A 207,158-nucleotide genomic window follows, 5' to 3' on the forward strand; every position below is an offset into this window, starting at 1 on the left:
ACCGAGTCGGATCGGATCAGGTCCAACTCGATTCGATCCGAAAAGTAGATGGGTTGATCCAAATCCAATCCAATTCGGGACCGAGTCTGGGACACAGAAATTGAACCGATTCGACACACGGTTGTCCTGACCCGAACCGAGTCTGACTTGGTCAGGGAAACCGAGTCGGATTAGGTTGGATACGATTCAGATCAACTTTTTTAACGGTGAAAATCATTATCCTTGCTGCTATTTTCGGTGTGGTCCATTTGAGCTTTAGATATGATTTTTTTCCCCAAATGCTCTAAAATGATCACAAAAAATGGATAAACGGTATGGATATAATAAATACTTCATTGTGGGGCCCATGTGATGTTGATCTCATTTGAGCGGAAATGGATTGGCTACTCTCCTTGCCACCAGCCCGGTGGCTGATGGTCGGTGCTCTATGCGACTCACCATGATGTGTGTTTTTAATCCATTCCATTCATCCATTTTTAAAGATTATTTTAGCACTTGACCTAAAATATGAGTGGGATATAAATCTCAGGTGAACCACACCACAGGAAAACAATAGTGATTGGATATCCACAATTAAAATCCTCCTGAGGCCCAATGTACTGTTTATTTGAAATCCAATCTGTTGACTATGTCATAAAGATCCAGATGAATGAAAAAAATAAAGAATAGATTGATCCAAAACTTTTATGGTACCCAAAAGTTTTTTAACGGTTAATGCTCCTTCAACACTGTTTCTTGTAATGTGTTCCACTTGAGATTTGGATAAACCTCATTTTTTTCTCACACCATAAAATGACCCGGAGAAATAGATGGACGACATGGATGAAACACATACATCATTTTGGGGCCCACAGACCACCGACCACTCCGTTCCCATTTGAGCTGTTTGTACAACTCGAAGCTCGAGGTGGGCAGCTGCGTTGACGTGTTGTACACGGCAGGCAGCGTGCCGTGCACAAAAGTGCCTTCATTGCTGTGTTTATGTTAGTAAGTTCTGTGGGTCTGATCATGGGACATGTGTTATATCCAAACCGTCCATCCATTTGGCGAGCTCATTTTAAGGCTTGAGACGAAAAATAAGGTAGATCTAACTATCAAGTGGACCACACTGAAAAAAGCAGTGGGGATTGAACATCTACCATTGAAAGCCTTTTTGGGGTCACAGCCTTGCAAAAGTTTTGGATCAATTTGAAATTTGTTTTTCCTCTTAATTCAGGTCTTTATGACCTTATGAACAGATTGGATGGAAAATAAACGTTATGGTGGGCCCTACGAATTGTTTAGCGGTGAAAATCATTATCTCTGCTGCTGTTTATGGTGTGGTCTACATGATCTTTGGATAGGATTCATTTTTTGGATAATGTTCTAAAATGATCTCTAAAAATTGATGAATGGTGTAGATATAATAAATACATCACTATGGGGCCCATATAACTTTGATCTCCTTTGAACTATTTGTACAACTCGGAGCTCGAGGGAGCATCAGTGCTCATCTTCACATGACACACACCTCCAGCTATAGCATGTAGCCTGCATTAGCTATCCAATCCTACAGAGGCTATATAGCTATGTATGGTACTCCAGCAAACATGTGCTTATTATACTACCATAAATGCATGTGTTTTATCCAGGCTGTTCATTCGTTTTTCCAGATTATTTCAGTGGTTGAACCCAAAATTGATGCATATCCAAAGCTCTAAGTGGACCATACCACTAGAAAAAGTAGAATTACTGATAAGAACCACCCCGGATCGGGTCAATCCGGATCCGTTCGGATCAGGTTTTCGGATCGGATTGGTCCGGATTGACCACAACCCTATCTCGATCCGAAAAAATATCGGATCTGAATGGTCCTACCCGATCCGCACTGATCCAGGCCGTCGCTTCAGTTCGGAATGGGTTGGATTGAGTCTGATTGGGTCGGATCCACCGGATCGGGTTATATATGCCCAGCTCTACGGGTAGTGAAGTGCATATTACTCTACAACAATGGTGGTGAAATTATTAGGTGCAAGTTTTGATCGACAATGTAAATTTCTTATAGCCTTTCTTTTGTTTTGGGGGAAATAAGAAAACTATGTATAAACTCAACCTAAATTATTGTAAGCTTAAAGGAATCCCTTAAATTAGCCTTAGATGCAAACACTAGATAGATTTTAATGTAGGAAACCTTATACATGAATCACGACGTTGATCGAGTAAGAGGGAAAAACCATACATGTGGAGAAGTAAGAGAATGGAATGAACGTGCAAGCTTGAATCTCTCTCTCTCTCTCTCTCTCTCTCTCTCTCTCTCTCTCTCCCTCTCTACCATGAATGCGGGAAGGTGGGTTTTTGAGTGGAGAAGGGATGCATACACCCTTTTGTAAAGGGGTGGGCGTGAAAGGGGGTGTCACATCCCACTTGAATTGGGTTTCTCCAATTTGTCTCTTATGATAATCTTTCTTTAAAGCTAATTCGTTCATGGTGATGGGGTCATTTTTGACACATTTTGGCAGCATTTTTGACATTCCATATAGCGCTAATAAATCGATTGAATCTATGCTGAACTCCTGGTGGAACTCCTCCCTCTTGAGTGGTCGTTCCTTCCCCCTCCTCAGGCTCACTCCCTGTTTTATTATGTGGGAAATCTGAAAATCTAGAAATTCCGCCAGATTCGATGATAAGTTTGTTTAGGTGGTTGATATCCTGGCCAAGGTTAAAAGGTGGCTCTCCTCTCTATCTAACCACTCTCCAGAACTTCTTTGCCCTTCGCCAAGTCCATCGATCGCGTCCAAGCTGAGGTTGACTGCAACAACCCATTCCTAGAATCCTCCCACATTCGTCAAATGGCAGAAACCACGGATGGGCTGGGCCAAAATTAATGTTGACAATTCGCAAGAGGTAATCCAGGCCCTTCAAGTGGAGGAGGAGTCTGTAGAGGTGAAAATGGTGAATTCATTTTTGCGTTCATGGAAGGCTATGGAACAACTTCCAACATTTATGCATAACTTTGCGCTATTCATGATGGGCTTTCCTTTTGCTTCCATTTTGGTTTAACTAGAGTTGTTGTCGAATCCGACTCTAAGCTCGCGATGGAATTTTTGAACGGGATTACCAGTCCAAGCTAGAAATGAGACTATTGGGTTGCCCGAATCATTGGTAATCTTCCGCAGCTGAAATTTGTCCACATCTTCAGAGAGGGAAATGGACCTGTAGATGGTATGGCCCGAATGGGCAGCGACACTCAAGCCTCCTCTTGTTTCACCAAATTTCTCTGCTCCCAAGACATGTTAGAGGAAGCCTTTTCCTAGATAAAGTGGGCCTGGGGGCGCTTAGGATCAACCCAGGAAGAGTTTTTCAACACTTTTAGTATGTCGTGTGAAGCTTGGTCTGATAGTTGCTACTGAGGAGCTGCGGTCCTCTGGTTTTCTCCCTCTCTTCAGGCTCTCTGTTTGGTCAGATTCAGGGTGGCAGTGTGGAGGCATGTGTTGCTTTCGGGTGTCGCAGTTATGCATTGACTGGGCATTTTTTGCAGTGGGAAAGCCTTTTGGGATCAGGTTCCTACTGTTTCTGCTGGTGTTGTTGTTATGTTTGAGTTGTCGCCAGTCTCATGCATATATCCGATCTGTTTTCTCTTGTGTTTTCTCCTCTGTACGTGTTCCTTTGTTGGGCTAAAAGATAGGTGAGGCATGATCCTTTTTGTAATGCTCACTCGAAATACTTGTAACTTCCCCTTCTCATCAACAAAGTTGGGTGGTGAGCATTTGTGCTCCCACCTTTTGTTAAAAGATTGGCCCTGGTTAGTAATTGAGCTGGGTAGGGGTCAAGCTCATTGTTCTTAATATCTAGTTAGGTCGGGCTAGCGTTGTTAATGTGCTTGGCGTTAGGCTGGTGTCATCCTGGATTTTGAACCGTTTGGGCTTGCCGAGCCTATGCCCAAACCACTGATAGCCCTAGGTCTGGCTTGGTCTGTTATAAGCAACCCAGGCTAAAGTCATTAACCATGGCCCTCTTAAGTCTTAAGCTCACTCAATAGGTCCCACGATCTTACATGGCCTAGAAATGGATCAAGGTGGGATGCAGATTACCAAGGAAAGCATTAGGCAAGAACTATCGTGACTGAAGCTAGGTGAGACCCATAGTGATATTGTTGGGGGACCACGAAAGCACACAGAAGTGAATCAAGTGAAGTAATCCAATCGAACTAATCAAGCACAATGTAAACATACATATTTTAATGTAGAAAAACCCTTGTGGGAAAAAACCACGGTAAAAAGTGATAGATAATCACTATGAAGATATCTTGAAGTGAGCCGCGTGGGGGAACGGTAACCGGCTTTTCCTTATCCATCCTATACTTGGTCAATACCTTCTCAAAGTATTCTTCCTGAGATAACCAAAGCTTGCTACTCTTCCTATCTTTATGTATATCAATGCTGAGAACCTTCTTTGCAGCCCCTAGACATTTCATCCCAAATGTCCCTAATAATTGAATCTTCAGTAAATTGATTTCAAACATGCTATGACTGGCGATCAACATATAATACTAGGATGATGAACTGCCCATCACTTAGTGTCTTATAATAGACACAGTGATCATATTCACTCATCATAAACTTCCGACTCACCATGAAAGAATCAAACTTTTTATACTAATGCCTAGGCGACTGTTTTAGGCCATACAATATCCTCTTTAACCTGCAAACTTTATTCTCTGCCCCTTGTACTTCGTAGCCCTCTGGTTGCTTCATGTAGATCTACTCTTCCAATTTCTCATGCAAAAATGTAGTCTTCACATCCATCTGTTCCAGCTTGAGATCGTATTGAGCAACCAACGCCAACACAAATCTGATAAATACTTGCTTCACAACTGGCGCAAATATCTCTGTGAAGTCAATTCTTTCTCTCTGACATAACCTTCAGTTACCAACCTTGCCTTGTATTTATCTTGTTTCTTCTTGAATATCTACTTGAACTCGATCACTTTGCGGCCAACTGGAAGCTCTACCAACTCTCATGTTTCATTTTTGTACAAGGAGTCTATCTCATCATCGATCGCTGCTTTCCAATTTTCTGCATCAGGCTCTCTAAAGCCTCCTAAAGAGTATATGGGCCTACTTCATCTGTAATGAGGGCACATGCAATATTTGAGTCATCCCTATATCTCACCGGTAACCTGCAATCTTGCAGCGAACTCCTTCTCACAAGTGGCTACTCCAACTGCTCCTAAACCTCTGCCTACGCATCTCTCTGCATGAGTAACATCTATATTAACCTGAACGTCTATAACCAACTTTCTGGTTCTTGTTGCTCATTCCGCTCATTCTTACGAAATAACGACCATTCGTTGAATTTAATGTCTCTACTAATGATGATCTTCGATGTGACCTAGTCATACAGCATATAGCCTTTCATACCACCACCATAGCCAACAAAAATATACTTGTCGGCTCTTTAGTCTAGCTTATCTCTCTCAACTGACGATATATAAGAGTAAGCTTCATAACCAAACACACACAATCCTGAGTAGTCTACATCCTGACTACTCCATACTTCCTCAAGAATTTTACACTCAATTGTCGTAAAAGGGGACCGATTCACCAAATAACAAGCATATTAATGGCCTCATTCCATAGGTTCTTGCCCAACCCATCATTACAAATCATTTCTTTCCAGGAGAGTCCGATTCATCTACTCAGCCACACTGTTTTGCTTGGGTGTGTGGAGTATTGTGTTGTGCCTTATAATTCTTTTATCTTTGCAATATTGATTAAATTCAGTTGAAGTAAATTCTCCACCGTTATCTGTCCTTATAACCTTCACATTTCGCCTCGACTCCTTTTCCACCATCTTTTTCCATTGTTTGAAATTGGTAAAAACATCGGATTTATTTTTCATGAAATAAACCCATACTTTTCTAGAGTAGTCACCAATGAATGTGACAAACCATGATGACCCTCTGGCAGAAACCACGGGCGACGGTCCCCATATATAAGAATGCACATAATTAAGCACACCCGTGTATACATGTTTTCTAGATTTAAAAGATAACTTAGATTGTTTACCATATATACAATGCTCGTATATATTTAAATCAAAACTTTTAAAACTTGGAATTAAACAACGATCAGAGAGTACATTCTTGCCCTACTCACTCATGTGTCCCAGACGTGCATACCGCATATGTGTAGACGTGGAATCCACTACATCTGCTGCAACTCCACCCATTGAAGTGCTCCCGATCAACTTATAAAGATTTTCGTGCCTCTGTGCTTTCATAACTATGAGTGCCTCTTTTGAAACCTTAAAGACACTTGCTTTCCCACATTGATATATGCATATAATCCATACCGCCCATCCTTTTTTCTGTGTCATTTTAGGGCTAGGGTCCAAATATTAGCCTGATCTAAAGCTCGTGTGGGCTACATAATAGAAAATAATGGTGACAATTGTACCTACTGTTAAAATTTTTCAGGCTCTCTGTTATGTTTGTTAGAAGTAGACACTGCCCAAGTTAGGACTTTTTAGGTCCACGACAAGCTGGCCGACAAGGTAGACAGAATGGATCACCCCATTGTGGGTCCTACCCCTAAAATGACATGGCAAAAAGGATGGGTGACATGGATTATACACATACATCAATGTGGGCTCCACTTGTTGGGCCTTTCCCATGCCCAAAAAGGCTTCCGTCCACATCACTTTCCCAACATTAAATACGACATAACTTCTTATTCACTCAAAAATTGTACAACTCCGAACCAAGGACAAAGGCATTTTGGTCTAAAAAAATTTTCAAAGTTTGTCAGAAGGCCACTGTCAAAATATTTGGAAGGTGGAACCTCTTTTGAGAATTTGACCATACAACGACGCCAGCACGATAAAAATCCCTTACAAAAAGATATTACAGGAGGTGTCTCTTATAATAAGAGGAAAAACACATCTATCATAGGATTATGGGATTTTAAGTTCTATAGCTACGGTACACCTGAACCTGGAATGATGAAAAGGTCCATTCCAAAATCTCCATCTCATGCACTGCTTGCCGCTTGCTTCTGGTGCCTACACCTCTCTTGTTTGGTGGAGAGATGCAAAGTTCAAGCTCAAACTAATTTTACAACAGACCCAGATGAAGGTATGCATCCTTAGAATTTCGATCTCTATTATGAAAATTTAGAGTTTCATCTTAACATGAACTCTATTTTCTCTTGCTCCGAATCATTTGATTGAAACCAAGTGTCACTTTGTTTTGATATATTTTCTTTTACTTAATGAAGTAGAAATGTGAATTATCTGAGAACTCAGCCACTGGGAGCCTTGGCTCTTAATGCTGGTTCCCAACCTAGAAAAAGGACGAGGTTTCTGTTAGGTTGGCTGCTGGCATTTCTTATTAATCCTGTCCGGAACAGGATACGACGTGTAGCCGACTCCAATTAATTGGAATAAGGCTTAGATGACATGAAGGCAATCAAGTTGAAATTGATTTTTTTTTTTCCCCATAGGTCAAGGCATCAGATGGGGCAAGATGCAATCATGACCATCCATCTGCTGGTCTGTACTATATATGGGCCATGGACCAAAAGTTGTCTCAATTGGACAACTGTAACTATCTGGGGGGATTGCACTTCTACTCAGTTGCCTATTATTTTTCATCATTTTTTTGCCTGTGACAATTTGTTTGTAGATCATGAGGATGGTGTAATTTCTTGGGTTGAGGCCCATCGATGCTGTCAGCCACCGATAGATGTTTTGTATCTTAATTTCATACACCACGTGCATAACGGTGGAATCTAAAATTTTCTTTTCCATATATATATATATATATATATATATATATATATATATATGAAAATGATGCTTAGGGCCTTTTTTTTTTTTTCTTTGTTAGCTTGTTTGTTCACCCATTGTCACAACTCACACTTCACTATTAGTCACCCCCACTAGGGATCGATACCAAGACCTTAGTGTTGAAAGGAGGTATCTTTCACTCCGTCTACCACTTGAGCTATGGATCGGGGTGTTCTAAAGTCTGAAACATGAATTTAAAGTTTGAAAACTTATTTGGTAACTATTGGCAAAATAGGCTAAAGTCTAAAAATTAAGTATTGAATCTAGAACAATTTGTTTGTTAACAAACGTGTGAAATATGTTAATTAGACACATTTGCCCGTCTCCTGTTTGATGGATCCCTAAGTGTGGGCCTACCATAATTTATTTTCCCTACATTCACACTGTCCATTCAATTTGACAGCTCATTTTATAACATGACCCTAAAAAATGAAGCAGATCCAAATCTTATAGGTGGACCAAACCACATGAAATAGAGATGATTAACCATTAGAAACTTCTAGTGGGCCACAAATGTTTTGGATCAAGCGGATATTTGTGCAATCCCTTCATCCAGGTCTATGTGACCTTACTACCAGGTTTGATGGAAAATAAATATTACTTCCCAAGATGTTCTTAATGATGGGTATTCAATCATCACTCTTTCCTGTGATATGGTCCACATAAGATTTGGATTTACTTCATTTGTTGGATCTAGGTATAAAATTCCTTCGGTGTGGTCCACAAAATAAACGCTCCTGGCAACTTCACTTGTGGGTCCATCATTTCATACCGATTCCAGCTCTTGGTGTGTGGTGACCCCGTAACTTGGTGACGCCAACACATCACCGAGGTGGTATCTGACAAACCACAAAATCCGCTTCTACTGAAATCAGATGCGATTCCTGCCAAAGGATTCAACCGGAATTTCATGCCGGAAGCTAGGTGGGCCGCACAATAATGTTTGTGAGAAATCCACTCCATCCAGCCATTTTTATAGATTATGTTATGACATGAGCCTAAAACCGAGGCGGATTTGAGACTAATGTGGGCTGCATGGTAGGAAACAGTGGAAATTGGCTGCCTACCGTTGAAAACTTTTTGGAGCCATATACAGCTCTAATCAAGCTGATATTTGTATCTTCCCTTTGTCTAAGTCCGTGTGACCTAGTCAACAAATGCTAAATAAGCAGAATAGTGAGCCCCCGGAGTTTTTTACGGTGGGCGTTCAATCACCACTATTTTCTTGTGGTATAGTCTACTTGACATGGAAAAATAGATGGACGGTATGAATAAAACACATACATCATGGTGGGCCCATTGGATATGCATATCAAATCCAGTCCATATGGTATATACAAACGTATAGGTGGCGAAGCGCAACAGACAGTCGCGAGTTGTCTTGTTGAAGCTGGAGCCATGACGCTGCAGCTGTGGTTAAAGCCGCTCTACATGTTGCATACATTTCTCCTTCTCGTACCTTCTGAAAATATGTCATGTTGTTGTTAGCTCTGCTTCTGAATAGCTTCTTGTATTCCAAGCTCTCTGTTTATTGAAGAGTTATATGATCTTCAACCTGAGGATACATTGCAGCCGTTGAATCTGTTACGACTGGGGCCCATGGCTTGGTGATCAGGACCATCTATCTGTGGATCCCCTATCGGACACTTCTAGCCCCTAGACGACGGCTTAATAAATAAATACAGGAACGATCAGATCATCAGCGACCAATGATCTGGGAAGTTCTTTTTTGGCGTGGTCAGTCCTTGATCAATGGTCTAGATTGCCAATCCACAGACCCATCTGTTTACAAACTCCGGGCCAGCTGATGGGTGTCCACAAAATCGCAAGTGATCACATCCATGGTATGGGAAAAGATGCTTATGCTGCGTTTGAATGAATTATAGGATTGGATTGCAATAATTACTTGAACTGTCCCAATGATCCAATTGGTGGAAATCAAATGAATGAATGGAAATAAAACATCGACGGTCCAAATTAAACTAGAAAAACAAAATGATAAAGTTGGTTAGATCAGCTCTAATTTCGACCAATTTTAAATCGAAGTGGGACCAAGAATTGAATGGTCCAGATGGGAAAATATGGACACTTTGTACGGTGAATGAGATACCAAAACTTAAAAATGGTCAATTATCACGTGTCTGAGCGTGATTCGGCTTTTAAAATTTACTTTCCATCATCTTAATCAAACAAATCGTGTGGCCTACCCGAGTCCAAAATAAAGCTGTGGACTGCATATCTTCCCAGTCTGTGATGCTGACCTGGTGCACTGGAACTGGTCAATTGGACTGTGGCCCACCTACATGACCATAGCTGATCTCGATGTTTTAAGAACGGGACGAGAGGATCAATGATCCACGCGCATGTGCAAGGAATCTCACCTACACGCAACCACATGAGCCAAAGTGGCACATGGACATGCTATCCTAGCCATCCATGGAATTGGATTACTATTTGGACGGTCTGGCGCGAATCTCATGCTATTCAGTTGATCAAGTTGACTACACTTAAAAAATGTATGGCTAAAAAACTTAAGCCTACTTTTACGGAAACAGCCTAATTTCTTCACCAGGGAAAATACATGTTGGGGCCCACGTTATTTACGGCTTGGATCTTAAAATCTACACTGGAACATGCTGGTGCATGCACATCAACCTCAACTGCATTTTACATGCGTGGCGGGCCTAGGAAACTCGTGGAGTTGGAGAGAGGTCTGCTACACCACACCTCCACCACAACCCACACCATCGGGATATGATTAGACGGGACTATAGCCTTTGAATCTTGGACATGTTCCGATTATCTAGACCGTTTATATCATAATTTTTTCTTTTTTACTTTGAACGGATAAATCTATTGTATTTTGTTTCAAAATTTATATATATTAAAAAAAAATTCAAATATTTTGGTTTCCCACTAAATTTAAAATTCTCTTGCTTTTGAGTTGTAAGTTTAGTCCACATCATATTACTTAAGAAAATTTTCTTGTATATGAGATAGGCTTTTTACCTCGGGACTTGGTCCCTATTCAGAGCTCATGTGAATTTGGTCTTGTATGAGACCATGCCAATATATATAATCTATGCCATTGACTGCGCGTGCACGCGTGCCAAGTCGAACCGAGTCCAAGATCATACACATATGTGATGGGTCGGGTCGGGCTGTGGGTGTGTGCATGCGTGTGTGTGGGTACTCGCGAGACTTTATTTGTGTGAGCGTATACTTGCATTTGTGCCTTTTCGTTTTGAACTAGAGATATGTGACCAGTCGATTGGTCACACCTATTGAGTTTAAATCCAACGGACCAACCATATTGAAAGGGTACTTAATGCACCACTTCAGAGTCTATATAAGTACTTCCATTCTGTTTTCAAAATCACAAAAATCTCTCTAATCTTGTAAGAACTTTAAAAAAATAATAATAATAAATTTTTTTATGAATTTTGGTTCCTGAGTTCTTCACTAAGTTAATTCAGCACTTTCGGGTTAAACTACAAGTGGTTTGAGCCTATACCATCGGAACCGGGTTATAGTTGTTGTATCTTGGAGCTCAATTGCTCTGGAAACACGTTACATTTGAGACGCTGTCTAAGGGGAGCATATTTGATTTCAAGCCAAGTGATTCATGTCATGCTTCGACTCAACTCTATAAGTCTTCTATCATAATTTTATTTTCTTTTTGGTTTTCAATTTTAAATAGTCTATTTGATTCAATCAAATATTTCAACAATTTTGAAATCGAATTTTTTGAATTAAATATACTATGGCTACCATAACAGTTAATGCTTCTACTAAATTAGTCAAAATCAAACTATTCGTTGAATAACACTTTAAACAGTAAAAACAGAAGCTTATGTTTGCATTGACCACTCTTTAAGTTTCATACATATTGTTTGAATCATTTACTATAGATTTAGCAAATCAAACTGAAATAGTAGATAAAAATAATTACAAAAATTATATTTTAAACTCTCGTTCTAACGAATTATATAATGTGTATGCTTCTTATGACTCTGTTAAAAAAATATGGACTACTTTAAAAAAGAAGTACGTTTTAGAATATGCAGGTGTTAAGAAATATGCAATCGCTAATTTCCTTCACTGATGAGCCAAACACAACTACTGTGGTCAAATTTGATATAAACATTAATTAGTAATTACAAAATTAGTTTAATGATGTTTACATTTTCATAGAAATTGTTTATTTTAAAAAAAAATAAAATGATAGATATGGTAGTCATGACTAGGTTAGCTCTCCCAACACCTTTGTGCCGAAGATTCAGCGCTTTTGTTCCTCTGGGAAACCCAAGTGGGTTGCTTTCAAAAGTAGGATCATGATGGGAAGCAACTCATCTTTCAAGAAAATCTACACAATTCAAACTGTTTCAAGGGAGTTCCAACATTTCACTCTATCAAGGATTGTATATTCAGTTAAATCATAGATCATTAAGTCTTTTCTTACCGTTTGAACTCATGTTTTTTTGGACTGGCTTTCCTTTGTTCTTTTAGAAACTTCAACTTAAATTAACTCACTCATAACTTTTGTAGTACTTTTTTTTTTTTTTCACATATACCCACACCCGGGGCACTTACACACACCCACACCACATGCACTCAATCACATTATCACAGTATTGAAACACACTTTATCTACCACTAAGCCATAAAGATGGACCCAACCGTTATAACACTTGTCTCTATTGAACGCTGCCAAACCATCTAACTTGATTTTCTATCCGTGTTAGGACATGAGCCTAAAAAGCCAACCTAACCCAAAACTCAAGCAAGGGATCATTGAAACCCCCCGGGCTCAGCTTGATGTTTATATTCAATTAGATCCATCATGTGATACTAAAAATCAGCCTGATACAAGACTTATGGCGGCCCTGAAAGGTTTCAGTGGCAGGCATCTTCATCCCCACCATTTCTTGTGTTGTGACCTACTTGGGTTTTGGATCGGTCTTATTTCGGCTGGCTTCCAAACATGAGCTGTACAAATGATGGATGGAGTGGATGCCACACACGCAACCAAGTAGACCCCATTGAGCATTTTGGTGCACCCGCTTCCCACAACAGAAATTCATGTCCCATATTTTTTATAAGATGGGGCCATCTTAATTTACCCCAATGAGAGGCCGAAGAAGGTTTCCATTTAAGAGAGCAACCATTGCGTTTTGTTTCTTGAGACATTTGCATACAACCATTGGATGCAAACTTTATAATACAATGCTTCCTTTTCTGCTAACGTGTCACTTGTTTGCCACATCTGAGCTGTGCAAATGGTGGGAGACATCGTGAAATCTTTAGTGGCTAAAAGAAGGATAGCCCATTCATCATGCAGGCTACACCATCGAATCAGTGGAAAGCAAGTAGTCTGACCCAACGAACAAGTGTGACCTACCTGATGAGTGGATTTTGCTTCAGATGCTTTGCATGACCCACCATTTTCACAGCTAAGATTTCTCCTACCTCATTAAAAACAATGTATGTTAAACGTTGTACAGTTATACACGAACCGTGCTAGCCCGATTAACTCGCTCGACTCAACCCAAAAAAGCTCGACTCGGCTCGACCCGGAACTGAGTTCGGATGAGGGCAGACCATTTTCTTCGGCCCGAAACTGAGTTCGGGCCGAGTTCGGATAGGTTCCAATTCGGGCCAACTCGGCCCGAAACCCGACTCAACCTGGCCCGACTGCGGACTGACGTTACTCAGGAAGATCTTATGGTACTGAGTAAACTCATTTGGGCCCACCATGCATGTACGTACGCCGTCCAATAGTTTATATATATATATATATATATATATATATATATATATATATATATCTATATATATCTATATAGGTTGTGTATACTGATAAGCATATCCAAAACTCTAGTAGACCACACCATGGGTAAAACTGGGAATAATGGTTAAGACCGTTAAAAGCTTGCTCGGCCCACAGTAATGTTAATTTGTCATCTCACCTGTTCATAATATCACACAGACGGAAATGGATTGGCTACTCCCCCTGCCATCTGCCAGGTGGCTGATGGTCGGTGCTCTATGGGCCCCACCATGAAGTATGTGTTTCATCCATTCCGTTCATCTATTTTTATAGATCATTTGAGGGCTTAATCTAAAAAATGAGAGGTATATAAATCTCAGGTGGACCACACGACAGGAAAACAATAGTGATTGGATATCCACCATTAAAATCCTCTTAAGCCCACTGTAATGTTTATTTGACATCCAATGTGTTGATTAGTTCATACATACCCAGATGAAGAGAAAAAACAAAGATCAGCTTGATACAAAACTTTTATTGCCCCCAAAAAGTTTTTAACGGTCGACGTTTATTCAACACTGTTTCCTATAAGGTGGTCCACTTAAGATTGGGATATACCTCATTTTTTGTCTCATACAATAAAATGATCTATAAAATTAGATGGACGACATGGATGAAACACATACATCACGGTGGGGCCCACGGAACACCACCCACCAGCCATTGGTTGATGGCAGGGGAGTGGCCAATCCGTTTCCCACACAGACATGGACCCCACAGAGTTTTTGCAGTAGTTACTCAGTACGCAATCCGCTTCCCTTACTCATCAGCAACAGTACCAGCAGGGAAAATATACACACCGTACATATGAAGGCCCGCCATTGATGGGACAAAAAAAAACCACGTTAGAGCATGTGAACCTGATTAGAATTTAATTGTGTTCCGGAAATGATATCATGCTGTGGAATATTTGTTACCATAAGTTTCAGATTGTAGGACCACTATTATGTGCGAGTTCCATCCAACCAGTCCATTATATGCAGCCCCCAACTGTAGGCTTACTCACAAAATTCAGCCCCTGATCCATGACTCAGGTGAGCCACAACAAAGGGGAAAAGTGGAGGATGATGGGGATGCCTGCCAAATGGAATGTGGGGTGGAGGATGTTGTTTATATGTCATCCAACCCGGTCATCATGTAAATCCTACTAAGATGAAGGGATAGTACGGACACCAACCTATTCTTAAATTTAGATGGGCTGCAACAAGCGAATAGGTATGTTTCAGGGTTGATTGTGCATTCCTCCTCCCATATCCCACTTGAGTTTTTGTTGTGGATGACTCTTGGGAGATAAATTTACGACTGTGGACCCCACCTTCTATCCATTGGATATTCTTGAAGCAATACAAACTTAACATACGCACTTAGACTACGGACAACAAATTCCAAGACAAAAATACCCCTCTTTTTCACAAAAACAGATTTGCTACTCCGCCTGCCACCTGCCAATGGCAGATCGTCGGTGGTCTGTGGGCCCCACCATGATGTATGATTTTCATCCATACCATCCATATATTTTTTCGGATTATTTTATGGTATGAGACAAAAAAATGAGGTATATCCAAATCTTAAGTGTACCACATTACAGGAAACAGTGTTGAATGAGCGTCAACCATTAGAAATCCTCCCCCGTCTAAGTTGGGGCCCACTGTGATGTTTGTGAGAAATCCTCCCCGTCTAATTTCATTCATAGGGTCACAAAGACCTAGATGAAGAGGAAAAACAAATTTCATAATGATCCGAAACTTCTATAACCCCTAAAAGGGTTTCAATGGTAAACGTTCAATTCCCCCCTGCCTTTTTGAGTGTGGTCCACTTGATAGTTAGATCTATCTTATTTTTCGTCTTAAGCCTTTATATGAGCTTGCCAAATAGATGGACAGTTTGGATATAACACAGACCTCATGATGGGATAATTTATTTATTTATTTATTTATTTATTATTATTTTTATAGGGAGAACTTTTTCTCCCTTACATTTTTCTCTAACACATAATTATGTAAATATGTATATATAAGTATATAAAAATATTTTTCTATCTTTTAATTCATTTATTTGTCTATGTATTTAACAAGCATATCTCCTAAATTAGAATGATTTTTTTTTTTAACACATGCACATGCACCCCCACACACTCACACTAGTGGAATTTCATCACCTATGGATAATCGAACACTTAACCGGGTGTTGAAACTCTTAAGAGTCTATCACCCGAGCAAGAGTAAGGATCCAAACTAAAATGATTCACTTAACATACGACATATGAATTTTGGTGTAGGAGAAGCTAATTTAGCCAACCAACCTAGTTATTTTCCAAGATTTCATCAGGTCGATGGTCGAAAATCCATTTTAGTGGGGTAAACAAGAAATTGAGCGGGGCAAACTAGAAAATGAGAGAGGCAAGCATGAAAAATGAGCGGGATAAGCATGAAAATAAGCAGAGCAAACTGGGAAAATCAGCAGGGCAAACTAGGAAATCAGTGGGGCAAACTAGAAAATTAGCAGGGCAATTTAGGAAATCAGCGGAGGAAATTTGAAAATCAGTGGGGCAAACATGAAATTGAGTGGGGGAAATTAGAAAATCAGCGAGGCAAACTAGGAAATCAACGGGGCAAACTTGAATTTGAGCGAGGCAAACTTGAAATTCAGCAGGGTAAAGTAGACGATCAGCGGGGCAAACTTAAAAGATAATTTCATGGCTTGAGCCGATAAATCTAAACGTATCCAATGTTCAAATGGACCACACCAAATGAAATTTTGAATTGAACTTTTAATGTTGATCATTTCTTAGGGGCTACAGAAGTTTTGGATCAAGCTTATAATTATTTTTTCTATTAATCCATGTATGTATAATCTTATGAATAGGTTTGATAACAAACAAACATCACTGTTGGGCCCACTATGGTTTCAACGGTGGAAATCATTATGCCCACCGTTTCCCGTGGTATGATCCACTTGATCTTTTGATACGCTTCAATTTGGGGCTAAACTGCTAAAATTAGATGGAAAAATGGATGGACAGCGTGGATATACTACATACATTCAATGTGGGCCCAACTGAGTTTCCTTAGTATAAAGGGAGCGTACTGACTAACTCAATTGGGCCCACATTGAATGTATGTAGTATATCCACGCTGTCCATCCATTTTTCCATCTAATTTTAGCGGGTTTAGCCCCAAATTAAAGCATATCAAAAGATTAAGTGGATCATATCATGGGAAACAGTGGGCATAATGATTTCCACCGTTAAAACCATAGTGGGCCCAATAGTGATGTTTGTTTGTTATCAAACATATTCATAAGATTATACATACATGGATTAATAGAAAAAACAATTATAAGCTTGATCCAAAACGTCTCTAGCCCCTAAGAAATGATCAACATTAGAAGTTCAATTCAAAATTTCATTTGGTGTGGTCTATTTGAACATTGGATACGTTTAGATTTATCGGCTCAAGCCATGAAATTATCTATTAAGTTTGCCCCGTTGATTGTCTAGTTTACCCCGCTGAATTTCATGTTTGCCCCACTCAGTTTCATGTTTGCCCCGCTGATTTCCTAGTTTACCCCGTTGATTTTCTAGTTTGCCCCGCTGATTTTTTAGTTTCCCCCGCTCAATTTCATGTTTGCCCAACTAATTTTCATGTTTGCCCCACTCAATTTCATGTTTGCCCTGCTCAATTTTATGTACGGCTGAAAGTTGGGCGGGTTCAACCCGACCGACCTATATCGACTCGACATTGGGTTGGGCTCGGGCAGGATATATCGGGTCCGATCTCAAGCTTGAGCTATACAAACACCAACCCGATAAAACTTAGGTTGGGCTTGGGTTGAGGTCTCAGGTTGCCCGACCCAACCCGAACCCGATCAATATATTAGTTACTTATAAATTATAATTGAGTATGGATTGTTTGTGTAGAAGGTACACTAGTGATGTCGGGTCTCATTTGTTTATGTTATTTCCAAGGACTCAAGCTAACAAGATATGCCGGATTTCTCTCTCTCAAATATTTTACGTGCTATGCTACATGACTTTTTAAAGGAGTAATCCTATATTTTAGCTTGGTTTTTTAAAGAAAAAACATGAAGTTCTTTATAATGAATAATCACTTATATAATTAATAAAATCATAGATACAAAACATAAGTCCTATATTGAAATATAATAAACTAATGTAATAACAAAAATATTAGCACGTATACACCTGATCAACCCAATCAACCCGTTGAGCCCTCTTGGGTTGGGCTTGGGTTGAGAATTCCCAACTCAGGGTTGGGTTGGGTCAAGGTTTAGGTATAAGAACCTTAGGTTGGGTTAGGGTTGAGCACTAACCCGAACCAACCCGCATGACATTCAGCTCTAATTTTATGTTTGCCCTGCTTAATTTCATGTTTTCCCCATTGAATTTCTAGTTTTCCCCACTCAATTTCATGTTTGCCTCGCTCAATTTCATGTTTGCCCCATTGAATTTCCAGTTTGACCGCGAAGTGATTGAAATTGACCACGAATTGAATAAAATGGATTTTCGACCATCGACCCAATGGAATCTTGGAAAATAACTAGGTTGGTTGGCTAAATTAGCTTCTCCTACCCCAAAATCATATGCAGTAAGTTAAGTAAATCATTCTAATTTAGGAGATATGCTTGTTAAATACATAGACAAAGTCATGAATTAAAAGATAGAAAATTATTTTTATATACTTATACATACATATTTATATAATTATGTATTAGAGAAAAATGTAAGGGAGAAAAAGTTCTCCCTGTATACTTACATATACATATTTACATGTTTGCCTCGCTCAATTTCATGTTTGCCCCGTTAAATTTCATGTTTGCCGCGCTGAATTTCAAGTTTGCCCCGCTGAATTTCTAGTTCGCCCCGCCGAATTTCAAGTTCGCATTTTTGTGTTTACCCCGCTGAATTTCAAGTTTGCCTCATTGATTTTCTAGTTTACCCGCTGAATTTCAAGTAACTCTCTCTTCTCCTTCTTTTTTTTTATTTTTTATTTTTTATTTACTTTTTATTTTTTATTTTTAATTTTTAATTTTCATGTGTATGGACAGCAAGCGCTCTTAATGCCATTTTCCAACGCTGGGGTCTTTCTGCACCTTCTAATGAATGGAACATAAGTGGAAACCCATGTAGTGGGACTGCCGTTGATGCATCAACAATCAGCAAACCTGGGATCAACTGTGAATGCCCATCCAACGGTGGAGGCACCTGCCACATAACCGCAATGTACGTACACACTCAGATATGCCAACTTGGTGCCAAAATATTATTAATCAAGTGGACCATCTGGTGGGCCTTCCCTGTCTAGGATTTCCTGATCAATTTGATGGCTCATCCATAGAGGGAACCACCAGATGAATGACTTGGATCATTGAGGATATATGCCACGTGTGTGTAAAGGGGTAGAGGACTACCAGTTCAGGTAGTCCTTCGGCCCATGCTTATATTTGTTCTTCTTGCTTTCACGAGTATGCGGGAGTGGACTACGGTAGGGGTAATTCCGGAAGAACACCGGAGCCTGACATTCCTGACAAATCTGTACGGTATCTTCAGCCCTTTTTTTCCGGAAAAATTTAGTTTGCGAAACGGTTTGATGCTCTGGCATAGTGTGGTAGTTTAAACTCAGGCACTAGGAATTTGTAAAACTGGCGTACGAGTAACTAAGATCAACCGTCCAAATGTTGGACCCAGCTCAAATGGATTTTGGATCAAAACCTAGGCTTATTTAGCTTCTTGAGTGGCTGCTTGGTGGATATTTGATGTAGAGCTGAAATGAAAGCCATTCAATGGTCTGAATTTTAAAGAAAAGTATTCATTAATCAAAGGTTATGATCATTCAATCAATCCAACTTTAAAAAAAGAAATTATCTTCACTGGGTCTTTGTTTTTTGGCGTTTTCTTTGAGTTAATACATGCCACGTGTACACATTCTAAATGCCTGAGTATGGGTGATTACAATGTGGCGGAGTAAAGTACTGGACAGAAATACCGTGCCATCCGGTCTCAAGTCGAGCCGGGACTCATTCAAAAAATGGAGGGAATAGGCCTTTCTCGCGCCAGTGAGGGGTGAGTCATGGTGTGGAACTAGATGGGTCGGACTGAATCCAAATCAACTCAGACGAGCGCATTTATCTCATCTGATTCGATTAAAAGATTGGGCCTGGTTAATAATTGGACCAGTTAGGGTTAAGCTCATTGCTCTTAATATCTGAAATGGTTGAGCCAGGGATGTTAGGGTGGGTGTTGAGTTGGCTTAGGCCCGGATTCTGAACTGTTCCAGTCAGGCCAGCCTATTACATGCAAACCCAGGCTAAAATTCTTAACCATCACCTTCTTAAGTCCTAAGCTCACTCAATCAGGCCCACTATATTATTTGCCCAGAAATTCAATGGATCTACTCCTGCGGTGGTCCACACATGTAAAAAAAGAAGCGTATGGCTAGCAAACATTCAAATTACATTTGTGGCCTATCAATTTAGAGGCAAAGCTCTGTTAGTTTACCTAGGGAATCTACAAATTAGCCCCCTGCCTGATGAATGCCTTTGGTCTGGGCGCGGATCGGATACTGACATTATTGCTACTGAAGTGACGTCACCAATCTCTATATACCCAACCATGATCCATGTGTTGTATCCATACGGTACAACCATCTGTAGTGATCGTTTTATTGCATTGCAAAGAGAATAAGATTGATCTAAATTTCAAGCAGACCCACCACAGAAAACCGTGGGAGCCGTCACATCCACCGTTTAAGCATTTATAGGGCCCACGGTGATGTATTTTTGAGATCCATCTTATTCATAAGTTAAAGTAGGGATAGATGAAGTGAAAACAAAAATATCAGCTTCATCGGAAACCATAGTGGACCTTAAGAAGTTTTGAACGGTGGATGTAACTGTCCCCACTATTTTTTTATGGTGGGTCCTTTGACCTTTAGATCGATCTCATTTTCTTTGTAATGCAATATAACGATCTCTAAAAATGGTTGGAAGGTACGAATAAAACACAGGCATCATGTAGGTCCAGAGAGCTCAGTGACGTCACTTCGGCAGCCATGTGGCTACTGACCTTGTCAGCATCCAATCGGGGCCCCTTAGGTCTTGTACACGTGTCATGTGTCATCAAGTGTTTTCTATGTCTTGCAGGGATGTGTCATTAACTGGCATAGTGGGTTCCCTGCCATCATCTATCGGCAGTTTTAAGCACCTGCGCTACCTGTAAGTATCGAATTTCTCTTGCACCAAAATATCCGCTGCTGCTGTTAGGCGATCCGGACCACTGACTAATTTCACTAAATCTCTAAAACATTCGTGGATCATCTGATTTTTGGATGGTCCGGAGCCGTCTGATTTTTCCCTTCAAATTTGGAACTCACATTAATTTTCTTGTAACCGTTCATCTGATAAGCATCAATTGCACTGTTAGAATAACTTGATCAGCTCTATTTTAGATATATGCACCCATTCAAAGCTTTCCCACAATTTGGATGGTCAGGATGGCTGCACACGAGTGCCACATGGTAGCTGGATAAGTCACCACCACTTTCCTAACGCCCGATAGTTTGTATCTGGTGCAACTAGTTGTATCTTATAAAGATTTTCACTTTCATACACGGTGATAAGTCCGATGGTTGATCTATTCGGCCAGGCAGGGAATCTGCCGCAACAAAAAGTACTGCACTTGTCAGGATGATCCTAGCCATCGATTTCAAGGACTTTTGAGGATGGTGATGAACAGTAATAAATAAAAGTCCACCAATGCCTTCAATTGGTGGCTAGGATACACCCAATGCAACGTGTCTTTTATAAATAAATCATCTGCAGACCGTCCTAACCATGGACCCCTTCTGGATGGCTCATACACTAAAACTCACCAGGGGGGAAATCATATCTAATTGTGCAACAGTTGAATATGGAAATCGGACCAATTTCTTTCTAACCGTCAATTTGTAGCCTCCAGTTGGATGGTTAGGATTATCTGATCAGCATCATTTGGATATCACGATTGATCTCTATGGGACGTCAAATGAACAATACAAATCTCATCCGTCTATATGCAATCGCATGTCCCACAGTGACATACGTGTAGGATCGGGGCATGCATTTTTGTCCGCTGATGACGTTGTGAAGATCTTCTAGTCTGAAAATCAGGCCTTTTCACCGTTGGGGTAGTAACGCAAGAAATGGATGGCTGGAAAAAAATCAGGTCCACTTTGAGCTAGAAGATCTAATAAGTGAGGCCCACCTTATGGAAAGCTCAGATCTGAGCACCTGTGCCATATTCAAAGTTAATCAGTGGGGCACATCTTGTCGTGAAGCCACATCTTTCATCCCAAGATGCCATTTCTGTGGGGAATCCAAACCATTCAAACTTATAGGCTCCACCGTAGATACACCTAGGACGAAAATCAGGCCAAACCTTTCACTAGGTGGGTCGCACTGTTGGAATGAGTAGATAACGGACAGTCTAACTCAACATCCAGGCATGGCCAGTTTAATGATCGGACCTGCATAAATTTCAAAGCTAGATGATCTTCATCATGGGACCTAACATTGGCATGGTACGGATTTTCTACGCAAGTGGCATGTTGACAGGAAAGGTTTCGCTGCACCACAAGTAAGCTTATTTCCAGCTGCACCTTCACTTCTTAGATGATAGAAAAATGACGAAGGTTATTGCAGTGTTTCCAATTATTCTTAGGATTAAAAAAATAATTATTAACTTTTAGGGCTTGCTATAAGCCAAATAACAACCCTGGATTGCTCCAACTTGATAAATAACCACAGTTGTTAGCCATTGATAAATAACAAAACATAATTAATTATTTATTTACAGGGATATAAGCGGCAATAACTTCAATGGTTCGCTCCCACCTGAAATAGGGACTTTGCCAAGTCTGGAGCACTTGTAAGTTCTGTTATTTATTTATTTATTCATTCTTTGGAAGTGCCATGGATATGTTTGGAGTTTTTAATTTTCCAACCAACATCATAGTTATTAATAGGCATCAATTTTTATATTCTTCTTTTTCTTTCTGAGAAGGTTAAAGTCCTACCAGTTAGACAATAGGCTATTGTCTACCCTTGTCTACCCAATGAATTATTTTCATCTCATCATGATCTTATAACATCCAACCTTACCAAGAGGTTGGCTGGAGGATAGCCTTGTAAGAAAATCATTCCCATTGATTCATTAGGTGGGCTAGACCAAAAACAATTTTTAGCATCAGTAAAAGCAAAATCTATTTAGTTATTTATTTTCAAAAATATTAAAGCTACAATATGTTTAGAGGTTACCAACAATAGTTAATTTTGGCCCTTTTTTTTTTGTTAGTTCTATTTAATTATTTTTCTTTAGAAATGCCATATAATGTTTTTGGAATTTTGAATTTGCCATCCAGCTTAGTAATGGTTATTATACAGTAATTTATTTTTTTCTCCTTTTCTTTTCAAGTTGGTTTCAAGTCACCTAGTTGGACCATAAGTTACTATCATGTGCTAATGACATCCAATCCTCCTAATAGGTGAGGATTGCCTTGCATGAAAATCATTATCATCCACTCACTAGGTGGGCTGGATTGTAACAATAAATTTTAGCAATTGATAAATAACAAAATATAATCAATTATTTTTTTTCAGGGATACAAGGGGAGTTGGCTTCAAGGGTTTGCTCCCACCTGAGCTGGGGAATCTGTCAAGGCTGCAACAACTGTAATTATGTTGTTTTTATTTAATTGTATTTAATTATTCTTCTTCAGAAATGCCGATATGATATGTTTAGAATTTTGAATTTGCCAACCAACTTAGTTGTAACTAATATGGGGCATTTTTATTTTCTTCGTTTCCTTTCCGAGAAGTTTTGAGTCCAATCAACTGGACTATAAGTTACTCTCCACCTACTGAATTAAGTTCCTGCCTATCATGTCAGTGTGACATCCAACCATTCTAATCGGTTGGTTGCACCCTGAGGATAGCCTTGTACTAAAATAATTTCCATCCACTCATTAGATGTGCCAGATCATAAAAACAATTTTTAGCCACTGCTAAATGACAAAAAATAATTATTTAATTTATTTTCAGGTATATAAGCGGCAATGGCTTCAACGGTTTGCTCCCACCTGAGCTGGGGAATTTGTCAAGTCTACAAGAACTGTAAGTTTTGGCTTTGTTTTTCTAATTGTATTTAATTATTCTTTTTTAGAAATGACATATGATGTGTTTAGAATTTCAAAATTTCCACCTGACTTGATAGTAATTATTATGCGCTAATCTTATTTTCTTCTTTTTCATACTAATTTTCTAGTCCAACCAGTTGGACCATTAGTTATTGTCTGGTCAATGACTTATTTCCAACCTATTATGTTCATATATATGACATCCAACCCTTTCAATAGGTTGGCTCCACCAAGAGGATAGCCTTGTACAAAAACAAGTCCCATCCACTCATTAGGTGGGCTAGCCTATAGCAACAAGTTTTAGCCATTGATAAATATCAAAATTTAATTATTATTATTTTTTATTTTCAAGGATATAAGCGACAACATTTACTTTAGTTTTATCCCACACGAGGTGTGGGAATTTGACAGGCCTGCAACAGCCATAAGTTCTTTTTTTTAAAAAAAAATAAAAAATAAAAAATATATATTCTTCTTCAAATTTGCCATATGATGTGTTGGTAATTTTTTATTTTCCACTCATTTTGTAATGATTAATATGCAGTAGCTTTTATTTTACTTTTACTTTTTCTTTTTGAGAAGATATCAAGTCCAGCCGGTTGGACCATAAGGTGGTCTCTAGTTTTTGTAAATAATAATAATAATAATAAATAAATAACAATCTTCATTTTTATTAGGTTTCGTATAAGCAAATGTTACACAAATTACGGTGTATGTATATGTCTGACTAAACTTCTTTTGAGATGGTTTGAGCATTCCTTTAGCTGTTAACCGCACAAGAAATATCCATAATTGGATTGATGATTTATGTTTGTTTTTCACTGATATATGAGTAGCAGCGGGCTAGGTGGTGAGATTCCTTCAACATTTGCTAACTTGAGAAACATGAAAATCTTGTGAGAGCTTATTATTATAAGAAGCGTCATAGGCCCCAACTTGGATGGCTCTTAATGGGCATTAAAATGGAAAAAAATAAAAATAAATCATAATCGTCTGAATTCAACAGATCACTAATGCCCATTATCCAGAGCTCAGGATTGTTAGATCCATCTGATTTTGGGGTTATGACCAATTTACTGTGGGCCCCATAATTTCGGACAGTTCAATTTTGGTTACTTATATGGCATGTTTATCATTTCTGATCCCTTAATTTATTAATATTTATGGTGGAAAATCTGATTGGATTTCAAGTCGGCATCTCATAACCAGTTCAGAAAGATACCTAATTTCATTGGGAATTGGAATCTTACCAATTTGTAAGCTATACTTACGAGTCCTAAACTCAGCATAACTCCTATTTTCTCGTTGATTGCGTAACAAGGTCTCCTATGGTGGTGGACTTGAATTCTATCCACATTCAAAGTAGGTTTCCTGCGGCATCCTGCTGTAAATGTGGATGGGGATTCCCGCCATGTTCAAAGCTCGGCCATCCAGTGGGCCACACATGTACGCTCGAATGGAAATCGGATTGTGTACTGAGTTACTTCCTATGATTATTCATACTAAGTAAATATATATATATATGAATTATGCTTCTTCAAAATTGTCATATGATGTGTTTGTAATTTTTAATTTTCCACCCAATTTATAATGATTAATATGCAGTAGGTTTTATTTTATTTTTTCATTTTCTTTTTGAGAAGATTTCAAGTCCATCCAGGTTGGACCATAAAGTATTGAAATTTCTCCCACAGTATTCCTTCTTCTTATTCTTCTTCTTCTTTCTTTTTTGTTCTTTTCTTTTCTTTTTTTTTTTTTTTTTTAACACACGCACACACACCCCCACACTCCCACAGTATCTGCTGTTGCTAGAAATCGGATTGCGTACTGAGTTACTCAGTACGCTTTTTTCGTACTGAGTAAACTCAGTTGGGCCTACTGTGAATGTATGTGGTTTATCCACACTGTCCATCCATTTTTAATGCTAATTTTAGGGGTTGATCCCAAAATTGAAGTAAATCCAGATGTCAAGTGGACCATTACACAGGAAACAGTGTGGAATAATGATTTCCACCGTTGCAACCTTCGTAGGGTCCAAAGTAATTTTTATTTGTCATCCAACCTGTTCATAAGATCACAAAGACATGGATGAAGAGAAACCACAAACATCAGCTTGATCCAAAACTTCTTTGGCCTCCAAAAAATTTTCAATGGTAGAGGTTCAATCAAGCTCTTTCCTGTAGCGTGGTCCACTTGAAATTTTAATTTGCTTCATTTTTGGGATTAAAATCTAAAATTATCTGTTAACATGGATTAACGGAGTGGATAAAATAAATAAATAACATAGGACCCCACACAGTTTACTCAGTATGCAATCGGCTTCCCTGTTGCTATTACTTATCACTTGTTAACCGTCCACATGGCATGGTCGTAGGGCGATCCAGACCATCCAAATATCTGAAGCATTCATGGATGCAACATACACAAGGGAAAAAAATTACACCAAGGGTTTGATAAGATCCATCTGACTTTTCCCTTTGAATTTGGAACACTCGTTAATTTAATTTTAATCGTTCACCCAATGACCATCACTTGGATGGCTAGGATTACTTTATCATCCGGATTTTAGATATATACTCCATCCATAGTTTTCCCACATTTTGAATGGTCTGGATAGCTCCACATGAGTACGACATGTTATCCTAAGGAGTCATCACCACTTTCAAAGGGGCGGTTAACTGTTACAGTGGTTTGTATCCGGTGCAATCAGTTGTATCTTATAATGCTTTTACATATTCATACATGGTGATAAATCCAGTGGTTGATCTGTTGGCTCTGGCATGAAATGTGCCTTGCCTAAAAAGACCATAGCAGTCTGTATGATCATAACCACCGATTTAAAGGACTTTTGGGGATGGGAGTAGACGGTTATAAATAAAAGTACAACCAATGCCTCCAATTGGTGGCTAAGAACTGGTCAACCATCTGCAGACAGTCTTAATTATGGACTCTGAGGTCGTTGAGAGGTAATTTTACAACCGTTGAACTTGGAAAACTGACCAGTTTCTTTCTAACCGTCCCTTGGTGGCCTCCTGTTGGATGGTTAGGATTATCTGATCAGCATTTGGACTGTCACAACTGATATCGATGGCACAACAAATGAAGAATACAAATCTCATCCATCCACATACAAACATATGTCCCTCAATGGCATATGTATAGGATCGGAGCTTTCCATCGGCTGATCAGGCCTTTTCCGGTTGGGGCGGACACACAACAAATGGATGGCTGGATAGAAGTTGCTTTCGCTGGAAGTTTGTTTTGTACACAGGTCCACTGGAGGAGTAAACCTACATGATTTTTGAGCCAGACCCATCTGATTGTTTGATCTAGATGATCATCATCATGGGGTGGATTAGTTGTGGCCCCGGCCTCACCCAAGATGGTGCCACCCTTACCATTGGGCGCAGCTTGATGTGTGTAAACTATATCCACACCATCCATCTGTTTTACGGGATTACCGGATCATCTCCGGTCATGGGATCCAAATCTCAAGCGTACCATACTTTAAGAAAATGTGGTGATTGAAGGCCCTACCATTAAGAACTTCCTTGGGCCACTATGCTGTTTCCGTGGTGTTTATTTTCCATCCAACCTATATATATATATATATAAGCTCAAACAACTTCTCTGACTCTCTCCCACCTGAGCTGGGGAATTTGACAAGTTTGCAAAAACTGTAACTCTCTTATTATTATTATTATTATTATATTTAATTATTCTTCTTGTGAAATCTCATATTTGGGCTTGAAATTTCAAATTTGCCACTCAAATTGTAGAGATTAATATGCAAAATTTATTTACTCATTTCTTTTCTTTAAGTTTTCTTTACGAGATGCTTTTAAGTCGAACCAGTTGAATCGTAAGTATACTGTCCAACCAAAGAATTATATCCAACATTCTTATAGGTTGGCTCCACCACCCGACTAACCTGCAGGTACAAAATCAGCCCCATTCACAAATTAGGTAGCCCGCACCGTTACAACAATATTTTTCATCGATAAGTAATAAAGTACAAGTGTGGTCCACTCGATGAAAGGATGTGGTGATCTTTGCAAAACCTAATCCCAATAATTAGGCCAACTTATAGGACAGGGATGGATGTCACACACACATCAAAGATTGGAATTTATTTGGAAAAAAGTGCACTGTAACTAGTCGGACTCTTTATTTTTAACCTTTCCTCATAAAACAAGAGCTAGAAAGACACGATATAGCTGAACAAAACTGTTTTACGGTGGTATGGTAGCAGCAAGATGTTAGCCTTAAGTGGTTGTTGGAATGAGTAAAATTCCCTTTCTGGATGCTTTGTTTACATTTAAATGGCTCTTCAAAGCCAGCCTGACTTACACCAGTCAGGGGTGACTCATGGTGTTGAACTGGATGGGTCGGACTGAGTCCAAATTAACTTAGACAAGTCGCATTTAACTCATGTGATTCGTCTATCCACAGCCAGAGTGCAAGCGAGTCTTGATTCAGCACGTGTTTAAAAAAATTGGGCCCAGCTAGTAATTTGGCTGGTACGGGTCAAAATGCATTGTTGTTAACATCTGGTCGGGTCAGGCTAGGGCTGTCAACGGACCAGATTTTGCACTGATGGGGCCAGGTCTCACCCTACATCGGGTTCAGTCTATTACATACAAACTCAGGATAAACTTGTTAACCATAGGCCTCCTGAGTCCTACCTTCACTCACACCTCAACAAGTGTTTTCTGTATCTGTTGCAGGGATTTGTCACGAAATTACATAACGGGTCCCTTGCCAGCTTCTATCGGCAATTTAATGAACTTGAGTACCCTGTAAGTATCGAAACTTCTCCCACAGCGAAATATCTGCTGTTGCTATTACTTATCACTCGTTAACTGTCCACATGGCATGGTTGTGGGAGAATCCAGACCATCCAAATTTCTGAAACATTCATGGAGGAAGCATGTGCGCAAGGGAAAAAATAAAATTAAACCAAGTGTTTGATAGGATCCATCTGACTTTTCCCTTTGAATTCGTAACACTAATTAATTTACTTTTGCCCTTTCATCCGATGGCCATCACTTGGATGGCTAGGATTACTTTATCAGCTGAATTTTGGTTATATAATCAATCCACAGTTTTCTCACAATTTGGATGGTCTGGATAGCTCCACGTGAGTGCCATGTCGTATGCGAAGGAGTCATCACCACTTCCAAAGTGGCGGTTAACTGTTACAGTGGTTTGTATCTGGTGCAATCAGTTGTATCTTATATAGCATTACATCTTCATACACGGTGATAAATCCCGTGGTTGATCCGTTGGCTCTGGCATGAAATGTGCCGTGCCAGAAAAGACCATGGCAGTCTGTATAATCATAACCACTGAGATTTCAAGGACTTTTGAGGATGAGAATAGACGGTTATAAATAAAAGTACAACCAATGCCTCCAATCGGTGGCTAGGAATTGGTCAATCATCTGCAGACCGTCCTAATTATGGACTCCTGAAGTCGGTGAGAGGTAATTTTACAACCGTAGAACTTGGAAAACTGAGCAGTTTTTTTTTCTAACCGTCCGTTGGTGGCCTCCAGTTGAATGGTTTGGATTATCTGATCAGCATTTGGACTGTCACAACTGATCTCGATGGCATAACAAATGAAGAATACAAATCTCATCCGTCTATATGCAATCACGTGTCCCACAATGGCATACGTGTGTAGGATCGGAGCTTTCCATCCGCTGATCAGGCCTTTTCCAGTTGGGGCGGACACACGACAAATGGATGGCCGGATAGAAATTGCTTTACCGAGAAGTTATTTTTGTAGACTGGCCCACTTGAGGAGTAAACCTACAATTTTTGAATCAGAAGATATAATCAGTGAGGCCCACCTTATTGAAAGGTAGGATCTGCGCACTTGTGCCATGTTCAAAACTGTGCTTGTGTAGAGATGGACAAGGCTCTGTACACGTGGATATTCAGAATTATAGTTGGGCAAGTCCAGCAAGGTATTAGGATGGTCAACCTTTCATTTTGTGGGTCCCACTATGAGCCAACAATCACTTTGATGATGTGATTGGATAGTTTTATTTTTAAAATAGCAATTAGCAAATCTCAGATACTCTGAAACTATAGCGTGGGACCCTGACATGAACGACAAGGATCATGCCCACATGGTAGATTATATTTGCAACCAAACCCTGTAGGGGCAGATAGTATACTGAGTAAACTCTGTGGGGCCCACCATTATGTATATGTCTTATCCCCGCCGTCCATCCATTTTATCATCTAAGTTCAGGGAAAGATTGTAAAATTTAAACATATCCAAAGCTCAAGCGTGTACTGACATGGGTATGTACTAACAAGTTAACCCAAAAAAAAAAAAAAAAAAAAAGCTCAAGTGAACCAACACCGCAACAAACAGTGTGAATTGAACACCTACCATTGAAAACTTCTCGGGAGCCATATAAATTTAAAATCAAGCCGATATTTGTTTTTTTACCTTCATCCATGTCTCTGTGACCTCGTGAAAAGTTTGGATGAAAAATAAACATCACTGTAGGCCCAAAGAAGGTTTCCACAGTGGAAGTCATTATCCCCACCGTTTCATCTGGTGTGGTCCAATAGAACTTTGGATGTACCTCGAGCTTGGATTGATGTCTTAAAATGATTTGAAAATACATCTGGTGGGGCCCACACAGCTCGACCTCATGGGACGGTCCCATCAGCGCAAGCGCATAGTACCTTTTCCCTATATATATAGGCATATAAGGTAATAATTGAGCTTGAGATTCAAGTTTATTCGAGTTAGTGATAGACCGGTGGGTTTCAACACTAAATCATGGGTTCTGATACCTATGTGGTATATGTGAAAAATGGTATGAAATCAATAGTGGGCCAGACTACCATTCCAACTCATCTGCTTTTGAGTTTAGTTGTGAGTCACCTGAGTTGGAAGTGAATCAGCCTGACTCGCCTCAGTCCGGGCGGAGTCATGGTGTCGAACTGGATGGGTTGGACTGAGTCCAAATAACTCAGACAAGTCGCATTTAATTCATTTGATTCATCTATCCGTAGCGGGTGTGCAAGTGAGTCGGGACTCAGCACGTGTTTGAAAGATTGGGCCTGGTTAGTAAATGGGCTGGGTAAGGGTCAAGCCTATTGTTCTTAATATCTGGCCGGGTCAGGATGGGCTGTCAATGGCCCAGGCCTTGAGTTGGCTTCAGCCCGGATTTTGCAATGTTTGGGCCGGGCCTGACCCTTGAATCTATTACATGCAAACCCAGGCTAAACTTATTAACGATAGTTCTACTGAGTCCTACGTTCACTCAATTGGGCCACATTTTGTTACCTGGCTAAGAAATGCAATGGATCAACTCATGTGGTGGGCCCCCACCTGATGAGCGGCTTTATCTTGTACACGTGTCACACGTCACCACCTAGTGTTTTCTATATATATTGCAGGGATGTGTCAAATAATTCCATAACAGGTCCCTTGCCAGCATTCATCGGCAACATAACCAGCATGCTCTTCTTGTAAGTATCTAAAATTTTACCAAAGCGTGTTGCTTTTGTTTATCACTCATTAATAGTCCACGTGGCATGGCTGTAGGGTAATCTAGACCATCCAAATCTCTGAAACATTTGTGGATGCAGCATACACAAGGAAAAAGAAATTATACCAAGAGCTTGATATGAGTCATCTGACTTTTCCTTTAAATTTGGAACATTTGTTAATTTACTTTTAACCGTTCATCTGGTGACCATCAATTGGATGGTTAGGATTACTTTATCAGCTGGATTTTAGATATATGCTCCATCCACAGTTTCCTCACAATTTGGATGGTCTGGATAGCTGCACATGAGTGCCACATGGTTTGTGAATGAGCCACCACCACTTAACTGTAACATTGTTGACACCTTGAAGTCGGTGAGATCTAATTTTCCAACCGTTAACAAGTGTTTTCTATATATATTGCAGGGATGTCTCAGAAAATTACATGACCGGTCCCTTGCCACCATCTATCGGCAATTTAAAGCACCTGAGCTACCTGTAAGTATTGAAATTTCTCCCACAGTATTCCTTCTTCTTATTCTTCTTCTTCTTCTTTCTTTTTTTCTTTTCTTTTCTTTTTTTTTTTTTTAACACACGCACACACACACCCCCACACTCCCACAGTATCTGCTGTTGCTAGAAATCGGATTGCGTACTGAGTTACTCTGTACGCTTTTATCGTACTGAGTAAACTCAGTTGGGCCTACTATGAATGTATGTGGTTTATCCACACTGTCCATCCATTTTTAATGCTAATTTTAGGGGTTGATCCCAAAATTGAAGTAAATCCAAATGTCAAGTGGACCATTACACAGGAAACAGTGTGGAATAATGATTTCCAACATTGAAACCTTCCTAGGGTCCAAAGTAATTTTTATTTGTCATCCAACCTGTTCATAAGATCACAAAGACATGGATGAAGAGAAACCACAAACATCAGCTTGATCCAAAACTTCTTTGGCCTCCAAAAAATTTTCAATGGTAGAGGTTCAATCAAGCTCTTTCCTGTAGCGTGGTCCACTTGAAATTTTAATTTGCTTCATTTTTGGGATTAAAATCTAAAATTATCTGTTAACATGGATTAATGGAGTGGATAAAATAAATAAATAACATAGGACCCCACACAGTTTACTCAGTATGCAATCCGCTTCCCTGTTGCTATTACTTATCACTTGTTAACCGTCCACATGGCATGGTCGTAGGGCGACCCAGACCATCCAAATATCTGAAACATTCATGGATGCAGCATACACAAGGGAAAAAAATTACACCAAGTGTTTGATAAGATCCATCTGACTTTTCCCTTTGAATTTGAAACACACGTTAATTTAATTTTAATCGTTCACCCAATGACCATCACTTCGATGGCTAGGATTACTTTATCATCCGGATTTTAGATGTATACTCCATCCATAGTTTTCCCACATTTTGAATGGTCTGGATAGCTCCACATGAGTACGACATGTTATCCTAAGGAGTCATCACCACTTTCAAAGGGGCGGTTAACTGTTACAGTGGTTTGTATCCGGTGCAATCAGTTGTATCTTATAATGCTCTTACATATTCAGACATGGTGATAAATCCAGTGGTTGATCTGTTGGCTCTGGCATGAAATGTGCCTTGCCAAAAAAGACCATATAGCAGTCTGTATATGATCATAACCACCGATTTAAAGGACTTTTGGGGATGGGAATAGACGGTTATAAATAAAAGTACAACCAATGCCTCCAATTGGTGGCTAGGAACTGGTCAACCATCTGCAGACTGTCTTAATTATGGACCTCTGAAGTCGGTGAGAGGTACTTTTACAACCGTTGAACTTGGAAAACTGACCAGTTTCTTTCTAACCGTCCCTTGGTGGCCTCCTGTTGGATGGTTAGGATTATCTGATCAGCATTTGGACTGTCACAACTGATATCGATGGCACAACAAATGAAGAATACAAATCTCGTCCATCCAAATGCAAACATATGTCCCTCAATGGCATATGTATAGGATCGGAGCTTTCCATCGGCTGATCAGGCCTTTTCCGGCTGGGGCGGACACACAACAAATGGATGGCTGGATAGAAGTTGCTTTCGCTGGAAGTTTGTTTTGTACACAGGTCCACTGGAGGAGTAAACCTACATGATTTTTGAGCGAGACCCATCTGATTGTTTGATCTAGATGATCATCATCATGGAGTGGATTAGTTGTGGCCCCGGCCTCACCCAAGATGGTGCCGCCCTTACCATAGGGCGCAGCTTGATGTGTGTAAACTATATCCACACCATCCATCTGTTTTACGGGATTACCGGATCATCTCCGGTCATGGGATCCAAATCTCAAGCGTACCATACTTTAAGAAAATGTGGTGATTGAAGGCCCTACCATTAAGAACTTCCTTGGGCCACTATGCTGTTTCCGTGGTGTTTATTTTCCATCCAACCTATATATATATATATATAAGCTCAAACAACTTCTCTGACTCTCTCCCACCTGAGCTGGGGAATTGGATCTGCTTTATTTTTAGGCTCATGCCATAAAATGATTTGGCAAACTGATGGATGGCATAGATGTAGAATACATACATTAATGTGGGCCCCATGGTAAGGACCTCATCATCTTGGGTGGGGCCCGGCCGCACCTAAACCGCTCCCCTTCATCATAGGACCTGACATTAGCATGGTACGGCGGCTGTTCTGCACAAACAACACGTTGGCAGGAAAGGTTTGGCTGCACCACAAGTTAGCATACTTTCATCTGTGCATTTAGTTCTCAAATGACAGAGAATTGATGCAGGTTATTGTAGTGATTTCAGGCCAAAACAGGATGCTTCTGGTTATGAAATGATTAATTAATTATATATATATATATATATATATATATATATATATATATATATATATATATATATATATATATATAAGCTCAAACAACTTCTCTGACTCTCTCCCACCTGAGCTGGGGAATTTGACAAGTTTGCAAAAACTGTAACTCTCTTATTATTATTATTAATATTATTATTATTATTATTATTATTATTATTATTATTATATTTATTTATTCTTCACGGGAAATCTCATATATTGGGTTTGAAATTTCAAATTTGCCACTCAAATTGTAGAGATTAATATGCAAAATTTATTTACTCATTTCTTTTCTTTAAGTTTTCTTTACGAGATGCTTTTAAGTCGAACCAGTTGAATCGTAAGTATACTGTCCAACCAAAGAATTATATCCAACATTCTTATAGGTTGGCTCCACCACCCGACTAACCTGCAGGTACAAAATCAGCCCCATTCACAAATTAGGTAGGCCGCACGATAACAACGATATTTACCATTGATTAGTAATAAAATACAAGTGTGGCCCTCTCGATGAGAGGATGTGTTATCTTTGCAAAACGTAATACCAATAATTAGGACGACTTATAGGACAAGGATGGATGTCACACACACATCAAAGATTGGAATTTATTTGCTAAGTGGATTGTAACTAATTAGACTCTTTATTTTTAACCTTTCCTCATAAAACAAGAGTTAGAAAGACACGATACAGCTGAACAAAACTGTTTTACGGTGGTATGGTAGCAGCAAGATGTTAGCCTTAAGAGGTTGTCGGAATGTGAAAAATTCCCTTTCTGGATGCTTTGTTTACATTTAAATGGCTCTTCAAAGCCTCGATGAATGCCACATGTAAACACTTTAGTTGAGCCGGACCAGCATGCCAACTTGTCTACTCTCGAGTTGAGCCACGACTCACCTGAGTCAGTAGTGATTCAGCCTGACTCACACCAGTCAGGGATGACTCATGCTTTTGAACTGGATGGGTCGGACTGATTCCAAATTAACTTAGACAAGTCGCATTTAACTCATATGATTCGTCTATGCACAGCCAGAGTGCAAGTGAGTCTGGACTCAGCACGTGTTTAAAAGATTGGGCCCAGTTAGTAATTTGGCTGGTAGGGGTCAAAATTCATTGTGTCGGCTCAGGCTAGGGCTGTCAACGGACGAGATTTTGCACTGATGGGGCCAGGTCTCACCCTACATCGGGTTCAGTCTATTACATGCAAACTCAGGATAAACTTGTTAACCATAGGCCTCTTAAGTCCTACCTTCACTCACACCTCACCAAGTGTTTTCTGTATATATTGCAGGGATGTCTCAGAAAATTACATAACGCGTCCCTTGCCAGCTTCTATCGGCAATTTAATGAACTTGTATTACCTGTAAGTATCAAAACTTCACCCACAGCGAAATATCTTCCGTTGCTATTTCTTATCACTCGTTAACTGTCCACATGGCTTGGGCGTAGGAGAATCCAGGCCATCCAAATTTCTTAAACATCCACCGATGAAACATGTGCGCAAGGGAAAAAATAAAATTAAACCAAGAGTTTGATAGGATCCATCAAACCTTTCCCTTTGAATTTGGAACATTCCTTAATTTTCTTTTACCCTTTCATCCTATGGCCATCACTTGGATGGCTAGGATTACTTTATCAGCTGGATTTTCGATATATACGCTATCCACAGTTTTCTCACAATTTGGATGGTCTGGATTGACCCACGTGAGTACCACGTGGTATGCGAAGGAGTAATCACCACTTTCAAAGTGGCGGTTAACTGTTACAGTAGTTTGTATCTGGTGCAATCAGTATTATCTTATATAGCATTACATCTTCATACACGGTGATAAATCCCGTGGTTGATCCGTTGGCTCTGGCATGAAATGTGCCGTGCCAGAAAAGACCATGGCAGTCTGTATAATCATAACCACTGAGATTTCAAGGACTTTTGAGGATGAGAATAGACGGTTATAAATAAAAGTACAACCAATGCCTCCAATCGGTGGCTAGGAATTGGTCAATCATCTGCAGACCGTCCTAATTATGGACTCCTGAAGTCGGTAAGAGGTAAATTTCCATGAATTTTTGAGACAGAAGATCTAATTAATGAGGCCCACCTTATGGAAGGGCGGGATCTGCGCACCCGTGCCATGTTCAAAATTGTGCTTGTGTAGAGATGGACATGGCTCTATACACGTGTGGATAATGTTCAAAATTTAGCTGGGCAGGTCCAGCAAGGTATTAGGATGGTCAACCTTTCATTTTGTGGGTCCGACTATGGGCCGACAATAGCTTTAATCATATGGTTGGATGGTTGTATTTTGGAAATAGCAACTCTCAGATACTCTGAAACTATATCGTGGGACCCTCACATGTACGATCAGGATCATGCCCTCATCATTTTGTTGGTGCAATCACCCTATTATTTATTGATGAATAATATGATAATCTCTATCACATGGTAGATCATATTCGCAACAAAATTCATCCTACACGTGGCATATATGCACGTCAATCTGCACCATCAAAATTGCATATAGCCTGATGGGGCACACTTTGGACTGTCCGGATTGAGGTATATGTGTGTGCAAGCTGTAATTTGAATGTGCCTGATTTATGGTGCAAGTTACTGTGATTCCAACATTTGCTTTGATTTTGTTTTTTTGTTTTTTTTTTTTTCTCCTTTCCTTCAGCTCCGTTAGAATGAATGCCATATCAGGGAGCATCCCCAAAGAGCTGGGAAACCTTTGGAATCTAACCTACTTGTAAGATATCCTTCATAGTGAAGTGTGTGATGATTTGAACCACTCATTCCTCTTAAGGCTCCGGGAACGGACCATGGATGAAAAATTACAATGATAGTATGATCCTAACCATCTAACCATGTCGTGCAGAAATTATTGATCAGGTTTTAGTAAATTTTGTGCACCTTTTTTTAAAAGGGGAATGCCAGTATGTAGCACTTGGCAAAGATGTTGTGATCGGAACCATTGTCCTATTGAGCCATCCCATAGATGGGGAGTGGACTGTCTTACCTGTCTAATAAGTGGCCTACAAAAGGAATGGTCAGCAGTCACGTTTAACCATTATCCAATCACTCTGAAATTTGGCTTATAGCTCATCCCCACGGTAGCTTACATGATTAACAGTACTGATCACCACATGTTGGTCACGTGTACTCTAAAGAGAGAACCGTAGAGGTAGATAGTATCCTGAGTAAACTATGTGGAGCCTACCATTATGTATATGTCTTATCCACGCCATCCATCCATTTTATCATCTAAGTTTAGGGAAAGATCCCAAAATTTAAATATATCCAAAGCTCAATTGGACAACACCACAGTAAACAGGGTGAATTGAACGCCAACCATTGAAAACTTATGGGGAGCCATACAAATTTTAAATCAAGCTGATATTTGTTTTTTACCTTCATCCATGTCTCTGTGACCTCGTGAAAAGTTTGGAAACATCACTGGAGGCCCTAGGAAGGTTTCAACGGTGGAAGTCATTATCCCCACCGTTTCATCTGGTGTGGTCCAATAGAACTTTGGATGTACTTCAATTTTGTCTTGATGTCCTAAAATGATCTGAAAACATGGATGAATTGCATGGATAAGACACATACATCCATAGTGGGCCACACAGAGTTTACTCACTATGCCATGAGGCGTTTACTCTGCACGCAATCCGCTTCCGAGAACTGCATAGAACTCTTATACAGCAACGGTTAGGATTCATCCCATCACTATGATCTCTCGTCGGAGATGAAATTTTCATCCTCTCGGGTTTACTGAATCTCTTTCCAGTTATCCATGCGAGAAAAATAAGTATAGTAGTCCACATGACTATTTAAAATTATAGTATGTGGAATCTCTGCATATACCAGATCACCATCAGTGATCGGAAGTTCATAACCATTCGTCTGTACTTGAGACACTACAAGGGCGATCGATGCCTATGTTATTGACCCTACCAAACCGCTTGGAAGGACTTTCTGACTATCTTCCTGAGGCATTGTGATGATCATATGCATACACACCATTATGGAACATGTGGCGTAAATGTACGTGAAGCATCATGGGCCTGCTTTATATGGGTCACCAAAAACCCACATTGGACAGATGATTCTCACTGGCTGATTGATTGATGAACACTAGTAGATGGTTGAGACTGAGTTGAAAAATAATAGTCAACAGTGTGAAATGAAAATACAAATTGATCCAAAGGTCAGGATGATTTAATCAATCTGCTTAGAGGGATGTATCCTTCATCAGTGGGTCCCACTGTTTGGACTGTTTGGATTGAGCTACATGTAAGTCATGTTGTAGAGTAGCTGGGCGTATGCGCGCCCATTGCTCTCATACTATCTCCCCAGCTGTATCTTCTTTCTCCTCAGCACATGATGATCCAGACTGTTCATCTAGAATCTTTCATAGTATAAGCTCGTTATGAAAATAATTTCATTGGTTGGGGATCATCATTGCTGATATGAAAGGGCTAGGACAGATTTTTTTCTTTTTCTCCAGATGGGCCATCTACGGTGGGAGCTTCTAGATGAACGGTCTGAATCATTCAGGTGGTGTAGTACATCTTGTTATGAAGCCACGTCTTTCCAGCCAACATACCACTCCTGCGGGGAATCGACACCATTCAAAATGGTAGGCTCCACCATGAAGATACCTGGCACAGAAATCAGGCCAGACCTGTCAACAGGTGGGCTGCACCGTTGGAATGAGTGGATAAGCGACGGCGACTCAACATCTAGGCATGGCCAACCTAATGACGGACCCATCTGATTGTTTGAGCTAGATGATCATCATCATGGGGTGGATCAAGTGTGGCCCCAGCCTCACCCAAGACGGTGCGGCCCTTACCACAGGGCCCACCTTGATGTATGTAATCTATATCCACACCATCCATCTGCGGATTAGGATCATTTTAGGTCATGAGCCTAAAATTGAAGAAGATCCAAATTTCAGGCAGACCATACCGTAGGAAACAGTGATGATTGAAGGACCCCACCATTTTACTAGGACCACTATAATGTTTCCATAGTGTTTATTTTCTATCCAACCTGTTGATAAGGTCACATAAACCTGCTTGATCCAAAACTTATGCCGCCCATTAAAGGTCAATCATAACCATTTCCTATAGTATGGTCCACCTCAGAATTGGATCTGCTACATTTTTAGGTTCATGCCATAAAATGATCTGTCAAACTGATGGATGGCATGGATGTAGAATACATACATCAAGGTGGGCCCCATGGTAAGGACCTCATCATCTTGGGTGGGCCAGGCCGCACCTAATCCGCTCCCCTTCATCATAGGACCTGACATTGGCATGGTATGGATGTTCTGCACAAACAACACGTTGGCGGGAAAGGTTTGGCTGCACCACAAGTTAGCATACATCCCATCTGCGTGTTCGGTTCTCGAGTAACAGAATATTGATGAAGGTTAATGTCGTGATTTCAGGCCAAAACAGGATGCTTTTGGTTCTGAAATGATTAATTAATTATTTTTTATTTTCATGGATATAAGCTCCAACAACTTCTCTAACTCGCTCCCACCTAAGCTAGGGAATATGACAAGTTTGCAAAAACTGTAACTTCTCTTATTATTATTATTATTATTATTATTATTATTCTATTTAATCATTCCTCTTCAGAAATATTACATGGTGCGTTTGGAATTTCAAATTTGCCACGCAATTTATAGAGATTAGTATGTAAATTATTTATTTATTTATTTTTGTTTCTTTTCTTTAAGTTTTCTTTCTGAGAAGCTTTTTAGTCCAACCAGCTGAATCATAAGTTACTGTCCACCCAGTGAATTACATCCAACCTTCTTATAGGTTGGCTTCACCAGGAGAACAGTGATTTGTTTTACGGTGGTATGGTAGCAGCAAAATGTTAGCCTTGAGTGGTTGTTAGAATGAGTAAAATTCCCTTCCCTGGACGCTTTGTTTACATTTACATGGCTGTTCAAAGTACCCCTTCAGCCATTTTAACTGCTTTGACCATTTTAAAAATATAACTCAATGGTCAGCTACTTTCGGTCCGTTGAAATGGTGTGAGCATTCCTCTAACTGATAATAGCATAAGAAATTGTACAACTGGATTCATGATCTATGCTTGATTTTCACAGATACATTGATAGCTGTGGGCTAAGTGGCCAGATTCCTTCAACATTTGCCCACTTGAGAAAACTGAATATCCTGTAAGAGCTCATGATTATAAGCCGCATGGAAACCTTCAAAATCGTAGGCCCCACCTTAGATTTCTCTTGAACTAACACTAGTACAACTTATGGTGTGCAATCAAATGGGCATTAAAATGGAAAAATTCGCAATGGTCTGAATACAACAGATCCTAATGCCTATTATCCAGAGCTCAGGATCATTCGATTGATCTGATCTTTGGATTATGACCCATCTACTGTGGGGCCCATGATTTCGGATGGTTCAATTTTTGTTACTTGTATGCCATGTCTATCTTTTCTTATCCCTTGATTTAATAATATCCGCATTTGCGGTGGAAAATATGATTGAATTTCAGGTGGGCATCTGATAACAACTTCACAGGAAAAATACCTGATTTCAATGGGAGTCGGGCTCTCAATTATTTGTAAGCTAGTACTTACGAGTTCTATACTGATAATAACTCCTATCTTTTCATTTGGTATATTTGGTATGCATGGGATTGCATGACGAAGTCTCTCACCATTTTGGTGGTGGATAGTAATTCTATCCAGACTCAAAAATAGGTTTGGTGCCACATCCTGTTCTGAATGTGGATAGGAATTTCCACCACGTTCAATGATGGGTCATCTAGTGGGCCACGTGTACATTAAATGTGGACAACTAGACTTTTTTTTTTTTTTTTTTCATAACCTGCAAGTGGGACCTACTATGTGAGTGCGTAACATAGAGAGTGCACTTAGCAGATCTCATTTTCTTGATATGCCATGGTATACTTCTTTAAAGAGTATTTGTAACCCTGAAAATGTTGATGTAGGAGTATGCAAGGCAATGCTTTCGAGGGTCCCATTCCATCGAGTTTTTCTAATTTGATCTCACTGATATATTTGTGAGTGTCAGTGTTTATTAACTTGTTTTAATCTTCTATGATAGTCTTCCTTCACATTACTAAATTTTGATAATGGAATTTGTGCTCTAAGGGTACGTTTGGTTGCACTAAACATTAATGTGAAATTTCATGACATTTGGTGAAGCCAAACACACCCCAAGTAGAATTTCCAAAAATCACAGAATGGGATCTCCTGTGTTGTGCAGGAAAGAAGTAGTTCTTTTGTAACCAGGCGAATATCATTTTGATTTTTAAAGTAAAACTCTTCAAAATTGACATCAGAACAGCAGATTCAGAAAGCTACACAATCCGAACCCCATATCGCCACCTTCTACTTCATCCCCAAACCTGAACCCCCTTCTACCCATCTCTGAACCTGCACACAACCTAACCATCAACCAACTACCCAAGCCACCTCCACAACAACCCATCCTGGAAACCCCTCCCATCTGCGTCCCACCCTGGATCCCCAACTCTAGGAGGAGAGACATGGCCCATGCTCTGATAGGCATCGCAGCCTACCCGACCCTCTCAGTATCCACCCTCGTAGACTCTTTGCGAGCCTCTCCATTCAGCGCATCAGGGGCTGAAGTAGCCAGAGTATCAGACCAATCATTTCTCATCTCCTTCCACACCAGGGCAGAGGCAATCACGTTTGAACGAGACTCTAAACTCCATCAAGCTATGGGTCTCTGCACAGTATCCCCATGGGTTTCATCGGCTGTGTCAACTAACAGAGGTATTTGGATTCGAATCCAAGGAATCCCCCTCCATGCCTGGAGCAGAACCATTATCGAACTGATTGCAGGCAGATTCGGAACTGTTGTGGACATTGACTCAACATCCCTCTCAGCTTCCTTCTTCCTGTTCGCCAGGGCGAAGATCCTTCCCTTCCCTGGAGCTGCCCTATCCTCTTCCCTAGATCTGGAGGTTGAACATCTATCCTTCCCGATAATGTAATCACGACCGTTTAAGCCGTAGCCCTACATCAACCCATAGCAAGTCGTGCCCTGCACCACGATGAACAATCACAAGCACAACTTAAGCACTTCAGGGGAAGCCATCCAACCTCTTCAGCGGGAGCTAGAAATCCCCTCTAATCTCATCCAAAGTCCTTAGCCCTTCCTTTTAAATAGGGATGAGATCATCCGTAAATGGTATTCTATAGTTTTAATAGAAATTAAGAAATAATATATCGTAGATTTTGTCCATCCGGCCCATCCCTTATATAATCCAAATCATTAATCGTAATCCAAAGCCATATTGACCATAAAATTAGAGGGGAGAAAAGACCTCTCTGCTCCCGCAGTGGTTAAATGGACCACTGCACGTGCATAGTAAATCTTCGACTTTTAAAAAGGTTCCATATCATGTAGACCAGGAGATCCTGTGTGGTGGGGCCAACTTTCATGATCAACTTCAGCACACATCTTGGTATCAAAAACAGACTAGGGGTGTCAAAAATAGGTGAATTTAACATTAAAAAAACTCATTGTGTCAACTCAACTGGATTGGGTTATGAGTTAACTTAAATCAATGTGGAACTCATTTACTGATTATAAAACTCAAATAAGTTTCCTTATTTTCGTTAGTTTATGAATTTTATAATACATTTTTTTAAAATGATTATTAATTATTGAGTTTTTACTTTCAACTTTTTCGGCAAGGCTTCAACTCAAGTTGCCCAATGGACTTTACCATTTGAGTCAACTTTTCCGGTTTTGGAACCGTGGCATAGATATGAATTTTGCTAGCACTATTGGACATTTGTTGCTTCTCACACTTGGGCTGACGTGTTATGCCTCGCCACATAATCCGGACCGTTCATCTAGCAGGCCATAAGAAGGAACTGTCACATGTAGTTGATCTTTGACTCGCCTTCTTAGTAATTCCATCTCACTTTTGTTTTCTTCTACCATATTAAATTGTTTACTTTTGTAGGGATTTAAGCTTCAACAATTTAAGTGGCCCAATTCCAGAGTCTTTCTTCAATATAAGTTCACTTGTTTACTTGTAAGAATTAAACAACCTTTCTTGAATCTAATTTTCCTTGCATAATTCTCTTTGATGTATGTATTTCATCATCGCAATTTTCAGGTTTCTTGGAAACAAAGCTTGTCTGATACACTGCCATCTCAAAAAAGCTATAACTTCTTAATGGAAGAGAAAGGGACCCTAGTAATTAATGATTTGATCTTGCATAGATTGAGAATTGGATTACACTTCTTTTGTACATTCCTTTGGTTAGTTTTAAATTCTTTTTGAACGTGTAACAATGGTTCTAATAGGGGCATTTATTTGGGGAAAATGTTGTGTTAGGGAGCAAACGACTCACTGAAATTTTATGAAAAGAGTTTTTACCGGAGAGTTTTTGAAATGAGAATATATATATATATATATATATATATATATATATATATATATATATATATATATAGAGAGAGAGAGAGAGAGAGAGAGAGAGAGAGAGAGAGAGAGATACCTCAGTGTTGCTGGAGATTTAATCCTTCAACCACAGATGCAATGGGAGAGTAGGAAAGGAGTCCATGGCTTGGTTAGAGCCACGTACGGTGGTGTTTATGTGCAATCCACCATGATCACCATGCCTGTCACTCCATGTTAGGCATAGGACCTAAAAAATCAGCCTGATCCATGATTAAGATGGACTGCATAATTAAAAATTGTGTAACGGTTAAAGGTTAAAACCATTTCCCTTTGTGCGGCCCATCTAAATTACTAATGAGGCTGAATTTTAGGCCAAGACTTTGTTTTAGTATGTCATCAAATGGTTGGACTGGATTTCATATAATAATTACGGTGCACCCTGTATAAAAATCTAGGGTGGAAGTCTCTCTCCCAACCATATCCTTTGTTGTCGCCCACTTGAGCCATAGGTCTATGAGATTTTTTGGATTTAGGCCTAAAATGGGATTATAAATCTAATGGTTGGTATGGATCTCATATAGACATCACGGTGGAACCCGCCAAAGAGTAGATTTTTGGTCCACCTGCAGGACCACAAGCTATGTGCACCTATATGATAACTTCCAAATTACCTGCATGTAACATCCAGCCCTTACAGAAAGTTGGCCCCACCACAAGGTTCTCGTAGTGTAATTTTCAGCCTATCTACACATCATATAAAACAATGTCCATATATTGGTACATGGTGAAACACAGGTGTGGTAGACTCAATAGCTTGATGTTATTAAGGTTTCCATAAGGTGATGACAATGATATGTTCAATCTATTACATGAAAACTTAGAAGTTATCTCTAGTTGCACCTTAACCAATACTCAAACCAGTTGTACCTCAGGCCTTTTCATTTTTTCCAGCTAGTTTCACGCAAGCTGTCACTTGATTTTGACATGGTCCAGCGTGATGTGCATGAAAGATCCACACCGACCATTAGATGTGTAATCTCATTTCACGCTTTTATACAAAAATTCATATTGATTTGTGATTTAAGTGTGACACAACAATGAAAACAGTTGGGAGAGAGGTCTAGCATTATATTTTATAGACCCCACGGTGATTGTTATATTGAATCCACTCTCACTGTTGGATGCCACACTAAAATATAGTCTTGGGCCCAAAGGTTTATTACAATTCATGTGGGTTGTACCAAGGGAAATAGTTTGGAGGGTGAGCTTTGACACATGCACTGTTTCCAATTGTGTGGTCCACCTCAATCACAAATGATGCTGATTTTTTTTTTTCCCTTATCACGGGCCTAATATGGAGTGACACACGTGTCGGTCAGGGGTGGATTGCAAATAAACACCATGGTGGGGTCCCAAGGGGGGACCCTTTTATTTCTCCCCCTACATTTATATCAATATTAATTGATTGTAAGTTCCTATGCTAGTTGGACCTCACCTATATCAACCGAATGTTCACAAGCCAACCCACTTATGCATCCATGCATTACCTTAACAATATCAAAGCTTGTAGACCGCACTTGAATGGACTGTTGATTTGAATTGTGCAAACCGAGTCTGACTCGGTCATCCTGCCCATTTCGGACCAGGTTGGGTAAGATTCGGACAGTTGGAATTTAATCCAACTATTTCATTTGGTGTGGTTTACTTCAGCTTTTAATATAACACACTTTTTTTCTCAACGTCTAAAATAATATGTCAAAATTAATGAACGGTTTGGATAAAACATATACATCAAGGTGGGCCCCATATGTATCTGAAAGAGCATATATACAAGTACACTAGCGGTGTTAATGTGTTATGTTGTTGACGTGCACTGCACGAAAGTGCAGTGCTGTCCTTTCAGTTTTCAACTTTTCATGCACAGGGACTCTCTTCGTTTGACGTTAACAAGCTACAGGGGTGTGATCATGGGATATGTGTTATATCCAAACCGTCCATCCATTTAGTGACCTCGTCTTAAGTCTTGAGACGAAAAATAAGATAGATCTAACTACCATGTGGACCACACGAATCGTTTAATAGTGAAAATTATTCTCTGCTACTATTTGTGGTGTGGTTCAGATGATCTTTGGATATTATTTATTTTTTGGATAGTGCTCTATAATGATCTTTAAAAATACATGAATGGTGTAGATATAGTAAATACATCACGGTGGGGCCCATGTAACGTTGATATTCTTTGAACCCTTCGTACAACTCGGAGCTCGAGGAGCGTCAGTGCTCGCTTCGCACGACACGTACCCGCGCCAGCTACAGGTTGTCAGACAGCCATCATGGTGGGTGGGAAACGGACGTGCTACACCGCTGACATCGTCGGAGCTATGGGCCCCACTATCACACATGTGTTTCATCCATGCCGTCCATCTATTTGTAGAGATCATTTTACAATATGAGTCCAAAAATGTGGTATAACCATATCTCAATTCACAACTGGGTCAGCAATTTGGATGGTCTAGATTAACGTAAAGATATGAAAAAATAACATTTAGGTTAGGTTTTGGGTTAAAAAAATGGTATTTATAGGTATACCCCTCCGGGTCGGGTCTGTTCGGGTCTGTTCGGACCCATTCGGTCCGGGTATTCGGACCGGATCTGTTCGGGTACAGTGCTATCCGATACCATGGTGGGTCCACCCAAGCTGGGACCCATTTTCTTTCTCCCCCTGCATTTATATCAATATTAATTGATTGTAAGCTCCTATGCTAGTTGGACCTCACCTATATCAACCGAATGTTCACAGTCCAACCCACTTGTGATCCATGCATTACCTTAACAATATCAAAGCTTGTAGACCGCATTTGAATGGAGTGTTGATTTGAATTGTGCAGTACTAGCCATAATTAAGTACTTTTAGAGTACCTTGGGAAAGGGGTGGGAAGAATCACTTCCACATGTTGAAGAGGTTTAATTCCTGGTCAATCAGAAACTGTTAATTTTCCCAACTCAATAAGTGATCTCGTTGGCATATATACTTAACCAGTGTCAACTTGGGTGTACCAGCTAAAATAGCCTAATAAAGTGGAAATGACCACATGAAACTTAGAGGATGTATGGGGGATATGGAAAACTTTGAAATGAAATCAATTTTCAAGGAAAATCTACATTTCAAACATTTGAAAGAAAGGGAAAAAAAATAGTTTTTTGGTTTTTTTGAAAACAAGTTACCATTTCCTTGTTCGTTTGGACCTTAAGTTACTTACCTAAGCTACTTATACCTCTACTAGCTTATCTTGGTTTCTACTTTTTCTTTAACAAATAGATATGTTTAATAAACAACATATTTGTCAGCCAGAAAGTAACAACATCACATGAATACTTATCTCTCAAGTTTGTTTGTTCCACCTTTAATAACCACTGTGTATTATGTGAGGCCAACTTTTGATGTAGACTATTCATTATGTTGGGCCCACCTTATCCCTATCTTCAATGTGAACCATCCATTATGTGGGGCCACCTAATATGTGGATCACTTTTGGTGCGAGTTATGCATCATGTGAGGCTCACCTTCTATGTGGACAATCCATTGTGTTACACATTGGATGTGGACCATCCATCATGTTACCATCATGTTAAACATTGGATGTGGGCTAGCCATCATCTGGGCCAGCCTTGGATATGGCCCATTCATCATTAAGGCTGACCTTCTATGTGGATTGTCTTGATGTGGGGCCCATCTAAATATGAGTCATCCATCATGTGGGGCCAACTTTTAATATCCACCACCCATCATTTGGAGCCCAATTTTGATGTGGACCACCCCTCATGTGGGCCCACCTTCAATGTAGGTCAATCATGCGGGGCCTCCCTTCGATGTGGGACATTCATCATTAGGGGGTGGCCTTTCTTGTGGATTGTCCATCTATGGAGCCCACCTTTGATGTGGACCATCCATCGTGTGGGGCCTACCTTGAATGTGAGTCATCCATCATGTGGGTCTGGCCTTTGATGTGGACCATTCATCATTAGGGGAAGTAGACAACCCATTATTTGATGCCAACCTCGATGTGGGTTATTCATCATATGGGTCCACATTCAATGTTAATTGTCCATCATATGGGGCTCACCTTGAATGTCCACTACCCATCATGTGGAGCCCACCTTTGATATGGACACCCATTATGACATGGGCCATCCATCATGCAGGACCACCATTGATATGGATTATTCATTGGGTGGAGAGATGAGAAAGAGAGAAGAAGAGACAAAGCATAAAGTATAAAGTTCAGAAGTAATTGTTTTTTCCTCTAATGAATTAAAGTAACTTTAAGGTGTTAAGTTATTTTTAAAAAGATATTTACCAAGCTAATTTAACTTAAAAAGGTAATTTTTTTACTTTCATAATTAAAAATAAATAAACCATATGAGGTAGTATCCAAACCGGCCTAAGATCTTCACAAGGCAAAGAAGAAACACAAGGTGACTGGTCAAGATTCATACATGGAATTGATCATGTAAAACTGCAATCCCAAACATATAGTTGAAGGGAAATTGTAATCCATGATTTTTCATTCTCTGAGGATTCTAGTTTACTTTTCTATATCCACATATTGATTTTCCATCATCCATGTTTTGAATCCATTAGTTCATTTTGTCACTGTTAAGCACCATGTTTTCACAAAGAAACCCATTTGAATTTTGAACATCAACAGGCAAATGCTGATCCATCACCCATGGTACCACATCATCATTGTTTGTGGCCTTAAGCGGATGGACAAACAAGATCTATTTTGTTTCAGTGCATGTTGTGGCAGGTCCCGTGTCATCACAAACTTTTTGCAATCAAAATCAAACTAGTTTTGCATGTGGAAAATAGTCATTTTAATGATCACAATTGTATAACTTACTGTCTGTTTATCTCATAAATGATATCTTACATTCACTGTTTGGATCATCTTTGATATTCTTTTTTATAATTTTCAGAGATTTATCATACAATCAATTATCAGGAAGCTTTCCATCTTGGGTTACAGGAGAACGCTTAAACTTGTACGTTTGAGGAAGCATATACCTTTCTCCTTTCACCACCATTTTTAATTGTACTTGTAAAACCATGTTTTACACTGTTAAATGCTGACTGCGTGCCATTTCCAGGGCTAGGATTGAATCCTCTTTCTTTCTTGTAATATAAACATGGTTTTAAAGTTTTGATGTCGGAAATATTCAAATTAAAAACATCTCCAGGGTACGTTTGGAACGTGTTTACACCAATCCGGACTGATGATTTGGTGGGCCCCCAAAAGATAAAGCGACCGATTGTGGTCTCAAAAGGGATGATGACACACTGAAGGACCTGTTGAGGTCAAGCACTGTCTTCCTCAAGGAGATAACTACTCCGAATTCACGAGGCTTCTCTATACTCAACACAGAGATACCTCGAATTCACGAGGAAAATAAGAAAATAGAATAATTTTTAGATATTCGTAATAAATTGATTGATGATGAAAAACGAGCTTACAACCTGTTAAATAGTAACATAAACACTAGGAAGAAGTTCGGGAATCATACTATAACTAAAATTCCTAGAAATTGTCACTTATTATAAATAGTAAACTTGTTTTGGCCAAAAGTAGTTTCCTATTTGACTCAACTATGCTATTCTTCTAACTAAAACTTAGTAAAAATGAAAATATAATGAAAATTTGACCGTCAAATCTGATGGAATCTCACAAATTCGGCATGGCAACCCGGCATAGCGGGATTGGGTGGCTAAAGTAGCTCGTCCTACCCAAAATCATATATGGCACATTGGATAACTCATTCTGGTTTGCAAGATACGCCGGTTTTAAGGTTCTGACTGCCCGATCACTTTCGCATCCGATCGGGCCTTTTCTTGTCCATCTCGGCCATGAAATTATACACAACCCGCTCTGCATCAGATGATCACTCACAAGGCACATGGTAGGAAAAAAATGTAGAACAGTTGGATAGTCAGAGCTGTCCAATTTCTGTAACTTTGGTGCATGACCCAAAGGATCAATGATCCTGATTAGGACATACATTTTCACATGTGCATCATAAGAATACTTATTATCAAAATTATTGACGATATTGACACCGTGCTCCTTGTGTACAGGAATTTGGTGGCTAATAATTTCGTAGTTGATAGTTCTAACAGCAGGTGATTATCAATGTCATTTTTTTAAACGAGTCAAGACAATAAAAGAATTAGTTCACTTCAATATAATTAGTTCACTTATAAAATGTCGTGAAATATATATATATATATTTCACGACATTATATACCCCGACCACCTGAATCTTGCCTTTTTCCGCCTTGATTTTATCTATGTTGAATTTTGGCTTTTTTATTAAACAAATTAGGCATCCTCTGTAATCAACTGCTGTCTGAGTTACTCAGTACGCAATCCGCTTCCATTTAACTGACATTTTTCTTGTGCATTCAGTGATTTGCCTTTAAGCTTGAATTGTCTTCAGCGAAGCTCTTCATGCTATCAAAACTCTCAATACCGTAGGCCATCCTTTCCATTTCTAGGAATAGATAATCTTTTTTATTTTTATTTTCTATATACATAATAATAAAATGGGTAATGGCCCTATGCCCCTAGTTGCATTGGAGTTATCCTCCGCCCATTATCTATACTGTACATGCGGCGCATGTGTGTATGGTTATAGGCACCATCTATCATTGATTGACGATCAACCAGAAATGTCTTTGATTGGGAAATCTGGCTGTCTGATCTTTGAACTTTTTCTCATGGAGTATGATACATCGCAATCCTGTTGCCTCTTTTTTCTGTCCATATTTGTTCATCATGAAGTTAGTTATTTTATATCATCTAATCAATGTGACGTTTGGGCTATGCCCCATTCACTACAGCATCAGCTGAACAAACGGTTCAGATCTCATCAACATTTGCCACATGTACACAGTACAATAGCCCCCACGGCATGAGATTGCTGAACTATAAAATGTGGGAGCTTTCTGTTCCGATTGTTTCATCAGATGTACGTGGTTTGGAAGCGGATTGGCCGTCACCCCGGGCACAGAGATATACTTGTGTCCATGTCTGCGTGAGGCCCACAGAGATGTCCGTAACAAATCCACTCCCTCCATCTGTTTTTCAAGACGATAATAGGGTGGCAAACAAAAATCAGGTAGATTCAAACCTCAGGTGGGCCACACCAAATGAAACAGTGGGAACGGAAATGTCTACTGTTGAAACCTTACTGGAGCTGACCATAATATTTATATTCCATCCAAACTGTTCATTAGGTTTCTACCAATCAGATAAACTATAGGCACAAATATCATCCTGATACAAAACCTCTGTAACCCCCGGGCATTCAATCCCCACTGTTTTGTGTGGTATGGCTGACATGTGTTTTAGATCTGCATGATTTTTATATTCCTGCCCTATTGTGGTCATGCAAAACAGGTGGACGGAGTGGATTTGTCACATACATTCTTGTCGGCCCCACACAGCCCCGAGCAGAGGAATATCTCTGTGCCCAGGGTTACAGGCAATCCACTTCCATATGTGGTTTACCTATATATATGATATAACAATTGACAGAATCAGAGGTTTGTTGCACCTCTGCATGCAGTTTGACGTGTCAACTTGGCACGTGTATGACATCCAAGCCATGTATCAGGTTGGACCCACCATATAGATTATCAAGTGTTACTCACCATAGATGGGCAGTGGCCTCAAAATAACACCAGTCGGATGATCCTAATTGCTCGAAAATGGAGGACATTTTTTTTTTTTATCAATGTGTCTTTCTGATCAAATGAATCTAATTGGTGTTGTTATTGGGTTAAGGCCCACCCATTATAGGGTTCAAGTTGGAAATCATGTGTAGAGCGGGTCGCGGACCGATTCATGGCCAAGATGGATCAGAAAAGGCCCGGTCGACGCCAGAAGTGATCCGGACCATCGGACCTTAGATCGGGCGTATCTCGCAATCCGAAATGAGTTAGCTGACGTAAAATATATGATTTTGGGGTAGAACGAGCTACTTTAGCCAACCAACCCTGCTATGCCGGGTTGCGCCGCCCGGAATTGCGAAAAACCCCTTGATTGACGGTCGTTTTCCTGTTTTAATTTCGTTTTTACTATAAATAGTAAGTTTTAGTTTGATTATAACTCTTCATCCGTTGGGCTTTAGGAGTTGCGCCCAACGTGAAAAGAGCTTAGAATAATTAGGGGAACGGTTTGGTGAAGCCAAATAGGACACTTACTATTTTTGGCCGAAAACCTTGTGCACTAGTAGACATCACGACCGTCTATAAATAGTAAGTTTACTATTTATAGTAAGTCGCGGATTCTAGGAGTTTGAGTTGTAGTTTGATTATGATTTCTTTCCCATTGCTTGATACCCTTATTTAAAGGGTTGTGAACTCGTTTTTATTCATTCATTAATCAATTTCGAATTTATTAGAATTTATTTATATTTTCTTGCTTTCTTTTCTCGTGGATTCGAGAAGTGTCTGTGAGGAGTCCAAAGAAATTCTATAGATTCGGAATTATTATCCTCTTGAGGACGATGGTGCTCGACCTCACGTCCTTCCCTGCGTCAGGAAGTTATTAACGAGATCATGATCTAACGGTGATCATATGATGATCCTTCAAATATGCTATGCACTGATCAATGTCCCACTGTTCCATTGACCTACAGATTCTTCATTCGCGATCAGCTGCGGTGGATCCTTTATGAAAATTAACGACACAGAGTATGAGTCGGACAATATTCAACCTCTGGGCCCAGTATCCTATAAGGTGGCCAGAACAGAGAAGTGGGCCGTCAGCAATGTAGGAATATTTGCTTCAAGCAGCAACGAAAATGTTTACAGGACGTCTGATCAGGGTGTATTTCGAAATACAACAGACTTGCAGCTATTCCAATACGCAAGGCTATCACCAGGATCGCTGAGATATTATGGTCTGGGGCTTGAAAACGGGAACTACACTGTAAATCTGAAATTCGCAGAGACGGAATTTCCAGATTCAAAAACTTGGGAGAGCGTTGGAAAGCGTGTTTTCGATATTTATCTTCAGGTATGTGTATTAAGACATTTTCCCGAGTTTGTAAGTTCCTGTTTTATACTCAAAATCCCATATGTTTGATAGACCCACGATAAATGCTTCTACATGCAAACACGTGCCAGTCTGACATGTGTAGGACATTGGATGCGTCCATCAGGTGGGACCCAATGTGTAGATCATCTGGTCCAAATTTGGTAGGCTAAACATTTAAAAAGAGTGAAATGATTGATTGGTTTATGAAAATTGGCAACAACCCATGTTGGATGATGAGCTGGACCATCGAAGAAGTAGGGCCTACTTGTTTCATGTCTCAAATGGATGGGAATTGCCAATGCCCAGCCTACAACAACTTCCGGGAGGCAGGAGCTACGTAGGCTCGCTGCAATGTCCATGAGAAATCCACTCCGCCATTGGTTTGCCCACTCACGCTGCCTAAAAATGAAGTAGATCCAAAACTGAAGTGGGGCATGCACACCACATGAAACAGTGGGGATTGGAAGTCCCCCATTTAAACCTTCATGGGGCAACATAAGTTTTAGATGATCGAGGCAAAGAGATTTTCTTGAATTCCATGTAATTTCGTGTCGCAAGTCCTTTCGCAACTGGGATGCGGAAAGGGGAGTTTCCTAAACTATAAACAGGGGTTCCTAGGGTTTTTCATATAGAGAAAAAGCAAGAAAAAATTATTCTAAGGTGTGGGCAAAGGGTTTTCTATGTGCTTCCAAGGGAGAGGTTAGTATATTGCTTTGTAATCTTCGTTCTTCATAGTGGAAGTTTGCATCCGTGGTTTTTTACCCTAGTTTGGAATTTTTCTACGTATATCTTGTCTTGTGGTTTGTTTTGAATGCTTTGATCTATTTCTAGTTTATATTTCTTCCTGTTTATCGTTTGTGGGTGAGGCCTGAGATTGGATCTAGGCTCACTGCGTTGTTGGCGTGCTGCGCAACAACTGGTATCAGAGCTATTGGTTTAGTTCTATTGGGAACGATGACGGAAAAAGGAAAAACTAGAATTAAGAAGTTTGATAATTTTTCTTCTGGAAGATGCAGATGGATGATTATCTGTATCAGAGGGACCTCTATATTCCTCTAGAAGGAAAAGAGAAGAAACCAGAAAGAATGACAGATGATGAATGATTTTTACTGGATAGGAAGGTTTTAGGAACAATCCAACTCTCTTTGTCTAAGAGCGTTGTCTTCAACATATCCAAGATAAAAACTACAAAAGAATTAATGGAAGCCCTAGCCACCATGTATGAAAAACCTTCTGTGTACAACAAGGTTCATCTTATGAAACAGCTATTCAACATGAAGATGTCAGATGGTGGGAGCATGACTGAACATCTAAACGAGTTCAATACAGTTACGAGCCAGTTGGAATCAATTGACATTGTTTTTGATGATGAGGTCAGGGCGTTATTGATCTTGTCCAGTTTGCCAGATAGTTGGGATGGTTCAGTGATTGTTGTGAGCAATTTTTCAGGGTCAACAAAGCTAAAATTTGATGATGTGGCCGGTCTAATTCTCAGCAAAGAATCTAGAAGAAAGGCATCAGGAGTTTTAAGGAATTCAGGGAATACTCTAAACGTTGAAGGAAGAGGAAGATCACTAAACAAATGAGCAACAAACATGGACATTATAAGTCGTGGAAGAAGTCCAAGAGACCGAAAGATAAGGACGGGTATTAGCATTGTAGGAAAAAGGGGCACATGAAACATGATTGCAGGGCGCTTAAGAAACAAGAAGGAAGCTCTCAAGGTGGAAATGATTCAGTGAATCTATCTGAGGAGAGTGACACAGAGACGTTAATCTTCTCTCTTGATGCGCGGAATGAGTCTTGGGTCATATACTCGGGTGCTTCGTTTCATGCCACTTCGTGTAAGGCAGTTGTGCGTGATTATGTGTCAAGTGACTTCATGAGAGTCTTCCTGGTGATGATGAGCCATGTAGTATTGTTGGAAAGGGAGACGTTCATATAAGTTAGAAAGATGAAACTGTTTTGAAATTGAAGGATGTCAGACATGTACCGAGTTTGAGACAGAATCTGATCTCAATGGGGCAGTTGGCTGATACCGGATATGTGACGACATTAAGTAGTGATTCCTGGAAGATCACAAAAGGTGCCTTGGTGATATCTCGAGGGAAAAAGGAAGGTACTTTATACGTGACTTCAGGATCGTATTGTTCACTCTCAGTCGCATCAACTGGAGTGAATGAGCAGTTATGGCATCAGAGGTTGGGACATATGAGTGAGAAAGGGATGAAAGTGCTATTGTCAAAAGGGAAGCTACCAGGGCTGAAGTCTATTGACTTGGAATTCTGCGATGACTGCGTATATGGCAAGCAGAAGAGGGTAAGTTTCAAGAAGACAGGACGCACTCCAAAGACGCATCTATTGGAGCTTGTACACACTGATGTGTGGGGACTGGCACAGGTATCATCTCTTGATGGCTCACATTATTTTGTTTCCTTTATTGATGATGCTAGTAGAAAACTGTGAGTCTATTTCTTAAAGCACAAATCTGATGTATTTGACGTATTTAAGAAGTGAAAAGTTATGGTAGAAAACGAGACAGGTAGAACAGTAAAATGTCTCAGATCTGATAATGGGGGAGAGTATTGTGATAAGAGATTTGAGGAGTATTGTGCAGCAAATGGAATCAAACATCAGAAAACGATTCCAAGGACACCACAGCAGAATGGTGTGGCTGAGCGCATTAACAGGACCATCCTTGAGCTCGCCAGGAGCATGAGGCTACATGCAGGGTTGCCTAAGATTTTTTGGGCAGATGCTATGAATACTGCCGCATATCTCATCAATAGAAGTCCCTCAGCACCATTGGATGGTGGGCTACCAGAAGAAACGTGGACTGGAAAAGAAGTGAACCTTGCACATCTCAAAGTGTTCGGTTGCACTTCATATGTTCACATTGATGCAGAGCACAGAAACAAGCTGGATGCGAAGTCCAGGAGGTGCACGTTTATAGGCTACGGGCAGCATGATTTTGGCTACAGGTTTTGGGATGCAGAAAACAAGAAAATCATCAGAAGCAAGGACGTAGTCTTCAATGAAAAAGTGATGCATAAGGATAGTGTGCAGGAAAATAAGGCCGAGGAGAAAGAATTCGTAGAGATGGAAGAGTTACAGGACACGGGTGTTACAGCGCCACAGGATGATCATGCACAGGAGCATTATGAGGCAGAGCCGCATACACCGGTTGTGAGGAGGTCTACTCGGGAGAGGAGACCCACGGTCCGATACTCACCCTCCTTACATTATCTACTGCTGACAGATAATGGTGAACCAGAATGTTTTGAAGAGGCATTAAAGACAGATACACGGGTTAAGTGGGAGCAGGCCATGGATGAGGAGATGGACTCTCTTGAGTCCAATCGTACATGGGAGCTAGTCACCCTACCTATGGGTAAGAAAGCTCTTCATAACAAGTGGGTTTACAGATTGAAGGAGGAGCACGATGGTTCGAAACGGTACAAGGCTAGACTGGTTGTGAAAGGGTTTCAACAAAAGGCAGGTATCGATTTCACTGAAATATTTTCACCTGTGGTGAAAATGTCTACAATTCGTATGGTCTTGAGTATAGTGGCTACAGAGGACTTACATCTAGAGCAGTTAGATGTTAAGACAGTCTTTCTTCATGGGGACCTTGAAGAAGAGATATATATGCATCAGCCAACAGGATACGTGGCACCAGGAAAGGAGAACAAAGTGTGCAGACTGAAGAAGAGTCTATATGGCCTGAAGCAGGCCCCGAGGCAGTGGTATAAGAAGTTCGACAGTTTCATGTCGGAAAACGGTTACAGGAGATGTCATGCAGACCACTGTTGCTACTTGAAGAAGTTTGATACATCGTACATCATCATTCTTCTGTACATTGATGATATGCTTGTGGCCGGTTAACAAAAGAATTAAACTAATTACCAACCAATCAATATGCCATGAAGATTGGGAAGGTTACATTCATCCAACCATGCCCAGTAGACGATGGTGAACAACAAGGCTTCCTGGCGTCATAAAAAAAAGGAGAAAAGGAAATATTCAAAGCCATTGCAGACCCATTGTAATTTCAGTCACAACAGACCATTAAAGACTAAAAACATTCCTTTCATAATCAACTAAAAACAAATCCAGTCCATGAATTTACATTGAAAGCATAGAATAGAATCTCCCATCTCGCTACAGGCTTCACCTCTTAGCCCTAGCTAAGAGGTTTAGCCGACCATGATTAGGCTAAAATCCTGAGGATTCATAAGGAAAGAAAGGAATAATAGCTAAGAGAAAATAAGAAAAAAGAAAATAAGGCAGCCAACCTCCTCAATCCTTTCTCATCTCCAACAGCCTCTGGTCCTGCTCCTCTCTTCTCTCCGTTCCAGCTTCTCCTCAGCTTTTTCTTCTTTTCTTCCTTTTCTTTTTTCTCCACACGCTGCCAGCAACCCAAGCCACAAAAAACTCCAGCCACGTCCAGTCCCACGGTCTAGCAGTCGATCCCTTCTCTCTCTTTTTCTTTTTCCTCATATACATCCAGGGGCGGTGGAGGGCTGGAGTCCACGGACGAGTCAGCTGCGGAAGCTTTCTTTACGCACAACAGTCAAATTTGGAACCTTCCACTCTTCTTCTTCTTTGCTTTCCTTCCAAAAGGACAACGTCCTTTGGGAGATTTTTGGCAGACCTTCATGATGAACGGCTCAGATCAGCCATCCGATCGCCCCCACGAGCGTACAACTCGCTGTGAAAATCGGACGGCATCCTGTTGTGAAACAGAGTGCGTTACGCACGTACGCTGTCCGATGGTGGGGTCCACAACAAGCTTCAAATGATCAATCCAAGCCGTCCATTGAATTCTTCTCGGAATTTCAGTCAGGAAGGGTTGCTTTTACTTGGGTTTAGTGCGGTCCATCAAATCACATCTCTCCACCGTCTGCCTTCAGTTTTGACGATCAACAACTGGCCTCCAATGTTTCTTGAAATTCCGCCATCTAGGCGAGGATGATAAGGGGCAAGGGCTTCTGATGGACGGTCCGGATCAGTCCATTGCATCACGGTGGTGGCCCAACAACTTCCGCACTCGGATCGTTTGCGTAACAGAGGGGACGGCTGTGGCCGTTTTTTTTGAAGGAGTTCGAGTCCAGGACAGTTTGACCGTCCTGGAGTTTCCGTGCACGCCTGGTGCATATGCACATAGTGCACACCCAACTCAGGTGGGGTCCACGATGATGTATATATCAAATCTTCTCCGACCATCTTCTTCCTCTTTTTATTTAAGACGTTGAGACCGAAGATGAGGTGTATCCAGCGATCAGGTGGGCCCCAGATCAGTAAATTGTGGGCTGATCTGTCCGTTGGGCCATTTCCACAGCGATCCAATGGATGAAATTTTACGTGTACGGTTAATTTATGGCCCTTAGGCGATGTATGAATTTTCGAGCTGAACGGATGGTGGAAACCCTGTGATCTTGCATTCTGGATGTCTTTCGGGCCACTTGAGCTTTAGTTTCTCGATTTTCTTGAATCCATGGCATGCACATCCATCGATCTTGGTCTCCTGGGGTTCATCGCTTGCCTTGGTGATTTCAGATCGCTAAATCCATGCTTTTAGTACATTTTCCCAGTCCAGGCTCGTAAACACACCCTGCAACACAAACACGATTTAAATCGGGCCGTTAAACAGTATCATATTCATAAATCCAGGTAATAACTGGGTCTGATATGCAATATTTGACCCTCAACAGTCTGGTAGAAATACCACATGCTAGGACGCCTTGGACGTCCCCGGTATTTTGCTCTGTCTGGAAAGAGGGCATGTCCGTATTGAGGTTGAAACTGACTCGAAGGTAGCGGTGGCCCTTCTCTCGGGGACGACCAAGGCGTCTTGGCATTGGTTACCTTGGGTCTCAAGAATCAAAAAGTTGGGAAACCTCGCTTCCATTTAGTTTGCGCATATCCAAAGGGAAGGGAATCCTTCTCTCAAGGACGTCCAAGGCGTCCTGGCATTGGTTACCTTGGGTCTCGAGAATCAAAAAGTTGGGAAACCTCGCTTCCATTCAGTTTGCACATATCCAGAGGGAAGGGAATGGCCCGGCTGACTGCATGGCGAGGGAGGGCAACAAAGAGCAGAAGGCTATTGCTTCAGATCACGTTGAGGGTCTCCCTCCCCAAGTTCGTGGCATTCTGTTCCTAGACAAAGTTGGGTTAGGTTCAGTTCGATCTAACCATCACTAGTTATACAGTTTTCCTTCTTTTTGGTGGCCTTTTGTGGCAGCCTTTACGATAGCGCCCCTGTTTTGTCCGAGGGCTCCCGAAGGATTTTCGTTGTAAAGAAAGTTTATCAATACGATCTTTGCCTTTTTGAAAAAAAAAAAACCCACTTTCCGAGGCTGTTGAAATATGCGGGGCCCAATATTTTCAATTCTTCAACCGTCCATTTGCAATCTTCATGGCAATCATCTACATGCGCAACAAAGATGCCATGCTACTTGCTGCTCACATGTGTCGTGGAGAACCACGTTGGAGAGACTCTATCCGCTGCTCAACTCAGCCTGCGGTAAAATCTAGCCAATATGCTCATCCAGCAGGCAACGCATGCATTTCGAAGGTGAATTGTTGGTCAATTTCTTTTAATGTCCATTTATTTACACATGAGTTTCCATTTGATTAGGAGGCGTTTGATACTCCAGTCGATTATGATGGTTGATAAGCAGGCACTTAGAAACTGTACACCTGGTGTACATTAAATCAAGTGATACTGTCCAAGATAGGTCATCATCCCAACTATCATATTGTTTTAATGGTATTAACCTCTGGTTCATGGGCACTTGTTGCTGAATCCAGACCATTGGGTATTTCTTTCTTATCTTCTTCTCCATTTTTTTTTAAAGTCTCAACCTCTGGTTCATGGGCACAGATTACAATTCATATAAAGTGATGACCTACATCTCGACAGTTTAAGTTGAGTTACTTTCATGCTATAGGTACAGTTTCTCAGTGCCCATGTCTCGCTGCAGCATGAAGTTCGCCTCCATTTAATCAGATGAGATCACGAGAAAAAGAAGGAAATGTCTTTATTACAGGAAGTCATGTAAGGCGGCGGACTTCTCCTTTCTTCCTCTTAGTCATTTCGCAGTCCAGTGGACACTCTTTTAGTCAATTCAAAGCCAACAGCTAGTAAGATGGCCACATCAATGGACCTACTGAAGAGTAATTAAATTAGAGTTCATCAGGATAAGTAAGAAAAGATGCTACTACCAGCTACTAAATAAACGACTGGAGTTAAGAGTTCAATAGGTCAAATAAGAAAAGGATAATACTCCCAGCTACTAAATAAACGGGTGAGCACGTGGAATTGTTCTAGCACAGAAATAACAAGGGTTAAAAAAAAAGATATTATATGAGGTGACTCTTGTAATAAAAGTTAAAACACATCTATATATTAAAGGATTCTGGGATTTTAAGTTCTATAGCTACAGTACACCTGTGCCTGGAATGATGAAAAGGTTCATGCCAAAATCTCCATCTCATACACTGCTTGCCTTTTGCTTCTGGTGCATACACCTCTTGTGTTTGGTAGAGAGATGCAAAGTTCAAGCTCGAACTAATTTTACAGACCCAGATGAAGGTATGCATTCTTAGAATTTCAATCTTTATTATGAAAATTTAGAGTTTCATCTTAACATGAACTCTATTTTCTCTTGTTTTGAATCATTTGATTGAAACCAAGTGTCACTTTGTTTTGATATATTTTCTTTTACTTAATGAAGTAGAAATGTGAATTATCCGAGAACTCAGACACTGGGAGCCTTGGCTCTTGCTGCTGGTCTCAAACCTAGAAAAAGGACCAGGCTTCTCTTAGGTTGGCTGCTGGCATTTCTTATGAATCCTGTGCTGAACAGGATACGTCACATAGTCAACTCCAATTAATTGGAATATGGCTTAGATGACATGAAGGCAATCAAATTGAAGTTGAATTATTATTTTTTTCCCCATGCGTCAAGGCATCAGATGGAGCAAAATGCAATCACGACCATCCATCTTCTGGTCTGTACTATATATGAGCCATGGACCAAAAGTTGTCTCAATTGGACAACTTTAAGTTATCTGGGGATTGCACTTTTACCCAGTTGCTATCATTTTTCATCATTTTTTGCCCGTGACCATTTGTTTGTAGATCAAGTGGGTGGTGCAATTTCTTGGGCTGAGGCCCATCGATGCTGTGGGCCACCAGATAGATGTTTTGTATCTTCTATACACCACATGCATAGCGGTGGGATCTAAAATTTCTTTTTCATATTTTTTTAATACGAAAATAATGCTTTGGGCCTTTTTGTTAAATCTAAAGTTTGAAATCTGAAAACCTATCTGGTAACTATCCAAAAGAGAGGCTAAAGTCTAAAAATTAAGTATTGAATTTGAAACAATTTATGTTTGTTAACAAATGTCTGAAATATGTTAATTTGATACATTTGCTAATTCTCTAACTGTGGGCCCACCGTAATTTAATTTATTTACATTCACATTGTTCATCGATTTTGACAACTCATTTTATGACATGATTCCAAAAATGAAGTAATCCAATTCTTAGGTGGACTAAACCAAATGAAATAATGGTGATTAACCATTAAAAACTTCTCGTGAGCCATGAAACTTTTGGATCAAGCTGATATTTGTGTGGTCCCTTTGTCCCGGTCTTTGTGACCTTACTAACAGGATGGATAGAAAATAAACATTACTTCCCAAGATGTTCTTAATGGTGGGTATTCAATCACCACTCTTTCCCATGATGTGATCCACATAAGATTTGTATTTACTTCATTTGTTGGATCTTGATATAAAGTTCTTGTGGTGTGGTCCACGGAATATTCACTCCCTAGAGGCAGCTCTTGGTGACCCCATAACTCAGTGATGCCAACACATCACCGAGGTGGTATCTGGCACACCACAAAATCCGCTTCTACTAAAATCAGATGTGGATTCCTACCAAAGGTGCCAATTGGAATTTTGTGCCCGAATCTAGGTGGGCTCCACTGTGATGTTTTTGAGAAATCCACTCCGTCCATCCATTTTTATAGATCATGTTATGACATGAGGTTAAAAAATGAGGCAGATCTAAGACTCACGTTGGCCACATGATAAGAAATTGTTTGTTGAAAACTCTAAGCAAGTTGATATTTGTGTTTGCCCTTCGTCTAAGCCTATGTGACCTAGTCAATGGATGCTAAATAAACATAATAGTGAACCCCGGGAGTTTTTAATGGTGAGCGCTCAATCACCACTATTTTCTTGTGGTATAGTCTATTCGAGATTTGAATTTATCTCATTTTTTAGCTAATATCATGAAATGATATGTAAAAATAAATGGCCGGCATGGATAAAACACATACATCATGGTGGGGGTATTGGAATACAAACGTATACCGGGAGATAAAACTATTGGGTGTCTTTGGCATATTTGGGTGTCCACGAAATCGCAAGTGATCACGTCCATGGTTCTGGGAGAGATGCTTAGGTTGCGTCTGGTTGCATTATAGGATTGGATTGCAATAATTACTTGAACTGTCCCAATGATCCAATTGGTAGAAATCAAATGGATGAATGGAAATAAAACATCAACGGTCCAAATTCATCTAGAAAAACAAGATGATAAAGTTGGTTTGATCAGCTCTAATTTCGACCAATTTTAAATCGAAGTGGGACCCAAGATTTGAATGGTCCAGATGGGAAAATATGGACACTATGTACGGTGAATGAGATACTAAAACTTAAAAATGGTCAATTATCACGTGGCTGAGCGTGATTGGGCTTTTCAAATTTTCTTTCCATTATCTTAATCAAACAAATCGTGTGGCCTACGCAAGTTCAAAATAAAGCTGTGGACTGCATACCTTCCGACTCTATGATGCTGACCTGGTGCAATGGAGCTGTTGAATTGGACTGTGGCCCACCTACGTGAGCTGATACAGTGAAGTGTGAACTGATAATGGGTGTACTAACAAGCTAACAAAAAAAAAAAAGGGACGAGAGGATCCATGGTCCACGCGCATGTGCAAGGAATCTCAAGTACTCGCAGCCACATGAGCCAAAGTGGCACATGGGCATGCTATCCAAGCCATCCATGGAATTGGATTTACAATCTTAGAGATTTTTAGGACATCTCCCATCCACTGTTCATGATACTTGATGGACGGTCTTGATCATTGAACCATGGCTCAGCATTTATAGAATCATGCACGTGCTGATGAGCAGGAGGTACTATGGGGTCTTTCTCATGAAATCGGACTGCTGACTGAGTCACTCAGTAAGATCTTATTGTACTGAGTAAACTCAGTTGGGCCCACCATGAATGTATATGGTTTATCCACGCGGTCCATTAGTTTTTTTTCATATCATTGTAGAGGTTGATGTTAAAATTGAAGCATATCCAAAGCTCAAGTGGACCACACCACAGGTAACACAAGGGAATAATAATTTCTACCGTTGAAACCTTGATCGGGCCCACAGTAATGGTTATTGGTCATCCAACCTGTATATAAGATCACACAAACATGGACCCACAATGTTTTCGAAGTAGTTACTCAATACGCAGTCCGCTCCCCTTTCGCATCACAACCGCACCAGCGGGGAAAATAGGAAGCGGAATGGCTGGTGTATTTCGTGTCGTGTGAAGACGACCGCAGACGGTCCGCGAGCTCCGAGTTTTACGAACAGTTCAAAGGAGATCAAAGTTACATAGCCCCCAAAATGATGTATTTATTATATCCACACCGTTCATCTATATTTTGAGATCATTTTAGAGAATGAGGCTAATCATATAAAAAGCTCAACTGGACCACACCACAAATAGCATCAGGGATAGAAATCGGATTGACGTACTAAGTTATTCAATATGTTGTTACCGTACTGAGTAAACTCTGTTAGGTCCACTGTGAATGCATGTGGTTTATCCATGCCGTACATCTATTTTTTCAGATCATTTTAGGATTTGAACCCAAAATTAGAGCATATCCAAAACTCAAGTGGACCATACCGCAGGAACAGTAGAACTATTGATTTCCACCGTTGAAACCTTTCTAAGGCTTCCAGTAATGTTTATTTGTCATCCAATCTGTTCATAAGATCACAAAGACATAGATAAGGTGAAAATACAAATATCAGCTTGATATAAAATTTCTGTGACCCTCAAGAACTTTTCAACGGTAAACGTTAAATTCACACTATTTCCAGTGGCATGGGCCACTTGAAATTTGGATATTCTTAATTTCCGGGATAATGATCTAAAATTATCTGATAAATTGGATGTATGGAATGAATAAAATGCATGAATGATGGTGGGACCCACAAAGTTTACTCAGGACACTTGAGTTACTCAGTAAGCAATCTGCTTCCGCGGGGATAATGATTTTCACCCTTAAAACATTCTAAGGGCCCAAAATAACGTTTATTTTCCATCCAATCAGGTCATAAGCTCAAAAATACCTGGATGAATAGGAAAAACAATTATTATATTGATCCAAAACTTCTATGATCCCAAAAGGGTTTCAATGGTAGACGTAAAATCTTCTGCTGCTTTTTGCAGTGTAGTCCACTTAATCTTTAGATATTTCTTATTTTTCATCTCGCCAAGTGGATGGATGGTTTGGATATAATACATATCCCATGATGGACCCAAAGAACTTACTTATGTCAATACACCAGCTATATAGTTGGTGTGTGGTACACCAGCCAATCCGCTTCCCGGAAAATATAAAAACGGTGCATATGAGGGCCCGCCATTGATGGGACAAAAAAACACGACATTGGAACATATGAACCTGATTATCATTTAATTGTGTTCCGGTAATGATATCATGCTGTGGAACATTAGTTACCATAAGTTCGAGATTATGGGACTCACTATTATGTGCAAGTTCTGTCCAACCAGTCCATTACATGCAGCCCCCAACTATAGGCTTAGTCACAAAATTCAGCCTGATCCATGACTCAGGTGGGCCACAACAAAGGGAATAATGGGGGACGATGGGGATGCGTGCCAAATGGAATGTGGGGTGGAGGATGTTGTTTATAAGATGAACGGATAATATGGACACCAACCTATTCTTAAATTTAGATGGCCTACAACAAGTGAATAGGTATGTTTTAGGGGTGATTGTGCATTCCCCCTCCCGTACCCCACCTGAGTTTTTGTTGTGGATGATTCTTGGGAGGTGTAGTGCCCCCGAGGAGTTGCACCGGATACACTTTCTCTATTCCACATGCACATCACAGGTGGGCCCTACAGTTGAAACATATGGTCGTTTCTAACTCCTTTTCGAAATTTTCCTCTTCTCAAAAGCCCTTTGGTGGCTTCCGTGGGCTTATTATAATTTTTTTTTCCTTTTTTTTTTTTTTTGGTGTATGGACAGCGAGAGCTCTTAATGCCATTTTCCAACATTGGGGTCTTTCTGTTACTTCTGATGACTGGAACATAAGTGGAGACCCATGTAGTGGGACTGCCGTTAATTCATTAACAATCAGCAACCCTGGGATCAAATGTGATTGCCAATCCAACGGTGGAGGCACCTGCCACATAATTGAACTGTACGTACACACTCAAGTGGATCATCTGGTGGGTTTTGCCTGTTTAGGATTTCGTGATCGATTTGATGGTTCATCCATAGAGCAAACCACCGGATGAATGGCTTGGATCATTGAGGATATATGCCATGTGTACATAAAGGGTAAGGGACTACCAATTCAGGTATTCCTCGGGCCCCTACTTATATTTGCTCTCCTTAATTTCAGGAAAGTGTATAATCAGGGGGTGCAGGGGGCAATTCCAGAAGAGCTCTCGAACCTGATATCGCTGACAAAACTGTACGGATCCTCATCTCTTTTTCCGTTGTCATTACTGGAGTACTATTATGAGAAACGGTTTCATGGCAGAACGCTGTAGTTTAAACTCAGGCATTAAGATTTTTGTAAAACTGGGGTATGAGTAATTAAGATCAACCGCCCAAATGTTGGGACCCAATTTAAATACATTTTAGATTAAAACATTAGGCTTGGTGGATATCTGATGTAGTGCTGAAATGAAAGCCATTCAATGGTCTGAATTTCATGGAAAAGTATTCATTAATCAAAGGTTATGATCATTCAATTAATCCAATTTTGGAGGAGAAATTATCTTCAACTGGGTATTTATTTCTGGGCCATTTTCATTGAGTTAAACACAATGTCGCGGAGTAAAGTATTGGACCGGACTACTGTGCCATCTGGTCTCAAGTTGAGCCGTGACTCATTCAAAAAATGGAGTGAATAGGCCTGACTCGCGCCACTCATTCAAGTATGGAGTGAGTAAGCCTGACTCACGCCACTGAGGGGTGAGTCATGGTGTGGAACTGGATGGGTCGGACTGAATCCAAATCAACTCAGACGAGACGCGTTTATCTCATCTGATTCGTTTAAAAGATTGGGCCTGATTAGTAATTGGACCGGTTAGGGTTAAGCTCATTGCTCTTAATACCTAAAAGGGTTGAGCCAGGGATGTTCAGGGGTGGGTCTTGGGTTGGTTTAGGCCCGGATTCTGAACTGTTCCGGTCAGGCCAGCCTATTACATGCAAACCCAGGCTAAAATTCTTAACCATCGCCTCCTGGGCCTAAGCTCACTCAATCAGGCCCACTATATTATTGGCCCAGAAATTCAATGGATCTACTCCTGGGGTGGCCCACACATGTAAAAAAGCTCTGTTAGTTTACCTAGGGAATCTACAAATGGGCCCCCCACCTGATGAATGGCTTTCGTCTTGTACACGTGTCATGCTTCACCAAGTGTTTTTCATGTATTGCAGGGATCTGTCATACAATAACATAGAGGGTTCCCTGCCAGCATTTATCGGCAATTTTAGGCACCTGCGCTACCTGTAAGTATCCAATTTCTCTGGCACCAAAATATCTGCTGATTTTGTTAGGTGATCCGGACCACCGATCAGCTCTATTCTAGATATATGCTCCCATTTGATCAGCTCTCCCATTCAAAGTTTCCCTACAATTTGGATGGTCTGGATAGCTGCACACGAGTGCCACATGGTAGGTGGATAAGTCACCACCACTTTCCTAATGGCGGATAGTTTGTATCTGGTGCAACCAGTTGTATCTTATAAAGATTTTCACTTTCATACACAGTGATAAGTCCGATGGTTGATCTGTTGGGCCTGGCCGGGAATTTGCCACATCAAAAAGTACTGCACCTGTCAGGATGATCCTAGCCATCGATTTCAAGGACTTTTGAGGATGGTGATGAACAGTAATAAATAAAAGTCCACCAATGCCTTCAATTGGCGGCTAGGATTCACCCAATGCAACGTGTCTTTTATAAATAAATCATCTGCAGACCGTCCTAACCATGGACCCCTTCTGGATGGCTAATACACCAAAACTCACCAAGGGGGAAATCGTATCTAATTGTGCAACAGTTGAATATGGAAATCGGACCAATTTCTTTCTAACCGTCAATTTGTAGCCTCCAGTTGGATGGCTAGGATTATCTGATCAGCATCATTTGGAATATCACGATTGATCTCTAGGGTACGTCAAATGAACAATACAAATCTCATCCGTCTATATGCAATCGCATGTCCCACAGTGACATACGTGTAGGATCGGGGCATGCATTTTTGTCCGCTGATCACATTGTGAAGATCTTCTAGTCTGAAAATCAGGCCTTTTCACCGTTGGAGTAGTTACGCAACAAATGGATGGCTGGAAAAAATGCTTTAGCTACAAGTTTGTTTTGTACACCGTGGCCCACTTTGAACTAGAAGATCTAATCAGTGAGGCCCCCCTTATGGAAAGCTCATATCTGAGCACCTATGCCATATTCAAGGCTAATCAGTGGGGCATGCCATTTCTGTGGGGAATCCAAACCATTCAAACTTATAGGCTACACCGTAGATACACCTAGCACGAAAATCAGGCCAAACGTTTCACTAGGTGGGTCGCACTGTTGGAATGAGTAGATAACGGACGGTCTAACTCAACATCCAGGCATGGCCAATTTAATGATCGGACCTGCATAAATTTCGAAGCTAGATGATCTTCATCATGGGACCTAACATTGGCATGGTACGGATTTTCTACACAAGTGGCATGTTGACAGGAAAGGTTTCGCTGCACCACAAGTAAGCTTATTTCCAGCTGCACCTTCACTTCTTAGATGATAGAAAAATGACGAAGGTCATTGCAGGGTTCCCAATTATTTTTACGATTAAATAAATAATTATTAACTTTTAGGGCTATAAGCCAAATAATTACTCTGGTTTGCTCCAACTTGATAAATAACCACAATTTTTAGCCATTATAAATAACAAAACATAATTAATTATTCATTTACAGGGATATAAGCTACAATAATTTCAATGGTCCGCTCCCACCTGAGATAGGGACTTTGCCAAGTCTGAAGCACTTGTAAGTTTTGTTATTTATTTATTTATTCTTCTTTGGATGTACTATGGATATGTTTGGAATTTTTAATTTTCCAACCAACTTCATAGTTATTAACAGGCATCATTTTTTATTTTCTTCTTGTTCTTTTTGAGAAGGTTTAAGTCCTACCAGTTAGACAATAGGCTATTGTCTACCCTTGTCTACCCAATGAATTATTTTCATCTCATCATGATCTTATAACATCCAACCTTACCAAGAGGTTGGCTGGAGGATAGCCTTGTAAGAAAATCATTCCCATTGATTCATTAGGTGGGCTAGACCAAAAACAATTTTTAGCATCAGTAAAAGCAAAATCTATTTAGTTATTTATTTTCAAAAATATTAAAGCTACAATATGTTTAGAGGTTACCAACAATAGTTAATTTTGGCCCTTTTTTTTTTGTTAGTTCTATTTAATTATTTTTCTTTAGAAATGCCATATAATGTTTTTGGAATTTTGAATTTGCCATCCAGCTTAGTAATGGTTATTATACAGTAATTTATTTTTTTCTCCTTTTCTTTTCAAGTTGGTTTCAAGTTCACCTAGTTGGACCATAAGTTACTATCATGTCCTAATGACATCCAATCCTCCTAATAGGTGAGGATTGCCTTGCATGAAAATCATTATCATCCACTCACTAGGTGGGCCAGACTGTAACAATAAATTTTAGCAATTGATAAATAACAAAATATAATCAATTAAATTTTTTTCCGGAATATACAGAGAGCTGGCTTCAATGGTTTGCTCCCATCTGAGCTGGGGAATCTGTCAAGTCTGCAACAACTGTAAATATATTGTTTTTATTTAATTGTATTTAATTATTCATCTTCGGAAATGCGGATGATATGTTTAGAATTTTGAATTTGCCAACCTAGTTGTAACTAATATGAGGCATTTTTATTTTCTTCTTTTCCTTTCCGAGAAGTTTTCAGTCCAATCAACTGGACTATAAGTTACTGTCCACCTACTGAATTAAGTTCCTACCTATCATGTCAGTGTGACATCCAACCATTCTAATGATCGGTTGGTTGCACCCTGAGGATAGCCTTGTACTAAAATAATTTCCATCCACTCATTAGATGTGCCAGACCATAAAAACAATTTTTAGGCACTGATAAATGAAAAAAAATAATTATTTATTTATTTTCAGGTATATAAGCTACAATAGCTTCAACGGTTTGCTCCCACCTGAGCTGGGGAATTTGTCAAGTCTGCAAGAACTGTAAGTTTTGACTTTGTTTTTCTAATTGTATTTAATTATTCTTTTAGAAATGCCATAGGATGTGTTTAGAATTTCAAAATTTCCACCCAACTTGATAGTAATTATTATGCGATAATCTTATTTTCTTTTTCTTTTTTTTTTTCATTCTAATTTTCCAGTCCAACCAGTTGGACCATTAGTTATTGTCTGGTCAATGACTTATTTCCAACCTATTATGTTCATATATATGTACATCGGACCCTTTCAATAGGTTGGCTCCACCAAGAGTATAGCCTTGTACAAAAACAAGTCCCATCCACTCATTAGGTGGGCTAGACTATAGCAACAAGTTTTAGGCATTGATAAATATCAAAATTTAATTATTATTTTTTATTTTATTTTATTTTCAAGGATATAAGCGACAACATTTACTTTAGTTTTATCCCACACGAGGTGTGGGAATTTGACAGGCCTGCAACAGCCATAAGTTCTTTTTTTTTTTTCTTTTTTCAAATTAAATTTAATTATTCTTCTTCAAAATTTCCATATGATGTGTTTCTAATTTTTAATTTTCCACCCAATTTGTAATGATTAATATGTAGTAGGTTTTATTTTACTTTTCATTTCCTTTTTGAGAAGATTTCAAGTCCAGCCGGTTGGACCATAAGGTGGCCTCTAGTTTTTGTAAATAATAATAATAATAATAATAATAATAAATAATCTTCATTTATATTAGGTTTCGTATAAGCAAATGTTACACAAATTACGGTGTATGTATATGTCTGACTAAACTTCTTTTGAGATGGTTTGAGCATTCCTTTAGCTGTTAACCGCACAAGAAATATCTATAAATGGATTGATGATTTATGTTTGTTTTTCACTGATATATGAGTAGCAGCGGGCTAGGTGGTGAGATTCCTTCAACATTTGCTAACTTGAGAAACATGAAAATCTTGTGAGAGCTTATTATTATAAGAAGCGTCATAGGCCCCAACTTGGATGGCTCTTAATGGGCATTAAAATGGAAAAAAATAAAAATAAATCATAATCGTCTGAATTCAACAGATCACTAATGCCCATTATCCAGAGCTCAGGATTGTTAGATCCATCTGATTTTGGGGTTATGACCAATTTACTGTGGGCCCCATAATTTCGGACAGTTCAATTTTGGTTACTTATATGGCATGTTTATCATTTCTGATCCCTTAATTTATTAATATTTATGGTGGAAAATCTGATTGGATTTCAAGTCGGCATCTCATAACCAGTTCAGAAAGATACCTAATTTCATTGGGAATTGGAATCTTACCAATTTGTAAGCTATACTTACGAGTCCTAAACTCAGCATAACTCCTATTTTCTCGTTGATTGCGTAACAAGGTCTCCTATGGTGGTGGACTTGAATTCTATCCACATTCAAAGTAGGTTTCCTGCGGCATCCTGCTGTAAATGTGGATGGGGATTCCCGCCATGTTCAAAGCTCGGCCATCCAGTGGGCCACACATGTACGTTGAATGGAAATTGGATTGCGTACTGAGTCAGTTCTACTTATTATTATTATTATTATTATTATTATTAATTTTTAATTATTCTTGTTCAAAATTGTCATATGATGTGCTTGTAATTTTTAATTTTCCACCCAATTTATAATGATTAATATGCAATAGGTTTTATTTTACTTTTTCATTTTCTTTTTGAGAAGATTTCAAGTCCATCCAGGTTGGACCATAAAGTATTGAAATTTCTCCCACAGTATTCCTTCTTCTTATTCTTCTTCTTCTTTCTTTTTTTCATGTTCTTTTCTTTTCTTTTTTTTTTTTTTTTTTAACACACGCACACACACCCCCACACTCCCACAGTATCTGCTGTTGCTAGAAATCGGATTGCGGAGTTACTCAGTATACTTTTATCGTACTGAGTAAACTCAGTTAGGCCCACTGTGAATTTATGTGGTTTATCCACACCATCTATCCATTTTTACTGCTAATTTTAGGGTTGAACCCAAAATTGAAGTAAATCCAATGCTCAAGTGGACCATTACACAAAAACAGTGTGGAATAATGATTTCCACCATTGAAGCCTTCCTAGGGTTTAAAGTAATTTTTATTTGTCATCCAACCTGTTCATAAGATCACAAAGATATGGACGAAGAGAAACTACAAACATCATCTTGATCCAAAACTTCTTTGGCCTCCAAAAATTTTCAATGGTAGAGGTTCAATCAAATTGTTTCCTGTAGCGTGGTCCACTTGAAATTTTAATTTGCTTCATTTTTGGGATTAAAATCTAAAATTATCTGTTAACATGGATTAATGGAGTGGATAAAATAAATAAATAACATAGGACCCCACACAGTTTACTCAGTATGCAATCCGCTTCCCTGTTGCTATTACTTATCACTTGTTAACCGTCCACATGGCATGGTCGTAGGGCGACCCAGACCATCCAAATATCTGAAACATTCATGGATGCAGCATACACAAGGGAAAAAAATTACACCAAGTGTTTGATAAGATCCATCTGACTTTTCCCTTTGAATTTGAAACACACGTTAATTTAATTTTAATCGTTCACCCAATGACCATCACTTCGATGGCTAGGATTACTTTATCATCCGGATTTTAGATGTATACTCCATCCATAGTTTTCCCACATTTTGAATGGTCTGGATAGCTCCACATGAGTACGACATGTTATCCTAAGGAGTCATCACCACTTTCAAAGGGGCGGTTAACTGTTACAGTGGTTTGTATCCGGTGCAATCAGTTGTATCTTATAATGCTCTTACATATTCAGACATGGTGATAAATCCAGTGGTTGATCTGTTGGCTCTGGCATGAAATGTGCGTTGCCTAAAAAGACCATAGCAGTCTGTATGATCATAACCACCGATTTAAAGGACTTTTGGGGATGGGAATAGACGGTTATAAATAAAAGTACAACCAATGCCTCCAATTGGTGGCTAGGAACTGGTCAACCATCTGCAGACAGTCTTAATTATGGACTCTGAGGCCAGTGAGAGGTACTTTTACAACCGTTGAACTTGGAAAACTGACCAGTTTCTTTCTAACCGTCCCTTGGTGGCCTCCTGTTGGATGGTTAGGATTATCTGATCAGCATTTGGACTGTCACAACTGATATCGATGGCACAACAAATGAAGAATACAAATCTCGTCCATCCAAATGCAAACATATGTCCCTCAATGGCATATGTATAGGATCGGAGCTTTCCATCGGCTGATCAGGCCTTTTCCGGCTGGGGCGGACACACAACAAATGGATGGCTGGATAGAAGTTGCTTTCGCTGGAAGTTTGTTTTGTACACAGGTCCACTGGAGGAGTAAACCTACATGATTTTTGAGCGAGACCCATCTGATTGTTTGATCTAGATGATCATCATCATGGAGTGGATTAGTTGTGGCCCCGGCCTCACCCAAGATGGTGCCGCCCTTACCATAGGGCGCAGCTTGATGTGTGTAAACTATATCCACACCATCCATCTGTTTTACGGGATTACCGGATCATCTCCGGTCATGGGATCCAAATCTCAAGCGTACCATACTTTAAGAAAATGTGGTGATTGAAGGCCCTACCATTAAGAACTTCCTTGGGCCACTATGCTGTTTCCGTGGTGTTTATTTTCCATCCAACCTATATATATATATATATATATATATATATATATATATATATATATATATATAAGCTCAAACAACTTCTCTGACTCTCTCCCACCTGAGCTGGGGAATTTGACAAGTTTGCAAAAACTGTAACTCTCTTATTATTATTATTATTATTATATTTAATTATTCTTCTTGAGAAATCTCATATTTGGGTTTGAAATTTCAAATTTGCCACTCAAATTGTAGAGATTAATATGCAAAATTTATTTATTTATTTCTTTTCTTTAAGTTTTCTTTACGAGATGCTTTTAAGTCGAACCAGTTGAATCGTAAGTATACTGTCCACCCATAGAATTATATCCAACATTCTTATAGGTTGGCTCCACCACCCGACTAACCTGCAGGTACAAAATCAGCCCCATTCACAAATTAGGTAGGCCGCACCATAACAACAATATTTATCATGGATAAGTAATAAAATACAAGTGTGGTCCACTCGATGAAAGGATGTGGTGATCTTTGCAAAACCTAATCCCAATAATTAGGCCAACTTATAGGACAGGGATGGATGTCACACACACATCAAAGATTGGAATTTATTTGGAAAAAAGTGCACTGTAACTAGTCGGACTCTTTATTTTTAACCTTTCCTCGTCAAGAAAAAAAAAAAAAAAAAAAAAGTTAGAAAGCCTCGATGCCGAAACTGTTTTACGGTGGTATGGTAGCAGCAAGACGTTGGCCTTAAGTGGTTGTTGGAATGAGTAAATTCCCTTACTCTCGAGTTGAGTCACGACTCACCTGAGTCAGTAGTAATTCAGCCTGACTTACACCAGTCAGGGGTGACTCATGGTGTTGAACTGGATGGGTCGGACTGAGTCCAAATTAACTTAGACAAGTCGCATTTAACTCATGTGATTCGTCTATCCACAGCCAGAGTGCAAGCGAGTCTTGATTCAGCACGTGTTTAAAAAAATTGGGCCCAGCTAGTAATTTGGCTGGTACGGGTCAAAATGCATTGTTGTTAACATCTGGTCGGGTCAGGCTAGGGCTGTCAACGGACCAGATTTTGCACTGATGGGGCCAGGTCTCACCCTACATCGGGTTCAGTCTATTACATACAAACTCAGGATAAACTTGTTAACCATAGGCCTCCTATCTGTTGCAGGGATGTGTCACAAAATCACATAACGGGTCCCTTGCCAGCATCTATCGGCAATTTAAAGAACTTAAACTCCCTGTAAGTATCGAAATTTCTCCCACAGCGAAGTATCTGCTGTTGCTATATATTGCTTATCACTAGTTAACTGTCCACGTGGCATGGTCGTAGGGTGATCCAGACCATCCAAATCTCTGAAACATTCATGGATGAAGCACACACAAGGGGAAACAAAAAAAAACCTAAACCAAGAGTTTGATAGGATCCATCTGACTTTTCCCTTTGAATTTGGAACACTCGTTAATTTACTTTTGCCCTTTCATCCGATGTCCATCACTTGGATGGCTAGGATTACTTTATCAGCTGAATTTTGGTTATATAATCAATCCACAGTTTTCTCACAATTTGGATGGTCTGGATAGCTCCACGTGAGTGCCATGGGGTATGCGAAGGAGTCATCACCACTTCCAAAGTGGCGGTTAACTGTTACAGTGGTTTGTATCTGGTGCAATCAGTTGTATCTTATATAGCATTACATCTTCATACACGGTGATAAATCCCGTGGTTGATCTGTTAGCTCTGGCATGAAATGTGCCGTGCCAAAAAAGACCATGGCAGTCCGTATAATCATAACCACTGAGATTTCAAGGACTTTTGAGGATGAGAATAGACGGTTATAAATAAAAGTACAACCAATGCCTCCAATCGGTGGCTAGGAACTGGTCAATCATCTGCAGACCGTCTTAATTATATGGACTCCTGAAGTCGGTGAGAGGTAATTTTACAACCGTAGAACTTGGAAAACTGAGTAGTTTTTTTCTAACCGTCCGCTTGGCGGCCCCCAGTTGGATGGTTAGGATTATCTGATCAGCATTTGGACTGTCACAACTGATATCGATGGCACAACAAATGAAGAATACAAATCTCATCCATCCACATACAAACATATGTCCCTCAATGGCATATGTATAGGATCGGAGCTTTCCATCGGCTGATCAGGCCTTTTCCGGTTGGGGCGGACACACAACAAATGGATGGCTGGATAGAAGTTGCTTTCGCTGGAAGTTTGTTTTGTACACAGGTCCACTGGAGGAGTAAACCTACATGATTTTTGAGCGAGACCCATCTGATTGTTTGATCTAGATGATCATCATCATGGAGTGGATTAGTTGTGGCCCCGGCCTCACCCAAGATGGTGCCACCCTTACCATTGGGCGCAGCTTGATGTGTGTAAACTATATCCACACCATCCATCTGTTTTACGGGATTACCGGATCATCTCCGGTCATGGGATCCAAATCTCAAGCGTACCATACTTTAAGAAAATGTGGTGATTGAAGGCCCTACCATTAAGAACTTCCTTGGGCCACTATGCTGTTTCCGTGGTGTTTATTTTCCATCCAACCTATATATATATATATATATATATATAAGCTCAAACAACTTCTCTGACTCTATATATATATATATATATATATATATATATAAGCTCAAACAACTTCTCTGACTCTCTCCCACCTGAGCTGGGGAATTTGACAAGTTTGCAAAAACTGTAACTCTCTTATTATTATTATTATTATTATATTTAATTATTCTTCTTGAGAAATCTCATATTTGGGTTTGAAATTTCAAATTTGCCACTCAAATTGTAGAGATTAATATGCAAAATTTATTTATTTATTTCTTTTCTTTAAGTTTTCTTTACGAGATGCTTTTAAGTCGAACCAGTTGAATCGTAAGTATACTGTCCACCCATAGAATTATATCCAACATTCTTATAGGTTGGCTCCACCACCCGACTAACCTGCAGGTACAAAATCAGCCCCATTCACAAATTAGGTAGGCCGCACCATAACAACAATATTTATCATGGATAAGTAATAAAATACAAGTGTGGTCCACTCGATGAAAGGATGTGGTGATCTTTGCAAAACCTAATCCCAATAATTAGGCCAACTTATAGGACAGGGATGGATGTCACACACACATCAAAGATTGGAATTTATTTGGAAAAAAGTGCACTGTAACTAGTTAGACTCTTTATTTTTAACCTTTCCTCATAAAACAAGAGCTAGAAAGACACGATATAGCTGAACAAAACTGTTTTACGGTGGTATGGTAGCAGCAAGATGTTAGCCTTAAGTGGTTGTTGGAATGAGTAAAATTCCCTTTCTGGATGCTTTGTTTACATTCACCTGTGTCTGTAATGATTCTGCCTGACTCACACCAATCAGGGGTGACTCATGGTGTTGAACTGGATGGTGTTGAACTGAGTCCAAATTAACTCAAACAAGTCGCGTTTAACTCATCTGATTCATCTGTCCATGGCCAAAGAGGAAGTGATTCTGGACTCAGCACTTGTTTAAAAGATTGGACCCAGTTAGTGATTGGGCAAGTAAGGGTCAAGCTCATTGTTGTTAACATCTAGTCAGGTCAGGCTATGGCTGTCAACGGACCAGATTTTGCACTGATGGCAATGCCTGACCCTAAATCAGGCTCAGTCTATTACATGCAAACTCAGGATAAACTTGTTAACAAGTGTTTTCTGTATCTGTTGCAGGGATTTGTCACGAAATTACATAACGGGTCCCTTGCCAGCTTCTATCGGCAATTTAATGAACTTGAGTACCCTGTAAGTATCGAAACTTCTCCCACAGCGAAATATCTGCTGTTGCTATTACTTATCACTCGTTAACTGTCCACATGGCATGGTTGTGGGAGAATCCAGACCATCCAAATTTCTGAAACATTCATGGAGGAAGCATGTGCGCAAGGGAAAAAATAAAATTAAACCAAGAGTTTGATAGGATCCATCTGACTTTTACCTTTGAATTCGGAACACTAATTAATTTGCTTTTACCCTTTCATCCGATGGCCATCACTTGGATGGCTAGGATTACTTTATCAGCTGGATTAGAGTTATATACTCCATCCACAGTTTTCTCACAATTTGGATGGTCTGGATAGCTCCACGTGAGTACCATGGGGTATGCGAAGGAGTCATCACCACTTCCAAAGTGGCGGTTAACTGTTACAGTGGTTTGTATCTGGTGCAATCAGTTGTATCTTATAAAGCATTACATATTCATACACGGTGATAAATCCGGTGGTTGATCTGTTGGCTCTGGCATGAAATGTGCCTTGCCAAAAAAGACCATGGCAGTCCGTATAATCATAACCACTGAGATTTCAAGGACTTTTGAGGATGAGAATAGACGGTTATAAATAAAAGTACAACCAATGCCTCCAATCGGTGGCTAGGAACTGGTCAATCATCTGCAGACCGTCTTAATTATATGGACTCCTGAAGTCGGTGAGAGGTAATTTTACAACCATAGAACTTGGAAAACTGAGTAGTTTTTTTCTAACCGTCCATTGGCGGGCCCCAGTTGGATGGTTAGGATTATCTGATCAGCATTTGGACTGTCACAACTGATCTCAAGGGCACAATAAATGAAGAATACAAATCTCATCCGTCTATATGCAATCACATGTCCCACAATGGCATATTTGTAGGATCGGAGCTTTCCATCCGCTGAAGAGGCCTTTTCCAGTTGGGGCGGTCACACAAAAAATGGATGGCTGGATAAAAAATTGATTTAGCTAGAAGTTTGATTTGTACACTGGCCCACTTGAGGAGTAAACCTACATGATTTTTGATCCAGAAGATCTAATCAGTGAGGTCCACCTTATAGAAGGTCGGATCTGCGCACCTGTGCCATGATCAAAACTGTGCTTGTATAGAGATGGACATGGCTCAATACACCTGTGGATCATGTTCAAAATTATGATTGGGCAAGTCCAGCAAGGTATGAGGATAGTCAACCTTTCGTTTGGTGGGTCCCACTATGGGCCGACAATCGATTTGATCATATGATTGGATAGTTGTATTTGTTAAATAGCAACTCTCAGATACTTTTAAACTATAGCGTGGGACCTTCACATGAACAGCTAGGATCATGCCCACATGGTAGATTATATTTGCAACCAAACCCTGTAGGGGCAGATAGTATACTGAGTAAACTCTGTGGGGCCCACCATTATGTATATGTCTTATCCCCGCCGTCCATCCATTTTATCATCTAAGTTCAGGGAAAGATTGTAAAATTTAAACATATCCAAAGCTCAAGCGTGTACTGACATGGGTATGTACTAACAAGTTAACCCAAAAAAAAAAAAAAAAAAAAAGCTCAAGTGAACCAACACCGCAACAAACAGTGTGAATTGAACACCTACCATTGAAAACTTCTCGGGAGCCATATAAATTTAAAATCAAGCCGATATTTGTTTTTTTACCTTCATCCATGTCTCTGTGACCTCGTGAAAAGTTTGGATGAAAAATAAACATCACTGTAGGCCCAAAGAAGGTTTCCACAGTGGAAGTCATTATCCCCACCGTTTCATCTGGTGTGGTCCAATAGAACTTTGGATGTACCTCGAGCTTGGATTGATGTCTTAAAATGATTTGAAAATACATCTGGTGGGGCCCACACAGCTCGACCTCATGGGACGGTCCCATCAGCTCAAGCGCATAATACCTTTTCCCTATATATATAGGCATATAAGGTAATAATTGAGCTCGAGTTTCGAGTTTATTCGAGTTAGTGATAGACCCGTGGGTTTCAACACTTATATCATGGGTTCTGATACCTATGTGGTACATTTGAAAAATGGTATGAAATCAATAATGGGCCAGACTACCATTCCAACTCATCTGCTTTTGAGTTGAGTTGTGAGTCACCTGAGTTGGAAGTGAATCAGCCTGACTCGCCTCAGTCCGGGGGGAGTCATGGTGTCGAACTGGATGGGTTGGACTGAGTCCAAATAACTCAGACAAGTCTTATTTAACTCATTTGATTCATCTATCCGTAGCGGGAGTGCAAGTGAGTCGGGACTCAGCAGGTGTTTGAAAGATTGGGCCTGGTTAGTAAATGGGCTGGGTAAGGGTGAAGCCTATTGTTCTTAATATCTGGCCGGGTCAGGCTGGGCTGTCAATGGGCCAGGCCTTGAGTTGGCTTCAGCCCGGATTTTGCAATGTTTGGGCCGGGCCTGACCCTTGAATCTATTACATGCAAACCCAGGCTAAACTTATTAACCATAGTTCTACTGAGTCCTACGTTCACTCAATTGGGCCACATTTTGTTACCTGGCTAAGAAATCCAATGGATTAACTCATGTGGTGGGCCCCCACGTGATGAGCGGCTTTATCTTGTACACGTGTCACATGTCACCTAGTGTTTTCTATATATATTGCAGGGATGTGTCAAATAATTCCATAACGGGTCCCTTGCCAGCATCCATCGGCAACATAACCAGCATGCTCTCCTTGTAAGTATCTAAATTTTACCACAGCGTGTTGCTGTTATTTATCATTCGTTAACAGTCCACATGGCATGGTTATAGGGTAATCTAGACCATCCAAATCTCTGAAACATTTGTGGATGCAGCATACACAAGGAAAAAGAAATTATACCAAGAGCTTGATATGAGTCATCTGACTGTTCCTTTAAATTTGGAACATTTGTTAATTTACTTTTAACCGTTCATCTGGTGACCATCAATTGGATGGTTAGGATTACTTTATCAGCTGGATTTTAGATATATGCTCCATCCACAGTTTCCTCACAATTTGGATGGTCTGGATAGCTGCACATGAGTGCCACATGGTATGTGAACGAGCCACCACCACTTAACTGTAACATTGTTGACACCTTGAAGTCGGTGAGATCTAATTTTCCAACCGTTAACAAGTGTTTTCTATATATATTGCAGGGATGTCTCAGAAAATTACATGACGGGTCCCTTGCCACCATCTATCGGCAATTTAAAGCACCTGAGCTACCTGTAAGTATTGAAATTTCTCCCACAGTATTCCTTCTTCTTCTTATTCTTCTTCTTCTTCTTTCTTTTTTTCTTTTTTTTTTTTTTTTTTTTTTAACACACGCACACACACCCCCACACTCCCACAGTATCTGCTGTTGCTAGAAATTGGATTGCGTACGGAGTTACTCAGTGTACTCTTTTATCGTACTGAGTAAACTCATTTGGGCTCACTGTAAATTTACGTGGTTTATCCACCCTATCCAGCCATTTTTACTCCTAATTTTAGTGGTTGATCCCAAAATCGAAGTAAATCCAAAGCTCAAGTAGACCATTACACAGGAAATAGTGTGGAATAATGATTTCCAACATTGAAACCTTCCTAGGGTCCAAAGTAATTTTTATTTGTCATCCAACCTGTTCATAAGATCACAAAGACATGGATGAAGAGAAACCACAAACATCAGCTTGATCCAAAACTTCTTTGGCCTCCAAAAAATTTTCAATGGTAGAGGTTCAATCAAGCTCTTTCCTGTAGCGTGGTCCACTTGAAATTTTAATTTGCTTCATTTTTGGGATTAAAATCTAAAATTATCTGTTAACATGGATTAACGGAGTGGATAAAATAAATAAATAACATAGGACCCCACACAGTTTACTCAGTATGCAATCGGCTTCCCTGTTGCTATTACTTATCACTTGTTAACCGTCCACGTGGCATGGTCGTAGGGCGATCCAGACCATCCAAATATCTGAAACATTCATGGATGCAGCATACACAAGGGAAAAAAATTACACGAAGTGTTTTGATAAGATCCATCTGACTTTTCCCTTTGAATTTGGAACACTCGTTAATTTAATTTTAATCGTTCACCCAATGACCATCACTTGGATGGCTAGGATTACTTTATCATCCGGATTTTAGATATATACTCCATCCATAGTTTTCCCACATTTTGAATGGTCTGGATAGCTCCACATGAGTACGACATGTTATCCTAAGGAGTCATCACCACTTTCAAAGGGGCGGTTAACTGTTACAGTGGTTTGTATCCGGTGCAATCAGTTGTATCTTATAATGCTTTTACATATTCATACATGGTGATAAATCCAGTGGTTGATCTGTTGGCTCTGGCATGAAATGTGCCTTGCCTAAAAAGACCATATAGCAGTCTGTATATGATCATAACCACCGATTTAAAGGACTTTTGGGGATGGGAATAGACTGTTATAAATAAAAGTACAACCATTGCCTCCAATTGGTGGCTAGGAACTGGTCAACCATCTGCAGACAGTCTTAATTATGGACTCTGAGGCCAGTGAGAGGTACTTTTACAACCGTTGAACTTGGAAAACTGACCAGTTTCTTTCTAACCGTCCCTTGGTGGCCTCCTGTTGGATGGTTAGGATTATCTGATCAGCATTTGGACTGTCACAACTGATATCGATGGCACAACAAATGAAGAATACAAATCTCGTCCATCCAAATGCAAACATATGTCCCTCAATGGCATATGTATAGGATCGGAGCTTTCCATCGGCTGATCAGGCCTTTTCCGGCTGGGGCGGACACACAACAAATGGATGGCTGGATAGAAGTTGCTTTCGCGGGAAGTATGTTTCGTACCCCGGGCCACGGGAGGAGTAAACCTACATGATTTTTGAGCCAGACCCCTCTGATTGTTTGATCTAGATGATCATCATCATGGAGTGGATTAGTTGTGGCCCCGGCCTCACCCAAGATGGTGCCGCCCTTACCATAGGGCGCAGCTTGATGTGTGTAAACTATATCCACACCATCCATCTGTTTTACGGGATTACCGGATCATCTCCGGTCATGGGATCCAAATCTCAAGCGTACCATACTTTAAGAAAATGTGGTGATTGAAGGCCCTACCATTAAGAACTTCCTTGGGCCACTATGCTGTTTCCGTGGTGTTTATTTTCCATCCAACCTATATATATATATATATAAGCTCAAACAACTTCTCTGACTCTCTCCCACCTGAGCTGGGGAATTGGATCTGCTTTATTTTTAGGCTCATGCCATAAAATGATCTGGCAAACTAATGGATGGCATGGATGTAGAATACATACATTAATGTGGCCCCATGGTAAGGACCTCATCATCTTGGGTGGGGCCCGGCCGCACCTAAACCGCTCCCCTTCATCATAGGACCTGACATTAGCATGGTACGGCTGATCTGCACAAACAACACGTTGGCAGGAAAGGTTTGGCTGCACCACAAGTTAACATACTTTCATCTGTGCATTTAGTTCTCAAATGTCAGAGAATTGATGCAGGTTATTGTAGTGATTTCAGGCCAAAACAGGATGCTTCTGGTTATGAAATGATTAATTAATTATATATATATATATATATATATATATATATATATATATATATATATATATATATATATATATATATATAAGCTCAAACAACTTCTCTGACTCTCTCCCACCTGAGCTGGGGAATTTGACAAGTTTGCAAAAACTGTAACTCTCTTATTATTATTATTATTATTATTATTATTATTATTATTATATTTAATTATTCTTCTTGTGAAATCTCATATTTGGGCTTGAAATTTCAAATTTGCCACTCAAATTGTAGAGATTAATATGCAAAATTTATTTAATCATTTCTTTTCTTTAAGTTTTCTTTACGAGATGCTTTTAAGTCGAACCAGTTGAATCGTAAGTATACTGTCCAACCAAAGAATTATATCCAACATTCTTATAGGTTGGCTCCACCACCCGACTAACCTGCAGGTACAAAATCAGCCCCATTCACAAATTAGGTAGGCCGCACCATAACAACAATATTTATCATGGATAAGTAATAAAATACAAGTGTGGTCCTATCGATGAAAGGATGTGGTGATCTTTGCAAAACATTATACGAATAATTAGTCAATCTTATAGGACATTTATGGATGTCACACAAACTTCAAAGTTTGGTATTTTTTTGCTAAGTTGACTGTAACTAGTTGGACTCTTTATTTTTAACCTCTCCTCATAAAACAAGAGCTAGAAAGACACGATACAGCTGAACAAAACTGTTTTACGGTGGTATGGTAGCAGCAAGATGTTAGCCTTAAGTGGTTGTTGGAATGAGTAAAATTCCCTTTCTGGATGCTTTGTTTACATTTAAATGGCTCTTCAAAGCCTCGATGCATGCCACATGTAAACACTTTAGTTGAGCCGGAGCACCATGCCAACTTGTCTACTCTCGAGTTGAGTCACGACTCACCTGTGTCTGTAATGATTCTGCCTGACTCACACCAATCAGGGGTGACTCATGGTGTTGAACTGGATGCATGGGTCGGACTGATTCCAAATTAACTTAGACAAGTCGCATTTAACTCATATGATTCGTCTATGCACAGCCAGAGTGCAAGTGAGTCTGGACTCAGCACGTGTTTAAAAGATTGGGCCCAGTTAGTAATTTGGCTGGTAGGGGTCAAAATTCATTGGGTTAGGCTAGGGCTGTCAACGGACCAGATTTTGCACTGATGGGCCATGCCTGACCCTAAATCGGGCTCAGTCTATTACATGCAAACTCAGGAGAAACTTGTTAACCATAGCTCTCCAGTCTTGCCTTCACTCACTCGTCACCGCGTGTTTTCTGTATATATTGCAGGGATGTGTCACAAAATTACATTACGGGTCCCTTGCCAGCATATATTGGCAATTTAACGAACTTAAAAAGCCTGTAAGTATCGAAATTTCTCCCACAGCCAAGGATCTGCTGTTGCTATTACTTATCACTCGTTAACTGTCCACATGGCATGGTCGTAGGGCGATCCAGACCATCCAAATCTTTGAAACATTCATGGATGCAGCGTACACAAGGAGGGGAAAAAAAAAAAACTAAACCAAGAGTTTAATACGATCCATCAAACCTTTCCCTTTGAATTTGGAACACTCGTTAATTTACTTTCACCGTTTCATCCGATGTCCATCACTTGAATGGCTAGGATTATTTTATCAGCTGGATTTTAGATATATACTCCATCCACACTTTTCTCAGAATTTGGATGGTCTGGATAGACCCACGTGAGTACCACGTGGTATGCGAAGGAGTCATCACCACTTTCAAAGTGGCTTTAACTGTTACAGTGGTTTGTATCTGGTGCAATCAGTAGTAACTTATGAGCATTACATATTCATACACGGTGATAAATCCGGTGGTTGATCTGTTGGCTCTGGCATGAAATGTGCCGTGCCAAAAAAGACCATAGCAGTTTTTATGTATGATCATAACCACCGATTTCGAGGACTTGTGAGGATGGGAATAGACGGTTAAAAGAACAACCAATGCCTCCATTTAGGGGCTAGTAACTGGTTCACCATCTGCAGACGGTCTTAATTATGGACCCCTGAAGTTGGTGAGAGGTAAATTTCCATGAATTTTTGAGACAGAAGATCTAATTAATGAGGCCCACCTTATAGAAGGTCGGATCTGCGCACCTGTGCCATGTTCAAAACTGTGCTTGTATATAGAGAGATGGACATGGCTCCATACACCTGTGGATCATGTTCAAAATTATGGTTGGGCAAGTCCAGCAAGGTATGAGGATAGTCAACCTTTCGTTTGGTGGGTCCCACTATGGGCCTACAATCGATTTGATCATATGATTGGATAGTTGTATTTGTTAATAGCAACTCTCAGATACTCTGAAACTATAGCGTGGGACCCTCACATGAAAGACAAGGATCATGCCCACACCATATTGTTGGTGCAATCACCCTTGTATTTATTGATGAATTATATGATAATCTACATCACATGGTAGATTATATTTGCAACCAAATTCATCCTACACATGGCATATATGCACGTCAATCTGCACCATCAAAATTGCATATAGCCTGATGGGGCACACTTTGGACTGTCCGGATTGAGGTATATGTGTGTGCAAGCTGTAATTTGAATGTGCCTGATTTATGGTGCAAGTTACTGTGATTCCAACATTTGCTTTGATTTTGTTTTTTTGTTTTTTTTTTTTTCTCCTTTCCTTCAGCTCCGTTAGAATGAATGCCATATCAGGGAGCATCCCCAAAGAGCTGGGAAACCTTTGGAATCTAACCTACTTGTAAGATATCCTTCATAGTGAAGTGTGTGATGATTTGAACCACTCATTCCTCTTAAGGCTCCGGGAACGGACCATGGATGAAAAATTACAATGATAGTATGATCCTAACCATCTAACCATGTAGTGCAGAAATCATTGATCAGATTTTAGTAAATTTTGTGCACCATTTTTTAAAAAGGGGAATACCAGTATGTAGCACGTGGCAAAGATGTTGTGATCGGAACCATTGTCTTATTGGGCCATCCCATAGATGGGGGAGTGGACTGTCTTAGCTGTCTGATAAGTGGCCTAAAAAAAAAGTGGTTAGCAGTCACGTTTAACCATTATCCAATCACTCTGAATTCTGGCTTATAGCTCATCCCCAAGGTAGCCTACAGGATCGACAGTACTGATCACCACATGTTGGTCACGTGTACTTTAAAGAGAGAACCGTGGAGGTAGATAGCATACCGAGTAAACTCGGCGGTGTATATGTCTTATCCACGCCTTCCATCCGTTTAATCATCTAATTTTAGGTCAATATTCCAAAATTTAAGCATATCCAAAGGCAAGTGGACAACACCACAGGAAACAGTGTAAATTAAACACCTATCATTGAAAACTTCTTGGGAGCCATAGAAGTTTTAAATCAAGCTGATATTTGCTTTTTCCCTTCATCCTTGTCTTCGTGACCTCGTGAAAAGTTAGGATGAAAAATAAACATCACTGTGGGCCATATGAAGGTTTCAATTGTGGAAGTCATTATCCCCATTGTTTCATCTGGTGTGGTCCAATCGAAGTTTGGATGTGTTTCAATATGGGGGAGATGTCCTAAAATGATCTGAAAACATGGATGAATTGCATGGATAAGACACATACATCCATAGTGGGCCACACAGAGTTTACTCACTATGCCATGAGGCGTTTGCTCTGAACGCAATCCGCTTCCGAGAAGTGCATAGAACTCTCATACAGCAACGGTTAGGATTCATCCCATCATTACGATCACTTGGAGATAGAAATTTTCTTCCTCCCGGGCTCGCTGAATCTCTTTTCATTTATCCATGCTACTATTTACCCACGCTAGAAACACAAGTACAGTAGTCCACATGACTATTTAAAATTATAGTATTTGGAATCCGTGCCATATGCCATATCACCATTAGTCATCGGAAGGTCATAACCATTCGTCCGTACTTGAGACACTGTGAAGGCGACCTATGCCTGTGTTACTGACCCTGCCAAACAGCTTCGAAGGACTTTCTCTGTCTTCCTCCGGCATTGTGACGACCACATGCAAGCACTCCACATTGTGGCATAAATATACGTCAGGCATCATCGGCCTGCTTTATATGGGTCACCAAAAACCCACATTGGACAGATGATTCTCACTGGCTGATTGATTGATGAACACTAGTAGATGGTTGAGACTGAGTTGAAAAATAATAGTCAACAGTGTGAAATGAAAATACAAATTGATCCAAAGGTCAGGATGATTTAATCAATCTGCTTAGAGGGATGTATCCTTCATCAGTGGGTCCCACTGTTTGGACTGTTTGGATTGAGCTACATGTAAGTCATGTTGTAGAGTAGCTGGGCGTATGCGCGCCCATTGCTCTCATACTATCTCCCCAGCTGTATCTTCTTTCTCCTCAGCACATGATGATCCAGACTGTTCATCTAGAATCTTTCATAGTATAAGCTCGTTATGAAAATAATTTCATTGGTTGGGGATCATCATTGCTGATATGAAAGGGCTAGGACAGATTTTTTTCTTTTTCTCCAGATGGGCCATCTACGGTGGGAGCTTCTAGATGAACGGTCTGAATCATTCAGGTGGTGTAGTACATCTTGTTATGAAGCCACGTCTTTCCAGCCAACATACCACTCCTGCGGGGAATCGACACCATTCAAAATGGTAGGCTCCACCATGAAGATACCTGGCACAGAAATCAGGCCAGACCTGTCAACAGGTGGGCTGCACCGTTGGAATGAGTGGATAAGCCATGGCGACTCAACATCTAGGCATGGCCAACCTAATGACGGACCCATCTGATTGTTTGAGCTAGATGATCATCATCATCAAGGGGTGGATTAGGTGTGGCCCCAGCCTCACCCAGGACAGTGCGGCCCTTACCACAGGGCCCACCTTGATGTATGTAATCTATATCCACACCACCCATCTGCGGATTAGGATCATTTTAGGTCATGAGCCTAAAATTGAAGAAGATCCAAATTTCAAGCAGACCATACCGTAGGAAACAGTGATGATTGAAGGCCCCACTATTAAGAACTTACTAGGGCCACTATAATGTTTCCATAGTGTTTATTTTCCATCTAACCTGTTGATAAGGTCACATAAACCTGCTTGATCCAAAACTTATGCCGCCCATTAATGGTCAATCATAACCATTTCCTATAGTATTGTCCACCTGATCAGAATTGGATCTACTTTATTTTTAGGCTCATGCCATGAAATGATCCGGCAAACTGATGGATGGCATGGATGTAGAATAATACATTAATGTGGCCCCCATGGTAAGGACCTCATCATCTTGGGTGGGGCCCGGCCGCACCTAAACCGCTCCCCTTCATCATAGGACCTGACATTAGCATGGTACTGATGTTCTGCACAAACAACATGTTGGCGGGAAAGGTTTGGCCGCACCACAAGTTAGCATACTTCCATCTGCGTGTTCAGTTCTCAAATGATAGAAAATTGACGTAGGTTATTGTAGTGATTTCAGGCCAAAACCGGATGCTTTTGGTTATGAAATGATCAATTAATTATTTTTAATTTTCAGGGATATAAGCTCAAACAACTTCAATGATTCGCTCCCACCTGAGCTGGGGAATTTGACAAATCTGCAAGAACTGTAACTTCTCTTATTATTATTATTATTATTATTCTTCAGAAATATCATATGATGCATTTGGAATTTCAAATTTGCCACGCAATTTATAGAGATTAGTATGTAAATTATTTATTTATTTATTTTTGTTTCTTTTCTTTAAGTTTTCTTTCTGAGAAGCTTTTTAGTCCAACCAGCTGAATCATAAGTTACTGTCCACCCAGTGAATTACATCCAACCTTCTTATAGGTTGGCTTCACCAGGAGAACAGTGATTTGTTTTATGGTGGTCTGGTAGCAGCAAAATGTTAGCCTTGAGTGGTTTTTGGAATGAGTAAAACTCCCTTCCCTGGATTCTTTGTTTCCATTTACATGGCTGTTCAAAGTACTCTTTCAGCCATTTTAACTGATTGACCATTTTAAAAATATAACTCAATGGTTAGCTACTTTCGGTCCATTGAAATGGTGTGAGCATTTCTCTAACTGATAATAGCATAAGAAATTGTACAACTGGATTCATGATCTATGCTTGATTTTGACAGATACATTGATAGCTGCGGGCTAAGCGGCGAGATTCCTTCAACATTTGCGCACTTGAGAAACGTGGATACCTTGTAAGAGCTAGTGATTAGAAGCCGCATGGAAACCATCAAAGGCCCCACCTTAGATTTCTCTTGAGCTAACACTAGTACAACTGATGGTATGCAATCCAATGGGCATTAAAATGTAAAAATTCGCAATGGTCTGAATTCAACAGACTAATGCTCATTATCCAGAGCTTAGGATCATTCGATTGATCTGATTTTTGGGTTATGAACCATCTACTGTGGGGCCCATGATTTCAGATGGTTCAATTTTTGTTACTTGTATGCCATGTCTATCTTTCCTTATCCCTTAATTTAATAATATCCGCATTTGCGGTGGAAAATATGATTGAATTTCAGGTTGGCATCTGATAACAACTTCACAGGAAAAATACCTGATTTCATTGGGAGTTGGGCTCTTACCGATTTGTAAGCTTGTACTCACGAGTTCTACACTGATTATAACTCCTATCTTCTCATTTGGTACGGCATGGGATTGCATAACAAAGTCTGTCACCATCCATTGGTGGTGGACATAAATTCTATCCACACTCAAAAGTAGGTATGGTGCCACATTCTGTTCTAAATGTGGATAGGAATTTCCACCACGTTCAATGATCGGTCATCTAGTGGGCCACATGTGTGCATTAAATGTGGACAACTAGCCTTCTTTTACCTGCAAGTGGGTCCTACTATGTGAGTAGCATAGCGAGTGCACTTTGCAGATCTCATTTTCTTAATATGCCATGGTATACTTCTTTAAAGAGTATTTGTAACGCTGGAAATGTTGATGCAGGAGTATGCAAGGCAATGCTTTCGAGGGTCCCATACCATCAAGTTTTTCTAATTTGACCTCACTGGAATATTTGTGAGTTTTAATCTTCAATAGTCTTCCTTCATATTACTAATTTCTGATATTGGAATTTGTGCACTAAGGGTGTGTTTGGTTGCACTAAACATTGTGAAATTTCATGATATTTGGTGAAACCAAACACACCCCAAGTAAAATTTCCAAAAATCACAAAATGGGGTCTCCTATGTTGTGTAGGAAGTAGCTCTTTTGTATCCAGGCGAATATCATTTGATTTTTAAAGCAAAACTCTTCAAAATTGACATCAGAACAGCAGATTCAGAAAGCTACACAATCCGAACCCCATATCGCCACCTTCTACTTCATCCCCAAACCTGAACCCCCTTCTACCCATCTCTGAACCTGCACACAACCTAACCATCAACCAACTACCCAAGCCACCTCCACAACAACCCATCCTGGAAACCCCTCCCATCTGCGTCCCACCCTGGATCCCCAACTCTAGGAGGAGAGACATGGCCCATGCTCTGATAGGCATCGCAGCCTACCCGACCCTCTCAGTATCCACCCTCGTAGACTCTTTGCGAGCCTCTCCATTCAGCGCATCAGGGGCTGAAGTAGCCAGAGTATCAGACCAATCATTTCTCATCTCCTTCCACACCAGGGCAGAGGCAATCACGTTTGAACGAGACTCTAAACTCCATCAAGCTATGGGTCTCTGCACAGTATCCCCATGGGTTTCATCGGCTCTCTCCATAACCCAATAATTGCAGTGATGTGATAATTGTTGGGTCTAAAACCCAGCTTCCTGCTGACGTGTGGCTGCAGCCACCATGAAACAAAAAACAGCAACTTTTGGAAGAAGAAGAAGAGAGAACAGCAACTGCCTTTTGGAATAAGAAAATCGTATTACACTGCTGCCTATTTATAGGCTTTCTTATTGTGTGAAATTACTAAACTATCCCTGTCTAGATTCATCCTAGGGGTAGCTAAATAAAGAAAAAATAATTCAGAGAAATCTAGAAAGAAATCTTCATAGCTAGCAATCTAATCTTAGAAGAAGAAAAAATCTAAGCTAACAGCTTGCTGCACACGGTTTTTGGATTTGCAAATCTCCCCGTATCTAACACTCCCCTTCAAACCAAAACCGGCTTCATTCCAAGCATTGATCTAAGTCTCCTGAATGTGTCAGTTGGCAATGCTTTGGTGAAGATATCTGCCACTTGCTCAGTGGTGTGATAGTCCAGTTTTACCAATTTTCGCTTTACTTGATCTCTAAGAAAGTGATATCTTGTGTCGATGTGCTTGCTCCTTCCATGCTTGAACTGGATTTTTGGCAAGTTCGATTGCCGACTTGTTGTCCACATATATAACAGTGGATTCCTCCTGTAGATGCTTCAGCTCCTTTAGCAGATTCCTTAGCCAGATCGCCTCACATACAGTGGATGAAGCTGCTACGTACTCAGCTTCACATGTGGACAGGGCGACCACACTCTGCTTCTTTGAATTCCATGTAAATGCTGTCGACCCAAGATAGAAAGCATAGCCTGTGGTACTTTTTCTTTCATCTTGGTCACCACCCCAATCACTATCAGAGTATCCATACAACATCGCTTCATCATCGTATGGATAAAAGAGACCGAATTCAATAGTCCCTTTGATATACCTCAGTACTCGTTTTGCAGCTAGCCAGTGTGACTCTTTTGGGGCTTCCATATACCGGCTTAGAATCCCAACACTGTAGACTATATCTGGCCTAGTGATTGTGAGGTACCTTAAGCTTCCGATTAGGCTCTTAAATAGGGTTGAGTCGACGTTTCTTCCTTCTCCATCTCTTGTGAGCTTCAGGCCTGTTGTAACCAGTGTATTTACGGCTTTACAGTCGATCATCTAAAACTTCTCAAGAAGTTCCTTTGTGTACTTCTTCTGGGATATATATATGCCGTCGACTTGTTGCTTCACTTCAATGCCCAAGAAGAAAGACATCAATCCACCATCAGTCATCTCAAACTCTTTGAACATAGCCTGCTTGAATTCTTCAAACATCGCCTGGTTGTTCCCAGTGAACAACAGATCATCAACATATAAACAAGCTATAAGCATATCACCACGGGCATTCTTCTTTGTGTAAAATGCATGTTCATATGGACATTTGACGAAACCATTCTCTTGAAGATAGCCGTCGATCAGTGCATTCCAAGCATGGGGAGCTTGCTTCAACCCATACAGGGCTTTCTTTAGCCGATACACCTTATGTTCCTCCCCTTGCATGGCAAAGCCTTTATGCTGGTCATCGTAGACTTCTTCTTCGAGTACTCCATTTAGGAATGCAGATTTCACATCCAGTTGGTAGATCATCCAACTGTGATGAGCTGCAAGGGAGATAATCATTCTTACAGTGTCAAGGCGAGCAACTGGGGCGAAAACTTCTTCATAGTCTACCCCATATTTCTGTTTGTAGCCTTTTGCTACGAGCCTTGCCTTATATCGTTCGATCTTACCATCGGCGTTCCGCTTGATTTTGTACACCCATTTGAGACCAATGGTCTTCTGGATTTTGGGGAGTGAGGTCAACTCCCATGTTCGATTCTTCTCGATGGCATGAATCTCTTCTTCCATCGCCTTTCTCCAACATTCTTCATTCATAGCCTCCTCGAATGTGAGAGGCTCGTGGTCCGCATACAGGCAGAGTAAATTCACTTCCTCAGTTTCTGCATAGATGTCGTTGAGGCTTTTCATTTTAATGGGAGCCAAGGGTGAAGGAGAATCGGATGAAGATGTGCTGGATGAATTCTGATTTGATGAAGTACTTCCAGGAGAGATGGAGCGTACTCCTGGACTTCTGTGATCCGAAGGGGGTGATGTGGGTGTCTGCTCTTGCTTCTCATGTCTCTCTTCTTCATATTCTTCAACCTCGATTTGCTTTTCTTTGGCTGAGTTTCCCTCGTTCCATTTCCATGCTTCTTCCTCACAAAATACCACATCTCTACTCACCACCAGCTTATTGGTTAGTGGGTTGTAGAGCTTGTATGCCTTTGACTCTTCGCTGTAACCGATGAAGATGCATTTCTCGCCACGATCATTAAGCTTTTTCCTTCTCGCTTCTGGAACTGGAGCGTAGGCGACACACCCAAAGATCTTAAGGTGCGCCACGCTCGGCTTGTATCCACTCCATGCTTCTTGCGGTGTCTGAAATCTGACGGTCTTGGTTAGACACCTATTGAGCAGATAGGCAGTACATGCAACTGCCTCTGCCCAGAAATTCTTTGGCAGACTTTTCTCCTTCAGCATGGTCCTCGTCATATCGAGGATGGTGCGGTTTTTTCGTTCCGCAATTCCATTTTGTTGTGGCGTGTACGCTGCAGTGTGTTGTTGCTTAATGCCATGTTCCCTGCAATATTCTCGAAAAACATTTGAGGTGTACTCCCCACCTCTGTCAGATCGGAGAGTTTTGATTTTAAGACCACTTTCTTTTTCAACAAGGGCCTTAAAATTTTTAAAAATAGTAAAAGCAGCAGACTTCTCTTTAATTACATACACCCATAATTTTCTACTGAAATCGTCAATGAAGGTAATAAAGTATTTATTACCTCCAAGAGAGATTGGATCTAATGGTCCACAGATGTCAGTGTGAACCAACTGCAACGGTTCTCTTGCTCTACAGGATACTCCACTCGGAAAGGAGTTCCTTTGTTATTTCCCAAGTGTGCACACCTCACACACATGTTCTGGAGCTTCAATAGTAGGCAAGCCATGCACCATGCTTAATGAGGACAGAAGTTTTAGGCCACTGAAATTTAGTTGGCCAAAGCGAAGATGCCACATCCAGGAATCATTCTTTGCTTTTTCATAAAAACACTTCTCAAGCATTGTGTTTATATGGAGAGGAAACATACGATTCTTCGCCATCTGGACTTTTACAATTAAACGTCCATGCAAATCTCTAATGGAAAGAGAAGAGTTCTCCATGTGTATGACATACCCTTTTTCGAGGAGTTGTCCGAGACTCAGTATGTTACTTTTCATGTTAGGCACGTAGTACACATTGGAGATATAGTTTGGAACACCATTCTTCTGAAAGATTTAGATTTTACCTTTACCTTTCATAGGCATTTTTGATGAGTCTCCAAACGTTACATCGCCATGAACTCCTTCTGTGAGTTCCACAAAGAGTTTCTTGTCGCCGCACATGTGATTACTTGCACCCGTGTCGAGATACCATACGTCCTGCTGATCACTACCTTTCTCTTGTGCAAGGAGAAGTGTGGAGCTTTCTTGTTCATGTCCTGATGCTTCGGCATAGTTGGATCGCTCGTCTTGATTCATCGGCTTGCTCCAACAATTAGATGCATAGTGGCCAAGCTTGTTGCAATTATAGCATTGGATGTTCTTTGTACTTCCCCGTCCACGCATAGATCTACCTCTACCATTTCCTCTTCCATGGAAATTGGTATTTTTCTGTTGGTTTTGGGCATGACTTTGTTGGTATCCGCGCCCTCTGCCTCTTGCGCGATTGTTAGCAAACCGTCCACCACGTTGTGAACTTCCACGTCCACCATTGCTATCATTAAGAGTCAATCTTGACTCCAAAGCTTGTTCCATCGGCATGGAACTGGCATTCTTCTGCATTCGTTGCTCATGAACTTGCAACGATCCCATCAACTCCTCAATGGAGAGTTTCTCAATATCTTTTGATTCTTCGATCGCCACAACGACATGCTCAAACTTGGTTGTGAGGGATCGAAGTATCTTTTCAATAACTCGGACATCTTCAATCTTTTCACCATTTCTTTTCAAATTATTGACAGTTACGAGCAAACGCGAAAAATAATCAGTAACATTCTCACCTTCCTTCATGTGAGTTGCTTCGAACTCGGCTCTCAATGTTTGAAGGCGAACCCGCTTCACTCGATCTACACCCTTGAAGATGGTGCCAAGGGTATCCCATGCTTGCTTGCTTGATATTGCTTCGGCAATCTTTTCGAAGGTGGATTCATCCAACCCTTGATAGAGGAGAAACAAAGCTTTATTGTCTCTCTTCCTCTGATTTTTTAGAGTGATCTTTTCTTCATTGGTGAAGACGGCTTCTTCTTCCATAGTGGGTTCTTCATACCCATCCGTGATGATTTCCCATAATTCTTGCGACCCGAACAATGCCTTCATTTGGATGCACCATTTTTCATAGTTGTCCTTTGACAACTTAGGAACCTGCGGCTGGATTGTGCTAGCCATTTTTTCTATTTCTAAAGGAATGACTGTTTTTTTTCGAAAAAAAAATGAAGGGAGATGGATGAAATAGAAATCTGATTTTTTTTATATAAAAAACAGATTTTTTTTTTTTTTTTTGTTGCAATCTGATTTTTTTTGAAAAAGCAGATTTTTTTCAATCTAATTTTTTTTAAAACAGATTTTTGCTACAAGCTGATTTTTTTTGAAAAAATAGATTTTTTTTTGCTGCAATCTGATTTTTTTCAATCTGATTTTTTTTTAAAACAGATTTTTTGCTGCAATCTAATTTTTTTCAATACAGTTTTTTTTGAAGACCTGCGGCTGGAATCTGATTTCTTTTGAAAAAAAGCTGATTTTTTTTGAAAACCGGGAGTGCAGGATCTGCCTCTTGCTGATGAGGCCCAAGGATCGTCGGCTTTGATACCACTTTGTTGGGTCTAAAACCCAGCTTCCTGCTGACGTGTGGCTGCAGCCACCATGAAACAAAAAACAGCAACTTTTGGAAGAAGAAGAAGAGAGAACAGCAACTGCCTTTTGGAATAAGAAAATCGTATTACACTGCTGCCTATTTATAGGCTTTCTTATTGTGTGAAATTACTAAACTATCCCTGTCTAGATTCATCCTAGGGGTAGCTAAATAAAGAAAAAATAATTCAGAGAAATCTAGAAAGAAATCTTCATAGCTAGCAATCTAATCTTAGAAGAAGAAAAAATCTAAGCTAACAGCTTGCTGCACACGGTTTTTGGATTTGCAAATCTCCCCGTATCTAACAGAAGTGTCGTTTGCACTGGAGTCACCATTGAGTCAGTGAAGGCAGATTCGGAACTGTTGTGGACATTGACTCAACATCCCTCTCAGCTTCCTTCTTCCTGTTCGCCAGGGCGAAGATCCTTCCCTTCCCTGGAGCTGCCCTATCCTCTTCCCTAGATCTGGAGGTTGAACATCTATCCTTCCCGATAATGTAATCACGACCGTTTAAGCCGTAGCCCTACATCAACCCATAGCAAGTCGTGCCCTGCACCACGATGAACAATCACAAGCACAACTTAAGCACTTCAGGGGAAGCCATCCAACCTCTTCAGCGGGAGCTAGAAATCCCCAAAAATCCACCAACTTAAGTCCTTAGCCCTTCCTTTTAAGTAGGGATGAGATCATTTGTAAATGGTGTTCTATAGTTTTAAGATAAATGAAGAAATAATATATCATAAATTTTGTCCGTCCGACCCATCCCTTATACGATCCAAATCATTAATCGTAATACACGACCATTTTAACCATAAAATTAGAGGGGTGACAAGACCTCTCTGCTCCCGTAGTGGTCAAGTGCACCACTAAATGTGCATAGTAGATCTTTGACTTTTACAAAGGTCCCATATCGTGTAGACCATGAGATTTTGGTAGCCCACGCATCGGGCAAGCTTTCATGATCAATTTCAGCACATGTATTGGTATAAAAAACAGACTAGGGGTGTCAAACATAAGCTAATTTAGCATTAAAAAACTCGTTGGTTCAACTCAATTCCATTGGGATCTGAGTTAAGTTGAATCAATGAGGAACTCATTTACTTATTATAAAACTCAAATAGGTTACCTTATTTTCATTAGTTTGTGAATTTTATAATACAATTTTTAAAATGATTATTAATTATTGAGTTTTTACTTTCAACTTTTTGGGCAAGGCTTTGACTCAAACTGACCCAATGGACTTTCCCATTTCAGTCAACCTTTCCTGTTTTTGAACCATGACATAGATATGAATTTTGCTAGCACTATTGGACATTTGTTGCTTCCCACACTTGGGCTGATGTGTTATGCCTTGCCACATTATATTCCGGACCATTCATCTGGTTGGCCATACAAAGGACTTGTCACTTGCTGTTGATCATCTCTGACTCGCCTTCTTATTAATTTCCATCTAACTTTTGTTTTCTTCTACCATATCAAACTGTTTACTTTTGTAGGGATTTAAGCTTTAACAATTTAAGTGGCCAAATTCCAGATTCTCTCTTCAATATGAACTCACTTGCATACCTGTAAGAATCAAATAGTCTTTCCTCAATCAAATTTTCTTTACATAATTCTCTTTGATGTATGTATTTTGTCATTGTAATTTTCAGGTTTCTTGGAAACAACAGCTTATCCGGTACACTACCATCCCAAAAAAGCAATACACTCCTTAATTTGTATGTTCATCTAACTCATTGGTACTGAACTTATAGCCTTAAGCATGTTTGGATACAATATTGACTTGAATTCCAATCTTTAACTCTGATATCAAGTAAAAGAGAGAAGTGAAGGAATGGAAGAATAAAATTAGGGTTAAGGAAAACCCTAGCTTTGGTCCCATGCAAAGGGGAGAAGAATTTTTGGGGGAAATGTTGTGTTCGGGAGCAAATGAAACATTGAAGTTTGTCTCTGATACCAAGTAGAAAATAAGAATAGAGAATATATATATATATATATATATATATATATATATATATATATAGAGAGAGAGAGAGAGAGAGAGAGAGAGAGAGAGAGAGAGAGAGATACATTCCAAAGACAGGTACAGAGAAATACATTCCAAAGACAGGTACAGACTAGATGCATTAGACCCGCCGGTGGTGTTTATGTGCAATCCACCATGATCACCATGTGTGTTACTCCAGGTTAGGCCCGGGACCTAAAAACTCAGCCTCATTTAGGATTGAGATGGAATAAACAATTAAAAATTGTGTAAAGGTCAAAGGTCAAAGGTCAATCTACAAACCATTTCCCTTTGTGCGGCCCATCTAAATCACTAATGAGGCTGATTTTTAGGCCCCAAGACTCCATTTTAATATGTCATCAAATGGCTGGAGTGGATTCAGTATAATAATTACCATGTACCCTGTATAAAAATCTTGGGTGGAAGTCTCTCTCCCAATCATGTCCATTGTTGTCACCCACTTAAATTATAGGCAATAAGATTTTTTTGAGTTAGACATAAAATGGAATTATAAATCTAATGGTTGGTATGGATCTTATATAGACATCACGGTGGATCCCGCCAAAGAGTAGTTTCTTGGTCCACTCGCTGGACTACAAGCTATGTGCACCTATATAATAACTTCCAAATTACATGCATGTAACATCCAACCCTTCCAGAAAGTTGGCCCCACCACAAGGATCTCGTGGTGTAATTTTCAGCCTATCTAGATATCAAATAGGCCACATCATATAAAACAACGTCCATATATATGGTACATAGTGAAACACAAGTGTGGTCGACTCAATAGCCTGACGTTATTAAGGTTTCCATAAGTGATGACAACAATAGGTTCAATCTATTACAAGAAAACTAAGAAGGTATCTCTAGTTGGACCTGAACCAATACTCAAACCAGATGGACCTAAGACATTCTCAAATTTTATTTTTTATTTTCCAAAAAGTCTCACACAAGCTATCACTTGATTTCGACATGGTCAAGCGTGATGTGCATGAAAGATCTACACTGATCATTAGATGTGTAATCTCATTTTAAGCCTTTATATAAAAATTCATATTGATTTGTGATTTAAGTGTGCCACAACAATGGAAACAGTTGGGAGAGTAGTCTATCCCTGATATTTATAGGCCCCACTATGATTATGATTATTATATTGAATCCACTCTCATCATTGGATGTCACACTAAAATATAGTCTTGGGGCCCAAAAATCAGGCTCATTAGTATTTCACGTGGGTTGCACAAAGGGAAATGGTTTGGAGGGTGAGCTTTCACACATGCGATGTTTCTAATTGTGTGGTTCACCTCAATCACAAATGAAGCTGATTTTCTTTTTCTTTTTATCATCGGCCTAATACAGAGTGAGTCAGGGGTGGATTGCAAATAAACACCATGGTGGGGTCCCAAGGGGGGACCCTTTTATTTCTCCCCCTACATTTATATCAATATTAATTGATTGTAAGTTCCTATGCTAGTTGGACCTCACCTATTGCTAGAGCTGGGCAACGGTCCGGGTCGGACCGGATCTTGCCTAATCCGATCAGATTCGACGTCCCAGTGGCTTAATCCGTACTCGATCAGATCCGGGGGCTGAGTCCGGGTCGCCTGACTCGGACAGATCCGATACGTGGCTAACTTGACCCGTACCGAGTCTGACTCGGTCATCCTGCCCATTTCGGACCAGGTTGGGTAAGATTCGGACAATTGGAATTTAATCCAACTATTTCATTTGGTGTAGTTTACTTCAGCTTTTAATATAACACACTTTTTTTGTCAACGTCTAAAATAATATGTCAAAATTAATGAACGGTTTGGATAAAACATATACATCAAGGTGGGCCCCGTATGTATATGAAAGAGCATATATACAAGTACACTAGCAGTGTTAATGTGTTATGTTGTTGACGTGTACTGCACGAAAGTGCAGTGCTGTCCTTTCAGTTTTCATGCACAGGGACTCTCTTCGTTTGATGTTAACAAGCTATAGGGGTGTGATCATGGGATATGTGTTATATCCAAACCTTCCATCTATTTTGTGACCTCGTCTTAAGTCTTGAGACGAAAAATAAGATAGATCTAACTACCATGTGGACCACACGAATCGTTTAATAGTGAAAATTATTCTCTGCTACTATTTGTGGTGTGGTCCAGATGATCTTTGGATATTATTTATTTTTTGGATAGTGCTCTATAATGATCTTTAAAAATACATGAACGGTGTAGATATAGTAAATACATCACGGTGGGGCCCATGTAACGTTGATATTCTTTGAACCCTTCGTACAACTCGGAGCTCGAGGAGCGTCAGTGCTCGACTTCGCACGACACGTACCCGCGCCAGCTGCAGGTTGTCAGACAGCCATCATGGTGGGTGGGAAATGGACGGGCTACACCGCTGACATCGTCGGAGCTATGGGCCCCACCATCACACATGTGTTTCATCCATGCCATCCATCTATTTGTAGAGATCATTTTACAATGTGAGTCCAAAAATGTGGTATAACCATATCTTAATTCACAACTGGGTCAACAATTTGGATGGTCTAGATTGACATAAAGATATGAAAAAATAACATTTAGGTTAGGTTTTGGGTTAAAAAACAGGGTATTTATAGGTATACCCCTCCGGGTCGGGTCTGTTCGGGTCGGGTCGGACCCATTCGGTCCGGGTATTCGGACCGGATCTGTCCGGGTACAGTGCTATCCGAACCTAATCCGAAATTAAATCGGATCTGACCGATCAGAATCGATCAGGACCGATCAGACCGTCGGTTCTGTTCGGAACGGTACCGAGTCGGGATTGTAAGCTCCTATGCTAGTTGGACCTCACCTATATCAACCGAATGTTCACAGTCCAACCCACTTGTGATCCATGCATTACCTTAACAATATCAAAGCTTGTAGACCGCATTTGAATGGAGTGTTGATTTGAATTGTGCAGTACTAGCCATAATTAAGTACTTTTAGAGTACCTTGGGAAAGGGGTGGGAAGAATCACTTCCACATGTTGAAGAGGTTTAATTCCTGGTCAATCAGAAACTGTTAATTTTCCCAACTCAATAAGTGATCTCGTTGGCATATATACTTAACCAGTATCAACTTGGGTGTACTAGCAAAAATAGCCTAATGAAGTGGAAATGACCACGTGAAACTTAGAGGGTGTATGGGGATATGGAAAACCTTGAAATGAAATCAATTTTCAAGGAAAATCTACATTTCGTACATTTGAAAGATTTTTCTCTTTTTATTTTCTTGAAACCGGGTTACCATTTCCCTTGGATGGTAAGTTACCTTACATAAGCTACTTATACCTCTACTAGCTTATCTTGGTTTTTACTTTTTCTTTAACAAATAAGTATGTTTAATAAACAACATATTTATCAGCGAGAAAGTAACAACATCACATGAATACTTATCTCTCAAGTTTGTTTGGTCTACTTTTAATAACTGTTGTCTATCATGTGAGGCCAACCTTTGATGTAAACCATTCATTATGTTGGGCCCACCTTTGGTCCTATCTTCAATGTGAACCATACATCAAGTGGAGCTACCTACAATGTGGATCATCCACCATGCGAGGCTTACTTTCGGTGCGAGCTATCCATCATGCGAGGCCCACCTTGTATGTGGACAATCCATCGTGTTAGACATTGGATGTGGACCATCTATCATGTTAAACATTGGATGTGGACTAGCCATCATCTGGGCCAGCCTTGGATATGGCCCATTCATCATTAAGGCTGACCTTCTATGTGGATTGTCCTGATGTGGGGCCCATCTAAATATGAGTTATCCATCATGTGGGGCCAACTTTTAATATCCACCACCCATCATGTGGAGCCCACTTTTGATGTGGACCACCCCTCACGTAGGTCCACCTTCAATGTGGTTCAATCATGCGGGGCTTGCCTTGGATGTGGGCCATTCATCATTAGGGGGCAGCCTTTCTTGTGGGTCATCCATCATGTAGGGCCCACCTTTGATGTGGACCATCCATCGTGTGGGGCCCACCTTTAACGTTAGTCATCCATCATGTGGGGCTGGCCTTTGATGTGGACCATTCATCATTAGGGGCAGTAGACCACCCATTATTTGAGGCCCACCTCGATGTGGGCCATTCATTATATGGGTCCACCTTCAATGTTAATTGTCCATCATAAGGGGCTCACCTTGAATGTCCACTACCCATCATGTGGAGCCCACCTTTGATATCGACATCCATTATGTCAGCCCCACCTTTGATGTGAGCCGTCCATCATGCAGGACCACCTTCGATATGGATTATTCATTGTGTGGAGAGATGAGAAAGAAAGAGAAGGAGAGATAAAGCAGAAAGTATAAAGTTAAGAAGTAATTGTTTTTTTTCTCCAATGAATTAAATTAGCTTTAAGGTGTTAAGTTATTTTTAAAAGATATTTACCAATCTAATTTAACTTAAAAAGGTAGATTTTTTACCATCGTAATTAAAAAAATAAAAAATAAATAAATCACATATGAGGTAGCATCCAAAAAGGCCTAAAATATTCACGTGGCAAAGAAGATTCACAAGGTGACTGGTCAAGATTCATGCATGGAATTCATGTAAAACTGTAGTCCGAAACATATAGATGAAGGGAAATTATAATCCATGATTTTTCATTTTATGAGGATTCTAGCTTACTTTTCTATTCACGCCTTGATTTTTTCACCATCCATGTCTTGAATCCATTAGTTCATTTTGTCACTGCTGAGCACCACCATGTTTTCACAAAGAAAACGATTTGAATTTTGAACATCAACAGGCTAATGCCTAGCCATCACGCATGGCTCCACATCATCATTGTTTGTGGCCTTAAGCGGATGGACAAACAAGATCTATTTTGTTTCAGTGCATGTTGTGGCAGGTCCCGTGTCATCACAAACTTTTTGCAATCAAAATCAAACTAGTTTTGCATGTGGAAAATAGTCATTTTAATGATCACAATTGTATAACTTACTGTCTGTTTATCTCATAAATGATATCTTACATTCACTGTTTGGATCATCTTTGATTTTATTTATTATTATTATTTATTTATTATATTTTTTCAATTTGCAGAGATTTATCATACAATCAATTATCAGGAAGATTTCCATCGTGGGTTTCAGACGGAGGTTTAAACTTGTATGTATGAGGAGGCACAAGCCTTCCTCCTTTCACCACCACTTTTGAACCTGTAAAAACCATGGTTTACATTGTTAAATGCTGACTGCGTGACATTTCCAGGGCTAGGATGGAAGTCGTAACCTTCTTTCTTTCTTGTCATGATATAGACATGGTTTTAAAGTTTTGATGTCGGAAATATTCAAATTAAAAACATCTCCAGGGTACGTTTGGAACGTGTTTACACCAATCCGGACTGATGATTTGGTGGGCCCCCAAAAGATAAAGCGACCGATTGTGGTCTCAAAAGGGATGATGACACACTGAAGGACCTGTTGAGGTCAAGCACTGTCTTCCTCAAGGAGATAACTACTCCGAATTCACGAGGCTTCTCTATACTCAACACAGAGATACCTCGAATTCACGAGGAAAATAAGAAAATAGAATAATTTTTAGATATTCGTAATAAATTGATTGATGATGAAAAACGAGCTTACAACCTGTTAAATAGTAACATAAACACTAGGAAGAAGTTCGGGAATCATACTATAACTAAAATTCCTAGAAATTGTCACTTATTATAAATAGTAAACTTGTTTTGGCCAAAAGTAGTTTCCTATTTGACTCAACTATGCTATTCTTCTAACTAAAACTTAGTAAAAATGAAAATATAATGAAAATTTGACCGTCAAATCTGATGGAATCTCACAAATTCGGCATGGCAACCCGGCATAGCGGGATTGGGTGGCTAAAGTAGCTCGTCCTACCCAAAATCATATATGGCACATTGGATAACTCATTCTGGTTTGCAAGATACGCCGGTTTTAAGGTTCTGACTGCCCGATCACTTTCGCATCCGATCGGGCCTTTTCTTGTCCATCTCGGCCATGAAATTATACACAACCCGCTCTGCATCAGATGATCACTCACAAGGCACATGGTAGGAAAAAAATGTAGAACAGTTGGATAGTCAGAGCTGTCCAATTTCTGTAACTTTGGTGCATGACCCAAAGGATCAACGATCCTGATTAAGACTTTCATTTTTACATGTGCATCATAAGAACACTCTCTCTTTCAGCAGTCCATGATACTGACACCGTGCTCCTTGCGTGCAGGAACTTGGTGGCTAATAATTTCGTATTGGATAGTTCTAACAACAGGTGATTATCAATGTCATTTTTTTAAATGAGTCAAGAAAATAAAAGCATTGGTTCAATAAAAGAATTAGTTCACTTATAAAATGTCGTGAAATATATATATATATATTTCACAATATTATATAACCGGCACCTGAATCTTGCCTTTTTCCGCCTTGATTTTATCTATGTTGAATTTTGGCTTTTTTATTAAACAAATTAGGCATCCTCTGTAATCAACTGCTGTCTGAGTTACTCAGTACGCAATCCGCTTCCATTTAACTGACATTTTTCTTGTGCATTCAGTGATTTGCCTTTAAGCTTGAATTGTCTTCAGCGAAGCTCTTCATGCTATCGAAACTCTCAATACCGTAAGCCATACTTTCCATTTCGAAGAATAGATATTCTGTTTATTCTTTTTCTATATACATAATAATAAAATGGGTAATGGCCCTATGCCCCTAGTTGCATTGGAGTTATCCTCCGCCCATTATCTATACTGTACATGCGGCGCATGTGTGTATGGTTATAGGCACCATCTATCATTGATTGACGATCAACCAGAAATGTCTTTGATTGGGAAATTTGGCTGTCTGATCAATGAAAATTTTCTCATTGAGAATGATGGATCACAATCCTGTTGTCCATTTTTTCTGTCCATATTTGTTCATCATGAAGTTAGTTATTTTATATCATCCAATCAAAGTGATGTTTAGGCTATGCCCCATCCACTACTGCAATAGCTGAACAAACGGTTCAGATCTCATCAACATTTGCCACATGTACATAGTAAAGTAGTCCCCGTGACATGAGATCTTTGTCTTATAAAATATGGGAGCTTCCTTTCTAATTGTTTCATTAGATGTACGTGGTTAATTTGAAAGCGGATTGGCTGTCACCCCAGGCATAGAGATATACCTGTGTCATGGTTGTGTGGGGCCACAGAAATGTTCGTGACAAATCCACTCCCTACATCTATTTTGAAAGACCATAATAGTCAGGAATCTAAAAATCAAGTAGATTCAAAACTCAGGTGGACCACACCAAATGAAACAGTGGGAACTGAAATATCCACCGTTGAAACTTTCTTCGAGCTGACCATGACATTTATATTCCATCCAAATTGTTCGTTAGATTTCTACCACTCAAATAAACTATAGACACAAATATCACTTATATGAAACCACTATAACCCTCAGGCATTCAATCCCCACTATTTTGTTTGATATGGCCATGTGTGTTTTGAGTCTGCATGATTTTTAGATTCATGTCCTACTGTGGTCATGCAAAAAAGGTGTACAAGGTGGATTTGTCACAGACATTCTTGTGGGCTCCACATAGACCCCAGCACAGGAATATTTATGTGTCAAAGGTCACAAGCAATCCACTTCCATGTGGTTTACCTATATATATGATATAACAATTGACAGAATCAGAGGTTTGTTGCACCTCTGCATGCAGTTTGACGTGTCAACTTGGCACGTGTATGACATCCAAGCCATGTATCAGGTTGGACCCACCATATAGATTATCAAGTGTTACTTACCATAGATGGGAAATGTCCTCAAAATAACACCAGTCGGATGATCCTAATTGTTTCAATGAAGACATTTTTATCGATGTCTCTTTCTGATCAAATGAATCTAAATGGTGTTGTTATTGGGTTAAGGCCCACCCATTATAGGGTCCACGTTGGAAATCATGTGTAGTGTTAGACAACCATATTAAGTTTCAGTTTAACGAGATCATGATCTAACGGTGATCATATGATGATCCTTCAAATATGCTATGCATTTAACAATGTCCCACTCTTCCATTGATCTACAGAGTCTTCATTCGCGATCAGGTGCGGTGGACCCTCGATGAAAATTAACGACACAGAGTATGAGAGGGATACTGAATCTCTGGGCCCAGTATCCTATAAGGTGGCCGTTAAAGAGAAGTGGGCCGTCAGCAATGTAGGAATATTTGCTTCAAGCAGCAACAGCGAATATAACAAGTACACTGATCAGGGTGTATTTCGAAATACAACAGACTCGAAGCTATTCCAATACACACGGCTATCACCAGGATCGCTGAGATATTATGGCATCGGGCTTGAAAACGGTAACTACACTGTAAATCTGAAATTTGCAGAGACGGAGTTTCCAGATACAAAAACCTGGCAGAGCGTTGGAAAACGCGTTTTCGATATTTATATTCAGGTATGTGCATTAGGACATTTTCCTGAGTTTGTAAGTTCCTGTTTTATACTCAAAATCACATATGTTTGATAGACCCATGACAAGTGCTTCTACATGCAAACACGTGCCAGTCTGGCATGTGTAGGACATTCGATGCGTCCATCAGGTGGGACCCAATGTGTAGATCATCTGGCCCAATTTTGGTAGGCCAAACATTTAAGAAGAGTAAAATGATTGATAGGTTTCTGAAATTTGGCAACAGCCCACGTTCGAAGGATGGGCTGGATCATCTAAAAAGCAGGGCCTACTTGTTTCATGTCTCAAATGGATAGGAATTGCCTGTGCCCCAGCCTAAAACAACTTCCGGGAGGCAGAAGCTACGTGGGCCCACTGCAATGTCCACGATAAATCCACTCCACCTATTGGTTTTTTCTACTCACGTTGTTTCAAAAATGAAGTAGATCCAAAACTGAAGTGGGCGACCGGTCGTGGCCCATTCACGACCGGTCGTGGGGTCCTCTTGACCGGTCGTGCAGGCTGCACGACCAGTCGAGGTTACGCAGATTCGTTCCGCAATTTTGCGCGGATTTCGTGTCGCAAGTCCTTTCGCAACTGGGATGCGGAAATGGGAGTTTCCAAAACTATAAACAGGGGTTCCTAGGGTTTTCATATAGAGAAAAAGCAAGGGAAAATTATTCTAAGGTGTGGGCAAAGGGTTTTCTATGTGCTTCCAAGGGAGAGGTTAGTATATTGCTTTGTAATCTTCGTTCTTCATAGTGGAAGTTTGCATCCGTGGTTTTTTACCCTAGTTTGGGATTTTTCCACGTATATCTTGTCTTGTGGTTTGTTTTGAATGCTTTGATCTATTTCTAGTTTATATTTCTTCCTGTTTATCGTTTGTGGGTGAGGCCTGAGATTGGATCTAGGCTCACTGCGTTGTTGGCGTGCTGCGCAACAACTGGTATCAGAGCTATTGGTTTAGTTCTATTGGGAGCGATGACGGAAGAAGGGAAAACTAGAATTGAGAAGTTTGATGGTTCAAACTTTGCCTTCTGGAAGATGCAGATGGAGGATTATCTGTATCAGAAGGACCTCTATATTCCTCTAGGAGGAAAAGAGAAGAAACCAGAAAAGATGACAGATGATGAATGGTCTTTATTGGAACGGAAGGCTCTAGGAACGATCAGACTCTCTTTGTTTAAGAGTGTCGCCTTCAATATATCTAAGGTGAAGAATACAAAAGAATTAATGGAAGCCCTAGCTACAATGTATGAAAAACCCTCAGCGTCCAATAAGGTTCATATTATGAAATGACTATTCAACATGAAGATGTCAGATAGTGGGAGCATGGCTGGTCATCTAAATGAGTTCAATACAGTCACGAGCCAGTTGGAATCTGTTGGCATTATTTTTAGGACGAGGTTAGGGCATTATTAATCTTGTTCAGTTTGCCAGATAGTTGAGATGGTTTGGTGATTGTTATGAGCAATTCTTCAGAGTCGATAAAGCTGAAATTTGATGATGTGGCCGGTCTAATTCTCAGCGAAGAATCTAGAAGAAAGGCATCAGGAGTTTCAGGGGATTCAGGGAATGCTCTAAACGTTGAAGGAAGAGGAAGATCGCTGAACAAATGAGGCAATAAACACGGACGTTCTAAGTCGAGGAAGAAGTCCAAGGGACCGAAAGACAAAGACGGGTGTTGGCATTGCAGCAAGAAGGGGCACATGAAACGTGATTGCAGGACGTTCAAGAAACAAGAAGGAAGCTCTCAAGGCGGGAAGGATTCAGTGAATCTATCTGAGGAGAGTGACACAGAGGCCTTAATCTTGTCTCTTGATGCGAGGAATGAGTCTTGGGTTATAGACTCGGGTGCTTCGTTTCATGCCACTTCATGTAAGGAAGTTCTGCGTGATTATGTGTCAGGTGACTTTGGGAGAGTCTACCTGGGTGATGATGAGCCGTGCAGTATTGTTGGAAAGGGAGACGTTCATGTCAATCAGAAAGACGGAACGGTTTTGAAATTGAAGGATGTCAGACATGTACCGAGTTTGAAACGTAACTTGATCTCAGTGGGGCAATTGGCCGATACCGGTTATGTGACGACATTCACTAGTGATTCCTGGAAGATCACAAAAGGTGCCTTGGTGATATCTCGAGGGAAAAAGGAAGGTACTTTATACGTGACTTCAGGATCGTATTGTTCACTCTCAGTCGCATCAACTGGAGTGAATGGGCAGTTATGGCATCAGAGGTTGGGACATATGAGTGAGAAATGGATGAAAGTGCTATTGTCAAAAGGGAAGCTACCAGGGCTGAAGTCTATTGACTTGGAATTCTGCGAGGACTGCGTATATGGCAAGCAGAAGAGGGTAAGTTTCAAGAAGACAGGACGCACTCCAAAGACGCATCTGTTGGAGCTTGTACACACTGATGTGTGGGGATCGGCATAGGTATCATCTCTTGGTGGCTCACGTTATTTTGTTTCCTTTATTGATGATGCTAGTAGAAAATTATGGGTCTATTTCTTAAAGCACAAATCTGATGTATTTGACGTATTTAAGAAGTGGAAAGTTATGGTAGAAAACGAGACAGGTAGAACAGTAAAATGTCTCAGATCTGATAATGAGGGAGAGTACTTTGATAAGAGACTTGAGGAGTATTATGCAGCAAATGGAATCAAACATCAAAAAATAATTCCAAGGACACCACAGCAGAATGGTGTGGCTGAGTGCATTAACAGGACCATCCTTAAGCATGCCAGGAGTATGAGGCTACATGCAGGATTGCCCAAGACCTTTTGGGCAGATGTTGTGAATACTACCGCATATCTCATCAATAGAAGTCCCTCAGCACCATTGGATGGTGGGCTACAAGAAGAAATGTGGTCTGAAAAAGAAGTGAACCTTGCACATCTCAAAGTGTTCGGTTGCACTTCATATGTTCACATTGATGCATAGCATAGAATCAAGCTGGATGCGAAGTCCAAGAGGTGCATGTTTATAGGATACGAGTAGCATGATTTTGGCTACAGGTTTTGGAATGCTGAAAATAAGAAAATCATCAGAAGCAAGGACATAGTCTTCAATGAAAAAGTGATGCATAAGGACAGTGTGCAGGAAAATAAGGCCGAGGAGAAAGAATTCGTAGAGATGGAAGAGTTACAGGACACGGGTGTTACTGCGCCACAGGATGATCATGCACAAGAGCATTATGAGGTAGAGCCGCATACACTGGTTGTGAGGAGGTCTACTCGGGAGAGGAGACCTACGGTCCAATACTCACCCTCCTTACACTATCTACTGCTGACAGATAATGGTGAACCAGAGTGTTTTGAAGAGGCATTAAAGACAGATACATGGGTTAAGTGGGAGCAGGTCATGGATGAGGAGATGGACTCTCTTAAGTCCAATCGTACATGGGAGCTAGTCACCCTACCTATGGGTAAGAAAGCTCTTTATAACAAGCGGGTTTACAGATTAAAGGAGGAGCACGATGGTTTGAAATGGTACAAGACTAGACTGGTTGTGAAAGGGTTTCAACAAAAGGTAGGTATCGATTTCACTGAAATATTTTCACTTGTGGTGAAAATGTCTACAATTCGTATGGTCTTGAGTATAGTGGCCACAGAGGACTTACATCTAGAGCAGCTAGATGTTAAGACAGCCTTTCTTCATGGGGACCTTGAAGAAGAGATATATATATGCATCAGCCGACAGGATACGTGGCACCAGGAAAGGAGAACAAAATATGCAGACTGGAGAAGAGTTTATATGGCCTGAAGCAGGCCCCGAGGCAGTGGTACAAGAAATTTAATAATTTCATGTCGGGAAACGGTTATAGGAGATGTCATGCAAACCACTGTTTGAAAAAGTTTGATACGTCGTACATCATCCTTCTTCTGTACGTTGATGATATGCTTGTGGCTGGTTCAAGCATGAAGGATATCTCAAATCTCAAATGACAACTGTCTAAAGAATTTGTCATGAAGGATTCAGGAGCTGTAAAACAAATCCTAGGCATGAGGATAATGCATGACAGGAAAAATAAGAAACTGGTTTTATCACAGGTAGAGTACATAGTCAAGGTACTTGATCGATTCAATATGGGAGGAGGTGCTAAGCCGGTTAACACTCCATTAGCCAACCACTTCAAGCTATCTAAGGAGTAAGGTGCAAAAACGCAGGCGGAATAGGACTACATGGCTAAAGTCCCATACACGTTAGCTATAGGGAGTATCATGTATGCTATGGTGAGCATGAGGCCAGACATTGCTCAAGCAGTGGAAGTTGTTAGCAGGTTCATGAACAACCCTGGGAAGAAAAATTAGGAAGCTGTGAAGTGGATCCTTAGATACCTGATATATACTAAGGATGTAGGGTTGTGTTATGGTGGATTGAAAATCAAGCTACAAGGCTACGTGGATTCAAATTTGACAGGAGATATCAACAGCAGAAGAAGCACTACAGGTTATGTCTTTACTCTGGGTAGTCTGCAGTCAGTTGAGTCTCTCAATTATAGAAGATAGTAACTATTAGTACGACAGAAGCAGAATATGTTGCGGCTACAGAAGCGTGCAAGGAGATGGTGTGGATGCAAGGTTTCATGGAAGAGTTGGGTAAGAAGCAAGCAGATTGCAAGATGTACAGTGACAGTCAGAGTGCAATACACTTGGCTAAGAATTCAGCCTTTCATTCAAGGACCAAGCATATTGCCATCAGATATCACTTCATTCGTTCGTTACTGGAAGATGGATCGATTGCTCTGGAGAAGATTCATACAAGTGAGAATCCTGCGGATATGCTGACCAAGGCGGTCACACGGGAGAAGCTGAAGCTCTGTTCAGCTTTGATTGGTCTTCAGGCTTGAAGACAGGGAGGTGATGCACTCCGGATGAAGAAGACGAAGGTTTAAGGCGATGTGTCTCCAAGTGGGAGATTGTTAAGATGTGGAGCCACATCTGGGCAGCGCCACTCGACCTGCGTAACTACGATTGGTCGAGGAGACTGCTCGACCGGTCGTGGACCGGCTCGACTCAAAGTCCAGCAAGCACTGTTTTTTGATCCCGAGGTGTTCGACCGGTCGTGGCCCATTCACGACCGGTCGTGGGGTCCTCTCGACCGGTCGTGCAGGCTGCACGACCAGTCGAGGTTACGCAGATTCGTTCCGCGATTTTGCGCGGATTTCGTGTCGCAAGTCCTTTCGCAACTGGGATGCGGAAAGGGGAGTTTCCTAAACTATAAACAGGAGTTCATAGGATTTTTTCATATAGAGAAAAAGTAAGGAAAAATTATTCTAAGGTGTGGGCAAAGGGTTTTCTATGTGCTTCCAAGGGAGAGGTTAGTATATTGCTTTGTAATCTTCATTCTTCATAGTGGAAGTTTGCATCCATGGTTTTTTACCCTAGTTTGGGGTTTTTCCACGTATATCTTGTCTTGTAGTTTGTTTTGAATGCTTTGATCTATTTCTAGTTTATATTTCTTCTTGTTTATCGTTTGTGAGTGAGGCCTGAGATTAGATCTAGGCTCATTGCGTTGTTGGTGTACTGCGCGCAGAAGCTACATAGGCCCACTGTGATGTCCATAAGAAATCCACTCCACCCATTGGTTTTGCTCACTCACGTTGCTTTAAAATGAAGTAGATCCAAAACTGAAGTGGGGCATGCACACCACATGAAACAGTGGGGATTAGAAGTCTACCATTTACACCTTCATGGGGCAACATAAGTTTTAGATCACAATAATATTTGTCTTTTCAGTTCATCCCAGTGACATTAACTTTATGAACGATTTGGATGGAATGTAAACATGATGGTGGACCCTGGGAAGTTTTCACTTCATCCCATTGTTTCATACTCTGTTCCACTTGAGTTTTGGATTTTCTTCATTTCTAAGCTCATATCCTAACTGAATGGACTGAGTGGATTTCTCATGGACATTGCCATTGACGCCACGTATCTTATAGGAACTTCCTGTAGGCAGGGGCACAAGCAATTTTTGTCCGTCTCAAATCATGTGATCTAAGCAGAACTCTTTGATTATTAGAATCATGAACTAGATTTTTATTTTCTTTTTCCATGCATCATTCAATGATCAAGGCGTAGATGTTTTCTTGAATTCCATGTAATTTCAAAGAGTTCCAATCATAACGAATTACCATCTGCTCCAATCAAAATTCTGTTTTTGAAATTTTGAATTAATTGTGACAACGATTTCTATTAGTTTTGAGGCTAAGTTAATGGTGCAGGGCAATCTGGCATGGAAAGACTTCGATATAAAAAAAGAAGCTGGTATTGCCTTCAAAGGCATTGAGAAGAAACAGTGGGTTATGGTAAATCAAAATATTCTTGAAATTCATCTCCTTTGGGCTGGAAAGGGGACTTGCTGTATACCTTCCCCAGGCACTTACGGACCCGCCATCTCAGCCATCCATGTTACTCCTAGTAAGATTTAAAGATTTTCTTTTTTATTGAAGTTTAATGTTATATTAGAACTAAGAGAAATGTTGTTACCAACCGTATGCTCTTTACAGAAATTCTATGAGGTGCAATCCCAACTGTAAATGTGGTGATCGTGGATGGTAATTGCAATAGGTTTTTTGGTGGTTGTCCTGTGGATGGACCATTGGCCAGAATCATCGTCATCGTCATGATCATCTAAACCTTATCCCAACTAATTGAGGCCGGCTGCGTGAATCCTTTTCCGCCATTCCACTCCATCACTGGCCGGAATGTTGATAATAACATGAAACTCCATAGGAACATCTTTTCTTATTCCCTCCACTCACATACATAGGTTGTCAAGTAATTTTTTACTCGCTCCACCCACGTACTTTTAGGTTTTTTTCCTGCTATAGATAAAGGGGCGACCGATGTCTGAGCTTGAACATCCACTGGGGCAATTTGACAAACACCTGGTTGGTTGCCAGCAACAGACTTGGATAACTGATTGAAAGAGGTTTCTACCCAGGCTCGAGTAGATGTGGGATTTATTTGAGATCTGATGCTTGAAGGCTTACATGAATCTCGACGGCTTAGTAAAACATCGTTGATCTTATAATTATCCTATAAAATTTACCCTTTTAGTTTTAGTGGTACACGACAATAATATAAAACTCTATAGGCACATCTCCATTTCTTCTACCATATGCTTGAATTCTATGGGTAGCAATCATCTAAATCTCTCTACTCTCATGAAAGGCACATCCTCGGCCAGCTGGAAATGGAATTACTGGTTATCAAGGATTGAAAGGCCGAAAAATAGAGGTCAAGCGTTCTTTCAGTATATTCTAAGGGAAGAAAAACATGGGACGTACCCACTAGTGATTGCTCACAAGTGGGCCCCACTGGCCTACGTCCAACATACACCATGGAGATCACTTCTTGCAGATGTCTTGTTAACTTGTCCATAACAAAGGCAAAGAGATATAAGCTTAAGGCCAACTTTTGGAGCAAGCCTCATAGTATTAGGGAACTCACTTGTCTCTCCACTGGTGGTCCTCACACTTGCGGATGCTCCCTCATGCATATCCTTAATCAGGACAAAATATCCTCTTCAAATTCTTTTATTTTCTAGCACCCATGAGATTAACAATCCAGGACCCGATTGTGAGCATTCTTTAAGTCAATAAAGACCATGTGGAGATACTTCTTCTTCTTCCTATATTTCTCCACTGATGTCTAAGTAGGCAAATAACATCAATGATAGACCTGTCTCCCATGAAACCAAACTGATTTTTTGATACACTCATGTCTTAATCTTTGCTTAATCGCTCTTTCCGAAAGTTTCATAGCATGGTTCGAAAGTCATAGTCAATTAGTGAATCGACCACTACTAATTGGATGGCTACAATAGTCCTATCCATGGATGACTTACCAAATCAACAGTCCTAATAACCCCTTGCAAGTTCATTTGTAGCATTCCTCTAAAAGTACATTGTAGCACAAGTAAGTTCAACATTGACTAATCGTATTGAGTTCTTGTCCAGATTTTGAAACGGCTATCAAGACTCGACAAAAGAAGAATAAGACTGCTTTGGCTGTTAAAATTTTGGCTCCTGTTGTGTTGACCATTGTATCTGTTATTGTATTTTTTATTTGGAAAAGGAGTAAAAGGTTGAGTGTCGATGAAGATGAAGGTAATTCCAATGTCCGTAGATTACTAAAAGACAACAAAAATGAAATTTTGGAAATGTTCAAGTAACATAGTACTGTTCAAGAGTACATTAAAAGGTGTGTTTGGATGTACCACTGAATCACAGTTGGGGGTTTTTCCAAACCACAAGATTTGGTGCTAGCCTATCAAATTATCATCTTTGGTAAGTGGGAAAATCCAAATGTGGCCTAATTCGGTGTTTGGATGCACAAGTCAACTGTTGCAAGAGTTCCATCTTATCAAGAGGAAAGGAGAATTCAAAGCCGAGATCCTCAACATGAATGTTAAGGAAACTAAGATATGATGCTTTCCACTTTATTAGATGATCGATGGCAATTTGATAGCGCATCCAAACACATGCTAAATGTGCCAAACCCATTCATTTGGTTCAACATTCTTCAACTGGATTTATTTTTATTTCCTTAATTTTTTCTTGTGATTGCTAAAAAAGACATTCAAATCCAATGAACAATTAAAATAAATAAAACTTGGACCACCAAATGGTACAAATGTTTCTAAGCCCATGTATGGTATTGAAGTGAACGTATAAATGCAACCTGCCATTTTACGTGTATCTGCAGAGTTTTTAAGAATGGGTCCCAGACCAATCACTTTCAGTTACAGAGAACTGAAGACCGCCACCAAAGACTTCAGTCCGGCAAATAAGCTGGGACAGGGAGGATTTGGGCCCGTTTTTAAGGTCAGTTTGCTTTTACTATATGTAAACTACAATGATCAGAAGATTTGAATGGTCCTTGGCCTTAGTATCGCGATTGCATGCATGTGGGGCCTAGCTGCGGATGAGGGAGACCCACTCCCTGATGGAACAATCCTAAGGCTTTGATTGGTAACCTACGAAAATACGGTATGGAAAAAACACAACTATTGTTCACATTCAATGGAACAAAAGCCAATGATCAAATGGTCGGGATCTTCTAATTTGAGAGATATTCGAGTCATCAACCATTTTTAATGCTGCACATGAAATCAATGGTCTGGATTACATCCAAACCATTCATTCCTTAGGTTGAGACCCATTTTCCTTTTTCATTTCTTTTCTTCTTCTTCTTCTTCTTCTTCTTCTTTCTTTCTTTCTTTCCGTTAAGTTTCGTACATTTTTATACTACTACAATTCCCAAATTGAAAATGCTTTTAAGAAAACTAATAGATCTCATTTGCACTGCAGGGCACATTACTCGATGGGCGGATGGTGGCTGTAAAGCGACTCTCGGTAACATCTCGGCAAGGAAAGAGTCAGTTTCTAGCAGAGATTGCCGCTATATCTGCCGTCCAACATCGAAACCTGGTGAAATTGTACGGATGCTGCATCAAGGGAGCTAATCGGCTCCTTGTTTATGAGTATCTAGAAAACAAGAGCCTGGATCAAGCACTCATCGGTACGTTGCTGCCTTCTCCCTTCTCCATCAAACTATACTTGAAAACCAACACTAGCCTTATTATATCACATATGATTTTGGGGTGCGTTTGGTTGCACTATTTGTTAGAATTTAAAAAATTACGGGTGTTGAGCTCTCACCTTTCTAGAAAAAAAATCAATCAGGATTTTTAGAGTGCAGAAGAATTTAAGATTTTTCAAAATCTAGATTTAATGTTATGTTGCCTAAGGATGCCCATTTGATATTTGTCAAACTTTTTATAACAAAAAATATAATTTGAAGAACTAAAATTACCTTAAATTAATGAGTCAATTTGCTAATTGATGTGGAGTGGGTGGTGGACACTTTTGTGGCCAAGATGGACCAGAGAAGGCCCGATTGGAGTTGGAAGTGATCAGGACCGTCAAAACCTTAAAAAAGGCATATCTTGCAAATTTAAACAAGGTTTTCAATATATTATATATGATTTTGGGGTAGGAGATGCTACTTTAGCCAACCAACCCACTATGCTGGGTTGCTCACACCGGATTTACGAGATTCCATGAGATCGATGGTTGAAAGTCTTTTTTATTTATGTTTTTATTATAAATAGTCAGTTTTAATTCGATCATAACTCAATCCTTTTGAGCTTTAGCAGTTGTGCCCAACATGAAAATGGCTTACAAAATTTAGGAAAATAATGTGGTTAGACTAAATTGGACACTTGCTATTTTTGGCCGAAAATCACGAAGTCTAGTGAAAATCATGACTGTCTTTAAGTAGTAAGTTTACAATTTATAGTAAATCATATTTTTATCCGAAACTTATTCCTAGGTTTGAGATTATTATTTAAAAGGGTTGTAATTTCATTTTTATCATCAATTAATCTATTTTCAAATTTATTAGAATTTATTTGTAGATATATATAAAATTTTTCTCGTGGATTCGAGGAATCTCTATGAGGAGTTTAGAGAAGCTCCCTGGATTTGGAGTAGTAGTTATCCCTTAAGGAAGACACAGTGATCGACCTCGTCACGTCCATACTTGCGTCAATTGGAATTATAATGGCAAATAATGAAGAAATTGCCAAAATCCCGTGAACGCTGATCCAGGGGTTCGTTACCTTTTAGAAAGAAAAGAAATTTTCTTCGGGAGAGTCATTGACCATGCAAGGGCTGCAGCAAACCTCGACTGTTTTGCCCATATGCTAATTTTATCCCGAGCCCAAGGCAATGCTCAACCACCCGTGGTTGTTGTACGACACAACCCTAATTTCCGTAGGGCATACGGATGTGAATTGTATGGTGTAAAAAATAAGTCGAGCTCCAGCGATGAGGACATCGATGGTGGCTTTGCTCGATGACTAGTCCATGGAGGCGATCGACTACATTATACTGAAAGAGACTATCGAGGTAAGGTTGAACTTTCTAGTTAAAAGATTTCTTCGATTGGTTAGTCGAAGTAGAATAATATTTTGATTACATAGACATGTCGGAACATAAAAACGTGAAATTAATAGCATTTAAATTAAAATCTGGTACGCATGGTGGGAGCGATTATAACTCTCATGTGCCCGATAGAACAAAGTGCCCATCCGATCATGGCCATGGATGGGACGCCTTCTTCGATAAGGATTCCTCCCTAATGATTATGAGCAAGTATTGTTCCAGGAATACTAAAATTACCAGTAGGAAAAACAAATCGTCACAGATTACACCGAAGAATTCCAGTGCTTGGCAATGCAGAATGACCTGTTGGAAACCGAATCACAGAAGGTAGCACAATTTATAAGTGGTTTACGATCGAACATCCAGGACCGAGTTCAAATGCATCCAGTCAGGACCGTATATGAAGCGGTCTAGATGGCAAGTAGGGTAGACAAACAACTTCCAAGAGTCCTTACTCAGCCTAATCATTTGACTCAACCCCCCATGACGGGTCCAACATGGGATTCAACTCTAGCATGACGAAAGGAACTAGTAGGAGGACGTCTTCAACCTCCTAGAACCGTAAATAGTGACGCATGGAGTAGTCCATCTAGTCCTCAATGTGTGGCACCTACTACAGCGGGTATGAGTAAGATTTAAAATCCTTATAGTTGGTCAAGGTTGAACATTTCTTACAATCGTGGCCAACTGGGCCACTTATCAAACACCTGCACTTAATTCCTTGGAGCCTACTTGACCATTAACGAAGAGGACAGTAGAAGAAGACCTTGGATTTGATAAAGATGAACAATCCATTAAAGAATGAGTTGGTGAAGAAGAATGGTCGGCTGAGGATCATGGCAAATCCTTGGTCATGAGGAAATTATTGTACACTCCACGAAATGAGTTACATCCACAACAACATAATATATTCCGTATATGGTGTACCATTAATGGAAAGGTCTGTGATGTAATCATATACAGTGACAATAGAGAGAACATTGTCTCGAAAGTGATGATGGACAAGTTATAGCTACCTAATACAAAGCATCATTCCCCTTACTTGATTGGATGGATGAAAAAGTTAAACGAAACCAAGGTAATCAAACAATACATGGTCTCATTTTTAATTGGTAAAAATTATAAGGATCAAGTACTGTGTGACGTGGTCAACATGAAAGCATGCCATATGTTACTCGGTTGACCATAGCAGTCAGACTGTGATGTGATCCACTGAGAATGAGACAATGTTTACATCTTCGTCAAGGATGGTTGAAAGATGGTCCTTACCCCTATGGCACCAAAGAACCACCTTGAAGCTTACAAAGTGGATGGGAGTTCTCTCTTGACCATTTGGGATTTCGTGGAGAAATCCTTGGAAACCGACGATGTGTACATTGTAGCGGTGAAGGGCAAGGAATCAAAACCCTTAAACATTCCCCAATTTTAAGGTCGTTGCTGAACGAATTCAAGCAAATCTGGCTTGAAGAATCACCTAATGGATTGCCTCCTATGTGGGATATCCGATATCACATAAACCTTGTTCCTAAGGCTAGCTTGCCCAACCACCCCCACTATCGAATGAGTCCGAAAGAGTGTAAAATACTTCAGCAGCAAGTGGAGGAATTGATCCATAAGGGTCTTTCAAGAAAGTATGAGCCCATGTGCCATGCCAGCGGTGTTAACACCTAAGAAAGATGCGACCTGGTGCATGTGTGTTGAGAGCCGGGTAATTAATAAGCTTATCATCAAATATCGGTTCAGAATACTGTGGTTGGACAACATGCTTGATAGGTTGGAGGGTGCTAAGGGCCAAGGTATTTTTTAAGTTAGATTTGAGGAGCCAGTGGCATCAGATTTATATTTGTCCTGGTGATGAGTGAAAAATGTCATTCAAGACCAAGGAAGGGGTTGTATGAGTGGTTAGTCATGCCCTTCGGTATATCGAACGTACCAAGTAGTTTTATGTGTTTGATAAATCAAGTGCTGAAGCTGTTCATTGGCTGATTTGTGGTAGTATATTTTGATGACATCTTGATATATAGAAAGGATGAGATGGAGCACATAGAACATCTCAGGAAGGTGCTATAAGTCTTCCAAGTTAACTAGATGTACCTCAATTTGAAGAAGCGTAGTTTTTTAACGGATAACTTGTTATTCTTAGGATATATGGTGACATCCATGGGCATCCATGTGGACAATGAAAAGGTGTGGGCCATCAGGGAATGGCTGATCCCGAAGAACATTCATGAAGTTATGAGTTTCCATGAGTTAGCAACCTCCTACCATTGATTCGTGTAGAATTTTGAGCACTATAGTCATACCCATTATCAATTGCATGAAAAACGGCTAATTTCATTAGACTGATGTGGCGACAAGAGCTTTATTGAAATTAAGAATCGATTGTCCACAACAATGATCTTGGTTCTTCCCAGTTTAATAAGTTGTTTGAGGCAGATTGTGACGCATCATATGTTAGAATTGGAGGAGTCTTATCAGAGGAAGGCCAACCAGTAGCCTTATACAGTGAGACGAAGTGAAGCTTGAAAGAAGTAGTTAACATATGATCTTGAGTTATATGCATTTATTCAAGCGCTGTGACATTGGCGATAGTATCTGATCCAGAGAGAGTTTATTCTCTACATTGACTATTAAGCCATAAAGTTTATTAATAGTCAGGATAATATAAAATTGTATGCATGCTAGATGTGTTATATTTTTGTAGGAATTCATGTTTGTTCTAAAGCACAAGTCAGGTACCAGAACAAAGTGACTGATGCACTTAGCCGCCATGCATCACTACTAGTTATATTGAGCAATGAGTTAGTAAGCTTCAACTGTCTCAAGGAGTAGTATGTTGAGGACGAGAACTTTAAGAATGCATGGTTGAGGTGCCAAGAGGTTCATCTCAGTGACTTACATATGCAAGATGATTTCCTCTTCAAAGGGACTCAATTGTGCATCCCTCAAAGTTCTTTGAGGGAGTAGATTATTCAAGAGTTACATGGTGTTGGCATTGGTGGACACTTTAGGCGATACAAGTTATGGACACTTGTGGAGGAGCGATATTAAGATATTATTTGACGCAAGGATGAGCGTGATGAGGATAACTACTCAGAACCCACGAAGCTTCTCTGGACTCCTCACAGAGACTTCTCGAATCCACAAGGAAAGAAAGCAGAAAATAGAAATAAATTCTAATAAATTCGAAATTGATTAATTGATGAATAAAAACGAGTTCACAACCCTTTAAATAGGGGTACCAAGCAATGGGAAAGAAATTAGAATCAAACTACAACTCAAACTCTTAGAATCCGCGACTTACTATAAATAGTAAACTTACTATTTATAGACGGTCGTGATGTCTACTAGTGCGCAAGGTTTTCGGCCAAAAATAGTAAGTGTCCTATTTGGCTTCACTAAACCGTTCTCCTAATTATTCTAAGCTCTTTTCACGTTGGGTGCAACTCCTAAAGCCCGACGGATGAAGAGTTATAATCAAACTAAAACTTACTATTTATAGTAAAAATGAAATTAAAAGAGGGAAACGACAGTCGATCCAGGGGTTTTTCGCAATTCCGGGTTGCGCAACCCTGCATAGCGGGTTGGTTGGATAAAGTAGCTCGTTCTACCCCAAAATCATATATTTTACGTCAGATAACTCATTCCAGATTGCAAGATACGCCCGATTTAAGGTTCGATGGTCTGGATCACTTCTGTCGTCGACCGGGCCTTTTCTGATCCATCTTGGCCATGTAACTGTCCGCGACCCGCTCTACATCAGTCTCCTCCACTTCAAAAGAACTCGTCCTCGAGTTCTCGTCATGCTCTGGTTCATGATACTCGGTTAGGTCCGCGACATTGAAAGTCCGTGAGATTGCCATGTCATCTGGAAGATCAACAACATAAGCGTTGTCATTGATCTTTCGGATGATTGGTACCGGTCTAATCTTCTTATTTTTCAACTTATTATACGTCCCGGTCGGAAATCTCTCTTTGCGCAGATGGACCATAACGCGGTCGCCTACCTCGAACACTTTTTGTCGCCGATGCTTGTCCGCTTGTTCCTTGTACTTCTCGTTCGAGGCATGTAGCTTGGTCTGCACTTCTGCATGGATGCCCATGATCTTGTCTGCCATATGTTCTGCTGCAATGCTCGTGCCTGGGTGCTTGGGCAGAGGGACCAAGTCAAGTGTGTGGCGAGGCACTCGTCCGTAGATAATCTGGAACGGTGATCTCCCTGTCGAGCGGTTCACCATGTTGTTGAATGCAAACTCTGCTTGAGAAAAGGTCAAATCCCACTGCTTCGGTTTTTCTCCTGAAATACAACGAAGGAGGTTTCCCAACGTGCGATTCACAACTTCGGTCTGCCCATCAGTCTGTGGGTGGTAAGCACTGCTGAATTGAAGTCGTGTATCAAATCGATTCCATAAAGTCCACCAAAAGTGGCTAATGAACTTCGTGTCACGATCGGAAGTAATGGTCTTGGGGACCCCATGTAGCCGTACGACCTCCCTGAAAAATAGATTCGCCACGTGTGTTGCATCGAGGGTCTTCTTGCATGGGATAAAGTGCGTCATCTTGGAGAAACGATCTACCACCACGAACACCAAATCCATGCCGCGTTGTGTTCGTGGGAGACCAAGCACGAAGTCCATTGATAAATCCTTCCAAGGACCATCAAGCACAGGTAACGGGGTGTAGAGGCCCATATTCTGAGATTGCCCCTTGGAGGTCTGACAAACATGACAACGTTGTATGGTTTTTTCCACATCACGTACTAATTGGGCCAGTAATACCGCTCTTCTACAAGAACTCACGTCTTGTCTCGCCTAAGGTGTCCACCGAAGCCACCTGTATGTAGCTCATGAATAATCTACTCCCTTAGAGAACTTTGAGGGATACACAATCAATTCCCTTTGAAGAGAAAATCGTCCTATACATGAAGGTCATTGAGGTGACCTTCTTGGCACTTCATCCAAGAATCTTTGAAGTCCTCATCTTCTGCATATAGCTTCTTGAAACAGTCGAAGCCGACCACCTCGTTGTTCATCGTAACAAGTAGTGATGCACGACGACTAAGTGCATCAACTACCTTATTCTCCTGCCCTGACTTGTGCTTTAGAACGAACATGAATTCTTGTAAAAACGCAACCCATCTAGCATGCACACGATTCACGTTAGTCTGACTATTAATAAACTTTAATGCTTGATGGTCAATGTATAGAATAAACTCTCTTTGAATCAGATAATGTCGCCAATGTCGCAGCGCCTGAATAACTGCGTACAACTCAAGCTCATAAGTCGACAACTTCTTTCGAGCTTCTCTGAGCTCTCGTTGTAGAAGGCTACCGTCCTACCTTCCTATGATAATACTCTCCAATTCCGACGTATGAAGCGTCACACTCAACCTCAAACAATTTGTTGAAATTAGGAAGTACCAAGACTGGTGTTGTAGACAAACGATGCTTAATCTCATGAAAGCTCTTGTCAGCTTTATTGGTCTACTGGAACGGGCCTTTTTCATGCAATCTATTATAGGCGCGATTATGGTGCTAAAATCTCGCACAAATAGATGATAAAAAAGTCGTCAACCCGTGAAAACTCCTCACCTCATGAATGTTTGTCGGGATCGGCCATTCTCTAATGGCTTGCACTATTTCATCATCCACATGGATCCCTATGGAGATTACAACAAATCCTAAAAATAACAGGCTATCAGTTAAAAAGTTACACTTTTTCAAGTTGAGGTACAACTTGTTAATTTGTAAGACCTGCAGCATCTGCTTGAGATATTTCCTATGCTCCGCCTCATCCTGACTATATATCAATATGTCATCGAAATATACTACCATAAATTGGCCAATGAACGGTTTTAGAACTTGATTCATCAAACGTATAAAAGTACTTGGTGCATTCGATAGGCCAAAGGGCATGACCAGCCACTCATACAACCCTTCCTTGGTCTTAAATGCCGTTTTCCACTCATTATCGGGTCGGATACGAATCTGATGGTACCCGCTCCTTAGATCTAGTTTAGAAAACACCTTAGCCTCTTCTAATATATCGAGCATGTCGTCCAACCGTTGTATTGGGAACCGATATTTGATAGTAATTTTGTTGATTGTCCATTGTCGACACACATGCACCAGCTTCCATCTTTTTTTGCGTTAATAATGCTTTGGTACGGCATATAGACTCATGCTCTCTCTCAAGAAACCCTTACGGATCAATTCCTCCACTTGCCCCTGAAGTATCTCACACTCCTTCGGACTCATCCAATAATGAGGGCGGTTGGGCAGGCTAGCCCCATGGATGAGGTCTATGTGATGTTGGATGTCCCTCATGGGGGGCAATCCATCAGGTAAATCCTTAGGCCAGACTTCTTTGAATTCGTTTAGCAACAATCTTAAACTTGGAGGGACGTTTGAGGGTTCCTCTTCCTCGCCCTTCACCACTACAGCGTATACTTCGCCGGTTTCCTTGGATTCCTCCATAAAATTTCGAATGGTCAAGAGGGAACTCCCCTCCACTTTAGAGGCTTCAGGGTGGTTCTCTAGTGCTATAGGGGCAATGATTATTTTTTTACTATCCTTGATGAATACGTAAACATTATCTCGTCCCCGATGGGTCGCATCACGGTCCGACTGCCAGGGTCGACCGAGTAATATATGACAAGCTTCCATATCGACCACGTCACAAAATATTTGATCTTTATAATTTTTGCCAATTGAAAACGAGATAGTGCATTGTTCAGTTACCTTAGTCTCATTCACCTTTTTTATCCAGCCAATTGAGTACGGGGAAGAATGTTTCATCATTGGTAGCCGCACCTTATCCACCATCACTCTTGAGATGATGTTCTCGTTACTATCACTGTCTATGATCACATCATAGACCTTTCCATTAACGGTGCACCGAGTACGAAATATATGTGTCGTTGTGGATGTAATTCCTTTCGTGGGGCATACAGCAATCGCCTCACAATTAGAAATTAGCCACGATCCTCGCCCGTCATTTCATCGCCACCTGCTATTTCTTCAATGATTTGTTCATGTTCATCAAAGCAATGGTCTTCTTCTGCGGCCTCATCTTCATTGCCCCCTTCGTTTATAGTTAAGTGTGCTGCGGGACGTTGAGGACAAGTGTTTGATAAGTGGCCTGGTTGGCCACAGCGGTAACAATTATTCGACCTTGGCCGAGCATAAGGATTTGGAATCCTACTCGGACTCACTATTGTAGGTGCTGCACATTGAGGTCTGGATGAGTAGCTCCCCGTATCACAGTTTGTGGTTGTATGAAGTTGAGGTACTGGGTCTTTTCCTCGTGGCAGCACTGGATCTTGCGTGGGACCCGTCATGGGGGGTCGAGTTGAAGGATATGGACGGGAGAGCTCTTGCAAGTTATGTTTCGCCTACCCGCCAATTGAAGCTTCATCCACAGTCCCGTGGTACATCGAACTCGGTCTTGAATTGTCGATCGCAACCCACCTATAAATCGTGCCACCTTCTATGACTCAGATTCTACAGATTATTTCGTGTAGCCACCGTTGGAATTCTTCAGTGTAATCTTGTATGGCTCCTTAGCCATAATTTTGATATTTTTGGAATAATATCTGCTCATAATCAGGGAGAAATCGAGATCGAAGAAGACGTCTCATCCGTGGCCATGATGAGATGGGCGCCTTGTTCGCGAGCTCGTGAGAGTTGTAATTGTTCCCACCATGCGAAGCACCCGATTTTAATTTAAACGCTACCAATTTTACCCTTTTATGATCGCACGTCCATGTAATCAAAATATCTCTACTTGGCTAGCCAATCGAGAAAATCTTCTATACGTAATAAACCGTTAAAATTAGGAAGTTCGGCCTTACCTCGATAATCTCTTTCGGACGATCTAGATGATCACCTCCATGGATTGGTCGTCGGGCAAAACCCTCATTAAGGTCCTCGTCGCTAGAACTTGAATCATCGGTGTAGCCCTACGGTTTGCCATGGTAGTGCTCTATGAAAATCGAGGTTGTGTCGTGCAACCATGGGTGGTGGAGCCACCACGGTGGTGGAGTACCGCCTAGGGCTTGGGGCGGAAGTATCGCATCCGCAAGACGGTCGAGAGTTGCCTGCGGCCCTTGCATGGTCAATCGACTCTCCGGTGGAAAGCTTCCATTCTTTCCGAAAGATAACGAATCCTGGATCACTGTCACAGGATTTTGAGTCATACCTTCGTTGTTTGCCATTGGCGGGGAATCCTCACTTTGATACCAATTGACGTAGGGATGAACGTGATGAAGATAACTACTCCAAATCCACGGAGCTTCTTTGGACTCCTCACATAGACTTCTCGAATCCACGAGGGTAAATTCTAATAAATTCGAAATTGATTAATTGATCAATAAAAATAAGTTCACAACCCTTTAAATAAGGGCACCAAGCAATGGGAAAAAAATTAGAATCTAACTACAACTCAAACTTTTAGAATCCGCAACTTACTATAAATAGTAAACTTACTATTTATAGATAGTAGTGATGTCTACCAGTGGGTAAGGTTTTCGGCCAAAAATAGTAAGTGTCCTATTTGACTTCACCAAACCGTTCTCCTAATTATTCTAAGCTCTTTTCACGTTGGGTGCAACTCCTAAAGCCCCGACAGATGAAGAGTTATAATCAAACTAAAACTTACTATTTTTAGTAAAAATGAAATTGAAACAGGGAAACGACCATCGATCCAAGGATTTTTCACATTTCTGGGCTGCGCAACCCGGCGTAGCAAGTTGGTTGGCTTCAGTAGCTCGTTCTACCTTAAAATCATATATTTTACGTTAGATAACTCATTCCAAATTGCAAGATACGCCCGATTTAAGATTAGATGGTCTGGATCACTTCTGTCATCGACCGGGTCTGATCCATCTTGGCTATGTAACTGTCCGCGACCTGCTCTACATCAAATTGGTATGTGATGTAGGTAAAAGCAGTGTAGTGTTATCATGTTTGTCGGACTTCTAAGGGGCATTCTCGGAATACGAGGCCTCTACACCCCGTTCCCTGTTTCCTGATGGCACTTGGGAGGACTTATCTATGGACTTTGTGATTAGTTTCTGATGAATGCACGCGGCATGGATTCAGTGTTCTTGGTGGTAGATCATTTCTCAAAGATAATGCACTTTATCTCATGTAATGAGACTCTAAATGCAACAAGCATGGCGAATCTATTCTTGAGAGTTCATGTAGCTACATGAGGTTGCTAAGACCATCATTTCGTGACACAAAGTTCATTAGCTTCTAGTGGACTTTATGGAATCGGTTTGGTACACAACTTCAGTTCGGCAATGCCTACCATCCACAGACCGATGGGCAAACCGAAGTTGTGAATCGCACGTTGGGAAATGTCCTTCGGTGTATTTTAGGTGACAAACAAAAGCAGTGGATTTTGGCCCTATCTCAAGTGGAGTTTGAATTCAACATTTTGTGAACCGCTCAATAGGGAAATTCCTATTTTCAGATTGTTTATGGTCGTGTGCCCTGACACACTCTTGACTTAGTTCCTTGCTTTAAATCCCGGACATGAGCACTATTGCAGAACATATGACATACCAACTCGTGGGCATTCATGGGGATGCCTAAGCCAAGTTGCATGCCTCAAACGACATGTACAAGGAGCAAGCCAACAAGTATCGACGATAAAAAGGTGTTCGAGGTGAGTGACCATGTTATGGTTCATCTATGGAAGGAGAGATTTTCGATTGTGACCTACAATAAGTTGAAGAATAAGAAGATTGGACCAATACCGATCCTTCAAAAGATCAATGACAACGTTAATGTTCTTGATCTTCCGGATAACATGGAGATCTCGAGTACTTTCAACGTTGCAGACTTGATCGACTATCATGAACCAAAGCGGGATGAGAACTTGATGAAGAGTTCTTTTAAAGTAGAGGGGAATGATTTAGAGCAGGTCATGGACACTTTCATGGCCAAGATGGACCAAAGAAGGCCCAATTGGAGGTGGAAGTGATCAGAACCAATAGAACCTTAAAATAAGCGTATCTCGCAAACCGGAATGAGTTATTCAACGTATCATACATGATTTTAGGGTAGGAGAAGCTACTTTATCCAACCAACCATCTGTGCCGGGTTAACCACACCGAAGTTGGGAGATTCCATCAGATCGATAGTTGAAAGTCCTTTTTAATTTCATTTTCACTATTTATAGTAAGTTTTAGTTCGATCATAACTCATCATCCTTTGAGCTTTAGGAGTTGTGCCTAACATGAAAAAGGGTTAGAAATTTTAGGAGAATAATGTGGTTAGGCCAAATGGGACACTTACTATTTTGGCCGAAAACTATGAAGTCTAGTAGAAATTGTGACCGTTTATGAATAATAAGTTTACTATTTAGAGTAAGTCACGTTTTTTAGGGAGTTTAAGGTGGAGTTTGATTATGAAACTTCCTCTTAAGTTTGATATAACTATTTAAAGGGTTGTAAATTCATTTTTATCATCAATTAATTAAGTTTTGAATTTATTAGAATTTATTTATATTTTCCTATTTTTCCTCTTGTTTTTGAGGAATCTTTGTGAGGAGTCCTGATGCTGAGTGGGTCGCGGACGGTTTCATGGCCAAGATGGATCGAGGAAGGCCTATTCAATGACAGAAGTGATCAAGACCATCGAACCTTAAAACAGGCATATCTCGCAAACCGAATGAGTTACTCGACGTATAACTTATGATTTTGGGGTAGGACGAGCTACTTTAGCCAACCAACTTGGTTCCATTTGTTCATGCCGAATTTACGAGATTCCATTAGATCAATGGTCGAATTCCCTATTTATTTCCATTTTTACTATTTTTATTAAGTTTTGATTTGATTGTAACTTTTCATCCGTTAGGTTTTAAGAGATGTGTCCAACATGAAAAGTGTTTAGAAAAATTAGGAGAATAACGTGATTAGGCTAAATACTATAAATAGTAAATTTACTATTTATAGTAAATTACGAATTTTAGGGAGTTTTAGTTGTAGTTTAATTCTGAAACTTTGTCCAAGCTTCGTATCCCTATTTAAGGGGTTTTAGACTTGTTTATTTCAATAATCAATCAATTTATGAACTTTCATGAATATTATTTCTATTTTCTTGATTTTTCCTCGTGGATTCGAGAAGTCTCTATGAGGAGTCCAGAGAGGCTTTGTGGATTCCAAGTAGTTATCTCCGTGAGGAAGATGGTGATTGAACTCATCATTACAAGCTGTGAAGAGTCCAGAGAAGCTTCGTGGATGTTGAGGTACAAAAATGAAGATTTAAGATAAATCAAAAGAAAGATTAAGAGGAAGAACAAAGAAGAAAATGAAGAAAATGTAATTAGATACTGACTCAACCTCATGTACCAACCTCGACCTCAGATACTAGTCTTGGCCTTGGGTACCAACCTTAAATCAACTGAGATACGCAGACTGCCTAGAAAGCCTATAAATACACCCCCCGCCATAAAGGTACGCATAATAAAAATTGAGGATTCGCATGTGTGGAGGCCTATAAATACCCCATTCCCCATCTTATTTGGAGAGGATGAGGATTACGAAGAAGATCAGAGCTCCAGAGAAGAAGAAGACTTTGAAGGTATTCAGAGGAAGAAGAAGAGGAGTAAAAGACACATCACACTGACCCGTGCAAACACAGTGTTTTAAGCGGGTAGCCATATCAAAGCACCATGATGCTATCAAAATGATCCATCAGCAAGCCAATTTCCCTTTAATTCCAGTTTTTCTTCAAATTCAGAATTGTGACTTCAAGTCCAAGGAGAAGATACAAGATGATAATATTCCTCTTAATGGGATGAATGAATCAAAGAGTTGAAAATGATTTAATATTCGGATTTGATGTTCAAGCTTATTCAATACTTGTATACTTGTATTTTGGATATTCTATCTTAGAATTAAGGGAAATAAAAAAATTTGAACAAATTCAGAATGAATAAAATTGATGATTGTACTCTATATCCTTTCTTTGCTAAAATGGCTACTTTCAAAGGGAACATCCTTTCCTTCATCCCTAAGATAGAATACTTTATTATTCAAATACTAATTGAGATTTCATATTATTAATTGAAGGATATAGGACAACTCCAAACAATCAATGGCAACCATTACCAACAAGACAAATTTCTACTTCATAACGACTGGGTTTGTGGTAGAATATGCTACGAATCAACTTGCAGATCATGAAGCCCAATCTACTGCAAGTAAAAATGACAAGCCCTAGGTTATGGCTGGAGTCATAACTGCTTCACCACTGGCATCGGAGAATAATAACGACTGGGTTGTTGTGTCATCCCAAAGAACAAGGGCCCTAAATGCAGTAATTACCAAGATAAATTCATCTCCAAGGAAAGTCAGAGGACCAGTTACGCGGAATGTGGCAAAAAAGAATCCCGAACTCGCTCCTCAAGCATTATATCCGAGAAGATCTTTCCCTCCTCTGACATCACAGGACTTTCCAGCCCTATCTGTGGCAAACATCCGATGGGCAAGAAAGGAGAAGGGCAAATCACTTATAAGAAATTTATTAGTTTCCATATCACCCCAGAGCACACCTTTAGAAGAGTCAAGTGAAACTCCCCTCTCATTAAGCCTAACTATACTAATGCGTTCCCATTCTATTCTGATAATGACTTCATCAAAGAGCAAAGAAGCCACTGTACATATGGCAAGAATCAGTCAAGACCCTCCACCGAGTATTGACGAACGCATGGCCAAAATGGCAGAAGATCAAAGAACTTTGATGGAAGAGTGTCGAAGTCTCCAAGAAGCTTTGGCTATGCTCGCTCATAACGGGGCTCAAGTGCAGCCCCGTCGGTAATGGCCACTACGAATGAACCTGAACAACAACACGAAGATTCATTACTGCATAAAGCAGGATCACATGGGTTTGCTCCAGCGATGACAATCATAACGTAAGAAGAAATGCGAAAAACGATTGCAGAAGTCGTCGGCGAACGAGGACATATTGGGAGATTTCATTATAGAACGCCAAATCCCAAGGAAGTGGAAGATGTACCATTCCAGCTCATTTCAAGCATCCAGATTTCTAGAAATTTAATGGAGATGGATCTCCAAAAGAATATCTGGTACATTTCATCACAACAGTGGGTAACTTTTCCACTTTTTCATAATACTACTTACGACTATTTAGTTCGTCCTTGACAGGTAAAGCATTCCGATGGTATTCTAATCTAGCGCCGGAATCGATAAGAACTAGGAATAAATGCAAGATTCATTTATATCTAACTTTTTCTCATCAGACCGTGACGTTAGTATTGCGAAATTGACTTCTGTAAGACATAGAGAAAATGAACCAGTGGAAAAGTTTATTGACAGGTGAAAATTTTTGGGAGCTTCATGTAGACAGTTATCCGAAGAAAAAAAACAAGTAAATATGTGTTTGAATTCTATGGATCTCGCAACAAAGGCACATGCGCTAGAGTTGATGGCCAGGAAAATGCCTGCATTCCAAATTAGAACAGAGAGAAGAGAATCAAATAGATCAATGATAAACACTGTTGATCGTCAAGAGAAAAGAGGTACCTTTTATAATAAACAAGAAACAAGGAAAAGAGAAGATTCGGTTCGTTATAAGGAACATGTGAATGACAAGCGACCTCAATTGTATGATTATCATAAAGAATACAATTTCGAAAAAGAAGATGTTACACCGATGATGGAACAATTATTAGCTGCCAGAACCATCCAACTGCCTCAGCCCAGGCGTCCAGAAGAAGTCGAGATGACTAAGGAAAAGAAGTATTGTTGTTATCATCATTATGTACGAAATCCAACAGAAAATTGCTTTACACTAAAAGACATACTACAAAAGATGATAAAACAAAGGTGAAATAGTAATAAGAAAGGGTGAGAAACGAGATAAGAAAGTGACTATGAACGCGATGGCATTTGCAAAGGATCTTCCAAAGACATGGAAAGATAAAGGGAAGGCTGTTATGACAAGAAAAACACCACTTTTTATATCTCCTACAGCAAGTCCCCTCAGGAATATTAAATACTATAGTTCACAGCATCCTGGGCCATCCACCAGAGGAATTAGTCCAGACGTGTTAGCATCCATATGCCAAAGAGAAGACAAGTCAGTCAAAGAATTCATTAATCGATGGAGGATACTAGGGGCATCATGTCCACAACTGGCGAAAGAAGAAAAACAATTCAAGTTATGTATAGAATGCATAAGACCAGATATTGTAATGGGTCTCATTGGCCCGAATATACAAAAAGGTGGAACTGGGCCACCGAACTTGTATTAATCAAGAAAGGATGTACACTCATTCGGGTGGGCCCCAACAAAAAAGACTGGGCCTTGCATATCATATACCCAAACAAGCACAGATTAAAGAATAAGATCGCTACGGACACGAGCTAGGGATAGCCCCTAAACTCGGCGGCCACCATCTCCCTCCCACCAAAAATCAACGAAAATCAAGCCCGCAAATTACCCAACCCTGCCTTGTCAAGACCCATGGCTCCCCTAATCCTTGCCGACAACTCTGATCGGGATCTATAGAACTTGTTGGCACACCCTTCACTGGCCATCCTTGCCAGAGCATCAGCATCAGCCACCGCATTTCCCTCACGGAATATATGACTGAAAGAGATGTTGAGGGAGCGGCTGAAAAGGTGGATGGCCCCAATCCTATACCAAATTCTCCATGGACAATGAGCCGAAGTATCGGAGGCTGCCTCCACCACAAGCTTCGAGTCGGATTCTACAACAATATTCGAGAAGCCTAACTTTTGACATAACACTGTGCCATCAAGCATAGCCTGGGCCTCCGCTATAGTGTTGGAAGCAAACCCGTAATACCTATGAAAAGCAAATATAAGCCGACCGTGGGCATCCCTACACACTCCCCCACCTTCACTCTCTCCCGGATTCCCCTGGGAAGAACCATCAACATTCAGCTTTAACGGCCCTAGTTTGGTCTATGCCATTTTATGACAATGAGAATATTAACCAGGCTGACAATGGTCGTTTCAAGACAAAGAACCTAGAGTGCGACTGAATTCTTGAGAGAATGGGACTCCTCGTCGAGCATCAGGTTTCCAATATCCTGAAGCCATTTGGAAATACGACCGATGATCTGATAAGTAGACATCTTCCTGCCATCAAAACGAGCTTCATTGCGGCTCAACCAAATCTCCCAGCAAATTAAAGAGGGCGTGAGGCCTAATAACAACCTAAGCCGAGTAGAGGTGGATGTTTTCCTTGCCCGACCAGATTCTGATTCTTTGATGTATGGACTGATTGGGGATTAAAGGAACGTCGAAGATCCGAGAGAAGTGTCACCATACTACATCGGCTGCAATCCCCAGACAAAAGAGATGGTCCAAGCTTTCAGCACCGTGAGAAGACTGGAATTGCTGCTGATGGAAGTCCAGCAAATGTAGGAGGGATTGTTGCTGACGAAAATCCAGCAACTGCTGTTGGGGCTGACTGATCCGGACTGCACCGCAGACAGCTGCACCGGGATGGTAGAGGGGAGATGGGCCATCGACAACATCCAACTAGAAGCAGAGGCCATCCCTCTGATCAGAAATTGCGGAGAGAAGACGCTAGCCATACCAGAAGGAGACAGGGAGCATGATCTGTCTCTTCAAAATAGCTTATGCCTTGGTCTTTCTAATAATCTCTTAGCTGTGGTGGGAGAATGCATATGGGATGGTCTACTGGATAATACTTGCACACCAAATAGTATTGATGAGCCCACCAGCGCATTTAGGAATAAGAAGTATGAACTGGATAATTATAGTCAGGGATTAGGAAGCGAGATTTAATATTGATGTTTAAGAGTTGCCTCCATATCAGAGCTCAATTATAGCGCCTGATGCCACAACTTCTCATGGGTCTCGTGACAATGTCACAAGTCTCTAGTACTGTTTGGTCAAAACCAAATTGATGAGCAAATCTGCTTTGATAATATGGTTCGCACCAGAATGTGCTACCTTCTCTCAATGGAAGAGTACTAGATTTGATGGAAACAAGAAATGAATGTTCTCCAAAAGAGAGAATCATCATCAACAACTTTTATACCTTCTGGATGACTAATGAATGAAAATTGATAAAAGTCGATAGGATCATTATCCTCTATCTTTCGAGTGACCCAACCCTTTGATTTTTCAATTATCCTCCTTAGTTGATAATGCTGAAGAGGGAGCCGATGAGGGTTTGAATATGCTCTTCTAGAGTCAGTAAATGAGTGGGAAATGGCTGATGGGGATTATAACAAGGACACAGAAATTGCATTTTATAGATCATGCTGACTTTCTGACGAGATTCATTCCCTTCCAAACGTCCTTTTAAAATCATTAGTTCTCTCATAATCTAGTGGTCGGTAGAAACAAGGTTTCTTCAATGAATAGATAGTTCACTATGTAGAATAAACCAATGACGCTGTAAATTGATTGGGAGGATAGTTGTTTCATTCTCAGAAGGAACACAGAGTTTAAAGACTTCTTCATTAATCTCGATGCAATCCCAAGTATGTTGAAGAACTTCCTTAGACTTTGAAGAGGATGAATGATCCTTTCTTAGAAGACAAAGCCTTTGAATGTTGCATATTTATTAGGACAAGTATAGAGATTTGAGGAATAAAGATTTAAGGCGTGCACAACAACAGAGAGTTACGGGGGGACGCGCAAAGGGAATAGGCTTTGTGTAACAGAGAAGGTGTTGCACGTGGTTTGCACGCAAAGACAAGTTGTTGCGCGGATTGTTGCAGATGGGCAAAACTTTGACAGAAGAAATGTAGAATGGCAATGAAAGATGGGTGTCAATATTTATAGGGAATTGGACCCGATTACAGGACCCGATTAGCCTATGTACAGGAGCGTGCAACGACATATGAATGTGAGAAATGAAAGACAGATTGATCCTATTTCTTTATCCTAAAAGGGATAAACAAAGGATCAATGGGGCATCTATTGAGGTACAATATATGAAGATTCAAGAATAAACCAAAGGAAAGATCAAGAGAGAAAACAAAGAACAAGGATGAAGAAAAAACAAGAACAAAAAGAGAATTCATAGCATTGAACTGCCTCGCTCAAATGATATTAGAGATTGAGTGCACCTACTGTTTCAATAAGAAAAAACTGATTTTGTTTTTTTGTAATTTATTCAATGATAACAAAGAATGATTAAGAGAACTATGATCATTAATTTTTCTATTCTAAGTTCATTTGCATCCTCGCATTTCTCTTGATTCTGAAAATAGAGTACAATCAATCAACACAATGATTGAAAGAGAAGACAACTCAAAGGCAATTTTAGCAGCATTTCGACGCTTTTGATTTCAGACCCAAGCAATCACGATTGATTGCGCGGGTATCTGTATTGATTGTGCGGGTATCGTATCGATGACCCAAAATGCTATCGAAATGCCTTGCAATGTTGTTGGTAAACTAACTTTTCTTCAATTCCGTGGTTTCTTAAAAAAGATACAGGATGATCATATTCCTCTTAAAGAGATGAACAAATCAAAGAGCCGAAATGCTGCTGGATTCGATATCCAGATTCGATAATATTTCTATTTTCTTATTTTTTTCCTTATGGATTGGAGAAGTCTCTATGAGGAGTCCAGAGAAGCTTCGTAGATTCGAAGTAGTTATCCCCAAGAGAAAGATGGTGATTGACCTCATCACATTCATACCTTTGTCAGAGTCTAGAGAAGCTCAGTGGATTCAGAGTAATTATCTTCTGAGGAAGACGGTGATGGACCTCATCACATCCATCGTTATAAAACTAATGTTGATCCTCTAAATGAGAAGATCTCTCTCAAATCTATTCCAAATGAAGGAAAAGTTAAGAACCAACCTATCAGCGCTGGAGCATGGCCAAGGGAGACTCATTGAGCCTCCCAAGTGGACTACCATATGCTCTACCATATTTTAAGTACATGATCCTACCTTAATTTTGTTTACACCTATTTTGTCCCAATCCACGTTATCCAATAAGAGGCCACCACATGTTGGCACTAAATACGAATAGATGAAATCCTACTCACGCCCCAGGGATATCTTCCCATCCACATCTGTTGGCAACATGTTACTCGTTAAAAGCAACAACAGATAAGGGTCGTATGCACATTTGCAATGAAAAGCAAGGGACCCTTCTCAGAGGACACATGGCCATCATATGCATGTCACATATCACACTCCAACATATGACAGAAACTGCATGGAGGTCGTCTCACATAATCATGCTTAAATGGGAGATTTTCTAGAGATAATTGATGATTTCGCAAAGACCACAGGTTAGAGAGGGTAAATCAGAAGAAAATCGCTTTAAAAGGACATCAGATCATGATGACGCATAAAATCTAAATCCTTTGAAGATATGGAAGATGAACCATTGAGGATCAAGAAGGAAATCTTGGTCTAGCCATCGCTTCTCTGAACTTATATAAGCAGCATTCGAAGAAGAGCTCGGGGCCCTTGCCAAAATACACACAATCTATCACAGTGCAACATTGTCTACACTAGTTTAGTCTTTATTCCTCCACTTCTGTCCAACGTCCCTTGCAGAAAGTTTGAAATTTAGCTTAGATCTTAGTTGAATCTGCTATTGTCCAATGCCATCATTGCATGATGCCATTAGTAGTAGTATAAATATTCATGACCATCGTCATTCGATTCTTGATCAACCAAGTCCTTACTTGGGATATCACACAACTCACATCTTGCTAACCATTTGCCTTGAGAGTTTGTCCATACGGCTGATTATAGGTAATGATCTTTTATTCATTTTTATTTGATTTTATTATTTTATTACCTATCAATAGTAATCTATAAATTCAAATCAATAAAAATCAATAGTTTAGTCCTTTTAGTTTGATTCCAACTATCCATTCTTCTTTATTGAGAAACTTGAGGATCACGATCATCTTTGAAACAAAAGACATTGGCTCAAGGAAAAAAGAACTTATGAGAAGGACTAATCCTTCCCATCACAAATCACTTGATCACTGCCACATTAGTGGATGGACAATCATATCAACCTTCATAGGTTTGATCTTATGGCTGATTTGGTGCCTAAGGTCACAAGCATTTAGTCAATTCAAATCGATTGTGACTCTGACATGTCTGACATAATTTTAACCATATATGTTTTACCAAATATAGGTAATTCATTACATGTGTAGCCACACGTTTGGATTGAACAAACAATATTATTTTTTTGCACACTCAATGGGACAGTGGTGTGCTATTCTTAACATTTCTTAGTGAGAGGTATAAATGGTACGAAGTGCAAAGACTAGGGCTAGTAGTCTCCTTAAGGTTTTAGGAGAGCCACTAAGCGAGTAACAACAACAGGACGAACCCGTCGACATGGAAGTAGGATCCTCTTTGCAACCAAATTTAACTTTAGGAGAAGTTACGAACCACATCCTTGACATGTGAGGAGATTTGTGACAACTCATAAAAAGCAATAAGGTGCAAGCAGAGAGCTTCGCTAAGCTTGTTGATGGTCTGTTTGAGAGATTCACCACAAAGTGAACAACACACTGCCAAGGCTGACTAAGCCACCTACGAGGATAAGTTGAGTAAGGGCTCAAGGTCGCTCCATACCACTAGCAATGGTGGTAAGGAGAAACCATCGAAATGGCAACAAATTGGCCAACATGAGTATCCTAACTATCAGAATGCGTATAGGGGTAACTCCATCCTGGTGTTGAACAGGTCGAGGGGCAACCACCCTTGTCACCAACGCCACAAAATTACTATTAAATGACCAAATACCTAGGAAGCAACCTCTCATGGTGTTGGTTGTTCAGCAAGGCTACATGAGGTTTGAGATGCCCAAGGGACCACCTCCTATTCCCCCACATATGGTAGCCGATAACCCAAAGGTACAAAGGCAATATCCTATGTAGTTGCGTTGAACTCTTGACCGAGATGACATTATTGGGCTCATCCAATAATATGGGGTGCAGCCCAATGGCCGACAAGTAGCTCGATTGATTTATTGAAAACCCTACCCATACTGTGAATTAATATTTTGAACTACTAAGAGGATTTAGGTTGAATTTACCCTCTTCTCAAGGTAAGGTAAATCTATCACAATCGAGCACATTGGTTGGTTTACCATACAATGTGGTTAAGTCTTGACTCATGATTTCATAAAACTGAGGTTGTTTGGTAACTCCCTGACGAGAGCGACTTTTACTTGGTACATTAACCTTCTCCCCAACTCGATCTAAATTTGGTTCAAGATGTAGGAGATATTTCAAATGCAATTTCATCAAACAAAGCCTGGGGTCTCAATTGTCAATTTATCCAAACTTCACTAGTTACATGGAGAATTAGCCTAGCAAATTATTGCCTAGTTAAAAAAGTGAAGAACTGATGCTCCATTATCTTATTAGAGGTTGAGTTTACTAAGCTTACACTTGATGGCATGGACTTTAAGCTTCGTAAGAAGTTTGAAGGCATGCATATTAGTGATCTTTTTCAACTCTTGCCCATGGCCCCCACTATGGATGGATTCTTCGAGAGGAGAACCAAAGGATGAACTCATCATAGGGGACATATTACCATGACCCCAACTACAAGTTGGTCGTTGCAAAAGTGGTGGGAAAATGGCCACATAAACAACTGGCCTTAAAATGGACAAAGTCTCATACCTCCACAGGGATGAATCCTCGAAGGAATGCCCCTGACTATTCAAGGCAATATACCTTCAATATCTTTAAGGCCAACATGATCTTTGACCTTCTCTTAAAAGTCAAGTTCATCAAGTTATCAGAATATAAGAAGATTATATTGGTCGAATAACTAAAGAGAAGCGAATATTGTAAATGGCATGGTAATAAAACTCACGCTACCTCTCAAGTTTTTTAACAAGAAGGAGGCCATGGGGGTTGACCCCAACCCTTTCTCGAAGACCACAAACATCATTTTTGTTTTGGTTGAGATCAAAATGGTCTGGCCGATTTGAATAGTAGAAGACAATGGCTATTTAGGTCGACACCAAACAACCTTCATAACCTCAAATGATCGCCCCTCCTCATGTGATAACATCCAGATCATTCTGAGGGATAGGGTAGAACAAAGGACAAGGGGAAGGCTCCTCTAAAAGAGCCACCCAAGTGACCTATCATCTGTGAGCTGTGCTATAAGCATATTAAGGAAACTCCCAAGTGGCTGTCTCCTATAAGAAGACATCATCCACTAACATGACCGTCAAATCAATCAGTTCAGGACCTGCCGCCGACGTTTGACCAATTGTTGTATTTGTCCAACAATCATACATCTCACAATCAAGTTACGAACATGGAAAGATTAGCTGACGTTACTTAGCGCTGATACCCAAGAGGCAAGAGCCATGAGTAACCTAAGTATAGATTTCGAGAATTGCAATCCTAGGATCAATGAATGGCCACTCCCAGAAGGTATATCATTAATGATAATAGTCTTTGGATTCCACTTTTTCGAGTCAAGTTGAGTGAGCTAACGGAGCTAACTCAGTTCGTGTACAACCCTAATTGCGATCCATCGAAATTTTTCCCAAGTTCCTCAAGGCCTAACCAGAACCCTTAAGTGCAGGCTCCAACAATAGAGAGCCTAGGCCAAAGTGTTCACTATTGTAGAATGCGTGATTCATAAAAGGTTGTGATTAATCATTAAAAGACTTGGGCAGCATGTTGATTAAAAGGCACCATACGAGGTGACTTCTTCCCTAAAGGAAGCACCTATGTAGGATGACCTTAGAGACAATTACTTTACCTCGAAGGAATATCGTGATATAGCCAACCAATCCTTCTAAGGATCACCCCACCCCGAGGACTTTTTGGATGTCACTGGGAGCTAGACTAAGGTGATGGACTCCAATGAAAGTGGTGGAAAAACCACAATTATATTTGAAAGCCTCTAACCACTTACACTCACTTGCAATATGGCTTTTGTCTTGCCCATGATATTCTAGGTTAAACTCGATCAACCAAACCAAATGGCTAGAAATGTGGAAGAAGTGGGCGAAACCTCTATACAGGCAGAGATAGTTTCCCCTATGGTCGACCAGAGTGTATGAAACTAGACCAACCATCATGATTGAAGAAAGAGAAGAGCGAAAAAAGTGACTTTAATAAAGTCGTCTACTTGATGACCAAGCACCTTAAGCTTTTTATATGATGCTATCAATATTATACCAATGTTGATGGTTCAAAAGCTTGAAAAGATGGCACAAGACCTAATGTCGACTAAATTCATGGTCTCCTACTTCACAAGGGGAGTCACGAATACTAAGGGTGTCCTCCTTGTAGAATTGTTAGTTGGTAGTAGGAAGGTCATGGTGGCCTCTTTCATCGTCAAGCGAATGACCAACAATAACACCCTTCTAGGGAGAGACTAGATCCACTCGAATTGGTGCATCCCTTCATCTCTATATCAATTCCTAATCCTTTAGAATGAGAGGAAGGCCAAGAACATCTCCATAGACAATCGAACAATTTTAGCCAAATCAAACATCACCAAGGCCAACCTCTACAAATGGGAGATCATCCCATTACACTTATCAGTTGCAATAAATACAACTGACCAACAGGAGTTATTGCTGCCATTGATCCTTTGTGAGATCTTGATACATTGATCAACATAGTAGACTCAACAGAATCTAAGTCAGAACTAGATGTCTTCATTAGCAACATCTCCATGCTAATGCAAGATCAGCCAAACAATCTTGCCTTGAATATGGCTAATGAGTGGCATAGTCTGCCGATAAGTACAATGATAGATAATTGGTTGACCAAGCCAACAATTACGATGATAAAAGAACCCTCAAGTACTGAATGAAATAACCCACTGAGTTCCTTATTGAGGACGTTACCTTATGCATTATGGAATCTAGATAGATAAAGAGGTTAAAATTACTACCATTCTTTGTAACCTCGAAGATCATTTGAACCCAACAAAGACCATGGAGTGCGAGAAATGTACAGTACTGCGTGCCACTTCAAGCAGTATAAACGAAACAAGAAAGGATGGTGTGCACCGTGACATGATGCACCTACCAATCCAAATGATGCTAAGGCCGATGTTTAGGATTCCCTCATGAAGGTGAATCTGGGAACATAAGAGAAACAACGACCGACTTTTATTTGTGCAGAGCTCAACTCTCAAGCTTAGATGGAAATGATTGCACTCCTAAAAGAATATTTTGACTACTTTGGCGGGGATTATTATGAGATGTCTACCTTCAATAAGGAACTTGTAAAGGAACCTCTTCCCATCAAAGAGGGGTTTAAGCCATTTTAGCAGCTGACAAGGAGGATGACCCCAGTAGTCACTTTAAGAGTCAAAGAAGTTAAACTGCTACTAAAGGCCAGATTCATTCAACCAATCAAATATGTTAATAGGATTTCTAACATCATTCTAGTCATAATTTTTTATTTTATTATTAAAGCTGAGTCTGTGCAGACTTCAGAAACCTCAATCTAGCAACCCCAAAGGATGAGTATCCACTGCTTATTTTAGATCATCTTCTCAACAGGCCTACTGGACACAAGATCATCTTGTTCATGGATGACCACTTCGGTTATAAACAAATCTATATTGCCAAGGAAGACCTATAAAAGGAGGCTTTTCAATGCCCAAGTGCAATTAGAGCATATTGTTGGGTCGTATTGCCTTTCTGATTGAAGAACGCCGAAGCCACCTACCAAAGGGCCATGAATGTCATTTTTCAAGATATGATTAGCAAGTTCACAGAGGTGTATATCAATGTAGTGGTAAAATCGATCTAGCTAAGTGACCATTTTGTATACTTGAGTCATTCACTTTAGTGAATGAGAAGAAACAAGCTCAAGATCAATCGACTCAAATGTGCCTTTAGAGTGTTTGTTGGAAAATTCTTAGGTTTAATCATTCATTAGTGAGGTATAAAAGTCAGCCAAAATAAGGTACATGTTATTTTAGAAGCCTAACCGCCAAGAAATAATTAAAAAATGTGGAGGTTTAATAGCCAAATTAATTTTCTATGCCAATTTATCTTAAATTAGGCTTATAAGATCAATGCTTTCTCTCTGTTAATCATGTTGAAGGCTGTTTTGCCAAGAAACGAAATGTATTAAGCTACTTTTAACAAAATAAAAGAATATCTTACGAGGCCACTAGTGTTGATTCCTCCAAGAAAAGATCAACTATTCAGACTCTAGATTGTAGCCACTAAAAAAATTGGTCGATGAACTATTAGTGTAAGAGAATGACTACATAAAAGAGAAGGCAATCTACTATCTTTCCCAAACCCTATATGATCCTACTGTCGATTGTTTCATGGGGTCACAAGCATTTAATTGACTTGAATCAATTACAACTCGAGCACACCCGGCGTAATCTTAATCGCACATGTTTAACCAAATATGGGTCATTTGTTACACTCATGGCCACGCGTTCGAATTGAACAACAAAAAATTCATGTACCCAAATTGATCAAGTCCCACAAATGTCAATGTCATGACCAAAACTTTAAAGACCAAGTGCATATCCCAATCCCACATTTTGTGGCATGACTCATACACTAAGTGTACTTAAACCATAAAACATGTATATAATCATTGGCAACAATCTCATATACATGATGTCAAAGCTAAGTTTCATTCATTATTGTTCATCTATGAACTATTTATTGACCCACCCATTTGAGGTCTTATTCATATGTAAGCAAAATGATAATCGGTCTAGTGCAGCAAGTTCTTATTCAGTAATTAAGATAGGGCCACATGTCCCATGGATCATTCACCAGATCAACCACATCGACAATCTCTTACACTAATGGTTCAACTTCAATTACATATATTTTGTTTTTCATCAATAAAAAGGTGAGATGGCTATGCCTAGTGAAAGTTCTCATCATGGTTCGTTCACATTAAAATTAAAGATAACAAAAGAAACATATAACACATTTAATAGGTATAAATCTTATTAAATGCATGAATTGCATGTGTGCACTATGTAAAGGATGTATCTAACCTGCCTGAGTTGGAAATTCTTCAACCCCCATCTGCCCATTAGGGAAGGCTTCCACCATATAGGTAGGCATGGGTAAAATCCATATCTGAAAGCATCTACCAGGATAAACAATTCTTCTGGGGAGGTCCCCTAAGATCAATTATGAAGTGCTATGAATGCATGATGTTTAAGTTTCACTTTTCATTTGTAGATTTGCAATTTACAACAATTTATGCATATATATGTATGACAGTTAGTCCACAGTTTTTAGGCATCTATACATGTGAAAAAATATTAACATGAATAGGTAGCATAATCAAAAATTTTATCAAAATAGAAATATTAAGTCATACATCAAATAAACAACATCTTGATTCAAATGGAACGGAGACAACTTGGGATCCCTAACTTGAGGATTTGGTGAGTTTGACTATTTTAGAATAATTGAACTAGAAAGATTTAGGAATTCCTAAAATACAATGTGCAACAATAATCATTCTCCTAATAAATTAATATTAATTCATATGGTGAAGCCTACCTTTGATTGATCGAGATCATGATTGGAGTCCACAACATTATCAAATTAGATCACTTTACATCCAACCCGTGACACCAGGTTTATAATCATCACTATCTCATGTGGAATTCACTTGATCAATCAAAGTGATCTCCACCATTTCCTTGACACTTAAATACCCCATTCAAGTATACTTAAGTATGAATCATAATTTCAATGATCTGATTAATCAAATTCCTATAGTTTCAATGTATATAGATTGACTTACGCTCTGTGGGTTGAACCGTTTAACTGTTGGTTGGACCGATTGAGTCTTACGGGTACTATTTCTATCCTTTTCACCCTCCATCAGTTAAACTGACAGTCTTTACTTTGTTAAATTTGAGAACAATCACTCTGTCGATCAGATCGACGATCCTATGGGTCGAACCGACAAACTCCGACATGCACTCAGATTTAACAAACTAAATTAAGGGTTTTTATATTCCTCTTAATCGAGATCTAGGCCCACTTGAGGTTCACAGGTCGTGTCCAAACCAATTAATGGCTTGCCAGAGAATGGTTAAAGAAGGGGGCCAAATATTAGTTTAATTCCAAACTCATGTGGCCTACACAATTGTTGATGTCATATTTCCATAGCATATCACTATCTGACCAGTATGGTCCATCTTATGGTTAGATCACCCTAATATTTGAGGTTCTAGCATATTTCGACCTCAATAATCTGATTTCTATTCGATTTACGAACTCATTGCTCAAGTTGTGCCTTTTTTGTTCATTGGTAAAAACCCAATGATTTTATTGGTCCTCCGAGGATAATAGTTTTTCTGTCATACGCAAAGACATCTTTCTTTGTATCATTTCACCAAAAGTCGACAAACTAGGGGGATATGGATCTACGGCTAATCCGACCTATCTATCATGTAAGACCCATCTGTAAATAGTAAATAATGAAATAAAATAAAATATACTAACTTGGAGAGCTTTTACACTAAAACCCTAAAATTCTCTCTCTTTTGATGAGGTCTCGAGAATTCTTAGTAAAAAGGGTACTTTATTGCGATGATGGGTACCAATCCTTTAACTTGTTCAGTAACTAAGATAGTTCTTACTACTTGTCTAGTTGGCTAGTTTTATTTCTTAAAGAGAGAACTATATTTTTAAACCCATTTAATTATTTACGTAAAGGGAACATGTGTGAACTACCTATGTATAAAATTTTGGGTTGTTACATCCTATCCTCTAAAAGAAAATTTTTGTCTTTAAAATTTTCATGTTAAACATCATCGAAAAGATGGGGGTGCTTTAATCTAATTTCTTTTTCCTAGTCCCATGATGCTTCGTTAGCTCCATGATGAGTCCATAAGATTTTGACTAGCGGCACGGTCTTGGTGCATAATTTTTTTCCTTGTGATCCAAGATATGCACCGGCCTTTCCGTATGAGACGTATCATCATGTGGTTCGCGATACCAATCTATGACATGTAAAGCATCCCTTTCGTACTTCCGCAACATTGAAACATGAAACACATTGTGAATGCTTGTAAGAAAGGTTTGATATAACGAGGTGCAAGCTTTCCTTTATTGCTGAAATGCATAAGTCCATTCAACGGAGAGACCTTTAAATGGATATGTGATCTTCCAAAAAGAACTCCAAGTCGCACCTTCTGTTACCTGTATAACTCTTCTATCAACTTTGTGTCACTTGTAGATGCTTCCTAACAATCTCGACCTTCTCTGAAGCCTCTTAAACAATATCTAGTCCAATGAATCACTTTTCACCAACTTTTGTCCAATACTTTGACGCACAACATGGATGCTCATATAAAGCTCAATATGGTGTCATCCCTATGCTTTCTTAGTAACTATTGTTATACGAGAACTAGGCGGAATGAAGATTATCATCGCAACTTCTTTTGAAACCGAGAGCATAAGCACGCAGCACACCTTTGAGTATTTGATTCACTCGCTCTATCTGCTCATTGGATTGGGGATGATAAGTTCTACTATAGTCTGGCGTAGTGCCTATGGCTTCTTGTAAACTCATCCAAAATTGCGAGGTGAAACGAGGGTCACAATCAGATAAGATGGAACTAGGCACTCCATGAAGACGCACTATTTCATTGATATATTGTTTGGCGAGTTCATCCATCGAGTAGTTAATGCAGATGGAAATAGAGTTAACTTTGTCAGTTGATCAACAATCACCCAAATTGAGTCACGACTCTTCCAAGTCATGGGTAGTCCAACTATGAAGTCCATAGACATATAGTCTCATTTTCATATAGGTATTTTTAATGGCCACAATAATCTTGATGGATTTTGATGATCTGCCTTCACTTACTAGCAAGTAAAGTACCAAGAGACATAATCAGAGATTTCTCTCTTCCTATTCTGCCACTAAAATAATCTCTTCACATCCTGGTACATTTTACTACTCCCAGGATAGAAGGTAAACTTACTTCAGCGTGTTTCATTTAAAGGAGAATTGCGAAGATTTGGAAGGGATTCCATCACCCAACCATGCCCAGGAGATGATGGCAAACAACAGGATTTACCAATCCCACAATCTCAAATAAGAAAAGAAGGTACTCAAAGCTATCGTGGCGTCTACTGTAATTTGAGTTACAACAAACCATAAAAAATTGAAAATATTTTTTAAAAATCAACTAGAAATCAATGAAGTTTAATATAAACATGAATCAAAGTAAAGTAAAATCCCAATCACGCTACAAGCTTCACTTCTTAGCCCTAGTTAAGAGATTTAGCCAACCATAGACATGATTAAATTAAAAACTTTTACATAAAACATAAAAACAACTAAGGAAGAAGAAGAAAAACTGTTGGCAGTGGCTTTCCACCCTTTTTCTCTACTCCTTAAACCCTAAATGATCCCTTAGAAATGCCCTAGGGACTCTTATTTATAGTTGTGAACCTCCATCTTACACATCGACTTGGAATTTCTACAAACCGCCTTAAGTTATGCAATCTGCAACTTTTCCGCATTACACATCAGTCGGACCAAAGTCACCTTCAGTCGAACCAAAGTTGAATCCAAAGTTGAGTCCAAATTTAGAAAGGATTCTATTTCAACAGTTGCCTAATTTTGGTCGGACCGAGCTGGGTTCGGTCGGACCGAAATTAATCTTTGGTCAAACCGAATTAACTCCAAAATTCATCGTTCTTCCTTCCCGTATTTGCTAAAAATCCGGAATAAATCTCCAATAGTTGTGTCGAAGGTAATATTCTGGATAAATAGGTTGAAATCTCTGGATTTGGGTGAGCTTCCAATCAATCTCGAGCTGTAAGGAAAGGCCATTACTATTACTCCATGCCCTAGTTTACATTGGATGATCCTTCACTTGCTCTATCTGCTCATTGGATTGGGGATGATAAGTTCTGCCATTGTCAAGCGTAGTGCCTATGGCTTCTTGTAAACTCATCCAAAATAACAAGGTGAAATGAGGGTAGTAATCAAATAAGATGGAACTAGGCACTCCATGAAGACGCACCACTTCATTGATATATAGTTTGATGAGTTCGTCTATTGAGTAGTTAATGCAGATAGAAATAAAGTGAGCTAACTTTGTCAGTTGATTAACAATCACCCAAATTGAGTCACGATTCTTCCAAGTCATGGGTAGTCCAACTATGAAGTCCATAGACATATAGTCCCATTTTCATTTAGGTGTTTTTAACGACTACAATAATCTTGATGGATTTTGATGATCCGCCTTTACTTGCTGGCAAGTAAAGTATCAAGAGATGACATAATCGAAGTTCGCTCTTCATACTATACCACCAAAATAGTCTCTTCACATCGTGGTACATTTTAGTACTCTCAGGATGAATAGTAAACTTGGTTCGGTGGGCTTCATTTAAAAGTTCTTCTTTCAGCTCCAGAGCATTAGGTACACATAAACAATTGTTGTATATCAATTCCTTTTTCGATGTCAATCCTCCATTCTGACGTATCATTTGCTTATTGTTTGGCCACTATTTTCAGTAACAATTTGTCATCACCTTGTATTTATATAATTTGTAACTTCAAAGTCTGCATCACATTAATTACACAACCGAGACTCTTGATTGAAGCATCAATATAAAGTACGAATTTTACTCTATTTTATGGAAGGGTGAGAACAGGGCGTTGCGGTCAAAAGATGTTTTAATTCTTTGAAAGTCTCTTCACACTTTTCGGTCCATTTGAAAGGTACCCCTTTTCGAGTCAGATACATTAATGCCCAAAAATGTTGAAAAGGTCCTTAATGAACCTTTTGTAGTAACCGGCAAGTCTGAGGAAACTTCTAACTTACGAAACATTTGTGGGTTGCTCTCACATTACCACAACATCTATCTTTGCAGGATCTACCGCTATTCCTTTGTTTGTCACCACATGATCAAGAAACTTGACGTTTTCCTTTTAAAATTCATATTTACAAAATTTAATGCACGGTCGATTGTCTTTTAGGGTTTATAGCACAACCCTTAAATGCAACACATGGTATTCACTGGTCTTTGAATAGATCAATATATCGTCGATGAGTACAATAATAAAATAATCCGGATATGGTTAAAAAATCTATGTTCATGAAGTCCTTGAATATTGTCTGGGCATTAGTCGGTCCAAGGGGCATGACCAAGAATTAATAGTGCCCATAACGCGTTTTAAAAGCCGTGTAGGAAACTTCTTCATCCTTTTTCATAGCTGATGATATCCTAACCTTAAATCAATCTTAGAGAAGCAATGAGCTCCTTTCAACTGATTGACCAACTCATCAATATGAGGTAATGGATAATTATTTTTTATCATCATCTGATTCAAGCAACAGGAATCTAGACTTGACTATTACTCCTGTTATGGGGAATATGTTGAACGAAATGTTGAAAATCAGTCTCATTGGTGGGGAAATATTGATATTAAAATTGTGCAAGACTCCTATTAGGGGGAGGAGTTGAATAAAATTAAAATGGATTTAATTGGAATTGAGCTAAATTTAACTAGAATTAAATTGGATTTAAGTGAAATTGAGATAGATTTTGCTGAGATTAAACTTTGTTAGTGGGGTCAAACCTGAATCTCACTCTCTAGAGAGTAGGCTAGCTACTAAGACCAATCCCTGCCCATGGCATTTGCCAGTGGAATCACACAGATCTTGATCTAGGATAGCAATCCAAGAGCAACAAGCAATCACAAGAGAACATAAAGTTTTAATGTGGAAAACCCTTACGGGAAAAAAATCACGGCATAAAGCGACAGAAATCCATTATGAAATAGAAATTACAAGAGAGAGGACTTACCCGATTCAAACAACCTCGAATCTCACCCTTGTTACACCTTTTAATAACCCTAAAACCCTTTAAGAACCCTTGGAAAACTTTTAGAAAGCTTTAGAATACTTTAGAATAGTCCTATAGACCCCTATTTATAGTTTAGTAACATTAATTATGCTTTGGAAGTAAGAGAGTCAATGAGCCAGGTCACTCATAGGTTTTGGGCATAGCTCGACTCGAGCCAGGCTTCGATCGGTGGAGTATTAAGCTTGAGGGTCAGGCTCGGGCTTAACTTTTAAGCATGTTTCTAAAAACACTACTTCTGGACTTGAGTCGAGCGAGCCTTGACCGGTCGAAGGCACCTCGACCGGTCGAGCAAGCCCCCCGACCGGTCGAGCAGCACGAACTTCAAATTTAAGACATTTGTCAATAATAATCTCCACCATGTCTTCAATCTATAACTGTGTAGCTTGACCTCTTCTCTTACCTTTGCATTATATCTTCAATCAACTCTTTTTGTGCACATCTGTCCTTCTTTTACACCATCGCCAAGCCCCAAGCCTTTACACAAAACTTGAACTTCTCTGTAGGAACGACCTTAGTGAGTATGTTTGTTGGATTCATGATGGTATGAATCTTCTCCAGTGTTACGCCTCCTTTTTCAAGCACCTGTCGGATAAAGTGGTGATGAATATCAATGTGTTTAAGTACAAGAGTGATAAACATAATTTTTAGCTAAATTGATAGCGCTCTCGCTATCACGATTAACCGGCACGACCTCCTGCTGAAGTCTCAACCGATTTATCATGCCTCCGAGCCAAACACCTTATTTGCTTTCATCACTACCATATATTCTAGCTTGGTCGTGGAAAGAGCCACCATTGATTGAAGCTTCGACATCCAACTAATTGCTCCACCGCTAGTACAAACGAATATCCTGAAGTAGACCTTCTTGGAATCCACACTACCTGCGTAGTCGGAATCCACATACCTAACCAACTTTGCCCTTGTCTTCTCAAAAGTTAAGATTTAGTCTTTCGTACCTCGAATGTATCAAGTAGTCCATTTCACCGCTTACCAATGTTGTTTGTCGGGATTTGACATGTATCTACTCACAACACCAACTGTGAAATATCCGGTCTCGTATAGACATGACATATATTAAACTACCAACCGCGTTTAAATAAGGCACATGAGACATAGCTTCTTCTCCTCATTTAATTTAGGACATTATTTCGAGGAAAGTTTGGAGGAGCCGCATGGGGAACGCTCACCGACTTTGCCTGGTCCATCCCATACTTGACAACACCTTTCTAAGGTATTCTACTTGTGATAGCCAAAGCCTACTCTTCTTCTGTCTCTATGAATATCTATCCCAAGAACCCTCTTTGCAGCCCCTAGATCTTTCATCTCGAATGTCTCTGATAACTAAGTCTTCAATAAGTTGATTTCAGACATATCATGACAAGCGATCAACATATCATCAACATACACTACTAGGATGATGAATTTTCATCACTCGGTGTCTTGTAATAGGCACAGTGATCGTATTCACTCCTAGTAAATTTCAAACTTAACATGAAAAAAATCAAATTTTTATACTACTCTCTAGGCGTTTTAGGCCATACAACGACATCATTAATGTGTAAACTTTGTTATCTGCCCCTTTAACTTCGTAGCTATTTAGCTGCTTCATATAGATCTTCTCTTCTAATTCCCCATGCAAGAATGCAACTTTCATGTCCATCTGTTCTAGCTCGAGATCGTATTGGGAAACCAACCCCAACACGAATCTGATAAACACCTGCTTAACCACCGACACGAATATCTTTGTGAAGTCGATTTCTTCTCTCTGAGCATACCCCTTCACTACCAGCCTCGTTTTGTATCTATCATGTTTTCTTTTAAATAACCACTTGTATCTGATCACTGTTTGGCCTACTGGAAGCTCCACCAACTCCCATGTGTGGTTTTTGTGCAATGAGTTCATCTCATCACCATGACCGCCTTCCACTTTTCTGCATCAGACTCATCAAGAGCCTCCTAAATAGTTGGCATGTCCCCCTCATCTATAATAAGGGCATATGCAATATTAGAGTCGTCCCTGTATCTTAGCGATGACCTGCGATCACGTGGTGAGTTCCTTCTCATAGGTGGTTGCTCCACCTGATCTTGTAACTCTGTCTATGCATCTGTCTCTGCTTAAGTATCATCTGAGTCAATCTAAGCTTCTACAATCAACCTTTCTGATTCCTCTTGCTTCTCTTGATCATTCTTGCGGAATAGAGAGCTTTCATCGAATCTGACGTCACGGCTAGTGATGACTTGCGTGTGACCCTGTCGAATAACCTGTAACCTTTCACACCAATACCATAGCGAACAAAAATATAATTTTAGCTCTATAGTCTAGCTTATCTCTCTCAAGTGATGGTACATGAGAGTAAGTCTCACAACCAAATATGCGTAAATCTGAGTAGTCCAGCTTATGACCACTCAATACTTTCTCTGGGATTTTACATTCAATTGTGGTTGATGGGGACCGGTTCACCAAATAGCAAGCCGTGTTAACGACCTTTGTCTATAGGTCCTTTACCCAAAACAACATTACTTAACATGCATCTGGCCATTTTTGATAGAGTCTGATTCATTCGCTCAGTCATACCTTTTTGTACGGGCGTGTGGCGCACTGTGTTGTGCCTAATGATCCCTTTATCTTTGTAATATTCATTAAATTCAGTGGAAGTAAATTTTCCACCATTGTCAGTCCTTAAAACCTTTATTTTTCGTCCTAACTATTTTTCCACTATTGTCTTCAATTGTTTGAATATGGTGAAAATTTCGGATTTACGCTTCATAAAGTAAATTCAAACTTTCGAGTAGTCATCAATGAATGAAACAAACCATGATGACTCCCAATGAAAACCCTGGCGATGACCCCCATACATCAGAATGTACACAATCAAGAACACCCTTATATACATGTTTACCGGATTTAAAAAATATTCTTAAATATTTACCATATATACAATACTCCCATATACTTAAATTAAAATTTTTGAAAAATGGAATTAAATAATGGTAAAAAAGTACCTTATGCCCCACTCACTCATGTGGCCCAGACGAGCATGCCATATACGTAGAGACATGAAGTCTGCAATAGCTACTGCCGCTCCACCTACTGAAGTGCTCCTAATCAACCTGTAAAGGTTTTCGTACCTTTGCGCTCTCATAACCACGAGTGCCCCTTTTGAAACTTTAAGGACACCATCAATACCGGTGAACTTGCACCCTATAGCCTCGAGTGCACCGAGAGAAATCAGACTTTTCTTCATATCAGGAACATGCCTGACATCAGTCAGGGTACGCTCCATCCCATCAAACATCTTGATACTCACTGTGCCAATAGCCACAACATTACAGGCATTGTCATTACCCATAAAAACCTATCTACCATCACATTCCTTGTAACTAGTAAACCAACTCTGATGAAGAGTCATGTGATAAGATGCTCCTATGTCAAGTATCCACTCGTCTTTATGATTGTCGTGTAAGTGACCAATCATGGAAACAGACAGAACATCACCACCACTTGTTTCTTCATCAGATGTGACAACATTGGCCTCCTTGGAAGAAGCCGCTGAATTTTCTTTCTTTGCTTTAGGATTTCTACAATCCTTCTTCATGTGTCCAAACAACCCACAATTCCAACACTTTAATTTTCCTTTACCCTTGCCCTTAGATTTTGATATAGGTCTTGAAGATCCTATACATCGTTTAGAATCTCTGCCCCTCGTAATCAGTATATTGGAAGATGTCCCCATGTCACCGTTTAGATTTCTCATAGCCTTCCCTTGAAGGACTGAGATAACGGTGTCGACACTCAAGGTTTTATTTGCAGTGCACATTGTGTCCCTTAATGACTTATACAATGCAGGAAAAGAATTCAACAATATACGTGCATGTTCCTCATCTTTGACCACTTCCTCCATATCCAGCAATTTACACATCAATTTATTAAAGTTACTGATGTGGGCTTCTAGATCTCCACCCTCTGTCATCTTGAAGGTATAACACTGTAGCTTCAAGTGTAGGCGATTTTCAGAGGACTTCTTTGCATAGATGTTCTCTAACTTCGCCCACAAACTAGCCGCAGTTTTCTCCCTCAAAACATTATAGAGAACCTCATCCGTGAGACATAAATGGATGGAGACTAAAGCATTACTATCAAGGGTTTCCATTCTTCGCCTTTCGTAGTAGATTTTCGCTCCTCAAGAGCCTTAATCTTGCCATGCTTGGTTAATAGACTAATCATCTTAACCTTCCATAACTCAAAATTATTTGTGCCCGAGTACTTCTCAATATCAAACTTGGCGTTACCCATTATTGCTAATCCTTCAGATTCAAGCCTATGCCCCGACATTAGCTCTGATATCACTTACTGGGGGACCGCGGAAGTACACAAAGATGAATCAAGGATAACTATCCGATAACACTAAGCAAACATAAAGAGAAAACAACGATTTTAACGTAAAAAAACCCTTTCGAGAAAAAAACCATGACATAAAGCGACAGATAATCACTATGAAAGTAGAAATTACAAAGAGAAAGAGCTTACCCGATTCGAACAACCTTGAATCTCACCCTTGCTACACCCTTTAAAACCCTAGGACAATTTAGAAACCCTTAAAATACCTCCCAATTCCGTTTACATCCATATATATAGCTTTAGAAAGAATCCTGAATGAAATTGGAAACAAATCCCGCAAATTCGCAACTGGAATTGAGCTAAATTTAACTGGAATTAAATTGGATTTAAGTGAAATTGAGATAGATTTTGCTGAGATTAAACTTTGTTAGTGGGGTCAAACCTGAATCTCACTCTCTAGAGAGTAGGCTGGCTACTAAGACCAATCCCTGCCCATGGCATTTGCCAGTGCTTGATGCTACTCCTATTAGGGGAAATATTTGACTAAAGTGGATTCCCAATTATTTGATGCTGGACTAATTGAGTGGACATTGTACGTTTGTAGAGACATTAGGATTTTGAGCTAGCGCGCTAACTATGATTGTAGGGAAGTCTTAGAGGGTGGCCACGACTCCATCCTGCACGGCCCCAATGATTACATTCTGGGATGGTTGGGGGATAAGGAGCTGATTTGCTAGTGGGCCAATCTGTCATAGTCTTAACAACCATTTCCACATTTTTAAAGCTGGGAGGGCCTTGGGTACACCTTCTTCCACTTTCATAAGTGGTAAAATGGGTAATTTCACCGCCATATGACATGATATAAAAGGATGGAGGACACATGGCATTGTAGATCCACTTTGATAAGTGGTAAAATAGGTAATTTCACTCTTTGAGGAAAGAAATAACCATTTTATCCCTAGGTGGGGATCCCATCATGCCCAATTGTTTGTTTTCCCAAATCACTGTCCAGGAAGATCTTCAAAGAGATACCAAGATCCATTTAAATTTACAAAGATTCAGGTGAGTATGTCATTACTGCCTATTCACGATTTTTGCACTTTTTTCACAATGGGTCTTAGGCCCCTATTCCTTGTATAGGCTTGGTAGATTGGGCTTGGCTTGAGGCCCAGTTAACATAGGTGATGGTAGTGAATCTATGGTTGGCCACTATCCACTATGAGTGGCCCATGGGATGAAATGTGTCACCCAAATCATTGTTTGTACTTCAAATTGTATGTGAAACTTATCGGGTTGGTTAGGCCCACTAGGCCTTGTTATGGTTTTAGGGTTTATGGGTTGGCTAGGCTACATTCATAAGGATTTTTTAAACTTAGAAGTTATCTCACATGGTCTAAGAAAATGTGCATCATTGCTGGTGAGGGGTGTCTACAACTCCTCACCGCTCTAACTTCACATGATGAGCCTACGTTCTTTCCCAATACCATGAAACTTCCTCATTGATGTGAATTAATGGCAATAGAAATTCAAGCATTAGAGGAAAATGGAACATGTAGTACTTACTACTTGACATAAAAGATATTGGATGCAAGTGGGTATACAAAATTAAGTACCAAACTGGCAGAGTCATCGAATGCTTCAAAGCATGCTTAGCGGCCATAGGATGCAATCAAATTAAGGGTCTCAATTTTCTTAAAACTTTTACACTTGTTGCCAAAGTGGCCATTATTCATTGTCTCCTAGTTGTAGCTGTCATTCACCATTGGTCACTCTATCAATTAGACGTCAACAATGCCTTCCTCCATGGAGACCTTCACAAGGCAGTATATATGATGATCCCCTTGGATTCTCTAGAACTGGGAAGCAATGTGTTTCCTGTTTCAATAAATCCATATATTATTTTAAAAAAAAAAAAAAAAAAAAAGCATCAAAAAACTAATTTAAGAAATTGTTCTCTACAGTGAAAGAAGGAAATTATCCTCAATTATTAGCAAATTATTTGCTATTCACTCATTCAGATGGCCCTCACTTTACAACGGTCATTGTCTATGTTGACAATATTATCTTGATAGGAAGTGACCCCATTGTCATCACTGCTTTAGAGACATTTATTAATAATAAGTTTCATGGTAAAGATCTCGGCCTCACTCACAGAAAGACATTTTACCAAATCAGACAAAGTATACTTTTCATATCCTTAAAGAGAGTGGCCATGTTGGGGCTCGACCTGCCACTTTCCCCATAGAGCAAAATTTGCACTTAATTGAAGACCATGGCACACCTCTTCCAGATCCCACTACATATCATCAACTCATTGGACATCTCATTTAACCATCACTCACCCTGACATCATTTCTGTGGTCAATATCCTAAGTTTTTTATTTTATTTTATTTTAGTATAAAGAAAGCTGTTAAATTTTCATATATCGCACCAAAATTTACAATTCGGGCTCTCCAAGAGAAAAATGGACCTGGGGAGAGCCTATCGTAACTACAAACAAAGGCCGGCCTAGTTTGGACCTGTGGGAGAACTACCCATAAGGCAACGACCACATCCGACCAAACCAAAAAACCACGGCCCAGGAGAAGCTCAAAGGTGGGCTGCAAGAGAAACCCATAACACCATGTTAGACCATTCTGACGGCTCCCAATCCCACCTTGTCAAGGAAGAGCTGGCCTCTGACCACATCCTAAGTTAGTTCATGCACAATACACACTAACTTTTTTTTATCACACGGCCATTTGAGTACTTCGAGATCTCAAATCCTCTCCTTCTAGCAAGAGAATCATTCTTCCTTCTAGCAATTCCCTCCAACTATACGTTTATTGTGACTTTAATCGGTCCAATTACTCGAAGCATGTCTATCCACAACAAGTTAATAATGCTTGGTCAATGCACTGTTTCTTGGAAATAATAATAGCTGACAGTTTTAAGATCATCCACTGAAGCTAAATATCATGACATGGCCAATGCAACTCGTGAACTTATTTGGCTTAAATAACTACTTTAAGATCTTGATGTCCACCACCCTCAACTGATGCAGCTTCATTGTGACAATCAAGCTGCCTTTCATATTGCCACTAGTCTTGTTTTTCACAAATAGACTAAACATATCGAGATTGATTGTTATCGTCCTAAAAAAAGATTACTACCGTGATTCTCCCCACTTCTTACATGCCTACCAATCAACAACTTGGAGAGATCTTCACCAAAGCTATTGGTCGAGACTCCGTCATCATCTTCTTCACAAATTGGGTGTTACAGATCTCCATGCTTGAACTCGAGGGAGGATATTATGAATGATTTGATATCCTTCATTGGAAAGAATTAATCTTCCTCCATATATGTTAGGAAAGACTCAATATCCTTCCATATTCTCTGAGATTTAATTCTTCCTCAATGTATTTCTTTCATATTGGGAGCCATTCCCTCTGTATTTATACACCATAATAATTAATAGAAAAACAAGCAATTCCTCCGTTTCTAAATTTCACATTAAACCATGACTGTATAGTAGCCCATTTGATGATTAGACTGGCTTGTTTTCTGACCACTACACATACAAGATGGGCCGCAACTAAGGAACGACCTGGACCTCAACCCACATGCCAGTAGTGGCACATGTGACGCAGAGTACAATTCAGAATCCCACGGTAGCATGTATCTGTAGGAGAGCGTAATTGTACTACATTTCAATGCTAATGGCTGCCATTTTCTTGCAGGAGAGAGTAAGTTGCATCTGGATTGGCATACACGCTTCAAGATATGCTTGGGGACAGCAAGAGGTCTCGCTTACCTCCACGAGGAATCCAGGCCCCGCATTGTTCATAGGGATGTCAAAGCCAGTAATATTCTGCTTGATGCTAATCTCAATCCAAAGATATCAGATTTTGGTTTGGCCAAGCTCTACGATGACAAGATGTCCCACATCACTACCCGTGTTGCAGGGACATTGTAAGCATTGTTGAAACTTCCCATTCGCCTTCATTTCTTAAGGTCATGTTTGGATGCTTCATTGAACAAAATTGCAATAATCCAACTCAATGTAGAGCCCAAGACTGACGCAGAAGTTCCATTTCATGATTTCAATCTAGGGGTTGATTTGTCATTATGAATGGAGTGGGGTTGCACAGTTTGGTAATTTTCCAATTTGATTTTTAATTATTGCAATGCAAGTCAATTGAGCATCCGAACACAGCCTAAATTTCTTATTACGGGATGTTGGTTTATATTGGAGTGCCTCAAACTGCTATCTTGTTATTCTGGAAGCGGCTACATCGCACCAGAGTACGCCATGCGTGGGCATCTGACGGAGAAGGCTGATATATTTGGATTCGGAGTCGTTGCTCTGGAGATTGTAAGCGGAAGGCCAAACCCATGTGAGAACGTGTATCCAGAGAATATGTATCTCGTCGAATGGGTATGACATTTAATTTTCCTACTAACATAAATCGGAAACGTAAAGGCTGAAACTCAATTCTTTCATTTTGGAAAATACTATTGAGAATCCGAAATTCTTTGGTAGTTAGAAAAATGAGACAAAAAACACTTATTTAAGAGCTCAATGTCAGCTAACGTTAGTAACGATTTAGTCGACTTTTGATGTTCTGCCTCCCAAACGAATATCCAAGAACAACGGTAATGTTGGGGGACTAAATAGGTGACTGATCTCATTAGATCTTAGTCATACACTAAGTGTCTACCTATCTTGGTGCCTGGGGTCATTGTATTTTGGTTTGAATTGAAGCTACAATTTCAATTCTGGCACACCTACACACATATACAGCCGAAAATAGCAGCAACAGGGTGCATCCAAAAGTGACCTTAAATAACATGGGGCACACATGCATTCTAAACTACCAATGTGGGGCTCTTGAAGGTCACTGTATTGTTACTTCCGTAGGCTTGTGCTTCCTGTTGCTTATATATATATATAGATGCTGTAAAATTCCAAAATCTTGAAATATAGAATAACGATTAGCAATCCATTAACAATTTCTACTAAGTTAAGCAATAGCCTTTTAAGGTGGAGAGTGGAACTCAAGCATTCCCAAATTAGCTTGTGAATTAGTAAATTTCTCTGTTGCAGAAGTTGGATCGATGGCCATGAAGCGCTCTTGAACCTAGCTGTCCATGGTGGAGATCCTAGTAATCATCAGATCGGCTTGTTAATCAAACTTCTAAAAACAGTTTGATTTGTATCAGTACTACTATTATTAATGTTACTTATTTTGTAAAACGGTTAGGAGTGTTGATCTGACAATTAGGATGGTCGGTTAGAGTCTTTCTAAAGGGTATTAGCAAACCCATCACTAGAAGTACAAGAAACAAGAGAGAACACGAGAACCACCTAAAGTCAGGAATAGCACTCTCCCACTGCTATCCCCAGTCTCACGGCATTCTCCTCGTTTGGGTGACAATCAACAGTCCCGATCTCTGGATCATTCAGCGGGTAGCATGTTTGACTCTGTTCTCTTTTTGCACACTGAAATTCTTCATTTTTCATGTTTAAGCATCCACCTTATTGTTTTGTACGTAGCGGCAATCAATCTCGATTTGCTTGAGATTGATTCTGAAACAACCATCAGAAATTCAGAAGCACGTGGTTGTTTCGGAACTTTCCAAATTGGTAATGGATTCTCAGTTGTTTTTCGGATTGTGAGAAGCACAAAATTGCATATCCATGCCAAAAGGGCGGCACCTATGCAATATTCACACCATTCATCAGGTGGATCTCATCACAAACTTCCATGGCCTGAAAATGTGGTCTGTCCACTCATCAGGTAGGCCACCCTTGTGCCCAGAAAGATAAAATGGACATTTAAAAGAAAATTACCAACAGGCTGTATTCAACATACAAGTTGGTCCACGTGATAGGCCGTCCAGCCAGATTTTTGGGCCAGATCATCAAGATTCTAGATGGCGGGGCATCAGCATAAGTGACCCACATCTCGTTTCTCATTTATTTATTTATTTTATTTATTATTATTATTATTATTTTTAATGTTTTTGGTTGTATCCAATCCATTCTATGACCTTGTAGGCTTGGCATCTCCATGAAAACAACCGCGCATTGGAACTGGTTGATCCAACACTATCCAACTTCGATGCAGAAGAGGCAGCTCGGATGATCGGCATTGGTCTTCTATGTATCCAGGCATCACCATCACTACGGCCGCCCATGTCACGGGTGGTGGCCATGCTGCAGGGAGACATTGAAGTGAGCACCGTCACGTCAAAGCCAGGCTACTTAACTGATTTGCCCCCCAATTATACAATCAGCTTCATGAGTGACGGCACTTTGACAGCATCGACAAGTGTAACTTCCACCAGCCAAAAGTTATCACCCGGTAATGAAAGCATCTCACCCTGAGAACCTTTGAGCTGATGCTGCTCGAGGTCGACCGCATCCCATCTCTCCATATATGCATTAATATATATGTGCATGCGTATAAGATAACATATTTAGACGCCAGGCGGTTTGGTTGTTGGTATTTGATACATGCTTTGCATTTATTTAAGTCACGTTTGGATGATAAGTTACTTTAAATAAGTTACTTATTCCAACGGTAACTTACCTTGGTTTCAACTTAATTAGGAGATAAACATGTTTGGAAAGTATGTTCGGTAAAACACCTGACGTTGGGTTATTGAAACCCCCAATCCAGCAATGCGGTGAAAGTGGAGCCCACCATAATGTATGGGTTATATATCTACTCTGTCCATCCAATTTTCCAGATCATTTTATGTACTGGCCCAAAAATAAGCCAATCCAAATCTCAGGCGGCTCACCACAGGAAACAGTGGTCATTGAACGCCCATGGCTGAAAATTTCCTAATGCCCACTGTAATGATTATTTTCCATCTAACATATTGATAGGATCAGATAGACCAAAATGAAAGGAAAAATACAAATATCAACTTATCCAAAACTTTTGTGGCTCCCAAAAAGTTTTTAATGGCAAGCGTTCAATTATCATGTTTCCTGTGGGGTGGTCAAATTCAGAGTTGGATCTGCATTATTTTTATGCTTATGCTCAGAAATGAGCTGGAAAAATGGATGGACGGCATGGATATACAACACATCTATCCAAGTGGGTCTGCGGTAAGGGCTTGAGAAAACACGTTAGTACGCTGACCTTGCGGGACGTGGATTGTTGGTTAAACCTAACTCCACGTGCCCAGGGCCATCATGATGTTTCTTAGAAATCTAATATGTACATTTATTTTACCATGTCATGTTAGGAAGTGAACCCAAAGACGAGGTAAATCAAAGGCTTAACTGAGCTACATTGAAGGAAAAGATGGAGATTCAATGACCACCATTGAAATATTTCTAAGGCCCGCTATATATGATTATATGCCATCCAAACTGGTTATTAGGTAATTCCTACCTCATAAGATCATATGAAGAAACGGTGTACAGGTGCACATTTCAAAAAGCAATTAAATGTGAACCTCATGACTATTTCAAAAGGGGAGGTTCAATACCACTGTTTCAATTAGCATGACCCACTTGAGTGGTGGATCTACCGTATATTTGGGACCACAGCTTAAAATGAGCCAATAAAAATGGTGGGTAGGGTGGATTTCTCGAAACATTATGGCGGGACACTTTGATTTTTTGAGCTCCTACCTTCCAACGTGGGGTTAACGATACTTTTTTCTAATTGTGTCGCCTACCTGAGTATTTGATCTTCACTGTATTTGGACACACTGATTAAAACGAGATGGAAAAACTGACGGAGGTAGTGGATTTCTCGAAAACATTACGGTGGGTCACATGACCGTGGTAGTGGATTTCTCCATAACATTTCAGTGGGTCACATGACAATGGCGTGGTTCCAACAATGGGTATTCAATATCATCATTCTCCAAAATCCAAAAAAAAAAAAAAAAGGACCAAGATAAAACTCAAATATTTGTATTGAATAATGTCTAATATGTATGATTTCTCCATTATATCATTATAAAGAAAAATAAAATCCTAATTTGTAACTAGCAAAAATAGCAAAATTCTAGTCCTAACAAAAGTTACCCAAAATAGTAAAACTTGTCTAAAACCTAATTTGCAAAAAATATAAAGTCCAGATAAACATTATTAGAGGAGTCCTAGCATGATTACAAGTCATTTCTAAAAAAGATGAAAATCTACTTTTAAAATAAGGAAATATGACAAAAATTGAAATTATTAAAAATAATATTTTTTCTAAAATTTTGTTTTTAAACTGAAATTGTGTGTTTTCTCATGAAATGGATGCATGCGACCCACTTAATGGGTTCAGTTAATTGTGGATCGGCCATTACGATAAAGATTGATAGCTTGTGCATCCCGTAATGATAATCGAATCAAAAGTCATAGTGGATTTACGGTTCACACTTCAAACGACAATTTCTTCATATCCGAATTAAATTTCGTTGAATTGGATGCACCTAGGGCCCAATTACGTTATGCCCTACATAGAACTGGCTTGGATTTGACGGACTAGCTACTTCCACTTTCATTTGGCCTTCTTATGGTCCAACCATGCTAGGAATGTATAATTACCACATTCTATGTCAATGGTTGATTTCCATTTTGCAAATCAATGGTTGTGATGGGATGAAAGATTGTCCCAAGAAGAGAGAGAGAGAGAGAGAGAGAGAGAGAGAGAGAGAGAGAGAGACTCAGAGGGCAATTTGTTCCAAGAAACATGTTCTGGTCTAACATGTGTGAATGGAACCTGCTAGGTCATGCTTTAACATGTCAAGTAGCGTCATGTCATCCATTAAGTGAGGGTGGTTGAGCGAAAGGTCAATGTGTCAGAGCGGTTATCAAGACAAGTGACAAAGAAGGCAAGTAGTGCTAAAATGATTATGATAACTGTCAGGATGTGAGAAGCATATAGATGATCGATTTAATGCTATAAATAATGAAAGAAGTTAGTAGAAGAAGTTGTCTCATACCAATCCTCAATTTTGCCTCAGTTATCCAAACCGAAGCTACAACCCCTGTGGCTAAAGGCTATAACCTCAATTTTAGCAACAGATGCTAAAAAGGCTTTTATAGCCTCAGTTTTTTGATTGAAGCTAAAAGAACCCTTTTAGCTTCGGTTGCCTTGAAATGAGGCTAAATCATGTTTTTTGCCTCAGTTGCCTCCAACCAGACTAAATATATTTTTAAAGCTTTTAGCCATGGGGGTTGTATCCTCAATTTGGGTAATTGAGGCAAAATTGAAGCTAAAGATGGATTTTGCCTCTATTGGTATCAACCGAGGCTAAATCCAATTTTTAACTTTAGTTCTTAATAACCGAGGCTAAATTTAGTTTTTTGCCTCTAATAATATCATAATCAATCAAAATGATTAAACCTGTGCATGTTTCACCCATTTAACATTCATCAAGACAAAATAATCAGCACAATACCAATAAAACAGTTAACGGTCTATTTAATGTTCTCAAAACAGACTACAAATGCACATGAATGCCGTTTTCCATGCTAAAAATGTTTATAACAATACAACCTTCCATGCAGCCACATAGCCTTATATGGCCAAACAGGCAAAACTATACATCAACTGGGACTGAAAGTAGCTGCAGCATCTCCTCAACAAATCACAACCATAAAACAGAAGATGAGACCAACCGACAATAGGGCAGGCATGCTTTGATGCTCTTCAACCACAATGGAAGCCTCTGTTGATTCATGGCAAGAGAAGAATGAGTTTAGTTAGTGAATTATATTCCAACAGAGAAGCACAAGGCACTTGCATGAATACAATATCTGTTAACCAGTTTATTTAGGTATTTGTGGGAACTTAGTGCCGAACTATTAAATAACCCTAACTGTAAAAGCATCTGAAGAATTTTCAACTATCATTTCTCAAATTCCTCAAAAAATAGTAAAATTTCTACTCTTATTATATTAAGGAAGAGACTTTTAACTGGTTGTATCTGCCTGGAAATCTTCTATAAAGGTAAAGTCGTAACATCCCCAGCAAATTATTAAGAAGGAAAAAAAGAGGCGCGTGGGGGGGTGGGGTTGGGTGGGTTTGTGAGAAATGAAGTTCCATACAAAGTACCAATCAAAGCTTTCTATGTTAAGATATTATACAAAGTGCATCTTAATGTGTTTGAGTTTCAGTGTACTTAGACTGCACTTGGATGCACTTAGACTACACTTGGATACACTTAGACTGCACATGCTTTATCCATATTGTCCATCCATTTTGATAAGCCATTTTAATGCATTAGCCCAAAAATGAGGCAAATTTCTTTAAAAAAGAAAAAAGAAAAAAGAAGCTCAACTGAAAAAAATCTCATAGACGTTTTCTTTCAAATTTCAACAGAAATTATAAATTTAATTTAAAATATACAAAGCCATTCAAACAATTGATCAAGTGCATGATTCTTTATGCAATCATTGTATATGTATTCCAACCATAAACTAGAGGTTTTGGAAATAAAACCATCTTTACCTATTCTTTTTCAATTTTAGATGGTTTTTCCCAAGATGTCTTGTCAATGTGACTTCAGGTAATGCATCATCTACATCATTGAACATGCAACGACATGGGTCCCCATCCAACAATAAATGCATCTATACTGGGCTATTCTAAACCTTTAGAATTACTTCAGAGAGTAAAAATTTCAAGGCAAACACATGAAATGATCCCAAAATCTGGTTGTTGATGGACATGATCCCAAAATCAGACTGGTTTTGGTGGATTTTGTGGAGTAAGACTGTCAAATTTAGGATCACAACCCACCCATGATGGTGAGATGGTCAGTCCTATCAATGCAATTTCAGATAATGTGCCCATCAAACATGCAACAATGAGGATACCATCCAAATACACATATATAAACCATACAGTAAATACATGTGAAAAGAAAAAAAAAACACACAACATATAAAAGTGACCATGCCAAATACACATATCCAACGTAGTCCCTGTCTAAAGCTCACTTTTTAACCATGCTAATGAAATACCCATGTTTAACAATACTTATAGCCATGCCCACATCAACTAAATTAAGCAATGCCCATGGCCACGTATAAAACCCATTTCAACTAATTAGCATTGCCACATTTATGTATAGATGAGTACTATTATCATAGAAATAGACTCAAGTTTGAGAAAATCCATGCTTGAAAATCATGCTTACCTGAACAAACTTAAATTTCAACCAATAGACATCAATAGCCTCTGTAGCCTCTCACTCTAATCAATGGCTAAGAACACGCCCTTTAGCTCTACATCCTTGGTGAGGTCACCACTTGCCAAGGTGTCCCGTATCGGTATCGGTTGGCGTAACGGTGACCTCCAAAACCGATACGGATACGGGGTCGTAACGGCGATACGGGGGCGTAACGGCCCGTAACGGAGTAAAATTTTTTTTGCCAAAAAAATATTAAAAAAATATGTATTAAATCCGGAATATTCTAAGCATTCCAAATATGCATTCATTTATAAATTGGAACATGTTTATGGTGGTGTAACGGTCCACTCTTTGGTGAGAAGCTGTATCGGACTGTCTGATTAATTTTTAAACCAAGTAACCTGAATTTTGACTACAAAATGTATATATTTAATTTTCTAAATATCTAATTTATATACTTACCAATTTAATATCTTTCTCCTAGTAGTTCTTTAAAAAAATGAAATTAAATTTAGGTAGATGGCGTTGCCAATTTCGGTCTGACTTGGAGGACCAATCAATGCCCCAAATTAGCCTCAAATTCATGCAATTTATTGTCATTATCCCACTTATGTATTAGTGGACATTTATTGGATAGTGAATCATGAAAAAAACCAAAAGGCCCTATTTTAAAAAATAAGAGTACACCGAATAACAATTAAAAACTATTCAAATAATTTGATTTTGGCATTGTGAGTTAGCAATTGCAGTTTATAATTTAATTAGTAAATTTTAAGTTAATATGTCTTTGGTACAATTTTTTATGGCCTCAAATTAGGTGAGACTTGGATGGTGAAGTGTAGCACACATGTCAAATTTTTTTGGGCCCCATGCATGATGAATGTGTTATATCTAAACCGTCCATTCATTTGACGAGATTGTCTTAAGACTTGACATGAAAAATAATACAGATCTAATTATCAAGTGGACCACACTGCAAAAAGCAATGGGGGATTGAACGACTACCATTGAAAACTTTTTTGGGCTCACATGACTTTTAGATCAATATAAAATTTGTTTTTCCTCTTCACTCGGGTCTTTTTGACCTTATGAACAGATTGGATGGAAAATAAATGTTACGGTGGGCCTACAAATTGTTTAACGGTGAAAATCATCACCTCCGCTGCTATTTTTGGTGTGGTCCGGACGATCTTTGGATACGATTCATTTTTTAAATAATGCTATAAAATAATATTTAAAAATAGATGAACGGTGTGGATATAATAAATACATTACGGTGGAGCCTATAAAACTTTGATCTCCTTTGGACCGTTCGTACAACTCGGAGCTCGAGGAGTGTCAGCGCTCGTCTCAGCGTGACACGTAACGACAGCAGCTTCGCTGCCCAAAAAAAAAAAGAGGGAAGGAGAGAGGGAAACCGAAAAGAAAAAAGAGGGAAAGAAGAGAAGAAAAAAGAGGGAAAGAGGGAAAGAACAGAGAGGGAGAGAGAGAGAGAGAAGAAGAAGAAGGAGGAGGAGGAGGCCGCAGCCGCAGCCGCAGTCGCAGCAGGACCGCAGCCGCAGCCGCAGCAGGGCCGAGAAGAGGAAGAAGAAGAAGAAGAAGAAGAAGAAGAAGAGGAAAAGAAAGGAAAAAGGTTAGGGTTTATTTATTTATTTATTTTTATTTTTTTTTCCAAGGCCCGTAACAGCCGTTACGGGTCAGTAACGGCCGTTACGCCCGTAACGTGCCCGTAACGGCCGTTACGTGTACAAAAAAGCGACTCGGCCGATACAGCCCCGTATCGCGTAACGGGTACCACCGTTACCGTTATTAGCTCTACATCCTTGGTGAGGTCACCACTCACCTTCAGCTCTACATCCATGATGAGAATACATAAACATTAGATTGAAAGCAATGGCGATTGAAATCTCATCAATAAAAGAATCAGGTGTTTGGTCTATCAAAATGTTCTATTTGAAAGCAAGTAAACATTGAAAAGGCACCCATTTCCAATCTGCTGCCTTTCGTCGAGGTTAGAAACAAAATGGATGGCCTATCCTATCCATTTCCAAGAATATGTACACACACACAACATACTTACTTACAAATGATTGTTCACTGGTTAGAAATAAAACAACAAAGATAAGTTGATGAGAGATTATGTAAAACTAGTTGTACCTGAGACCTATGGTACATCTAGTTGTGTTGGACACATGGACAGTCCAATCAACTATATAGACTGTTCATTCATTCCAATCACAGTTGGCAGGCTACCCATTGCAGAGACTACACTGATCTATCAGAGAATCCAAACAATCCAATCAATAGCATGCAAATAGATAGTTACAGTCATTCAAAGCAAAATAACAACCTCTTCTTGAAATACAAATCCAGTTTGAAGAGAACACCTGCCAAAGTTCTACAGGTTTTAGGAGCCAAGCTGTCCACCACACATTTGCATGATGAGGCCCTCATCTCAATGGTTTCGAACTTCAAACCATTGGCCAGTGCAAGAAATCCTACTAGTCAGCAAACCACACATTTGTAGATAAGCAAGGGGATTCCTCATTGGATAGGACATAATTTGTAATTGAAATATATGCATTTTGCCCATTAACTATGCCTGGTAGTTAATGGGCAACTAACAAAAACATGACGAAGTTATCTGGACTATTCGTTTGTACCATAAATCCTAGACCACCTTGCAACTGAACCATCATGATTTTTGGGCAAGGAAATCTACAGTAAGACCCACCTAAGGAATTGAAAAGTTTCTAGATGTGATAAAAAAAAAAAGAGAGAGAGAAAAGGTACTATTCGCTCGACCTCACGGGTCCGTCCCATGAGGTCGAGCTGTGTGGGCCCCACCGTGATGCGTTTCGAACATCTACCCCATCAGTCAGATGCACCATTCCATCATGGGCCTAGTTATTAAAAATCAAGTCAATCTATGACTTTTGTGGGCCACACCATAAATAGAAGTGGGGAGGGGCTGTGCACCATTAAAACATTCATAATCATTTTTTGGGCCTACTGAGATGTGGTATAAAAATCTAGCCCATCCATTATGTGTGTCCCACTTGGATGAGGTTTCAGACAAAGTTTCAGCAGCATTCAAAACTCAGATGGGCCCCGCCAAATGCTTTTATATGTTTTAACGGTGTCTTTACATGATTTTAGATGGTATGGCCCACCTGAGTTTTGTATACGGCTGATTTTTGGGATATCCCATAATTTAGAGGGGACCCATCAAATGCACGGTGTTGATGGTCGAAACACATCACGGTGGGGCCCACACAGCTCGACCTCACGGGAGCTTATCGTGAGGTCGAGCGCATAGTTCCTTTTCCCACACACACAAAAAAAAATAAAAAAACTTAGAACTACTATTTAATTGAAAAAGTGTAAACAAGTTTCAACATCCATCGGTAACTAATAAAAGAAATCGGAAAGCAACTGAATCAACATTAGAGTGGCTTTAGCTATTGATTGCAGAAGATCATCTACTATGGCCTTTATCTAAAGAGGACTGTCTGCACATGTTTGATGGTTGCAGAGACTTAGTGGCTTCTTAGTCTGAGATAAGGAAGGTTTTTTTCTTTTCTTGTGGGTGTGTTCTTGTGTGCGTGGGATCTATGGATGCACTACATCTTATATTCTCAAAGCATGTCTTGCTTTTTTAACCCCACAAGCATGATGCAGTTTTCTATTTCTTGTTTCTTGAGGCCCCTACCAATTATTCATTTTTTTATGCATTTATAGTTTCTGGTTTCTTGAGGCCCCTACCATATAAATTCTAGTTGTTGGCTCTATGTTTTTTTTTTTTTCTTGAGGCCCCTACCATACTGGTTTTGCACTACCAAAACCAATGCACAAAAATAAAATAAACACACTACCAGAAGAATTTTCATAGTTAATGGATGTGCTGATCCTTCATGAAGAAGTCCAACAACCATGAGCGCCACTAACTGAAAGCCAAGAAAATACACTGAAGTTTACAGATTATGAACACAGTATATATTGTTTGTAGTGCTATAAACACCACTAGCTCTATCAAAACATTTGATAATGTCCACAATGGTAAATCGCTGATCAGAAATATCAAGCTCCAAAGTACATTTGTTAGAAGGCTCACGCACTAGCTAAAGGGCAAGTTGAGATCTTCCTTATGTACTGGATATCCTTTCCCTCTCCTTTGATGCACTTTTTTTTTTCTCCTTTTAGGTATTAGCTGAAGCATCATTAATAATAAATACGAGGAGAAAATAAATATATATAGGTAGAACACATTGGTATTAGATATAATGAATTGATTTTTAAAGTAACTGTGTAAGGGCATGGCATCATTATGTCTTCCTCCAAAATTTACACGTGTGCATGTTAGAAAATGCATGCTTGCCACCCACTTATTTCCATGACAAGATTCAATGTTTGAAACAAGCGGAACAAAGTGGGACTTGCTGTTGGTGTGGATGCTACATGTATCTTCCCCGCTGTCACATTTGAGGTGTGTACATGAGCCGCCTTGTACATGCATGTGGTATTAGCAAAGCTCTTTTTGTTGCATCAGCTATCCCTTGCTTGAAATACATTCCAAATTCCAATGACCTCATGGTGACCTAATTTAAACTTAATTATACAACATTGATGAAATAATTTAAAGAAAACAATAACAAACCTGAACAAAATAGTTCAAAACAATCAAAATGCACTACATGGAAAGCTCATCTGAGTTGATGAAGTTCAGAGCTTTGACATGGCAAAAAAACCTCATCGTTAGCTCAATCTAATACGCCCTAAAGAAGAAAGTAGACATATCATTTTAATTATACTAAAGAACACAAATATTGATGAGTGAATCAACACTGAATATGCAATAAGAACAGCCAGACAATGGAAATAGCCATTTGTATTCATAAAATACTGAAGCTGAAATGCAAGCCAACCTAACATGTATAGGGCCATTTACAATGGTATTGTGCACAAGAAACCATTAGGACAGTGGACGAATTTGGTACACCTTAAAGAAGAAAGTAGACATGTCAAGCAAGGGAAGTTTCCCTCCAATGAATTAGGTAACTATGAACCAACCTGTTAGCTAAGTACCCTGGCACAATCGGTCCAACAAGTATTAATTCCAACACTGTTCAGATGAATAGCCGAAGTAAAAGCCATTCCATTTCAATTCGACAGAGAACAAATGGCTAATTCTATGCATCAAAGTTGGACCTGAAACAACTTTATGACTGGCCCTCTTGTTCTATTGCCAATTTGCCAATTTTCATCCATTGAATTGAATTGTCACAGTTCAATTTCTATTCTGCATGCAAACATGGCCTATATATCTTATTACCTGATGTTGGTTTATATTGGAGTACCTCAAACTGCTATCTTTATATTCTCGAAGCGGCTACCTTGCACCGGAGTATGCCATGCTTGGGCATCTGACGGAGAAGGCTGATGTATTTGCATTTGGAGTCGTTGCTCTGGAGATTGTAAGCGGAAGGCCAAACGCAAGCCAGAACGTGGATCCAGAGAAGATGTATCTCCTTGAATGGGTATGGCATTTAAATTTTCTTACTAACATACATCGGATATGAAGAGCCTGAAACTCAATTCTTTCATTTTGGAAAACACTACTACATCTCTTCAGAACCCAAAACTCTTCAATAGTTAGGAAAATTAGCCAAAAACGCATATTTAAGAGTTCAAACTCATCTAACATTAGTACATTTTAGTTGAATTTGGATTTTCTGGAGCCCAAACGAATATCCAAGATATTTCAAGTCGAACCTTAAACATCCTGGATATTGTGTTGTGGGTGAAAAGAGAATCCTGGACATTGCAGTTCGTGAAATTCCCCTTGCCAAAATGCATGACTGATCAAATGCACATCCTTTATGCTGAAGTACCTTCCAGGATGCTGATTTTGGGTACATCCAAAACATTTCAAGTTGAACCTTAAACATCCTCAATATTGTGTTGTGGCGAAAAGGGCATCCTGGACATTGTGATTCCTGAAATGCGCACTGCACCAAAATGCGCAACTGACATAAAAAAAAAATAAATAAATAAAAAAGAAATCCTTCCTAATGAATTATTTTCCAGGATGCTGATTTGGAGTACATCCAAACCCAACCTTAAATATCCAAGACGTTTCAAGTCAAACCTTAAATGTCATGGATATTGTGTTGTGGGCAAATGGGCATCCTAGGCATTGTGGTTCCTTGAAGTACCTCAAACTGCTATCTTTATTTAAGTATCCTTTCTAATATTTAAGTATCTTCTAGGATGTTGATTTGGGGCGCATCTAAACATGACCTTAACTACCTACATGGGGCACACATGCATTCTCAGCTACTGATATAGGGCTCTTGAAATATCTGTCCCACAAACACTGTGGATATTTTCGGTGCATCTTTAACTGCATATATGATTTAAAATACCAAAATCTTAAAAAATAGAAGTAACCATTAGCGATCCATTAACAAATTCTACCAAGTAAAGCAATACTCTTTCAAGGTGGAGAGTGGAACTCAAGCATTCTCAACTTAGCTTGTGAACTGAGGAAATTTCTCCTGTGGGTGTTGTATCAATGGCCATGAGACCCGATTGAACCTAGCTTTTTATGGCATTAATCCCCACATTGGCTTGTTAATCAAGCTTCTAAAATCAGTTTGATTTATTATTATTATTATTATTATTAATGTTAGTAATTTTGTAAAATAGTTAGGATCATTTCCCAAATGAGAGAACCATTTCACCTTAGTTTTTCTAGTTACTATGAAAGTCTATTGTGATATGATAGAGATTTGAGACTTGAAAATTGAATTCATTTAATACATGAGTTTTAGTTTTTCTAGTTAGCTAAACACAAACTGAATCAACACCAATTTTATAAAGACTCGAAGCTATAGAAACCTGAAATTTCTTGATTTCTCCTGAAAACGCCAAAAGCTAGGGTTTTTATTGGGATCGAATCCCATATGTTGGAGCAATCGACTAAAATGCAAGCATTGAGAACTGTAAATTTCTAGGATTAGGAAAAACTGCCATACCTCAGAATGCCAAAATCCTAGGGTCTCAATCCAGAGAAACAACAACAGATTCAGCGACTCCTCTTCCCAGATATTCAGAAGTTTGGAATTCCTAGCATTTGATGGAAATCAGAAGCAAGAATTTGAAACTGTGGTGATTTTTGAGAGTTGAAATGCTTTGAAATGCTGAAACTAGGGTTAGGGTTTCGAGAGGAAGATGAAAAGTGTTTGCAACACAGAGAGAGAGAGAGAAAGAGAGAGAGATAGGGAGGGAGGGAGGGAGAGAGAGCTACGGCTGGGTATTTTTTAAGGGTTAGGAAAGAGGAGAAGTGAAATGGAGAGACGATTTGAGATTCTTCCCCGTTTGTAAGAGATAGATGTTACGAGCTTCTAATGTGCGCCAAGTGCTTACTTTGCACAAACAACGTGTCATTGCAACTGGGGCCACACCCTCAATGATCACATGATCCAAACCATCCAGGTTATAGGCTTTGTGGCCCAACAATTCCATGGCCCCTAAAAGGTTTACAATGATATAGGAGTTCCACCCCACGGTTTCCTGTGGTGCGGTCCAGTAAAGGCTTAGATTTGCTTGATTTAAAACAGATGATTCTAACCATCTGATCGATGACATATAAATTGGACAGTCAAGATCATATTTATAGCATATAAATTGGACGGTCAAGATCATATGTAAGTGTCCCGGACGTAAAAATCACATGGGGGGCACTTGAAAAGTTCAATTGAAGGATCTGGGTACACTGTAAAACATATTTTACAGCTACCACCCAACATCACATTGATACGACTATCCTAACCGTGGATCAATGGCCTATAAAATGGACAGTCAAGATCATTCATGAAAATTCGGTTCATATGCAACTGAGGCTAAAAGATAAATTGTTCGCCTCGGTTCCTATGCAACTGAGGTTAAAAAGTAGACTTTTGGCCTCGGTTCTTATGCAACTAAGGCTAAAAAGTAGACTTTGGCCTTGGTTCCTATGTAACTGAGGCTAAAAAGTAGACTTTTCGCTTCAGTTCCTACGCAATTGAGGCTAAAAAGTAGATTTTTGGCCTCGGTTCTTATACAACTGATGCTAAAAAGTAGACTTTTGGCCTCAGTTCCTATGCAACTTAGGCTAAAAAGTAGACTTTTGGCCTCGGTTCATATACAATTGAGGCTAAAAAGTAGACTTTTTGCCTCGATTCTGCAATTGATTTTAAAATTTAGACTTTTAACTTTGGTTCCTATACAATCGAGGCTAAAAGGTAGACTTTTCACCCCGGTTATGCAACTAAGGCTAAAAAGTAGACTTTAAAAAAATGAACTTTTAACCTCAATTCCTTAGCAACCGAGGTTAAAAAACACATTTAGTCTCCATTTTTTCAACTGAGACTAAAAACTTGAGGCTCAAGGCCTACTTTCTTATAGTGTTGATCGATTTAATGCTATAAATAATGAAAGAAGTTAGTAGAAGAAGTTGTCTCATACCAATCAAACCAAATCAAATTTATTTTTCAATTATTTTGTGCTCCTTAATTAACATTATCATTATCATTATCAGTTGTTTACATTCCTTAGTATAATCGGTCGTAATAACAAGTATCAATAATCAAGTAGTTGTTAACTTTAGTTGTAATTTGGGTCTACGCTTATATGTTGGATTCAATTTAAGTATCAAGCAAGCTCTCTACTCAGAAAGGCGTTTTGCAATTCTCGTGACCAATTGTAAAAATTTATGTTATATTTTATCTGCATTGAAAAATCCTTTTATACGAAAGGCAAAGGTGCAACCCATCTTTAGAGGATGAACCATGCACTACCAAATAAATGAGCCGCTTAGTGGTTTCCGGTTGATGGATCTCAATAGTCCTTTACCCATACTATAGGGTTCTTATCGGCAAACATTCAATTGTTGTTGTTTTCCTGTGGTGTGGTCCCATTGATACTTCTAATTCAGGAATCAAGTCCTAAAATGATCTCGAAAAATGGATGGATGGCGTGGATGAAGCACATACATCATATGGTGAGGCTCACGGAGCACTGACCACTAGCCACCCATCTAGTGGCGGCTACACAAGAAGTGGATTGCCTGTTGTGGGTACGTGTCATGCGAGGACGAGCATGGACAGCTCCTCCGGCTCCGAGTTGTACAAACTGTTGAAAGGAGATCAATGTTACATGGCCCCACATGATGTATGTATCGTATCTACACCGTTCATCCATCTGGGGAGATCATTTTAGGGTATAGCCTAAAAAATGAGTAATTCACAAGGCTCAAATGGACCACACCACAAATAGCGGTGGGAGAGTGATTCTCACCGTTAAAACATTCATTCGTAAGGCCCAATGTAACGTTTACTTTCCATCCAATTTGTTCATAATGTCACACAGACCTGGATAAAAGAAAAAAAAATATCTTATTGATCTAAAAATTTCTATGACCCCCAAAAGGGTTTCAATAATAGACGTTCAATCCCCCACAACTTTTTACAGTGTGGTCCACTTGATTTTTGGATCTGTTTTATTTTTTGGCTCAAGCCTTATGATGAGCTCACATAGTGGATGGACGATTTGGATATAACTCATACCTCATGATGGGACCCACAAAACTTGGTGACGTCAACACTCCGAGTCGGTCGGTGGTGTGTGTTACAACAGCCAATCCGCTTTGTTTTAACGGTAAGAATCATTGTCCCACTTCTATTTGTGGTGTGGTCTACTTGAGAATTTTATCTTCCTCATTTTGGGCTCATGCTCAAAAATGATCTCTCCAAATTAATGAACGGTGTAGATATGATAAGTACTTATTGTAAGGCCCATTTAACTTTGATCTCCTTCGAACCATTCGTACAACTCGGAGCACGAGCAGCGTCAGCGCTCTCTCGACCCTCCTCTCTCTCTCTCGCTCTCGTCGATGGGACCACGATTCCCCCCTCTCCGCCCCTTAACCTCTCTCTCTCTCTGAAGCTCGGTTGAAGACTCGTTCACGAACGCGAGGTATCTCTCTCAATCTCAATTCTGATTTAGGAATTTGGGGATTTTGTAATTCGTGGATTCCTGATTCAATGTGGACCCCATTTAGGGATTACAGATTTGAATGTGGACCCCGAATTGGAGATTTTCTGATATATTACAAATTAGGGATTTTAGAATTTTGGGGATCTTGAGGATTTTTGGAATTGGAGATTTCACCTTCTCTCTCTCTCTCTCTCTCTCTCTCTCTCTCTCTCTCTCTCTCTCTCTCTCTCTCTCTCTCTCTCTCTCTTTTCTCATCACTGCTCCTATAAAATAATATGATAGTATCTTGTGCAAACTTGCTAACTTTACAAATGAATTGTGTGGGACATGTCTAAGACAATTTTGTAATTTATAATTTTAGTTTCGGACATCCTGAAATTTGAACATTAAATCAGAACCCCCTGTGTCTCAACAGTCAGGTTAATGGGGCATTGGTGCTGGAGCTTTCTGCATAAATAAGTTCTACATATCCTTGAAATTCTGGATTTTTTCAGTCATAAAAAAGGCCCTAATAATGTGTAGCTTGGATCTTCCGTCTATGGGATTTCTGGTGCATGAACCATCACATTGAGCTCCCACCCCCCAATGTATCAATGTTTTGGATCACTTAACCATGGTGCCTAGTTGTACAAACTGAAAACCTGAACATGCGGTACAATCCCTCAGCCCGAGAAATGCATAATACCTCGAATATTTATTTGTTGTTATTTTTATGTATTTTTCACAAATAAATAATCACAATATAGTCATAATGTACCATTATGTGTGTGTGTGTGTATATATATATATCTGTATAGACGTGGTGTGAAATCTGACTTTTAAAATTCACCTGTCAAGCTCCTCATGTGATGATTATCCTTTTCTCTTTTGTAATCTACCAATTAAGGGTGATTTTCTGATGTGGAGTTGTCGGCATGGCTAAACGTGTGCGTCACTGCTATCCTGTGCGTTTCCTTGTGTCCATTGGAGATCATACCCTTAGGATTTAGTGAGTGTAGTTTAGCTATTTACTCCTTGGTCAATGTTGTTTTGTTCCTCTGAAAGTGGTTCTAATTGCTAGTTGCTTGTGAATGCAGGTACTATTGCAAAAGGTGCTGCTTTATTACATCAGGAGGGAGCCAGGGAAGTCTATGCTTGCAGCACACATGCTGTCTTTAGGTATTTGTATCCTTTCTAGTATATATCCTGTCTTCAGCTTCTTGAAAACAGTTCGATAATCTATGAAAATTATGATATTGTTCCCATTTTTTGGGTGGAATCATATGAAAAATCCTAAATGACATGTAAGATTGAAAAGATGGTTAACACACCATACAATTTTATTTGAAAGGCGACAGTAAATTTATTAAGGAAAAGGTGATACAAAAGAGATCCAATAGGCTAGACCAGACTACTTGGATGAGGAGGGATATCTAACTGGAAAAAGTTCAAGATCTCATCCAAACTCTCATCTAAACTTGAGGAGAACAAAAAGGAAAGTGATGGGTGTAGGATAGAAAATCATACTTTATTTGTAGGATAGAAAATCATATGTTGCGATACGATCATTGATTGATACTGATTTTAAATCTGTCTGGCATCTTTCTATCTATTTGTTTATGATTATTTTTCTGTTCTTTTTACTGCAGCCCTCCTGCAATCGAGAGACTATCTAGTGGCCCATTTCAAGAAATCATCACAAACACCATCCCTGTGTTGGAGCAGAATTATTTCCCTCAGCTTACGGTTCTGTCGGTAGCAAACCTATTGGGCGAGACCATTTGGCGTGTTCATGATTACTGCTCTGTGAGTAGCATTTTTAAGTGATATGATTATTAATGCAATCAGGTCATTTGCTCAATTCACATGGGTTGTAATCTTTTGTAGCTCCCTTCTTTTCTGTTTTCGGAAACTTCTATTCTTTCTTCCATGCAATTTCTATTTTTTATTTTATCCCTCCTCAGTCTTAGTTACCTAACACCTGAAACCACTCCTCCTTGATTGTTCCCCCTGTTATGGAATCTGGCTCGCTAAAAATAGCAGTGTTTCAATCCGCCTAGTGATGTCCTGTTTCTTCACTTGCTCTCCTTCCAATTTTTGTATATGTTGGCTTCTTCCACAACCAACTAGATTGGTTCCTTTTGCCAGAGGGTGGGATGTGTTTGTTTTAATTGGTGTGTGGGATTTTCTGTACATTAATTAATAAAATCCATGGCACTGAGAGTAAGCTTCATGTTGTATTTTTTTACTGATTGTCAGGGTACCTTTGACCCCTATTCCAGCTTGGGCATTGATTGAATCTCTTTGGTGGTGGAAACTCTTTAAGTACTTGAGACTGTGTTCCCTACTTCTCAGCTCCCTCTTGATCTAGGATATACGGAAACATGGCCACTTTGATTACCGTAATTTCAGCCTAAGAGGAGACATGCAGTTTCAGTTTCTTTTATATTAGAATTTTTTTTTGTTTTTTTTTGTTTTTTTCTTTTTTCTTTTCGCTCCTCTTTTCCCTTTTTCTTTGGATAATTGGGAACTTAGGGGGTGAGATCACTTACTGTTAGAGAAATTGGGCTTCCTCTTATATCTTCTTCTGTTATCCAATTTCATAAACACTTACATATAACATGTGTTGATACTCTATGATTTTAGTGAAAATTTAAAGTGCAAGGCAAACTCACTTGCTCAGCAGATGCTCTATATAGGCTTTCTTAGTTTATAGGCAAGAATAATGTATTGATGTAGTGCTTTGTGGACTATTATTTTTTTTTTATTCTTGGAAGCGAGTTGTAGGCCTATGGGCCATACTTTCAATTGCTGCTACTGTGGTCCATGAGTTGGGTTCTTGGGACCCGAGTGCAATTGACCACAGTCTGTAACTGTCAGCCCCAACTCTGGAGAGGTTGTACAGTAATATTAGAGATTTTCAGCTTGTAAAGTGGGCCTGGTGATTCAATGATTGAAATATTATTTGACAGGCCTCACCATCAATGGCATGTGCACCAAAAATCCTAAGATTTGAAGAACCATTTGCATACAATTTGAGTAAGACCATGCCACCATATGAATGGACCATACTCATTTTCATCCCAGGTGATATTTATGAATGTCGCACTCCTTGTGCATGTCTATGATGTTACACAAAAGCAACTTGACAGCGGATGATAAAAGAACATGGTACCTTAAATACAAGGTATTAGTTTTCATGTGAAAGTACAGGAATTTGAGATGGATCATATAAATATTGGTATGGAAATGAAGAATTTATGGAAGTCTTTGTTCAGTTTGTGGAAGTGTGTCGCATCTTTCATAGATCCAGACCGTTGGTCTATTGTCTGCTTTTGAACTACAATTTTATTATTATTATATATAATTGACACCTTTTATCTCAGAATATGATCTATGAAGTAGCATATGCATGCAATACGAAAATGGAAAATGAAGAATGGATGTTCAGGGTTAGGATTGAAGTATTGATGCTAATACGATGAATGATGTAGTTACGGAAGCATGGGTTGCACATGTAATAGTGTGTAGGGAATGAAGCAGCCTTATAATAGTGGCTGCACCTTGTCTTATTGTAAATGCTCTACAGGTTTGGGAATTTGATGGGGTTCATCAACGATGGCTACCAGTTGCTGAATTAGCTTTACCAGGAGACGGGGGTGATAGGGTATATGCTGTAGAGTCCTCCTGGGACTGATCATGGGCCCTATTTACATGTTCTTTTGGTTTCAAAGGAAATAAATCATTTCCATATATGATTTCAAAGAATATCCCATCAAAATGAATCAGACTTATTATGATCTGGGTGCATCTCTGGTTAAAAGCAACACTTTTGTATAAGGAGCATTTTGACTGATAAACCATGCCTTGATTCCTTGTTAAATCAATCATAAGTTATGAACTAAAAACTTGAGCTCTTTTTTCTGTCTATCATTTTATCTACTCTTTCCTAGATAGATAAATAATTATCTTACAGATTAGAAATATAACTTTACAATGATAAGGAATTCAATTAAACAGCTTAATTTCTTGTTTTTGTTTATGAAGAATCAGAGCATTATGTTGATGTGGGGCCCATCTTTCAGCAGTTGAGATCTTTTACATGGTGAAACCAACCATGGATGAGCATATTTTTGTTCTCTAGATATGTTTCCTATATTTGTTACTTTTAGCTACAAGAGGTATATTTTTGCCGCGTGTATTTGGTTGGCTGTAAAAACAGGGGAAACAGTATCTCTGTTTTTATTGTATGGCGCCTTATTCCTAATAGTTTGGCTCTTGTTCTTAATTCAGACAAGCCACCGATAGATGAGCTTCATCAATTTTTAGAGTTCCAACTACCTAGGCAATGGGCTCCAGTTTATGGTGAGCTCCCTCTTGGGCCACAACGCAAGAAGAATGCCTCGCCTTCACTTCAGTTCTCTCTCATGGGTCCCAAGCTTTATGTTAACACATCCCATGTAAGTTTCTTGCTCTTGATCAATTGAGCAAAATTGTTTAAGACCAACAAAATGGATGATGGCCGTACACATGTGAATCCCAACTGTTCATCATTATCCTTCTGATAAATATTTTTCCCATTTTTTATGGGCCCGACTTTGAGAGACCATTAGTAGTGCGGCCAGTGCTTCTAGACATGTGGACTATCAAATCATCATTTTGGACCTTCCATTAGGTTTGCCCCGTTTTTCATGGCCATCCTTGAAAAGGTTCACACTGATTAGAGGATTTTTTTTTTTTCCCCATCCAATTAGTGCCATATAAAAATGGATGGTTTGGATCAATGAAGGTCCACTAATCAATATGAATTGTCCATTCAATAGAATCCATTTTACGTAGCATATCCCTTTAAGGAACCTTTTTTTAAAGTCAGATGATAAAATACCCCATCAGTGGCCTTGAAAAACGGACAGTTATAAAAGGAGGCCAATTTTTGGGGTGAACCTAATGGATTGTCTAGATTGATGATTGAATGTCCACTCGCCTTCACTTCAGTTCTCTCTCATGGGTCCCAAGCTTTATGTTAACACATCCCATGTAAGTTTCTTGCTCTTGATCAATTGAGCAAAATTGTTTAAGACCAACAAAATGGATGATGGCCGTACACATGTGAATCACACAGACATTCAGATCCGTTAAAAAACATTAGGGACAGATAACATGCTGATTATTTTGAACTGGCAAAGACAACTCTTCACATGTTGAACTCAAAAGTTATCTGAATTTACCTATTAACCTTTTTTACCACATGCATTGGCATGATTTTAAACATGTATGGTTTTTCTTTCAATTCAAGGTACCCAACATGTAACAACTTAATAGATTTTAATCCTCCAAAGAACCACTTTGTTTCCGCAGAATCTTCTGCTATTTCTAATCTTTTGAGGCATAGTGTAGAACATTAGTCAATATCTTGGCCAACTCGAAGGGTAATGGCAACTAAGATTCTATCTGTAGCCCACATATTACCAACATTGAATTGAATGGCGTTAACTAGTTTGATTGTGGAAATGACCAAGTTGCAGTTACCTTGTGCAATATTCACAATGAGGAAGTTACCCTCAAATTGCGGTTTACATTCGTTTCAAGTCCAACTTGAAAGTAACGCAAATGCAATTTGGTGCCAAGTTATACCGTGTGGATCTCCACGAAGGTCACTGCAATTTGTTCATTTCACTATCAAACTAATTATCGCAATTCAATTCGGTGGTGCATCCAAACACTGTAAATCTTTTCCTTTTCTTAAAGATGGATTCCATTTATCCAATTCCTGGTTCCTTTTCAGTTCCCTTCTAATCCACCAATTGCAGGTTGATGCCGGGAATCGGCCTGTGACTGGAATCCGTCTGTACTTGGAAGGTAAGAAGAGCGATCACCTGTCAGTCCATCTTCAGCACCTTTCGACACTCCCGGGGATCCTCCAACTTTCCGATGACTCCAGCTGTGAGCCTGAGGATGATAGCTTCCTACAAGAACGAGGCTACTTCGAACCTCTCAGGTGGAGTCTATTCTCCCATGTGTGCACGGCCCCAGTCCAATATAGTGGGGCCTGCATTGATGAATCTGCCTCCATTGTTACCAAGGCCTGGTTTGAGGTGAAGGAGGTCAGAATGAAGAAAGTTCTGTTCTTGAGGCTTGGTTTCTCTATGGTGGCGTCTGCAAAGATCCGCAGGTCGGAGTGGGATGGTCCCCCCCACCTGTCTCATAGTCTCTAAACAGCTGATTGGCCTACATAGATATACATATATACATATTGATCGTCTGTTCATTGAAAATGTTTCGCTAAATGGCTGTTTTCTTATTTGGCTTCCATACTCAGATTTGGAAGAGTGCAAGCCTCTTCTCTTTTTATCCTATCCATGTGTGCCAGGAGCTATTTGCGAGAACAGAGTTCCAGGGTACTTGTGTCACTGCCCAGCTGGGACCCGTGGCAATGGTTTCAGATACGGAATTGGCTGCCACAAGAACTTTCCAATGCGTGAAATTGTCATAGGTTAGAGAACATCTCCCATTATTTCACTAGTTAAACGGCAAGTAGAATGTGCAGAACAAAAATTAAAAAATCTTCTAATTCTGTTTCCTGCTCCCCACAGCGACCGTTTTGACCGCTGGGCTTCTGACACCATGTTTGTATTTGATCAAATTGGCTCAAAAGAAGAGAGACCTCAGAAATCTCAACGCCAAATACTTTCGTCAGAATGGAGGCCTTCTGCTACAAAAATATTTCTCTCCAAGCAAAGGTACAACTTTCAAACACATTAAGATCTTCTCTGCCTGTGAGCTCAAGAAAGCCACCAGCAACTACGATAGAAACAGAATTCTAGGAAGCGGTGGACAAGGCACTGTCTTCATGGGAACCCAAGAAGATGGATTGATCATTGGGATTCAGATCCGCCCAGGCAAAGGAGATGTTAAACCATCTAGAGAGTGTGCTAGCAAATGAACCAGTCGCCGTGAAGAGTGGTCAGTTCATTATAGAAGTCAAGCCTCAGGTATGTCCATACATCTCTCCTTCATGTTCTTTGAGTATGCATCATCATCATCTTTTTAAATTCTGCAACATGAACTATTAGTATAACTTCAGGTAAACCATGAGGAAGGCTACTATTGTACTCAGTGTGAATTGTCTCTAGCTTTTAAGAAATGGGGACAATCCTAGCTTCTGTTCCAGAAAAATCTATGCAAGCCCGGAAATGGGCCGAACCCCACTTGAAAACAGTTAAAACTGTGAGTTACTGCTACAGATTCTCCAACTCATGATATGTTTGCATTTCATTGTCCAATAGCCTGTTTGCATGTGTTATAACCACTTTCAATCCTCTTTAATATCTGGCTTGGTTAATGCATTCATTCAATGTTCACTTGATTAGTAGAGAATGTTGGTATGGTTTTGTTGAAAGTTACTTCTTTTACTCATAATGCAAAATACTTCAGCTTATTTGGTGCTTTTAAGCTTGACATGTCCACCTCTTAGTTTTCTCTATCCAAACCCCTCAGAAAAAGCTACTACTGCTGCTAGTCTCTCTCTCTTGTTTCTCTTTTTTAAAGCATATATCCAATCCAAATATTTGAGAACTTGGATGATATATTTGATTTAGATTTCTTCCTTTTCTATTGTGTAGACTTACCTTTTCAAATAGGTTGGTTCGTTTAGGGCTTTGGAGAAAGGGTATATCTAGTTTTGGATGTGCGCGTTGATTAACACACATCCAAAACTGGATATACCCATCTCCAAAGCCCTGAACGAACCAACCTATTTGAGAAGGTAAGTCTACAAAAAAGAAAGGAAGAAATCTAAATCAAATATATCATCCAAATTCATATAAATTTTCATCTTAAAAAAAAAAAAAAGGAGAATCGCCGTTGCCCTTGTCAGCGAGCAACGCCGATACACCCTTTACCGACGGGCCTTGCGACGGCTTTTAGCCGTCGGGGAAGGTCATTGCCGACGGTTTCTAGCCGTCGACGTTGCCCTGTTTTTTGGTAGTAATCATCTAATAATCACTTGATAATTTTAAACATGGTGCAAGTGCTTGAATAGGCGACTGATTTTATTTGATTTTGGTCAAATACAATTGATTTTGACATATTTGCCTATCTTGGCACTTGAGGTTATAGACGTTTGGTTTGAATTGAGCCACTTGTGAAATCAAGAGACAACGGATGTATGGAAGAGTCAAGGAAGGAGAAATGGATGATGAATAGTATTTTAGATGGGCATAAAGATGGTATAAATGCACAGAGACAACAAAACGTCTCATTTATGAGATCTAAGGTGCTTATCTATTGGGCCCTACCATGGATAGGGCTTACCCAAATAACAAGAATCACTTGATTGGGCATTCCTAGCCATTGATACGAAGTCTCTTGAGGCTGTTTGGTTGGTGAGGTAAGGTTATCTTGCTTAGAATTCCTAAGTCTCACTGAAAAACATATTTGTTTCGTCTCATTAACTATGTTATGTTATTCATTTGGAATCCCATTCTCCAACATATTTCCAAAATCCACACCTTAGCAGTTAGCTAGAAATGATTCTCTCCAAAATTTTAGGGAATGATTACCTAACCATTGCAAAAAGTGTCAATTTTTAACCCATTGATTAGATGGTTATAATTATGCAATAAAAGTGAGTTTTAAAAGGGAAATCAAAGGTGGATCCTACATAATGTAAGGTCCAAATCAACATCAATCGTCCATTTTTCAAGCCATTGCTCAGATGGTTAGCATAATTTGACTAAAGTAATTTTTAAGTAGGATGGACCTACGTGATGGTTAATAAATAGGACCATATTCTATATAATAAATATTGTCCCCCATTTTAAGTTGTTGATCGGATGCCTAAGATCCTCTATCAAAATAAATTTTTGGTATGAATCTTCAATAGAGATGTGGCCCACATGATTTATGCTTTGGATTGCTGATCAAACCTTTTATACAATAATAAATAGGACCATCCATTCCTGCGTATTGATAAGATGGTTGGGATCATTAGATCAAGAGTGATTTTACAAGCGAAGGATAATCAAAGGTAGACCAACATCACGGATGATCCAAATCAATGGCTAGACCTGTTTTTAGTATAATCAATATGGACTGCTCATTTTCATAACCATTGATAATAGATTGGTTAGGATCATCCTAAGACTTGACTTTTGAGATCGATGGGCGCCCCACATGATGGTCCCTGTTGGACTATCTCCATTGTTAGCTATATGGATTGTCCATTTTCAAAGACATTAATTAGATGGGAATAAAGCGGTTTTTTTTCCATAGAGATGAGCAATCAAAGGTGGTATAGTCATGGACAATCCAAATCAATGAGATGACATTTTCCAATACGAATAATCAAACTAGCCTGTTTTTCCACTAATCAATAGCTGGAGCTATCTTTAAAGCGATGGTCAAGTCATGGTCGGTTAAAGGTGCAATATATGTGATAGAGATGCTGTGACCCACCAAAGTACAGTATTTTCCAAGAAAAATCGTAGCTTGAACCAAACACAATTTAAAACTCTTCTTATTCCCCATCAAAACTCAATGTGTCAACCAAAAATCCTTATTTCCACTAAGAAATATTAAGCCAATTTTAAATTTTAACACTCCTGCACCAAATATCTAGGGCTGTACAACGGGTTGGGTCCTATAGTACTCATGCCCAAGTCTTTCCAAGGTCTATAGTACATGTTAGGTTAACCACGTTTGGGTCCTGATGAGCCTTGGGTCTTTACTCATGCTGCTGTGGTAGCCTCATGTATATATAAGAGTTTCAACAAGAGGTCATGAGTTTGAGTACCCATTACGGTTAAAAATCAGTGTGTTGTGAGTGTATGAGCACCATATGTGGGATGTGAGTGCATGTAAAAAAAAGAAAAAGAAAAAAGAAGAGCCTGGACCACTTTTTTGAAGAATTAGTATCTATTACGTGTTTGGATCTATGCTTTAAGTTGGGTTGGACAAATAAGAACATTTACATAGTCGCAGGTGGATCGGTAGATCACACGGTACAGGTGCCACTTTGAGGCATGCATGGTGTGTAAACAGGCTCTCTTTTACGTTGAGGTCTTTTGGTATTGATTCCCTAGTGGGGGTGGCTAACAGTTAAGTAGATGAAATAGATCAGGGTGCTACTTTGACACATGCATGGTATGTAAACAGGCTCTCTTTTACATTCGTTCCTGTATAGTTGCTTCAATTTGGAATAGTATTGAATTTTCTTTTAAATAAAAAAGAAAAAGGAAAAGAAAAAAAGAAAGAAAGAAAAAAATTAAAAAAAACTCTTTTACATTCGCACGGTTTGGAAACACACTTCATTGCTAGAATAGTTAATATATATTTAATGCATATGATAGTTTTATAAAAACTAACTTGACCCAACTCGGTTAAAAAATGTAAGACCCGAACCAGTTTGCCCAGAATCGAACCGTTCCTAATAGTTCTAGGATTTTCGGAACCGGAACCGGACCGCTAACACCCTCGAACCGAAACGGAACCGGACCGTGAAAACCGGTTCGGTTCCAGATCGGTTCCACGGTTCTGGGCTTTTTAAAATCAAGCCCAATTGGTATGAGATGCATTCATATCCACCATCCATCCAGAGACTGCATCACATGAAACAATGGAGGTAATGTCTACTATAGTTGAAACCTTCCTAAGGCGAGAGAGAGAGAGAGAGAGAGAGAGAGAGAGAGAGAGAGACTTTAGGATTTTTTTTTTGTCTTCTTAAAAAAAAAAAAAAAACATAAGTTTGGATCCAAGTTTTGGGTCCACTATTCCGGTCCACTTTCGGATCACGGTTCGGTTCTGTTCGGTTCTACATGCCCCTAAACCAAAACCGAACCGTATCCAACGGTTCTTTGATTTTTGTAACTGGAACCGGAACCGGTGCACTCTAGAACTGGACCAAACCGGATCGTTTGATTGTTTCCAGTCCGATTCCACGGTTCTACTAGTTTGATGTGCACCCCTAGTCCAAAAGGGGACCCGGGCTTGTTTAACAGGTTTGGGTCCATTACACGGGCCAAGTACCCATTGACAACCCTACAAACAGCCGTCGACATTACAAGTTGCAGCTAAGCGAAGGTCCCAAAGACCGGGCAATGTAGACGTCATCGACAGCTAAGATCATCCGACCAGTTGGATTTTCTGTGGATACCCCGTTCACATTAACGGGCGCAGAGTGCGTCCGGTCTCTAGCCACGAACTGTCAATTCTATGGGTGGGCCTACTGTGATGATATGTTTATCCACACTGTCCATCCCTTCTCTTAGATCATCTTAAGGCAGATCCAACGCTCAAGTGGACCACGCCACATGCATATGGCTCTTGCATTTAATGCAACTTACATTTAATGCTTTGTGCATTTAACATAACTAAGCTTATCATTCGTTGTGGTCCACTTGAGCAATGGATCTACCTCGTTTTTGTGCACACACCTTGAAATGATACCAGAGAGAAGGGATGGATGAAGTGGATAAACAGATACAGCATATGTGGGCCCCACATAGATTTGCTCATTCATGGCCAGAGACCGGCGGGGTAGGACGCAATCCGTCTTCCCACATTAATGGACGCGGATTTCCTGGGAAAGCCTTTGGTGATGTTTACGGGAAATCCACTTGGTACATTCGTTTTGTGAGCTCATTTTAAGATATAAGGCTAAAAATGATCCGTAACAATTACTCAGGTGGGCCAAAAACGTGATGATTAAACGTCTACAGTTAAAACCCTTTTTGAGCCTTTGAAGTCCTGCATCAAGCTAATATTTGTGTTTCCATTTCATCAATAGGAATGACGTTTATAACGGTATAGATGGCATGAAAACATAACTCGACGCTAGGAACGTTTCAACGGCAGAAATTTTCCTACATACGCCACTTGAGTCTCGGATCCTTCTCAGTTTTGGTATAAAGTCCTAAAATGATTCTCTCAAAACGGATGCACGGTGTGGATTTCTTATAAACATCACTGTAATCCCACCTAAATTTCCAGCGCCGGAACTTCATGCGAAAGACTTTCTGCAGGAAATCCGCGTCCCACGTTGACGGAAACGGATTGGCTGGTGTACCATACACCCGCTATATAGCTGCTATATTGACATCCGCAAGTTTTGTGGGTCTAATCATGAGGTATGTGTTATATCCGAACTGTCCATCCATTTGGGGAGCTTGTCTTAAGGCTTGAGATGAAAAATAAGATAGATATAACTATCAAGTAGACCGCATTGAAAAAAAATAAAAATAGTGGGGGATTGAACGTCTACCATTGAAACCCTTTTATGGGTCCCAAAAGTTTTGGATCAATATGAAATTTGTTTTTCCTCTTCATTTAGGTCTATGTGACCTTATGAACAGATCGGACGGAAAATAAACGTTATGGTGGGCCCTACGAAATTTTTAGCGATGAAAATCATTATCCCGATGGTATTTGTGGTGTGGTCCATTTGATCTTTAGATATAATTTATTTTTTTGATGATGCTCTAAAATGATCTCGAACAGTGGATGAACGGTGCGGATATAATAAATAATTCACTGTGGGGGCCGTGTAACTTTGATCTCCTTTGAACCGTTCGTAAACTCATAGCTCGAGGAGCGTCGACCATAGTCTTCGCACGACACATACCTACACCAGCTATATAGCTGATGTATGGTACACCAGCCAATCCGCTTCCCACATTAACCTTACACCTGCATGACAGGTGTATGGGAAGCGAGTGTCGAGTGACTTAGGTACGATAGTCTAGCATAGGATACCTACTCCATAGGAAAAAATGGATGCGGATTGCGTCCTACCCTCTAGCCTCGAACGGTGGTTCTGTGGGCGAGTCCACTGTGATGTATCTGTACATCTAAACCGTTTATCCTTTTTTTCAGATTATTTGAAGCATCCAAAAAAATGAGGCAGATCCAACGATCAAATGACCACACCAAAGGAAACTATAGTGATAATGACACACACAGTAGAAACCTATCTAAGGGCTACCTTGATGTGTTTTTACCACCCAACCTACTCATAAGGTCATGTAGACGTGTATGAAGTGAAAAAAATATCAGCTTTATCCTAAATTTCTCCAGCTCCCAAGAAGTTTTTAATGGTGGAAGTTCAATCCCCACTTTGTGGTCCACTTAAGCACTGTGTCTATCTCATTATTTTCATAATACATTAAAATGATCTGAGAAAAATGGTAAACGGCGTAGATAAAACACTTACATCAGACGGGCGGGGTAGGACGCAATCGGCGTCCAGAAAAAATAGAGAATACAGAGAGTAATGACAATCAGGCGTCGTCAATTTACGTCAACGGAGACAAAGCAAATGTCACTTTCTTTGCGTGCACTGCACGGTGCACTTTTTTGGCTAATCCGACTCCCACGTGTGGCAACCTGACATCCATGAAAAATCAAAGCCGTAGGTCCGCTGTGTTCATGGTGGGGATTCTAGGTGTCCTAACCCATCGCATGGCTGTGGCGCGAGGATCATCTCTCCGGTCGACAACCATGACGATGGGACCAGAATCACCTGCCAGACTTTCGACACTTGTTTTACGCGGCTTGTTCAACACCCAAGCTCCTTAGGCCCACTACGTTGTATATGCAAAATCCACTTTGTTCATCAGATTCTATCCTCGATTATAGACCCTGGGGAAAAACATCAACTAGAAGCACATGTCAGGTGGGCCACATCATAGGGAATAATGTGGATGGAATTTCAACCGTAGGTTTGTGTTCAAGGTCAGCGTATTGTGTATCTTTTATCAAAACCGTCAATCAATTTTAAATCAAGCGGATAAAGTTAAGATTCTAAATTAATGCTATGAAAGTATCAGATAATTCACATCTCATGAAACTATAGGTTTTAGGAGCGATTTTACATTGATTCCATTGGTGTGGCCCATATCAGTTTTCTATCAATCTGAAATATTGTATGTGCAGTTCCAACAATGGTTCTCACCTGATGGACAGATTGGATTTACATGTACAATATATATGGTGGCCCCACAGATTGTATGTGACCCGGGGCTATGTGAGCCCCGTTGATATATCTCTGTGCCCGGGCATGTGAGGCTCACAGTGATATCCGTGAAACATCCACTCTGCCTACTTGTTTTGAAAGATCACAATAGGACAGGACAGGATTCTAAAAATCAGGCAGATTTAAAACTCATGTGGGCCATACCACACGAAACAGTGACTCGGTGGTGACAGAAGTTTTGTATCAGGATGATTTTCGTTCCTGCAGTTTATCTGAGTGGTAATAAGCATGTAAACATCATGGTCAGCTCCGGGAAAGTTTCAACAGTGGATATTGTTGTTCCCACTGTTTTATTGGTATGGTCCACCTGAGTTGTAGATCTGCCTGATTTTTAAAATACCATCAATTGTGATCTTTCAAAATAGATAATGCAATGTATTTTTTAGGGTCATTTCTGTCGACCCCATACGGCCCTTAGCTATGCAATCCATCCATTTTACCGTATCATCTTAGAGTACAAGCCAAAAAAAGAAGTAAATCCAAGGCTCAAGTGGACTACACCATAGGATGCAATGGTGATAATGACACCCCAGTTGAAACTTTATTAGGGCCCTCTGTCATGGTTAGTTGCCATTTAACTTATTCATAAGGTCACATAGTCTTGGATGAAGGTAAAAGACAAGTATCAACTTGATCCAAATTTTTTGTGACGTTATAGAAGTTTACTCCAGTGTTAGAACTGCTTTATTTTTGGGCTTCTATCTTAAAATGATTTGGCAAAATGAATGGACGTGTGGATAAATCCATACATCGTGGTAGCCCTGTTGATGTCCCAGTGGCACGACATGGCCAAGCTGGCAAAATGGATGGGTAATGAAGTGCATGCTACTCTCCAGCAGTGGTGGTGAAATTACCGGGCGCAAGTTTTGAACGGCAGCTGTAAATTTCTTACAGCATTTCTTTAGTTTTTCGGAAATGGATTGCCTGTGGCACCCACCACAAGGATATCCCCATGGCTCAGCGTGGCCCAAGCTCTGTCGGGCCCACTGTACTGCGATTGTATTTTATCCATGCTGTATATCTTTTTGCCATCTAATTAGCCCACACAGATTGAGCCACGTCATGCCACAGGATATTCAGACAGTCTGCTTCCGCGTTTCCAGGGAGAATGTAATTGGCTGTCTAAGAGTGCATCCAACACGCATACCATTGACCAATTAAAGTTGTTGCACCGCCTTGGCAGACTCAGATATAATATAGTATATCACACAAATATTTGAACTTAATATACCATGGAATTCTTAAAATCAGATTTCATCCACTTAATATATTATTTTGGGTGTTTGTTTATCGCACTTAAAAAATAGTTCTTAATGAAAATTATTCACGGAATTAATTTGGGATTGGTGTATGTGCCGAAAGCAGTAAGTGATGTACGTGGAAAGCTAGACCGAGTCTATTCTAAGGTTTTTGAGTACTCCACGAATAACTATAGTAGGTGTTTTTGAGTACTCCAGTGGTTGGCCTTGTAAGCTAGGACCTGGATCACTAAACTCACTTAAGGGCTGGCCCGGACCATTGACTCAAAAAGTAGTTTGTCCATTTGAGCAGAATTATAGCTAGCCATGTAAAATGTGGGTCACAACATAAAACCATGTAGCTAAGATTGTAAAGGTCTTTTAAAAAAAAATTATTTATTTATTTATTTTTAAAAAAAAAAAGCTACCCTGTTGATTTCAATGGACAACTGATGGTTTGAGTTAGTGTAGGTTCATGGCCCACTTAATGAGTGTTGGGGTTATGTTTTGGAAAGTCAATGTTATTAGACATTATTCATGACATGATACATTTTCTAAGTTAATTCTTATTGAACATGTTTACGGGGGTTTAAGAGGATATGCTCTTGGGTACTTGAGATTAGGTGCAACGGCTTAGTAGCCAAGGGAGAGTTATGGTCAATGAATCTCATTGTCTTAGCCATGACTATATAGATTCTTGAACATACAAATCATATGATTAGATTGTTATTTCATGTGATGGGACCGGCTTGGTGTTAGGATAGACCATCTTTACACATTAGGGTAACTTTTTTTTTTAAAGAGGCACTATATATAATTCAAAAAACAGGATTTACGACACCTTCAGGTGAGCATCACAAAAAGGCCGATGCCGCACCTATCATATACCAGAGAAGGAAAAACTAAGCCTCTCTCAAGTAACCCAAGCCTACCCTATCCAGAAAAAAAAAAAGACCCCTAGTAATACTTGGGAGAGAGGCCTAAGTATCGAAAGAGGAACTTGCTTGGGTTGCACTACCTCTCCTAGCCAGATCGTCCACTACTGCATTCGCTTCCCTGAGGGTATGGGCAAAGGAAATGTCCAACACAGCCTGCATCGCCCGGACCCTCACAAACTAGTAGCACATGGACCATGCAGGATTTGAGTTCTTCAAGAGGATCCCCACAATGGAATTGGAGTCACTCGCCACCTTCACCTTAGAATAACCTAAATCAGCACACTTCGTTAGGCCCTCTCGGATAGCACAAAACTCGGCCTAGGAGTTTAAGCCTATGTCGTAGCCTAAGGAGAAACCAAAAACAAAATTACCCTCACAACATCCCCCCCCGGATGGCCCTGGGTTCCCCAGAGTGGATCCATCAACGTTGATCTTAATCCAGACCCTCTTAAGCTTAATCCATTTCACTACACGAGGGGTTTTAGGAGTTATAGTTGGGTCGACAATGCAAAGCTGCGAGAGAAAGGAAATCGAACGCTTATTAAGGACTTTTGGGAGGGGTAGGAATGAGCCGATCCTCTCAATCCAGCAGTGAACCTGGGCAATAACCCTTGATGCACAGAACAAGGAGCTGTCAAAGAGCGCTCTATTCCTTTTCAGCCAGATCTCCTAGAAGATGAAAGAGGGGAGGAGGACACGCAAGATACGGAGGCGGTTGGAAGAGGAGTGGGAGGCCCACCACAAGGTAGCCCTTTCCATTGCTAAGAGTTGAGCAGTACCGAGGACCCTGAAGAATGACTAGAAATCTTTATAAGTCTTTTATTTTATTTTATTTTTCATTTTTGATTTTCAATGGTATATTTTTAACGTCCTATATTTTCATTACTTTGGATTTAAAAAGTTCTCATTTTTTTTTTAAAAATTTTTGCTAGAATTAACATATTTTATCACTTAGTGACCTTTAATACTTGATGCTAGCCTATACACAAGTGTTACTAGTAAATAATTATACAAATTCGATTAATTAACTGGAGGAAGCTAATGAATATGCCCAATCACTAAAATCTTGGGTCTAATCTTCTGACCTATTCATATAGGGTCTAGATCTAGTTGGCCTATCACTAACTAATCAAGACAACCATAACTAAATAAAGATTTACCTAAAGCCAAGTCAACTAGTGGCTGGATCTTGATTAATAAACCAACCTAGTTTGTATACAATTTTTTGGATCAGATCACCATTTTCACTTATTACGAGTGGTATGGCCTACATGAGTTTTGGATCTGCCCAAGTTTTAGGTTCCAGTCTTATTTTGGTCTTGAAAAACAAATGGATAGAGCAAATTTTTCATGGACATCTCTGTGGGCTCCACACAGCCTCGGGTAGGGAGGATCACAGGCATATAGCTCCGGTTGTTGTTGTTGTACCAACATGAGAAAGGATTTTATATGCTGATAAACTGATAAAGAGTGATAATTGATATTCATGCACCCGAAATTGTAAAACTGGAGTATAAGTAACTAAGATCAACCATATTTAACTGTAATGGATCATAACCTATACTAAATGAAGTGATTTAGTGGCCGCTTGGTGGATATATATTTGATGGAGAGTTGAAATGAAAGCCATTCAATGGTCTGAAATCCAAGGATAATATCCATTAATCAAAGGTTATGATCATTCAATCAACCGAAATTTTGAGGATAAATTATCTACAGTGAGTCTTGTGTTTTGGACAGTTTAATTTGAGTTAATGCATGCCACGTATACACATTCGAGCTGCCTGAGTATGGAAGGTTGCAACGTAGCAAGGCTTGAAATAAGTAATTTGCCGGACTACCCTGGTGACTCATCTGCTCTTGATCGAGTTGCAACTCACTAGAGCCAGAAGTGAATTGGCTCGTCTCGCCCTAGTTGGGGGCGACTCAGCTAAATTGGGTTAGGCTGAGTCCAAATCAACTTAGACGAGTCGCATTTAACTCATCTAATTCATTTATTCATGGGCTAGAGTACAAGTCAGGTCGAGACTTCACGAGGGTCCTTACTCTTGCTCCAGTGGCAGACTCTCGGGAGTTTGAGGTGGAAAAACACCAAAACCCATACTAGATTGCATGGGTTTAGGTATACAAGTATCTTTTGGTTGCATGGGTCCTTACTCTTGCTCCAGTGGCAGACTCTCGGGAGTTTCAACACCTAGTCAAGGGTTCAAGAACCCATAGGTAGTGAAATTCCACTACGGCGTGAGTGTACGGGGTTGTGTGTGCATGTGTAAAAAAAAAAAAAAAAAAAGGGTCGAGACTTCACGGGTGTTTAAAAGATTGGTCCTGGTTAGTAATTGAGTTGGGTAGGAGTTAAGCTCATTGTTCTTAATATCTAGTCAGGTCGGGTTAGGGCTATCAATGGGCTTGGCCTGAGGCTAGCGTTGTCCTGAATTTTGAACTGTTTGGGCTTGCCGAGTCTATGCCCAACCCATTGACAGTCCTAGGTTAGGCTTGGTCTACTACAAGCTACCCAGGCTAAAGTCATTAACTATGGCCCGACCCGATCAGACCCAATCCGACCTGATTCTAACCGAACCAATGGTTTGGATCGGTGCGGATCGATTTAGATATTTTAGATTCGAATGGTTTTCGGATCAGGATCGAGTCTTCGTCAATCCAGACAGATCCAGTCCGAAACCTGATCCGAAAGGATCCGATCCAATCAGATCCGACTCGATCCGGAGCCTTAGGAGGAATTTAATGGAGGATATCCAATCATTATTGTTTTCCTGTGGTGTGGTCCACCTGAGACTTTTATCCCTCTAATATTTTGTATCAAGCTTTTAAATAATCTGTAAACATAGATGAACGTCATCGATGAAATACATATATCATGGTGGGGCCCATAGATCACCGACACCACTATTGTTTTCCGTCAGAGGCCTCACACCACACCATTCAGCTACTGCCGTAGCTTAGGCTAGCTGGAGCTAGCTAGGTACGTGGCATGCAACAACGGGACGCGGATTGCATACTACCCCAACCCGTCCAACGGGCAGTTCTGTGGGTGGGCCCATCGTGATATATCTGTAAATCCAAACCGTCTATCCCTTTTCTCAGATTATTTTAAAGCATCATAACAAAAATGAGGCAGATCCAACGATCAAATGGGGCACGCCACCGATGAATCTTGCATTTAATGTAACTGACATTTAATCCTTTGTGCATTTTAATGCAACCAAGCTTTTCATTTGGTGTGGTCCATTTAAACATTGGATATTTCGAATTTTTGTGTTCATGCCTTAAAATAATATGAGAAAAGAGATTGATGGTTTGGATGTATAGATACATCACTGTGGGCCCTCTCACAAACCTCCTCATTTGAAGCCAGAGAAGGGCAGGGGTAGTACGCAATCTGCATCCGCAAAGACGAGTCTGACGCTCCTCGAGCTCTGAGTTGTACGTACAGTTCAAAGGAGATCAAAGTTACATGGGCCTCATAGTGATGTATTTATTATATCTAAACCTTTCATATATTTTTTTAGATCATTATAGAACATTTTTCCAAAAATGAATAATATCCAAAGATCATTTTAACCACCCCACAAATAGCAGCAAAGAATGATTTTCACTGTTAAACCATTAGTGTGGTCGACTTAATAGTTAGATATGTCTTATTTTTCGTCTCAAGACTTAAGAAGAGCTTGCCAAATGGATGAATGGTTTGGATATAATACCTACCCCATGATCAGATCCACATAAGTGGCTAACGTGGATACACAATTTGAATTCACCTGCGCAGGACGTGATTGCGTGAAAAGCAAGTAACTAGTTTCGTGAATTGAAAATAACTTTAAAAGTAAAATAAAATCGTGTACATGTAGACTGAAAATTCTTTCAGAGCCATGTGGGGCCCACCTTGATGTATATATTTCATCTAAATCGTTTATCTATTTTGAAATATTATTTTAAGCATTGAGCACAAAAAGAGGTATATTTAAAGTTAACTTAGACCACACCATATGAAACAATTTGATTTAATTTGTACTGTTCAAATCATATCCAATCCGATCAGACTCGGTTTTTCTAATCAAGGCGGACTCAGTTCAGGTAATGTCAACTAGGCTCAGGTCTGTCCGAATCAGGTGACCCGGATCCGGTCTTAGATCGGATGGCGTTGTCTTGGATTTTGAACTGTTTGGGCTTTCCGAGTCTATGCCCAACCCATTGACAGCCTTAGGTTAGGCTTGGTCTACCATAAACAATCCAGGCTAAAGTCATTAACCATGGCCCTCATGAGTCTTAAGCTCACTCAACGCCCCCACTATGTTACATGGCCTAGAAATGGATCTGGGTGGGACACCGATTGCCTGGGAAAGCCTTTGGCAGGAACCACTGTGACTGAAGGTAGGTGAGACTCACCCTGATGTTCGTGTGAAATCTTCTATTCATCCCTTTTAGTTTTATCATATCATGTTAGGACGTGGGCTTAAAAATGAGGTAGATTCAAACCTTAAGTAGGTCATCTTTTTTGTCAGATCATGTTAGGACATGGGCTGAAAAATGAGGTAGATCCAAAACTCAAGTAAGCCGCATAACAAGGAAAAACTAAGGACTGAACGTCCTCCGTTGAAACATTCACGGGTGCAACGGAAGTCTTGGATTAGGCTAAAATTTCAGTGCTTTCAGATCATCCACCTAATAACGACGTTATCAACTGTATAGATGGCATATGAAATTCAAAATGGACACTGGGGGGTTTCAACGGTAGGCATTTCCCTAGCACTTTTTCCTGTCATGCATCATAACAAGATCCAGCAGAATGGATAGTGGGGTGGATTGATTACGAACATCATGGTGGCCCCCACCTAGCTTCCTATCACCTGAAGCTCCTGGGAAAGGTTTTGGCAGGCACTTCACGTCCCATGGGTGGCCACACATGTAAAAAGGAATTGAATGGCTAGGAATGGACACACATGTTAAAAAGAATTGAATGGTCAGAAAAATTGTCCAATAGTAAACATTGATGGGCTTTGGTCTGGACGCCCGATTAACTGAGACAGCCTGTCACACGAATTCGTGGGAAAAATTGGGGAATGATTCCCCAATCTCAAAAAACAAAAAAAAAAAAAAAAAAAAAAAAAAACTGTCATTTTTATTCCATTGACTAAATGGTTATAATCACGAGTAAAATTGGGTTTTAAAAGGGAAATCAAAAGTGGATCTCACGTGATGTTAGGTTGAAAGCAGCATGGATCGTCCATTTTTCATGCAAGAGTAATTCTTAAACGGGATGGATCAACATGATGTTTAATAAATAGCATCATATTCGAGTACCCATAGGTGGTGAAATTCCACCAGCGTGAGTGTGTGGGGTGTGTGCGCGTGTGTATAAATAAAAAATAAAAAAAATAGCATCATATTCTATATAATAAATATTGTCATCCATTTTCTAGCTGGTGATGTGATGGCTAATATCATCTATCAAAGTAATTTTTTTGGTGATGAATCTTCAATCAAAGATATGGCCCACATGATTTATGGTCCAGAATGCTGGTCAGACCTTTTATTCTATAATAAATAGGACCATCCATTCCTGTCTATTGATTAGATGACTGGGATCATTAGATTAGGATGATTTTAGGAGGGCAATCAACGGCAGACCAAAAACATGGATGATCCAAATCAATGGCTAGACCCATTTTGACTATTATCAATATGGCCTACCCATTTTCATAACCATTGATAATAGATTGATTACGATCATCCTCTTGAATTGACTTTTGAGATGGGTAGGAAATAAAACCTAAGGCTGGACCAAATAATGGATGGACCATATTAATAATTGAATTATCATGATTGTAACCTATATGGAATTTTCATTTTTACAGACATTAATGAGATGTGGATACTGCAGAATTTTTTTTTATTGGAAAAGTATGCAATCAAAGGTGGGATACATCGTCTAGAGTCCAAATCAATTATGTGACATTTTCCAATATCGATCAAATTGGCCATTTTTTCCACTAATCAACAGCTGTGGTTACCTTGAAAGCGATTTTCAAGTCATGGTCGATTAAAGGTGATCTATTTGTGATGTAGATACCATGACCCACTAATAACATAATATAAACCGTTTGTAAGGACCCTGATTCCACTGATAAAGTCGCGATGTATCCTATTTTGCTGCGTTGGGCTGTGTTGTAGCTAACCTTGACTACGAACACACGCTGCGAATGCGGATTGTGTCCTACCCCCGCCCATCTCCAGCTGGGAACGGGCAGGATCTTTGAGTAGCCACCCTGATGTATGGGTCTTATCCACACCGTCCATCCATTTTTTCACATCATTTTAAGGTATAATTCCAAAAATTAGGCAGATCCAATGCTCTGCGGTACACAATGGGGATTAAACTCTTACCATTGAAAACTTCTTGGGAGCTATAGAAGTTTTGGATGGAGCCGATATTTGTTTTTTTTATTCATCCAAGTTTATGTAACTTTATGAATAGGTTTGATGGAAAATAAACATCACGGTGGGGCCTAAAAAAGTTTCAATGGTGAGAATCATTATCACTGCTGGTTCCTGTGGTGTGGTCCATTTAAGCCGTGGATCTAGCTCATTTTTTTTTGTAAACTAAAATGATGCGAAAAAAACGGATGGACTGTGTGGATAAGACCCATACATCACAGTGGCCACTCAAAGCTCAAGTCCGTTCCTGGCGGGTCCTTACTCTTGCTCGGGTGGTGGACTCTCAGGAGTTTCAAGTCCCGGTCAAGTGTTCGAGTACCCATAGGTGGTGAAATTCCACCAGTTGTGTGGGGTGTGTGTGCGTGTGTAGAAAAAAAAAAAAAAAAAAGAAGAAAAAGCCCGTTCCCACGGGAGACAGGCGCGGGTAAGACGCAATCCGCGTCCCAAGCTGGGTAGAAGACCGTGAATGTAGCTATTTTGCCACACGTTATATGATGAGCTTTGCTACGCACCCGCGTGCACGAAGGCAGCTCAGGTGCACGGTAGCAGATTGCGTGTGATCCGGGGCTGTGACAGAGATGTCCGTGAAAAATCCACTCCGCCCACCTGTTTTGAAAGACTATAATAGTATGGGATTCTAAAAATCAGGCAGGTCCAAAACTCATGTGGGCCATACCACAGGAAATAGTGGAGATCGAACACTTAGTGGGGACAAAAGTTTTGTATCAGGATGATTTTCGTTCCTGCAGTTTATCTGAGTGGTAATAATTCAATGAACGGCTTAGATGGCATGTAAACATTATGGTCAACTCTAGGAAGGTTTCAACCATGGACGTTGTTTTTCCCATTGTTTTATTGGTACGGTCCACCTGAGTTTTAGATGTGCCGGATTTTTAAAATCCTATCAATTGTGATCTTTCAAAACAGAAGAACGGAATGTATTTTTTGGGGTTATTTCTGTGGACCCATACAGACCCAGGCATAGAGACATTTCTCTATCCAAAGTCAGAACCAAATCCGCGTGGAAAGAGATTATACGAGCAAATACCTGAACCAAATATGTCATTATTTTGGGACATTGTACAATTACAAGAGGGATGTTCAGTACCGATTCGTATAGTAACATTCATGGGGTCAATAAGCTACTTGTGGATCTCTATTTATCGGGTTGGTCATAGAACATAGAATTGGGTCTCAATAGGAAAATCAATGTTTTACTATCAACCACAAGTTTCATGTTGGACGCAGTACTCATTTTGAAAATTACGATCAAGGATTACTCTATCAATCCCCCTCTGCTTTAAAGATATCTTCTGAAATATTTTTCAAATACAATACAAAAGTTCAGTTTTCCCCGAATTAGTGAATTATGCAGGGTGTGTTTGTGTAGAATAACAAACGGTACTGGGTCAATCTTTATAAATTTCATTGTAAATGTGAAATATTCATAAAAATATGTGAGAGATCAAGAAGATGTAGGATCATTCATCTGCTTGGCTAATCAATCATGAACTAGTTCATAAATCTTTGAGCTTTGATTTCCAAGGAATAGAAACTTTACAAATAAATCCCGAGGATTGGATGGTAGGGATTCAACTGATAAAGTTGTGATGTATCATATTTTACAGTGCATGTAGCTATTTTTGCTATACGTTATATGATGAGCTTTGCTACGCACCTGTGTGTACGAAGGCAGCTCATGTGCATGGGAGCAGATAGCTACGCACCGCGCGGACATACAAAGGCAGCTCATGTGCATGGGAACAGATTGCGTGTGACCCGGGCCCAGAGATATCTCTGTGACCGGAGCTGTGTGAGGCTCATAGAGATGTCCGTGAACAACCCACTCGGCCCACTAGTTTTGAAAGACCACCGTAGGACAGGATTCTAAAAATCAGGCAGATCCAAAACTCACGTAGGCCATACCATACAAAACAGTGGGGACCAAACACTCGGTTGTGATAGAAGTTTTGTATCAGGATGATTTTTGTTCCTACGGTTTATATCATGTTCAACTCAAGAAAAGTTTCAACAGTGGATATGGTCCAACTGAGTTTTAGATATGCTTGATTTTTAAAATCCAATCAAGTCTTATCTTTCAAAACATATGAACCGAATGTATTTTCCAACGTCATTTCTCAGGACCCATGCAGCACCGGGCATAGACATATCTCTCTGCCAGAAGTCACAAGAAAATTCGTGTGTTGTGGGAGCACATGAATTGGGCACTACAAGGCCTGTCCGTAACTAAGAACAGACCGGGGCTTTGAGGGCCACAGTGATGTATAGAGTTTATCCACGCAATCCATACATTTTCCATATCATCCTGGAGTACAAGCCAGAAAAAGAAAAAAGAAGTAAATCCAAGGCTCAAGTGGACTACACCAAAGGATGCAATGGTGATAATGACACCCCAGTTGAAACTTTATTAAGGCCGTCTATGATGGTTAGTTGCCATCTAACGTATTTACAAGGTCATATAGACTTGGAGTTGATGTATGCCGCTTGTACAATTTACAAGTGCCTGCCTAACAAGTGTCGCTCTCAGACGGAGCATCAAATAACTCCCTTCACCCACTCATCCAGGTGGGTGGCTCAGGTTAGATTCCCTGTCCCAAAAGAAATTGGATTCCCTAATCGTAGCAACGCATCACTTGATTTTGATGGAGCATGGGTTGACCTGACTCCAGCCTATTGATCACATCCCTACTATAACCTGGGCCTGAACTTTCAAATTCGGCACAGATGAAAGCCCATAGCAGGACAGGCCCAAATGACTCATGCCCAGCTTTAAAACCAACTCTAAATCCAGAATGAGTAATTTGAGAGTCATCTCAACCGTAGAAATATAAGACTGACAAGATTCTCTTTACTTCTGTTGTAATTAGGAGAATGATTAAAAGACGACCTGATCCATTCAGGTCTGAGTTGAGTCAGGACTCACCCAACTCAATGATGAATTGACCCAACTCACTCGACTGAGTCAAGGATTACTGCGTTGACTTCGAACCAGATCGAGTCCGGGTCGACCCGGACGAGTCGAGAAGCCGAATTCACAAAGCGCACGATATATCAATTTCAGTCACATTATAGAAGACCAACGCATCTTATTTTAAGGGACCACGTTCCCGTGATAGTTTGCCACCATTCAAAAGATGGTGGTGGTTCATCCTCCTCACATGTGGCGCTGCATACAGCCAACTAAACCATTAAAATCAAATTGGTCAAGCAATGTAAACCGTCTCATTAATGGCTCTTAAACGGATGGTTAAAAGTAAACCGGTTCCTTGTCCAAACGAGTTTTAATCCCTATTGTATACTGCACTTCAGCGTTAGAACTGCTTTATTTTTGGGCTTCCATCTTAAAATGATTTGGCAAAATGAATGGGCTGTGTGGATAAAGCCATACATCGTGGTAGCCCTGTTGATGTCCCAGTGGCACCACATGGCCAAGCTGACAAAATGGACGGGTAATGAAGTGCATGCTACTCTCCAGCAGTGGTCGTGAAATTAATTATCCGGCGCAGGTTTTGAACGGCAGCTGTAAATTTCTTACAGCCTTTCTTTAGTTTTTGGAAAGTGGATTGCCTGTGGCACGCACCACAAGGATATCCCCATGGCTCAGCGTGGCCCAAGCTCTGTGGGGCCCACTGTACTGTAATTGTATTTTATCCGTGCTGTATATCTTTTTACTATCTAATTGGCTCCACACAGATTGAGCTGCGTCATGCCACAGGATATTCAGACAGTCTGCTTCCGCGTTTCCTGGGAGAATGTAATTGGCCGTCTAAGAGTGCATCCAACACGCATACCGTTAACCAATTAAAGTCGTTGCACCGCCTTGGCAGACTCGGATAATATAGTTTATCACACAAATATTTAGACTTAGGGCCTGTTTATTTACCACTTAATATACCATGAAAATCTTAAAATCAGATTTCATCTACTTAATATATTATTTTAGGTGTTTGTTTATCACACGTAAAAAAATTTCTTAATGAAAATTATTCACGGAATTGATTTAGGATTGGTGTATGTGCCATTGTGGATTGCAGTAAGTATAAGAGTCTTTGGAAATTCCCCAAAATATCTCTATTCCTCCGAACTCATCTCCCTCCTCCACTGACTTTGACTTTTATGTTTTATTAAAACCCAACTTCTCTCTTTTTCTCTTCAAAAACTCCCACATCCGCCAAGTAAAACCATACAACATTCGTGCCCTATGTGCCAATCCGTTGAGACATCTGATACGTCCATAATGTAAGCTTGTTCTTGTTAGGGAATGAATTGAAAAATCAATTGGAACCACTACTCAGGTGGACCACATTGGAAGGAATAATAAAGATGAACACTAAATATATATATATATGTTTGTGTATGAGGCCCACTTGAGTTTTGGATCAGATTAATTTTTGGGCCAGACGTTGAGTATAAGAAAGTGTACTTGACGCACGGAATGCATTTCACATATACAAAATGGTGGACCTCACAGAGGTCATGTATTTTACTTTTCTCATATGCATTGTATCATACTTTACCTTCAGTTGATATATTTTGAAAAACAAAATTTTAGGACGCTAACATCAAGGATGTATGTGTTATATCTACACCGTCCATCCATTTTGCCAAATCATCATGGGGCATGAGCCAAAAAAAGATGTAAACCCAAAGTTCCACGGAGTTGGGCTACGTGGAGCTGGGCTTACCATGCAATTTGGGGAGTAGATTTGGTGCGGTCCATCCTTACCCAAGATGATGCAGCCCTTAATGTGGGCCAACCTTGATGTATTTATTCTATATATTGATGCCGGTCATTCATTTTACCATATCACTTTAGGGCATGAGCCAAAAAAATGAAATAAATCTCAAGTGGATCATAACATAGGAAACAATGGTGATTGACCATTAATAGGGACATAAGTTTTGGATCAAGCTTATATTGGTTTTTTCACTTCATCCAAGTTTATTTGACTTGATGGAGAGTAAACATTACAGTGAGCCCTAGGAAGTTTTAATGGTAGGGCATTCAATCAACATTGTTTCCTAAAATATGGTCCACCTGATATTGGGATCTTCTTCATTTTCAGCATCATGCTTTATAATGATATGGCAAAATGAATGGACGGCATGGATATAAAATACATACCTCAGGGTGGGCTCACGGTAAAGGGAAAATTGTCTTGGGTGAGGCTCGGGCCGCATCTCATTTGATAGACAAACAAGGTAAGGTAGAGTTTGTTGTATTTTGTTTCAGAAGTACATAAAAAAAAAGGGAGAATTTCAAATATTTCGGTTTCCTTCCAAATTTGAAATTTATGTTGCATTTATGTTGTGGGTTTAATCCGGCATCGAATTTGTCTAAAGAACTTTTCTTATATATAAGATAGGCCTTTTGCCTGGGGGGCTTGAGCCCTATTTACGGGGCATGTGAATTTGGTTATATAGGGGGTTATGCTAATAGCTCTGATCTATGCCGTCGACCCACATACTCTTTATACATGCACACGTGTCGAGCTGAGCCCGAGCTCGAGTGCATGATGGGATAGGGTTGTGGGTATGTACTCGCACAGGTATGTATGTATATGGGTACTCGTGGGACTTTATTTTGCGTAAGAGTGTACTTGCGCATTTACTCCTTTTCGTTTTGAGATACAAAGATGTGGCTGATCAGTTGGTCGCACTGTTGTGTTTAAATCCAACGGACCATACCTTTTCGAAAGGGTGCGTAATGTGCTACTTTAGAGTCTATATAAGGGCTTTCATTCCGTTTTTTTTAACACACACACACACACGAAATCATTTATGCTCTCTTGTGAAAAAATCTCTTTGTTCCTTTTCTGTTTTATGAGTTTTTGGTTACCGATTTCGTCGCTAAGTTAACTCAATATTTTCGGGTTAAACTGCAAGTGGTTCGAGCCCATGTATATTGAGTGTACCGTTAGGACCGGTTTATAGTCATTATATCCTGAAGGTCGATTGCTCTGTAAACCTGTTACACTTGGGACGCTATATAAGGGAAGCAAATTCAATCATCTTCACATCGAGTACCCATATATATCAAATCTTTGTTGAACTAATAGGCTAATCATCTTGACATTCCATAATTTAAAATTACTTTTCCCAGAATATTTCTCAAGGACATCAGCCAATCATCTTGCTAAACTAATAGTAGCTGTTTGATAGCGTCAAACAGTACTCGATGGCATCGACTGGTCTGTCAATGACATTGATAAACCTTGTTGTTGAATTGATTTAAGACATCCAACAACAGATGTTTGCGTGAAATCTCCCCATCTATCTATTTTACCGAATCATGTTAGGACATCAGCTGAAAAAAGAGGTAGATCCAAAACTCAAGTGGGCCACATAACAAGAAAAAAGTGAGGACTAAACCTCCACTGTTGAGACATTCACGCTGCCATGGAAGTCTTGGATTAGGCAAAATTTTTAGTGCTTTCAATTCATCTTAGGAGTAAAAAATGTTATGAACTACATGGATGGCATCTGAACATCACAACGGACCCAAGGGGTTTTCAACGGTAGCATTTCCCTATAACTTTTTCCTGTCATGCGGCTCACTTGAGTTTTGGACCGGGGAATGATTCCCCAGTCACTGCAAAAAAGTGTCAGTTTTTACACCATTGACTAGATGGTTATAATCATAAGTAAAAGTGAGTTTTAAAAGGGAAACCAAAAGTGAATCCCACATGATGTAAGGTCCAAAGCAGCATGGATCGTCCATTTTTCAAGCCCGAGTAATTCTTAAGTGGGATGGGTCAAGATGATTTTTAATAAATAGCACCATTTTCTATATAATAAATATTGTCATTCATTTTCTAGTTGGTGATCGGATGGCTAAGATCCTCTATCAAAGTTTTTTTTTTTTTCCTATTATTTGTGATGAATCCTCAATCAGTGTGACCCACATGATTTATGGTCCAGATTGCTAATCAAACCTTTTATAATATAATAAATAGGACCATCCATTCCTGCCTATTAATTAGATGACTGGGATCATTAGATTAGGATGATTTTAGGAGCAAAGGGAAATCAACAGCAGACCAATAACATGAATGATCCAAATCAATGGCTTGACCCGTTTTTAGTATTATCGATACGGCCTACCCATTTTCATAACCATTGATAATAGATTGATTACTATCATCATATTGAATTGACTTTTGAGATGGATAGGAAATAAAACCTAAGCCCAGCCCAGATAATGGATGGACCATATTAATAATCGGATTATCTCGATTGTAACGTATATGGATTTTTCTTTTTTGCAGACATTAATGAGATGTGGATGCTGCAGATTTTTTTATTTTTTACTTTTTGGAAAGGTATGCAATCAAAAGTGGGATACATCGTCCAAAGTCCAAATCAATGATATGACATTTTCCAATATGATCAATCAAATTGGCCATTTTTTCCACTAATCAACAGCTATGGTTATCTTGAAAGCGATTTTGAAGTCATGGTCGATTAAAGGTGGTCCATTTGTGATGTAGATACCATGACTCACTAATAATATAATAAAAAAGTAAGTTGACCCAACTCAACCCAATCTTGATAAGGTAAAAGTTGATGGACGGACCCTGACCTGGCTAGACTCGATTTTATTTTATTTATTTATTTATTTTTAACCAGATCCAAGAATGTAAGACCCGAACCAATTTGTTAGCGGTCCCAAAAGGCGACCTCCCCTATTTGAAAAGATTGGGTCCATTGCAAGGGCAGGTACCCATTGACAGCCCCACAACCAGCACTCAATAATTAGAAATGGGCAGCTAATTGAAGGTCCAAGAGACAGGGCAATGTAGTCATCCGATCGACGGCTAGGATCATCGGACCAGTGGGATTTTTTGTGGATAGCTCAGCCACAGTAACCTTACACCTGCATGACACGTGTATGGAAGTGAGTGCTCGATGACTTAGATACGATTGTGGGTGCACACGGTTCGGATCCGGTTTCAAAAGGAATGAGAACTAAAGATGGCCCCCTTCACATGAACGGTCCGTATCAACAGCTGGCGGTGACCAATTCATCTATCTCCTTGAATATTCGGTCCCAGTTTCGAAACCGGAACCGAACCGTGTGCAGGATAGCTATTCCATAAGAAAAAATGTAGTCAATGGATGGCGTTCGCAGTAGCCCTGTCAATTTGGGTGAATGGAGACAAAAGCAAATGTCACTTCTTTTACGTGCACTACACGGTGCACTTTTATTTTTTTGCCAAACCAACTCTCACGTGTCGCAGCCTGTCACATGTACAAAATCAAAGCCACTCATCAGGTGGGTCCCACTGTGTGGATGGCAGGGAATCTAAGGTGTCTTAGGCTGTGATAGCATGGTGGATTCTAAAGGTGTCCTGTACCGTGATCGCATGGGCTGTTATGCGAGGATTATCTTTCGAGTTTGGAGCCATGGGAACTACCTATCTTGATGTATGTGATCTATATCTACTCCGACCATTCATTTTTTTTCAGCTCATTTATGCTTTGGGATGAAAATTCACGATTTCTACTATTTCAATGCATTGGGATGTATAGTAGCTAACGTAGTCTGCAAACGCTATAAAAGCGACATTTCATGCAGATATCTTGCTGTACAGAATGAAACATAACTACCATCGTATGACCTTGAACAAGAACGAGTTTCTATAACAACTAGGTTAGGCCTAGTGCCATACCTTATTTTTGCCATGGTAGGAAATTAGTAATGTGCCATGGTAGGAAATTAGCAACACGTTGCATCACACCAGGAATAGAAAGTGGATGGAAAAATCTTTAAGATACTTAGATTGTTTTTTGTTGAATTATAATAGCATAAATTCAATTTTACACATCAGGGGATGGTTGGCAGAGTGTTATAAGAAAAGAGAGAAATGTGATCGAGCTATTTAAGATACAAATGTGACGGAAAGAAACAAAGTCTTAACCGACATAAGAGAAGCTGTCATAAAAAGAAACTTAATAGAGGAAGGATGACTTTTTGACTTCTGTAACCATTACAGCAATAAAAGAATGTTCTGGAAGAACAAGATGCACAAAACTTTATGAATAGCAGAACAACCAATCCAACACAACAACCAATCAAACCAATATAGGAATTCTCTAACGTGGGCCTTATTGATGAACAGTCTGGATCTCCTTAAGGGTTAGATGATTTGATCAAGCATACCGGTGGACCCCACTAAAGTTGTGATTGATCTAAAATTGTGTAGGGGTGGTGCACTATAATTGTATTACATGCACAATATTTTGGATAGACTAGGAATTATAAACTCGTGCACAACGTAAAAGGGAGGAGTTTCGAGGGGTTACAAACTCCTCACCCTTAGTAAATATAAAAACAAGGTTGCGTCACTGATTCAGATAAAAAAAAATCCACCAGTAGATATGTCTTCATTCGGGGTGGATGAGCAATTTCTTGGAAGTCTACCAAGCAAAAGTGTATCGATCGGTCAATTATGGAATCAAAGTTTATTGCTTTAGAAAAGGTTGGTTCAAAAGTCAAGTAACTTAAAAATCACTTGACTAATATACCGTTGTAACTAAAGCCTGTATTAGCCGTATTTATTCATTATAATTTCCAAGAAGTTATAACAAAAGCAAAGAGCAAAATATATATAATGTAAAATACAAGCATGTAACATCCTGAAAATCGGTATCCGAGTACGGAGATTTTGATCTCGAGTTCTCGAGTATTAACCTAACAAAATAAGTGTATGTGGGCAAGTTCCCACGTGCCCGTACATTCTGATTAACATTCACCCATGATAAATAATCAAAGTAGCCTTAGATCAGTGGCATCAAAAGTCAAGCAGAGATAATGAATCCTATAAATATAGGATTAACAGTCAAATATATGATCCCAATAGTGGTGATTGCCCAAAATGAAAATGATACAAGCTACAATGAACATACAACAAAATCAATACACAGAGTACACCTAGTTAGAGACTCTAATATATACATGAACAAAATTGAAATAAATGTAAAGTATTTTTATTTCGTCTGACACTACTAAGACTTCACGATGAAAGTGTAAGCCAGTCCAAGCCTACTCGCTGGAGATATTGATAGCACATGCATCAACAACATCGCCCTGTTGGTGTTTTAAAACACAGTCCCAGGTGAGAGAGCTAACTCAATGGTTTAATTAGTTCTAAGTTACATATGTTATTAACTCAATCAGCGCAGGTAATGATAAACAAAAAATCAAGAACATCCTAAACACTCTTGTTAAATGCATAAATGAGATTATGAAATGATGCATACGCCTCACAATCCAACACTCCCTCACAAGTGACTTCAACACCTATTTTGTAAATGCTAACAATTACTTATCACGTGACTCCAACGCCAAATCGCAACATCCTATTCTAGTGCAATGCGATTAACGTGTATGATTAGTCGAGTGATTATTAATTCCAATTCATATAACAGATTAACGAAGATAAGATACCATAATTATATCACGAGTCTCTACCCGGATCATGAGACTTGATGCGGCTGTAGCAACTCCTCATCGTGTTCCTTGATCCATTTTAGTGTTCATCACCCAAGGACAACCATAAATAATATAAGAGTCATCACCCAAATACAAATGTGGTGGAGTCTCGACATCAATTTCATTTATAATAAGGTAGGCTTAAAGTCTTTATATGTGCTCAATGGTCACAAGGGAACGGGTCGTCGCCTAATTTTTTCGCCAATATGGCAGGCACATCACTTTTACGTAGGCCAATAGTTCGAACATGGTGTCCCATACCACAATGCTCGACTATGAGTCTTTGTAGGATCGTATCGTTATGCTAATGATTATAAGTAAACTCATCTAATGAGAATGGGGTTATCCTAAATTTAATTGGTTGTGGTCATACATGGTGAACATATATGAGTAATCGGCTGTTAAACAAATTTGATTGACCTAGGAGAACCATGGCACAACCGGCATTGGGTACAAGCATCTCGCGTAGTCCAACTACTCTCAGTCGTTCGTGTTCGACCTGAGTCAATCAAACAAGCCTAGGGTGACCAACCTAACTCGGGTCACCCCTGAATTCGGCGATTTGCCGACTAACTCAACATCTTAAGCATTTCTAAATATCAATTAAAGACTAACTATCCATCAGACAATAACAACAAAATTTAACATAAACCCTAAATCTAGAAATTTAATCATTCAGGCATTTCATCGAACATGTAAACATTAACAAGTCAAAATTAGCACGATATGCAATTAAAATCAAAACATAGACAATTTAGCATGCATCAACTCATTCGTAAACATGAATCATTAATTGAAATTCTCAAGATTCGATAAATAGAAATTTAGGAATAATGGTCCATACCTATGCAATGATTTGCCTGACTTTTTTCTTTAAAATAGAACTTTTCCATTGATGATATGAACAGGCGATGTACATACCTAATTCTTCAGGTGGGGCTCCACAAAAACATCAGGCCTCACCTATCATATAGCCTAACGAGAGAACTCAAAAAATTAAAAAAAAAAAAAACAAAGGCTGAAGCCAACCCGCAAAGGATAGAGCTTCTAACCTTACCAAGCTGCGAAAACAAAATAGAAGCAGTCTAACTACTTAGATCACCTGGCAAGCTGAAAGCCATTACTACAGCCAAGACAATAGCACAACTAGAAGCCGCTAGGCACAAGGGAAAACATTG

At 39.8% G+C, this 207,158-nt stretch overlaps 3 protein-coding genes and 3 long non-coding RNA genes across 6 annotated transcripts; 5 read left to right on the forward strand and 1 right to left on the reverse strand.

Annotated features, from left to right (window-relative positions):
* The first annotated feature begins 6,967 nt into the window (after positions 1 to 6,967).
* Positions 6,968 to 158,186, forward strand: LOC131219935 (probable LRR receptor-like serine/threonine-protein kinase At1g56140). The gene is made up of 33 exons (XM_058214921.1): positions 6,968 to 7,114; positions 18,725 to 18,899; positions 20,819 to 20,890; positions 22,509 to 22,580; positions 23,312 to 23,383; positions 23,753 to 23,824; positions 28,575 to 28,646; positions 31,792 to 31,863; positions 68,116 to 68,187; positions 69,357 to 69,428; positions 74,196 to 74,267; positions 76,747 to 76,818; positions 79,443 to 79,514; positions 79,959 to 80,030; positions 85,037 to 85,108; positions 87,892 to 87,963; positions 88,481 to 88,552; positions 88,883 to 88,951; positions 89,319 to 89,390; positions 89,647 to 90,012; positions 96,525 to 96,596; positions 96,681 to 96,746; positions 102,110 to 102,175; positions 103,270 to 103,314; positions 103,597 to 103,661; positions 105,118 to 105,494; positions 111,717 to 111,912; positions 113,457 to 113,606; positions 114,205 to 114,323; positions 114,810 to 115,020; positions 155,370 to 155,601; positions 155,917 to 156,067; positions 157,691 to 158,186. The coding sequence occupies exons 1-33, from the start codon at positions 6,979 to 6,981 to the stop codon at positions 158,018 to 158,020; spliced, it is 3,978 nt and encodes a 1,325-aa protein (XP_058070904.1). The 5' UTR covers positions 6,968 to 6,978; the 3' UTR covers positions 158,021 to 158,186.
* On the forward strand, positions 39,920 to 41,320 carry LOC131220934 (probable LRR receptor-like serine/threonine-protein kinase At1g56140). The gene is made up of 3 exons (XM_058215882.1): positions 39,920 to 40,415; positions 40,754 to 40,822; positions 41,213 to 41,320. The coding sequence occupies exons 1-3, from the start codon at positions 40,327 to 40,329 to the stop codon at positions 41,286 to 41,288; spliced, it is 234 nt and encodes a 77-aa protein (XP_058071865.1). The 5' UTR covers positions 39,920 to 40,326; the 3' UTR covers positions 41,289 to 41,320.
* On the forward strand, positions 62,760 to 65,269 carry LOC131220936 (uncharacterized). Its single transcript, XR_009158912.1, has 3 exons — positions 62,760 to 63,043; positions 63,141 to 63,193; positions 65,148 to 65,269. It is a non-coding gene; the product is annotated as an uncharacterized LOC131220936 (long non-coding RNA).
* Positions 158,187 to 161,053: 2,867 nt separating the features above from the next.
* LOC131220935 (uncharacterized) lies at positions 161,054 to 162,913 on the reverse strand. Its single transcript, XR_009158911.1, has 2 exons — positions 162,796 to 162,913; positions 161,054 to 161,322 (listed from the first exon to the last, which is right to left on the reverse strand). It is a non-coding gene; the product is annotated as an uncharacterized LOC131220935 (long non-coding RNA).
* A 10,908-nt stretch (positions 162,914 to 173,821) lies between these two features.
* Positions 173,822 to 175,039, forward strand: LOC131220374 (uncharacterized). The gene is made up of 2 exons (XR_009158539.1): positions 173,822 to 173,985; positions 174,456 to 175,039. It is a non-coding gene; the product is annotated as an uncharacterized LOC131220374 (long non-coding RNA).
* A 2,751-nt stretch (positions 175,040 to 177,790) lies between these two features.
* Positions 177,791 to 179,021, forward strand: LOC131219936 (MACPF domain-containing protein NSL1-like). The gene is made up of 2 exons (XM_058214922.1): positions 177,791 to 177,843; positions 178,617 to 179,021. The coding sequence occupies exons 1-2, from the start codon at positions 177,811 to 177,813 to the stop codon at positions 179,019 to 179,021; spliced, it is 438 nt and encodes a 145-aa protein (XP_058070905.1). The 5' UTR covers positions 177,791 to 177,810.
* Positions 179,022 to 207,158: the final 28,137 nt, after the last annotated feature.

The sequence above is a fragment of the Magnolia sinica genome, chromosome 12 (genome assembly GCF_029962835.1).
Source record: "Magnolia sinica isolate HGM2019 chromosome 12, MsV1, whole genome shotgun sequence".
Classification (NCBI taxonomy): domain Eukaryota; kingdom Viridiplantae; phylum Streptophyta; class Magnoliopsida; order Magnoliales; family Magnoliaceae; genus Magnolia; species Magnolia sinica.

Excerpts from the sequence above, each read along its gene's own strand:
- LOC131219936 (XM_058214922.1), top strand. The coding sequence starts at position 177,811 with ATGGGTCCCAAGCTTTATGTTAACACATCCCAT. Across the intron at positions 177,844-178,616 it reads TTTATGTTAACACATCCCAT|GTTGATGCCGGGAATCGGCC; the intron begins GTAAGTTTCTTG and ends CACCAATTGCAG.
- LOC131220934 (XM_058215882.1), top strand. The coding sequence starts at position 40,327 with ATGCTTGATTTTCACAGATACATTGATAGCTGTGGGCTAAGTGGCCAG. Across the intron at positions 40,416-40,753 it reads TTGAGAAAACTGAATATCCT|GTGGGCATCTGATAACAACT; the intron begins GTAAGAGCTCAT and ends ATTGAATTTCAG. Across the intron at positions 40,823-41,212 it reads AGTCGGGCTCTCAATTATTT|GAGTATGCAAGGCAATGCTT; the intron begins GTAAGCTAGTAC and ends ATGTTGATGTAG.
- LOC131219935 (XM_058214921.1), top strand. The coding sequence starts at position 6,979 with ATGATGAAAAGGTCCATTCCAAAATCTCCATCTCATGCACTGCTTGCC. Across the intron at positions 85,109-87,891 it reads CTTTGGAATCTAACCTACTT|GGATATAAGCTCAAACAACT; the intron begins GTAAGATATCCT and ends TTTAATTTTCAG. Across the intron at positions 103,662-105,117 it reads CTATCGAAACTCTCAATACC|AGTCTTCATTCGCGATCAGG; the intron begins GTAAGCCATACT and ends ATTGATCTACAG.